Source organism: Lepidochelys olivacea (assembly GCF_965140295.1).
Source record: "Lepidochelys olivacea isolate rLepOli2 genome assembly, chromosome: 8".
Classification (NCBI taxonomy): Eukaryota; Metazoa; Chordata; order Testudines; family Cheloniidae; genus Lepidochelys; species Lepidochelys olivacea.
The window spans coordinates 3134499-3420267 of record NC_140418.1 but is presented as its reverse complement, the minus strand read 5'-3'; the positions used below and the strand labels follow the sequence as shown (position 1 = coordinate 3420267).

Here is a 285769-nt window from a genome sequence, read left to right as displayed (position 1 = left end):
CAGAATTCCAATGCAATTTTTTTCCAACCATCTTGAGTATAAATTAGGGTGTGTCTAAACTGGAAAAGGAGATCAAAGTTAGGTAGGAGGCTAACATAGGTTGGGTAATCCTGACCTAACCATGACCTCTCTTCCTAAAATAGACAAACCTTACACCCAATCACAACAATGGGCAATTTTGCAAAATTAAGAAAAGGCAACAGGTTGTTAAATTAAGTGAGGACATGAAAATTTTGTCCAACAGGAGAAACTCCTTTTTCCAACTCTGTCATCCCAACAAATGACTATTTTTAATTGTCCATTCTGACAAATAAAAAGGAAACTGAATTCACAAGAAAACATAACATCAAATAATATGAAGGAAACAAGCACTGGCTTCAAAACAATGGTGGATGGTAGAATATTTTTGATGGTTCTCTGCCCATTTTCCCCTTTTGCTTAGCCACATTGCATAGATATCAGAAAAGTGATTATCCTAATGTGTACTGCAGAATGGAAGAGGAAAAGGAGACAGAGGGCTAGAGAGGTCTTAGGAGAAAAATCAGTTTTTATTAATCGATTCCCTAGTTTTTATAATTTAAATTACCCCCAAAACATACCTCAAATTATTAATTTTTTGATCAAATGTAATTTTGGCTACTTCCATGTGGTGGAACACAGATTGGTCACAGTATTTTTGCAGCAGATTATTAATCATCCAGGTAAGTCTATAGGTCATAAAACATTGGAAAACCCCACCTGCTAAACCGCTGCAGGGCGGTGCAGCATGTTATTAAACAAACACTCAAGAAATAGGTAAGGTGACTGGCCTACTGGACAACTTCACAGGACCATTGTTAGTGCACCTTTCCCTTGAACAGGGTACAGGGAGTGCGGTATTTTCAGAATGCATTTCTAAATGTGTTTGAGCCCAAGACTTTAATAGGTATTTTTATCAAGAATGGGCAGGGGGCAGTAATCAATGCAAACTGTCCCATAAATCTGTTGGCCCTAACCATTGATACTGTTTGATGCCCATATAAAGATCTGATAGTGCATTATGTGATCCTAGGAGTGGTGTTATATTTTCAAAAATGTTAGGACTCAGGCAGAGTAATTGGAAAGGTTTCCATTAGCACTTTAGAAGGCACATCATTAAAAAGGTTAAATTACACAGAATAAAACTGAAAGTCATCTTGACCTCCGATAATAACAGTAGTTTTCAGTTATTGCTCATTGTTTCATTTTGTACAGCCAAGTGTGGCTAGGGAGCCAGATTTTGAAAGATTTTTCAATAGGACTTAAACATGTATCCTGCTTAGGAGGTGCTTTTGAAATTCCTACTAGCTGCCTGTCTGGATCTTTATGCAGCTGAATACCTTTGTAAAGCTGGCCCAAGGTTTACTTTTTTCATTCTTCTGGTGGAACGTTGATGGGAGACGCTGCTTTTTTCTAATCTTGCCTCAAAGGGTCAGTAGTGGCCATATAAAATTTCTGTTACTAGATGAGAAGTTTTATTGTATGATCTTAAAAATTACTTTATCTCAAAAATATGTCAATAATCATGTTACATGACTGTGTACGAGATCTTAGAATTAAACCTCGACCGTGGATTTAAATTAACAAAACATATTTCTGAACCACCCATCTTAACATTTCCGTAGCTAAGGAGTTAGAGTAGTGCAAAATTGTTATTTACAGCTCCCTTGAAACCAATAAGCATAGATGGCCTCTGAAACCCAAAAGAGATACTGGGCACTTTAATAAATGAGCAAGTATGATTAGACATACGCAATTTGGTTTTGAACCTTAAATGTCAAAGTTCAGGATCTAGTCATTCTTGTTAGCTGTGACCGAACACTTCCAGACCTCTCTAATCAGGGTTAAGAACCAAATAAAGAGCTTACCCAGACATTCATTTTATACAGAAAGCACAGGTTAATAGATTCTTCAGTTGAATGACCTTTATTTCAACACTATCTGCTACAAACTTATTAAAAGCATTGTTTAAATTTCAGCAACTGTCCACAAGATAAAGATTGCCCTGACTGGTGACTCTACTGGCAGTAGAGATGGGCATAGGTCTCAATTCACTACAGCAAATTGGGGCACTTCATCACTGCTAGCAATATACTTTTGTGATTAAAGTGTGTGATCCTGCTCCTACTGAACTTAGTGTCAAAATTTCTCATTGATTCCAGCGGGAGGAGGATCATGGTTGAAGGTCTTCATTTTACAACAGTCTGTCAACCTAGGAAGTTTTTACACCAAAAAAATTATGTACAACGCCATTGAAATGACCTGAATCAGTCTTTAAGTCCAAGATACAGTGGGTGAGATTTTTAAAAACAAAGAATTTAATCAGAGACAAGTCTCAAGGGGTTTTGAAGTATAAGTCTTTTCATCTGTTTGCAAATGTAAGTTTTTATTTTAGAACCTTCCTGTTTTTCCTGCCTGCATGTTATTAGAGGGTAAGTGGGTAGGAGTAACATGTATGCTGCTCTAGTTTCAGTTGGGAAATAGTACTCAATGAGGTTTCATTGCAAAGGGCATGGATATTGTACTAACGTTACTCCCTGAAAGTCTATGATGTTTCTAAAAGGAACAAGGGGGGAGGGGGGGGAAGTCACGGATATACACTGGTGCATCACATGGAATCTAGCATGTAAGAGGGATTACGGGAGGCTGCAACGTTCTGAAAAATAGTTGCACAAAAAGGTTTTTTTGTTTTTGTTTAACAATTGTATTGTACCAGGGCCTGACTCACCTCTCAGTCACTGAAAGGAATTAGATTAAGTTTTATTCAAAACAGGCTGTAAAGTCTTTGTACAAAATGGATTTTTTGCTGGGATTAATTTGTTAGTGTTCACAAGACGAAAATAATAAATACTAAAAATTATTGGTTAAATCCTCCTGTCTTTACACAGGGCTTGATTCTGTGACTTGATCCTGGCTAAGAGGGAAGTGGCACGTGCTCTCACGTCAGCTATTTTCAGCGAACGTGTACATTTAATTCAGAGTTAGCATTTAAAGAATATTCCCTGTTATGTTTAAAGGAGTGAGTATCTAGGTATCTCCTGTTTTAAAAGAATTACTGCTTATTAGTCTTTGGAAAATTTAAATCTATTTTGTTACCGAGACTGTCTCATGCACAGAGTTTATTGTAGAGTTACTTAGGAATGTTAGGCTACCAACACTGAATTTTTAAGCCACTAATGAAAGTAAGCATTTTTACACAAGAATTATATTGACTTTACAAAACTAAAAAGGAGAGAATGAAATTTTGACCTACCAACATTGTCAGCAATAATAATAAACCCATCTTTTATACCAGAATATACTTTTATATAGTTACTTACCATAACATTTTTACAAGGTACTTTTAACTTATTTGAAATTGTCAACTCCAGATTTCCTACAGAGGCTGATCTTTTCTCAATCCCATATTTTATGGAAATTCACAAAATAAGTGCATCTATAAAACCAGCAAATGATTGATGAAAATATAATAAAGCCATGGAATAAAGCTTACTTCAACTGACATGATGCACTTATTTCAACAAAATATTATAAGACTTATTCTTTTCTGTTCTGAACAGCACGCCACACAAATTGCATCTACAAAATATCAAGCAATGCTTCTGTTTGTTTGGTCACCTGCAAAATCCTTACCTAGGATTACAAAAATAAAGACTTCTGGGTTATTTTATATACACTAAATTTCGTGATTGTTTATTTACACAGATACCAAAAGCAGAAGAAAAAGAAATCCAACAAAAAAACCCATGCCATATGACCTCTAGCATCAAGTCCACTTCTTGCCCCCCAAAACTTTATACAATTACAAAAGTGTCTTTTCATGTCATTTCATCAATAATGCTACACATAGCAGCATCTTTGTCTAAAACCTGATCTTTCTTGCAGCCAGCGCGCTCTCTCTGCTGTTCATTCTGTCCAATACAATTGTTGCGGTCATCAGTATCCATGGGCTCAGTTTTTAATCTCATCCCACCCTCTGAATGAGGCAAATCATCAGGTAAGGAGGCCAGGCAGTTCTGGATCATTTCTACAACTCGCTCTAAATGCTTCTGAAACCTCTCAGCAGTCTCCAAACGCTGACGTTTCTGCACCTCCATCATAACCCTTAGAGTCTCCCTGGCTTGGTGGGGTCGATATTCATTTATAAGATGATGGACATGGACAAAAAGCAGTTTTAAGTCTTCCAGTTTCTCCTCCCGTTTTATGCTGCCTGGGCTCCTTATCAAGATATCCAAGAGGTCCAAAAAGTTTATCAGGATAGACATATTGAGTTTCCTTAGTTCCTTCTTGTGGTCAAACTGCATGGGATGCAATCGTTCAATGCCTTGGCTTTCCAAGGGTCGAATAATGAGATCATCACACTGGAATTGGTTACCAAACATCATGTAGCTGTCTTTCACAGGTGGTGGAGGCTTAGGGGCTAGACCTTTCCGAATATTTTCATCTGTATATTCCTTTATATACTGCATTGGAGGTGGAGGGAGAGCACTCACTTGCTGAGGTTCACCCATTGTGGCGCATGAAAGTACCTGTGGAATAACCCATAAAAATGTAGGATTAGGCTAGTTATAAATTAGTTTTACAGCATATCTAAATATAGTGCAGCTACCTCTTTCAGCAAATGTGATGTAAGGTCACTGCTAGAAAGATACCACCTGTCCCATCAAGATCTCCAATTAGACCTTGGCTTTCAATATTACAGTGATTTCTTTAATCACTTCTTATGCTGGCAACTGTAGGAAAATGGACTACTATAAATGCTACAAGATATATTTTTAAAACCAGTGTTGTTCTTTAGATCCAAATTTAGTATTTACCAAGCATGGTAGGGACTGGTCTATCAAAATTACAAGCTGAAGTTCTTGGTTTATCCACAGAACAGGTATGGCAACAGAACAAGCTTTTCTCCCACTAGTTAATGACCCTGGTCTCGAAGGGCTTCTAGAGGCACAAGCAGGGTTCAGCCTTGACACTCATTCAGTGCTTGGGATCTCTGCTCGGACTGTAGATGAGGGTGCTATGTTTGGTGTTTTTTGAGAGTCAGACGCTTGTCCGCTACAAATGAGGCAGAAACCTTCCTAAATTTCACACAGGCCAGTAAGAAGCCATCGGATGTAGACTCTTTCCATCCCTGCCACCTTAAGCCACATCGGACTGGTCACAAAGATAAAAGGTTCCATCACGTCCATAACCAGCCCCCTGACCACACAGCCCCCAGCTTTGGATGAGTCACTCCAACGATCAATTTAAAATCAGACACAGCATAACTCCCCTTCAAAAAGACAAACTTTAAATCCTTCCCTTTAAATGGATCCAAAATGAGGGAGGATCCCCAACTCTCATCCTTGCGAGTGAGGCTGGGGCACTGAGTTGTCAACGCACCACCCTGATATGGTCTGCCCTGGGCAGTGACAGGCCGCACCCATCCCCAAGCCCTTGTCAGCAGTGAGCAAAGCCCCAGCCCGGGGGAAGGGTGGTACAGCGGTTAGAGCATTTGCCTGGCACCAAGGAAACCTGGCTGTAATCACCCACCTCTCCACTCATTTCCTGCATCACCTGAGGCAAGTCACTGCGCCCCTCTCTGCGCCCCTGGCAGTGAGGAGGAACCACTAGGGGCTGCGAGCGGCCCAGTGCCTCCAGCGACAGGCCCTGTACATCTTAGGCGAGCCCCAGACACCGCTGCCAGCACCTGCCTGGGGTTGGCTGGGCACAGGGGTGCTGGGGGGGAAGAGGCAGGCTCTGTAGTGCCCGGAGGGAGATGGGGGAAGGGGGCAGGCTCTAGAGTGCCCAGAGGTAGCCGGGGGGGAGGGGCAGCTGGGCTCTAGGTGCCCGGAGGGAGCTGGGGGGGAGGGGCAAGGAGCTGGGCTCTGTGGTGCGGGGGGTCAGGCTCTAGGGTGCCCAGAGAGAGCTGGGGGGGGGGGGCAGAGGCTGGGCTCTGTGGTGGGGGGGGGGGAGCGGGCAGGCTCTAGGGTGCCCAGAGGGAGCTGGGGGGAGGGGGCAAGGAGCTGGGCTCTGTGGTGAGGGGGGGGCAGCTAGGCTCTAGGGTGCCCAGAGAGAGCTGGGGGGGGCAGAGGCTGGGCTCTGTGGTGAGGGGGGGGGAGCAGGCAGGCTCTAGGGTGCCCAGAGGGAGCTGGGGGGAGGGGCAAGGAGCTGGGCTCTGTGGTGCAGGGGGGGGCGGCTGGGCTCTGTGGTGCGGGGGGAGGGGCAAGGAGCTGGGCTCTGTGGTGAGGGGGGGGCGGCTGGGCTCTAGGGTGCCCGGAGGGAGCTGGGGGGGAGGGGCAAGGAGCTGGGCTCTGTGGTGCGGAGGGAGGGGCAAGGAGCTGGGCTCTGTGGGGGGGGGCGGCTGGGCTCTGTGGTGCGGGGGGCGGCTGGGCTCTGTGGGGGGGGGGCGGCTGGGCTCTAGGGTGCCCGGAGGGAGCTGGGGGGAGGGGCAAGGAGCTGGGCTCTGTGGGGGGCGGGCGGCTGGGCTCTGTGGTGCGGGGGGGGGCGGCTGGGCTCTGTGGTGCGGGGGGAGGGCAAGGAGCTGGGCTCTGTGGGGGGCGGCGGCTGGGCTCTGTGGGGGGGGGAGGGGCAAGGAGCTGGGCTCTGTGGGGGGGGCGGCTGGGCTCTAGGGTGCCCGGAGGGAGCTGGGGGGAGGGGCAAGGAGCTGGGCTCTGTGGTGCGGGGGGGGGGGCGGCTGGGCTCTGTGGGGGGGGAGGGGCAAGGAGCTGGGCTCTGTGGTGCGGGGGGGGAGGCGCTCCACGTGCAGGCCCCTCGGACCCAGCGCTCACCTGGCGGCGGCGGCGGCTCCCCTGACCGTCCCGGCAGCAGAGACGAGCGCAGCCTCCCGCCGCTCCGTCCCGCCCCCACTTCCGGCGACCGCCGCACCTTCCTTTCTCCCATTGGCTCGCGGGGACGGCCGTGGGGCGCGGACGTCGCCGTTTGACTGGCTCTTCCCAACGCCAGTCACACACCTGCCCCGCCCCTTTGCCGTCGGCTGGCTGCGCCGGCGCAGCGCGGAGCATGCTGGGAGTGGATGCCAACGGGGGGGGTGGGGACGGAGGGACGCAGCTGTGCTTGGCGCGCATGCGCATGGGGTGCATGGCTCAGTGTCTCTGTCTGGGGCCATCTGCCCTGGGCAAAGGGCAGGGTCACAAGGGGGTGGCTCTCCCTCCCTCCAACCCTGGCCCCCATTGCACCCCCAAATCCCCCCCTTAGTTGCACCTGCACCTCAGGAGCACTGGCTGCTTCCCACTCCTGGCCGGTGGGGGGTGAATGCCTGTGGCCCGCGAGGGGGCGGCGGAGCCGAATCCCCCGGCGGTGCGGGGCCCGGGGCTCCCACCTCAGGCCAAAGCAGGACCCCCTGCTTGTTTTCATCTCTGCTCCCGAGTGCGCTGGAGGAGCAGCTGCCGACGCTCCCTGCTCCGGCCTGCTGCTTGCCCCGAGTCCCCGAGGCCAGGGCCAGCAGGGACCAGATCATCCGGTCTGACCCGGTGTGAGAACTGCCCCCAAAGAATTCCTCAGGCAGATCCTGTTGGAAAACATCCAGTTTTGATTTTAAAGTGATCGGTGATGGAGAACCCACCTCGACCCCCCAGGAAATTGTCCCAGTGGTTAAAAGAAAAGGAGGACTTGTGGCACCTTAGAGACTAACCAATTTATTTGAGCATAAGCTTTCGTGAGCTACAGCTCACTTCATCGGATGCATCCAGCGAGAAACTCAGAAATTCAGCAGTTTCTCGCTGGGTGCATCCGATGAAGTGAGCTGTATCTCACAAAAGCTTATGCTCAAATAAATTGGTTAGTCTCTAAGGTGCCACAAGTCCCCCTTTTCTTTTTGCGAATACAGACTAACACGGCTGTTACTCTGAAACCTTCCAGTGGTTAATTATTCTCACCTAGGGTTGCCAATTTTGGTTGGATGAAACCTGGAGATTCATCACATGACATCATCTTTAATTCAAGGTTAATCTTTAGTTCCTGGACGCTCCAGGACAATCCTGGAGGCTTGGCAACCCTACTCTCGCCGTTAAAAATTGACACCTTATTTCCAGTCTGAATTTGGCTAGCTTCAACTCCCAGCCATTGGGTTGTGTTAGACCTTTCTCTGCCAGATGGAAGAGCCCATTATTAAATATTTGTTCCCCACGCAGATACTTACAGACTGTAATCAAGCCACCCCTAAACTGTCACAGGTTCCATTCCATTGTGGTAGAATCTGTTCTGTGGGACCGCTATGGGTATGTCTACACGGCAATGAAACACCCCTGGCTGTCTCGTGTTGGGCTCACAGGGCTCAGGCTGCAGGGCGATAAAATTGTAATATAGACATTTGGGCCAAGGCATTGGGACCCTTCCCCCTCATGGTGTTCCAGAGCCCAGGCTCCAGCCCAAGCCTGAACATCTTCTGTGCAATTTTATAGCCCCGCAGCCCAAGCCCCAGGAGCCTGAATCAGCTGATGTGGGCCAGCCATGGTTTGGCTGTTTTATTGCGGTGTAGACATACCCTATGAAATGAATTTTGGTGCGCAGATATTCATGCTATGTTCCCTTTGTGGCAGCAGAGGGCAGCAATGTTCCTGCAATGACAGGAGTGAACCCACCTATGTTTGCAAAAAGAAAAGGAGGACTTGCGGCACCTTAGAGACTAATAAATTTATTTGAGCATAAGCTTTCGTGAGCTACAGCTCACTTCATCGGATGCAAAATGACAGGTTTCAGAGTAGCAGCCGTGTTAGTCTGTATCCGCAAAAAGAAAAGGAGGACTTGTGGCACCCTAGAGACTAAAAAATTTATTTGAGCATAAGCTTTCGTGAGGTACAGCTCACTTCATTGGATGTTTGACCTATGTTTGTGACTTTCAGTTTTGTAGCCGTGTTGAGCCCAGGATATTAGAGAGATAAGGTGGGGGAGGTAATAGCTTTTATTGGACCAACTTTTGTTGGTGAAAGAGAAGTTGGTCCAATAAAATATATGACTTCATCTGCCTCTAAAACATTTGTGGCATCATTTAGTGACAGTCCCTTTTCAGGATTAGTCATATTGAAAAAAATTCAGTAAGAAGATAATTTCTTTTGTTAATGTAGCAGCACCGCCATCTCCAGTGCATGGGGTACCCTACAGCACCCTCCTCAATTCCCTCCTGCATGTCCCACTAAATTTCCACTATCCAAAGTATTTAGAACAAGATTCCCTTTCTAGGGTATAATTTATTTGGTCTTTACCATTTCTAGTGGCCTTCCAGGCTCAGACCCTGCCCTCTTTGCTAAGGGGATTTCATACCCTTCCTTACAGGGCTTGTGCTGTGCTTCTCCCTCACCCCTTTAAATTACCCTCCACCAGTTCCACCCCTCCCCACTAGATAACAAAGAGTAGGTATACACTCCAGTAAAAGACCTGTGGCATGGCAGTGGCTGGCCTGGGTCAGCTAAGTCAGGCTCTCAGGGATGAGGCTGAGGAGCTAAAAATTGCAGTGTAGCTGTTCAGGCTCAAGCTGGAGCCCAAGCCCTGAAACCGTGAGGTGATGGGTCTCAGAGCCCAAGCTCCAGCCTGAGCCTGAATGCCTACACTGCTGCTTTTAGCTCTGTCGCCTGAGTCAACTGACCCTGGGCTCTGAGGTTCGGTGACATGTATTTTTTTTTTGCACGGTAGACATACCCAAAGGCTTCCTAACAAGAAACAAAACCCTCCTAACAATAGTCCTTCCTCTGAGGTATCTGTGGTGAGGTGCAGTCTGCCAGCTTTTTTTCCGTGACTTGGAGACCAGGTCCCACCAACAAGCAAACAGACTTCCCTGCTAGAGTCTCCCCTGCCATCTCAGGGGCTTCTGCAGACCCCATTCCCATCCCTCTGACTCAGGGCTTATCTACACTTACGAAGCTGTAATGCTTCAGTGAAGACAATACCTATGCCGACAGGAGCAGTTCTCCCCTTGGCACAGGTAATCCACCTCCCCAAGAGGCAGCAACTGAGTCAATGGGAGAATTTTCGTGTCAACCTAGCGCTGTCTACACTTGGGGTTTAGTTGGCTTAACTGCGTCACTCGGGGTGTGGATTTTTCACACCCCTGAGCGATGGAGTTATACTGACCTAATTTCCTATTGTAAGTCAGGCTTTAGACTTCTGATTAATCCCTTCCTCCCATACATGTCCCTTATCTACCCCAGAAGCATGACTTGGTCACATGAGCCACCTGTCACATGACTTTACTTTTCCCCACCTAGGGAGGAGAGTTGGCTGTGTCACAGGTGGGCCTGAGACCCATCTTCCCTTAAAGGGCCAGCCACCCTGCGACAATTAATTATTTCAATTATATTGTTATTGCCAAGAAATAATGCAGTATTTGTGACATCAGTCTCAATGGCTAGACAAATTCATTTGAATGGAAATCTGCAGAAAATTTGTTTCACACATGAACTTGCATTATGTTTAATGCTTATGTAACCCTTCTGCCCGTCAGAGTTGGCAGCAACAAGGGCCGGGTTCAATATCTAGGGGTTCCATTCCAATAACACAATGCAAACCGGCTCGAGCCCCCACCCAGTGACCTGGGACAAATATATACCACCCCCGCTGGGCGCCTCCAAGAGGCAATACTTCCCCTCTCGCAAGCACATAGTCTGAGTGTAGCAAAAGTCTTTTAATAACAGAGAGAAACAATGTGGCATTATGTTGGGGAAACACCACCAACAGGATTCATAACACAACCCATGAGCAAAAACAACCCCACCCCAGGCAAATTGGGGCATGCCCTTTTCCCTTTGGTTCTTGAGTCCAGCAACCCCAAATCACCCAAAGTCCCAAAAGTCCAATGCCCCAAAAGTCTCTGTCCCTGGTCAGGGCAGCCCCAGAGTTCGAAAGTTTATCGGCGGAGCTTTACCTCCCAACCTGGGTGGAAATGGGACGGGGGTAAGAGGCACCTTACGTGATCTGAAGCTGACCGCCCCATAGCTCCATAGCGGCGCTCCGCTCCGCCAGCCGCCCCATAAAACTCCTTCGCGCAGCTGCACTCCACTCCACCAGCCGCCCCACGAACTCCTTCGCTCAGCTGCGCTCCGCTCCGCCAGCTGCCCCACGAACTCCTTCACTCAGCTCCACGGCCCACAAGCAGCTCCTGCCATCCACACACTGCTCCGCGTCGAACTGCTTCACCAGCCGTCCCGCAACCTGCTCCACAATATATCTTCAGGCTCCCCCACTACTTAACACAACACTCAGTGATTTCAGCTCTTAGGTGAATTCAGCTTATAGTAGGGGAGCCCCAGTGCTGGTGCACTGTCAGCCCAAAGTGAGCTCAGCAGCCTATAACTAGACTTCTAATGAAATCAAAATTAGCTCTGATATTCCACAGTGGAGAGAGGAGGAAGTGCAATCAGCATGTAAGGCCCTCACCAAAGGGCCCATGCCACCAAGTATTAATACTTGTCCCCAGCCTCTCTCCATTCACACAGTTTTGGAACCCATGACCCTTGCCTAGCGAGTGCTACTTAGATGATGGTGAATCCCTCCATCATAACAAAAGGCCACATACAGTTCCAAGCACAGTTCCCATAATCAGGGTAATAACAATTTATTCTTTCTGCCCCAATAACAGAGACACTGGGGATCCCACAGCAGCCAAAGTGACCATTTGGGCAGCTATGGTCTCATTCTAGGCATGGTGGGTGTGCCTATGCAAATGAGATCGGCCCCTGAAGTTCTTTTCCACAACTTGCCACACCTCACCACCAGATGTCAGGGTGGAGCTCATCCTGACACTGCTTACACTTATATAGGCCAGATCAAACATTTATATTTGAGACCCGGTCAGTGGTGACTGTGACTCCGTGGCAGCACCATAAACTTTGACCTTTTTCCATTTGTATGGTGGGAACATTTTTAAATCTTATATTGATGCCCTCCCTGACTTCAGGTGCCCAGTTAGTACAACAAGCACAATAAAATAACCAATGTAGCTCCCCAGTAAGGGGGTATAGCCCTTGAACTTTAGGAAAGTTGCCAGGGAGGTCTGGGGGTCACAAAGTTGAGTCATCGTGCTTTTTAAAGAAGCATGGTCACACTTAAGCATTTCAAACAATGTCACCGATGGCTCAATATACTATTGCAATGGGAATAATTTTCTGTAGTTCCTGTCCCATCAATGCTTGTTTCAAGACATTTATTGTCAAACCAGAGACTTGAGCTGCCAGCGATTACCTTTTCATGCTGCTTGATTTAGAAGATTATAAACTCTTTTTGTTCTGTGTTTGTACCACACCTAGCACAATGGGGCCCTGATCCATGACTAGGGATTCTAGGAACTGCAATAATACAAATAAATACAATAAAATAATAATAATAAATAACAATAGATGCTATTGTAACCCACACACCGCCTGGGTGGGGTGTTCTGTCCCATCTAGTGGCAGGGAGACCACTTAGAGAGAGAGTTAAACGAGTCTGCTCTACAGCCTTAGCTAGTTGGCTTTTAGCTCATGCGGTAGAGGCTCCTGCACTAAACTTCAGATGTCGCCCATTCGATCCCGCCCGCTGACGACCGGGGTCTGTCGGCGTCGCACTATCAAATGTAGACAACAGGGTTTCCTTTTTTGGTATGATACCAAGCACCAGTTTGCACATTATTTTCTCTCAAAGTGGGTTTCTTTGCCATTTGGTAGTGATTGGTTACTTCGGATTCAAGGGCTGCTGGTGGGCAGTTTACTTCAGCACAGTCTTTCTATGGTAATTTTCACATTTTCTTCTTCTGGTGCCAATACCTCTACTGACAAAACTGGACAAAGGACCTTACATTCTGGATCTGGTAAGTCAAGAAGTGTGAATTAATTCAGTGCTTCTGACATCAGAAACACTTCCATGGCAATACTGATGTCACAAACACTGGATTGTATAATTACTGAATGGATTATTCACGCAAAGGAGGGTGGATGTAGAAAGTTCCTATTCTTTGCACACAGATAGCTTGATGAGCAGCCAAGGTGGGCCAGGCAATGCAGAAAAAGCACATGACAGGATAATGGTGGTTTGGTAATGGTTTTGTAAGCATTTCCCCACCCCCATCTTCCCTTGGTTGCGTGTATGAATGTTGTTAACTATTTACCATGGCTTGGGGCAAATAGTCACACTGTGTTGATGTGTAGGAGTGATTTTTATCTGTAAGAAGTCTATGAGACATTTAAAATAGTTTTCAAATGTGTTAATTTTGATACGAATAGAAGATACAAGGAATAAGTGAACTCCAGTATACAATATATCCTTTAACTTGCCAAACAATCAAAATGTTTTTAAAAATTGAAAGAAATAACAACAGTATTTAAAAGTTTCTGACGTTTCCCACTATCCTACATTTGTATACCAAAAGCTTGGGACTTCAGTTCATTTGAGGATGATCCTGGAGTTGTGGCACTGGGCTAGACACAGGACATCTGGGTTCAATGTCCAACTCTCCCACAGATTCACTGCCTGACCTTGGGCAAATAATTTAATCTCTCTGGATTCAATTCAAGGACCAATGGGGTCAATGAAGAGATTCCCAATGGCTTTTGTGTCTCAGTTCTCCATCTGTAAAATGGGCATAATAATACTTCCCTTCTTCAACCAGAGTTGGATTGTAAACTTCTGTGGCAGGAACAGCTGTTTGCTATGTTCATGTAATGATGGTGTCCCAGGTGGCCTATCACAAGGGTGCCATGATTGTTGTATATGTGTGTGTGTGGGTCTCTACACTGCAAATAAACACCCACAGCTGGCCAGGGTTAGGTGACTCAGATTCATGGGGCTAAAAATTGCTGTTTAGACATTCAGGCTTGGTCTAGAGCCTGAGCTCTGGAACCCCGCAAGTGGGGAGGGTCCCAGAGCCCAGATTCCAGCCCAAGCATAAACATCTGTACAGATTTTTTTAGCCCCACAGCCCAAGCCCCTGAGCCTTAGTCAGCTGATCCAGGCCAGCCACAGCCATCCTGCGGGTCTTTTTTTCCAGTGTAGAATGCTCAGTGCTACTTTAATACAAATAAATAATAATTTCAGGAAGAAAAAAGTTGGTCTACTGTAACATACTCCTCCATAGGTTTCAGAGTAACAGCCGTGTTAGTCTGTATTCGCAAAAAGAAAAGGAGGACTTGTGGCACCTTAGAGACTAACCAATTTATTTGAGCATAAGCTTCCGTGAGCTACAGCTCACTTCATCGGATGCATACTGTGGAAAATACAGAAGATGTTTTTATACACACAGACCATGAAAAAATGGGTGTTTATCACTACAAAAGGTTTTCTCTCCCCCCACCCCATTCTCCTGCTGGTAATAGCTTATCTATACTCCTCCATAGAAGAACGCATCCCATCAGTGCATACAGAAATAAGAAGACAGTTTGTAAGTCACAAACTGAAACAAAGATGGAAAATGGAATTAAAAATACCCCTTTGGCATGATGAATGGGAAAACATCTGTCAGGAAATGGAAAAGGAGGGCTTGTGGCACCTTAGAGACTAACAAATTTATTTGAGCATAAGCTTTCATGAGCTACAGCTCACTTCATCGGATGCAAGCTTATGCTCAAATAAATTAGTTAGTCTCTAAGGTTCCACAAGTACTCCTTTTCTTTTTGCGAATACAGACTAACATGGCTGCTACTCTGAAACCTGTCAGGAAATGCTAACTGTATCAGGCAACCTTTTTGGATTTAGTGGTTTTACATTCCTATAACAAAAACTGGGTTTAATTATCACTGCCTTGTATTCTGTGTGGTCATTTACAAAGAGGAAGCAACCTGCAAAATGTAGAAGGCAGTGGAAAATCAAGCCCTTTTCTCCTTTTGAATGCTCACCGTGGTCTTCTTGAGTCACTCCTCCAGTTTGTGTGTATTGGTCAAGATAGATGAGATAAAGCTGTCAAGTAATGAGTTAAAAAGTGTTTCAGTCTCATTCCTGGAAGCAAGGTGGGTGATTTTCGTAAGCTAGGAAGGGGAATCCACTCAGCATATACTGAATGGTCAAAGGATCTTTCCATGATGGTTCTAAAGGAGAAACTAACATCAGCTAAAAGCAATGGGGTACACTAGGGCTGTCAAGCAATTAAAAAAATTAATTGTGATTAATCACACTGTTAAACACTAATAGAATACCATTTATTAAATATTTTTGGATGTTTTTCTACATTTTCAAATATACTTATTTCAATTACAACACAGAATACAAAGTGCACAGTGCTCACTTTCTATTTATTTTTGAATACAAATATTTACACTGTAAAAAAACAAAATAAATAGTATTTTTCAGTTCACTTCATACAAGTACTGTAGTGCAATCTTTTTAACATGAAAGTTGAACTTACATATGTGGAATTATATACAAAAAATAACTGCATTCAAAATTAAAACATTGTAAAACTTCAGAGCCTACAAGTCCACTCAGTCCTACTTCAGCCAATTGTTCAGACAAACAAGTCTGGTTACATTTGCAGGAGATAATGGTGCCCGCTTCTTGTTTACAATGTCACCTGAAAGTGAGAACGGGAGTTTGCATGACACTGTTATAACCGGCATCACAAGATATTTACATGCCAGATGCCCTAACGATTCATATGTCCCTTCATGCTTCAACCATCATTCCAGAGGACGTGCGTCCATGCTGATGACAGGTTCTGCTCAATAACAGTCCAAAGCAGAGCAGACCGATGCATGTTCATTTTCATCATCTGAGTCAGATGCCACCAGCCAGGACCGGCTCTAGGCACCAGCAAAGCAAGCACGTGCTTGGGGTGGCATTCCGGTCATCCTTTTTTCTTTTTTTTTCTTTTGCTTGGGCAGTTGCGCTCTCAGAGCGTAGGGCGGCAAAAAACCTAGAGCTGACCCTGCCACCAGCAGAAGTTTGATTACTTTTTTTTGTGGTTCGGGTTCTGTAGTTTCCGCATCGGAGTGTTGCTCTTTTAAGACTTCTGAAAGCATGCTCCACACCTCGCCCCTCTCAGATTTTGGACGACTCTTTGGATTCTTAAACCGTGGGTCATGTGCTGTAGCTATTTTAGAAATCTCACATTGGTACCTTCTTTGCATTTTGTCAAATCTGCAGTGACAGTGTTCGTAAATCAAACAACATGTGCTGGGTCATCTGCTATAACATAACATGAAATATATGGCAGAATGCAGGTAAAACAGAGCAGGGGACATACAGTTCTCCCCCAAAGAGTTCAGTCACAAATTTAATTAACACACTTTTTTTAACTAACATCATCAACATGGAAGCATGTCCTCCAGAATGGTGACTGAAGCATGAAAGGGCATATAAATGTTTAGCATATCTGGCACATAAATACTTTGCAACGCCGACTACAAAAGTCCATTGCGAATGCCTGTTCTCACTTTCAGGTGACATTGTAAATAAGAAGCAGCCTTCAGTATGTCCCGTAAATGTAAACAAACATGTTTGTCTTAGCGATTGGCTGAACAAGAAGTAGGACTGAATGGACTTGTAGGCTTTAAAGTTTTACATTGTTTTGTTTTTGAGTGCAGTTATGTAACAAAAAAAATCTACATTTGTAAGTTACACTTTCATGCTAGAAATTGCCCTACAGCACTTGTATGAGGTGAATTGAAAAATACTGTTTATTTTGTTTATCATTTTTTCAGTGCAAATATTTGTAATAAAAATAATATGAAGTGAGCACCATACACTTTATATTCTATGTTGTAATGGAAATCAATATATTTGAAAATGTAGAAAAACATCCAAAAATATTTAATAAATTTTAATTGGTATTCTATGGTTTAACAGTGCGATTAATCGCGATTCATTTTTTTAATTGCAGTTAATTTGTCTGAGTTAATCACGTGAGTTAACTGCAATTAATCGACAGCCCAAGGGTAAACATAACATCTGAGGCCAGATGAAGAAACCTCACTCTCCCCTACATTCTAGCCCCCTTGTTTTCCAGATTCTCTGAGTTCCCCTCAGAAATATGCATTGTGTGTGTTGCTTGCAAGAGGTCCCTTGAAGCCAGGTCCTTAATTTACCTCTTCGGTTACACTTGTTCAGTTCCTCTACATCACTGGATGCCTGTACAGTTTTGTATATTTCACTGTCTTGCACTTGAGCAGGATCAGGCTGTCTATTTTTATTAATCTTGTATATACTGTGCACTTATTATAACAATTGCCGTAGTCCATAGGAACCCCAATTCAGGGGTCAGGTCCCCTTTGTGCTCGGCACAGTACAAACACATGTGTGCATTCCATTTTTTCCCAGCTATGGCAATAACTGTGCCATCCTCCGTTTTGGAACATACTTCTCACGTTTTGAGGGCTACCACAATCTAAATACTAAAGAATAGTAATAAGCTTCTACTCAAGCTGTCTGAAGAACAACAAAAATTCAAAGCCCAAGCCAAGTCTCTTGGATGAGTTTGCCCAAAGTAGCATGTAGTTGCAGCTTAAAGTGATGGGCTCAGGAAGTTTTGGTGATCACTAAAGCCTAGATTCTCAGAAGGTGTTTAGGTGCCTACATACTTTTTTGAGGATCTGGGTTTGTGTCATAAGTTGTTCCATAAGGCCCATAAGCACTTCCAACTCACAACATACGCTTTTAACATTATTGTGCCACAAAGGTGGTTTGTTTTCCTCCCCATTTGGCCGTGCATTGACACTGCTTGTATTCCCAGGCAATTATTGGTAGAATTCTTCAGCTTAGTTTCCCCATGCTGATGGTTTTAAGGCTGCTTCTGGACCCAGCAGCCCTCCTTTAGCAGCAAGCAGGAGGTCAATGCAGTATGTTTACATGATAATGAATGGAGGGTAAATTACCCACTCTAACTTTCTAATGAAAAAAAATTTGGAAAAGAATGATAAAGATAAACCTTAAGCACTGGCATTTTTTCTGTGGCACTGAAGTCTTAACAGAATTACATTAAGGTGGAATGCTAATCTGCTTTCTCTCTTTACTTTTAGATACTTTAAAAAGAACTCGGATTTGTCTGCACTATGGGTTTGCTTTAAATTCAGCCATTGATAGCCAGCAACCAGTTATAGCTGCACAGGTGTAAACCCTGACTGTAGTCAGGGTAAACTACCATAAGATGTGCTTTGCAGCAGTTCAATTTACCTGGGTTGCTCCTCCAGTGCAAATAGTGGCTTTGCCTGTCTACATTAAGGGTTTGTACTGGTGCAGCTATACTGGTGACTTGGATTGAGGCACATCCCCAGTTTAGATAGGACCTCAAAAAGCTGCGTTTTCCTTCCGGTATTTTTGTTGAAGAGGAAATCATCATAAACAGAATAGGTGATCTTGCATGCTATTGAGGAAGGTCCTGTTTGTTCCTACGGCACTGAAGAATCTGTACTGTTTAAGTGCAGTTAATCCATGTGAAAATCTGTCCTCTGTAATACTGCCAAGGTCAGTAAGCCCTGGGGTGATCTGCTCCAGGTTTACAAATCATGGATAATTTACTGTACCTAGCTGATGCCTTGATCAGTGCATCCAATTTTTCCAAGATTCCCAAAATATTCACGGTCAAATCCTGCCTTTAGACCCATGAGATCAACTTCCAGTAACAGTGAGAAGAGTTGGGCAAGTGCATTGAATTGGGAGTTGTGAGCCCTAGAGAGAAGAGGGGGTGTAACCAGTTCATTTGGACCAGCCTAATTGCTTCCTGTTTTTACTTTTTTAAATAGTCCTTTGGTCTCTTTCCCTCTCTTCCTCTTTCCATGAGCGTACAGCAGTAGGCACATTGCCTGAGGTGACCATAAATTTCAGAAGTAGGAAGAAACAGAGTGTCTTAAACAGAGCTTTTGCCATGCCCTTTAAGAAAAATGGCATGAAAATACTTGACTGCGATGGAGAAGCAAGAAGATAAGGCACTGAAGTTAAGTGGATACCAAACGACAAGTGGATACTAAAGAGCTGTCTGTACTGAAACACTACAGATGTTTTAAACTGCTGTCAATACTAGCTTTCCGTAAATTGTCCCATGACATTAAAATTGTGGGTCTTTCATTCATTTCAGGGAATCAATCCCAGTGACACACAAAAGTTACTAAGATGACTGTAAATTACACAGTAATAGAGAGATAACACATTGCCTTCTAAGGACAAGATTCTTCTGATACCCTTCCTCCAGCTTAGTTGCACCTCACTCCATGAGTAGTCTCACTAGTCACCAGTCCTAGAGGAAGGTACTAGTCCATGTATGTAAGGACAGCAGAATTTGGATCCAAGATTATATACGGTGAAAGTCTGCATGTATTTTATCGAGATCATAGAGATATTTGCTGCCTTGTTCTCTGTTTTTTTAAAACCTCCAAACTAGCTATATTTAACTTTTAAATTTCTCTGCCGCCTTCAGGACACCAGCACTGGTACCTGAGCAGGATGTGCGGGTGGGGAGTTTTCCACTGAGCCTACAGTAATAGCATGTGAACTGCCGACCCTGGGAAAATCCCCTGACAAAAATCCAGTCTGCAAAGTGCCACTTTTCAACGCAGCAATGGGGCAGTCTACAAAAGGGAGAAAGGCAAGGATGAAAGTGAAAAAATGTGATTGGGGCTGTAAGTAGTAAAATAAACTGATCTGAGACCAGGGCTTGCCAACCAGAAATGAATGTCCTGAGCATACACAGCCCAATCCCTTCCCTGTGAGCATTAGCCTCTCCTTTTTCAAAGATATTTTAATTTGCATTCAAGTTTATATGAAAATGTACAACAGTGTTAAAGATACACAGGGTAAAATATTCAAAAGCACTGGAGATTTAGATGAGATATTAGGAAAAACTTTCAAACTCTAAAGGTAGTTAAGCCCTGGTACAGGCTTCCAAGGGAGGTTGTGGAATTCCAGGCATTGGTGGTTTTTAAGAACAGATTGGACAACCACCTGCCAGGGATAGTCTAGGTTTGCTTGGTCCTGGCTTGACACAGGAGGATGAACTTGAGGACCTCTCCAGCCTCTCCTTTCAGTGATTCTATAAATTACTTACACCCAGATCTTCAGAGGTATTAGCGACCTAATTCCCACTGAAATGAATGTTAGACACCTAGATACCTTGAAGAATCTGGCCCTTCGGCGTCTAAGTCCCATTGCCTTTCAGAGAGACTTGGGCTCCTAAGTGCCTTAGCCATTTTTCAACACGGGACTTTGGCTCTCAGTCACTTAGGTGTTTGTGTAAATTTTACCCGGGACCATATAAAGTATGGCCAAAGTTTAGGTTTGGTTAAAAAACAAATTTACAAAGATGAATATTTAATAGAGATATTTATGATCCCTGTAGTTTCTTTCCCAGCAGTTTAGGAAGCCTAGACAACTAGAGCATGGAAACCAGAAACTGAAATTCTGAAAGTGATCAGCCTAATTTCACTGCGTGGACTAAATGAAGTGAAAAAAAAAAAATAAAGCGCAATCAACAAATTAGATTTATTTATATTCAATTTTAAATCAAAGGTGTTGTTACTCCACAGGTAAGAATAGGGTTAAATACCTATATGTGGGCCAAGATGGTCAAAAATGGGTACCTAAATTTAGGCTCCAAATTCCATATTAAAGCCCCTAAACAAGTGACAAAGGTGACAAACAGCCATCAGCTCCCACTGAAATCAACTACCATCTCTATTGGGAATACTCATGAATCAAGCTGCCCACCACACCTTGTCTCCTTCTTTCCAACGCATCCAGTGTTTTGGCCTGTCTCACCAGTGTCTCATTATCTGCTTAAACCTAACGTGGACAAAGCTGAATGACTCATCTTTCCTCCCAAACCCTCTCCATTTTGATCCTTCTCTGCTACTCTTGATAAAACTACCATTTTTCGTCAGTCAGGCCCACATTATTGGGGTTATTTTTGACTCCTTTTTCTCCCTTGCCCCTCACATTCAGGCCTTATTGAAACCTGGCACATCTTCCTCCTCAGCATCTCCAGATTCCATCTTTTTCCTTCCATCCCCCTAGCCAAATCACTAGTTCAGGCTCCACCTTGACTATTGCAACATCTCCCTCTTTGGCCTCCCAGACACAGGCATCGCACCTTATTTACACCGTGCAAATTGCAGCTGCTAAACTCCCTGCCTGTCAATCTGATCAAATCGCTTCTTTCTTCGAATCTCTCTGCTGACTACCCATCTCTTATCGCATGAAAATCACGCTTCATATCACCACCTTCTAAGCTCAAAATAATTCTGCCCTCCCTGTCTAGTACCCTTGTCAAGCTTCTCTTCTTCCCCCCCTCTACCCCCCCCCACATCCTCTCTGCTCCACCAAGTGTTACTAGCCTCAGCTGCCTGGTTTTCAGCTTCTCACTTCTTTGCCTCATCTCGTGGCGTCCCTTATGCATGACCTTATCTGCCAGGCCTCTACCCTGTCCACATTTAAGTCCCTCTTGAAGACCCATTTTGGCCATGCTGTCAACAGTGAATCTAGCTGTCCCATATAGTAATTTTTAAAAGGATATATGATTTCTGCTTCTGGCTAATCTCTCTCTGCTGTTAGATTATGGAGCTCTTCCTGGTATAGGTTGTTCCTACTTGCCTTTTCGGACAACATCTAGCACATACTGGGAATGACCATAAACAAATTAGAAACAACACTAATAAGTAAGTGATCATAGCTAGCCATCTTATGTCATATGAAGATATGAGGCCTGATTCTGATCTCATTTACACCAGTGTAAATCAGGAGACATTCCAGTGAGGTTATTGGAGCTAAAACTCACAAGAGATCAGAACCAGGCTCAAAGTCAGTAACAGTTAACAAGTGGTCATATCCTCCAATTCTAATTCTTTTAATTGTCTTTTTTTTTTTTTAATTCCCTAGCAACAGACTTCTATACAACTTATTATAGTACCCTAATGTCTACATTTTTCCCTCCTGCCTGCATGACCAGGAATCCTTGGGGATACAGTTCAGACTGTACACTTCACATGTGTGTATGATAAATTATGTGCACCCATATATGTGCATAAACTCTGCAGGCACAAACACCAAAATAAGTACATAGTTTGAACCCTTGTCTTTGCACAAGTGTTACAACTCTGTAACACTCATGCAGGTATTTGAACCTATAAAGCATGTGTGCATGTATGTGAGATGCACTACTTTGCAGATCAAGCTGAAAATTTTGGCCCTTGATTTCTGTTTTCATCTCCTGACATGGAATTTCCCTTTACATCAGTGATGATTCTGTGAATAAATTAAATAGAATTACCTCTGGAGTTTGCAGGCAGCCTAAAAGAATAGGTCAAAGAGAGCTATGAACTGTCCCCATTCAGCTCCATTTGGCATTAGCTCTGGAATCTAGGGGTGCCATTTAAAAAGTCAGCATTGCTAAAATGATCTACTGTGGAATAATGATCACAAACACCCAGCAAAGTGCTTATCCCACAGTCCTAATTCAGAGTCAAAGTAAACTTCAGGGGCAGAATAAAATTAATTGCAATTAATATCAAATAAAACAATGAATGCTGTACTGATTGTATTAGTCACTTTCCTATTAATGTAATAACCCCCCCCCTTTTGTTTTTTAATTCACCTGAAACTGCTACAGATTTTCCAGTCCAGCCACAGTGGAATGCTGCAGAAACAAGCAGCTCTTGGTTCAGTATTTTGGTCTACCTTGCTGCAGATTACATGGGCCTTGATTGCACCTAGAGTATGCAGCATGTATATTCTGCCTAAACTTTCTTGGAACATTCAGCAGGAGATTAACTGCCTTCCACCAGGCTGCCTCTGGAACATTCAGCAATCGGTAAGTGGTTAAGTCATTTCAACGCCCCGTGCCTCAGTTTCCCCCAAAGCGCTTTGCGATCTACTGATAAAAAGCACTACAGAAGCTCTCGATGTTATTATTATTAATAATCATCCATGACACTATTTGAAAGGTACAAACAAACTTCATTTTTACAGCAGCCCAAATTATAGAATGAGTGGAACTTCATTTATACCGCATGGTATAATTGCTGGGATCTGCAAGTCCCTTCTGCTCACATGCCAGAGGCTTTGTAGTTACCTACAGAATGTCTTTGAAATGCTTCTAAGGTGTGGCAACAAGTACAGTGCATGAGGTAACAGACATGCTGTAGGCAGGGCCGTCCCTGTGGGGCGGGAAAAACCCCGCCCCTGCCCCCAGACCCCGCCCCCACTCCACCCTTTCCCCCAAACCCCTGCCCTGCCTCTTCCCACCCCCGCCACGCCCCCGCCCGCCTCTTTCAGGCTTCTGCCTCCCCCCTGAGCAACACCGGGAGCCGGTGGGGCGGGGCCGGGTCTCTTGCTGCTGCCGCTGGCTCCAACCCCCCGCCCCCATTAACCGCCCAGGCCACCCCTGGGCCCTGCATCCCGAAGCGCTGGGCATCCCCAGAGCGCGGGGACCGGAGTGGTTGCTCCAGTCGGTCCTATGGACTGGACGGCTGTGGCCGTAGATAACACAGACAGTGCCATCCATCCGGATCAGGAGCGTGAATGTGTGAAATCCTCCCAAGGGCACAGAGAAGATGCTGTTTCATTATGTTCCATTATACCCTAAGCAGGTATCACTGTCTTTACTAAGTGGGGGCTGAGTAGACTAGGTATCTAATCACGCCCCATTTTTTAATTAATTCCCGATCCTTAAACATCACATTTGTCAAGCGTGCCCATCAAATATTTATTTTTTCCACAACATTCACCTTAGAGTATCTTTCAGCATGTGCTGCTCACTTGATGACTTTGGAGAGGATGTGGTTGTGGCTTTGACAGAAAGGAAGCTTTACAGCACTGCCTAGATGACAGATGGAAAGATAAGACCCCAAGCACCTACGCTGCCTTTCAAACTCTTTTTTTTCGTGTGTGTGTGAAAAAAAATCAACTACCTTCCTTCTTGTTACTCTTTCCTGGACTTGTGCTGGGTGTGCGGGTCTGGGACCGGTGACCTGGGTCCTGGAAGAGAACCGTGCCCTGCCGAACAATGAATAATTGTGTTCTCCTGGAAGAGCAGCTGATCAAAAAATCCCAGCAGAAGAGAAGGACCTCTCCCTCCAACTTTAAAGTGCGCTTCTTTGTTTTAACCAAATCCAAGCTGGCTTACTTTGAGCATCGCCATGGGGTACGTGAGCCATTTTCTCTCGCATTTTAGACTGCTTCTGAGTAAGAGTATTGAAAGGAAGGGGGAAACTGTATATGTTGTTAAATCCCATTAACCCAGTACTTCTGGTCCCGTTACAGCAATGTCTACTCAAACTAGCTATTAGCTGAGGGCCCAGCACTGCATTCCTTGCCTCCCCAAAGCTTCCACATGGGTCAGTGGGGGTTTGGTGTGTAGAAGGAATGGAGGATCAAACCTGGTTTTATCAAAGAAATTTACAGCAATCTGACTTAACTGCCATCATACATGATGTCTAACAGATGCTATACTGGGCAATCCAGATGGATACTGCTGTTGGTGGATAGCATATTCTGATCAAAGTTATAAAGTCGAATGAAAGTGATTCCCGCTATACATTTCAATTTCATTTGGAAAATAAGACAAAAACATTTTTTCCACTGGCTATTCGTTTACAGCAAAAGGTTGATTCTCTATGAGGTGACCATTCCAATGCTTGTTAACCAAAACTCCCACTGTCAGGTTCTAACAGGTTCTGTTGTTTTCGGGAGTAGGTTTTAAGAAGGGATCAGATACGCTCAAACTCAGCACGCTTCCCTATGTCTGTTTAGACCTGATTTGTTAAATATACCTATGAAAAGAATTAGAAGCTAATGTGCATTAGTAACCTTTATGAGTGCTTTTATCAAAGCAAAAATCCCACCCCTTCTTCTTTAGTACCTACCGGGGTATACGATGGGCTCCTTCATCTGCTATTTGTAACCTTACGCAGTTTGTTTGCCGGGGTTATCAAACATGGATCCCAATATGTTTCTTTACATTAAGGGTTAACATTTATTGCTGCCTATGAGTGTCGTTTCTCTCCAGTTTGCACGGCCATATTTCTTTTGAATTTGTAAGAATACATTAAGGCAACATATTAGGCATGTGTTTTTAAAAATACAATATTTAAATTATAAAAACCATTATTGCTGTCTAAGATATATATTTCAGTTTGACTGAGACCATCTGTGCTGTGGTCCAAATGTTGTCATTTGAAGAGTTAGGATGCTATTACAACTACTGAGCATGGTGAGACAGATACAATTTTCACATGTGCCTAAGTGATTTAGGAGCACCAGTCTCTCTGGGTCTGATTTTTCAAAAGCATTTAGTTGCCTAAAGATGCAGATAGGTGTTTTTCAAAATCCCCCTACATGCCTAAGTTAGTTAGGTGCCTAACTTCCATTAATAGGCACCTAACCTGGTTTGACACTTTTGAAAATTCCATTAGGCATCTATCTGCATCTTTAGACACCTAAATGCCTTTGAAAATCAGACCCATTGACTTTCAGTAGGACAAAAGCATAGTAACTTAAGTACTTTTGAAAATTTTACCCCCTAGCATCCAAAACTTTGATGAGGCAAAAATGGGACCACATATAGGGTCCCTTACAATAAACATTTTGAAGCAAAATTTTCAAAAATATGTCCGTTTACAAAAATCTGAGTATACCAAGATAATTACACCATATTTGGCGTGAAGACCTGAGGTGCTTACCTACCTCAAGTTTAAATATACTGAACCCGAGCTTTAGTGTAACTTGACATAGTTCCATTTAAGTCAATAATACTATCCTCTGAAGTCAGTGGAGCCATGCTGAGTTAGACCAGCTGAGGAGCTGGCCCACTGTCTATCACTAGGTTTCTCTGCTGGAGGCATGTATATACAATATGCACATGGCTATTCATATATATGTATATGTACATATCGATAAATATAGGGCCTGATACTCCACTGTGTTACATTGGTTTCATGCCAATGTAAACCATCATATCAGGTCCATTCTGTTAATAAACCTCCCTGGTGCAAAATGGACAAGAAATTAGTGCAGGTAAGGACTAATAACTCTGAAGATTGAAATCCTCTGCGTGTCTACAACAGAGCAGGTAATCCTGTAGAGGCTTCAGCATTGCCCCATGGTCTCCTTTCTGGGGAGACTAACTCTAGGGCTGAAGCCAGTGCTACACACCCTTTCAGTCTTCGCTTCTCTGCTCAGTCTTCCAAGGACTGGACTGACACCACCAATTCTTTTCACAGGCGGTGGGCCAATTTAGATTAAAATACCTGCCTGATATAGTGCTTTACCAAACTTCTGAAATCAATGAATACATGCCTCAATGTGAGGGTCTCTTCAGATGTTCATCGTAATCTTTTGGCAATGAATATGAACAGAGATTTTTCTAGAACATATCTACAAGCGTGGTACAAAGATTGACTGTGTTTATTCCTCTCTTTGGGCTCAACACTACAAGGTACTGTGCACCCTGGCCCCAATCCTGCCAGGAATAAGCACATGCTTAACCTCAAGCAAAGCACTTAAGCACATGTTTAACTTTAAGTGCATAAGTAGTCCCACAGATTTCAATGGGACTGCATACACTTAATGTTAAGCATGCCCTTAAATGTTTTGCTGAGCTGAGACCACAGTAACCAGCCCCGAGCAGTATCAAGCCCTTTTTATGTATTACAATGCTCACAAGTATAAAAGGACATTGAGCAAACCTGTGACAGTTAAAGGGATGAAAGTAACTACATCGAGGAAATATTCAGGGAGAAGTCTGTCAGCAGTATCCAATGTTACAGTCACCATAAAGGCAAATTTTTAAAATAATTGTAATGGCTTTTTCTATTATAAGACAACATTCCAGAGACAGAAAGGTCTATTCTCCCCTTGCTCTGAGTGCGCAATTGCCATCAATGCTAATGGAAGCTATTTATATATATCAGTCAGAGAATGAATCCCAAAATAACTAGCAACAATAAGAAGCTGTGTTTTCTGAAATTCATTATACAGTGCACAATGCACAGCTGTCTTAGCATAAAGCAGAGCCCTGATAATAGATGCATGAAGTCCATCACAAGTTCTCTTATTATAGTACGCAAATCGCTTCTAAAGGCAAAATTTTTTGTTGCTAAGGACCGATCCTACAGCTACTTATGCATGTCAGTAGCTGTACAGATGGGAGTAGTCCTATTGCGTGCATTGTAACAACTTCCGTGAGTTAGGTTACTCGCGTTAGGGACCAATCGTGAAAACCCATGTAAGTAACTTTATTCCTAACAAGTCTGATGAGACTACACCCATGGTTAAAGTTACTCATGTGAGCAAATGTTTGCATGGCTGGGCCCTAGGTTTGCATTATTGAGAGGGAAGCAAAAAACTGAATCCCTTGAGACATGTTCCCTTATGGTCAAATTTTCAAAGGTATTTAGGGGCTTGTAGACACGGACTACAGTGGGATTTTCGAAAGCACCTAAGCAGATTAGGCACCTGTCTAGAGCATAGGTGCTGGACCTATTTGTGCTGGGAGTACTACTGCACCCCCCGGCTTGAAGTGATTACCATTATACACAGGGTTTACAGTTTGGTTTAACGGCTTTCACGCTCCCACTATACCAATTGTTCCAGCAACCCCAGTCTAGAGGCAGATAGAGCAGAAGGATGGTGCAGTAGTTAGGGCAAAAGCCTGGAACCTAGTAGACATGGACTTAAGCCCCTGCTCTGCCACAGACTCCCTGTGTGACCTCGGATGAGTCGCTCTGTGCCTCAGTTTCCCAGATGTACAAATGGGGACACTAGCACTGTCTCCCAGGGATGTCCTGGCAAACAATATCCATGTGGCAAGCACTCATGGAAGAGTCTGGATCTCTGCCTCATTTGCTGATACCTTGCTGGTACAATCGTAGGACTGGAAGGGACCTTGGGAGGTCATCTCGTCCAGTCCCCTGCACTTATCTAGACCATCCCTGTCGGGTGTTTGTCTAACCTGTTCTTAAAAACCTCCATTGATGGAGATTCCACAACCTCCCTGGGCAATTTATTCCAGGGCTTAACTACCCGGACAGATAGGAAGTTTTTCCTAATGTCCAACCTAAAACTGCCCTTGCTGCAATTTAAGCCCACTGCTTCTTGTCCTATCCCCTGAGGTTAAGAAGAACAATTGTTCTCCCTCCTTATAACAACCTTTTATGTACTTGAAAACTGTTATCATCACATTCCCTCTCAGTCTTCTCTTTTCCAAACTAAACAAACCTATTTTTTTTCCATCTTCCCTCATAGCTCATGTTTTCTAGACCTTTCATCATTTTTGTTGCTCTTCTCTGAACTTTCTCCAATTTCTCCACCTCTTTTCTGAAATGTGGTGCCCAGGACTCGACAAATACTCCAGTTGAGGCCTTATAAGCATGAAGTCAAGCAGAAGAATTACTTCTTGCGCTTTGCTTACAATACTCCTGCTAATACATCCCAGAATGATGTTCGGTTTTTTTGCAACAGCGTTACACTGTTAACTTACTATGACCCCCAAATCCCTTTCTGCAGTACTCCTTCCTAGGCAGGCATTTCCCATTTTGTATGTGTGAAACTGATTGTTCCTTCCTAAGTGGAGTACTTTGCATTTGTTCTTATTGAATTTCATCCTAGAATCATAGGATTGAAAAGGACCTCAAGATGCCATCTAGTCCACTGCCCTGCACTCAAGGCAGGACTACATAATAACTAGACCATTCTTGACAGATGTTTGTCTAACCTGTTCTTAAAAACCTGCAATGACAGGAGATTCCACAATCTCCTATTCTACCACCTATTCCCAGTCAACAAATCTCCATATATTTACAGAAACTTGTATTTTCATAACAGTTTGTATTTGCCATGGACGTGATCAGAGATAATGTAGACATCAGTAAGAGGAACTGAACAATGTTTTATCAGGCATTAGATGGTAACATGAATCCATACCAGGTCATCAGTTTTTAAGAAGAGGGCATGATCTGGCCCATGCAAAAACGTGAAGATGAATGGTTATTTTATGAAATAGCTATGGACAAAACACCCTTATATTAGAAACAAAAGCACAAGAAAAGGGAAGGAGGCTGTTTCTATGGTATAAAGCCTGCCTTTGCATTGGATAGATTACTTTCAACGTCAAAAAGCCAACATACCTTTGCAAGGAAGGTTATGGGCCTGATTCGCTGCTGCATTAGTCCTGTTTTAGGCCTGTGTAACTCCAAATCCGATTGAGACCATTGCAAAGCTGGAGTAACACAGTGGTGAATCAGCCCATTGTTTGCTAAGTGCTTAGAGTTGCAGGCTCAGATCTGGTGTAAATCAGCATAGCTCTGTTGACTTCCTCCTGATTTATATAACTTCAGTGGAGCTGGGCTGGTTTGTGCCGGCCGAGGGTCTGGCGCACAGGATTTAAACTAAGTAAACCCACCTTTTCTGTAATGGGGATGCCTGCCGGCAAGCCGACCACATTCATCCTCAGTGAAAATTTCAGCAAGTAACTTCGCAACAGTGGAAGATTTTTGGAAGGAATTTGTTTTGATTAAAGTCTTCGTTGTCCCCTGAGAGATGACATTTAACATTGGAAGGAAAATTGCACAAAGGTCTTGTTTATAGAGGTGAGCTCAGTGAAACATATATCATACGGCACATAGCACAATAGGGCTCTGATCCTGTTGGGGCCTGAAGCTGCTGCTGCAACTCAATCTTGCTATGATTGTTATTTATTATTATTCCCATGAGCGTTTTCTAATCTGCATTCAGATGAAACATTTCAATTCCGATAGAGGAGGCTACCCTGATTCAGTGTCTTCACGGAGCTCAGGAAGCAGCATGTGTGTGTCTTTCCTAATGGAGAGCTCCTGTTCCCTCCACTCCCGGGGGGGCGGGCGTTTCACGGTGGGGTGCCCTAAAGCAATTCTCTGCAGATTCCTGGAGGGACAACCGAGCAAAGGGCAGCTAGTCCCCTGCCACCCTGCTCCACAGCTGCAGAGCCCAGAGCACCTGCCGAGGGGCTTCCAATACTCTGTGGGGACTGGAGATGGAGGAGCAGAGGCAACCCTCCCCTTTTCTGCCCCAATTGCCCAGGCCCGTATCCCCAGCCCTGCCGCTTACACAAACGGAGGAGATCTGGTGCCAAGGGATGGTCAGCCACGCAGTGCACGGTTTGAAGCACTCCGTGTACAGAATACCCCCAAGTCCCACGCACATCAGAATACAAAACAGAACAGGAAAGCAAAAATGAAGGATGCCGTCGCTCAAGCAGGAAAGCAGAGGACAAACTAGCAGCTAAGATGATTGATTCCAACGTAAGTAGAACTGTCGAACGCCCAATAACAAACCTATTGAAAGTTCTGCTATTTGGAATGTTTCCTAGGACAGATATCTATGTCTCAGCACTGGCCCACACTGTCCATGTTACCATCTTTTCATGTGTCAGATAAACAACCATATATGAGTATTAAGAAGCTAAATGTATCATGCGAATCAAAGCATTAGCACAATAACTCAGAGTCTCCTGTAAAATCTCAGTAACATCAGTGATATGTCTTTCACCTTCCTCTGACGCATTTGGTACTGGCCACTGTCAGAATTAGGATACTAAACTAGACAGATCATTGATCAGATCTGATAAAACAATCCCTACATGCCTCATAAAAAAATCTTGTTTGCAATACGAGGCAAAATATTTAATCCTGGGCAAATATCATCTGTCAGCGACATCAGTCCAGCTTTCAGCACTGCTTAATTCCCTAATAATAATATCACGAAATCCCTGCGTGTATCAGTGCTACTAGATGGAAAGTAACCACATACATGGAATATTCAAGGATATAAATTTCATCAAAAACTCTCAGTGATAACATGTATTAACAGAATTGTTGTCATTGAAGTCACGGCGGTTTTTAGTTATTATTTACAGTGTCCTTCTCCGCTGTAGTGTTCCATTTCTGACATGGTTACTGATGGAGAAGGTCAATCTAAGCAGCAGTGTGAAAAACAGAGGCCACATTGTACCATCAATTTTTAAGCAGAATTTGCTCAGGCCAGCTCCCACTGAAGTCTTTCCATTGAGTATAATGGCAATTGGATCAGGCCCAAAGCGTGTGATGCCTGCAGGACAAAAACATTCCAGTAATTAACAAACATGCTGTTCGCCAGGCATGCTTAGGGCAACATTGTGCTTTTTTTCTGTTGTTCTTCCTTTCCCTCTGGATCCCTTTCATGGCCTGGACTGGCATCAGAGGGACTCTTCACATGCATGAAGTTAGCTGCATGGTTAAGTTCCTTGCTGAACTGGGGCCTTTTCCCCATTTTCCTCACTCCATCCTCAAAGGACTTGGTGACTCTTTCCTTCCAGCAGTGCAGAGTTTGCCGTTGTTCCCAAGGCAACTGGCTAGCCAGAGCTGCTCCTTTACCTGACCAGAGTGTCTCTTAGAACTCAGGTCCCAACTGCCTTTTGCGGGCACTACTTCACTGGTCTCCTGATGCTGATTTTAATAGGAGAGGAACTGGAACCAAAGCCCCAGATCTGACCACCCCTTAGCACTGAGAAATCCAGGTCTGAGCGTGGTGGCTTGGACCCCTCTGTAATGGCATTATTTGTGGATTTTATTTTGTCACTTGACTTGCAGAAAGAACTACGGGTAACTGAAAAGAACATTGAAATATTGTGCCTGAGTTTGCTCATGAGGGGCATTTGTTTGCTTCTGTCCTTGGCTAAAATGACATGCCTGTATGGGATACTCCCTTAACTAAAAAAGAAAAGGAGGACTTGTGGCACCTTAGAGACTAACCAATTTATCTGAGCATGAGCTTTCGTGAGCTACAGCTCACTTCATCGGATGCATACCGTGGAAACTGCAGAAGACATTATATACACAGAGACCATGAAACAATCTCCTGCTATTACCAGCAGGAGAGTGGGGTGGGAGGAGGTATTGTTTCATGGTCTCTGTGTATATAATGTCTTCTGCAGTTTCCACAGTATGCATCCGATGAAGTGAGCTGTAGCTCACGAAAGCTCATGCTCAAATAAATTGGTTAGTCTCTAAGGTGCCACAAGTACTCCTTTTCTTTTTGCAAATACAGACTAACACGGCTGTTACTCTGAAACCTCCCTTAACTAATATCCTGAAGGCTAAATTCAATTGTTCCTCTGTGGCCTGTGTATGGAGTGACCTGCATTGCAATGCCCCAGGACAATCCCCATGGAGGAATTCTGACTCAGAGTGCCGCAATTCCTTCTTTTGTTCCCCTCTTGCTCTCTGGGGTCCCCACTCCATACCCTTTCATTTATAATCCAGTTTTGTGCTCTATTTTGCAGTTCACCAGTTCAGCTCTTCGGTGTCACTCATTTCTAAATCTTCTTTAACCTACGAGATCACTCATCTTTCCCTTCTGTCTATCTCCCATCCTGTTTATCCCTGGTTACTTCCCCTTTCGCACCATCTTTTAGTTTTGGGAGGGGATTTCTGAAGCATTAAGTAAGTATTATAGTTTTTTCTTCAGACAACTTTAAAAAGTCCTCGGGTGAGCATTAGACATTTGCTTTTCGTGTTCAAAATCCTCACTGAAAGGAGAAGATGCGTTGAGTCCCAGTCCATCAAAGCACTAACGCATACGCTTATCTTTGAAAGCATGTGTGCAGTTTCATAGACGTCAGTGGGACTGCTCATGTGCATAATGATAGGCACATGTTTAAGTGCTCTACTGCATCAGGTCCGACACTCTTTTTGAAGGCTTAAGCATTTCATCCTAAAATAACAATGTAATAATTTAGATCAGGTCTCAGTAAAGTTATTTAAAATGAGCTGAAAGACCTCTGCTCTTGTTCAACATTAATCTGGTTTTAAAGAACAAATAGACCCATTAGCATGTTCTATCTATTGACCTACCTACTTAGGAATAATGCTTAGCACTTCATTAGTGGCTAATATCTTGAAAGCTTTGCATATACATTATCTGTCTCTACATCATTGTAATATCTACACTATATCTTATAAATATTTACCATGGTCATAGAACGTCACTAACTATTTCTTTTGGGATTAAGCCTGTGCATATACTGTTATAGACAGAGCAATAAGAACAAGGGATGTGAACAATATATATTTCTGTATCGTTTCCAGAGGTGAGTTTGGGTTCCTGTCTTCCCTCTGTGAGTTCAGAGAGAAAGGCAGCTCTATTTCAAATCACTTATCAAGCGTTTTCAAAACTGGTACAAATATATCTGTAGACACATTGATTTTTAATTTCAGCCTTTGCTTACTGTTTTCCAAGCATGCTCCCAGGAACAACACATACCGTTGTACTGTTGTGACTGGGTAACCTAGATGCACATGGATCAAGAATAATTTAAAGTGTGGTTGTGCCCGGAGAAGTGACTATGTAAAAACGTCACCTTCTTACCGCTCCCTGTGTGCATTTAGAGTCACATCTGCTTACTTTGCTGACAAAAAAAATTGTTTTCTGCTTTTTGCTCCTGTTAGCCCTGTAGAGCCAACTGAGCTAGGAGAGAAAGAGGTGACTTCTGTTCCTTCTTGTGTATCAAGGACAGAGTTGTTTACCATGTTCCATTCGTTTACACAATGGGGTCACGCAGGTGTAACAAGAATTATACAGCTATACTTTGGCCTGAAGAGCCTTGCTTTCAAGGGACGATGCATTTGAAGGAAAGAGCCCAGCTTGACTGTTAGGTTGAGCTTACAGCATCGACAGTTAGAAAATGCACTCTTTTGCCTGAAAACTGACCACATTGGACAGGGACACCACTGAGAAGCAATGAACATGGAAGCCCACAATTCCATTTTTAAAAATTCCCTTGGAGTAGAATTGCAATTTACCACTAACACATTATGGGTGAAGTCCCGGCCGTATTGCAGTCCATGGCAATGCTCCCATGGACCGGAGCATATAGCACTCCTTAGTTAGTTCAGTGACGTTCAACCAACACTCTAGATATACTGGATAAGTTCATTCCAACCAGTCAGAGAACTGATTCCCTGCTTAATATTTGTACAGCCCAGCGAACACAGAAAGGGCAACATGTAAAGCTGTATATTACGTGTAACGTGGAGAGGTTAAGTATTAGTAATAAATTGGATCAACAGGGGACTACACAGCGAGCTCTGCCCTCTCTTTGAGTCAGACGTGTAATTAACATGACCATTAATAAGAGAGCTAGATGTAAATCAAAAGACAACGGCACCTCCAATTACAACACACTTCAGAGGTGTGAGGGAATCTAAACACGTCTGCAGTGGATGCTGAGTGTTGTGGCCTGCTGCTATTCTTAATATTCTACTATACGTTAATTGCTGCTCTAAAATGTATTTCATGCACAGTCTCTGCTAGCTGCATACAGGTGTCACATGTTTATTTCTTTTTCTTGTCTCACAATAGCTCATGCTGCCTCACAGAAAGAACAAATTGTTTTGATCTCACCACTAGGAACCCACAATGTGGGAGACTCTAGCTTCTGCTGCTGCTGCATGCTAAGAACAGCCAGAGCAGCTGACTGGGATAAGGAAGGAGAGGTGACATGGCAGGCGTGGGCTGGGACAGTGTCTTGGCATTCCCCAGCCTGGATTGATCTTAGTGGAGAATCCCAATCACTTCCTCATCAGAATGGTTAATTAAGTATGATTGACTTTCATGCAGTGTCTTTCCTGGTCATGTGAACCCAGAATCAGCTTCATATCTTTAACTAAATTTATCTACCAATGTGATATATGCCATCATGTGCCAGCAATGTCCCTCTGCCACATACATTGGCCAAACTGGACAGTCTCTATGCAAAAGAAAAAATGGACACAAATCTGACATCAAAAATTATAACATTCAAAAGTAGGACACTTCAGTCTCCCTGGACACTCAATAACAGACTTAAAAGTGGCAATTCTTCAACAAAAAAAAATTCAAAAACAGACTCCCAACAAGAAACTGCAGTACTGGAATTAATCTGAAAACTGGAGACCATCAAATTAGGTCTGAATAAAGACTGGGAGTGGATGGGTCACTACAAAAACTAATTTCCCCCTGCTGATACTCACACCTTCTTGTCAACTGTTTGAAATGGGCCACCTTGATTACATTTGCCTCATTAGCACTACAAAAGTGATTTCTACCCCTTCTTGTCAAATGTTGAGAATAGCCCACTTCCACCTTAATTGGATTGGCTTGTTAGCACTGACCCCCACCTTGGTAAGGCAACTCCCATCTTTTCATATGCTGTGTATTTATACCTCCCCACTGTATTTTCCACTCCATGCATCTGATGAAGTGGGTTTTAGCCCACAAAAGCTTATGCCCAAATACATTTGATAGTCTCTAAGGTGCCACAAGGACTCCTTGTTGTTTTTGCTGATACCGACTAACACGGCTACCACTCTGAAACCTAAATATAGATAGTGACAGTTGCGGGAAAGGGGAGTTAAGAGCTTTATGCAAGGGAAACGTTTTGGAAGTCAGCGTTGAGAAGTAATTTCTGTATCTTTATCTACAGGCAGCAGTAAATTAACATTCCCCTTAATCAATCAATCAATTAATCGTGTGCTCACAGTAGTGCCTCAAGTGCCCAGCCAAGATTGGGACCCCACTGTGTTAGATGCTGTACAAACAGAACAGCAGGCACTCCTTCCCCCAAAGAATGTACAGTCTAAACAGACACAGCCAAGGACAGGGAGAAGGAATGTAACATACAAGCCAAGCGATCAGTGTAATGGCGGCAAACAGCATGTTAGTGCCCTGGTTTTTATTGTGGGGGGCTGGGGTTTAGTTGTGGGGGGGGGTTAGTTAACAGAAAAGGTGAGGGAAGGAAGCAGGGCAAGGGGACAGAGGGAGACGGGGCAGGAGGGGTCTAGAGCAAACTGCCAACCAGCCTACGGCAGAGAAAGTCCAGTCAGAGCTTCAGGAAATATGATCAGCGTCTGGTGGTCCCTGCTTAAACTGCTTCAGCAGCATCCGTCTCTGGCTGGCTCCTGCCTGCAGTTTCTTTCCCAAAGGCCACATGGCTGTGCGGAAGGGAGGTCCTGTCAGGGTCCTAGTGCACCTTCTGCACAGTTCTGGGACCAGGGATGCTGGTGGGCTGGGTTGCTCTGACTGGGCACCTCTTTGGGAACCAGTGAGGACTGCTGGGTCCTCAGCATTGCAAGCTATGCAGATGAATTGTGTGGGGCTGGGTGAACCCACTAGTTTCCGTTCACCAAAGTGAATCTTATGGGGGTGTCCAGTTCATATGGTTTTCAAACCCTCCACCCTCAGCTTCTGCTTGCCGGAAGAAAAAGCTCAAGGCAACGGTTCTGATAGAATCATTTGAACCAGGTGAGCTTCATGGAACAGCCTCAAGCGCCCCCTCTGCATCCCCGCGGGCTCTGAGCTCCCACCTGAACGTTATTTGTCTACACGACTTGCAACGTGTCCATGCAGACTTTGCCCCACCTCCCCTTGTCATCTTCGGGTCTTTTCCCCTCTATCACTGTCCCCACCCAATCTCCAATTTCTGTGGCCCTTTACCTTAACCTGGGTCTTCACAGGGTATCTCACTGGACTACTCCACCCCATTGCCTCTTTTGGGGAGGCTGTCCAGGAGGCCTTCTTCTCCCAGCCCACAGGCATCTTCTAGAGAAAAGGCAACCCAGCCACTTCCATTCTTCGGCAGCAGGTATGGGAATCCCTTCCTCAGGGTTGCTGCTGCTGCTTAGCTTGATCTTTGGCCAGACTCTAAGGATATGTCTACACTGCAATGAAAGACCCTCAGCACGGCCGCAGCTAGCGTGGGTCAGCTGACTTGGGTTCTTGGGACTCAAGCTGCAGGGCTATAAAATTTCAGTGTCAACATTTGGTCTTGGGCTGAAGCCCAGGATCTGAGACACCACGAGGTGGGTGGGTCCCAGAGCCCAGGCTCCAGCCCTAGCCTAAACGTCTACACCAGGGGTCGGCAACCTTTCAGAAGTGGTGTGCCGAGTCTTCATTTATTCACTCTAATTTTCGTGTGCCAGTCATACATTTTAATGTTTTTAGAAGGTCTCTTTCTATAAGTCTATAAAATAGAACTAAACTATTGTTGTATGGAAAGTAAATAAGGTTTTTAAAATGTTTAAGAAGCTTCATTTAAAATTAAATTAAAATGCAGATCTTATCAGTTTAGTGTGATCCTTGCCTTTGCTTTTCCTTGCTGAGTTTTCCAATGTCTGGCATGTATTTGGATACTTTAAGCTGCACACAGGCTTCTGAGTGATCAGTTGTTAACCAGCTCCGAGAGGGACAGAGAACAGATTTCATGTGTGAAAATACCTGTTCAACACAGGTACTGGATCCAAATGCTGAAAGCATTACAAGCGCAATTTTCTTCAAACAGTTAAATTTCACTGGCAGGGACGTCCAGCAGGTCAGAATAGAGGCCCCATGATCTCTCTCGGCAGCTTCACGTGCACTCTGCAGATCTCCAAACTTTGATGCCCACAATTCCGAGCTTTAACTGAATGAGCTGCATTTCGAAATCTTCAACACCCATCCACTGAAATACAGACAAATCCAAGTTGCTTTTCGTTGAACTTTTAATTAGAAAAGAAAGCATTGGGCCAAATTGCTGGAAATCTTGAAATCTGTCAGAAAATTCTGATTTCAGTTCTTGCACGTACATTCTAATCTCAATGTCCAATGCAGCGCGCTGTTCCACGTGGCGTGAGAGTGACTTAATCAGGACTTAAAATCAGGACTTAAAAATATCCCAGTACAGTGGTGCTGGAACAATTTTTAAGGTGGGGGTGCTGAGCTGTGCCCCCTCTCGCCCCTGTCTGCACCCCTCACTGCCCCAGGCTGGGGTGAGTGGGCCACAGCTGGGGGCAGCTGCAGAGCCCCGGGCTGGTGGCCAGGATCCCAGGCCGGCAGTGGGCTGAGTGGGGCCAGCGGACAGAACCCCAGCTGGCAGGGGGCCGGTGGCTGGTACCCCAGGCCAGCAGCGGAGCCCCTGGACCGGTGGCCAGGACCCGGGCAGTGTGAGTGCCACTGAAAATCAGCTCGTGTGCTGCCTTAGGCATGCGTGCCCTGATCTACACTCTTGTTGTTAGCCTTGTAACCTGAACCCCAAGAGCCTGAGTAGCTGACCCGGACTTTCTGAGACTGGGTGCCAGGTTTTTTTTATTGCAGTGTAGACATACCCTAAAGGTCAAGGATTCCTAACAACACTTCAGTATGAGTTTACTTAGCCTCCGTGAGAACTTAAAGGGCCCATCATCCGACAGCACCAAGAAGGTTTTCTGGTTCTATCACCACTTACTTGAGATTGTGTGAGGGATGATCCTCAAAGAGGTGGGCAGAGGGATCCGGTCAGGTGGGCAGAGGGAGCTGATTAGCTGGCCAGCCTCTTTAGCTGACAGACATGCAGAGCTAAAAGCCCCCTGGCCTTTCCTCTCAGAAAGTGACTAGCGGCAAAGGATCCCTGTGGGAGGGCTGATTTTCTGATGGAAGTGGAACCACCAAACCAAGTCAACCTCTGCTGCTGTGGAGGTGAATCCTGCCCCTCCAGCCCAGTACCACAGGGCCCTAGATACAGCATAACTGGTGCATGAGGGAGCAGGCTCTGAGGAGCCTGGGCAAGGGAGCTTCACGCCTTGCATTCATCCCTCTCAGTCCCAAAGTAGGGGGTGCTGGAAGCAGGACAGGAACAGGGGTGGGCTGGTAGCAGGACAGGAACAGTGCCAAGAGGAATATTCTGGCCCCCACCAATGCTGCAAGACCCTATTTTGCCCATTCAGGCTAAGCCCAGCAGGGAGGGTTCACCCCTTTGAGATCTACTGAAAGACTCAGTGACACTTTCCTTCACATAAGCAAATGTTGCACTCTCTACAAAACCCCAAATGGAGCTGAGAGATGCTTGGCTTTGGTTTCATTACAAAACTTTCTCACCACTCTTTCTGGACTCTTGTGTCGCTGAAGTGACACAGGCCCCGGTTCAGCAAAGCACTGAACTTCAAGCACCCGCTTCATGTTCTTGACTCCAGTGGGACTTTGTAGCAGGGAGGCCTCCACCTTAAAGCACTCCCCACTAGCAAACTGGACAGCTGCCTCAGTTTCCCCTTCATTCCCCCTTAGAAAGGAATAAAGTCTCTCAGTGTCCAACTCAAAGAGCCACCTCTGGGCAGAGTTAATTCATGTACACATTCAGTAAGCCGCAGAACTTTCAGGATAAAACTTGTCTCAAAACCCCAAAGCACAACAGGGACAGTCATGGCAGTTATCTGTGCCCACTCCAGGGAGATCATTTCCAGGCTCCCCACCCGAGAGCCTGTTTCCACTCTGTTCACAGTTTCTTTGCCTTTGTTCTAGGGCTCCACTCTCCAGGCCATCCACCTGCGAGTTACCAATGACTTGCTACCACAGCCACCAAGTCAGGGCTCTTAAAGAGAGCTCGCCACAGTATTCCACTCTCCAGGCACCCTTGCCTGTGAGTCCTGGTTCTATCACCACTTACTTGAGATTGTGTGAGGGATGATCCTCAAAGAGGTGGGCAGAGGGATCCGGTTTCTGCTCCTGGGATCTTGTCTCCAGCATCAGCCCTCTTGTTTCCAGGCTCAGCTTCCCCTGACCAAGTCAGTTCCTCCCCTTTGCCCAGGGGCCTCCTCATGAGCCCTCCTGGAGCTCAGCAGGGTTCCTCAACTGGCCAGTCCGCACTAACAACTTTAAACTCTCTGTACCATCTCTCATCATCGGGAGTGCGCTGTCTCCTGGAGCTCACTCCCCATAGCTCTCACCAGCTGCTCCTGAATGCCTCTTCTTTCCTTCTTAGCTTTCACCGGCCCTTCCTAGCCCTCTCTATGGCCTAGATATCCTCTCTTAAGCCCCATTGGGAGACAGGTGACCGGTCACAGTTGCATTGGACCCAGCTCTCTCTTAAAGGGGCCAGTCACCCTATGACAGACAAACACAGGTTTAAAGTTAAGCACATGCTTAAGTGCTTTGCTGGATTGGGGCCATAGCTTGAAACCCCAAAGAGCGAGCTAGAACTCAACAAACTCCGACTTGCCCTGGCAACAACCACAGAATCCTGTGAAATCAGTGGAGATGGGGGATCTGAGAGTAGCTGGAATAATGCAGATTAGGAGCGTGGTGCATGGAAGCTTTTTGCTGTGCTTGATCCTTTTCAGTGCTGTTAGTCCCTGACTTTCATGAACACCCTTCAGCCAATAATTAAATAAAATCAGTAAAGCTGTACGTGTTCATTTGCAACACCTAGGTATGTGGCAGCAGTGTACTATTGTCCCTGGATAAGTATTGAGTACACATGTTGGAGAGCATGCAATAGACACTGAAGTATTTAGGACAAACCAGCTAAAATAAGTAAAAGGAACTGACGACCAAGAAAGATGCTTCCCATGTATTTAATTATAACATAGGCAGGCTGAGAATAGCAAACAGAAAGCTATGGACATGTTTTACTTCAGTTGGCTGGCTCTTTTTTGGAAGGAAACGCTGAGGTTTTTGGAGACCACTTTAAAGAGGCTTTTTATTTTTCTTTGCAAAATGGCACCGTTGCTTTTGTGAGATTAGTGTGCAATCGGGCATCACAAAGTCAGGGCTGGGTTTAGCTTCCAGCCCCGTTGACCAATCATGCATGGTTTGTGAGCAGTCGTTCCAGTGGTTTATGCTGCTGGAGGGCTGTCATTGTCTTTGCCAGTCAAATCCCAGTCTGTTTGAGGAATCTCCGGACACTTAGTTGTTGAAACAGTTATGTAATTGAAATGCAGATGACAGGTGATGAGGACTATAGGACAGTGACACAGCTTGACACAAAGATTTCAACTCTCCCTATTCCCCTCAGCTAGGAAAGGTATCAAAAATCAATTTGCTGTTCCTTTTAGAAATAAAAGGCAGAGAACATGACCAGAAAACACTGGCTCCCAAAGACTTGTGGTTATGGCCTGAGATGTCAACGTAATAAGGTGAGGGAGGATTTAGTGTCTGCTATGGGCTAAAACAAAATGGAAGGTTTTTACAAGCTATAAGCAATGTCGTGGCTCCTGGGAGGGGGATATGGTTCCAGGGGAAGCACGAATGAAAGAGAGAGCTGCTGCTGTGGAGGGGAGACGGAGGCAGAGGAATAAATAGGGGAGAATGAAAGGAAAGAGGCGGCAGGCGAGAGAAGTGGGGTGAAGTGAGCCCATGTGAAGTTTAGAGTTATTTGTGTCCTGCGTGAGGCTGTCTCTACAATGGAAGGCTTGGCTGGTTTAGTAATGTTGGCAAAGTGCTCCCTTTGGGAATATATCAAAATAGCAACTCTCTGCCCTTTTGCTGGTATAGCTCAGCCCAGCGCCCCCACCCCTGTGAGCGAAACACACTATCGGCAAAAGGGCAGTTTTGTCAGCATAACTGCACCTAGGCTAGAGGCTTTTGCAGGCACAGCTCTGTCAGTCAGGGGCCACAGCTTTTCACACTCCTGACCCACAGAACTAGACCAGCAAAAGCCTGCTAGTGTCACCATAGGCTGAGTTACATTGTAAGCAGCGTTTATATTAGCTCTGCTGGCCGTGACAAACGTCTCAGCAAAGCCAGGGAGAGCGGTACCAGGCTTCTCTTCTCATTCTTCATGACTATGAATACATGGCTGAAATTTACTCCTGAGCAGTGGGGCCAGAGTGGGGCCTTGTGCACCCGATGAACCTCACCCTTTGTGATCAGCTGCATTATCTGCTTCACTGATATTATACACAGTAGGCAGCTGAAAGGTAGCAGTGTAACAAAAGACACAAAATAGTCTCCAAAGCCCATTTGTCAGCACGTTGATCCAAGCTACAGGTTGCTTTAGAAAAGCAAAAGTCCTCTGCACCATGGTGTTCTTGAAGCACTGCAGGCTTTTGTAGTCACAGATCTGTGCTGGAAGACAGCTACAACATTTAATCCCGGCTGAAGAAGAATCAAAACAGGAAACGAGTTTTGCTTCCGGGGAGCAAGTGTTTTTGTAGTGAATCCTTCAGAAGAATGCACTCGATAACAGGCATCTGATTAGGTCCTGTCTACTGAACACTGATGTTTTTCTAATCAGTCTCACTTGTGAAGCTGCAGACAACTTGATCATGAATGCTGAGTGGTGATTAGGGGAAAAGAAATGAACAGAGCTGTTGAAATGCAGTTATTTTGCTTTTAGGAGTTTGAGCAAACATTTTCTTGGGGATTCCTTTGTCTTCCCCATTCCAAGCCTATTTATCTATCTAGTGTTTTCTGGTGAACAATAGTACGCTAGAGCTGGTCAGAAAAAGTAGTTTTGTAAGGAAATTTTGAAAAACAAGATTTCTTGTAAAAAAATTGTGTTTGTTTTTGAAACAAAAACTGAAAACCCAAATGGAAAAATGTTTATTTTTGAAAACCAATTTCAGTAAAATATTCCATTTTTGGTAAATATGTTCAGTTTTTGAAAACCAAACCTCTAAAGTTTCTTCCCAGAGCTGAACTGAAATCCAAAATTTTTACTGAAAATGTTTCCAGTTTTGATTTTTCAGTGTAAAATTAGAAAATTTCCAGCACAATTAAAATTTTCTTTAACATATTTTAGGTTGGTCAAAAAGCCATTTTTTTCTGAAAAAATGTTTCAGCGAAAAAAGTTTGACTGGCTCTGTAATGAACTACCTGCTGTGTTCAGCCCTTTGCTTTTTCTATGCACTTTTCAAACAAAAGGTTCTGATCTTACTCCTTTCAAGTAAATGACCAACCTGCCTTGGACTTCACACTCAGCCTTTGCCTAATTACTCAATTAATCTTAATTAGCAAAATCGGAATCCTGAACCAAATATTTTTCTTTCTCTCAGAAAAAAAGAACTTTGAAGGGCTCCATTGAACTGTCCAGGATCAAATGTGTTGAAATTGTGAAAAGTGACATCACAATTCCCTGTAACTATAAATATCCTTTCCAGGTAAGTCTGCCGATATCCATACAATTGCTTTCTTTTGCAGAGTCTTTCACAGAAACGATCTCAACATGTATGTAGAGGTAAACTAACACCATGGCAGTGATATAGAATAGCAAAGGGAGAACTTAAGGGGGAATAAATATGCTTTCAGCTAAGATGCGAAAAGAAATGGAGAATTGAAGACTGAGTCTTCCATTGACCACACCAGCGATTTTCAACCTGTGGTCCGCAGACTCCTGGAGTGCCGCACAGCATGTCTAAGGGGTCTGTGAAAGGTTTTCGTTACCATAGAACAATGGTTTTCAACCTGTGGTCTGCAGACTCATGGGGGTCCATAGAGTTTCTCTAAGAGTTCCAAAGGGGTCTGCACCTCCATCTGAAAATTTTTAGGGGTCCACAAATAAAAAAATGTTGAAAACCACTGGACTACACAAATTCATAGATTTTATGGCAAGAAGGGACCATTAGATCATCTAATCTGACCTCTTGTATAACACAGGCCACAGGATTTAATCCAGTTATTCCTGTATTGAGCCTAATCACTTGTGTTCGACTAAAGCATCTTCCAGAAAAACATCCAATCTTGATTTGAAGACTACAAGTGTTGGGGGTGTGGAAGGGGGAATCCATGTCTCCTGGTGGTTTGTTTCAGTGTTTAATCACCCTCACTAATAGTGAATTACCGCCCCACTGTCAGTGGGTTTTAGATCAGGCCCTTGATGAATAGGAGACATGCAGGAAGGCTGTTCCAGATGGGAGGAGCACTAACGGAGAAGGCTTTTCGGTAACGGTGGTAAGATTGTAGAAGGACCAAGAGGAGACAGTGCTAGGGAAGAGAATGGAGAAAACATATTCTCTAGTCTACAAAGAATAAATGCAAACGTGATATATTTACCTTGCCATCAAACGAGAAATTCCATAGTGTTAGGTGGCCATTACATTTAGAATTCCCATTTGTCTCTGTTACCTGAGTTGCCAACTCTCGCAATTTTATCACAAATCTCACAATATGTGGCCTTTTCTTAAGGCCACAGCTTCTGGAGGCAAGTGAATACAGGAAAATCTCATCTAATTCATTTATTAAGTACATTTCTAGGCCTCACAGTTGCAGAGAAAAGCTTGAAAATGTGACCACCCCCCCGCCCCAGCACAATCCTACAGAAAGAAAAGAAAAAGAATCCAACATTTCTTATTACATAAAAGCTCATGATTTTGGGGCCTGACTCATTATTTTGAACATTTGGGGTTGACAATATTGTATTCCTAATGTAGATTATAGATCAATTTCTAGCACATTAATCTAAACACTAAGACTGCACATTTATCATATGCCTTATTGACTAATAATTGTATAGAGGGCTCTGTTCACAATGGGTGAAATTCCCCTATTTTGAGCTGTGGAGTACACCAGCTCATAGGGGTACAATAAGGGGGAGCAATTAATTTCCAGCACAGGACTGGGGTCGGGAGATCCCAGCTGTGCCACAGACTCCCTTTGCGACCGTCAAGAAGTTACACAACTCACGTTTCTAATAGTGGCTTCATTTTATAGGTGCCCAAGCTTAGAGACTGTGGGCTTTATCTTCACAGGGGCTGAGTCCCTGCAGCTCCGACTGAAATCATCGGGAGATGAGTGTACGTCAAACACCCACAAATCAAGGCCCCACTGGAATGCTAAGCCCCTTTCCACGCTGGGCTGAGAACTGTTGAGGGATGGCTGTTACAGGAGTGCTCTACATATGAGCTGTCTTTACTTAGACAGTTATCAGATAAAGTGCCAGGTCCTCAGAAAGATATAATCTTGTTCAGATATTTTCTGGGACCAAGAGAAGTTGGTGCTGTGCACTGCAAATGGCTGCTGGTGTGCGGCCCTTTACCTGACGCGCTTAACAACAGCTAACCAGCTCTGAGCCAGCTGGGAGCTGCCACAGGCTGAGGAAAGGTTTGGCTGGGGATATCCACCAGCTTCCAGTTTCTTTGTGTCACTGGAGCATGGCCAAGGATTAAACCCTTGTTTCCTGGAAACACCAATATTTAAAAAGAAACAAACCCTTCAATATGTTTCTTTCATCTGAATTCTTATAGGTTGCCATATTGCTTAACAAATAAAATAAAGCTGGAGTAGAAAGCTGGGTTCGCTCTGCAGAGAAAACAGGTGAACTCCTTTTGAGATATCTGACAAACTTCACAGGTGATGTGAATGACACATGGAAGTTGCACCTGCTAATTGCAGGTCTGAATTTTGCCCCGGAGACAGTTCTGTATAGTTCTGTAAGAGCACATTAAAAAAAAAGGCAGCTGTATCCTGCTGTAGATCTGCCACCCAACCACCAATGGGTCTATATCTTCGTGTGGCTTGGTACATAAGGCTGCACAGTGCAATACAGCCTGTATCGTACAGAAAGATAGGGGTTTTTTTGCACGCTTCAGAAGTTTGCTGCAGGTTTGAAAAAGCAACTTATACAAGCAACTGTACAAGACAGATCAGCACCATCAATGGAAGAGTAGTTCAGAGGGAGCAGGAGATATGCCTGTTTTTCTGTTTTTTCTTCGAAAGTTATAATTTATCAATATAAAGGGAATAATTCAGGGTTTCCAAGGCTGCACAGCACTTGGGTATGTATGCACGTATGTGCTAAAAAGCATCAGGACAAAGGGATGAGCGGAGGGATTGATTCTTTAAAATAACAGTCATAAACTCTCACCATTCCTCCCATACGACTGGGGATACTGTTTAAGGACCAGCTGACGTCTCACAGAAGTCTCTATTTAGAGGCTATCAGCCTAAATCCTTTGGCTGCTTTGGAAAATGTTACCTTATTTCCTTAAATGTCATGAATGCTCTGCATTCTCTTCTCACATTTTTTCAGAAGTAGGGACAACTTTATGAAAACAGCATCTTTGTTTCCTAGTAGTTCACTTGCTTCTGCAGCTTATTTCCCATCTAAAATCCTAGAGCCAAATTCTGCCTAATTACACTGGAGTAAGTCCTGAGTAGACCCATTGAAATCAATGGAGTTGCTCAGAATATACACTGGCACAGGTGAGAGCAGAATTTGGCTCTAGGATTTCAGGTGAAGACAAACTGCACGAACAGACACACTGCTAAGAAACAAGGATGCTGCTTCCATACAAATGTTAGTAATAGTGGAAGTTGAAAATAGAAAATGTAGGGCCAAATTGTCTGCTGGTGGAAGTGGCTGGAGCTACACTAATTTCACTAGTGTTTCCTCCACAGCAGAGAACTTGACCCCAAAGAATGTCTGAGCTGAATTCTTTCCTGGACAATATTCCCTATCAATTTTAAATAACCAAACCAAGGTGCTAGATTCTCTGGGGGTTATGAGCCATTTCTGAGAACACGTTGGCTGTCACATTTGCCTACATAGTCACTGCACTATTGGTATGTAACTCATTGGTCTGTGGTCTGTAAGGTGCTTTGAGTTCCCCTGGATATGAAAGACAGTAGGAGCTGTTTCTAATCACTGGCTTGCTTCTCTGGTCCCCTCTCCAGATTCTTCATGACAACTACCTGCTGTATGTGTTTGCACCCGATCGAGAGAGCCGGCAAAGATGGGTGTTTACTCTGAAAGAAGGTAACCTTAGTCCTGTGCGCAATCTAATCGAATCTCCAAAGTCACCTATTGCAACCCCGCTTTCTCAGTAGCCATAGACTAGAAAAAAATTACAGCTCAGAGGGAGTCAAATGCCTTATATTTGCACATGCAGAATGGCACTCGTGCAGGTGGTTATACAGCACGTTGGCAAATTTTAGGGGCATAGTTTCAGCAGCCCTTGGAAAAGTTGGTCCATGGGGAGGTTTTGGTTGGATTTCACTGGCAACATTAGTTAGTTAATACATTGTCCTAACCTTGATTCTTCTGATGCTGGGGGAGAGAGGGTATTTTACTTGATTAATTTTTTTTTGGTATATATAAAGAGAGTTTTTGGTGTGTAGAAAATCTTTCAACCACAGTTAAGACTCTTTGTTTGGATAACAATCTTCCTAAAGAAGTCGTTATTGGGAGGTTTATTTGTGGATGGCTTTTATTTCCCTCTCCTCTTGGATTATATTTGTTGGGATCACTGTGTTGATTATGCAGTGAAAGTGCAGTGAGCACTGCAAACAGAAAGGACCATAGTGCTTGAGATAAGGGAGGTCTTGTTTAGTAACACGGATTGCACAAGTCCTCCCCTTTACCTTTTCCTGGTTTATAACACTGGCTGTTGTAATGTGAGGGGAGTGTTCCATTTATCGGGGAGACATTTAGCCTTGCTATGAAGTTCATTGTTGCTGCATTTACTCTGCAACCATTTACTTTGCTAAAGGCTGCTATGGTTAGTGCTCCGCTTTAGCACTTCCTTTAGTTAAACATTTCATAACTTCATCTTCACGGAGCAATTTAACAGGCTCGGGTGAATCAGGCCTGCAGATCTTTTTTTAATAGTAAAAGGTTTTTTTACCCAGAGAGCACTAATTTCAAACATGGGAGCTTTAATCCCTCATGAGGACAGTCAGATGGGTATTTAAGCATGTGAATGCTAAATGTTAAATGCCAATTTTGAGCCATACAGCTAACACTGTAACTGAGCCAACAGTAGTAACTGACTGTATCCTATACATGCGGTACAGTTGTGGTCTCTTATAAGCGTCTTTGCTAAATGCTATGTCAGGTTTTCTATTTTTTTTATGAGTGCTTTTTTTTTTGCCTTTGTTGTTGAAAATTTAAAGAGAAACACTTTGCCAAGATTCTAGTCTTCCCTGTGCAATTGCATAATTTCCATTAATGTTAATCAGGGTTTTTTGTATCCACTGATGGGAGAATACACTCCTTACATGAGAAAGTAGAACATTTAAACACATCTGGCTGAAGATACTCACAAAAAGAGGGCTGTCATCAGCGTTCATGCTCTTTGACTGAGGGAAAACAATTTTCCTTGAAATTCAGATGATTTTCACTCACTTCCACTGATCTTTAACAGAGCTCATGTCAGTGCCACAGACCTCAGTTTGTCGTATAAATCCTTTTTAAAACAGAACATTTCCTGACTTCTTTCAGAAACCAGGAACAACAACAATTTGGTGCCGAAGTATCATCCAAATTTTTGGATAGATGGGAGATGGAGATGCTGTGCCCAGACAGAGAAGCTGGCAGCCGGATGTATAGAATATGACCCCACCAAGAACGGTACGGGATTCATTACGGATATTCTCAGTCTTCGATTTGTCTGTGCCAAGCAACAGTAAGATTCATCCCACCTTGTAAAAAGCACTGAAGAACATTGTGCTACATTTCCAGGGAAGAGAAATGGTGCCACCTTCCCAGGATGTACCTTATCCTCGTCTTCCTATCGTCCTTTTTAAATGGTATTCTTTCCTCTGAATTAAAACTGACCCAGTTACCTCACCGGGGTGTTAGGTGCTATCCTTTGAATGAGGTGTAAAACCAACTTGCTGACCACTTGTGATCAGTAAATGACCCAGGACAATTCACACAAGAGAAGGGAGTTTGCTCCTGTGTCATGGCAAAATTATATTTCTATTTTGTTCTACCTCCATTTGCCCTGTGGTTTCAGCTGAGAAAGTTATTCTCCACTTCCTCTTCTGAATTGGCTGTATAGTGCTGCTAGGGGGAAACAAACGTTGCATTCTACTAACAGCTGCTTTCCACTGGTGCCTGGGCAACCCCCATACAACACCTTCAGGTCTAGTTCTTCTGGTTGAAAGATGCTATGCAAGTGTGAGGGTCGTTTTTTGCTTCTTATTCCAACAGCAATAAGGAGCCAAGCCTTGTTATTCTTAAATTATATTCTTCTCTATACCTCACAGCCATTTCGACGCCACTTACATGGCTCCCTGATATTCTTCTCTGGTTTTGTCTAGATTGGTTCCAAATTAATTTACTTCATTTCATTTTAGCCTCCAAGAAGCCTCTTCCTCCCACTCCTGAAGATAACTGGGTGAGTGCAGCGAGGCAGGAGAAGCCTCAGCAGTGCCTTGTCTGATTAACTTGCCCTGGGGAAAATGCCCCATTTAGGGCTCATTGCTTGCAGTGCACTATTCTCTGCAAAGAGATTAGCACGCCCGTGATTCTTCCTGGATTCCACGCTCCTCTTGGATTTTCACCTTTGTCTTTCTCAAACAGTGTATGAGCAGCGCCATGTAAGGAGCTAAGTTTGCTCATTAAGATGCAGTTTGGTTTGACAAATGGGCAGCAGCTTTGCAATATTTTACTTTGTTGCGAGAGAAGCAGGACCTCTGCTGTGCTAAACGCCACCACACTGAAACACTTCAAGCTTATTCCAAGTCAAAGGTGGGCAAGCCCAGCAGCACTGATAACCAGTCCTCATGTTGCTCCTTCACCAGGCAGCTGGGCTTGCTGTTGTTCAAAAGGGCTGGGAATTTCTCAGTGATCCCAGCATCCCCCACCAGGGCCATAGAGACCCAATCATTTTCCATGTAAATTTTCCAGCATCGAGGATATGGGATCCACTATAGAGGGTACATTTCACCTACTTAGCAGTTAGTGGCTACTTGCCCTGTATTTTTGTGGATATAAATTCTGAGCCTGGTTATTGTTTTTCTTTTTTGCAGAGGCTGTTGCTAGACCCCAAGGATGCTTTAGTAATGGCCATATATGACTACAAGGCTCAGAATCCCCAGGAGTTGACCTTACAGCGCGGTGAGGAGTACTACATTATTGACAACTCTGAGGATCATTGGTGGATGGTTCAGGATAAGAATGGGTAGGTACCTTTGTCCTAGCAGCGCCTAAGTCATCTGTAAATCTGCTGTGTGTGTCCATTAAAAACACACTCAATAAAAAATTGTTGAGGGCCAGATTCTGGTACCCTTACTCACCTTGAGTAGCACCGTCCTTGAGGAGGGGTCCCATTGACTTCAGTGGAACAACTAATGGAAAAGGTAGCTTTAGGACTGCTTATGTGTATGGAATCTGGTCTTCTAATTAAAACACATCCGTTTTCATATCAACCCCCAGCTGGCAACACAGCCTTACAGCTTTGGAAAACAAAATTTTGCAAAGCCTGCCGAGAACAAAGCCCAAACAGGAAGCAGAAGCCACTTAGCTCCAGTGTTTTCAGGATAATATTCTCCAGATTGAGCAGAACAGAAACAGCACAGAACAGGTTTTAACTAGCTGAATTAATCATATTAACACTGCAGCTCCCAAGCAGCCTGGTCCCGTAACCCTTGCCGAAAATGAGTAATTCCACCTAAATGAAGGGTCTATGCGTAAGTAAGAACTAGCACATAGCCCTGAGCACAGAGCAATGTGTAACTGCATTGCCCTGGGTGGAGCACAGGGAAAGCACGGTCCCTACAGCTGGATGGGAAACAGGTGTCCTGTCTCATGGAATTTGTGAGATTTTGAAACTTTTTCCCATCCCAAATCAGGATGAAAAGTCAAAATCTCAACAATTTTCATGAACCAAAAAAAAAAAAAAAAAATCAGACTGGGCCAGTTGAATAGTTTGGTTTTGATGATGTCAAAACATTTCATTTTTTTTACTGTCAGTTAAGTTACATTTTGCAATGAAAAGTCATTCCAACCCCAAACCAGACCTTTTTCTCTTTGGTACAACGTTGACATGGAATGTTTTGAAACTTCTTTCAAATTGTTTTTAAAATGGGAAATTTGGAAAAGCTGTCCCTTTCCTGTAAACAGTTTCTATTACAACAAACGGCGTTTTCCAACAAACCACTGTTTTGTTGGAAGATTTCCCAAGCAGTTCTAACTGTGCCATAGGTACACCCCTTTCATTCACAAATCCTCCTTTTCAGCTGGGGTGGAGGGAATATGCTACATCAGCTCCTTACAAATTATTTTTTGTCTAGATTAATTTTTGGCTAGCATCCATTCAAAACAACAAGCAAATACAGAGCAGGGAGTGAGGTTTCCTACATACTAAAGTTTTCAGAGCTGACAGTACATGTACAAAGAAGCTCCTGGCTTTCTGATATACTGACAACCTAATCTCCTTTTAACAGGCACGAAGGATATGTACCAAGCAGTTACCTGGTGGAAAAATCACCAGACAACCTGCAAATATACGAGTAAGTAGCCTGAACTTGTTTCATGGGTCTTGACAGCTCTAGTGGCATCGACACTAACCTCCTTTGCAAGGTGCTTTGAGATCGAGTGATGAGAAGTACTGAGTAAGAACTAGGTAGCATTAAATATTACAGCTGCTGCTGACTCAGTGAGCCTGAAGTCCCACTGTCTTGCACGTTGCGTAGTCATTATGACACTTCTTTGGGTAACGTTTGACAGCCCCACAGAACTGATGTATATGATCATATTAGTTAGAAGACAGTGGAATCAGGTCCTGTGAGCCTGTCTTGTAACATCACATAAATGAATAGGGAACTGCAGCGTTCTCACCTTAAACTTGATGTTATTCTTGGACAGTCTCATTGTATACTTCTGGTGCAGTGAAGATGTTAGTTCAAGTCAGTAACTCTTTCCTATTACTAATAGAACTAGGGCTGGTTAAAAATGGGAATGTTCTTCCATCGACAAATTTTGCACAAAACCAAATATTTTTGTTTTGGGGGAAGGTTTTCTCTACATTTTAGATTGTTGTCAATGAAATGATTTGAAACTAAAAAAGGGAGTGGGCAGTGGGGAAGGGGAAAAATCCCACAAAACCCAAAACACACGTTTTTGTTTCGGTTCAAATCAAAAGGAAACTAATTGTTCAAACCGATTCATTGAAAACCATCAGGAAAATATGAATGATGTAAACGTTTTCTTGAAAGTTTTCATAGAATTCAAAGATATTTTTCCATCAAAAATACTTTTCCATGACTGGCCCTTGACTGGCCCTACTTTACAGACTTGATATTAGCCTTTACAAGATGTATTACATCCCTTGAGATAACTGGCAATCTGAAGACATGAATATTAATTCGTAGCAAATATGGGCAGTCCTGGGGTATATTTTCTTCATTGTTGTGCTGCAAGTTGGTCACTGACTTTTTAAAAATGGCTTTGCTTATGCAAGCTAAACAAGGCAATATATGATGATTGGTCCAAATAGCCTGGAATTCCTGACTGAGTCTTTCTGTTGCTTTCAGATGGTATAATAAGAATATCAGCAGAAACAAAGCAGAAGCACTCCTCAAAGATGAGGTAAAGTGGTGTTACTTTTTGAATGAATTTGGAAAGCAATAAGTTTGTTTCGACTCCAATTTGCTTAAAGATATTGCATATGAGGAAGGAAGTTAGGTGACTCCCAGTGGGTTAAGGAATTCTGTTTTGCCTCCAGAGGCCTGGATTCCTGGTTGCCAATGTTGATGAGTTTGTTGGTCTGGAGTTAGTCCCTACAAAATGTTGGTCTCTCCATATACCCATAATTGAGCTTGCCTGGCAGTCTCCGCTTGACACAGCGCCCTGGACTGGAATTGCAAGGAGTGATCTGCAGGTCAGGATTGAGGTGCCAGGGCAAATCTCTACAGGGGACATTTACATAGCTCCTGCCCGCTCTACAGCCCTACTCCAGAAAAAGGGGTCCTCATGAGTGAACCCCTCCACCTATGCAGATCCCCAGTGGGGTCCATGCAAGTGCCTGCCAAAGTCAGCTGGCAACCTAAATCTAGTGTCAATAAACAGCTCAGGCCGCTCATTCTCATGAGCACAGTTGCCCACTTTTCTGTATTCTAAATATGATTTTTGTTATTCCAAGTTTTCCATGGTTGGTGGGAAGGGAGGTGGCTTTGCTACACCACAATGACTCCACATAGCCCATGCAGAAAGAGGTCAAGTGATATCTCCTCCTAGAAAATGCCCACAGACATATCCAGAATAGCGCCACTGGCATCACAAAGAGAACGTCCCTCTGCATTTCCCAGGGAAACAGTACGGTGTCAAATGAAGAACAATGTTTAATCAGTGCATGCAGTGTAGCTTTAGCTGTATCAGTCCCAGGATAATGTCAGGGTGGGTGAGGTCATATCTTTTATTGGACCAACTTCTGTTGTTGAGAATGACACGCTTTCGAGCCACACAGTGTTCAACCTAAAGAAGAGCTCTGTGTGTGGCTCGAAAGCTTGTCCCTCTCACCAACAGAAGTTAGTCCAATAAAAGATATTACCTCACCCACCTTGTCTCTCTAATATTTAATTATTGACAAAGGTGGAAAAGATCCTGTGGGCTGCCCGAGCTATAAGACAGTTGAATCCTAAGTTCCTCCGGTATTTCTGTGCCTGCTCTCACCCAGAGTGTGGTGTAAGGACAGGGCCAAACATGTATCAAAATAACAAAAAACCTTCCTTACTTCTGCCCAGATTTTGTGTGAGCATCTTCCCTTCCCAAACAGATGCTCCATAATAATGAGGACTGGTCAAACATTTTCCTTCATAACTGTTAGTGAAAGGAAAACTGGGGTTTCAACTAAACAAAAACGTTTTGTGAAAAGTTTCTGTTTTCCACAAAATTTTTGCTGTTTGATCAAAACTCTGAATGCCCCAAAACTGAAATGTTTTGGCTGAACACCAGAAAATTTCAGTTTCTGATATTTCACCCAAGTAAATTTCAATGAAAAGAGGAAAAAATAGTTTGTCAGAATTTTCTCCATTAAATCAAACCCCATTTTCTGACCAGTTCTAGTAACAGCAGAGCAAAAGAGCAAGGTTTTGTTGCTCTGAAAAAATGGCATTTCGGTGGAAATAAAAACCTGCGTGAGCTGGGTTTGTGTTTTGAAAATTTCCTATAAACTCCTACGGGAGGTGTCCACGCGCTGCTCAGGGAGCTGATTTCTCCTGTCTCTCACACCAGCATGACTGCACTGTGGGTTGTATCTGGGGCATATTTATCTCCATGACTGTTACCTGCTTGAGCTCCTCCAGAACGTGTGGCTCTGCATGTGGGCGACTTTTGGCCAGCATTTCCCATCATGAATGGTGAGAGGGAGGGGCGAGAAGTGTTCAGAGCAACTCATGCCAGATACATGCTCCAAGTCTCAGGGCCTCATTGATCAAAGGGGTTATTATTATTATTAATCAGTTATATCACAGTAGCACCTGGAGTCCCAGTCAAGGGCAGAGCCCCACGGTGCTGGGTGCTGCACGGACATGTAGTAAAGTGACATACCCCCAACCTGTTTCTACTCGCACCGGGCTTCTAACCTCCCTTCTTCCTTCTGCTCTTGGCTCAGGGTAAGGAAGGTGCGTTCATGGTGAGAGATTCGAGGCAGCCTGGCATGTACACGGTCTCCGTTTTCACCAAGGCCTTAAGGTACAGTTCAGCTCAGCAGGTTTCTGCATTGATTAAGTGGCTTCAGCCAGCAACTTATGTGGGAGTCTTTAACATCCAGAGTCACGTCTGCTCCCAAAGGAAGAACTCAGGGAGAACCGTAGCACTTCTGAAAAAGAGGGATGAACACCTGCCGGGCATAGAGGTGTGGCAAACTGCCCTACACAGAGCAAAATACATTGGTGAAAACACAAGTATGGCTGTGCTCTTGCAAACACGTACGCACATCGCTTTACGCATATGGATAGTCTCATTGATCCCAGGGGTAGTACACATGTGCGAAGCTAGCCCCCTAAGTGTTTACAGGATCATGGCCTACAAGGGGATTATACAGAATACACACAACATGCCACTATCAGAAAAGGTTTTGGTAATGAAGAAGAAAGCCTAGTTTCAAAAAGCAGCAGTAGAGATAATTATGCTCACAGCCCATTCTCTGAGAGCTCATGGCTGTGGTGTTCTGTAGAGTGCCGTGCTCCTTCAGCCTTCTTGAGTTGGTTTCCACATTTCCAGAGAGTTTCAGCTCTCTTAGGGCTTTTAGCTGCTGCATTCTTCCACGCAGGGTATCTTCTTAGTTCCTCTTTGCTACTGGAACCAGGTGGTGGTTCAGCAATCACTCAGTGCTTAAGGGGCTTGCACCTTAGTCTCTGTCCAGGTGCAACTGGCTGTGCCCAAGAAAAAGAGCTCTTTGTCTGGGAAGTTCAGCCCTTAAAGCAGTGTTGCCAAAAAAGGTGATTTTTCACCAGCTGGGCTAGTTTTTGAAGGCCTCCACGACAAAATACCTGGAATCGGCGACAGGCAATTTTTTGGGCTGCAAATTGTTCTCTGTGCTGAAATTTGGGTGATTTTACTGGAGCTTGTAGCCTTGTCCAGGTGACAGTGGTGGTGTGGTGGTGAAGCATAAGCACATTAGAGGGGTGTGCATGCAGAGCACACCAGCAGCAGCTGCTAGGCTCCCAGAGGCAGGGCTCCATGCTGGAGCCAGCCCCCTGCCACTCATTCTGTCGGGCTCTCCTCTCTCAGACTCTCGGAGGCAGAGCTTCCCATTCGGGCCAGCCCCATGCTTCAGACTGTCCTGTCCCCAAGGGGTGAAGCTCCATGCTGAGGTTCCCCGGTGGCGGTGTGGACATGGCGGTGCTGCACTGTAACTGCCCTGTATGGACCCTAAAATTCCAGCTAAAATTCCAGCTTTAAGGTTGGCAACGTTGTGTCCCCAATACCACAAGGAAGACCTCTCTGTCTGTACAGGTGAGGCCACTGGGGAAGTGAGAGGGTCAATGAGCAAGCAGGTGGTTTTGTTGATTTTTGTAGCTCATCCCTCTTGTTCCTCTTCCAGTATAATGGCTGTCTGCTCCATTGGAAGGCTTAACAATTAACCCACTAATTCAGCAGCTGGAGGTTCCTCCCTTTGTGTGCAGGGGGACATCTTAGTTAGACCCAAAGGCAGAGTTTCTCCACACCCTGTTTGTGAGCTTCAGGTTTCATCTTAGCTTTGCATTTCGCCCTTAAAGGTGAATCTCTTCTTCCTGCCATCAAAGAGCAGGTCTCCATCCTAGGGAGTAACAGAACACACCGTTTACCATTCTAATACATTAAAGCACACCCCTGGGAATCCTGAGTCACAAACATACTTTTCCAAATTGTTGGATTCTGCTATGGATATTTGTAATCTTGACTCCAGGAAGAAGAGAAAGGTGGTTCAAGCAACACATTGCTTATGTCATGCTGTGTAGATGCAAAGCTCTGTTGTCACTTTGTATTCCATGGACCTTTTCCCCCCTGGGTGCTGCCAAATGTTACAGGAATTCAGGGACAGAACAATTAGGAAAATCTTGGCAGTGTAAGGCTGCTCTTGCCTCTTCCCTTCATCTCCCCTGCTCCTGGGGTTTTGTTGCTGCCTGTTATTCTTACAGAATATGTCTTCTTTTTCAGCAACGACAGCACCCCAGTTATCAAGCATTATCACATCAAGGAGACTGATGAGAACCCCAAGCGGTATTACTTGGCAGAAAAGCACGTCTTCGACTCCATCCCCGAACTCATCAACTATCACCAGCACAACGCAGCCGGTGAGTGCTGTTTTCCCATGTGCTGGGTGACTTTGGTTGGGAAGAGTGAAGGCTCTCAGGACTTCTGCTCTTAAGATGAAATTTCTGTCTCACTTCTGGCCGCTGGTTAGCTGGAGGTTAAAGATCCCATGGCACTTTCTGATGACAGTAAAGGGTTAATCTCAACCTAGTTTCTAACATTACCTCTCAACTGCAGCAGGGTTCAGATGTCTAAGGCAGTGTATGATCTACTGTAGATTTCATAGTGGCTGCACTGGCAAACAGTACACAGCCCCTGTACTGCCTGAATCCACCCTTCGACAGAATAAAGCTCACAGAGATGCCTTGTGCATGAGAGATGGCCTCTAAATATCAGGCATCACATGATATTGCAGCAGAAATCAATCATCAGATAATGGAGACTTCTAATTTCCGTAGCTCCTGTTTAGTGACTGGGCAAAAACGAAGGTTCTGGCTGATGTAGATCGGAAACTGCTTCCTTCGAGCAGACAGGAAGTCACCACCCTTGACCCGAACAGAGATTCGGCTGCCACCAAGTGGAATTTAGCAGTCCCTGCAATGCATTGACAACCGCTAATGCCCTCAGAGCAGGACTTCTCAATTCGTGCTTCTCTAAGAATAAAAAGTTATTTCTAGAAAACACTGGGGTTAGAAATAAAAGACCAGGTTGGGTCACCATTTGGGTCATTCAATCTGCTTTTTGCAGAACTACTCATTATATGTACAGTACCTCATTTCTGACCATCACTGTTCCAAATCCCTTCTTGACTAGCTAAAGTGGAGCACTTGAAGCACCTTTTGTGGTTGTCCGTTTCATCGTTGCTCTTGCTGTTAAGAATATTTCCCTAACACCTGCCCCAAACTTTGCCAGTGACTTTAGTGAAGGAGACTGTGCAAACTCTTCTGCACTCTGCTCTAGCAAAGCATCGCATACACATTCTCTGATTCAGCAACCCTGACTGAGGACACAATGACAAGTGTCCCCAGTACCTTTTAATCCAGTACAAAATACTAAAACACCTACCTCTGACCTTCCAAAGGTAGCTTTTGCATGGGCTGGTATGCATTGACTTTCATTCATTTCTCTACCAGTTTCCAATGATCAGATGTTGCTATGGCGGTATGTCACCTTTGCACTTTTTGCACCATGTTAGTCAGCTGCAATAACTAGGGCCCATATTTTCCTCCGTGATCCAGGTCTCGTCACTCGTTTGCGGTATGCTGTTTGTTCCTGGAGAGAAAAGGCCCCTATCACTGCAGGACTGAGCTATGGTAAGGAGTTATTCCCCTGCCTATACTTATCTTGCCTTGAGATAGCATGTTCATCCCCCGGAGCGTAGGTAGGCTCTGTGAGCCTGAATCTCCTTATGGAGACATCCCAGCAGTAACTGGCAGTTTCCAAGTCTTTACACTCAGACATTTCCAGGAGAGATGACCAGACTTTGAAAGATCCCAGGGAATTAGTAGGCACACTGTCGATTAAAGGAGCCTCCTGGGAGAAACTGAATAGCTTCCAATCCTGTTTAAGTCAATATTAAATACGGAAGTAAATGCTGAAGCAAGACCATTCATCTTCCCAAGCAACCTGAGATGCTGCCATCTATGAGAGTTGAGGGCCGTGTGATAGGCCCATTGTTGTTGTACATTGTTTCCCACAGTAATATTATCGTTATCGTAATCATTGTAATTCCTAGAGGCTTCAACTGACATTAAGGCCCAGTTTTGCTTGGTGCTGCATATATTCATATGCAGAGATAGTCCCTGCCCTGAAGAATTTACAGTCTAAATAGACAAGACAGACACAGGGTGGGAAAAAGGAATAATTATTATCCCAAGTTTTCAGATGGCAAACTGGAGTACAGGGAGGTTAAGTGATTTGCCCAACATTACACAGGTAGAAGCAGATCACCTGAATCCTAGTTCAGTGCCTTACCTGCAAGTCCATCCTTCCTCATACGTTACTGGTAGATCTTTACTCCTTTTGTTCCCTTACTGTTAACAGGAAAATGGGTCATAAATCCTTGGGAGCTAACATTTGTGCAGGAGATTGGCAGCGGTCAGTTTGGGCTGGTCCATCTTGGCTACTGGCTTGAGCAGACTAAAGTTGCTATAAAGACCATTCGCGAAGGAGCAATGTCAGAAGAGGACTTTATTGAGGAGGCCCAAGTCATGATGTAAGTGGGCTGCTCTATATTCTCAGCCGGTATATTCTGGGCGTGCTCAGTAGGACAGAAAAAATGAACCCATCCATGGTTCAGAGCACCCTATTGAAACATTAAAATAATATCATGCAATCTAAACTGTGCTTAGATGCTGGTTTGTTTATTAGCGAGATGTGTATAAAAGCGTGTGCTGTAGCAGTTACTGCCCAGATGAATTTTTAGTGTGAGAGAATGTGTCTATACTTCTACCAATACCCAAAACATGAAGCTAGATCTCCGTTTCTTCATAACAGGGATGTGGGGTTTGGGACCAGAAATGGCTTTTTGACAAAAACTGCCACAAGAAGAAATTTCATTTAGATTTTTTTGGCTTTTGTTGAAAAAAATTTTTTTTTCAATTTTTGGCAATTCAAATTTTTGTTTTGTGCTTTTTTGACAAAAACCGGAACAAAATCCATTTTATTTGAACGTGTTCATGGAAAAAACACCACCTTTTTTGACCAGTTGTTCCTGGGGGTGTTTTGGGTGCACAGAATTTGTCAGCAAGTCTTGTGCAATACTTTTCTGACCGTAGACCTGTGTACTCATGCTGAATGTGAGAGCGACCATATTGAAAAGACAAATGTATTAGGTAATTGTAAAGTGCATATGTAAAAGGAAGGGCAGGAATATTGAGTGTGGAGGCAGGGACACCTTGATTTGCACCGCTAGACTTCCGTCACATACATTGACTCTTCAATAGCCTGATTCTGATCTCACTTACATCGGTGTAAATCCAGAATAACTCTGTTGAAGTCAATGTTGATACATCAGTGCTGAACTAGTGTGATGTTAGAATCCACCCCTAAATTCCCTCTTTTATTTTCACACTTGTCCATCTCACAGCAAAAGCTACTTATGCTTAGCATAGGAAGGGTTGTAGTGGCACTAACAAGGTTTGTTACTGTACAGTGTTTGGGACGTATATTTATGACAATTTCTGTGAGTGATTGCTGATCCTACGAACCCACTTCACTCTCCTCTCCCCCACGTTCCTTTTGTTCCTGGCAGGAAGCTGTCTCATCCCAAGTTAGTCCAGCTGTATGGCGTGTGCATGGAACAGGCCCCCATATGTCTGGTGTTTGAGTTCATGGAGCATGGCTGTTTGTCGGATTACCTCAGAAACCAGAGGGGCAGCTTTTCCAAGGAAACCCTCTTGGGGATGTGCCAAGACGTGTGCGAAGGGATGGCTTATCTGGAGCAGGATTCTGTCATTCACAGAGACCTGGTATGTCCCCCGTAAACTGTCTTGTTCTCCGAGCCAGCCAGGATTGGTTAATTTCTTGGGATTCTTGCCTCATGTCAGCTGCCTCAGCCTCACAGTGTATCTGTTGGAGGTGGATCTGCGGTCTCCCCTCATCGCAGAGCAGTCTGGATTAGCCTAGACAAGGCATTTCCCCCCCACTTGTTCCTTGCATCGGCCCAGTGGCTTTTGGCTGAGCTTGAGGGCGTGCTGAGCCCAGAGGAGGCTATGAAATAGCAGGGAATGAGGGAAGAAGAATTAGTGGAAGAAGCTTCCTCTGGGGCCCTGTCTACTCTCCTTCACTGGAGGCCTAGAGCTGCATTTGGGGGAGGAGGCAGGGTGCAAAGTCCCACCCTCTCCTGTGCTGTCTCTTCCCCTCACTGCAGACTCCAGCTCCCGCGGTTTGCTGGTGCTGGCGACTCTGAGATGAACAAAGTGTTCATTTCTCAGATCAGTGAAGAAGTCAAAGCTCTATTGTCTTCCAGGGTGCGCTGTTACTAACCCCCCCTTCTCTGGAATAGTCCTTTTCATTAACCAGTGGTCCCGAGGCCAACCAGGGATTTCTGCTATGTATGATTCCATTGCTTGATTCAAATGTGGCAGCGGCTGTTTCCTGTTACATCAGGCCACATCAGTCGCGTTTTAAAAGCTATTTTTGAGAAATGTATTCGTTGCTGGAGAAAAGGGACTGGATTACTCAGCTTAGATTGCTCCTGATTCCCAGGGACGGGGGAGTAGTTATCGATTGTTTGGCTAACCCCAGCTTAGACAGCGTGTGGGTCAGTGGGTAGTTGCCTGAATTTTTAATGGATGGAGAAATACAAGAGCTGAGCAAACTACAGGTCAGACTTCCCCATGTAGGACTTTCTTAACAGGGAAGCACTGAGGATAAACTGAACTGGAAATTATAGGATTTAAATTGTCTGACCCCATCTCACTATGTGATGTCACTTTTACTCTCCACCTTGCTCAGCTAGACATTTCTATGGGGCAATTAAGCAGTTCTTTAAATACCGTCTGTCTATAAGAGGTCAAAGGAATGAAGCACAGCCGATAAACCTTAAGTACTAAACATCTTCTTGTATTTTTCCCTTTCTTGCAGGCAGCTCGGAATTGTTTGGTAGGAGAATCCCAAGTCGTCAAAGTGTCGGATTTTGGAATGTCAAGGTAATGTGGCATGTGTGCGGCCTACGCAGTGTGACCCCTGAGCTTTGACAACAGAGCGTGTCACTGAACATGCTCTGCTCTTTGTCTGTCCCAGGTATGTCCTTGATGATCAGTACACGAGCTCCACAGGCACCAAGTTCCCGGTCAAATGGTCTGCCCCAGAGGTTTTCTCCTACTCCAACTACAGCACCAAGTCTGATGTCTGGTCATTCGGTAAGAACCCTCTATCAGAACAGGGGGACTCAGTAACTTGCAAATCAGATAATCAGCAGGAGCTTGATCCTGAAGGGAAGACCTTATTCCGGCAGAACAATTGCTGGGTTGCATGGGTCTTTTGTCTGAATAAAGACTGCCAGCAGGGGCACTAAATCCTTTGTTCTCAGGACAAAGGAGACAGAACAATAAACTAGTTAGGCTTTGTGGGGTACTGCAAATCCAACCTGCTGCACCAAGGCCTTTGCAGTACTGCAGCTCCAGGTAGCGTCTCTGGTTCAGGAGGCCTGGGCTTGCTACAGATGTAGTGTCCAAGATCAGAAGGGAGGTGCACTGACAGGGAACAGGAGCGGAGCCTATGCTATATCAGCCTTGGACAATGTTGTGTTGTTCAGAACTCACCACCACCTGAGATTTACGCTGCTCGCACCATTTGCTTTATGTACTTCTAAAATGTTACTTGTCCCTTCACGCTCTTTTCTCACTTCACGTGCTCTCAGGTTTCCTGGGCCCTCGGCTGTATCGCTCTGTGACTTCAATTTGTTCCTGACTCTCCCTTCTGCACCCTCACCCCTAAGAAAGCCACTAGACAGTTTTTCAAAGTACTAACGGCAGTGACCTCAGTTCTAACCAAGGCTATTCCATGGCATTCCTTGGCCACTAAAGTGTTTGGCAGATTCCCAGCCAGCATGCAAATCATGGCTCTGCAAAATGACTCAATGCAGTGTACTGTGCGTGGCTTGAAGTCAGTGAGGCTACTCACAATACTAAGCACTGTGCCCAGTACTAAATGTTGCAGGAGTGGGCCTTAAACTATTGTGTGCTCAAGAATCTTCTCCCTTAGTTTGTCCTGCTACGTATTTTGAAATAATTTTGCTTATGAACCCCCATTGGACGGTTATTAGACTGTCAATGGGAGTTGCATGCCTCAGTCTCTTAGGCGGCTTTGAAAATCCAAGACGGAGGTTTCTGGGATGGGGCTATGTCTTCCGTGTTCACTACAGCGCTGAGCATTCTGTCATCTGTCATTAAATACATCCTAACAAATAACAATTGATTATAGAACTGACCGTGACATCCCACAGCATCCTGGCTATTGTGGAGCTGTGACACTGGAAGAAATGTGCTCTGAGGGACAGGTTTGGTTTATGTTCTTCTACTCAACCATTCAGAAATTAGTATGGACAATAAGTTAGGAGAGGATTTTCCATCTAAAACTGCCCCTTTAAGGGCCATACAGCTCCCACCAACTTTTGCATAGTTTGACATTATTTGCAGTATTTTGTAGAGCCAAGTTGGGGAAAGTTGATTTAGTTTTATCTAAAGATAGAACGACACATTTGTGGGGCTTGTTTGCATTGCACGGCTCTCCTCTGTGAAATTTGCAGACGCCACTGTTGAATGTCCGTCTGACTTATTATCTCCCCTGCAGCAGGGTTTGCATAAGAGGATTCCTCTGTCATGTCATGGCATCATGCCCCTGGGAGTCTTTCTGCTCTATTACCCACAGACCATTAATCTGCTCTGCTGGGACTGAAACCATCCTGCTGTGACCAGGCTAAAAGAACTGGACATGAGAACTGGCTTCCCAACTCTAGGAACCTGCACATTGGGGGAGTTCAGATATTTAGGTTATTCCGCAATAAACCCAGTCTCATAGGCCAGGTCCAGCATCCCCTCTGCTAAAGCGTGGTCTGCTGTGGTTGAAATACTGACACCCTTCTCCCTGTTTAAGAATCAGCAGTGCTGGGAACTGGACCTTGTTGAGCAAAAATGAAGCTGTAGGCGACGTATTTATTCCAGATGTATCCTTCTGTCTGGCTATATCAATCCCTCCCTTTATAACTTCCTTGGCAGCCCAAGACAAGGTGCACGTGTACTGCCAAAAAGGCATATCAGGTTACCATCTGAAAAAACCCTGACAAGAATCAAAATAACTTTTGTTCATTGTATTTATAAAGTCTCCTTACATGACTGCAACATATTTTGTCGTCATTTTCCTATGCTTGTCTCTCTTCCACCCCACTCCTCCTCTGCCTTTGTTTATCTTTGTTTCTTTCTCCAAGCAAGACGAGGCAGTACATTTCCCCACCATCCTTTCTGCTGACTCCCTCTGATATTCTGAACAGCAGTCCTAGTGAATTCCTTTGGTATTCATGAGGAGGTAAAATATGCACCATAATCCCTGAGAAATTCCATTGCAATTTCACATGCATTCATCACAGTTAATGACAACTTGCCATCTCTTCTGGTGAGCAGTTCCCATAGCTAAGGCTCGGGTGGCTAATTTGACCCATTCAAATTTTATTTCATAGTTTTGCTCCTGCTTGTTTGTCAAAATACAAACTGAATCATGCTTGTGAGGCATCTGGTACTGCAGTCATGACCGCCGTAGATGTGCCTCTCCTTGATGCAATTCATCAAAAGCAAAAACATCATACAAACTAAACTCACAATGAAGACTGAGCTCTCCATTACCCTTCCACCTCTCAGGAGGAATATATACCTCCCCTTCCCCTGTAAACCCTATGTGCACCTTTGGCTAACACACCTTCATTTCCAAGGCCGGGGAGATCAAGTGAACTCTGTAGAGTTTCTTGAAAGTGAAGAAGCCCAGGCTCCATCTGACCAAGTGGGGAAGGCAGTCCTGGAGTCTCACCTTCCAGCACATGGCTACAGATGCAGACATTGAGATAGAGAGAGACTGAGGGCCAGATTGATAAATGTATTTAGGTGCCTCAACCCTACAGAGCACAATGGGAATCAGGCATCCAAATAACATTACAGATCTGGCCCTAAGAGACTTGCCTAAGGTCCTGTGATAAATCAAAGATTGAGCTGGGAGCAGAATTGCAGTAACAATACCTAGCTCTATCAGTAGATCTCATAGTACTTTATAATCCTGACTTCCATTTCTTTGAGATGCCTTAAACACTAGATAGTCCTCCCCTTCCTGTCACCATAATCTGCTAGCATATGGAAGGGGACAGGTACAGTAATCTCTCAAAGTAGAGCAGTTCAACCTAGCTCTTCTTCACTCAACTCCTGTAGACAGAGCATGCTTGGTTCCTGGTGGGGCGGGCGGGGGAATGAGGAATGGCTTGTGTCTCAGTGAATCTTCGGGCTGATGAGGGAGAGAGATGTAGGTGTGATCTGGAGGGGAGTCCGATCCAGTGCTCCTGAGCTGGAAGAATGGTGGCCACAGCCTGGGCTCTTCAGGGATGGGGATTTAAAGCCGATAAAAATGGTGGGCTGCGGGGGGGTTGATTGGAGTGCTGAGGACCCTTCAAACCAGCTGTTGGGGAGGGATGTTTTAGACAGGTCACTGTTGCTCCTTTCCTATCATTTCCATATTTGTTTGTTTCAGGAGTGTTGATGTGGGAGGTCTTCAGTGAAGGCAAAATCCCGTACGAAAGCCGGACCAACGCAGAGGTGGTGGAAGAAATCAATGCAGGACTCCGGCTATATAAACCCAAGCTGGCCTCCAAGGCCATCTATGAGCTCATGAGCAGCTGTTGGAATGCGGTTAGTACTGTAGCATATACAGGCAAGATATTATGATCCCTTCCCCCTTGTCTTCACTAGGAAAAATGGTGTGTTCTTAACTCAAGTTAGCTAACATGAGGCAAAATCATAGGGACTAAGCAGTGTGTAGTTTTCACACAAGTTAACAGGTCACGGTAAACCCTAGGCTCCACCATGGTCTTTACCTTGACCTACTAACTCATGTGACAACTGCAAGCTGCCTTGTCTTCACTAGGATTTTAACTCATTCTATCTAACTCCAGTTAAGAACACACCCTGTGGGGGCTGAGTCCCACTTTAGAGGGCAGAAGTCAAAGCCAGTGGTTTGTAAGCAAGTCGGCTGTTATTGGGCCAACTTCTCTGCTGGCAGAAAGGAGATGTAAATCAGAGGGAGAGGAGCCCTGTACACACGAGGTCACATCACTTCCTATGGTGATTTCAGTCACATTTTCACTTTTATTTTTCCCCTTTAAGAATTTATTCTACCTTTGTTTCCATTCAGCCTCTGGCTCATTACAAGGTTCTCTCTCTTACCCCCATAACCCTTTTCAAGTTGGAGTTTAATGCTGTTCTTTTTCTTTCTCCCTCAGAGGAAAGAAGACCGACCCCCCTTCTCTACCCTGCTCTATCAGCTGAGTGAGATCTCTGAATTTGATCTTTAATCAGGACACCGGCTCACTGAGTGAAGCTGACCAAGAAGCTGGAGTGGGCAGACTCCTACCCAAAGCATTAACAAAATCCTTCCTACCAGAGATAATGGTACTAGCTAGATTGGGGCAGAGGCCTGAACTTCCAGCCAGGCCAATCCTTTTAAAGAGCTCCATGTTGAGAAGATGGAGACAGCCATTTGGTTTAAGACTCTCACAAACCAGCCCAGTGGTTTAGCAAAGATCCCAGAGCCAGCCAACCCAACAGGCCAATTTCTCATGAGGATAATAAGGATCAGTGTGTCGTCTCAGAGCTCAGGTATCTGGCATTGTGATTTTAATCCTGGAAGCACCCAAATGAAAGGAAACTTTCACCTGCCCTGAGAAGAGTGTTTCCATCACTGACAAGGAGAGCTCTATGTAAGATATTACCTTACCCACCTTGTCTCTCTAAGAACCATTCAGATGCTTCTGAACTTGCCTGTGTTACAGTCAGTCTGGAGCGGAAAGGGATGGATGGATTAACTGGGACCAGGACACACAGATCTGACAGGTGTTCTGGCTGGGCTTAGCCATTGCATCCTGTACGTTAAAGGGTTAAGACAGTGTTGTCGTCTCTTAGCATGATTCACTCTGCAGCTCTGGAGTAAGGGATGTAGGATACTGGAGAGTGTAAAGTAGAAGGGAGTGTCCAAGTAATAGGAACATAATACCTGAGAAAACTGTGAAAGAAACTGCAAGGTCTCTTAAATATGTTATATTGTTAGTGGGGGGAAAATACAAATAAAACTACACATGCAGACTTTCTGGTGCAGATGGGGATGTTTGTGGGGAAAAACAAAGCTGAAGAATGTGTGTGTCAAAACTCTCATCAAGACTTCTACATAAGAAGAAAAAAATGGCCTCCAAAGATCTCTTTCAGCTTGAACACCAAGGGACAACTTGGCAACGTACTAGGCGGATCACGTCTGGGGCAGGCGAGGGGAGGGAGCTCAGGGTCTCGTCATCCAAGGTGAAAGGCTCCTTTCTAGAGCTACACAGGAACCGGTGTGTTTTCTGACAAGAGGTGGACAGCAAGAGAGAAAGCGCTGGGTGGGAATGCAACAGTCACCAGTGATACGTGTTCTCAGCTGGGTGACAAGGTTCAGTGGAGGAGGCAGGGAGGCACACGCAGAGAGATGAAATGCTGCAGAGACGGTCAGGTGCTCAGTGCACTTGTGATAATAAAATGAGAGACCTGCCCTCCTGCCCACTCAGAAAAGCAACGGATCCACCCAAAACAAAGACCTCTTTACCGCTTCTGTGGACAGAATTATTGAGCCTTCTGGACACTTTTAAAATCAGTGGATTTAAACAGGTGTAACTGAGACCAGCCTCTGTCCCATACAGCATATACAGCCATCGACACAATGATTTGCCTAGTAGTGTGGAAAACGTTCGCCTGTATTTTATAACCCAAGCTCCTACTTGAATTGGATGGACCGGGTATTTCATATTGTGTTAGTCACGGTGTAGGAGTATTAGAAGAAGCTTTTGTTAATCCCCAGGATTGCTAAATACAATCTGGGAGTTTTTGCTAAGCATTAGGAATAACAGGAAGGAGCAGGATATAATGTGTATATATATATCTATTTTTAATGTTACTCTGTTCAGTTCTTTATTAGCCACTAGGTCCTGTACAGATGTATTCTAGGCACTGCTCCTAGCTTATTCATCTCCCGCATTTGATTTTGTTCTGCATTAATTTCTTAGCTATACACACGTGAAACTTCATCATGAAACGTTTTCCCAGGCAGGCCATCCTCATATACAAACCAGAGATGGGTCTGACCCAGCACCTTGGATCCGAACGCCACCAAAAGGTGGGGGTGTTTGGCTCCAGAACCAAACTCCACTACTGCCCCTGTCTGTTTGATAGTCTGAACCAAAACTTGGGACATGAACAGCCACAAATAGAATTCTGCACTGTCTTGAGTTCCATCCGATTTCTCTTTGGTCCTCCCCGCTAGTTTCAGTTCACCCACTGCCATGTTCCTGTGGTACCAAATCTGGCCTATAGTCACTGCCCTGAATAGGATGCCATGTGGAACTGCACCTTGGGGAGCTCACGGGGGAATTGTAAGCAGCCCAGGGCACATGGGACTGCATCATTTGTGACTGGCATGGGGGGTACTTGGCCATGACCCTGTCTCCTCCCCTCCCCAACCCTTTACCCACAGTGGGGCACCGAAGCGGTTCTTCCCCAAGCACGAGGACTGTAATTGTGGCAGGGTGTTCAAAGGTAAACTCCTTGCACATTAGTCCCGCATGGAAGGGACCATCACAGTGTGGGCCCCCCACAAGTCCTGAGCAGGGTGCTAATGTGTTTGTAATATTGCCCCTCTGGGTAATGCCTTTAAGACAGTATTTATTCTTGGATGAGGTAAAGGAAATATTTATTAGTTACAATCTATTGCACTAAATAATACTGTTAAATGTAATGTTCAGATCTTCTTGAATAGGAATTCTTTGTGTACAGAGTATATATTTTTTACAGTTAATAAAGTGGTCATATAACAAATTCTGTGCTCAGATGGGAGCTGCAGAAGAGTGACTCGCCCCCTTGTGGCTAGGCCTGATGGAGCAGGCTATCCTGCTCTGGTGCCCCCTGCTGGCAGCCGCTCTTGGCCCTGTGGTGGTCCGCTTCTTCTTGTGACTTGGCCCGCCGGGAAGGTCACATTCAGTCCCACGGTCAAAAGCCCAGTGGCCCTACCCCAAGTCTCCTGCCTCTAACTCTAGGCCCAGTGGTCCTCACACCCCTCGTTCCAGGGTTTTCAATAGTATTAACACCCTAAATCAGGTTTCACTCCACCTTCCTTAGCTGGTAGAGGAAACCAGACCACCACTCTACTCTAGGGTCTGATAGTGACACTCAGCCTCCAGACTTCTTCCTGTCTTGCCCTGCCTTTTTCCAAAGCCCCTTTCCAGGTTCTCTAGACATGTTTCAGCTCCTGTAGTGAGCAACAGCTCCCAGGGTTTTCTCCCTAAAGGTCAGTTCCTGCCCTTTTATCGAGGTTCAAACGGGTGCTCACACCACCCCTTTCCCGGCCTTCTATCAGAGTTCCCTTCCTAGGAGAGGCTCTCAAAACTTACTGTCCGCGACGTGTCCTGCTTCTCTGCTGGGTCTCTCCCGCTGGGCACAGCTCTTTGTGACCCAGCCGGATCTGATAACCAACTGATTCTCCACTCCCTCCAGGTGTAACCCAGTGAGCTAACAGAGCCTTCAGGTTCCCATTAACCCTTTTGCTGCCAGTGTGGGGTGGACATCCCATCACAGGTGCGCGGGGTACCCCGGACTTTGATAGGGGTAGGGAGTGCTCAACACTGCTGGAAATCAGGCTACCTAGTTAAGTGCCTGCCTATGGATTTAGGTGCCTATCTTTAGACATCCAGTGCTAAATATTTTAGCCTCAGCCGTACTGGGCCTTAGCTTCCTTATCTTTAAAATGGGGGTAATACTATTTACATGCCTCAAAGAGGGTGTTTGCTTACTCATATTTATACAGTGCTTTGAGATCCTCAGAGGGAAACTGCCAGATGCCAGTAAGTGCATATTATTTACATAATTCTTTCCTATGCTGGCTCCTTGTCTGACCAGTTTTAGTCTGGTGCAACTTTATATGGTCCAGTGATAGAAACCCTCAGCAAAGAAGAGGTGAGAATACTGGCGGGCCTGTAACTGGACTGCGCTTGCAGCCACTCCCATGAGATACAGGAACCCTTCTGTAGAGTGATTATTTCCAGCACATTTATAACATTTATAACATTTCCACTGTGTCTCTGCAACATCTGCCTGAGGATCCTGAAGGCAGATGGATATTCAGTGTGCACACCCACTTCTGCCTGTTTTTCATCACCGGTGAGAGACACAATTGCCTTTGTTTGCCTGTTTCACTAAAACAGCTTTAGGAGCACTGGGAAACCGGTGAGCTGGCTTCATCTGGTCCCCTTAGTAGCATAACCTCTCCTCTTGCTCACCCAGTAATACATGCCAACCAGCACTGCAAACTCCAAGTTCACAAGTGGATTCCCAAACATCATAGATGCTTGACTTCATGGCATTGTCTCTGAAAGATTTTTATCACCTCCAGATTAGCTTTTCTGTAGCCAGTGTTCCAATGGTGTGATCAGCTTTCAGGTGAAGAATCAGCCTCAGATCAGCTCCTTACCCAACACAGGTATTTTTTAAAGGATGCTTTATTCAGTTTTCCCTTTTGTAATACTCTGAGGAGCAGAGATCCATAGATTTTAAGACCAGAGGGGACCACTGTGATCATCTAGTCTGGCCTCCTGTGTGACACAGGCCAAAAAACTTCCCTAATTTATTGTTGTTTCAAGTCCACTGGCTGTGATGGAACTAGAGCAGATCTTTTAGAACAACATCCACATTTCATTTAAACATTTCCAACGAGGGAGGATCCACAACCACCCTGGGAAAATTGTTCCAGTAGATAAATACCCACACTGTTAAAAACTTGCACCTTATTTCTTGCACTAAGTTGTCTAGCTTCAACTTCTAATCATTGGACCTTGTTATACTGAAGAGCCCTCTATTATTACATTTCTGTTCTGCCTGTGGGATCTGTGATCATAGGCATGGGAACTAGAGGTGTGGGGGGGTGCTGCAGCACTCCCAGGTTTTACTCAGGGCTCCGCTTCCAGCCCCACACCCGGGGTCCTGGCTGCTCTCTGCTCCTGGCCCCATTCCCGCTCCCATCTTTGGCCCTGGCTTTGGCCCCCTTACCCTTGTCCAGGTCCCCCCTCTCAGAGATACAGCCCTGCTCCTGGCCGCAGCTCTGGGGGGCGGGGCGCAGACAGGGGTAAGAGGGCTGGCTCTCAGTACCCCCACTGTTAAAAATATTCCAGCACCCACTGTCTGTGATCAAATCTACCCTGAACTTTCTCAGCACAGGTAGTATAAACCTGGAACAGACCCTGGGTATGTACTCTGCTTGCTAGCTCGTTCTGAAGCCCACGCTGTGCTGACTTCACTGCAATTATTATCCACACGCCATCTGGATTCAAGCTAGTTTGGATAGGCTAGACCGTGCACAGCTTTTGCTGTGTAGATATACTCATAGTCTCTTCATCTCACCACAGTGTCATGACCTTTCTCTCTTTCTCTCACTGTTGCTGTCTCTCAACACACCCGATGGTACATACACACATGTATGTGGCCTGCTCATCACTTGGATTCTTCCCATTGTGCAAAGAGATCCCCAGAAGGAAAACAGTCTATTCCTCAGTGATTTAAGACGTTAAAAGCAGTAAATAAAAATGTGGCCATAAAATTACCAGCATGTTACAATGGCTAAATTGCTGGTGTGCAGAGAAGGCTGTCTATCGTGCTGCTCAATATTGTCTTATTGTTTCCTTGCACTCCCCCTTTCTCTGTCTGTATCCATCTGCTGTCTTTTGTCTTATACTTAGATTATAAACCCCTTGGGACAGGGACCGTCTTTTTGTTCTGTTTCTGTGCAGCACCTAGCTCAGTGGGATCCTGATTCATGACTGTGGAAATACAAATAAGAAATAAAGTAGCACTGTGATTATTGTTAGAGTGGGTCAATACATGGGGGAAAATCCATAGGAATGTTCACTGACCGTTTTTTCCATTTTTCAGTGAGATTTTCCTATCAGCGCTGCCATTAACAGGATAACGATGGGGCACATATAAATAGAAAAGTGCCAAAAGTTGGGATAGGAAACACATATAACCAGGGCATCCTCGGTGCTTAGCCTCTGAAACAAATCAGTCTTTCTGTTCTGTGTCTCATAACCAGCACCATGGGGTCCTGGTCCGTGACAGGAGCTCCAAGGCTCTACTGCAATACAAATAAATACAACTAAAAGACCCTTTCCTTTTTAACTGGTGCCTTGTTAAAAAAACCAGTACATTCTTTCTCAAATATTTCAGCTACTGTGTCCCCAGTTATTATTAATTGTTGCTATAGTTCTTCACATCACAATAACACTACGGGTATGTCTGCACTGCTCACTAAGCCCAGACTCTGACTTGGGTCTGAGCCCAAGCCCTTGTTCCGTACACACACAAATCAGCTTGACGCAGGTTAGCAAGCACTCAGGACCTGGATGCTAGGACCCGGTTAGTTGGGTGGGTCAGAGGCTGAGTCCCGGAGCAACTTGGGTAGAAACTCTGTCATTTTGCAGAGTGGACACAAGTCAAGTTTCCGACCTGAGTCAGAAGTTCTACACAGTGCAGTGTGGATGTATTAGCACAGTTGAGAAACTGGGGGCAGCAACTGTGAACCCAGGTTTACACTACAGTGTGGGTGCTCAAGAGCAGGCTTGCCAACACTGCGTCCACAAGCCCACAGGCCCAAGCTTAGTGCGCAGTGCAGATTCATAGACTCTAAGGCCAGAAGGCACCATCATGACCATCTAGTCTGACCTCCTGCACACTGCAGGCCACAGAACCTCGCCCACCCACTCTTGTACTACACCCCTAACCTCTGGCTGAGTTACTGAAGTCTTCAAATCTTCACTTAAAGGCTTCAAGTTACAGAGAATCCACCATTTACACTAGTTTAAACCTGCAGGTGACCCATGCCCCACGCTGCAGAGGAAGGCGAAAAACACCCAGGGTCTCTGCCAATCTGACGTGGGGGAAAATTCCTTCCCAACCCCAGATATGCCGATCAGTTAGGCCCTGAGCATGTGAGAAACACCCACCAGCGAGACCCCTGGGAAAGAATTCTTTATAGTAACTCAGAGCCCTCCCTCTCTAGTCCCATCACTGGCCATTGGGGATATTTGCTGATAGCAGTCGCAGATGGGCTACATGCCATTGTAGGCAGTCTCCTCATTCCATCCCCTCCATAAACTTATCAAGCTCAGTCTTGAAGCCAGTTAGGTTTTTGCCTCCACTGCTCCCCTTAGAAGGCTGTTGCCGAACGTCACTCTTCTGGTGGTTAGAAACCTTTGCCTAATTTCAAGCCTAGACTTGTTGATGGCTAGTTTATATCCATTTGTTCGTGTCCATGTTGGCACTTAACTTAAATATCTCCTTTCCCTCCCTGGTATTTATCCCTCTGATGTATTTATAGAGAGCAATTATATCTCTTCTCAGCCTTCTTTTGGTTAGGCTAAACAAGCAGAGCTATTTGAGTCTGCTGTCATAAGGTAGGTTTTCCATTCCTCGGATCATCCTAGTAGCCCTTCTCTGCACCTGTTCCAGGTTGAATTCATCTTAAACACAGAAGAGCAGAACTGCACACAGTATTCCAGATGAGGTCTTCCCAGTAACTTGCATAATGGTACTAACACTTCCTTGTTTTTATTGGAAATATCTCACCTGACCCATCCTAGAACTGGATTAGCCTTTTTCACAGCCGCATTACATTGCCGGCTCATAGTCATCTTGAAATTAACCAATACATCCAGATAGTTCTCCTCCTCTGTCACTTCCAACTGATATGTCCCCAGCTTATAGCAAAAATTCTTGTTAGTCCTTAAATAAATGACCTTTCACTTTGCACTATTAAATTTTATCCTATTTCTATTACTCCATTTTACAGGGTCCTCCAGATCTTCCTGTATGATATTTCAGTCCTCCTCCATATTGGCAATACCTCCCAACTTTTTGTCACCCACAAATTTTATTAGCACACTCCCACTTTTTGTGGCAAGGTCAGTAATAAAAATGTTAAATAAGATTTCTCCCAAGACTGATCCCTGAGGAACTCCACTAGTAACCTCCTTGCAGCCTGACTGGGGCCTCCTGGAGTATGTAAGTGAACTGTCAGGCAGCAGGGCCCCAGGGTGCTATGACAAGGGGGTCCTGTGAAAGGTGACCAGGTTGCAAGGAAGCTGATCCGACCTGCTCACGGATAGGGTGGGGACAGTCTCGCCCCCAATAACCTGCTTGTCCCCTCGCCCCTCTTCCGATTCCATTTTACCGCAGAGGAAGGAGTTGCTCTGTTCTTGATCCTCCTGAGGGGAGGACAGGACCTTGCATTTATAAATGAAAACGGTGTGCTGGGGTGTGTGTGTGTGTGTGTGTGTGCTGGGGGTGTGTGTGTGTGTGGGTGGGTGGGAGGGTGTGTGTGGGTGCAGTGTGGGTGCTGGGGGAAGGTGTGGGTGGGAGGGTGTGGGTATGTGCTGGGGTGTGAGGGTGCTGGTGGGAGGGTCTGTGAGGATGCTGGGGGGAAGGTGTGGGTGTGGGCTGTGGTGTGTGGGTGGGTGTGTGCTGGGGTGTGAGGGTGCTGGTGGGAGGGTCTGTGAGGATGCTGGGGGGAGGGTGGGGGTCAGTGCTGGGGGGAAGGGGTGGGTGTGTGCTGTGGTGTGTGGGTGGGTGTGTGCTGGGGGAGGGTGTGAGTGGGACGGTGTGGGTGTGTGCTGTGGTGTGTGGGGGTGTGTGTGCTGGGGTGTGGGGGGGTGCTGGGGGAGGGTGTGGGTGGGTGCTGTGGGGAGGCTACGGGGGGGCGCTGGGGGAGGTGGGGGGTGCTGTCTGTGCAGGGGTGCGCGGTGGGGGGGAGTAGAGAGGGGGGCGCTGGGGGAGGTGGGGGGTGCTGTCTGTGCAGGGGGGCGCTTTGTGCGGGCTGCACCAGCCTGTCAACCCCCGAGCGCGGTGGGGGCCGGAGGCTGCATCCCCGGTGCAGCGGGCCGGAGGGCGGGCGGAGCATCCCCGGTGCAGCGGGCGGGCGGAGGCCGGAGCATCCCAGGTGCGGCGGCCGTGCGGGCGGGCGGCCGGAGGCTGCATCCCCGGTGCGGGCGGGCGGTGCGGGCGGGGGCCGGAGGCTGCATCCCCGGTGCGGGCGGCCGGGCGGGCGGGGGCCGGAGGCTGCATCCCCGGTGCGGGCGGGCGGGGGCCGGAGGCTGCATCCCCGGTGCGGGCGGGCGGGGGCCGGAGGCTGCATCCCCGGGGCGGGCGGCCGGGGCGGGCGGGCGGGGGCCGGAGGCTGCATCCCCGGTGCGGGCGGGCGGGGGCCGGAGGCTGCATCCCCGGTGCGGGCGGGCGGGGGCCGGAGGCTGCATCCCCGGGGCGGGCGGCCGGTGCGGGCGGGCGGGGGCCGGAGGCTGCATCCCCGGGGCGGGCGGCCGGTGCGGGCGGGCGGGCGGGGGCCGGAGGCTGCATCCCCGGGGCGGGCGGCCGGTGCGGGCGGGCGGGGGCCGGTCCCGGCGGCGGGGCGCGCAGCGGGGAGCTCAGGAAGTGCACTGGCTGCAGCAGCCGCGTCCTGCGCTTTGTGTGTGTACGACACCGAGACGGGCGGCAGCGAGAGGCGGCGGCTCCCGAGCATCCCTCCCCCGCGGCCGGTAAGCGGGCGGAGCGGGGCGAACCCGGGGGGATGCGGGCGGAGGGCCCCGGGGCCGGGCCCCGCGCGGGCACCCGCGTCTCTGCGCCCTGCCCGGGCTGTGCGGGCTCCGGAGCGGGGCGACCCCCGGGCAGGAGCAGCCAGGCGCCCCGCTCTCCCCCGGCCCGGAGCAGGCTGCCCGCTGGCGGGGCTGCTGGCAGAGGCTTGGCTGCCGCCCCCTGCCACCGAGACCTCCCTGCCCTGGGCTGTGCTTGGGATGCCCGGCGGCCCCCGCCCCTGGCCTTGCTGGCCTGGGTTGGTTTTATTTTTAATGCCACCGTCTGGGGTGGGGGAAGGAGGATTTGGGCTCCCCCCTGCAAAGCACAAGAGGCAGGTGCTGCCGTCCCCCTGGGGCAGAGGGAGAGACAGGGCCCGGATTAGCCGTGCAGACGCGATTACAAGATGATCTATCCCAGAATGCTTCGGGTACCTGCAATATTCACTGCCTCCTTGTTTATTCTAGGGCACACGCTAGGCAGTCAAAAAAGCCTAATTTTTTTTTTTTTTCCTTTTCACTCCGCACGGAAAATGTGATAAACTAGAATTAGTGGTTGGAAGGAAGTGCTGCAATCTGGGGGAGCCAGGGGAGCAAACGCCTCCTGACTGCAACAACAAACCACAGCTGCCCCCCCCCCCCGCCCCCAGTTGCTCATGGTTTAGTAATAATGGCAGCTTTGAATTAGAGAATTTTAGCAGAGAGATGCTGCACAGACACAGTGATTTGGGTGTATATGAATAGCGGGAATGCTCCAGGGGAAATCGGATGGGATGCACAATAGTCAGAAGAGAAAATAACAGGAGCAAGGGAGTAGCAGAGGTGAACACCCAAACAGTAAAGGGATCATCATAAAAGGTATTCCCCTAGTCATAGTGTTCCCCTGGTTCCACTGAAAGAGAGCAGACAGAAGAGGCTGCAGTTTGAATTGAGGGTGGAAATTATGGATGTGAACTTTGTGGAATATGTGATTTTGCAGACTGTATTTTTGGTTCATCACTAGACCAGCCAGAGTTTGCAGACCTTTTTTTCTCCTCCTATCATTTAAACTCACGGCCACTTTTCAGCCATGAGACGTGTTCAAAACAAGATGTGCAAGATGAGTCGAACTTTCAAAGCCATGACGTTTGAGTGGGTTTGAAATAAGGGGAAACAAGTTAACTCCGGCTCTGGTGCTAGTCAAGTCCTGAGTGAAAAGAAGTGAATGGATTTTGCAGGAAATTTCTGAAGGGATCAGGAACGAGCAGTGAGAGGCAAACTGAAACCTTTGTGCTTGCTTCTGTGTATTTGCTGGGGTTTGGGGGTGGGAGGTGGCTTCTAGAGATGAACATTTATACTGTGGCAAGGAAGAGGATATTGCATAGCTTGGCCCTCCTAGTCATCCGTTGCTTTCAGTATGGTGGTTTGTAGCTGTGTTTTTTGGATCACAAGTATCTCACTTTAATTGTGTCAGATCACTAAACCACCTAAGCCTTCCTGCTCTACATAGGAAACTAAAAAAAAACCCATGCTCACGTTATAGATTATCAGGATTGCCAGATGTTAGTCATCTTGACAGATTTCTGGGGCTAGATTCTGCTGTCTGCTATACCAGTGTAAATCCAGAGTAATTTCTCAGAGAAAGGAATTTAGCCTTGGTGTGCACAGTTGATTTTTGGTGTGCACAGCAAAGTCTATGTTATCAGGTGATGCCTTCCATTCTCAGACCAGGGTCCGTGCAACAAACATGACTACTGAGGAACCCAAGGCGGAACAATACAATAATAATAATAAAAAATAATTAATAATTTATCAACTTGCATATCTTCAAGAAAAAGAGGAAGTTACTTTTTAAATGACTGACTAACAATGGATGATGTTTCTTTGACTGTGTGTGACATTTAATGTCACAGGAAGTACTCCAACTATTTCTTGCCATCTAAGCAACCAAGATTATTCTTAGACTAAGGCCATGTCTACACCTACAGCACAACAGCTGTGCCGATGCAGCTGCGCCACTGCAGGGCGTCTGGTGAAGACACTCAATGCTGATGGGAGAGAGCTCTCCTGTCGGCATCATAAAACCACCATTGCCAACGGCAGAAGCTATGTCGGTGGGAAAAGCTCTCCCACTGACATAGTGCTGTGCGCATGACTGCTTAAGTCAGTGTAACTTATGTTCCTCGGGGGGGGGGGTTATTCACACCTCAAGCATCATAAATTATGACAACATAGGCTGTAGTGTTGACATAGCCTACTCTAATGTGCTCACCCATATTAGCAACATCTCGTCTTCCCAAAATAGCACTCGACTGTCTTACTTTTGTGCCTCTTGCATGAATTTTTTGGTCAAATGAGTATCTCCGTACCAACACCAGAGTATCTGAGCACTTCACAAACGTTGACGAGGTGTTCTCCTAAAGTCCTTGTAGAGGAGGGAAGCATTATTTTCATTTTACAGCTAGCAAATGGAGGCACAGAGAAATTTAGCGCCTTACCCAGGGAGCCTTCAGCATTGCTGGAGATCAAACCCAGGTCTTTTAAGTATCAGACAAGTGCCCTAACCACAAATTCATCTTTCTTCCCCAGAGCTGTGCTCTTTCTCATACATGGCCCACTTTGCCACTCCTCTCTCTGCCTGTTTCCCCATGACACTGCAGCCTGGTCTCGATGGTATTACAGGCAGCAGGACTAAAGGTGCCACCTTCTAGCACTTGCTGTTTCTTTCCCTATCCCCTACCCTTACAGTTGTTTTGGCACCAGCATGAGTCTCGTCTGCTGGATCAGGGCAAGCTGACTAGAACTAACAACACAACTCACTTCCTCCCTTTCTCTCCTCTACTGCAACTTCTGGGTAAGCACATAGCTGGTTCACTGTTGCTGGCTGGCAGGCTGCTTGTGGATATAGTGCACCAGGTGTTTGGAATCCTGCCCCAAGTTTGAGTGAGGGTTCCCCCAAAAGTTATACTACTCTGAAGAATCAAGACTTGTCTGTAGATCATAGCTAGGGGTATAGCTAAAAGAGACTCTGTGGTCCAAAGACATGTCATGGCAAATACTTGGAGCCTGTTTTAAGCTTTAGGCATAAAATAGAGGACCCACACTTGAATCCCAAATTGAAATGCTGTGTGGATTGACTCATCCCTTTATCCTTCGGAGGAAGATCTATCCAGTTCCATGCAGTTAATTCTGTAGGGTCTTTTTGATGAGAGCTTCATGCCTGAGATCCTGTCTGCTCTGCATGGGCCTTGAAATTCCTAAAGTATGGCATCCTTTGAAAAGCTGGGCCCTGTTGTCCTTGGCCATTGTTGTGCAAAGTGCTGGATATCACTTGCTGGCTGCATCTTAGTTGTGCTGTGTTTATGTGAATAGATTTATTATTTCTATAAAGTCTACAGGCCCTGGTTCCTTTGTGTTAGGCATTCAACAGTGTTATAACAAAGAGACAGTCCCTGCCCCAAAGAGCTTGCAATAGTAGAAGATGAGAGACACCAGGTTTATAAAGCAGTTAGACATGGAGAGCACAAAGTTATAATGAGCTGATACTGATCAGCATGAGAAGCAGCAATCACAGCACACCAGCTGCTTATCCATTGTTCAGAGGGGTTTTTTTGGTAGGTATCATGGCAGACGACAGTTTTAAGGAGGACAATGTGGTAATTTAGTGGAATTTTGTGAGGCGTTCCTCCCAAGCATAAGGGGCAGCATAGGAAAAACCATGGAGGCGCTTGTTGGAGAATTTGAGAAATGGGTGATGGAGATATAAATTGCTTTGAGGATCCTTTGGGATGAAAGGTGCAATTAAATGAAAATAACTCTTAATAGCTTGGGTTGGATCCTGTAATGCTAATGTTTGGCTGCCTCTCAAAAGTTATTGAATCAGCTGTGAGGTTTGTAGGTGTGATGCCATTTGGTAAAGTTGCCTCTCTGGTCTGCCTGTGGGTGCAGGGAAGAGAATCATCACATGATAAATACCAAAAAGGATAGTTGTAAGTGATTGTTTCTTGCTCCCTGGTGCTTGAGTCTGCGACAGATATGGCAGGATATATTTCCCGTCTGAAAGATTAAGATCCACCTTGCGTGCATATATTAATGAAGCGCAAAAGCCCCATGTTCACGTGTGAAGTAATCTACCCCGGGTGTGTGTGCTGTTGTGCTTTCAGCTGACTGCATTTCTGTTGCAAGGATGATCTCTCAGGCATGACAACACAGGAAACACCTCAGTGAACCACAAACAGAGCTCAAACCGTTTTTACACTGCTCAATCATCTCTTTTGAGATCTCTGAATGTCAGAGATCCTGCCCAGGAGGCACAGGTGGCTGCTGCTGGTTACTGCTCGACGTTGGCTTTTTGATCACTGACCCCACTGCTATATTCTTGGGAAAAGACACACTCTTCTTAGTTTGGTTTGGTCGTTAGAATACAATGGCCTTAACTGGCCAAAGATGAGCACCAGATGAATTCACCATTCCAGCCTCAGCATTACTGTTTAAAAACCTTGCATTAAAAAGACAAGGAGGGAAATTTTGCTTTGCATCAGGGTCACTGCCTAATTTTCTCTCAAATGTATAGTCTCTCTGTATGGCTTGGGCATTTGCACGCAAAATTCCACAGATTAGAAGAAAATATTGCATGGATTACAGCCCTTTGTTTCATCTTCAGAACAGCCATGGGCAAGTTCCCCAGAGTATAGTACCATGAAGGGGAAGAAAGAAAAACCCCTCCCCCAAGTAAAATGGTTAAAAAGGAGGTGTTCCTGGCTTTTCAGGGCTATGTATGATTCTACAGTAGTAAAACAAAGACAATTCAGCAGAAGCAAAGCATCGATCCTAACCCCTAAATCTCATCAAGCAAGAATTTCTCCCCTGGATGCGAGGATGGGTCCCTTGAGTATTCATCCTGAAGATTATTCAGCTTCTCATTATTGCTGTTATTATGTGTGTTCCAGTAGCACCCAGAGACACTCTCCGCCTCCCATCCAAGATCAGGGCTGCATCATGCTACGTATCCTGCAGACACATAGTGAGAGATGGTCCCTGCCCCACAGAATTTATAATCTAAACAGGCCAGACAGACAAAGAGTGGGAGGAGAAAGAGCGGCACAGAGCAGGGACGTGCTGTGCCAAGGTCACCCAGCAGGTCGGTGGCAGAGGTGGGGTTAGAATCCAGATCGCCCGCCACCCAGCGCAGCATCCCCTCCACTAGACCCTGCTGCTGCCTTACAAACAGACATGGCTGTATATTCTTTTGTTCTTTTGCCCATGTGTGTACAGCTGCAATGGCAATCAGGAAAGGGACTGTCCGATTTTACTTTTCTTTCTGAGGAAAGCTCTTTGTTGTGCTTTATTGTGTGTAGGGAACATTTCAATTAGCACTTGGACGCTGAGTCTCTGGTGACACGCAAGAGCTTAATTAAATCCTTCTTAATTAAATCCAGAAGGCCACTACATCCTCCTCCTTTAAATCCATCTATGTCATGACACCTACCAAACACTTGACAACAGTTAGACCGCTGATGGGCTGTGACCACTGCTTGTTACACTAATCCTAACGGTCTCACTATTGCCATGCGCTCTCCTCATCCGTTCGTTGTTTCTTCCTGCTGCCTCTTTTCCTATACGTAGCCTGTAAGGTCTTTGGGGCAGGGACTGGCTTTGCATTACGTGTGTGTACAGTGCCAGGCACAATGGGGCCCTGAACCTTTATTGGGGGCTGCAGATGCTACTGCAATACAGATAATAAGACAAACTGAGCAGCTGGAAAGATAAAATTAAGTAACCAGGTCATCACAGCAACATTTTCAGTTGTTGGTAAACTCGCAGCAAGTGGCACATACAATGACACCTCTTTGTATTTTTTGACTTAATCAAGCCATTTCACAGTTCATGCTTTCGCTAACATGGGCTTGCCCTCAAGAACATTAATAAAGATGTTTGATTAAATACAAATAAAAGTCCCATGGAAACTTGAACAGATCTGAGAAGTTTCACAGTGTGTTAACACTGAAGAATTAATTTAAAGGAATATAGGAATTGGGTAATTAACCATTTACCGATGGACTTTGCTTGAAGTTTTTAAGTCAGAATTGGAAGACTTTCTGAAGAACACGCAAAAGCTCGGCCAGGACTTATTTGCCTTGATGCAGGAATTACTGGGTGAAATTCAATCACCTGTGTTATGCAGGAGGCATGAATGGTCTTTTCTGGATTTAAAATCTATGACTCTATAAATTGCTAGACTGGATCAGACCCCTGGTCCATCTAGTCCAGTATTCCATCCCCGACCGTGGTCAGCAGCAAATGCTTCAGAAGAAGGGGTGAGAACCCCACAGTTGGCAGATGTGGGGTAATTTGTCCCCCGAAGGTCTCATCCTAACACCGAGTAGTTAGAATTTGCCTTATAGCTTGAGAAATAACAAGACTACAATAAAGCTGGGATACATGGCTATATACAATGGTATTAAATGGTCTGCTTCTTTCTTTGTCCTACCCACGTCCCCAATCCTGCGGCTACTTATGGACGTAAGAAGCAGAGGTGGGTACAGAGCTGGGTTTGGGAACCTTGAAAAGGAGATGCTGAAGGCAATGGAGAATGAGGTTTGGAAAGAGACTGGTGGGAGCAGGCTGGAGAAAAGCACTACCACTGAGAAAGATTCAAGCTTCCTAGATTCCAAGGCCAGAACGATAATGATAATGTGATAATCTAGTCTGACCTCCTGTATAGCACAAGCCACAGAACTGCCCCACAATAATTGCTAGAGCAGATCCTTCAGAAAAACATCCACTCTTGATTTTAAAATGGTCAGTGATGGAGAATCCGCCTTGATCCTTGGTAAATTGTTCCAATGGTTGATTACTCTCGCTACTAAAAATGTATGCCTTATTTCCAGTCTGAATTTGTCCAGCTCCAGCTTCCAGCCATTGGATCATGTTATTCCTTTCTCTGCTAGATGTAAGAGTCAATTATTAAATATTTGTTCACTATGTAATCAAGTCATTCCTTAACATTCCCCTTTTGTTAAACTAAATAGATTGAGCTCCTTGCGTCTGTCAGTATAAGGCAGGTTTTCTAATCCTTTCATCATTCTCGTGGCTCTTCTCTGAACCCTCTCTGATTTATCAACATCCCTCTTGAACTGTGGACACCAGAGCTGGACACAGGATTCCAGCAGCCAAATATAGAGGTAAAATAACATCTCTACTGCTACCTGAGATTCCCCTGTTTAAGCATCCCAGGATCACATTAGCTCCTTTGGCCACAGAGTCACACTGCGAGCTCATGTTCCACCACCATCCCCAAATCTTTTTCAGGGTCCCTGCTTCCCGGCAGAGAGTCCCCCATCCTGCAAATATGGCCTACCCCTCCTCGATCAGCAGGTGCAGTGCCCGTTAGCACCGTCTGGGGCAAAGAGGAAGCTGTTTCTGACTGCAGCGTATCAGGGTGGGAATAGGGTTTTGACTGTTGCTGTGCTTTGCAACAGTAATTTTAGCAGAAGGGGATGGAGGATGAAAGAGAAAGTAGAGTGAGTCAGTAGGATGGGGTAGTTTTGTTCTCTGCAGATGGCTTGCTCTACATGGCTTCAGTTTGAAAGCATCGGGCCTGATTCTCCACTGCCTTGCACTTTGTGTCGTCATTAAATTAAAATGGCAAAGGATTTCAGTAAGCATGGGATTGTCTTCTCCTTCATTCCTACTACGCGCACTGAATCTTAAAAGAGAGGCAGAAAATATGGTAGTTTAAATTTGATGTATGCATCTCTTCCCTTAGCATGTGTGTTACCCCCATGACTGTCAGTGAGAGCTCTGTGTATGTACTGAGAGGAGAATTAAACATTTCATGCAGACTATTTGGAACCCCCCCTGATGTCTTGCAAGTTTGAGGTTGACCAGTGCCAGCTCAGCTAGATGGGTTTTGTTTGACAGGCTCAGACATTGTAGAACCTGGAAGCTAGCTGAATAAATAAAAATATAGGCCCTGATTCTCAATGAGTTCCTCACTGTGCTGAGCACAGGAAGAGAGGGGGCTGTGCAAAGGTGACTCTTGTTATGTTGATGGTTTTCAATGAGAAATTAGAGTGTTTTATGTTTTGATCTTTTCTGGGTGTTTTACGTTTTGGTCTTTTCTTAAAATCCAGAACCTTAAACACACAAGAACTAAAAACAGAGAGAGAGAGAGAGAAGGTTGCTCCCTCAAGTAGAGTGGCACAACTCACCCCTCCTTCCTTTAAGGCTGGCTCTTTGCAGACTGACTGCTGTGGACAAAGATTGCATGCTTCCTACACAATTTGTAGCCTGCAAGCAGGACCAGGAATCCTCTCAGGATTTAAAGTGACAGTTTGTAATTTTTACAGTTTGCAATACACCCCAAATTTAAGCCACCTTTAAGCTTCCCATATTCTGCAGCTCTATGGGCAGAAACACAATGGGGCCTTGTGGATCCCAAAGGATAAGCAATAAAAACACAGCAGAGGCTTAAATATTTGTAGGAAAGCCAGCTCTCACAGCCTCATCATCTGCCTACATCAGTTTTTGGTGCAATCAACAAAAAAAGATGAAACATGCCATCTCATCCAAAAGCCCGTTGAATTAAATGGAAAGTCTTCTGCTGACTTCAGTGGGCTTTGGATCAGGGCCTCAGTGTGTGGCAGTACAATAGCTAAATTGCAGTAATTAGCCACTAGATAGCTTCAGATCAGGCTCTGGGTTGTCAGTCCAGGCTCTCAGATCTGCTTATGCTTGTTGTACTTGGAGGGCACTAACCAGAGAAGAGATACAGGTGCACAGGATTCAGGGAAACCTTCAGAGACAATCTAGCCATGGGGCTCCCGTGGGCTTTAGGAGGAGTTAGAGCCCCATGCACCACTTGGCAGATAATGAATGCTTTCCTATTTTGCACTGCATTTTTTCAAAGATAGAAGGGTGATAGAAACCCTTTTTATCCACTTTGAACATTCAAAGGGATGAATCGGGTTTGTGGGGATTTGACCCCGTGGTTCCAAGGTCTGATGGTATTTTAAAACCTGAAGCATAGCGCCCTAAGGGCTTGTCTACATTAGGGATTTTTGCACCATTGTCACTATGCTGGTGCACACTTTCAGTGTAGATACGTTGCACTGATGTAAAATGAGGCTTACACCAGTTTCATATCAGAGTAAACAAGAGCAAGCCCCAGTTCACACCAGTGCCGTGCATTTACACTCAGGATTTTGCCCCGATGCAAAAATCTCTAACGGAGATAAGTTCTAAGCTATCGTCTCTGGCAATATCTTTTCATTTCAATACTGGAAACATTTTGATACCTATTAGCTTGCTGTTTGGACAGGGCACCTGAGATAGTGCTTGAAATGCAATCCAGACAAGGAATGGGTTTGTTCTGCTGGGTCATTTCCCTTCACTCCCTTTCTATGAATTTTTAGCTAATGTTCCCTAACATCGTCTGAAAATCCAGAGCCATGACCACTCACGTCACGCTGGAAGATGCCTTGTCCAATGTGGACCTGCTGGAGGAGCTACCGCTGCCAGACCAGCAGCCATGCATTGAGCCACCTCCCTCTTCCATCATGTACCAGGTATGTATCAGCTCCCAGATTTTGGCTCGGTGAGGCGAGGTTTAGAATGGTAACTCCTAATAGGTGTGCATGGTGGTTTGCAGACCAGTATGAGTAAGGGATGAGGAGCAAAGTATGGGAGAAAATACAGGACAGAGGAGAGTTATTGCAACAGTAAAAGGTCACAAGATTTGCTTTGCTGTGCACAGGTCCTGTTGGTTCCTCTTTCTATGTAGTGCATATATCTTATAATATATACACCAGGTAATATATAGTATGTGGATATTTACTCTCCCCCTCCACACTCCTGCCTTCTCAATTGGCTTGCTCCCCATGTTAATGTGTAACTATGTGTGCAGTGATTGATTTGTCATGCATGTAGGATTGCAAAATTTGTTTCACTGGGTCAGATAGGGCACTCGTGCTGTAGCGTTAGCATCTAGTACAAGTTATCAGCTCTACGGGCACTTGTGGGTCAAATTCCAGCCCTCCCGAGGCAACCCTGCCATCCTTTTTAATTTGTCTACTTGTCAAGTATTTTTACTCCTTCCTGGCCAGCTTCCTGTGAGCACGCTGGAGGGCAGAGCGCAGTTGTCCAAGACAGCCCCATTGCAGGGAGCCCACCCGGGCATGAATAGGGTTGAATCTAAAATACCTGGGCTAACCTGAGTCTGGATAAACTGGTCAAGCCTGTTTCCCTATCATGATTAACCCCGGGGGTTGGCTGCTAGCCTTCACCACTGCCCTCCACCCCGCCAATCCTGTCCTCAGGCTGGCTCTCCCCAGCTACATTATCCCAGAAATGCATGTGCTGTGTAGATATCTAGTCTCCCGACAGTTACACTACAGATCCCCTTGTAACACTAGGAGGAGAGCAGCCTCATGGTCCTGTCTCTCTACTCTTAATCCAGGCACTGGGAGGAATGAATTACTGAAGTGAATACAATTTCACCAAAGCCAGTTTTGTTGGCAGTGTTGGAGAGGAGCAGCATCATACATTTGTATCTTAGATTAGTTCACATCCAAGTCTGCCTGGAATCAGGGGACTGAGAGTCAGGACTCCTGGGTTCTTGATCTTCCCCTGACTCTCTATAGGGTCCCTGTACTTTTCTGTGCCTTGTTTTCCTCTCTCTAAGATGGTTCTATAAAACCTACCCTACAGTGGCATGGGGAAGCTCAGCTATTCATTATTTGTGAAGTGCTTTGAGGTCCTCGGTGGAGCAAATTATTCACGCTGTCAGTAGGGTCAGCCTGTAAGTAAGGAGCTCTCCCAGCAGGTGTTCGTGGCTGCAATAGCTGCCACTTCATATTACTAGGAACTTGTTACGCACCTCACCGTCCCAGAGCATCTCCTCGCAGCAAGACCTGGCATCGCAGCACTTCCACCTCAGTTTCCCCACAATGATCTTCAGCCTGCGCCCACCATCGCCTCCAGCCCACTTCTGGGGTAGCACAGTCCCTGAGTGGAAGCTCCCTTGTTACAGGCATCCTGCCAGTGGCAAAGGCCTGTCTGACTGACTAGCCTCCATCATCCAGGTCAGGTCTACCCTCCTACCAATGGCTCTTAGCAGGTCACTGCCCTCAGCCAGGTCCTAGCCGGAGCAGCTTGTCCACCCTCCGCCCCCAGTCAGTGCTCAGCTGCTGGGCTTTCCTCCACCCTCACTCTCCCTGCTCTCTTCCGCAGACAGCCCTACACTGCTGGGGTCTCCTGGGTTTTTTTTAAGTCCTACGCCCAGCATAGGTGTAGTGGGGTGGGGCTGACTGAATAGGGCAGACTGGCCCCAAGCCTCTTGTCTCTTAAAGGGGCAGGCTGCCCTCTGACAGCTCTAGATTGTTTTTCTCCCTTTGGCCCCAATCTATGGCCATTCACGTCGGTGGGAGCAGGCTGGAGCCTTGTGTCAGTTAGTCTGAGCAGCAGCAAGGGCCTTAAAGCCAGAAGTCAGTGCCCTTCATTTCTTTTTCTCTCAGCGCATCTACGTACAAGAGCAACCACTAGGCCTTGGCTGTTAGTTTTCAGATCTGGTGCCTCATACACATTCTCACCTTCGGGGCTGCCTGACTTGGAAATGTGGATATTATCCTGCCCTTTATCACCGTTTATTCTTGGTAACCCCTGCTAACAAAGTGTGGCTCTCTGTCCCCCTCCAGAGGCTGGAGCATGAAGGTTAATGAGCTTGCCTCTGCCTCTGACTGAACGGACCTGACCATGAGGGAGAAACTTGTTCTTTTAGACCCAAGGGTGCTGGGATCAGTCCATGCAGATGACCTGACTGGGGGAGTCATTACATGTTTTTTTGGGATCTTCCTTCTTAATGAATTATTTAAGCCCTATTGGCCATCTGGAGCAGCTGGACCCTAACAAATATCCAACAGTGCTTTATCCCTTGACCATTTGTTGTGTCTTCAGGCTAATTTCGACACAAACTTTGAAGACAGAAATGCCTTTGTGACCGGCATTGCCAGGTACATCGAACAGGCTACGGTGCACTCGAGCATGGTGAGTCTCCAAGCCCACCCAGGACCCTTGCATTCCTAGCCCCTACCAGGGTCTGCGCCACCATGTCTTCATGGCTGTATTTACCTTAATTGACGCTTATCTGGATATGCCTGCCCACGCTGCAGTCGCCCCTCTGATTGCAGGGTAGACATACCCTCGGTCCCTGTGGTGCTGATCCATAGTTCTTTCTAGTGGGCGTTCCACAGCCATACGTTTCTGTATGTTGCAGAATGAAATGCTGGAAGAAGGACATGAATACGCAGTGATGCTTTACACTTGGAGGAGCTGCTCTCGGGCCATACCCCAGGTAAGAAATAGCATTGGATTCCTTCCCAGAAGGGACATGCTAGAATAGCCAGCTGGCTGTCACTTACAAATGCCTTGATCTGTGCTGGGGAAATCAACCAGAAGGAGAGAAGACCCTTATTGGGGTGTGGTGAGAAGCTGGTATGAGACTACACTGACCCCACCAGCCCAAGCATCCCACTGCTGGAGAGGAGAGGGGCGTGGGCTGCAGTACCAACAGCACCAGACAGCTGCTATCGTAGCTGCAGAGCTTTGGGGTACGTGCTTTGAGGACTTGTGCTGTGCCCAGGGCAGGCCCCATCTCTGTCTGTTACGAGGAGTGCGGGTAGCACCTGCTGTAATTAAAGCTGTGTTGTAGCTTCCATTCTAACCCCTCTTCTTCGGATGCTCCTCGCTTTCTCACATTCCTTTGGAGCTGGAAGTTGTTTCAGCTCAAAGTTGATTTGCTTTTGAGAAGTTAGGCCCAGATCCTCAAAGGTGCCTAACTCCCATTGATTTCAAGGGGAGTTAGGTGCCTAAATACCTTTAGGATCTGGGCTTTAGAGTGAAATCAGCGGAGCTGAATTTGGAAGACACTTTCCCCCTGATTCTATTCCACAGGTTACATTGGGATGATTTCAAACTTGGCTTGTTTGGGGGCTTCCACTGAGATTTAAACATCACGTAAAGTTTGAAAAAAAAAACCCCCACATAACACACACACGCCACAGCTGTATGTGTAGCTCTGTGTGATACAGATATTGTGCATGCAGACAAAGAAGACCTCCTGGTTCAGAGTTCAGCCTTGCCAGAGGCTGGATGAACACACGTTTTTTTGGCTGCTGATACATTTAAGTGTTGATCCAGCCATAACTTTTGACACCTTTTCCAGCCAAAGTTGGGCATTTTTCTAGCCCCTCTAGCTACAACAAAACCCTAAATTTTGAAGGGCCCAATCCTGAAAACACTCACACACAAGTTTGCTCATCTGTGGTCCTCTTGAGTGATTGCTTGCAGGATTAGGCTCAAGGCCTGTAGGCTGTAGTGTGAGTCTGTGTTACGTCACTGTGGTAGATGCTCTTAGCAGGGCAGATACAACATGCTTTTATTATCCACAGTGACACCGGGGTTTCTCAGTAGTGCAATGCAGCCAAAGACGTATGTCCACATGGCTGACAAGGCTGATGGTTATGCCTTTGTGGCACCCCAGCAAAGGTCAAAATGCAATTCCCCTGGGGCTGTTCTTTGTTGGTGGTTTCATGAGTCGCAGCCTCCTGGGGCTTTGTGCTCCTGCCTGAATATTTGCTTATTCCCAATGATTTTCTGTTCCTGTGCTATAATTGCCTCTTTCGATCACTGAAACATGCTGCAGGCAGAGTTTGAATGGATGGCGAGAGAGAGAGAGAGAGAGAGAGAGAGAGAGAGAGAGAGAGAGAGAGAGAGATTGCCACGGCGTGGGGAGAGGGGATTGAATGCCACCGAAGATTTGGTTTTTTGGTGGATTAAAATCTTTACCCTCCTGGTGCTGTTACTCTGCCTATCTGAGTCGCTTGCTGCACTGACCCTGCTCTGCCTCAATGCATCTCTTACATGAATTCCTAAGGGCAAAGGTGCTTTTATGGCCAGATGTTTTATAGCAGATTCAGCCCCAAACACAAGATAGAGCAGATATAAAGATAGCGCTCTGCTGCTGTAGATTGTGCCAGTTTGTATCGGCTCACCTGCGGCTGTTACCTCTGTGAGAACCGCTGGAGCAGAGTGTGCTCTGGCCATGCCCTCAATGTGCCCCTTAGGCAAGGGAGGCTGTGCGTGGGTGGCATGGAGCTGGCCATTTGGGGATTTGCTTATACAGGGACGCTGTTAAGGCAGCTTCCCAGTGGTGCAAACTCATTGGAATAGGGGTTGAGGATCTTCCCTTACACCATTGTGCCCACATAAAGGAGGGTGGAGGTAGAGTTGAGAGAGGCCTCAGAGCTGAATTTCAAATGAATTCAGAGAAGCATGAAATTTGGCAATGTCGGATTTGGATAAGCGTTTATAACTCTTACCAGGCTGTCCATTAAAGAGACAGAGTTTGGAATTAAAGCAGGTGAAATTCGGATAAGCCTCTCCCCGTATCCAGGTTTCCATGACCTGGATGTAGGTGACCTATCAAGATATTTTTAATTTGAAAATAAAATTAATAATAATGATAAAGCCCCCACAACATTTTGTAGTACAGTCACAACTCATCCAAAAAAGCCATGACTTGCTGTTGACCGTAACGGGTCTGTTCCAGAGCTGCAAGAACATTAAAACCTCGAATGCACTTTGAGTTTTGTGACTTTGCAATGTGAGGCATCAGTGCAACTTTACAGCGCAATGACCTTTCATCTTCATGTGATGACATCAAGCCAGGACTTGTCCTGTTTGATGGCCAGGCAAAAAATATATCAGAAGACTTTGCTTCCCAGAGCAATGCTGCAGGCCACCATCCTCGTTTATAATATCTGAAAGGAATCCCAGGTCTGAGAATTGCTTCCATAACAACAAACTTGGTTTTCAACTCGACTGTCCTCCTTAACCCAGGCCAGGCTTCACCTTGTCATTTTGACCTTGAAATCATCAGAGGATGGGAGCCGGTGCAAACCAGAGATGTTGTTAGGAATGCTAATGATGGCCATTTGTTGCTGTTGTTCAGGTGAAATGTAACGAACAGCCGAACCGGGTGGAAATTTATGAGAAGACCGTGGAAGTTCTGGAGCCGGAGGTCACCAAGCTGATGAAGTTCATGTATTTCCAGGTAAGTGGTGAAGGAGGGAGGCAGGAGCTCTATTCCCAGTTCAGTATTTGTGGCTCTCTGATCTCATTTCCCTGCCAGTCCAGCCTGGAGGACACCTTCCCAACTTCTCTTGGTAGAGCTGAGACACCCTTTAGCTTTGCAGCTGCCAGTAGTCATGAGGGATACCTCACAGCAAAATCTCTAAGGCACACAACTCTTGCCTAGCCTCAGATTTAATTATAAACTCAAAATTCAGCCCGGGTCATAAGCCTTTGGGCAAAGCTGGGCCCAGAAGCTTATGAAGGTCCAGGTGGCTTCAGCCCTGCTGTAGATATTTGCTCTGCAATGTATTTCTATAAGGCCGCCACCCCACTAATACTTAGAGACAACAACTAATGTTTTTAGTGCTCTGTGAAAGGAAATGAAGGGTTAGGAGAGAACAGTCACCCTCCAGATCCTGAACGGTGGGTGTTGAGGAAGACACAAAGGCACTTACACCTCCGTGTTTTTGTTGGCATTTCTGCAGCAGGGGGAAATATTTGAGTTCAGTATTACATGTGATAGAAGATAACAAGCATGAGGTTGCCAGACCACCTGCCCCTTTTATTTTTGCTCAGATTAATACTTTTTGTCAGCCACTTCCACAGCTCCCCAGATTCAATTTGCTTTGAGGTGACAGTGTTTTTGGAGAGATTTCCCCTTCTGTCTGGTTGCAAAGCCAGGCACAGTCCAGGCCACCCATTTGTAAGAGGACGTGACCCCAGATAATGAAAGTCTTCTGAGGCTGGAAACCTTTCCTTTACACTTGCCACTAGAACTGTCCAAAGTAAATAAGGGCACAGAGACTTAAATTTAGCAGCGCTCAGACTTGAGACATCCCAAAGCACTTAACAAAATCACGTGCTAGGTTCTGGCAGAGCATGTAGACTGATCACTGGGCTGTCCTCCAGGAGTTCACACAGAACCTTGGTCACCTATACCCACTTCTAATGCTGGCTGGGGCCAGGTTTCTCCCTTGCTCTTTTTCAGTGCCATGAGAGCTGAAGAGCTGAGCAGAAGGGCTCTTGGCTTAACACCTTATTTTACCTTGCAGAACTCACCACTCTATGTGACATTGTCAGCCCAAGGCCTCATACAGGGTTTGAACCCACATTCCTCTGGCCAGCAGTGAGAGTACTTTCAAATGAGCTGGGATATTTGTAACAAAGCCTCTTCATCTGTCATCAGTGGGGTTTGAACATGGAACCTTCAGCACTGTAACGTACATGCCCTGCTGGGGCACATCCTGGTGGCAGGGTCTGGGGATTAGCTCTTGCCTCATCTGGCACCCCTTTCTGTCAGTTGCTCGCCCCGTGGCCTCTTTCTCTCTCTCTGGAACTTGGGGTGCTCCCTCTTTGTGACTCAGCCCTCCGGGCAGGTCACTATTTAGTCCTTCAAGGGTGTCAAAGTCCCACTGGACAACTTGTCCATATGCCATGGGAGGCAGTCTTCCGGTTCAAGTCCAGGTCAGGGGAACTCGGGCCCATCCACTGTTCTGAGTGCAAATCCAGGGACCCTGTGCCCAGTAACAACAGTCTATTCAGTCTCAGACCCAGTTGCTGTTTCCCTGGGCTCCTTCCTACCTCACTTCTCTAGCTCCCGGCCCATCTCTGGGTTTACCAGCCCGAGCTTTCTCCACTCCCAGTGGCTACTCCTCCCCCGGCTTCTTGCTAGCCTCTGTAGTGCAGGGTAGGAGCCAAGGGTTCGCTTTCCCCCTAGATCTCCTCCTCGTCCTTAGCCAACTCCCTTTCTCTCTAGGGAATGACTGCAAAGCTCCTCCCTGCAGCCCCCTCCTGCTCTCATCTTCCTGGCTTTATACACGCTCAGCCTGGCCCTGCCCAGCTGCGCTTCTTCATCATTTAGACTTTATCCGTTCCCGATTCTCCTCCAAGTGCAGCCCATAAGGTTAATTGGCCCCTGTTAACCTGCTCAGGCCTTGGGTGGGGTGGACATCCCATCTCAGCACTAAACGTGCAGGCCTATTCCACCTGAGCCGGCGGAGGAATGCTATTAGCTAGTGGCAGTAACGGGCTGTTTTCCATTTGGTGGGCTGATCGTTAGATGGGGACATGTCGCACACTGGTGCACACTGAGCCACTGGATGACATAGTTCTACTAAGCACGAACAGGACACCCACTAAGTACGTTCCCCTTCCATTGTCTTCCAGCGCAAGGCTATCGAGCGGTTCTGCAACGAGGTGAAGCGCTTGTGCCATGCTGAGAGAAGGAAGGATTTTGTCTCCGAGGCCTATCTCCTGACGCTGGGGAAGTTCATTAACATGTTTGCCGTGCTGGATGAGCTGAAGAACATGAAGTGCAGCGTCAAAAATGACCACTCTGCCTACAAAAGGTGGGAGGGGAATCACCTGACTTGCACATTTCTGTAGCGTGCGGGGAGGAGGCGTAGGATGGCCAGGGCTGTGTCTCATTTGCTCCTGACTCAGGGCAGGAGGAGGAAAGATGACCCAGTGGTTAGGATGCTAGCCAGAGCATGGGGTTTGAGTTCCTCCTCCATCAGACTTCCTGTATGACCCTGGGCAAGTCACTTAGTCTCTCTGTGCATCAGTTCCCCATCTGTGAAATGGGGACAGTAGCTCGCAGGGATGTTATGAGGATAGATTAAGGATTGTGAGGTGCTCAGATACTACTGTAATGGGCGTCAGATAAATAGCTTAACTAGAGAGAGCTAATGAGATTATTTTGCAGGTGATTAACAGTTTCTGCTAAAATGCTGTGCAGTGCCGGATGGCTACTAAACGAAACAAAAATGCAAAGCATAAGCCTCGGAGTTGCGTGAATGTCGTTAGAGTTTTAGTGGCATAAGTTTCCATAAAGGGTTTTGCTCTTTGGGGGATTTTCCCCTTAAAACTACAGAATATATTCAACGCAAACCAGTCATCAGTCAAGCAAAATAGAGGAGACCAGACTGCAGGAGACAGCAGACCTGCAAGGCAGCCATGGCAGGTTAAAGAGCTTGGATTTAAACAAAGCATTCTTTGCTTGTGTTACTAATGACACGTAGGGATATTAAAGGTATAACATTTAAAAAGCTAACCTCAGTTTCCCTATCTGTAAAATGGGGATAATGTTACTGACTTCCTTTGTAAAGCACTTTGAGAGCAATGGATAAAAAACTCTAAAGAGCTAGCTATTATTATTTTCACCAGTTATGTTGTCTGCTCATTAATAGCATTTTGCTCACCTTGGACAGTAAAACTAATCTGGGCTGTTCATGGTCACCTTCACATGCTGGTTCTCAGGCACTAGCAAAGCATTACAGTGTCTGCACGCAAAGATCGCAGAGTGATAACTGCATCTCCTGATGGAATTGGTGTAGAGAAGACAAAACACTAAGCTGTGAGTCAGGAGGTCTGAGGTCTAGTTCTGGCTCCCCTCTTGACTTGGATTACAGTGTAAATGGGTAAATATCCACTTAACCTCTCTGTGTCACAATCTCCTTGTCTGTAAACCAGGGAGAATGGACCGTACTCAGAACTGTGAAGTGTTTTATAGATAAGAGGGACACTGTAAGGGCTAAGTATTATTCTGATAGAAAAGGCTGTTTTCATTTAAAATTAAAAGAAAATCATGAAAATGTTTCTATTATTATTAAATTGTATAAAACTTGTATTTTTTTTACCCAACCTACGTGTTGGGGTAAAATGACCTGACTGCTGTGTTAACATGGCATCAACATTTTGACTCCACCAAGAGATAACATGATACAAAGAGCCCTGTACAACACAGGATCTTCTCCTTTCAGAGCTGCCCAGTTTTTGAGGAAGATGGCTGACCCTCAGTCTATTCAGGAATCCCAGAACCTCTCCATGTTCCTGGCGAACCACAATCGGATCACACAGGCAGGTCGCTTTCCTTCACTCTTTCTCCCACCACTTGCTCAGCAAAGTTGCCAGTTAGTGCAGGAAGGGGAGGCATGATTGCATTGGCAGAGCTAAGAGTGCTGCAGGTTTGGCTCTTGAGATGACTACGTTGTTCATTATGCCCTCGATCTAAAGCCCAGTGAAGCCAATTGGAGTCTTTCCGTTGACTTCTGTGGGCTTTGGATCAGGCCTTACATCCAGCTAACAGAACATCTGGGATGACTTTAGAGTTCTCAGGGTATCAGCTACCAGTGATAATAAGAAGGTGTGGGGATCAAAAAGACACAAGATGAGTGGGATGAGGTTGTCTCTTTGGTAGAGGATTTACCCTTCAATCTCTCATACTGAGGTTCCTGTTTTCACCTACTGGGTGTATCCATGCCTTGAGTTTTCGCCAGATGAGACATACACAATGTAAAATACAGATGGAGCCAGGAAGGTCCACACTCCACACTTCCACTCCTTCTTGGGGATTGCAGATCAGAAAAGGGCTTCAAAATGCTCCTTCCTGATCCCATGGTTTGTGCTGTTGAGGTGGAACATGACACAAAGACAAGAGACGACATTAGCAGAGTGGAAAGTCTCCTCTTGAGCCAGATCATTTCTCTTCTGCCTGTCACGTCACAGTGTTATGTTTGGCTGTTACCCCTGGTTCTCTGGTGACCACACTGGAAGACTCAATCTAAGGAGGGAGTGTTGTTCCTGAAGGCCTGAGAGCTGGAGAAAAGGGGTTTGTTTCTCATGCCTGGTGCCGTAGTGGAGCTAACATTTCCTATACAGCCTCAGGTGAGGCTAGCAGGTGACATTCTCCTCTTGCTCCTGGTTCTGAAACTGTGTCCTTCGACACAAGGTCAGGATGACTAAGAACCACTAACCGTTCAATGAAACACAGAGGGCCCTGTCAGTCTGCAAACTGCAGGGTGAAAATCTTGCTCCTCGAGCCTCCAAACGTTTCCTCCACCTTCTTCTCCCTGGCCCTTCCACTGTGGGATTAATGTGGGGTGTGTTGGTGCTTCAGTGTCTGCATCAGCAGCTGGAAGTTATCCCTGGCTATGAGGAGCTGCTGGCGGATATTGTCAACATCTGTGTGGACTACTATGAAAACAAGATGTACCTGACGCCCAGCGAGAAGCACATGCTCTTAAAGGTAAATCCGGCTTGTGCGCGCTCTCGCATTCTTTGGCTTTTGTTCCATTTCTTAGCGGTGAAATCCCTTTGTGCTCCCACCTCTGTTTTTTCTCTCCCTTTTTCTTTCCTTTGTTCCCTTCCTCCCTTGTGGTATCAGATTTGTGGGGAGGGGGGTCTCTCCACGCACACAGAGCCAGATTCTTCTGGAGACAAGGGCTAGAATGACAAGGATGCAGCCTCTCCAAGGAATATCAAAGCTCCTGCAAAGCCACCTTGCTCCCTGTCCTGCCCACTCTCCATCTTCCCTCCCTTAATCTTTTCCTCCTTCCTTCCATTGGGAATTCATAGTCTCCACTGCTTGCCCCACTTCCTACCTTTACTTCTCCCCCTCCAGGCCCCATGACGTTCCGTCCAGCTGAGCAGAGCCGGGCACAGCTGTACACATGGGTCACGCAGGCATGTTCTGAAGCATTACCTCTGCCCGGGGGCTGCGTGTGCTGCTTCCATGGCATTCCCAGCTGCCAGAGCAGTGACTCGTCCCTGTACGGCGCTTTCAGTAGGTCACTGGGCTGCCTTTTCTCAGTCTGTTCTCTCTCCTCTCCTCTTTATTCTTCCTGTCCTTTCTGCTTTCCTTCCACAGACCTTTTTTTCCCTTCTTCCTTTCTCTCTTTACTCTGTTTCCTGTCGCTCCTCGCCACCAGCTTTCTCCTTCTGGACCCTTTACCAGGTCTGCAACCCAACCCAGCGTGCCCAGAGGATACGATGGCTGTACCATGCATTCAGCCAACTGGTGGAGCCTCTCACTGATGAACGGGAGAGCTCTGTGCACGGCAGTCAAGTGGTGCTTCTGTTGTCACACGCAAGTGTTTAGGAGCCGCTCTTTGCTTGCATGGGCCAAAAGCAGCCTCATGTGGCAAACCAGTCCCTGGATCTGGATCTGAATCCCCCCTCCCCGACTTAGCAGCCCCTGAATGGTGCTGCTCAGGCCCCTGGCTAGCAGTGATGGAACCAATTGTTGGATTCTTTGGGCTCCTTCCAGCATTTGTGCCGTGACCCCAAAGAGGCCATAAAGTGAACGTGTCAGGATCTCAGGCGAAGGTAGGCAGGACTAGTGGCAGGAGCTTGATAGGCAGGAACAACCGCCGGGGCTCAGAGTCAGTATCACGGTCAATAGTCAGGCCAAGGTCAAGCCAAAGACTGGTATCGGATCAGGCTGAGGGTCAATACCGGGTGTCAGGATCCATGTGAGTGTTCCTTGGTTCAAGCAGGAGTCATGGTCCTAGTCAGAGCTGAGGTCAATAGTCAGAGTTCACGAACAGAGAATGCAGGGTGGTCATGGCAGCTAACTAACGATTCACATTGTTACCTGCTGAACACTCCCTGGCCTGCCCCTTGTGTTTATATAAGTACAAAGTAATGCACATTGGAAAACATCATCCCAACTATGCATACAGAGTGGTGGCGTCTAAATTTAGCTGTTACCACTCAGGAAAGAGATCTTGGAGTCATTGTGGATAGTTCTGTAAAAACATCCACTCAATGTGCAGTGGCAGTCAAAAAGCGGACAGAATGTTAGGAACCGTTAGCAAAGGGATAGATAATATCATAGAAAATATCATAATGCCACTATATAAATCCATGATATACCCACACTTTGAATAATGTGTGCAGTTCTGGTCTCCCCATCTCAAAAAGTGTAAATTAGAATTGGAAAAGGTACAGAGAAGGGGTATGAAACAGCTTCCATATGAGGGAAGATTTAAAAGACTGGTACTATTCATCTTAGAAAGGAGATGACTAAGGGGGATATGTTAGAGAAGTCTATAAAATCATGAATGGCATGGAGAAAATTAATAGGGAAGTGTTGTTTACCCCTTCACATACCAAAAGAACTGGGGGGCATGCTGTGAAATTGGTAGGCATTCAATTTAAAAGAAACAAAAGAAAGTAAGTACTTCTTCACACAATGCACAGTCGACCTGTGGAACTCATTGCCATGGAATGTTGGGAAGGTCAAAAGTATAAATGGATTAAAAAAAGAACTAGATAAGGTCATGGAGGATTGGTCCATCAATGGCTATTAGCCAAGATAGTGAGGGACACAACACATGCTCTGCGTGTCCCTAAACTTCCAACTGCCACAAGCTAGGACTGGATGACAGGAGATGGATTACTCTAAATTGCCTTCTCATGCCCTATAAAAAGGGAATTCCCTTCTGACCTATGCTGTCTATTTATCGTTTCATCACAATGACTCTAGCCTCTCCTGTTGTCTCCGTGTCCTTCCAGGTGATGGGCTTTGGTCTCTATCTGATGGATGGGAATGTCAGCAACATTTACAAACTGGACACCAAGAAGAGGATCAATCTTAGCAAAATAGACAAGTTCTTCAAGGTCAGTGGCCTGTGCAGGTCAGGTTTGAGATTGCTGTCAATTAATGATCCAGCCTGCTTGGGTGTGATTTTTAAAGCAAACAACAAACATATTTAAAGTTCAGATAAAGGCCTAAGGATCCTCAGACTGATCCAGGTCCTTCTTGTGGCGACGGAGACGGTTGGATTGCCATGGCTCTGGGTGAGCAGGTGGCATATTTCTGATAGTCGTTTGTACTCGCTGGAGAAATACAGGGTTTTCCGGCCCTATTGAAATTCTAGTCCAATTCATTATGGTTTCTGAGGTTAATGATTGGCTTTTCTTTTCTCTTTAGCCACCATTGACAAAAGGAGCCAAACAACCCTTTGCCTTGCTTTATGCACCCTCATTTCATCTGGAAATCAGAGCCTCTGTAGGGTAGAAATGTGAATTGGAGGCGTGTGTTGGCTTGAACCTGCACCTCAAAATGCTCAGGAGGTTCTGTAGAGAATTAATGATGGAACAATTTCACTCCTTTCGTTCTGGGCTGGCCTGTGGCTGTATGCCATGCTGTGCTCAGGGAGTGGGTTGCAAAGGGTCTGTGCAGGAATGGGAGCACCTGGATAAGTTCCGCCTGGTTCCTCCTGGTTTCCTCCTGAGACTCTGCGTGTATGCCAGGATGTCCACCCATACCGGCCCAGCTCCGTTGGCTGCTGCAGAAAAAGCAAAGGGCTAAGTCCCTGCACTTATTCTGCCTCTCTTTCCCCTCTGTGGGTAGTCCAGTACCTAGCCCTTAGCAGAGTGCCTGCAACGCCTGGCTTGGGTAGCAGTTGTTCCCTCAATAGGAGAAAGAAAAGGAGTACTTGTGGCACCTTAGAGACTAACAAATTTATTCGAGCATAAGCTTTCGTGAGCTACAGCTCACTTCATCGGATTCATTCATAGGAGAGCGTCTTCTCCCTTCCATCGCTTACATGCCCAGAGCCAGCCATAAATTGGCCCTTTAGATTTGGGTCACATCAGCACTAGCAGACATGGTAAGATCTGGCATTGAATAGTTGTGGCTGCAGCAATGAATAGGAGAATAAAGCATGCTTTCCTTATGAAATGTATTGTATCCTGTTCACTTCCCATTAGCTATGGTAATACTTACCGTTAGCTTTCCGTCCACTGAGTCCTTTTGCCAATAACTTCCCTTTCATCTAGTCCTGTTGACTTAATTTTCCTCCTAAAATGGGGCGGGGGAGTGAATCCCTGCACTATTAACAACTTCTGCCTCATTTGAGTGAAAATGAAAACCAACCTTGTACTTAATGGATGAATATTGCTCAGCCACGAAAGGATTTTGCCCTCTTACATAGGGCTGCTGTTTGCTGCCTTGTCACTCTCATCACTTCCTGTCAACCCATGGTGATGTTAGTGTAGGAGATGCGTTGAGCCCAGGAACTTGGGTTAGACTAAAGCATTTAGGTCCTCAGGAGACTAAAGTGTTGTGTGCCACAGACAGAGAAGAGGCGAGACCAAGCTGCCACCAGTGCCCGAGGCCCATGCAATGGCTGGATCCTTGTCCGTTTCTGAAGTCAGCAGGAGCCCTTAATGCTAGCGTACTGCTTTATTTCTCTTTGAGGGGGCGGGGGGGGACGGGGTGAGTGGTTCAGGGTTATTATGTATTTATCTTTTCTATACATACACTCTTCTCTCTCCAGCAGCTGCTGGTGCTTGTGTATGGCCCATTGCCTAGGGACTCCCGGGGGCTGGAGATGTGGCCCTGTACATTACTGAGCAATAAACAGGGTATCACCAAAGCCAGGGGCCGGGAGGTCTATGGCAGGATGATCCTCCCTATGTAAAAAGCCTGGCATAAGTTTTCAGTCATTTTCATCATCTGGGATGCCTGTGCGTCCAGGTGTGCACCTCCCCTTCAACTGGCAGGCCCAATCCAGCACCTCAGGGGCAGAAGATGCCTTCTCGTGTCCTTTTGTGTTGCTCTCCAGCCAAAGGAAAACCTCTACCATATTTCAACCCTCTTATGTTTTCTTTTCCAGCAGCTGCAGGTGGTTCCCTTATTCGGCGATATGCAGATAGAACTGGCCAGATACATTAAGACCAGTGCTCACTATGAGGAGAACAAATCCAAGTGAGTGCCTGCCGTAATGTCTCTTGGCTTCCATGTGTCCGGAAAGGGAAGGGAGTTGTGACACTCCTTCTCTAGTGTGTGAGGTCTGTGTGTGGCTGGCTCCAGGGGCGCAAGTGTGCCCAAGGGTGCTTGGGCAGGAATGCACAGGAGCGAGCATGCCTGAATGTGAGGTCAGTTGTCTGTACAGGCGTATACGCGTGTGTGTGAAAGACAGGTCGTTCCTGCAGGCACGAGTGTGTGTGTGCAGGAAAGTGAGAATGTGGACATATAAGTGTGCCTATATGTAGGGTGCACTGGGTGTGTGCTCACAGTCATTGGGGAGTGTGAGTGTGCATCCATGTGAGTGTGCGTGGGTGGCTGTGAGTTTAGGCACATGAGTGAGAAGGCACCCAGGAGTGTCATATGGCTCTGTGCCCATGCTTGTGTACTTGCACAGGAGGGGGGCGTAGCTGTGAGTGCCGGTCTGAGTGTTCATGGGTGTGTGGGCACTCAGGTGCACAGGCTGTGTGAATGTGAGTGATGTGTGCCTGCTCTGGGCAGATTTTAATCCACATTTTTGATCCGGGGTACAAAATCCTCCAGAGCATGAACACAGCACTGGATTCTATCTGTGCAATAAGCAGGGCACCTTTTCCAGTGGAAGCAGTTACAGTGAGCCACTCCACAGCCCTTCCCCACGCGGGAGGTTTTCATATGGGACACAGGGAATGAAACATGCACCTACCAGTCAGATCCATTTGACGTGAGTTTCTTAATAGTGGTGATTCCATGTTCCTCAAACAGTTTCTTTCCCTGGGGTTTGGTGGTGCTGTTGGTTTATGGAATCATCTAGGATCTGGATTCAAATCCAGTTTAGCTCTCACGTGAAATGAGTGTGAAGCTGTCAGTTTAGATCACATCACATACACACACAAACACACCTGTCTGCACGGTTTGGCGCAGTGGTCAGTTACTGCTCCAAAGCACGTCAGAGATGGATGTGGATATCCCTGTGATAGGTTGGGATTAAGGTGCATTTGCAACTTTGCACATGGCACATAAGCAGTGCCTGACTGAGATAAGCTATTGTCCCAGGTATCCATCTGGCTTTCCGTGAGCATTCTTCTGTGGGACCAAATAACAGAAAAGCAATACAAAAATGTGCTGTGCTGCTTTCGTGTCTCCACTGTCCCAAGGAGCCTCTTAGGCATTGATTGGTTCAGTCCTTGATCATTCCTAAACCAACATTGTCCGCTGTGTTAAACTGCTATTGCTGATTTTTGTGAAGTGGACTCAAGTCCGCATAAAATGAACTAAAGGCTTCAAACTCAGTTCGCTTCTCTCCTCAAAGTGAAGTGGAGCCTTAAAAGTCATTTGTTCACTGATCCATCTACTCTAGCTACCAAGGCTCTTCAACGGTCTCATAAAGAGACCAGTCTCCTTTCATGGGGCTAGGAAATTACTCAGTGTTTATTACCAGGCTTTCATTTATATTCCAGTTTCACAATGGAGGCCAGGCACACCTAGGATAGGCTTCCACTCCTCCCGTGCTGGCTGGAGGTGTCCTCATGCACCTTCCCAACCAAGAATGTATCTGACCTTCCCTCACTCTTTGAGTTGTTTGCACAATGTTAATTATTTTTGCACAAGGAATTTTGAAACATTGTGGGTGGGGTTTCAAAAATTCCCACCAGAACTTTTGGGGGTTTTTGTTTTTTACAAAAAAGCAGGTTTTGAAAACATTTTGGGAAAAAATTTTTGGTTGGTCAGTCCAAGTTTTCAGTTTCCGAAAATCAAAACTCAGAATTTTTTAACAAAATGTATCAGTAAAAAATGGAAATTTTTGACCAAAGTGAAAATGTTTGTTTTGATCGTAAAGCCATTTGTTGATTTTAAAAAATGTTTCAATGAAAAATTTCTACCAGCTCTCCTCATTTTGCCATCCTAGAGTCTAATTAGCTGACTACCTGTCTGACTAATTACGTTTCTAATGTGCCCATCACCACAGTACGTGGGCACCACATATCTCTCCTCCCCCTGCCTTGCTAATACACAGGTTCCTTTTTCACACACTTCCTAACTGAAGTTGCATGGGACTTTGGCTACGAAACTGCTCCAAGTGTCTATGTGGGGGGGGCCATTTATTCCCTGCACCCTTTTAGACTTGCATTTTCATCATTTTCCCCCTTTCTGTCCCTTCCTCCCACCTCCCTCACTCCAGATGGAATTAATTGTATTTTTCTTGCACGGCATTTTATTTCTTCCCTGTGGACTACAGTATATGTGGCAGGCTGGGCTGGTGCAGCACCGGCCATCCCTGTTAACCTGCCGATTCTCTTGTGGGAAGCACAGCACACTGAAATGGGTAAGAGCCGAGTAATGGGATTCTGGGATAGCACCATCAAGCACTTACCAGAACTTCAGCCACCACAATTACCTGCGCCAGGAGCTTGTGTGGACATAGTCTCATGGGAATGCTCCCACCACAAGCAACTTATTCAAGTCCCTCTCCTGTGCACAAGAGTGTCAGGCAGCATCTAGCCACAGAGCAGAAACAACACCTTGTGTCATACCGTGGCCTGTCACGCGGCATGAAGAGCCAATTCCGAATACTCGAAGCAGCTGCCATGACGATAGTTCATGAGAATCCCATGGGCTGACATTTGTGTGCAGAAAACATTTTTGCGATAAGGCCAAGTTCCAAGTCTGGATAGTTCATGATCAGGAATACGGGGGCTAAATTCATTGAATGGACCTAGTTCTTATTTCCACTAATACTCTTTTATACTGGCCATGTAAAGGAGCCAGGACCCTCACTTTAAGGTCCTTTAAAGACTACGAAAGAGAATCCTGGCCAATCGATTGTTCTCTGCATATTAAATTATATACAGGTTTTTTGCTGGGGTAGGAATAAATAATCCAGGACCAAAAGAAGAGCAGGAAGGAAGCAGCGTTCCTTGCTGTGCACTGCAGCGGTACCCCACTATTGTGGTAGAAAACACAAACCAGAACTTCAAGGCTGGGCGCACAGAGGATGATATTGTCCAGAGATGGTTATCCTCAGGGTTGGGAGGTAGGGATTGGGCGATGCACAGCCTGTGTTGCTCCTATTCGTTCCCTGAGCACTCCCCTTACAGTAGCATGGATAGCAGCCTAGAGATGGCTGGCTGTTTACTGCTCTCCGTGGCTGGAAGGTAAGTACAGCATGCCCATCTGCATTACAAGGGCGGAATTGAAGGAGGCTTATCCTGGCAGAAGAGGTAGATGAGAACCCGGTGTAACACCATGTAAACCAGCCTCGGGACGGAGGAAGACCGTGCATCACACACACGCTTTGTCCAGCGGCTCAGGGTGGGACACGGGAGAGGACTGCTGCACGCTGAGTCCCGATGCTCTGAAGGTGACAGGCTTTCAGAGCGCCCAGGGAAGGCGGCAGCTGAGCGGGAGGTCGCGTTCCGCTGGGTGCCCTCTCCGTTAAAGAGGCCGCTTTTCTGCCCAGGTGGATGTGCACTCAGAGCAGCATCAGTCCCCAGTACAACATCTGTGAGCAGATGGTCCAGATCCGAGACGACCACATCCGCTTCATCTCTGAGCTCGCCCGCTACAGCAACAGTGAGGTACGTTTGGGCAGCGGCCACCTCCGGCCGCCACCTTAGATGGTGGGCGTCCCCCGGGGTGAAGGAGGAGGAGTCCAGTGAATGGTACAGCACGTCACGTCCATGTTCCATGGGGGGTGAGAGAGACGCGAGTGGCATGAACTACCGCTGAAGTCATCAGTAGATGCAAGTTGTGTAAACTGGATGAGCTTCTAGGCGTGCTGCAAAAGCCACTTATCTCTTTGTTACAATACTCCATTATTGACAATATAGTTCATATGAATAATATTGCAACAAAACATATATAATTCATTGTGTGTCGGAGCACCTGGAGCTTTGCACCGGTGTCTTTTTATTATTTAAATTGAAATAAATAAACTACCTGCCAGGGCTTTGGAGGAAGATTCATGGGAGACTAAAGGACCTGTCTTGCTCTTTGGATGTATTGGCTGACTGAGTCCTTTCATATTTGCCTGTGATTATTATTTGCTAATTATGATCTAATTGGTAGGGTGCCAGACCTTGTGTATGCGTGTTTTTCTGTTGTTATTTAAAGGATTCACAAATTGCTGGCTTATATTTGGGGCATCTCAGGGACATCTCTGAGACACTGGGATGATAAGGAAGGAGTTGTATTTTCTCTTATGTTATAGGAGAGACACCACTGAGTCCCAGGTCTGTAGGAAATACGCTGCTTGTGCGCTTACTAAGAGTCAAGTTGATCTAGGATTGTAACAATAGTTTGCTTTTCCTGTGGGGGATACGTTGCCCGTTGCATTTTTGGCATTTCATCTGGGAATCAGGGGAGCTAGACCTCTCATTCCATAGCTTGCAGTCGTGGCTGAAGAGCATGGCCTTGGGTTTATGACTCTAATTTTGCCACTGTGTGGGGGTCTCCAGGTGGTCACTGGCTCGGGGCTGGACAGCCAGAAGTCAGATGAGGAATACAGGGAGCTCTTTGACTTGGCTTTACGGGGACTGCAGCTGCTCTCCAAGTGGAGCGCCCATGTCATGGAAGTGGTGAGTACCAACAACGGTCACATCCCCACCAGGTGCTTGCCTTGAGGGCTGGGAATTTTTCACGGTCAACGAGAAATGTGAAAATTTAGTCGACTGTTTTGAAAACAGTTTTCACTGAAATTCTAAGTTTTTCATTGAAATTTCAAAATTTGGCTTTTTTGTCACCATTTCTAAAACGCGGGTGATGCTGACAGTTGTTTTATTGAGAATTCTACGAATAAACATTAAGGGTCAGCTTGATGTTAGAAAAGTACAAGAACTTAATGCCAATGGCCCAGAAGTCATTAGCAACCCTACAATAAACAAAGCAAAGTGCTCGCACACCACGGTGGAGTCAGATCTGGAAACAGCTTGTTTTCAAGCTTCCCAAAGGAATTATTATCTATAAACAACAGGAGTGGAGGCGAGGGTGTGTTTGTCTAAAAGGATGGAAAGCCCTCTTTGCATGATGTGCCATTTCAGTCTGCTCAGCTGTGCTCCTTACAAGTTGCGTTGGTTTTGTTTTCTCCTTCCAGTATTCTTGGAAGCTGGTACATCCCACCGATAAGTTCTGTAACAAAGATTGCCCAGGCACCGCTGAGGAGTATGAGAGAGCCACCCGGTACAACTACACCAGCGAGGAGAAATTTGCCTTTGTGGAGGTAGGTGCTAAGAGTGGCTCGTTTTGTCCAAAGGGGTGGTCAGCCCTCACAAGGAAGGGTGGTCTCATGGCTAAGGCAGTAAGATGGAGACCTGGGTTCAATTCCCTGCTCTGCTATAGATTTCCTGTGTGACCTTGGGCAACTCACTTAATCTGGGATTTTCAAAGCCATCTAGGGGAGTGACACACCCAATCTCCACTGACATTCAGTAGGTGTTGGGCACTTAATTCCCTTCACAATCCCAGGCTTCATCTCTCAGGGTCTCAGCTGCAAAATGGAAATAATACTCCTTCCTTTCCCACCAGAGTTACCTCTGCGAATGCAAGGAAACTTATCTAGTTTTGTTCCTTTTACCCAGGTAATTGCCATGATCAAGGGTCTGCAAGTGCTGATGGGCCGGATGGAGAGTGTCTTTAACCAGGCCATCAGAAACACTATCTATGCAGCCCTGCAAGACTTTGCCCAGGTGACCCTCCGAGAGCCATTGAGACAAGCAGTCAGGAAAAAGAAGAATGTCCTGATTAGGTGGGGCCCAAAATGTAACTTAAAGCATATCTCTATTTACTGTGGTCCTGTCTGCAGCCCAACCCCCATGGGCGACCCTCTGTGTGGGCAGCCCTTCCACAGCTATAACCAGCCATACGCCACATCCCAGAGCCTACCGGTGCGCCTTGCCCAGCACTCGTGAGCAACACACCCGTAACGAACCAAGGTGAGCTGCTTATCCTCATGTGACCAACGCACCTGTAACCATCCGATGGGTACAGTCCAACCCTGGTGAGCCACCCTCCCAAACCTAGCCGGTGCGAGTACCCATCCCACCAGGTGTCCATGCACAATGTGTTTTCCCTCCTCTTATGAGCATGACATTGGGCATTTTCTCCTCACATTAAAGGCAAGTTTTAAAGTTTTGCTTTCACCATCCCAGTGTCCTTCAGGCAATCCGGAAGACAATCTGTGACTGGGAGGGAGGTCGGGAGCCCCCTAATGACCCCTGCCTGAGAGGCGAGAAGGACCCCAAAGGTGGATTCGATATTAAGGTTCCTCGACGAGCAGTGGGTCCATCAAGCACACAGGTACGTAAACCATCTCCACTTCTCCAGGGAGTCCTGGGGCCATAAAGTCATCCAGCGGTGGCCCATTCTGGGGGTTAGTTGTTGGCCCCTATAGTCTTCTCTTTTCCAAAGTCTTTGCATATGTCTTATGCAGGTAGCTCCCATTGTTGCCTTTGGTGCATCACTTGTCCTACAATACATGCTAGGGCCATCTTCTTTGTGGGTCTCAAATTAATAATGGAAGCAGCCTACAGGATCCAGCCACCGGGTGGAAACTCCCGGGGGGGGGTGGGGCTGGTTGCCTATAGAGCACCATGTGCTGCTGTATCAGTCAGGATGCTGCTGGTTGTTTTAAAGCTTTACATGGTGCGGACTATGCTGGAGTCGCTCATCGCAGACAAGAGCGGCTCGAAGAAGACTCTAAGGAGCAGCTTGGATGGGCCAATAGTCCTGGCCATTGAGGAGTTTCACAAGCAGTCCTTCTTCTTCACCCACCTTCTCAACATCAGCGGTGAGGTTATAGCAGAGGTGGACTTGCACCCGGTCCTGTCCGGCTGCGCTGCACAGATGGGACGGGCATAGGCAGCCTGGTCCGACGGGTCATCTTGCTCAAGAGTGGTATTTTACTCGCCAGCAAATTTTACTTTGAGTCAAGGGTTTGCACTGTGGTCTGATTTCAGGCGTGTTACCAGATCCTGGCCACCTCTTAAGTGAAGATGAATGCTGCAGCACTAGCAAATGAGGGGTGGTCTTGTGGGTAAGGCTCTGGGCTCTTTTTCTGGCTCTGCCACAAACTCCCTGTGTGACTTTGGCCAAGTCACTTGATATCCCTGAGCCTCGGTGCCCCAGTTATAAAGTGAGGATCATAATCTTTTCTTCCTCCTACCCGTAAGGTGCTCAGGTACCATGGTGATGGGTGTGGTTTGAGAACTGTGATGGAATAGCATAGCTGAACTGCATTTAAAATAAATGTTATGCCTGGCCTACAGGGCCTGCCCTTTGCTGTAGGTTTCCCCTAGTTCTCTTGCAGACAGTAAACTCTGTGTTCTCCCGGTGTGGGGGAAACATCCTGTCTATTTCCAGAAGCCCTGCAGCAGTGCTGCGATCTCTCCCAGCTCTGGTTCCGAGAATTCTTTCTGGAGCTGACCATGGGCCGTCGGATCCAGTTCCCCATTGAGATGTCCATGCCCTGGATTCTCACGGACCACATCCTGGAAACCAAGGAACCCTCCATGATGGAGTAAGAGCCTAAGGGTGGTTGTGGGTGGGTTCATTAGCTGGACCTCAGGCACTAAGGAGCCTATCCTAGGAGACAGAAGTTTTATAAGAGGATCATAATAAGTATTCAAGTGTACATGTGACTTTGTGATACAGTTGTGCATGACCGGGCCTTTTGTTCTGTTTGTAAACGCCGAGCACAGTGGGGCCCTGGTCCCTGGCTGGGGCTCCCAGGCACTGCGGTAATACAAGGAATAAATAATACTAACTCTTATGCCATTTGTTATGCATTATAACTGCTTCCTTGTGAAAGAAATTGTTTTCTACTCTAGGGGCAGGTGCAGCAGACACTAAGGTCCCTTTGCAAAGCTAGAGAAGCACAGAAGTTTCTTAAAGGGCAGACAGTGAATGCCCTGGCATGGATGGTGGTGCGGGAGACCCTCAGCTAGCAGAAAGCCAGCTGTCCTCTAGCTACTTCCAGCAACTGTGATCTAGGGACTGTGGGGGGAGTTTCAGGAGCTGGAGTAGGTGGAGCTGAAAGGCACGAGGTTAGAGAATTCTCCATTCCAACAGACGTGGCTGGGCTGGAGTGGTTGCAGAGGGGCCATATGCCTTGTTCTGGTGCTTGGTGCAGGAGCAAATGTCACAATCATCACCATATGTGGGGTCTGGAAGGAATTTCCCCCCAGGTCCAATTCGCAATGACCTTGGGGGTTTTACACTTTCCTCTGCAGCCTGTGGGTCACTTGCCAGGATTATAAGGGTATATCTCGATTCATCCTTCCCTTGCCACTGCGGGCGCCTTGGGCACCAGTGCACCTTGGTCCCTCCTGTTCTCTGCCTGTGGCACATCGTAGTCTAGTCTCCTGTGGGCTGCAATACTTTGGTCTCATTGCGATTGTTGGGTTGAGTGTGTGGGTGGTGGGTGGTGGTGGTGCCCTGTGGTTTATAGGAGTTGAGATTAGATGATCCATTCTGACCATAAACTCTATGACTCTAACATGAACTGTTTTCTTCCCCTCAGGTACGTGCTGTATCCCTTGGACCTGTATAATGACAGCGCATATTATGCCTTGACCAAGTTTAAAAAGCAGTTCCTATACGATGAAATTGAAGCTGAAGTAAGTTCTGTTCTTCTTTATTTGTCTGACTGTGCTATGAATGAAGAGCTCCCTCTCGCTTCACAAACGTGTCCTGTTTGACTGAACAGACCAATTTTTCAGTGAATTAATTAGAGGTATCCCCTAAAAAAATAAAATAAAATACTAAGAAATATTCAAGAGAAGGCTACAAATTTCCAAAGGAGCCTTTGTATTCCTGCTGACCAATGGCCCAGTCGGCAATCAGCTCCATGTGGATCCAGTGAAAGCAAAATATTCACGTTTGGGGTGTGTAAAGTGTAACTAATGGCTGAAGAGTCCTGGGATGTCAGCGGGGAAAGAGGCAAGAAAGGGCATGGAGGGCAATTGTTTTCAGCAAATAGTAAATTTGCCAAAAAATGCATATTTCTTCACATCAAAACTATTTGCAAATTGGAATTCGAATCGTGTCAAGGCGTTTTTTTTCCCGTAACTGTCCAAAGCCTTTCATTTCGATGTTTTCGAAAGAGGCTCTTTTGATGTTTCGTTTTTAATTGATGTCTCGTTTCGCAATGCCATTCAAAATGGTTCCTTCAGCTCGTTTCATTTCAACAAGAAAAACCAAAAAATTTTGTTTCAGTTCAAGTCAACATTGTTTTCCACTCAGCTCAAACTGAGAGATAAAGGGGACAGGGGATGGGAGAGGAAGGCTTTACGGTAGGATTCATAACAGGCGAGAAACATAAATGCTCAATGGTCTGCATTCCTTTATCATGAGAGTGTGGAAACCCCTCTGCTAGGTGACAGGAAATGTAGGGTAAAGTGCTTTGTTATGGATGGCGTTTTATTAAAACAGTGGTTCTCTCTCTCTCTCTCACACACACACACACACGCTCACACTTGTTCTAAGAGCCTATTTCTTCTATGTTGTTTATACCCTTGTGATGTATATTTCTTTCTCTGTCAGGTGAACTTGTGTTTTGACCAGTTTGTGTACAAGTTGGCAGATCAGATCTTTGCCTATTACAAAGCAATGGCTGGCAGGTATGAGAATCCCGTTGCTGCTGATTGTTATTACTGTTTGCTCTGAGGTATCCTCTAGCGGCTCCAGGGAGGGTTCAAGGATGTGTTGTTCTAGGTCCTCTAGGCACACAATAAAAGAGACAATCCCTGCCCCAAAGAGCCATGATCCTTCTAACCATTTAAAGGCATACACTTTACATACATACATAAGGTCCGTGCACACTTGGGAACTTTTAGTGTGCGGTAGCAGGGCCCACGCAGACTGTTAGTACATGGCACACCAGTGCTCTCTAGATGTATGCCCTGCCTTGCCGCGCACGCACTCTCCATTTACACAAGCCGTTGGTGGTGTGTCCGAGAACGATGGACAGCAGGGTGGCAGATAACAATGGCAGCTGCGAGTTTGACGAGGTGGGGGTGTCGAAGAGTGACTCACTGGCCAGCGTGCCGCCTCATGGCTGGGACCTGCCTTTCAGGACCTGCCCCTCAGACTCCACCTTCCAACAGCCATTCGGCCCGTGTGGTGGTCTGTCTCTTCTAATGACTCGGTGCTCCAGCCAGGTCATGTTCAGTTCACTCCTTCTGGAGTATCAAGTGTCCACTACATCCTCCACCCCTCCCGGGCTGCTCTTTAACCCCACTCTTCTTTCAGAGTTGCGGGTTCCCAGGCATTCCCTAGCGTCCCCAGGCAGACTCCAAGCCAAGCCACTGTTGCCTGCCTGGGGCTTATGCTCTTAGACCCTCTGGGTTCTCTCCATCTCCCTGTTCCTCTTCAGGAAGACTGACCCAAGAGGCTACCCAGCTGGAGTCTAGACCCTGTTTCAGGGCCCACTACGGGGCTAGCTCCACCCCTGTGGGTGCCTTCCGCAGAGAGAGCCCCCTTCTCTAGCCCCCTTCTGCTGAGCCTCCTCTCCCTGGGTATCTCTCTCCTCACTGGCTTGAGCTTCTTCTTTGATGAACATCTAGCTCCTCCCCAGCTGAGACTGATAATAAACTGCACCTAGCATGCCCTCTAGTTACAGCCAAGTGGCTGCCTGAACGTTCGGGCACCTATTAACCCTTTATCTACCAGTGTGGGGTTATACACCCCCATGACAGAGGGGTATAAAAATATGGTTAAAGAGAGGGAGGAGGGGTTGGGAGAACCCTCCCAGCTCATAAAGGGGATGACTCAGAGAAGGCAGGACTCAGAAGGGGATGTACCTACCCTTGGAAAAGATTAAGAGGAAGGAGAAGGGATGATGGGGCAAATGCACTGATAATATTTTCCTTTTCCAGTGTCTTACTGGATAAACGTTTCCGGGCTGAATGTAAGAATTATGGCGTGATTATCCCTTACCCGCCATCCAATCGCTACGAGACGTTACTCAAACAGAGACACGTCCAGGTACAACAGACGCAGCCGCCTCAGACATTTCCTAAAGGTCTCATGGTCTCTAGGGGATTTAGCCAGGTCCTGCTGTCAACTGAAAATGTCAGTGTCTCGGTCATGTTCTATTGTTGGGTACAGTCAAGATTAATGACAACAGATTTCCTATATTTAAGAAGTAACCGGAAAACTGAGTCAAAAGCATTTATCATTATTATGACAAGGCATCAGGAAAGATTGGTTATATACCTTCCAGGTTCCGAACCCCCTTTTAGATAGAGATAGACCCAACCAGCGAAGTTTGGATCCAGATCAGAACTTTCTCCACCTTCCAGCTGGTTTGGCTTTGGGGCTCTAGTTTGGATCCATCTCCCCTTTTCCCACTAGTATCTTTTCCTCTTGTCCACAGCTGCTGGGTAGATCAATTGACCTGAACAGGCTCATAACTCAGCGTATTTCAGCTGCGATGTACAAATCATTAGACCAGGCCATTAGCCGCTTTGAGAGTGAAGACCTGACCTCCATTGTGGTAAGCTCAGTGATTGTTTGAAAGGGCTGTAGAACCAGAGAGTATGATATACTGATGTAGTATGTATATACACCATTGTCCATTACCGCATTGAAATCACATATACAGTAGTTTTCTCCCCATTTGTGAATTCTCTTCTCTTCTTTCTGTCCTATCTTAGGTATTTCTAGGGCTCCCATCATCCACAAAGGGACTATATTTGGGAGTTTCATAGTGGGGGATCTTCACAGAGCACAGATGTTAGAGTCCTGTGATTTGGGAGAAGAAAGTCCTGAGTTTAATTCCCCCTGCTGCATCCATGTGGCTAAACTCTGGCTTAATGTGCCTGTGTGCATATGGTTCACAGCCACTGATACATTGCAGGACCATCAGAGTCGAGTAGTGTAAAATTACCAGTTTCCACATGCCAGGGATTCTGCTGTGAAAGGTGTTATTCTAGCAAGAATGTGCTCTGTGGGGAACAACTGCATTTTCCACCTGTAGGAAGGGAAATGGTTGAATGGGACCCCTAGAGTGCAAGTACAAATGCCCTTAGACTTTTGAGTTCAAACAATGTCTTTAATATTTGACAGGTTTCAGAGTAACAGCCGTGTTAGTCTGTATTCGCAAAAAGAAAGGGAGTACTTGTGGCACCTTAGAGACTAACCAATTTATTTGAGCATAAGCTTTTCGTGAGTATGCATCTGATGAAGTGAGCTGTAGCTCACAAAAGCTTATGCTCAAATAAATTGGTTAGTCTCTAAGGTGCCACAACTACTCCTTTTCTTTTTAATATTTGATACATCCTCACTTGGAAGACCACGTGTGTGTGTGTGTGTCTATGTGTATAATCATAATATGTATGTATCTAAGTACACTGTATTTATAGTGTGTATATGTATAATCATCTTCTTGCTGATCGAATAAGACTTCTGTTACGATCTTGATAATACATAAAACCCTGCCGCTGTTGCTTTGCCTGGTGCAGGAGCTGGAGTGGCTCTTGGAGATAAATCGTCTGACACACCGGCTGCTGTGTAAGCACATGACTTTGGACAGCTTTGATGCCATGTTCCGAGAGGCCAATCACAACGTCTCTGCGCCTTATGGGCGTATCACCCTGCATGTCTTCTGGGAGCTAAACTTCGACTTTCTACCCAACTACTGCTACAATGGCTCCACCAACCGGTAAGAAAAAATAACAAGAGGGGGCCTCTGGAGGCCCTGTTTCAAAACTGGACGTAACTCACAGCCCCCGCATCCACCACACAAAACGCCCACGGTCCACGCTGACAACGGCAGGTTTCCAGTCTGTACCAAGGCAGGAGTGTTTTCATTTCCCATGTGATGCACCATGGCATTGTAGAGACAAGCTTTAACCTCTCTGCTCTGCTTAGCCTTGAAAGAACAATTCAGGGTTTGCATGCAACAAACAGTGTGGTTGGACTGAAATGCAATTAACAGGCACTGTCGTTTCCTCTCCACACTCACTGCAGGTTTGTACGGACAGCAATCCCATTCACCCAGGAACCACAGAGAGACAAGCCAGCCAACGTCCAGCCCTATTACCTCTATGGATCAAAGGTCAGTAACGAGCCACATCAGCCAGGAAGAAGGACTTTATTTAGGGAGGCTGAACAATGAGGAAAGCAGATTGTACACACAAATCAGTCACCAGGTGGGAAATGCCAGGCAAGGTTCATTAGCAGAATGCCAGAAACACACAAGTCGGCTTGGCTTTGCTGAGACCGAAAAGCTGGGCGAGGCAACCAGTGTGTTGCCGCTTTGTCAGTTCTTCTTTCCTCCTGAAAGCATCAGTGTCAGAGTGAGCCGAAAGGCCACAGCCCTGTGTTGATGACTAACACTGGGACAGAGCCACTGAACAGCCCCTGTCTAGAGATACAGAGATTAGAATGGATTGGTGAGACTCAGCGAGGGGCTCCCCTCCCACCCAGTTATCGGTACCACAAGAGCACTGGGATCCCTGTAGTCTGAAAGGTGAATTATTGAAATGATGGTGTGTGTATATATCAGTGTCAGGCAATCTATCAATCAGATGTATATGGCAGACTTGTTTACATAGAACTGGGGAGGCCTGGGAGGTAATGGTAGTGGCTTTAAGAGTGAGTTTTATTACCAGGGAAAGGTGACTGAAGGCCCTATGAGATGACTGCACAGCACAGATACAGCACGTGCAGGGACACTGCAGGCTTATCTAGTCACCTAGGAGTAGATGACTCAATATTCCATTCCTAGAGCCCCGAGCTACCCATAACCCCACCCAAAATGGCTGATTGGTTTTCCCCTGAAGCAATTCCGTAGGTGAAAGGTGCCCTGAAGACTGAAGTCCCCTAAGCAGGGCCAAAGCCTGTGAGGTGACTGCAGAGCCAGAGAAGGCCATGAGAGTTGCAGGTACTCAGACCCTCTCGGGATTTGGTCCCCAGTGACTAAGTACAGTACAGGCAGCTGCACTGCAGGGCGTAACTGTAACAGTCCCAGGACTTGTGCTGTCTCCCACTAAAGTCTAGGGAAGTTTTGCCTTTGACCTCAAAGCAAGCAGGATCAGGCCTACAGTTTAGTTCCACCTCTGAGTCCATGTAAACCTGGCCCTTTCTGCAGGGGGTGCCTGCTGTCGAGGGGTGGCTGTTGTCGTGGTGCCATTTTCCACCCCAAGTTCGATCCCAGGGCAACGTAGTACGAACACCGAAACGTGTCAGGTCAACGTTTGCAGCATGAGAGCAGCCCCACTGAAATGAAAAACAAATTGCCGTGCGTTCCCCGTGCTGGGAGCTCCTTTTATTTCCCTTTCATTTGAACCCGTGCTGAGGTAAGATGGCCCTCTTGTCATCACTGCTTTGGATTGGAAAGAAGCAGTGGGGGGACCTATATGGGCTCTCTGTCATGATACTGGAACTCCTCATTAGGATAGCCGTCATGGGGACTTCCAGCAGCTCCTCCGTCAGTCCAGTGCTCAGAGTCCCCTCAGGCGAGCTTGTCTGTTCATCCGCTTCCCTCTCTGGGTTGGCACTATTCTGCCTCAGCCTTGACACTTTGTGGCACCTTGAGGACCAGAACTGCAAACAGCCATAGACCAAGAAGGCCGTAAAGCAGAGGAGCAATAGGCTGCTCACCATCCACATGGAGGTGGCAGATTCCTGCTTCAAGCCGCGCAAGGCCCCCGGGTGCTGGTCGAGAGTGTGGAACGTTGTACAGTGGTTGCTGGAGGGGTAGGAGTTTTTACATGTGATGCACAGAATGTAGATGGTTGAGGGAGTAAGTCTGTGGAGGACCAGGGAGCTAAGGGAGTGGGGGACCCTCTCCTTGCGATGGAAGTTCTGGCGCAAGTGGCCCGCAAAGACGCTGTTCCAGTTGGGACGGTAGATGACGTGGTAATAGTTCTCCGGGCAGGGGTTGTTTGTGGACCAGGAGACAGTGGCTCTTGTGTCAGAGATGTTGCAGACTTCAATGTTCATAGCGGCTCTGAAAGGAGAAGCAAGGCAATGCTTAATGTACTGGGCCTGAGCCAAAGCCTATCAAAATCTGCTGGGCTCTTTCCACTGACTCCGAGGCGCTTTAGATCAGGCCCATATGGTCTTCAGAAGTAAAGAGAATTCGTAATAGCTAAAGCTGGGTAAGAAATGCAGAGACACGTTTGTGAAAAATGTTCACAGCTTTTCAGGAAGACTTTTTACTGACATTTTGTATTCTATTTGTAAACTTTTCATAGAAACGTCAAAAATTCAATAGCTTTCTACCAGTCCCACAGTTCAGTGGCAATGGTTATTTCCAGCAGTCCTGGTTTACTAGAATAGAACTGATAAATTCAACATTTGCACGTATCAGTACAGTTCTGCCAATAGCACTCTCACCTCTGTCTTAGATAATTATATAATACCTATCATCTCACAGTCTTCAATATATTTACCTTCCCAACAGCCCTGTGAAGTAAGACCGTGCTATTGCCCCATTCTAAAGATGGGGAAACTGAGACAGAGAGAGGCTAAGTGACTTGCTCAAGGTCATACACGAAGTACATAGCAAAGCGAGGAATTGAACCTGAGTCTCCCAAGACCCAGGCTAATACCTGAACCATTAGACCATCCCACCTCATGACTAGAAAGTTACCCATCCGAAATAACAAATGGGACGTGGGTTTGTCCCTGATGCTCAGATCAGACATTAAACCTCTGCACCTTGTTGCTGGGTTTCTAGCTAGAAGCTTTTGCTCCCCAAGGAATTTAAAGAAGACTGCAAATTTGGTTAACTTAAACTAGTTACTGATTCAACACAAGTCTTTCTCTTGCTTGAGCTTCCAATAAACATTTGGACTGTAAATCAAAGTTCCGTAGCACTCACTGGAAAAGTGCCCGGTGACTGTCGTATTTGCCTAAACACTCACTGCATTTTCAGTCGCTAACTTGTTGCTTTAGAAAGCATCAGGTCTTCCGATATGTCATGTGTTGTGCCAGTCAGGGATCCTGACTGGGGAGCTTGCTTGCTACTGAAATACAAATAAATTCAATAACAACAGTAGTCAAATTAATAAAATATAGTCAGGAAATAGACTTTTACCACCATGCGTATTCAGCAGGTGAATTTTATTGAAATCTACCATTTAGCTTCAGTCAGGGATTATTTTGTAGAGCCCCTCTAGTGGGTCACCTAGTCCCTTTCCTAACTTCACTGCAGGATCAATTCCTCTATACAAATTCATTTCTGTAAAGCAGAAACGTTCAGCTCTTCTCTCTCTGCTGTAGGCAATATTTACTTCTTTGCTAACTAGATTAACGCTATCCATCTGGATTTTCTCTCTTTTAATTTGCTTTCTTTCTCTTTTCCTATGTTATTCTTTAATTCAAGAAACATCTCACCTAACAATTGCTCTGTATCCTACTTTCCTCTCGTGAACAGCTAAATACATGCACACATAACTGAGTAGCTACCTAATCATTGAAAAGCTATTTACCTTTCTCGGCATTTATCTTAAGCAGTGGCCAATAAATGTTCAGTCATGAGGCATGAATCTGAGCTTGCGATGCCTTGCCTTCCTCTCCACAGCCAGAATCCCTGGATAACTCCCTTGGTTGCGGGCTGATTAAATCCATCACCTCTCCATAGTCTTGTATTATACCCTTCTTTGATTGCATCATCACTCGCCATAGCAACCAATAGGAAACTGTAGTCAAGCATCTTTCAATGAATTGGTGAGTGCTGTCTCTAAAAGCTTTTGTCTGGGAGAAGTATTTGTCCATGAAGCTGAAAGAACCAGACATGGTAGTTTTGTTTTCTGGCTTTTTTTTTAAAAATGGGGGCTAATTAGCAGGAAAGCGACTGCAAGCAGCCAGCCCCCACCCTCCTTTTGTCTCAGTGCCATTATCAGTTCTCTAAATGGCTTTCGTAGGTTCAGCGATTCCAAGGCCAGAAGGGACCATTGTGAGCATTGCATTAGACTTTTCACTGCTAGATAGAAGAGCCCATTATTAAATATTTGTTCCCCATGGAACAGATCTGACCTGTCAAGGTCCCTTGCAGTCCCACATTTCTGTGATTCTGATTCTACGGAAGTACTTATTGTGATAGACTCAAGGAGCTCCGCTGAGTTCGCTTAACAAAGAGAAGGTTAAGGGGTGACTTGACCTACATGGTATAAAGCAGATTCTAATCTTTTAATCCTCTCTTAACCCTCTCTGATTTATTAACCCTTCTTGAATTGTGGACACCGGAACTGGACACAGTATTCCAGCAGCATTTGCACAAGGTTCTAAAAGAAAAGAGTTTTAATTCAGGCTGAGGAAACATGCCTGCACATACAGGCATTTGCTTTTTCTGCTTCCAAAGCGCTGTCTTGACTCTGACGCTTGAGTCCCATTTGTTCTTGTTGCTCAAGAGGATGATGGCTTGGCAGTCTAAACGACCCTCCCTGGGACCACAGGTTCAAATCCCAAGAATGACACATTGGGCTCCATGCAGTGCACTTTCAGATGAGATGCTGAGGTTCCCAATATGCTTTTTAGTAAGAGGATGGGGACTGCTGCAGTGCTTTCTCCCAGCACTATAACAAGGTAAGGTACTGACACCCGCTCACCCTGAGGTGCCAGTCTTTCTGGGAGGCTCTGGGAAGGATTTGGAGATTCTTCAGGGTCAGAGATGCTGTAGTATGTAAATATAAAATACCATTTCCAGTAAAGCAAAGTGTCGCCTATTAAAACTCTGTCACTTAGATTCATAGATATTTAGGTCAGGAGGGACCATTATGATCATCTAGTCTGACCTGCACAACGCAGGCCACAAAATTTCACCCACCCACTCCTGCGAAAAACCTCTTACCTATGTCTGAGCAATTGAAGTCCTCAAATCATGGTTTAAAGACTTCAAGGAGCAGAGAATCCTCCAGCAAGTGACCCGTGCCCCATGCTACAGAGGAAGACGAAAAACCTCCAGGGCCTCTTCCAATCTGCCCTGGAGGAAAATTCCTTCCCGACCCCAAATATGGCGATCAGCTAAACCCTGAGCATGTGGGCAAGATTCACCAGCCAGATACTACAGAAAATTCTTTCCTGGGTAACTCAGATCCCATCCCATCTAATATCTTAGTGGCTTGTCTTTAATCTTAAGATCTCGGTGACTTTTAAACTGTCAGGAAAATCTAGCTGACATTCTGTCCTTCGCCCAGGCTACAAGGGCATCAGCTGATCTTTTCTCCAGGTACTCCACTTTGCCTGGAAGCAGCCCTGGCTGCGATTTTCAAAGGCATCCAACTTCTATTGAATTTCAATGGGATCTAGGCAGGCTCCTTTCAAAAATCATAGCCACAGGGGCCTAGAAATGACTCTGTCCCATCTGGTTAGAGGGAAAGACAGGAAGGCAAATGTAGGATGTGCACAGTGTAAGCTGTCGGAGTCACTGGTGATAAATAGGCTTGGAAGCATTTGATTTTTATTAGTAAATGTATGTAAACGTTGATTTCACCACACACACATGCAAGTGGACAAAAGAATATTTCCATCGATAATAACTGAAATGTACAGATAGACAAAATAAGAAACATGCTGCTTGAGAACCTCTTAAAGTTTGATTTAAGGATATTTACTTTGTATATTTTTCCATGTGGTGTTGACAACTTGTGTGGTTATAAAGCTTTAACTTTTGTAATCTCGATGTCTACAATAACTAAATCATTATTGCCCAGCACACACCCCACAGTGTCTGACCTCTGCATAATTTCCCCTGACTGTGAAAATTTCAATAGATCAAATTAAAAGGTGCGTAAAAATAAACATGGATGTTATCTGTCAAAGTGATAACAAAATAGAAATCAAATTCTGCCAAGCCTAGAGATAAAGGGGGAAACGAAAAACTTGCCATAATAGACCCGGCACTTCCAGGCAGTGTCTCACTGCTGTCTGAAGCAGAGCATCTGATGCAGAGTTGCATCCTATGAAGTGAGCTGTAGCTCACGAAAACTTATGCTCAAATAAATTGGTTAGTCTGTAAGGTGCCACAAGTACTCCTTTTCTTTTTGCAAATACAGACTAACACGGCTGTTACTCTGAAACCTGAAGCAGAGCAGTAAAGGGAGCTTGCTCTGGATTAGAACTTTCATAGAATCATAGAATCCTAGAATATCAGTGTTGGAAGGGATCTCAGGAGGTCATCTAGTCCAACCCCCTGTTCAAAGCAGGACCAATCCCCAGTTTTTGCCCCATATCCCTAAATGGCCCCCTCAAGGATTGAACTCACAACCCTGGGTTTAGCAGGCCAAAGCTCAAACCACTGAGGAGTTCTCAGTCACTGGAAATGAGTCTGCAGTCTGTGAGCACTCCTTCAGATGTCAGCAGCGAGTGAACACACCAGGCAAAGTGGAGAGTAAAGAAGTATTTTACATCAGGAAGCATCTGCAGCCCCTGCTCTCCACTTAGTCATCCCATTGCTTGACATTTTAGCTTTATCTTCCAAGGTCAGGCTGCCTCCCTTCTGTGTCCATCAAACAGCCGTTGCCAGAGCAGGGATGGAAATACTCATTGATGAGATGAAAGTGAACAAGCTCTCACCTGGCTTCAGGCCCTTAACTTAGCACAGCCCTCCCTTCAGGGGCAGAGGGGAAAAGGTCCTCCCTTGGCTTCATGCTGCCAGCCAAGCAGAGTCCTGCCTGCAGGGGGGAAAGCTGGCAAGAGGAACACAGGGTACGGAGGGATGATGCAACACAAAGGGACTCACTCATCAGGGCTCCTGCAAGCCTGAGTTCAACAGGCTTCCCTGCCTGCTGTCATGTCAGAATTATACTTTGGTTGTTCATCAATAGCCTTTGTTCTAGAAACAGGAGACAATGGAAATGGAATAGTTTCATCATCTTATATAGGAGCATAGGAATAGCCAGATTGATCGAACAAGGGCCCATCTAATCCAGGATAGCATCTCTACCAGTGGCCAGTATCAACTGTTTCTGGGGCACGTGCAAGAAACTCTGTAGTAAGCAGTGATGTAATAACCTGCTGCCTCCCCTTTCCCCTCCTGAAATTTCTTCTGAGGTCAGAGGTCAGCTCATGCCCTAAAGCAGGAGAGTTTCTAACCCTACCAAAGCTCTTCATTAGTTTGGTAATCTCCTTTGTTTTAGTTAAATAAGAACTCTGGGTGCGAATGTGTGGGAGTGTCTCTGAGTCAGAATTCTTTTGTTGTTTTATATCCAAGCAGGGATGTGGCTTCTCAAAGGAGACCTTGATAATTTGTGATAAATATATGTATAACCTCATCATGCTGCTGTAGCAAGTCCCTTGTCAGAGTGAACCTACCCTCGAGGAAGTCCATGGTCCAAGTGCATCAGTTAGAATTCCATGGATTGGTGGGTTGCATTACAGTTCAGTCAGGTTACTGTGTTCCAACACACATCAAAGACAAGTACTGTGGAGATCCACTCTACGATAGAAAGTGGGGAGGAACTCAGAGGCAACCATATCCCATGAGTGATACAGTCAGTTCTTAGACCTGGGCACCCAGGGAAGGAGGAAGGAGTTTCCTTTTTTTTCCAGAAGTGGGAAACAGAATAAGAGACAGATCGTAAAAGGGATTTAGGCACCTGACTCCCATTTAGGCACCTACATACCTTTAACAGTCTGGCTCCACATGTCCAGTAGAAATCAAGCCATTCTCCACTGCTCAGCCAGCTATAAAATTCAGCTGAATTGAGGCTGTAGCATTGGGTTCCCAAGGCTCCCACACAGAGCATGTAAAATTACCGACAGCCCACTTCTCTGCTTGTTAACTGCTGCTTAACTTTGTAAATGCTTCTGATCGTGCACCATTTATGTACATTCATGTGCACCTGTCCTCCTCTCAGCACCGCCTGAATCAGGATCACGATCAGTTCAGTGGAAATCATTAGTGGTTTTGCATTACCTGACCCACTCACCTGAGTTAATTAACCTATCTTGCAGATGCCCTCAAAGTGCCATATCTGCCTGTGATGCTATGTAGTATATAAATAGTGATTGTACCCAAATGGTGTAAGTCGCAACTTTTTCTGGGCGTGTATATTCAGCAGCTGCAAAGGGCTTCTGGATTGGTGGGACCAGTAGGTGGTGCTAGCAGCTGGGGCTGTTTATCCTCCAGGGCTTGCTGGGTGTGTTTCAGGAGGTGGTACCTGGCCTGTCACTGCAAAGCCCAGATTGGGCAGCAGGGAGCAGGCAAATGTTTTTTTCAGTGAGAAGTGGGGCATTGGCAGCACGTTTGCCATAGTGGGAGTGCCAAGGGTGACACATTGATCACAATTTCTGCTCAGTGGGTTGAGTGATCACCTTGGATTAAAGGAACGTTCCTGTGCTATCCAGAGTGCATCACGGCCACTGCTAGGAAAAGTACCAGGCATGTTCCCCGCTATCCTCCTCTACTGAGAACCCCAGTCCTGATAAATAACAGCAGCAGCCTATAGGATCGTCACATTAAGATAAAACCATCTGGACACATCCCTTCACAAAGGACATATTTTCTGTGCTGTGTATGCGCTGTGGATGCCACATAGGACTGGGCATTTATGTTTTCTGGAGCAGAGTTTTTGGCTCTTTGGCTGAGAAACAAGGTAGTATCAGTTCAATATGATGCATCCCCTACAGGGAGGGACTGGGCTCTCCTATTGCAGGAGGTGAACTTGGCTGCCTAGCAAGGCTTTTCGTTAGAAGTTCATTTTCAAGAGGGTTCAGGTGTGTGGCTGTCATAAATATAAAGGGAAGGGTAAACACCTTTAAATCCCTCCTGGCCAGAGGAAAAACCCTTTCACCTGCAGAGGGTTAAGAAGCTAGGATAACCTCGCTAGCACCTGACCAAAATGACCAATGAGGAGACAAGATACTTTCAAATCTGGAGGGGGGAGAGAAACAAAGGTTCTCTCCGTCTGTGTGTTGCTTTTGCCGGGACCAGAGCAGGAATGCAGGTCAGAACTCTTGTAAAGGGTTAATAAGAATCTAGCTAGATATGCGTTAGATTCTGTTTTGTTTAAACAGCTGATAAAATAAGTTGTGCTGAATGGAATGTATATTCCTGTTTTTGTGTCTTTTTATAACTTACGGTTTTGCCTAGAGGGATTCTCTATGTTTTGAATCTGATTACCCTGTAAGGTATTTACCATCCTGATTTTACAGAGGTGGTTCTTTTACTTTTTCTTCAATTAAAATTCTTCTTTTAAGAACCTGATTGCTTTTTCATTGTTCTTACGATCCAAAGGTTTGGGTCTGTGTTCACCTATGCAAATTGGTGAGGATTTTTATCAAGCCTTCCCCAGGAAAGGGGGTGTAGGGTTTGGGAGGATTCTGGGGGGAAAGACATTTCCAAGCTGGATCTTTCCCTGTTATATATTTGTTAGACACTTGGTGGTGGCAGCAATAAAGTCTAGGAGCAAAAGGTAAAATAGTTTGTACCTTGGGGAAGTTTTAACCTAAGCTGGTAAAAATAAGCGTAGGGGTTTTTTCATGCAGGTCCCCACATCTGTACCCTGGAGTTCAGAGCGGGGAGGGAACCTTGACAGTGGCATTATTTTTTCTTTCTGCGGCTTAAGGCCTGATGGAATTCTTTCACTCTAAGGCGAGCTGTCAAGCCCAGACAGGGATTCGTGACAACAATCAGTGGGCCTGCAGACTTGGAAATGACCTACTACACCTGCTGCTAACTCCTGTGCCCTGGGATCCCAGCAGCAGCTGATCACCTCGGCATGGGATGGGGATTTTCCCACCACGCTCTCCCAGGCGCATTGCAAAGGGAGACCGACTGCTATTTCCTTCTGGATCCTGAGACTGTGGGAACAAGACCCATCTCTGCACATCCCAATCTATCTGCACTCCCAGCCTCCTGGCCCAAACACCTGTACCATGCTAGCAGCCTGTCTTCGTGCCCTGCTCTGCTGCTGTTGGCTGGCCCCCAAACCAAAGGCTTGCACAGATGCCGTCAGCTTGGAACAGCAGAGCTTTAGGATGCGTGTTTGATCATGAGCTGCATCATCTCGAGTCGGGAGCAGGCTGCCACTCACCTGGCACACAGAGCTCAAAGGGGCTGCAGGCAGAGGGCCCACGTGGGGGAATGGATGGTACTGTGAAGCCAGCTTGCATGTTCAGCTATCCTGTCTTAAAATGCACTTACCTCCTACATTCTTTAATCCAAGCTGTGTATTTCACCCTTAAATGGAGTTACATTTTAATTGCTCAAAGACATGGTATTATTAGTAGATGCACGCCTTTTATTACAGCACCGCATAGCTTTGCATAAAGCTTGGTGAAACTTACATCATCTTTCAGACAGGAAGGAATGAATCATCCTGTTTTGTTGGCAAGCAACACACGTTGTAAAATAGATTAACTTGAAGTGTCCAATTAAATGGGGATTGCGGCTGCAGCTTCAGTACTAGTGCCCCCCACACATACCCTTTAAGGAAAAGTAAACTTTAAAAGCTTCTTTCCAGCTCCGTTAGTCACTGGTCACGAGCCAGCCAGAAGCTGGAAGTGGGATGAAAGCTGGAGAGGTGGGAGGCTATTGGAATGCTAATGCTGCACATGATGAGAACAGGTCTCCATCCCAGGGAGGGGGCAATCAGTGGAGTTGCTCTTCAATTGCAATGCCTCCCCATCACGGGAATCATCATGTTTCCAAAGAGCCATCTTCAGCTTCCTGATGGCAGGAAGTGTGAACGACTGTCTTCATGGGAGAAAATATGTATCCGATGAAGTGAGCTGTAGCTCACGAAAGCTTATGCTCAAATAAATTTGTTAGTCTCTAAGGAGCCACAAGTCCTCCTTTTCTTTTTGAGGAACGACTTTGGTATCCCGCTGAGGGTCTGCCTGCACTGCAGTTAAACCCAGAGTCTGAGCTCAAATGACTACACTGCCGTTTCATAGCCCCTGCGACCCACGGTCTGTGAGCCCAAGTCAGCTGACACGGGCCAACAGCAGGTGTTTAATTGTAGGGTAGACGGACCCTCAGTAGGGAGCTGTGCAACAAGAGCAAGACTCCAACAAGGCAAAGTCCCGTCACAAGACATGGAGTGGGATTTTTAAAATGCTCAGCATTGTCCCAGCTCTGTTCCCTTTGAAGTCAGCTCCCACTGACGTTACTGGACGCAGAGTTCGGCCAGCACTGAGTGCTTTGGAAAATCCACCATCGATGACAAGCTCATGTGACACCGCAGTTTCCTCAGTCAGCTGTCAGGGTGGACAGCTCAGGTCCTCCATTGCTCTACAGGACCCTCAGACTTCCAGCACCTCTTGGACCCCAAGTCCCCACGCTGGGAGCTAGTGCGAGAAAGACATGGAAAATGGAGGGCACACAAGTCCTCTGTGCGCAGATAAATGTATAGGGAACGCATGGAAGTGCGGTGGGGCTCCCCCTTTCCATGTTCACTTACCTGGTCTGCACAGCAGTATGTTTCACAGGGGTCCCAGTGGCTGTAATGATAGGTTGCAAAAGCTACAGCAACAGGATGCTACTGTAATTGGCTGCAACCTGGCAGTACAGGGTTATTGGCAGGAATTTGGGATGGTTGCCTCCCTCCTGCCTGGCAGATCAAATGCGGTGCTGCAACAGTCACGCATCCTGCTCCTTTAAAGAGTTTATGAAAACGGTTACCGGTACTCTTTCTGCCATGGCCGCCAATGGCAGTCTTTCCACTCACTTCAGTAGGCTGCGGACCGATCTCCTAATGACCATGAGCCCTACTCTACAGGCCTGGGTGAAAGAGAAAAATGTTTAATGAATGCAATTTAGACACTTCTATAAGTTACCTTCAGTAACTTTCCCATACCTAGTTTTCTGGGTATGACATCCTGCAATCTACCTGGACCTTATCCCATAGGAAAAGGGGAATTCCTGGCTTCCAAATGACATATCCCTTTTCAACTAGTTCCTAATAGTTCCAATGGGCAAGTGGGTTTTGGAACAGTGAAAGGAATCTGTTGGTCTAAACAAAATGATGTGGATGGTTAATTTGTTGATTAAAGTAATTGACAAGTGAGCAAATGAGTATTGTGTCAGGGAGTAGAAATTCTACCTCTAGAAAGGGGGAAGCGGTTTTACAGCTGGTGGGCTTTTTTAAAAAATGCCACATTTTTGTAGCTGCTCAGAGGTTTGGAATGGTAGAATTGTCTGTGAGAGATGGCTCAGTGGGCCGAGGGCAGGTAAGACTGCCAGCGCTGCAGGATAACTGTATTTATCTCACGGCTGGCACCAGCATATGTGTGGCAGATGGTGGAAGCAGTGACTTTTGAGAGTGTTCTTGATTTGTCCTGTTCTGCCACTTCTGCACACCCTCCCTCTCCTGTTGGCAGGCAGGGCATCACTCCTTGCCCTCTTGTAGCATAGCCAAAGGGGGTTAAGCTGTGCTCAGTTACTGGAATGGCAGGGAATCCCATTAGAGTACAGTATATACCTGACCCTTTGTCATGTCTGCAGAAAAATGTCCTCCCTTCTGCTTTCTCATCTCTTTGGTTAACCAAAGACAGGCAGGGAGCTTATTGGCATTTCACTGGGAGAGGCGCTTTTTGCCAGATGTCATTTGAAGAATATATTTGACGCTGCTTATTGATGCAGCAGTTATTGTTGGGGGGGGCAGAGGAATTGAGAACACGGCCCTTTTCTTATGGTGCCAAACCCTGATGCAAACGCGTCCTTTTCAGAGCAAGCCCCTGGCAGGCACAGCATTCAGCTGTCTCGGTTATACTGACCAGGCGTCCTTTTCAAATTGCACAACTGAAGTGCTTTCCCCTGCCTCTCCCTTTGGCTTCTCTCGACACTGCTTGGATCCAACCAATATTCCAGAGACACAAAGTGCTTCAGCACGCTCCCTGTTTCCAAGGCTATTCCAAGATCAAATGGAAATTCATTTCGGGCCAGGAGCCAAACTAAACCCCACAGTTCCATTTTGAGACATCGACCCCCCCCCCCCCCAGGGCCAAATTCAGACACTAGTACACAATCCGACATGGATAAATGCCAAGAAAACTACAGAGTCCTACACTGATGCCTACAAGACACAGAGAGGAACTGATTCATGTCCTTTCCCACACTGTTTGCTTACCAGCTGCTGTCGTTCCTACTCTCCTATGTTACAGGTGTTTAGTGAGGCACATGCCAAGCGAAGACTTCTGTTCATTTGCTAAATGCTCTTCATTTTGCAACCTCCTCCTCCCATCTTCCTTCACCCCATTTGTCTGTTTTGTCCATTTGTCACATCCTGTCCAACACCTAGACTGGGGCAGGAACTGCCCTCTTTCTTACCTGTCTGCACATCACCTGTGGGGGCCTGAGCCTTGACTGGAGTTCCTAGGTGCTACCGTCATTAACAATAATTGTCAGAGATTGGCTGGAGACAGATTCACTTAGGAGCCCTGTCCATGGTTGCAGCAGGGGTAGCCTGAAGTAGAGAAGCAGAGAACAAGAACCTCGGCACTGGAAAAAGGCTATAGGAATAGTAAATAAAGGGAAGGGAAGGCAAGACAAGCTCTGCAGGGCTGATGGCACATGGCCCCCCCTCCTTCTTTCCTGTGTCCTTTCCTCTTCCCCCGCGCCCCCAGTTATAGTGATAGCAGTGCTCAGACGTTCCGGTCAGGATTCAGATGCAGACCTTTTGCTACCACAGAAAAGAGACAAGCAAACTTTCGACTGAAGGACACAATGAGACAAAGGGATGGGGAGATAGTATGCAATAATACCTACTCGTCTGTTGCCAAGGATTCCTCGGTAGGCAACAGTTCTTGTTTACATGGTATGTAGACAAAAGCCAAGGCTGTTGCTCTTGTGCGCCCAACAAACTCTTCAGCCAGAAGTGCACCGGTATCATTGAGGATGTCATCCAACAAAGAGGTGTCAATTTCAAACGCTCTTCTAAACTGAGGCATAAAATAAAAATTCATGGTGCGCCCTTCCCCAAAAAAGAAGTGTGCCATGGACTGTATTCGTTCCCTATGTCTTCTATAAAAAGGTATCGGAACAGGTGGGACATAAAACACTGCCTGGAAAAGAGTATTCGATATCACCCTTGCAAATGCGCCTGTCCCCATAATTGTCTTTGTGCTTCTCGTTTTTCAGCCACTGAACATTGCCTACAGTCACATCTACAGTTCCTACCGAAACTTCGTGGGGCCTCCTCATTTCAAGACAATCTGCCGGCTCCTAGGCTATCAAGGGATCGCAGTGGTGATGGAGGAGCTGCTGAAGATCGTCAAAAGCCTGGTAATTATGGGCCTGGAACAAGTGATGGGCAAACCTCGCCTCTGTGGGAGGCTTGGGTCAGATAATCAGCCTAGGCTTTGGATACTTTTGGCCAAAATGTTTCTATTAAGGTGTGTAAATACATCCATCCATCCATAGCCAGACACCTGTACGCATAGCCTGGTTTTCAGAGGTGCTAGGGAATCCCATTCACTTCAAAGAGAGTTGTGGGTGTTGGTTACAGTATTTACTTGAAGCATATCCAGGTTCCGCTGAGCCTCTTTTGCTGAGCAATGGGGCTAGAAGCCTCATGAAAAGAGCCTCTTCTTGCACATTATCGGCAGGTCGAGGAGGAAGGGCATTGGACTGGGACTCGAGACCTGGGTTCGAACACCAGTTCAACCACAGACTCCTTGTGTGACCTTGAGCAAGTCATTTAACCTACCCTGTCTCTCAGTTCCCCATCTGTAAACGGGGATTGTATTTCCCTACCTCACAGGGATGTTCTGAGGGTAAAATCCATCAATGATTGTGCTCAGATACTGCACAGATGAGGCCCACATAAATACCTAGGTAGATCTTGATGCACAGGAGCAATTTGATTTGTGACATTTTGGGACTTCTGGTCCTAGATAACTAAAGGAAGGGAAGAGATTAAAGAAAATTAAAAAGAGACGAGCCATACCATTTTTTTTTTAATTTCTAAAAAGATTCCTATTTTGTGTGAAGGTTTTGATGAGTTCTTATCAATACCAGTTTGCCCATCACTACCTGATACTCTTAACACTGGCTGAAAGAGACACGACTTTCTTCTTGTCTTCTCTGCTTTCTCTCAGAAGATAAATCTGATGTTCAGAAGAAATGTTATCTGTGCAGTTCCAGGGCCTTAATTCACAGCATATAAAATGATTTCTGATCATGACGTTCCACCAGAAAAACGTTTGTGAAGGAAATTTTTTGATCAGCAAAGAGTAGTCATTGCAAACGCTTCAGTTCATTTTTGGCTCTAATGTTAATACATCATCTTGATCTTGTCTAATGGAGCAGTGTGAAGCTGAGGATCTCAAAGTGCTTTCACTTAACTTTCATAAGACACAGTAGTAATTGGAAGGGTCAGCTGTGTTTGCTTAGTGTACAAAGCTCTAGCTAGCATCTGAGATTGATAGTGGTCAGAGCAAAGATAAGGGTCTTGGGACTGGCTAAGTTGTGTTCAGTGCAGAATCATGGATAAAATATATACAGGATGCAGTTATATAACTCAATCACAGCACACATTTTCATCGAATCTGGTTGCTCTTATCCATTTTAATTCACAACATCGGCGCTCCAGCGGCTAATTCCCCTCCCTCCCCCGAAGTATAATTCCATTTTTCTGCAGCATGCTCTCTGTCAAATGTCAATAGCATGCATCCAGTCATCAGTATTCAGGCAGAAGGAATCTTTCCTGTGCTGAAGAGAGATTTTTGTAGCCATTGTGAGCGAGACTTTTTTATGCTATTTTTGATCTGACTGGATTCTCACCTCCAAATGCTGCTTGCAATTCAGGTTCAAACAAACCCAGTGCTCAGAGCTGAGCGTTCAGATGGAAACTACAGAAAACCGTGAGTTGGCTTCAGGGTGAAACCATAAAAGAGCCTCCAGCTTGTGGGCTGAGTTTTATGTGTATAATGAAAGCAAAAAGCAGGCGAGTTTTGCATTATTTGAGGTTTTTGTCGCCAAAACTGCATTCTGCTCTGGTAGCCACCAGCCAGTCCAGAAAAGTTACTCCTTTAAAATTAATGTGCTCTGAGTAGAGACTCATCCTTTCAAGTTAATTTATCTCCTTTTATCTCCGACAGTTACAGGGCACCATTCTGCAGTATGTGAAAACATTGATAGAGGTGATGCCCAAAATATGCCGCTTGCCAAGACATGAGTATGGATCTCCAGGTCAGTGCTAGGATACGTAATGTAGCATGCCTCCCCCTCCCCCCCCCCGCCGTACATGCTGCGTTAATCCAAACACAAGGTGTTAACTAAACCATTATTGGCTTATTCTCCAAGTCCTTAAAATGATGTGTTATAAGACTGTCTAGATGTTACAGTGAAGAGCACTTTAGCAATGTATAAATATATAGTAGTCTCATTAAATTAAACATCATGAGGCTTAAGACATTATATTTCCTAGATCTCTTGTCTGATGCAACCTCAAACACTCCCTAAAGTTTGTGTTGCTGGAATCTGCACATGCATCATTTGAAGGGAAGCCTGTTTGTGAAAGCTGGGAATGGGATTGCAATCTGGCCTTTAAAGAAAAACGTCTTACAACTTTAATTATGGAGCAGCTCCTGTGGCTCCATAATGCATCTTTTTAGCTGTGGAAGTGAGAGCCAGCATCAGATGTTTTGTGACCGATGACAGAATGTACTTTATGTCAAAAGCCCCTACACTTGGCAAGTTATTGAAAGTTTCTCTATGGAAACATGAATCACTGATCTGGAACATTTAAAAAAGTATTTTGTTTTGCTTTCAAGGTTTTTTAAACTACATTATTATAGGTTTGTTGTTGCTGACCCAAAAGCTGTACTGATTCTGGGAATAAATGTAAAGTTTATTTTCAGTACCACTAACTTTTTGCAAATGGGGTGGTCAGGAAGATTTGCTTGGTCCAGGTAGGCATCCAGAACAGTTAGGCATCCAGAACAGTTCTGATTCTCCAATCTACTATTTTTACATCTATGCAATTCCTTTGACATCAAGTGAGTTCTTCCTTATTTACTCAGGTGTGAGAGGAGAATCAGGCTTATTGGTTGCAGACCTTTCATAAAGAGGGGGGTTATTTATAATTAGTAGTCCAGGATCACAGTTAGTGGTCAAAAAGAAAAGGAGTACTTGTGGCACCTTAGAGACTAACAAATTTATTTGAGCATTGTCTCTAAGGTGCCACAAGTCCTCCTTTTCTTTTTGCGAATACAGACTAACACGGCTGCTACTCTGAAACCAGTTAATGGTCAGGAAACATTAGGCATTGACTGGCTCTTTGTATGAGCCACTGGTTAGCTCGGTTCTGCTGCTCTTCCTTTCCTGATCGTCTTACCCTTCATGTGTCTATTTAGGAATCTTGGAGTTTTTCCATCACCAGCTGAAGGACATCATTGAGTATGCAGAGCTGAAGACTGATGTATTCCAGAGCCTTAGAGAAGTGGGCAATGCTATTCTGTTCTGCCTCCTCATAGAGCAGGCCCTGGTAAGGCAAAACCTCTAATTTCAGCAGGTTACAGTCTACAGCTTCACCTCTACTCACCATCTCACTGGGGTTGGGTTATTTTTGTGTGTGTGTGTCATCTAAAGGTGTAGGAGCAACACTACACAGACTGGTTTTGTGGCCCTGACAGCCAGGGCAGCCTGCAAGGAAAGAACTCACTGATATTTAAGTTAGAAATGGCCCTGAAGTGGAACCTGAGATCTGAATTCTGGAAGATTTACTTTCAGATCCAAGATCCAGAGCTACCTGAGGTCGTTTAAGATTTCAGCTCAGACCCAGAATCAGGAGGTGCCTGTTTCCTAGATCCAGTTCTAGGGATTATCTTTTTATTCTGTTCGTACAGCGCTGAGCACCAAAGGGCCCTTATCCCCAACTTGGCCACCTAGGCACCACTGCAATATAAATAATAATAATGAAGCAGCCGCAAACAGAGGGACTCTCACAAGAACTGCTGATCTGGTGAGATTTCTTGGGGCTTGTCTCCACTGCAAAGCTAACTCGAGTCACAGCTTGAGCATTTCCCTGACTCACGCCCCATCCACGTACAAAACCCTTTAGCTCAAGTGCAGCAGAGCATTTAACTGGAGTGGGCTAGCCCATTGGGTGTGTAGGCTACAGCTTGAGCCAGCCCAGCTTCCTCCGCTGCTAACACAACCCCTCGGTGCGGCTTGAGTGGTATTCTGCACTGTGGCCACTAGGCTAACGCAAGAGGAGTTAACTCCAGTGTAGATAACTCTGGCTAACCTCAATGGAGACACACCCTTTGTGGGTCGAGCCTGTTGGGCAGAGCTGGGTGGGGGGACGACCACATGAGCTGCTGCTGCTGTCTGTGCTGTTTTGCACTAGACACACAGCGAGTATACACTAGATACACAGTCAGTCTCTTGTACTGTCCACCCAGCACCTCCCAGGAGCACTACATTACATTTTGTTAAGAAAACTAGAGGTACACAAACGTGCCCCTATATAATGATAGCAGCCAAATGTATCCTGCCCTCCTCCTCCCATGCTCTGCTGGGGCTCTGATCCCGCCTCCCTGTCAGATCCCCACGCTGGATGTGCGGGCGGATTGACCTTGAAAGGGCTATCTGAAGTGCACATTATGGGGTCTCGTAGCAATAACGCTCCATTGGTGTGGAAAGGCATTCTTGTGTTGCCATGGAGACCGAGAGCGTACCAGCAGCATGCGGGCAGTCCAGGAAACAAAAGTAAGCTTCCGAGGTCCCATTTGGGAAGGTTACTATCAAAGTCCATATTGGTGGGGTTTCCATAACCAGCCTGTATCACGTCTCTCTGATCTTTAAGTTCTTCAGTAAGGAATTTCATTCAGAACTTAATGTAGTTCTGTACTCGGAAGGCATCAGTTTCCACCCACCATGAGAACGTGAGGCTGTAGGGCCCTTCTGTGCTGAAAAGCTTTGAAGCTTGGTGGCACAGGAGGTGGAGACTTTGGCTTTTCCTCTCTGGGAAGCTGGGTTCTAAATCTCCATCCAGTCCCGAGTGAAATTGTTTGGATGGGCTCAGCCTACTCGGTATATGTCTACATCCAAAGAGCTCCAGGTAGCCAAGCATGATTGACCGTCATCTGCTCAAAAAAGGCCCAGGACTGAAGCTGAACAAAGGATTATGGGACATAATGGAGGTGGCCTGGCAGAGTGGGCCCAGGATGGTACCACAGTACTTACTCCCACTCACGCCTGGCTCTCTCTTATGCCACTAGGGCCTAATCCAGCATCAGCTGAAGTCAATGGAGAGACTCTCATGAGCATCAAAAATTCACACACATTTTAATTAGGAACTTCCTTTTTTGTAGGAGGATGTGGGGAGCACTTCCTTTTTTATCCAGTGACAAAGTCATTGATTTATTAAGGAGCACCTAGTCCCATGTTTAAAATGCAGACTGGCAAAGACAGTCATTTTCCAGATTCATCCATGACAAGGCACAAGGTGTCATGCCTTGCGTGAGATTCTGTTCCAGAGGACATCTTAGGATATCTTACTTTCCTGTCCACATCATGAAAGGAACCATCTGATCAGAGTTACAGAGTATGGGGAGGATTCAATCAGATTAGATCAGACTGGATAACATCCCTAACGGCTTTATAATCTTCCCTGTAGTAGAGGTCTAATGCCGTGGATGTAATTGCTCTTACTGTTGTTTTATGGTAGCAGTTGACCTATTATAGTGCATTAGACTATTGGCTGATAGTGAATGGTACAATTAAGGTGGGGAAGTAGCTTCCATTCCCCCGCTACCCACACAGACACACAATTTTTGTTGTTGTTCCTTATCAATAACATTCTCAAGTTCGTGCTGTAAGGCAGGAAGCCTTGGTTGGAGGGAGGAGACAGATGTTATTGACATTCCTAATTCTTGCTCAGAAAATGGGGAAATACAGGCCACAAATACAAATAGAGGCCACAGCAGCTGGAGAAAATAATTTCCCCATCGGGACATGTTTCACGGTTGAAGTAGCAGGGACAGAATTTGCATCCGAACAAGAGGATGCTTCTGCCAACATGGTAGCAAGACATCATGCCATGCCCATGCCATGCTTCTGTGCCCACTCCCAGAACTCTCTGTGCCACAAACTGCAGTGTCCATATAAGACCCAAGATGCCATCCCCTTCCCTCCACCTCCAGTGCTGACTATGCCACACCCTGTACTCTCACAAACACGCTACAGCATTCACAGCTCTGTTCCCACCACGGTCCATGCCACAGACTATTACCAGTGTGTTGTCCGGGTTATGGGCCCTCCGCCAACGCATCCCAAACAGGAAGATCTACTTGCACAATAAAATAGACCTAACTGAGTCATTCCCTCCAGGCCCCTGATCATTTTCACAGCTCTGTCCTGGCTGACTCTTTATGGTATACCCAGCCCCAAATGCATGTCCTACCCGGAGTTGCACAGAAACAGACCAAAACCTCTTTGTGCAACAATGCCTCTATGTATGCAGCCCAAAATCACTTTGTTCTTCTTTGATGAGGAGCGTGGCTGAGACTCTATGAAGTCCACTAGGAAGGATCAGTGAGACTCTCTAAGTGGATATCCTCCATCCACATCACATCTCCAGGCAAATGAGCAATGCCTGTAAGCGATGCTCTCTTGTCACCAGTCTGTGATATCTGGCAAACACCTGCCACCGTTCCACTCACCTGTCAGAGGACTAACAAAAAATGCTACACCCTGGCCAAGGGCTCCAAATACCACTTTTCTCTTCACACCCTCACCCTCCCAGTGGTTAATGCCGTCAACGTAAGGAACAGAGAGGACCAGTCGAGTTCCACCCCAATGACAGGGACCCTAACCGCCTAGATCTGCTCGGCTGCAAGAGTACGCCAAATTTTCACAATGTATTGAACATCTGCCACAGGATCAGAAGGACCAATTTCAAGCCCTCATCTCTGAAGGACAGACCATTGCCAAAGTGTCCTAGCAAGTGTAACACCGACAGACCCCGGTCGTTGGCGGGCGGGATCGAACCTGGAACCTCAGTGCATGACCCTCTACCGCATGAGCTAAAAATCAGCTGATTGTTAGCTCAGACTGTAGAGCAGACTCAATCTCTCTCTCTCACTCTCAGTGGTCTTGGTGCCACTAGATGGGACAGAACACCACACCAAGGAGGTGTGTGAGTTCCACAAGCATCTCTCAGTGCAGCTGACAAAGCAGCTTGCTCTCTGGCTACTGCCCTAGTCATGCTGTGAGCTTCCTGGCTGCAGTGCTCCAGTCTCCCCCTGAGAAGTGCAGAATACTGTAGAAGACCTCCCCTTTGAAGGGTCCCAGCTCTTCAGTGATGCATCTGTCAAGTCCCTACACGCTCTCAAGGACTCCTGGGTGACCTGTGATCCCAGGATACTTCCATCACTGCGACCAAAAGAAAATACGTTGCTGATGGCCCAACAGTCTCACCTGGTTTAGTTTTTCGTCTTCCAGAAACCAACTGACCCACATACAAAGAGGCCCAGGTATCACAAGAAGGGGCCATCTGCTACTACCGTCCAGCAGATGACCTAGGCCGCTTTGACCCTTTGGTCAAGGGCCACGAACCTCCCCCACTCTATGGATCCTATGCTGCACCATCCTGTTCCCTACCCACCCTATAGGGAGTGTCTCTCCCATTTCACACCTTCCTGGAAGCTCATCACATTGGATAGATGGATGCTGGAAGTAATTTCATCAGGCTACAATGTCCCTTTCAAATCCTCCTCCCCTTTCTTGTCCCTTTTCAGGGATCCTTTTCACAAGCAGTGCTTGAGGCAGGACATGCAATCACTCCTGCTACTATGGGCTTCTGCTCAAGGAGAGGACTTAGTTGCAATTTCCTGGGAGATGCCTTCCTCACTCATTGGCTTCGAGTGCTGTTATATCCCTGTCCTCCAACACCTTTGCTCCTCAGAGTCTTGAACAAGCTGAAAGAAGAGAAATCAGTCGTTATTCTTATAGCCCCAACATGGTTCCTCTGGCTCTGATGCCACCTCTTCTCCTCCCCCTGGTGACAGACCTCCTGGCCCCGAAGTCAGGCTTTGTGACCCATTCCAATCTCGCCTTGTTACACCTCCATGCACGGCTCCTCCACGGCTCTTGAGCCTGGAGCAGAATTGTCCTCTTGAGCTGCAGGCAGAACTGTGGAACAGTCAGAAGCCCCACCATGACAAAAGCCGTCTTGTAAAAGTGGAAGTGTTTCCAGCTTTAGTGTGCACAGCCCATCCGAGACTGATCTCCCGATCGGGCTTGACTACCTGTTACATATAAAAACCCAAGGCTTCTCGTTCAGCTCTATTAGAGTCCACCGAGCTGCCATTGGAGCCTGTCGCCAGCCAGTTGGAGGGGTTTCAGTTTGTGCTCCTCCTACCACCACAAGATTCCCGAAGGAATCGACCAACGTCTTCCCGCACATCAGGCAGCTCACTCCACCTTAGGAGGTTAATTAATTCTCCGTGCCTTGAGAAGCCCCCGCCCGCCTTTGAACTCTTGGGGCGTTGTTCCCTTCTCCACGTATCCTTCAAAACCACATACTTCGTGGCCTTGTCTCCTGATCAGACGCAGCCTTTGGTAAGGCCACTCTCCGAAGTGTTCTGAACTTGTCTTCTCGGCTCCCTCCCCCATAATAGGTGTACTCCTTGGGAGATACCAAATGTGGAGTGCCCATAAGGACAATAACTCAAAGAAGGAGAGGTTACTTACTTTGTACTGTAACTGGAGTTCTTTCAGAGGTTTTATCCCTACGGGTGCTCCACTACCCACCTTTCTGTCCCCTTTGCCTCGGAGTTCTTGCCTTTGAACTTGTTGAGAAGGAAGTGGTATGGTGGCGAATCCACCCTTCCCTGTATAACCTCGGTCCAGAGCCTGAGGATGTGTAGGCCACAGGTGCAGACCCATGGACACTGCTGAAGAAAAATCTCCGCTGAAAGACGCAGAGGTGCAAGTGGAACTCCCACAGGGACAAAACATCTCCGAGAACTCCAGCTACTGGGTAAGTAACCTCTCCATTTTCCTTGCTGCCGTCTCCCATTGCAAACTCATATACAATTTGTTGTCGGCCATCACTCTTTCGGTATTACTATTTCCGGGTTTCTCCCTCTTGTATGTCTGTGTTTTGGATTAATTTCCCCCAAGTGTGCTGGCATGTGTTTTTCCAAGTGGCATCTCATTTTGTTATTCTTTTCTAGCCTTTTTTGTATGACTTCTCTAGTCTGCCTGGGGTGCACCACACCTTTGGTCTGATAGTATTGGCTGTAAATGTCTATCCAAATGAACTAAATTCAAATGAACATACTATGTAAGGTTCAGTAACAGCCTCTAGGATTCATATATGTATCTACACACACACCTTGCAGCAATTAAGCCAACAAGTTCTTCCTATCAAGAGACTGTCTTGAGATCCTTAGAAAATAAATTATAGGAAGTCATCAAGTTAGAGTAAAACGGAAATCATTTCCTTCATGTGCTTCTAGACTCGGAGTCAGTGAGCGCTTTATATAGCCTTCTGGGCTTGTACAGACAGGAAGTTATTTAATGGAGCTATACAAACCTTTCTGGTTTAGGTTTAAAGGGCTTTGGGCAGGTACTTTTTTCCAGTTTCACTTCACAGGGGTTCAGACCTCTTACTTTACTACTGGGCTGGATTTGAATGCTCGCCCTAGAGGTGAATGGGTCCATGTGCTCTCGCCAGCCCCCTGAGCCATATACTCAGTCCCTTAAGGAATTTTTTAACTTATTTTATTTTTCTTCCTCCTGCCTCAGTCCCAGGAAGAAGTTTGTGATTTGCTGCATGCTGCTCCCTTCCAAAATATTTTGCCCAGGGTCTACATCAAAGGTAAGAAGTCAAGAGGGAAGCAGAGATCAGTGCTTATTCCCATACCTAGAATCCCCCCCTTAATGTTGCAGATTTGTTTCTTACGCTGCGTTCTGCCCTTTCATAGACAATGATGAGTCGAAAGTCAGGTGGAGGACAAGTGCCAGCCAGGATGTTTATAGTCTAGTTACCCAGGTTGAAGCACTCGTTAGCCATTTCATTTCTTTCCGCTTTAGAAGCTATTTAGCAATGTGCAAGCGGGCCTGGAGAATGACAGCATGAAATGCACCACAGCTGATTGATAATAGTCAGATTTGTGCTGTCAAAACAGGGCCCTTTTACAAACTCACAATGAAGCTGCTAGTGCGGAGACTGTAATTACACCCCCTTCCGCAGCACGTCACCCGATTCCCTTTCCCGCTGGTGTTCTGACCCCCTGAGCCAGAGTCAGAGCAGACGATGGTGGGGAGGCAGCTCCGGGCGACTCTGCAGAAATGCCGGCTTGTCACTGCCTAGTCTTATGTCACTGTTTGCTGCTCGCTTGACAGAAGGAGAACGCTTGGAGGTACGCATGAAGCGTCTCGAAGCCAAATATGCCCCACTTCACCTGGTTCCCTTAATAGAGAGGCTGGGAACTCCTCAGGTAAGGATTCCTTCTCAACTCCTGGGAAATGGCTACTGAAAATTCCCAGCAGTCCCCCGATTGCCCATTCGGCCTTAGGAAAGTGCTCCAATTTTTATTCCAAAATGCTGCACAGCTCCTCCCTTGCCCTGAGAAGAGAGTTATCTCTGGGCAGGTGCTTTATTGAATTACCCACACTTATTCTCGGGGAAAGTGTCGCTTACATCTGAGTTATTTTTATTCCGGACTGCCATTTTTCTGCTGATAAGACAAATTTAACCCCTTGCCTCTAGCAGCTGATGAGGCCTGTCAGGGAGTTTTAGGAGCTGGTGTAAAGACGGTGTGTTAGTGCTTCCTTTCAGGAAGGCAGGGTGCTAACCATTCTGCAATGGGGTGGTGGGGTGAAAGCTCAGAAGCCAGCTCTGAACATTAACAACTTTGAAAATTGCCATCTACTGCCATAGGTATTTTCACAGGAGGGAATTCTATGGGGGGACATGTGGGGGTTATTACTGACCTGGGAGATTACCATCAAGTCTTTAAGCCCCCAGTTCAGGAAAGTATTTACACACACACTTAAGTCCATCCATATTCAGGAAATCATGTCAGCGCTTGTTTAACTTTAAACATGTGCGTGGGGCTTAAGCGTGTGCTTGAAGTTAAGCATGCATTTAAATGCTTTCCTGCATAGGGATGCTTCCTTGAATCAGGGCCTTAATGGAAAGATCTATCTTTTATGCTGAAGTTATGATCCCATTTTTAAATCTCTCACCAAAATAAACAAACATAATGGTTGAAATTCTGGCTCCACTGAAGTCAATGGCTGAACCCTCAGTGATTTCCGGTGGGGCCAGGATTTCACCCAGTGTCACTACCAAAATGCTGCTCTCTTTTAGTTAATAGAAGAAGATGTATTTGAGACACTGAATTAGATTAACTTCCTCACACAGTAATTTTCTGTAGCTGGAATGAACATCCAGCAATAAAAAGTGACAGATCTGTGACAGGATCCAGGCAATTAACTTTCCTATTTTCCAGTGGATCATATTTATAATTCAAGGTCATGTGGAACTTTGCATCTCTGGGAATAGTGTGAAGCAAAAAAACAGAAAGTGTAGCAGAGGGTTCTGTTCTGATTTGTTGGCACTTCTCATCTCCCATATAGTTCCCTTTGTAAAGGGGCATTGTTGAGATATAAATCACCACTGTGCTTTTATGTGTGTGTGTCTATCCTTCCTTGCAAAATCATCCTTAAATTCTACTGTATGCAGTCCACTTGCTGCTTCTCCTCACCATATTTATAATGATCAAACAAAAGGTATTTCATTTTTCCCACTAAAAATTGACTCACTCTAGTGTGCTCCCAAGTTCTTCACGTACATTCTTTTGGGAACCAAAGTTATGAGAACTCAGAAACTCAGATGTAAATAAACACAACTGTATTTGTTGATAGTGCCCCACTGCTCCTGGAAATGCAGTTTTGGACACAAACATCAATGTTTTTGTGCACAGAAGATATAGGCACCTAAAAACAGGTGTCTGGAAACTTACGAGCACATTTCAGCTGTTCGGGTTTGGATGCCATTAATGAAAATTTGGTCCTGTGCAGTTTACATAATAAATGCTGTGGTTAAGGGCCTCATCCACTGCCGACTGAAGTCAGTGAGAGTCTTTCTATGGCTTTGGCCCAAGCTGTAGAGGGTTTGTGCATTAAAAGGGGGCTAAGTGTAGGTTGTGTTTATACAATGACAAGCAAACAGGCAGCGAGCAGGACATAAATCATCATTTGCATGTGACTTCAGTGCAGAATCAAAGGTGCCAGAATGGCTCATTGAGTAAACTCCCCAACAAGAATGAGAAAATGTACATTTAGCAGAGTGAGCCTAACTGTCCCCTCCCGCGCCCCCCACAGTCAGTGAGAGATTCGGCACTCCTGCAAAGCCCACCCACCTGCAAAGCCCACCCTTAGTTGCCGCAGCTCATGAGTTGTATGCTGCCCTCACCCTCCCACCGTAAAGCTATTCACGAGAACACAACACAGGCGTGTTTCTGACAACTGGGACAGGATGATGGGACTTCATACTCTAGGTCTGGCTTTGAAATATGAGTATTGCCCTCCAGCTGCTGTCAGCCTGGTGGGCAGCCAGACGGCAGTAGTAGCCAGATGGCAGTAGTAGCTTTATATCAAGGCCTTCTGATGATCAGTCATAGGACCAAAGTCTGCCCTTGATTGCATGCTTGTGGATCCTGCTTCGTCCCTGGTAGCCCCGTGTGTGCATCTGAGGGCAGAATTGGTCCCTTTACAGTTTCTTCAAAAATCATATATTAAGATTATTGGACTAGTTCATTCCAGACAATCTGACCACACTGAAACTGGTGTGCATGGCATATGGATCCCACAAACAATAATACTGTTAATCAATAATACAGTCCCTCAGCTTGCTGAGCAGACTCTAAAGTCATGTCGGTTTCTGTGCCCACCAGCCCATGTGCATGCAGATTTAGTGGGCACATTGGTGTGGGCCCATTAAATATATTTGCCTTGAAATTGTAGGCAAGCTGCTGTGCTACAAGCGTGCTGCAGTTGTGAGTTTAACACTGCTCTGCAGGTCAGCAGGAATCAGTCTACCCACCTATCTACTAGGGCATATCTGCCACCTCTACCAGCTTGAGGTCTGAGCACCGGGGAAGTGAAGCAGTTATGTGAAACCCACATGCCAAAGTTTAACAGATTTAGAGCTGGTGCTGCTGCCTTGCAGAATCTGTACTCTCCCTTGACTTTCTCTGTATATTTGCTCTTCGTTAAATATTAACGGCCTTGTGCGTTTATGCTACCAGGCTGTCCTTGTAACTGCAGCAGACAGTAATTGTAGAACTTCCAGTTTCAATATTTACCAAACAAAAAGGCTTTAGGCTACTGCCTGCATAAACCACTTCTAATGAAATGGGGTGTCAGAGCACGGCCAGGGCTTTTTAAACATCTGGTGGAGATGAGTTTCAGGAGTTCCTGGATTTTGATTAGTGGGGACCTGTGGTTTAGGGCAACAAAAAGGACAGAGTGGATGGCTGGATCCGCTGCCACTAGATTTGTCTCTGTAGGTGGCTAAAATGTTACTTATTAGGGCAATCAGCTGAGCGGAATGAGCTCCAGATGTTTCCAAAACCAGATCCCCACAAGTCGACATTAATTTGGATGCACTGTCTTTTAAGTAATTTGAGCACTCACATTCTCACTGTCTACCTGGGCCACACATCTGCCCCTTCCATCTGCGACCTGCATCCCTGGAACCCCAGTATTGATCCAGATCAGATAAAAATGTATTTGTTATAGAAGCTACTGGGAGAGTCAGAAATATAGCAGCTGCTTAAAGCCTGCATAAAGCCACAGGAAACCCCCTAGCATGGGCAGTAGGGCTAGAAAGTGCGACATCTGCTGTGCATGCATGTGCCATGTAACACCGGGAGTAAAGTGCTCTGTCCATGGGAATAAAACACCTCGACAAACACTCAAACAGGGGTGATCTTCTGTGACCACAGCAAACCCAACACATTTTGACTCCCTGGCCAGGCACGCATGGTAACAAAGCTATGCTTCCATTTGCCTTGTTACGCTTGGCAAAGGTAATTGTAACCCAATGCACCATTTTCCTAACGAACTGCATGGGCCCTGGGAGGAAGCAGTGGGAGTCAACAAAGCAGGTGGAAATGGCACGAAACAGAACAATTACAAGAGACGAAGGAAAGTTAACTAATGATACTTTTCAAACTAGCACAACTCTCTGCTGCTACAGACAGTAATCAGAGCTGCTCTGCTAGGGCAAAGGACACAGTTGCTTTTATGCCCTAAATCACCTTTTTGCCCCTAGGGTTAGTGACAGTCACTGGGAGATGAAATGAGGCTAGAGTCTGCTCTGCTACACAGTGTACATCTGGGTAACTCCACAGATGTTAATGGAACTATTCCAGATTTGCACGGGTGTATCTGAGAGTAGGTATTATTCAGTTCTCGGTGCGGCTATACATTTCACCCCCAAAAGTTCATGAAGTTGGTTACCTCAAGCTTCTTCTAAAATATACTGGGGGGAAAAAGTACTAAGTTTTTGGTGGCTTCAAATATTTTTCAGAGCTTTTTTTTTTAATCCTACCTAAAAAACAAGCCAAGAATGTTACATCATTCCTGCTTTTTAAAGAGATCATGGCAAGGCTGGGAGAATCAAAATGTACCTGACATCCTCTCTGTTCTTGCATCCTGTTTTCAAAGTCTGCATAAACCAGTTTTTCAAAGCTAAGCATGCATAGTTGCATACCAGTGTTTGCATATGTCTAACTGGGTGTGTGCCTATTAGGTATTTGCACACACATATTGGATCAGTTGCTCTGAACAATCCTATCATAGCAAACAAGTGTGTTCAGGGACTAGAATCACAAACTAGTGTGCTCAGCTCAGGTGTTACCAATCACCCGACCGTAACAGAGCAGGCTTCATGGTCTACTATCCATGAGTGAAAAGAAAAGGAGTACTTGTGGCACCTTAGAGACTAACCAATTTATTAGAGCATAAGCTTTCGTGAGCTACAGCTCACTTCATCAGATGCATATCGTGGAAACTGCAGCAGACTTTATATATACACAGAGAATATGAACCAATACCTCCTCCCACCCCACTGTCCTGCTGGTAATAGCTTATCTAAAGTGATCATCAGGTGGGCCATTTCCAGCACAAATCCAGGTTTTCTCACCCTCCACCCCCCCACACAAATTCACTCTCCTGCTGGTGATAGCCCATCCAAAGTGACAACTCTTTACACAATGTGCATGACAATCAAGTTGGGCTATTTCCTGCACAAATCCAGGTTTTCTCACATCCCCCCCACCTCCATACACACACAAACTCACTCTCCTGCTGGTAATAGCTCATCCAAAGTGACCATTCTCCCTACAATCTGCATGATAATCAAGGTGGGCCATTTCCAGCACAAATCCAGGTTTTCTCACATCCCCCCCACCCCCATACACACACAAACTCACTCTCCTGCTGGTAATAGCTCATCCAAACTGACCACTCTCCAAGTTTAAATCCAAGTTAAACCAGAACATCTGGGGGGGGGGGGGTAGGAAAACACAAGAGGAAATAGGCTACCTTGCATAATGACTTAGCCACTCCCAGTCTCTATTTAAGCCTAAATTAATAGTATCCAATTTGCAAATGAATTCCAATTCAGCAGTTTCTCGCTGGAGTCTGGATTTGAAGTTTTTTTGTTTTAAGATAGCGACCTTCATGTCTGTGATTGCGTGACCAGAGAGATTGAAGTGTTCTCCGACTGGTTTATGAATGTTATAATTGTTGACATCTGTTTTGTGTCCATTTATTCTTTTACGTAGAGACTGTCCAGTTTGACCAATGTACATGGCAGAGGGGCATTGCTGGCACATGATGGCATATATCACATTGGTGGATGTGCAGGTGAACGAGCCTCTGATAGTGTGGCTGACGTTATTAGGCCCTGTGATGGTGTCCCCTGAATAGATATGTGGGCACAGTTGGCAACGGGCTTTGTTGCAAGGATAAGTTCCTGGGTTAGTGGTTCTGTTGTGTGGTATGTGGTTGTTGGTGAGTATTTGCTTCAGGTTGCGGGGCTGTCTGTAGGCAAGGACTGGCCTGTCTCCCAAGATTTGTGAGAGTGTTGGGTCATCCTCTGAGGAAGTGAGCTGTAGCTCACGAAAGCTTATGCTCTAATAAATTGGTTAGTCTCTAAGGTGCCACAAGTACTCCTTTTCTTTTTGCGAATACAGACTAACACGGCTGTTACTCTGAAATCTGTGTATATATAAAGTCTGCTGCAGTTTCCACGATATGCATCTGATGAAGTGAGCTGTAGCTCACGAAAGCTTATGCTCTAATAAATTGGTTAGTCTCTAAGGTGCCACAAGTACTCCTTTTCTTTTTGCGAATACAGACTAACACGGCTGTTACTCTGAAACCTATCCATGAGTGGTATGACAGAAACAATCCAGTATATGCAGTCCAGCAGTCATGAGTAGTCCCACAGTAACATAGCAGTGTGCAGGCAGGATTGAGGCTAAATGCTTCTGGAAGAAAACAGACTTCAGCTTCTAACTTCCAAGGTATTCGGTTATTTCCAAAGGATAAAAATGTTTAGAGTTATGAAAAATATTTGAGGACTGTGTCCTTTATATTCTTCTGCCCTATCCTAAGTGGGATGGCTGTTCTCAGGAGGGGCGTACCTTGGGAACATCTGTCAGAGGTAAGGTTGGGTCTTGCATGGAATATGATATCAAATGTGAAAGAACTGAGAGAGACGGGATGGCGATCAGTGCAGAATTCCAAAAGGGAGGTCATTACACATCCGCTTTTGTTTCTGTGGTTATCTTCCTTCTCAGCAAATAGCCATTGCTCGGGAGGGTGACTTGCTGACCAAGGAGCGGCTGTGCTGCGGGCTCTCCATGTTCGAGGTGATCCTGACACGCATTCGCAGCTACCTGCAGGACCCAATCTGGCGTGGGCCTCCCCCTACCAACGGGGTCATGCACGTGGATGAGTGTGTCGAGTTCCACCGGCTCTGGAGTGCCATGCAGTTTGTGTACTGCATCCCCGTGGGGACGAACGAGTTCACTGCAGAGTGAGTATGCACGCTGTTTGTCGGTGAACGTGTGCCAGCTGGGCATGCCCGGGATTCTGAGGGATACCCAGGCTCTTAGTCAGAGAAGCATGTTGTGATAATATGGAACCCTAGGTAACAACCAAGGTGGTGATTAGAGCATCATTTATAACACAGGGGCGCGGGGATTGGATGGCTCAGAGATCAGTAATGTAATACAGAGCCTTTTACCTCCACTGCCAGTTCAAAGCCCGCTGCAGCTGGGCACGACTGTCTAATGGCAGCCCTTATGAAATAGTTTTGGCGCTGCCAGGGGTATCCCAGTCACAAAAGCCATCCCCCACAAAGAGAGGCCAGGAATACAATGGGCTGAGAGACAGAACTGGAATAATAACACCGCATTCTTGTATAGCAACTGTCAGTAGATCTCACAGCAGGTTAGGATCATTATCCCCGGTATAGATGAGGGCACAGAGGTGCCGATTTGCCCAAAGTCCCTCCACAGGCCAGGGACAGGAATAGAATCCAGGTCTCCTGAGTCCCAGTGCGGTGCTCTGGCCACTAGGCCGCATTGCCTATCCCTCAGGACTGCAGTGGAACTGGGGAGATCGGGCCAGGCCTGTTCTGTGGCTGAGCAGAGGACCCCAGTCTCCAGGGCTGCTGATTTGGCATCATTTACAAGTAGTAACATTTGCAGAAAATGTAAAAGCCGGGATAGAGCATGAGGTGAGGACAGGCACTGAGCTGAAAATGCAGGCAAATGAGGCCACCGTCAGCTACATCTCCCACAGCCTGAGGCAACAGAGAGAGAGAGGGAGCACTGGTTAAGATACCAGGGTTATCCCTAGTGTAAAGGAAGATTTCACAACAACTCTTCCACTTACACCAAGTGCATTGATATTTTTCCTTCATTTCTGCACAGCCACAATAAGGGTGGTGATGAAACAACCCCTTGTCAATGAAGTGATATTATACTGCTTTAGCCTAGCTCAGCGGTTCTCAAACTGAACTTTGGGACCTCAAAGTGGGTCGGAACCCCATTTCAGTGGGGTCGCCAGGGCTGGATTAGACTTGCTGGGACTCGGAGCTGAAGCCTGAGCCATACCACCCAGGGCCGAAGCCAAAGCCTGAGGGATTCAGCCCTGGGTGGCAGGTCTCAGGTTACAGGCCCCCTTGGCTGGGACTGAAGCCCTGGGGCTTTGGCTTTGACCCCTTCCTCACCCAGGGCACAGGGCTCAGGCTTTGGCTCCCCACCTGGGGCAGTTGGAATCAGGCAGACTCAGGCTTTGGTCCCCCATCCTGGAGTCGTGTCGTAATTTTTGTTATCAGAAGGGGGTCACGGTGCAATGAAGTTTGAGAACCCCTGGCCTAGCTGCAGCCTTCTGGTCTGTTTAGTTTTTTAGGGGAGGAAGGTTTGTTTTAACTTTTTCTCACAACTTGCATCCTGTTGTTCTTTATTTCTATTACTGGGGCCCCTAAGGAACCCAGCTAAGATCAAGGCCTCATGGTGCTGTACAAACACAGCAAAACAGACCTTGCCCATTGAGTTTTCAAGCTAAATAGGAAGATAAAAGATGGGAAGAGAAACTGAGGCACAGAGAGAGGAAGTGACTTGCTGGAGGTGACTGAGCAGCTCATTGTCAAAGCTGGGAATAGAAGCCAGGTCTTCTAAGTTCTTTCTGCGAGGCCATGCTGCCTGGGTGAGCTCTGAGAAGACAGGCTGGCTCCACGGGGGTTCTGCATGGCTGCTTTTTAGTTCATTTGCTGTCACACACATCTATGCTGTAGCTGCATGAAAGAGTCAAGACAGCAGGAATTCGGTGAGGAAGGTGACTCATATCATGTGGGACAACCCTTCTCTAAGCAGCTTCCCTCACGTCTCTCTGGCCCTCTCCAGGCAGTGCTTTGGAGATGGTTTGAATTGGGCCGGCTGCTCCGTCATTGTTCTCCTCGGGCAGCAGCGACGCTTCGACCTCTTTGACTTCTGTTATCATCTGCTGAAGGTGCAGAGGCAGGATGGGAAGGATGAAATCATAAAGAATGTGGTAAGGCCGGGGACAGCCACCTCCCACCCCCTTTTGAAGGGTCAGTAACGCAAAACTACCCTCTCCCTGCTCTTGCACTGGATCGCGCTGTTATTCACAGATGGATCCCAAGGCTCTGAATCCCCAGCGGGGGACCCAGCGTGTCTAGTGTTGCCCTGTGTCTTTAAACAATGCCCAGATTGGGCGAGAGCCATCCGCTGTGGGATTCCTACCTGGACTTGCAGCAGAGAAGCCAAGATTTCAATGGGGCATGGGAACTGAACCCTTTTGCTCTTAGAGCACGGACCTTCAGCTTGGCCATGGGGAGCTGCATACAAATAATAATTAATAATAATGCCCATTAGCCATACTGTAATTGCACTGGCTTTAGCAATAAGTAAGTTGGGGAGGAGGGGGAATGAGGTTAGACGTGGGTTCTTCTGAGTACAGCATACTGGTCCTGTCACGCTTTGGCATGACTCATTGGCCTATAGAATGGAGGTGACTCGCTGTCCACTGTGGGGAAATGTAACAGGGGTTGTAACTGCCCCACTGAGGTTTCTTAGTAGTGGGCTAGTGGCACTGTTGATGCTTTCCAGCTGAGCAAGAGGGATTGCTTCATCTCTCTTTGCCTGTTCTTTCCCCCCTCCAGCCCCTGAAGAAGATGGCTGACCGCATCAGGAAGTATCAGATTCTGAACAACGAGATTTTCGCCATCCTGAACAAGTACATGAAGTCGGTGGAAACAGACAGCTCCACGGTTGAGCACGTGCGCTGCTTCCAGCCCCCCATCCACCAGTCCCTGGCTACCACTTGCTAAGCGTGGATATTAAACCCCTTTGGGATTAGGGAGGAAGAGAGATTGGATCAGAACAAGAACTGGGAAGGGGAAACTTGACCATGTGGCTCTGGCAACAAGAGAGATTGGGTACACCTGACACACACACATCTTCCTATCTGGCCCTGTTTGAGTGTATGTGCTGTAGCATCCCTGTGGTTGGCTTTATCTGTAGCTTTAAGACTGGGTGTGGGAGGGGGCAGGATGTGCTTTTCTTCCATGCGGTGGGTTGGTTTTTTTGGTTTTGTTTTTCTGTGGTACGACCCGTCAAACCCAAAACTCTGAAGCCATATTAGAGTCCTAGGTGTCGAGTTCCAGGCACAAGCTGATTGTTTCAGAGCGCCAGAAGCCATCTCCCACTGCGGGTGCGGTGAGGCCTGTGGAACTTCCCCTTGTGATGCATGACTGCTGCAGGAGAGTTTGAAGACGCCCCTTGTTTGGTGAGGCAGAATAGCAGCGCTTCTCACTTGGCAGCCCACAGAGGAAGAAGTAGCCTGTCCAGAGAAAGGAAACCAAGTTGATTCAGAGTTTGAGTCTAGCATCACTGTCCATCTAGGATTGGAGATTTCCCCGCTCTTTTCACCACGTCTTCTTCCCTTCTAGACTCTCTCTCTCCGCTGCTTGGTAAGGGGGCTTTGTGATGCATGGGTTTCAGACTAGCCGTGAGTGACTGAATGGCTGTCCTCTGCATTTCAGAGAGCTGGGAGACAAGATACCATCCTGATGTTTTCCCACTACAGGCCATATCCCCACTACTAATTCAGAAGAGGTGCCCCCTGAAGCTATATCTACCAGGGAGTAAACAGTGAAATCTCCTAATGAATGCTGTGTGCTACATTTACCTGAAAATTCTACTCGCTATATTCCTGGGGTGGGAGGAGGAATCAGTGATCCTGGCAGCCCAGCTTACCTCCAGAATGTACATGTACTTTGGCTTTTAGCCAAGGATCAAACATCCACATTCGACAATGAGCTGGAAGCTACAATTTGTGTCCATTCTTGAGTGACAGATTTCTTTGTTTCAAATGAGTTCCTCCACTACATATGCCTACAGGGCATGGAGAGTGCCAGTCCGGGTGAACGGAAACCCTATCACACAGAAACAGCAGGATCCTTTAGAGCAGAGGAAATGAAATAAGCATCAGAAAGGAAATTAATACAGTTCCCGGAGGGTTCTACAAAGCAAATACAGGATTTTGTTTCCTTCTGATTCTTTAACATTGTCCAGGATCCTGTGAGATTAAAAGAACCTAGTTGAAACATCAAGGAACATTTCAAAACTCATTGTGTTCCCTTCTTCCCCACATCAGCTTCTTTGAAGTGAGATGAAGGGTCTTGTTTAATGTGGCAAAAGCTAAGGGGCCAGATCCAGATCTCATCTACACAGGGGTAAACCTGGAGTAACCCCTTGGACTTCAGTGAAGTCACTCCAGATTTACACAGATAGAGATGAGACCAGAACCTTCTCTCCGGAATTAAGAATTACTGGCCAGGCCACATGCACCTCTCCTAATCCACCCTGACCTCACCACTGAGAAAGTTTTAATTTCTTGATTTTATTTAGGTTAAATCAGACCTTTGCCATTATGTAATACAGCAGTGTTGATGCACTGTATCTCAACATAACCCAGACACTCGGTTCAGCTTATTTAGGACAATGCACTGCTCTCACAAATGCTGGGAAGCCAGAGACAGCGAGCAGTTATTCTGTCTGAGGGAACAGTAAGTAGATCAGTTGAAGAGGTGTCCCATCTGGAACATTCTGTCTGAGACCAGAAGCCATCTCAATATTGTTGGCTAGAGGTGAATTTCTGATGGGAGATGCCTTTGTTCTCCCGGAGACCTACCTCTGTTTCCCTGGCAACCAGTGAATATCCCCCTCAAGCGCTGCTGGGCATATTGGCCACCTTGAGTTTCCTGAGGCAGCTGTTTCAGCTACAAAAAGAAATCTCTGGTGCATTTTAATCTGAAACTAACATGAAGGCTGAGGGAAATCATCTCAGATCATTGACTCAAATCATTTCAAATCATCAGGCAGGAAAAGACTTGAGTCTGAGAGGGGGGATTTTTTTCCATCCCGTCTGGAGGAAGAACAGCATGTTCAAGGACACAAACATTGAAAGGTTCTGCTTTATATATGATAACTGCTCCTCTACTAAGGATGAAAGGCCTGGTTCCCTGCTCTGTTACATCAGCCTGATGTTACTACACTGAAGTCAGTGGACCTACATACGTGTAAAAAATCTGGGTTAGCAGAGTGGGGACATCAGGTATGTTACTTTTTTGTGTGTGTGAAATGAGATGACAGAAAAGATCCTAACTGGTATTTTTTCTTGGGCTAAAGGGGTTCTCAAACTTCATTGCACCACGACCCCCTTCTGACAACAAAGTCACTGCATGACCCCGGGAATGGCACAGAGCCCAAGCCCTTCCACCACAGGTGGGGGAGAGGGGGCCGAAGCCCGAGGCCTTCCCCCCACCCCGCAGGTGGGGGAAGAGGGGTCGCAGTCCAAGCCTGCAGGCCTCCTAGGTGCGCACGACTGCTGCAGGCCCCGCGTTTTGGGGGGCCCCACAGGCCAGTGCAATTGTCTCCCGCAGGCGGTCCCGGAAGTCACGAATTCATCACTTCCACCCTGGGCTTCGCCTCCCTAGGGGCCCGGAATTTCTGTCGGTGGGCCTGGTTGTGGCACAAAACACTACAAGGTTAATATATAAGGGTGAAGTGTACCACACGGCCTAGCTCCAGCAGCTAGACACAATTGGCTGTATGCGATTAAAGCCTGTCTTCCAGCACTTAGGCTGTGAATGAGTTGTGGTGTATTTCACCACGTATGAACATCAGCTTGCGAAATGTAATGTTCTTTAGCTGTTGTTTTAGGGGATTAGTTCTTGAGGCCTATGAAGCACAGTTGGATGAGCTGAAATGGAATGCATGGACCAATATATGTGTCTGTTGTCCATGCATGGGGAATTTGCTTGAACAAAATGACCTCCCCACCCTTCTCAGGACCTGTTTGGGGAGGGGGTAGGAGAGGGGGGGAAGAATAAAAAATTATGAGCAGGAAACCAAAGCCGTATGATTAAAACAGAGTATATTTCAGCTGTAGGGTTTATGCGGGTGTTTTACGCTGTTGCTCAAGTAGTGTGGGATGGCAGCAAGGGCTCAGTCATACAACCTTTATTCATGCAACTTGATTTCAATACCCTTTTCTACCAAAAGGATGCAAGTCAGTTGTGTAGATCTTAGCTCCTGTTCTCAAATCCTTTTTGACTGCATATTTAGTAAAGGTTTCAAGATAGGGCCATTGAATGAACTGGATAACCTTTTCTGTTTTGCTTGTTCTTTTTAATCTAATAATCTTTAGTCTTTAAGATGCAAATTATTAACAGTGAGGGTAACTAACCGCTGGAACAGATTACCAAAGGATGTGGTAAATCCTCCAGCACTTGGGATATGTCTACACTGCAGAGTAAGCCCAGGGTTCGAACTCAGATTCAAGCCTACCGTCTACACACAAATTGTGCTAACCCAGGGCTTGGATCCTTGCTCTGGGTACCACCAAAAGTATCCTACAATCCCATGGGCTAACTTTCTACGTCTTCTGGACAGTCAGGTTTCTCCACTCTGCATCACTAACAAAAGGCTAGAGCAGCCACGTTTTGGGGAGGGAGGGCACTAGCAAGTCTGGGACATGGATTGTTGGACTCAGGTCCAAATAATGCAGTGTAGATGCTGGCGCCTCAGGGTTCAACAATTCCTACCCGGGGGTGGGAGGGGTGGTGGGGCGGGGGCGGTTTACAGATGAATGTAGACTCTCAAGGCCTAATAAACACATGGTCTGCTCACTGAAGTTCTACTAACCCTGGGCTTACATTCCAGGGTAGATATGCCCTCAGAGTCTTTAAATCAAGACTGGATGTATGTGTTCCTTATATGCACACAGAAGTTGTTGGGTTTGATACAGCAATTAGTGGATAAAATGTTGTGGCCTGAGTTATGCAGGAGGTCCAACTAGATTATCATAATGATCCCTTCATGCCTTAAAAATCTATGAAATGCAGTGCACAGCCCCATTCCTTGATGATGATGTACTTGATTTTGAGCAGCCCAGTAGAAAGGGGAAATCAAACCAACTCAAACTCTACTTCAATGGCATTCTTTTCTCCAACACCACTTGTTAGGAGCGGTGAACACTCTTGTCCTTTTTCTCCTATATTATTCCAATTCAGTTGGTTTATGTGTTTGTGAACCAGAGCAAAACTTTGTTCTTGAACGTTTAAAAAAAAATGTTTGCAAGAACACTTGTCCAATGTACCATATTTGTATGAAGAGCTACTTGGGGGTTTTTGTACAATGAATTTAAATTTATTTATGGTGAAGTATATTTCTGCTTGTGATTGAATATGGTGTTAATTCATGAATGCTGTGCAGCCGGAGATGATGTTTTGTATTTTTTTTTTGTTGTTCCTGTGTTGGTCAACAGAAGCTTCCATCTCTATTAAAAATGCTTCTGTGACGATAAAGCACCTGGTACCTGGCAATATGTCCCCTGACACAGCAACCACCAATGAGTACAACAAATGTGGGATGCTTTTTGTAATTGGGAAAAATAAAAGTGGGGCTCATTGGAGAAATGGGCAAATCCTAAATTATGTCAAATTATGCCTGCGAAAATGGCAGGCTGTTAAATGTTGCTGAAAATTTTAACTTTTTGTCGAAACCCAAACATTCTTCATGTTTCAGGCTCCTCCTTTTCCAACAATAAGAAAGATGAAAAATTTCAAGGGAAAACAGACACTTTCTGCAAAATAATTTCGAGTTGCAAACCCAGTTCGCAGTCACACACACAAAGCTTTGATGGAAGAGCGGACAAGCCCGACTCAACACAGTTTTGAACTATGGTCCAGATTCACTGCACTAACACAGCTTGCTGTGTCAAAAGGGGCTTCTGCACTCCACCAGGTTCTCGCTGTCACCTTCTCCCAGGGGTTAGTGCCACTTGGATGCACCCTTCATGCTTTGGTTCCCTCTAAGGGCACCGTAGAAGCTGCAATGCAGAGGAAACACACTTGCGTCAGTGCATCCTATCTTTACTGGCCTAAAATGGTCAGGACTTTGGTTTTAAATCTCAGGCACCTCTTGAAGCACAATGCCCGCTTAACACCAGGTGGAGGGACTGCTTCTGTAATGATCAGAGAGGAAAGAGTGCCAGATTTTGGATCATTCCCGTTGTAGCCTGCATCACTTAGAAGTCTCTTCAAGCTCTCCTGTCCCAGGACTGACCCTCCCTGGAACCGGTTACGCTGTACGAATGTAGCTTGAGTCAGTACAGCTGAAGAGACAAAGGTAATTTTTAGCACAGGACTGTGGGTGGGGGAAAGGAGGGAAAATCAATTTAACTGAATCAAATTCACAGAACCTAAAAAGATACTCCTGCCTTAAGAGCACACTCTGTCTGTGGCAGGGCCACCTTAAAAAGACAGCTTCACAAGATTGTTTATGGGAAAGGCCTCTGAAAGTGAATAGGAACAAAACGTATAGGCATCCATTGAAATAGAATGGGATCCTTTCTTTATGTTGTTTGTAGTGTTCGCGTGGGTTTGAAAACAATTGGATGAAATTCTACAACAGGGACAGAATTCCTTTTTTTCAGTTCTATAGAACTTTTGCATAAAGAATAGCTGGGGAATGAGTCTGGCTGACAGACAAAATCAGATTAAAGGAACTACGTAAATGCAAAACATATTATCTCATTACTCTTGTTTCATTATTTGGCTCAAAACTGCCCACATTTGCTCAAAACTAGTGTCCAACATTTCCACACACCCAGGGTGCCTTTCATGTTTGTAACAACCACTCTTCCCCCCAACAAAACCCAACCATCTGAGTTTCACTTGATTTCAAGTTTTGGAGTAAGTGTTTTGCAGATAAGGGATCTGCAAACAAAATGACCTTTGGAACAGTGTATCACTCTGCCTCTGCACTCTGTCCTTACAGAATCCACTTGATCTGATGCCTGGAAGCCTCTAATGAATGTCCCTATAGTTATGCTCACTAGTCTAGTGGAATCTCTGTACCTGAGCTGCAAATTGCCAGGCATTAAGCCTGTCTCTGGATCAATAGCAGATAACAGTGAGTTTCCCCCTCCCTCAGCACTTGATGCCCGTGCATATCAATTGCCACTTGTCTTCTCCTGTCATGGATACAAAGGCGAACAGGGAGGCCATAAACATCGCATGGCAGCAAGATGGGACATGTGACTTGCTTCTTCTTGAGGAAAACCCTGTCTTGGCCTTTTGCCTGCAGGAATTCACCTACAATTGCTTCTTGGGGGAAGTGCAAACATCAGTGAGGGGTGCAAAAGAAAACTCCCCAGAAAATATAGCACATCTTAACACTGCAACCCCCTGGGAAAGCTGCCAGGCTGTCTGGTATTCTACCATCATTATTGGGCCAGTGCAGAGCCAGGAATAGAGCCCAGGGGACCCCAGATGGACAGGCCTCTGCTGTAAAACAGTATTGCCAATGTCACACATTCAAAAATATGAGTAAAGCCCTCCAGAAAGGAGATTTTAAATAAATAAATGTGGAGTTCTGTTAATTTACTTTTTGAGCCTTTACGATATACTTGGGTCACACTTAACCCTTTTTTCCATAACCACGAAGGCTAGAAACTTTTTTTCTGATGAAATAGATTTTTGTGAAATAACATGACCCCAGTCTAAATATTATTCTGTCATGAGAGTGAGCAACACTGGAATCACTAGCTCACCCCCAGACAACAGTTATGTTGAGAATTGCTAAATTAAAGGCCGTTTTCCTACTGAAGTCCAGTTTTTCAAGCTTTTCCCCCCATGTTCTTAAAAGGCGATCATCCGAAAAACAGGCAATTCCCCGAACCCCCGTGGCAATCAGCTCATTATCAGTAGGAAAAGGATCTCTCCCCCATTTGAAGCAGGAGACTCTCTTCCTTCAGGCTCTCAGATTACACCACACCACAGTAGAATGTTTCCGCCCTGTTCTTCGGAAGCATGTTTCCAAAGCAATTTCACTTATTAGGCATCCAGTGGCAACAGATTCAGCATGAAGTTTTCATCTTATTTCTAATGGAGGATAATTGATATCCTGAGTTGTTCCATTACGTTCCTAGGCTGGGGTATGTGAGTGGAAGGGGGAGAGGCTGAAAGGAAAGGCTGTTCCATGTTGCTGAGGGTATTAGTCACACTTAAAATGGTCTTATCCTCCCCTCATCTTGCACATGGTTTGTAAACCAGTATTTCAGGTGTAACTACATTGCTAAGAGATGAGCCGAGGATGAGGACTCCCTGGTTTCAGAAAATGGAGGAGGGCTCTGATTTATTTATTTATTTGTTTGTTTGTTTTAAGAAATCATATGAGATAAATCCCAGCAAATGAGGTAATAAATAGCTGAGAGGTGGGTCCAGTGACTTATGGGAGACAAATTGGAGCAGCCTTTTCCATTCAAAAGTGGGATAGCTAAACAGAGCAGATAGAAGAATTCATTGCTTTGCCAGGCTTTCTTGTCACCTGTCTGAACTTGCAAGTGACTAAATGCAGTGGCAAAGGTTATTATAACTCTGTAGCCTGATTCCCCGTGGCCTTAATCCTCATATCAGATACTGTACATCTGTGTTGTGTAGAATGAGTCAGATGCGATTATTCTAATTTGTTTGCAATGTACGTGTAGCCATGTCCATCACAGGCTATTAGAGAGACAAGGTGGGTGAAGTAATGTTGTATTTTCTAAATGGACAACTAACCTAATTCTCAATTACTGAGGGACAGTCGCCACTCACTGATATATTTTGCTTTCTACAACCAAATCTCTGGACAACTTTTCACAAGTGATATATCTGAGTGTTCGGAATATCTAAACTGTACTGTTAAATCTATTCACCTAAATTTGGGTTATTGCTGATTATGTACTCTATCATATGACTTTTAAAAACTAACTTTATAGTTGTGGATAATCTAAGCACTATACCCAGATGCACAAAAAGAACAGGAGGACTTGTGGCACCTTAGAGACTAACCAATTGCTTTGAGCATGAGCTTTCGTGAGCTACAGCTCACTTCATCGGATGCATTCAGTGGAAAATACAGTGGGGAGATTTATATACACAGAGAACATGAAACAATGGGTATATAAATCTTCCCACTGTATTTTCCACTGAATGCATCCAATGAAGTGAGCTGTAGCTCAAGAAAGCTTATGCTCAAATAAACTGGTTAGTCTCTAAGGTGCCACAAGTCCTCCTTTTCTTTTTGTGAATACAGACTAACACGGCTGTTACTCTGAAACCAGATGTACAGACACTCTTTTCCCTACCTTTGTATTATATATATATTTTTTAACATTAGCTTTAATAAAAAAATTTAAATCTTTTACTGGACCAACTTCTATTGATAAGACAGAGAAGCGTGTCTCTCTCACCAACATAAGTTGGTCCAATAAAAGATATCACTTCACCCAGCTTGTCGCTTTTCTAATCTATAGTCACTTTGCACAGGGAGGGGAGAAGCCCACTCCGAGGCTCATGCCAATGGGACAGGGAGAGGAGACAAGGAACTTGTGTATATATTTATGATGATGGCAACAAAAAATGAGCTGGGGCTAGGCTACTCAGGCACATCTCAGCCGGAAAAGGTTCCTGTCTGTTTGTGGGTAAGCAATTGTCAGGGGAAGTAGTGAAAAGTCACAAAGCTGTCATATTTCTATGTTCAGGAGACATGTCATTAAAATACCTGCATGTGTTCCCAACAAATCCCACGCATTTTGGAGTGAAGGTAAGACTGCATCAAACCCTTGCAAGAGGTCATTTCAATGCAAAAAACACACAAGCCATTTATAAGTCAACGTTTGTACAATGTTTTGAAGATGTTTCTTAGTTATTCCATGTAATAATAATACTAGATCAGAATTTCTCACAGAGCGAATTGTGGGTGAAGTTACACAAAATCAAAGGACAAAGTTTCAATGAAACAAAAATGCTGGATTGCACACACGTGTGACAGACATTTTTTTCCAGAGACAATACATCTGGAAAAATCTTCACATTTATACAAAAAGAAAAGGAGTACTTGTGGCACCTTAGAGACTAACCAATTTATTAGAGCATAAGCTTTCGTGAGCTACAGCTCACTTCATCAGATGCATATCGTGGAAACTGCAGCAGGCTTTATATATACACAGAGAATATGAAACAATACCTCCTCCCACCCCACTGTCCTGCTGGTAATAGCTTATCTAAAGTGATCATCAGGTGGGCCATTTCCAGCACAAATCCAGGTTTTCTCACCCTCCACCCCCCCACACAAATTCACTCTCCTGCTGGTGATAGCCCATCCAAAGTGACAACTCTTTACACAATGTGCATGACAATCCACCATCACAGGGCCTAATAACATCAGCCACACTATCAGAGGCTCGTTCACCTGCACATCCACCAATGTGATATATGCCATCATGTGCCAGCAATGCCCCTCTGCCATGTACATTGGTCAAACTGGACAGTCTCTACGTAAAAGAATAAATGGACACAAATCAGATGTCAAGAATTATAACATTCATAAACCAGTCGGAGAACACTTCAATCTCTCTGGTCACGCAATCACAGACATGAAGGTCGCTATCTTAAAACAAAAAAACTTCAAATCCAGACTCCAGCGAGAAACTGCTGAATTGGAATTCATTTGCAAATTGGATACTATTAATTTAGGCTTAAATAGAGACTTGGAGTGGCTAAGTCATTATGCAAGGTAGCCTGTTTCCTCTTGTTTTTTCCTCCCCCCCTCCCCCCAGATGTTCTGGTTTAACTTGGATTTTAACTTGAAGAGTGGTCAGTTTGGATGAGCTATTACCAGCAGGAGAGTGAGTTTGTGTGTGTATGGGGGTGGGGGGATGTGAGAAAACCTGGATTTGTGCAGGAAATAGCCCAACTTGATTGTCATGCACATTGTGTAAAGAGTTGTCACTTTGGATGGGCTATCACCAGCAGGAGAGTGAATTTGTGTGGGGTGGTGGAGGGTGAGAAAACCTGGATTTGTGCTGGAAATGGCCCACCTGATGATCACTTTAGATAAGCTATTACCAGCAGGACAGTGGGGTGGGAGGAGGTATTGTTTCATATTCTCTGTGTATATATAAAGCCTGCTGCAGTTTCCATGATATGCATCTGATGAAGTGAGCTGTAGCTCACGAAAGCTTATGCTCTAATAAATTGGTTAGTCTCTAAGGTGCCACAAGTACTCCTTTTCTTTTTGCGAATACAGACTAACACGGCTGTTACTCTGAAACTTCACATTTATACAGTGCCTGAGATTATTGACCCTGTTTTGTCCCTTTCTACAGATTCCTTCTCTTAGTTTTCTGTTGATGAGCTCTCTGGCCACATAAGGTCAGGTCTGGGACTATAAACCTGGTGAATATGATGCTCCAGTTGTGACTCTGCTTATCTTTAATTTAATTAATGGTTAAATCATTCTAAGTGCAGGAGCCATCTCTCCCTTTCTCAAAGCAATGGCTCATAAAGAACCCAATAGTGCATGTGCTAACATTGCGTGAATGGCAGAATGTTAGGACGGAACATTTATTCAGCCAGCCCCTTTACCAAGACTGACCCCTTGTTCACACACAGCAGTTTCACTGGTTTAATTTAACTAACTTAGTTTTGAAATTGATTTAAACTGCTGCAAACCTCACTCTGGACACTCGTATTGGTTTAAAACTTGTTAGCCAGGTCAATTTACCGGTGTCAGTTAAACCAACACAAGCTAAATGGATAGGTCAGGCTTAAAATGGCATGTGTCTACACCAAGGTTTGCACCACTTTTTTCACTGAATGGGTTTAAGCAATTCAGTGAAATCAGTGCCACCGATGTGTACAGGCAAGGCCTAAGCTACCAGGACTGCAGATCAGGAACATATTTCTGCTTTAATAGCAGCCTGGGGGCATCACCCTGCAGCAGTAAGATGGAGCAGATATTAAACCCTCCCAGCAGGCCCTGCTTAATATTCTCTCTGTTTGGGTCAACAACTGCTTGTGAAGGTGCCCTTTGCTAACAAGCATGCGTGTGTCACATTATTACCAGAATGGGGAGGAAATCTGATGTCTCCCCCTTTTCTACCCTTTTATTTCCTCTGCAACCACAATCTCAAAGACCTTCTACTGCAGTGACCTTCCTTCTGATGGGGAAACAAATCGCTTTGAACCCAGTTGGTAAATTGCAGGTTTGACAAAAATTGCAGGGATCAAACCTCTTAAAAGCAGCTGTTTATGAAGGCAAATTAACTGCACTGTGCCTTCAGTGGTGATGCCGCCATTTACATCACACATGGACAGAAGCTCACCGGGCACATAAATCAGGACAAAACTCCCAGGCGATGAAGTAGCCCCAGGGAAGCAGTGATGGGGTCAGTAAAATGAGGCATCATGATTTCCTTTGCTTCTTTTTTTTTTTTTTTTTTTTTTTAGTAATTCTCTCATCCTAGTTCTATTAGGCAGCTAAAAACAACCAGGAACATTTTCTCTCACCTGAAGCTGAGAATTTTATATTCCCTGTAGAAGGGCAATTTATCAAGTGATCCATCCCCTGTTGTCCAGTCCCAGCTTCTAGCAGTCAGAGGTTTAGGGCCACCCAGAGCATGGGGTTGCATTCCTGACCATCTTAGCTAATAGCCATTGATGGACCTATCCTCCATGAACTTATCTAGTTCTTTTATGAACCCTGTTATAGTCTTGGCCTTCACAACATCCTTTGGCAATGAGTTCCACTGGTTGACTGTGCCTTGTGTGAAGAAGTACTTCCTTATGCTTGTTTTAAACTTGCTGCTTATTAATTACATTGGGTGATCCCTGGTTCTTGTGTTATGTGCAGGAGTAAATAACACTCCTTATTCACTTTCCCCCTGACCTGTCATGATTTTTATAGGCCTCCCTCATATCTCCCGTTAGTCATCTCTTTTCTAAGCTGAACAATCCCAGTCTTGTTTTAAATCTCTCCTCATTCAGAAGCTGTTCCACACCCCTATGTCAGGCCTCAGCTCATGATTCTGGGCCAAGTGAGCCTTACATTCCTTGTCTCTGGGCTTCCAGGAGTCCATACCTCTTGTTTCATGCCACCTTCCTTGGTGGGCAGTAGGGAAACCCAGGCCCTCCCTCTACTGCAGGTTCTAGTCCAGGGACTCTAGTTAGCAGCCAAGGTCTGCTCCCTCCTACTCCTTCCACCAGCCCCTTTCTAGGCTCTGCAGAGTCCCTTCCAACTCCAGTGGCAAGCAACACCTCCCCAGCGATCCACTTCCTGCCCTTTTCTCAAGGCTCCCTGCAGGGGCTCACCCCACTCCTGTGGTTTCTCCATATCTCTCCCCGCCTACTGAGCAAATGCCCATCTCAGGAGAGGATCCCAAGGCCTACTCTCCCCCCCCCCCCCCAAACTTGCTTCTTTCCTTCTAGCCCTCTCCCACTCCTCCCCCAGCTGGGTCTGGGAATAAATTGGTTCTCCACACCCTCCAGGTGCTGCTAACTGAAGCCCTCAGGCTCCTATTAACCCTTTTGCTGCCAGTGTGGAGTGTACACCCCGTCACTTTCCCTATAGTTCTCCAGCCCTGTCCACACTGGCATCTGAGCTGAGCTAGTTACAACCCTATTAAAGAGGGGTTGCCAAGGACAGTTCTGAATCATTTCCCAACATGTGTGTAGCTAGCACTGGTGTCGTACAGTTTAAATACCTAGTATGTGCAGGGACACTTTTTTTTCCCCAGCTATGCTAGCAGAAATGATGCCTTGTATTTATTAATTACTATTATTCTTGCAAAATAATAATTTGCATAGCTGTGCTAGGAGCCCCAGTCACAGACCAGGAGCCTGTTGTGCTAGGTGCTGTACAAACACAGAACAAAAAGACAGTCCCTGCCGCAGGGAGCTGCAGCCCCCAGAGCAAGTCCAAAGCACAGTTTCTGAAGAAGTTTGTGACCATGTTCCATATGGACATAAACTGTGCAGCCACAAAGGTGCTTGAAAATGGTTTCATACAGGATTACAGGACCTAGTGTGAACACAATGACAGGTTTCAGAGTAGCAGCCGTGTCATGCATCCGATGAAGTGAGCTGTAGCTCACGAAAGCCTATGCTCAAATAAATTGGTTAGTCTCTAAGGTGCCACAAGTCCTCCTTTTCTTTTTGTGAACACAATGTAACATCAAACCTCTCCCTTTTTTATGACTATAGCTGCACCCAGAGACCCCAACTGAGATCAAGGCCCATTGTACTAGAAACTGGACAACGCAAAGTGAGAGACAGAACCTGCCCCAAAGAACATGCCACCTGAATAGACAAGACAGGCCAACAGTGGGAAAAAGGAAGAAAGATTATCCCCATTTTACAGACAGGAAGCAACACTGGAGTGAGTTTAATTTAGTCAGGCAATGCATACAGAGCGTTCATCATATTCAACCATCTCCCTGAAGCTCACAGTCAGACATCTGGTACGTACAAGAGTGTGCCGATACCATGGTTGCTAACCTGCATCCACCAGTGAAATTACCAACTCAGGAGGCAAATCCTGCAGTCATTGCCTGGCCCTTATAAACTCACCCGCACTCACAATGTGCATTTTGCCTGAAGACGGGTTGGGTAACAATGGCAGGATTTAGCCCAAGACTTGCTGAGACCAGAAACCATCCTGTATTTTTTTTATGCTAAAAACTGTGGGCACGTGGTTTGGATTGATTGTGTGATAAAGTTAAGAAGCATTTTTATTCAGCTGCTGCAATCTGTCTAAACCAGTGACCTCCTGGTCTGGAGCTACGATGGGAAGCCCTGATAAAAGTCAAATGACCAACAAAAAAATGAGCTTCACATTTGCTGGGGAAACAACATAATGGCCCCGCACTGATAAGGCCATTACGGCTGAATAACGAAAAACAAGGCAGTTTCTGTTGGTTTTACTTATCTCTACAGACTTCCAGCTTGAGTTGGTTAGTGGACTCACTTGATGAAAGGGCAGGGGCTGTTGTGTCCACAGTGGGTTGCTGTGTACATACAGTCACAATACACAGCCGGTGGTGAGAGGGAGGGAAGGAAGCTGGATGACCGGATCTCCAACATTAAAACTGACTCATAATAATTTGTCTTGGACATGAGCAGAAATACCATAATTGATAAATTTATTTCAGCATAAGCTTTCGTGGGCTACAGCCCACTTCATCGGATGCATAGAATGGAACATATAGTAAGAAGATATATATATACATATACAGAGAACATGAAACGGTGGGAGTTGCCATACAAACTGTAAGAGGCTAATTAATTAAGATGAGTTATTATCAGCAGGAGAAAAGAAAAAAAACTTTTGTAGTGATAATCAAGATGGCCCATTTAGACAGTTGACAAGAAATATGTAATTACACATATTGAATCTATTTCCCCACATTAAGTATCCTCACACCTTCTTGTCAACTGTCTAAATGGGCCGCCTTAATTATCACTACAAAAGGTGCCTAATTCCCTTTGGCCACTTGGTGCAATTGTAAGTCCCTCGATGGTGATTTGCAATCCCCACCTCTCTATACCTTTAAGTTGGGCATGCAATGGTTAGGCTGCATTAAAAATGTAATATAACTGAGTTGCTCGCTGGACAGTTTTCACTCCGCTTTCCCTTTGAGCTCCTAGAACTGTACTAATGGGGTAGCACAAATCAGATGCTTTGGAAAGCTAAGAAGTCCCAGGTATGCTGATGAAGGCTCTGGCCCTTTGTCAGAGATGTCCAACCCCATGGCCATATTAAAGTGGTTATCAAACAACCTGTTTGTCTGCCACGTGCATTTAGAAAACATTGCTTCTATTCACTATGGAACACATTAGAAAACAACAACAGATCCTCCTCCCACTGAAGTCAGTGGCAACATTCAAACTGATGTTAATAGGAGTAGAACTGAGCCCATTACATTCCTTGAGTTGCTTCTCCACCCTCACGTTTGTCTCACATCCTTTCTGGATGGAATTTCACAATGCAAGGGAGAGCTTTTAAATGATTGAACTTGTTCTACATATGGTGTAATTTTAATGGGTTTGCTCCTGTAAGAAGTTGCTATGACAGAAACCTGACGTGTCCAAGCCCCTTCCCCTACTTAAATCTTTCTTCTGTATTTTGCTTAGCTCCACTCCTGACAGTACATTGCTGGTAGTTAGTGATATTTGTACTCACACGAAATAAGCAAGCAGTCCCATTGAAATTATGTCCCATTGTTTTTGTCATTATCTGTCATTGTCATTGCTAATTCTGTGCATGCATGGAAGAGCCTCTCAATCACCATTAGTTCAGTGTCAAAGATTCATGGATTTCAAGGCTGGGCGGGCAGGCACTGGGCTCATTTAGTCTGACCTCCTGCATAACACAGACCATAGATTTCACCCAATGCTCCCTGAATTCACCAATTTGTGGTTGAATTCAAACACATCTGTCTCCCTTCTCTTCCTTCAAACCTCTCTGAAAGCCCCAAAACACAAAATGCAGTGGCTGGCTACAGTACTAAGTACATAAGAATAATTTCTACCAATATTTAAAACAACACAAGCCCTTCGGAACTATTTCTTTGAATAGGTTAATATCTGCATGCGAAATCTCTTTTAGTAAAAGTAGATATTCTCTGCGGTACGAATGTGCATGTGTTTTATTAGCTCACTGTTCTGTTAAAAAGCCTCTTATTTGCTTTTAATTTCTGCTCCATGGTACATGTCTTGCTCTGTAAATACAAGGTCCTGCATGCTACCGTGTAAGTCATTTATTGGGTTGATTTAATATTACGCCCAGTTTGGTCAGACAATATTCAGCTATGCTCCCCTGGAACTCCGCTTGAACCATGCTGGCTAGCTATCCCCTGTGCTAACGAACGACCTATGTGGCCCTCGTATTTAATGGCAGTTGGTGCAAGTTCTCCCTGTTAGCCCCAAGCAGAAACAAGGAGAAAAACAAAGCCCCCAGGAGAAATCCCTGTCTCCTGAAGTGCTCCTGGACCTTGCATCTCTTCAGGGCCCATCTCAGAACGGTGAAGGACTGAGCTATTGAGGGGCACACAGGAATTTCAACCCTGATCGATCGGCTGGTCAGCCATCCCTAGTTTTGCTGTGGCACCTGTGGGACACTTTCTTTTATTAACCTGGCATCCCGCGTAGCCAAACTACCCCAGAATGCTTCACAGCGAGAGTCAAGTGTGCGCAAAAGTGCAAAGGAAACTCACAAAAAATACCAGGCCACCTTTTCCAGCAGTGTTTGCATGGGCAGGTCGGGTGATTGTGCTCACGCTCACAGTGTATTTTGTGCACACTCAGTAGCAGATGTGCACACACACACGCCGGGTTTGCATGATTACTTGGGAGAGAGGTTTCAGGGGAGCAGGCGTGTTAGTCTGTATCTGCAAAAAGAACAGGGGGACTTGTGGCACCTTAGCGACTAACCCATTTATTTGAGCAGAAGCTTTCGTGGGCGACAGCTCCCTTCATTGTATTTTCCACGGCATGCATCCGATGAAGTGAGCTGTAGCTCACGAAAGCTCACGCTCAAATAAATGGGTGAGTCGCTAAGGTGCCACAAGTCCCCCTGTTCTTTTTGGGAGAGCGGGCGCGTTTTCAGAGCATCGCTTACACCCACCCACCTGGGTGAGCGCGGCACTCACATGTACACACTCCCGCACGCTCGCGTGGAGCCTTTGGACCTAGGAGTTTGCTTGATCCCTTCCCTTTTTTCTGCATGAAGCAGAGACTCACCCCCTCGGCTCTCCTGAGTGCGGGGGACTGGGCCCTAGGTCAGGCAGCGAGGGGAGTCCCTGGGGCTGGGGAGGCTGCAGTGCGATGAGCCAGGGGGAGGAGAAGCCTGATTCAGTGGAGTATCCGGCTGGAGCAGGTGCACACCCAGCCCAGCCGGGAGCAACTTTCCAGCTCAGCACAGGCAGGGCGAGGTCCTAGGTGCCGCTCCTCGCAAAGGAGGGGCAGAGGAGGCAGCCGGGAGTGGGAGGCATCGGCCCCGGGGACAGGACACACGCACCCGCCTGCGATCCGGATCTGGCTCCGCTGCTCCTGGAGCGAGCCCATGGAGCCGCTGTGGGGGAACCGCAGCTGTGCGAACGGTGGGTGCCGGGGCAAGGGGGGCTACACGGGGGGGGGGATTGAAGTCCGGGGTGAGGGCAGGGGGGTGGGAACTGGCCCGGGACTGTAGGATTGGAAGAGGGGTCGGGTCGGAAGGGGGGTAGAGCTGGGGGGGTCTGAAGGGGGGTGAGTGAGACTGAGGACTGGGGTGGGGGTCGGAAGGGGGTGGGATGGGATTGGGGTATGATGGGGTCGGAAGCGGGCAGTTGGGGGGTTCTGGAGGAGGCTGGGGGGGTGAGTGGGACAGAGGACTGGGATGGGGTCGGAAGGGGGTGGGATGGGATTGGGGTGTCATGCGGTCGGAAGCGGGCAGAATTGGGGGTTCTGGGGGGTGAGTGGGACTGAGGACTGGGATGGGGGTCGGAAGGGGGTGGGATGGGATTGGGGTATGATGGGGTTGGAAGGGGGCAGTTGGGGGGTTCTGGAGGAGGCTGGGGGGGTGAGTGGGACTGAGGACTGGGATGGGGGTCGGAAGGGGGTGGGATGGGACTGGGGTATGATGGGGTTGGAAGGGGGCAGTTGGGGGGTTCTGGAGGAGGCTGGGGGGGTGAGTGGGACTGAGGACTGGGATGGGGGTCGGAAGGGGGTGGGATGGGATTGGGGTATGATGGGGTTGGAAGGGAGCAGTTGGGGGGTTCTGGAGGAGGCTGGGGGTGAGTTGGACTGAGGACTGGGGTGGGGGTCGGAAGGGGGGTAGGATGGGATTGGGGTATGATGGGGTCGGAAGCGGGCAGTTGGGGGGTTCTGGAGGAGGCTGGGGGGGTGAGTGGGACTGAGGACTGGGATGGGGGTCGGAAGGGGGTGGGATGGGATTGGGGTATGATGGGGTTGGAAGGGGGCAGTTGGGGGGTTCTGGAGGGGGCTGGGGGCAGAGGCTGGCCCGTTCGGGGGGGGGATGGGGTTCTGGTTGGAGGTAGCTTGGGATGGGGCTGGGCTGGCCATAGACCACCTCCCCCCCCCCACCTTTGCACCCCCAAGGGCAGACCCTTTGCAGCCCAGGGCTCTCGAGCTAGCCACCGGCCCCTGATTTCTCACCAAATTCAGGGGGAAAGGAGACAGTGCCAGGGCCTGTGGGAATCGGGGCAACAGCTGGGGCTGCCCCTCGACTCAGCCCTGCCTCAGGCACTGCTCCCATGGGGGTAGCACTGGACAAGAGTTAGGAGGAGGGGGCCCGGTGGGTTCCTCTGGCTAGAGGGAGATGCAGGGTGCATGTGAGCAGGAGGGCTCCAGGAGGTGAGGGGGTCCCATTGCAGGAGGGAGAGCTGGGCAGGTGTTTGTGCTGATCTGGGGACGGGGTAGCAGAGATCCCCCCATAGGGCTGGACTGGGTCACTCATCCCTGGGGCTGGGCTACCTCCTGTAATGCATTCAGCACTGGCAGGAGCAAGCGGGGAGGGTGTCAGGGGAAGTAGGTGGTGAAGGAGAACTGGCCGGTGCAGGGCTGGTTTCATTCCAGGTTCCCCCTACCAGACAGGCACCTTTGTCCAACCTGTTCCTAAAAATTGAGAGGAAGGAAGTCCACAACCACCCTGGGAACAGGCTCCTTGGGAGGGTGTGGAATCCCCCTCATTCGAGGGTTTTAGGAACTGGTTGGACAAACACCTGTTGGGTTGGCCTACGTTGACTTGGTCCTGTCTCATCCTGGGGGTTGTGTGCACCCTGGAGGCCCCATCCAGCCCTACAGTTCTGTGATTCTGTAGCTTGTTCTTTCCAAGGTGAAACTTCTTTTTAAAGTTCCTGGCAGTGCTCGATCCAGCCCCTGTTCTGGGGGAGGCTGGAAATAGGGGTTTCCTCAGGGCGCTCTCCCGCCCACTCAGAGCCCTGGAGATGTGTGCTGCTAGCCTAGGCTTGGTGGGCTGCCCCGTGACACCTCCCTGCAGAAAGGTGTGAAGTGTAAAGCATCTGGCATTTGAATTGGAATGATAATCTGGACTGAATGCAGCTGCCTGGGGCCTAATGCCAATGAAGGTCAACAGGAAATGTTCCATTGACTCCAGTGGGATCATGCCCTTAAAGCACATGTGTGTGATAGCTCTGGCTGTGAAAATGTACGTGCATATCTACATTCATTTTGATCCTCGTGGGGCAGATCCGCAGCTGGCGTAATTGGCCCTAGCTCTATTGAAGGCAATGGAGTGATGACAACTGACCCCAGCTGAGAATCTGCCTTTTTAACTTCTAGAAATAACCAGTGAAAAGAATAAGAAACCCAGCTAGTGATTTTTAAAACTCACTCTCTTCGGGTAAGCCACAGCCACTTGTCCATGTGCCGTATTGAACGGTGTATTTTCATGTCTAGGGATGTAAATATCAACATCTGGGCCCTATTTGCAGCTAAAGTGATTTTTGTGTATCCCAACCTCTCTTTGGAGATACCTCCCCCCACACCCTACATAGGCATGTAATTCATTTTGCTGCCTGGAAGGCTGAATTGAATGTAACAAAAGAAGAGCTAGTAAATCAGCAAGCAGACCTCTGGCTTGCTCCCTCTCAGGTTTTATACTGGCTCTTGTTTGCATTGAAGGGGGCTGATTTTATTTGCTCTCTCTGAGGGACGTAAAAGCTCTGTCACATGAGGACATTGTGCAGCCAGGGGAGTTAGCAGTCACTTTTGTTCTAAGCCTCACAAAGCCTGTTCTATAGCAGAAGAAATGAGAGTAACTAAGCACTATGTTACCTGTGCATTACAGCATTTGCAGGGACTTACAAAGCAGCTGGGGGTTTTCTTCTTCTAAATTTTACTAATCCAAGATAGAAAAGACTCTATAGACCGTTTAACCCATCCCCCTGCCTTATGTAGGATTGTTCCCTACAGTATATATGGGAGCATTTTACACAGTCTAGAAAAAGAAACTAGTGATAGGGCTTCCACCAGGTCCTTTGGGAGGGAAGTGCACAGTCAGGGACTTTTCCATTGGATCATTTGCATGCAGGGCAATCCCTCCCGCAGAAACACCCAACAGAGAGGGGAGGGGAAGCTGCACAATGTGTCCAGCAGCCTCAGCCTGTCCCAACTTTTTTTGGTGAATTGCTCCCAGGGCCTGGGAAGTGGGGGATGTGTGAAATGATTGTCCATGTCCAACCAGACACAAAGAACTCCTTGGATGGGCACAATCCACATGGCGGGTCCCTCTTCCCATTGCTAAGACCAAGGCAATGCTCTAGCAGCTCATTGTTCTGATACACGCAGTATATTCTTTAAAAATTTGACACAGCTGTTTTGTTGCCCAGAGGCGATCTGCTCCCTAGTGGTGGAAAACTCTTCTGTGAAGTTCCATCTGGGCATGTTCTTCCCTCATCCATCGCTGTGTATTTTGTTAGTTCAAAAAAAGAACAGGAGGACTAGTGGCACCTTAGAGACTAACCAATTTATTAGAGCATAAGCTTTCATGAGCTACAGCTCACTTCATCGGATTCATTGTTAGTTCAGTACCTACACAGAGCGAAGGGTAGCTAGGAGCAATGTCTCGGGTGTGGTAGCAGTGTGAGAACCAGAAAAAGAAGCTCAACAATTTCCCCACCCACACCCATTGATACAGCTTTGATGTAGAGGCTGATGTTTAGTGGTGCTTTACAAAGAAGCCCTTGATTCTTATCTACTTTCATGCCACTGAATAATGAATCACATTGATACCCGCAATTTCATCCTGCAGGATCTGAATGCTTTCCAACTTCACATGCATTCACCAGACAGGTGGCATCCGCAGTGGGGATGGGAAGTGAGAAATTTTGGTCAAGGACGAACCTGGACTCCTAGAAAAAGTGCCAGGGGATCATTTGCCAGACAGAGCCTCTGGGCTAGATTCACCATTACTGAAATCAATGGCGTCCCCACAGCATATGCAGTGATGAATCAGGACCTCTTCTTTTCAAGGTCCCAGCTGAAGGAGACACACCTCCAGTAAATCTACCTAGGTGTTAATGCTGTGCCCATCACTGTGGTATCTGAGTACATAAAATGCCTGGCAATCAAAATAATTTGGAAGGATGAAGGGTTGAGTCAACCTTGCTGGTATTTAAATTTATGTTTTCAGGGAGTCTCGGTATTATCCCACTAAGGCACTCCTCCTTTGACCTAACTTCAGAATAATTATGTGGCAGATGCTCAGCTAGTGTAGCTTGCCAGAACGCGATTGAATCAAGGTAGATATGACAAGGATCTGAGGATCTGCCCTGTAACTTCTGGGTTCTCAGGCATGATATAGTGTGCTTCTAGAGGGCAAAGGGGTACAGGAAAGAGGCCCAGCATCCTTGTCATATGCTGTAGTACTCTGAAGGAGATTTTGCCTAGGTTTTGCCAGAAGTTATGGGCATATGACATGGCCCCAAGTGCTGGATGCTGCCATAAGGGTGGCTGTGAAAACAAATGAGAATCCAACCAAGAGAATAATTCTTTTGTGTAACCTGACATAAGAATGGCCATACTGGGTCACAGCAGTGATCCATCTAGCCCAGTATCCTGTCTTCTGATAGGGTCCAGTGCCAGGTGCTTCAGTGGGGACGAACTGTACAGGTAATCATCAAGTGATCCATCCCGTCTCACCCATTCCTAGCTTCTGATCAACTCCATAATTGGTTGGTCTTTATTCCCAATGAACAGACCACAGACAATGTGCAGCAGAGAGGAAAGCTTTGTGAGAGGTTGCTATTCTAACCTTTAACTTAAGTATCTGCTCCTATAAGGGTCAGACCTTTTGGGAACTCCTGATGAAAAGCTCCTCTCTAATTCCATAGAAAAGCAAAATTACCAAATTAGGTAGAAATGCGGTACTGGAAGTGATGAGTGACAGACTAGCTGGCAGAGGGCAGCCTGAATAGGCAGGGTGGCATTGGAGTCTCTAAATCAACAAGGGTTGGATGTCTTTCTAGAAGATATGCTTTCGTTCAACCACACCTTATCAGGCTTGATGCAGAAATTACTGGGTGGAGAATCTCTGACCTGTGTTATGCAGGAGGTCAAATTAAATAACCATAATTGTCCCATTGGACCTTAAAATCGATGGATCCTGAGCTGTACACAAGTTTTGTGTCAAGGGGCCTTGATAACTAGTGCTGGTCAGGAAGCCAATTTCCTTCCCCATGGAAAATGTTATGATTTCAAAATTTTTTGCCACCCCCAAATGGAGATGAAAAGGCAGATTCTTGACATTTTTTGCAAACTGAAAATCTGCAAAAATTAAAATTGATTTTGTTGGTTGTTTGTCCCAAGGTATTAGAGAGACAAGGTGGGTGAGGTAATAGCTCACTTCTCTTGGTGAGAGACAAAAGCTTTCAACCTTACACAGTATCTCCTTTAGGTACTAGACAAATGACAGTCCTACCAAGGGAATAATTATTTTGTGTAACCTGCAGACCTGAAGAAGAGCTCTGTGTAAGCTCAAAAGCATGTCTGTCTCTCCAACAGACGTTGGTCCAATAAAAGCTATTACCTCACCCATCCTGTCTCGCTAATATCCTGGGACCGAGCGGGCTACACGAACATTGCAAACAATGTTTGAATCATGGCTGTTCCAGAATTCAGTAAACAGATCTGCCACTCCGAGCTGGGAGCCAGGCCATTCTTGGGTGTTTCTCTGGGAGCTTTCTGGTTCCCAGCCCTCACATGCTATATTGAGGGGCCATAAATAGAAGATAAATTGAAAGTCAGTATTCATTTTCAAATAGGGAAAGTGTCAATATTTTTTTCCAAGTTCATTTCATTCCCCCCGCACTCTATCTTGGTGCTGGTGGAGTCATTCCGACCTGGCAAATGCTTTTTAATGCTTCTCTCCACACTTTAGAGAAGTGTTTTATTCAATAAAGGTCTTCCTTCCAATTACTATACTCGTTCTAGATAGCCAATGATCTTCACCTGTTGTATAGTAAATCCCTTCTCTCGTCTGCCCCCTATATTTGTTCTGCATTTGCTGGAGTCAGTTCCTGACGGAAACAAAAAATGCCTTAGACTCTGATGGCCCTGTAGTAGCAACATGATTGTACTGAGATAGACTGTCACTTAGCCTCCAGGGCGGTTAGTACATCTGGAGAGCAAGGAGTGTTTGTGACGCTGAATAAAGAGTGGGAGTCAAATAGTTATCTCTGCTTGTGGTGGAGAAAGGGGAAACTACTTCAGAGACTCAGTTCTTGAAGGACTTTAGCTGACAAGGGAACACTACTGATAACATACAGGACTCGCATAGTATATGAGAAGGATACTGTGACCCCTGCTGTGTGACAGCGATATTAACTTTCTGCAGCCCTGACCAATGTCATATGACAGGGGCCAGGAAATAAAGTTCACCCTCTTCCCAGCACTCCTGCATGTCACCCATTTATACCCAGGTGGGAGGACGTCCCAAAGCGCAGGACACTGTATGAAAAGGACCCACAAACCACAGCTCCTGGTTCCAGCTGCTGAGCCCAAGTTTTCCTAGAGTGTGTTGATACAAAACATGTAGTGTTGTTTTAGCTGTGTCGGTCCCAGGATATTAGAGAGACAAGATACAAACATGGCTGTGCAGTGTGTCCAGGTGTGGAAAAGTCAACACAAATGACACACACAGGTGAAGGAACACAAGCCAGAACAGATTACAGAATAGTGAGATGAGTTAGATGTATTCAAGTCATCAGCGTTTGATGAAATTCACCTTCAGGTATTTTCTCAGAACCATAAGCGATTATCTTGGAGGATGGGTGAGGTCCCAGAGGACTGGAGAAGGGCAAGCATAGTAGTGATCTTGAAAAAGGGGTACAAAGAGAACCTGGGGAATTAGGCCGGTGAGTCTAACTTTGATACCTGGAAAGATACTGGAACAAATGATTAAACAATCAATTTGCAAGCACCTAGAGGATAGCAGGATTATAAGGAATAGCCAACATGGATTTGTCAAGAACAAGCCAGGCTCATTTCCTTCTTTGACAATGTTTCAGGCCTAGTGGATTGTGGGGAAGCGGTAGGTGTGATATAGCTTGATTTTAATAAGGCTTGTGATGCAGTCCCACATGGCCAATTAGGAAAATGTGATCTAAATGAAATTTCTAGAAGGTGGGTGCACAACTGGTTGAAAGTTTATCCTCAAAGAGTAGTTATCGGTGATTCACTGTCAAATTGGGAGGACATATCTAGTGGGGTCTGTCTTGGGTCTGTTACTATTCAACATTTTCATTAACGACTTGGCTAATGGAGTGAAAAATACGCTGATAAAATTCATGAGTGGCACCGAGCTGGGAGGGTTGTAAGCACTTTTGGAGGCCAGGATTAGAATTCAAAATGGCTATGACAAATTGGACGATTGGGCTGAAATCAACAAGATGAACTGCAATAAAGACAAGTGCAAAGTACTACACGTAGGAAGGAAAACACAAATGCACAACCGTGACATGGGGAATAACTGGCTAGGCAGTGGTACCTCAGAAGAGGATCTAGGGGATATAGTGGGTAACAAATTGAATATGAGCCAAAAATGTGATGCAGTGGGGTGCATTAACAGGAGTGTCATATGTACAACTACTCAGCACTGGTGAGGTCTTAGCTGGAGTGCTGTGTCCAGGTTTGGACGCTACATTTTAAGAAAGATGTGGACAAGTGGAACAGTGTCCAGAGGACAGCAAGGAAAATTATAAAAGGTTTAGAAAACCTGACCTATGGGGAAAGGCTAAAAAACCTGGGTATCTTTAGTCTTGAGAAGAGGAGACAGAGGGTGGATCTGATAACAGTCTTCAAATATGCTAAGGGCTGTTATAAAGAGGACAGGGATCAATTGTTCCCCTGCCCACTGAAGGAAGGACAAGGAGCAATGGCCTTATGCTGCAGCAAGGGTAATTTAGGTTAGATATTAGGAAAATCTTTCTAACTATAAAGCCGCCATGCTCCCCCAAGGACGATAAGAAGAAGAAGGATGTGGGGAAGTCCTCAAAGAAAGACAAGGACCCAGTGAACAAATCTGGGGGTAAAGCCAAAAAAAAAAAAGAAGTGGTCCAAAGGGAAAGTAAGAGACAAGCTGAACAACCTTGTTTTGTTTGATAAGGCAACTTATGATAAACTGTGCGAAGAAGTACCCAACTACAAGCTCATCACGCCAGCTGTAGTCTCCGAACGGTTGAAGATTCGAGGACCTTTAGCAAGGGCTGCCCTCCAAGAACTGCTCAGCCAAGGGTTGATCAAACTTGTGTCCAAGCACCGAGCCCGTGTGATTTACACTAGGAACACGAAGAGTGGAGATGCACCTGCTGGCGGGGAGGATGCTTAAAAAAGTTTTCCAGTCACCTCTGCAATATTTCTTATGTAAATGTATACAATAAAATTGTTGAATTAAAAAAGCAAAACAAAAAAAAAAAACCCATAAGGCTAGTTAAGCACTGGAATAGGTTACCAAAGGAGGTTATGGAACCCCATCACTGGAGACATTTAAGGACAGTTAGACGAACACCTCTCAGGGATGGTCTAGGTTTGCTTGGTTCTGCCTCAGTGCAGGCAGCTGGACTAGTCGACCTATCGAGGTCCCTTCCAGCCCAACGTTGCCAGGACTCTAGAGCCATGCTGGGAAAAAGCTGCTGTGTCCAGCCACGCTAGCTGGAATCTTGCCAGCTAAGTGAGCCAAGGGTTTCTAACTGTAGTACAGATGGAGCTTAAAGCCTAGTGTCCCAGTGCCACGGATGTCTAACCAGGGCGTCCATCCACAAACTCATGCCACGTAATTGCCCCCTTGTTGAGGGTTTCATACATTAAACAATTAGCATTTGTGCCTCTGTTAAGCTTTTCCTTTGCTCCTTGATTTTGTTGTTGTTTGAACCTTTGATCTAGGTTCAGTTCTCTGCTCCACCACAGACTTCCTGTGTGACCTCGGGCAAGTCACTTAGGCCCAGGTCTTTCAGCTCCTAACTTCCATTCATGTAGGAGGAGCCTAAATACTTTGTGAAGCTGCTTCTTCTCTCTCTGCCTCAGTTTCATGACAAACATAGTATTTACCTGGCTCCCAGGGGTGTTATGAGGATAAACATACTGAAGATTTTGGGGTGCTCACATCCTACAGTATTGGGGGCCACGTAAGTATCTTAGGTAGAGAGATTCTGTTACTTTGAGCATATTCAGTAACACCTTGACTTCAGGGGGACTGTTCATGAAATAAGAGTGCATAAGGGTGCTAGAATCTGGCCCTAAATCATTTTTGTCAAGGCTGTCTAAGGAGTCAGTGACAGACCTGTGATTAGAATCCTGAGTCCCAGCCCTGTGTTCTGACCACTACATCACCATCCCTAAAGAAACACATTTGATAGAGTCCCATAGAATATTCTCGCTAATCCTTCACATTTGTTTTCTGTGTGTGTTGTCCTCACAGGTTCTTTGGTTCCTATTTCTTGCTCTTCTCATTGGGTCGTATGCCAGGTAGTCAGTGACGGCAACCTGTCCACCTCTGTCCATAAGAATCTCACTTTGCACAGCAGCTGGGCAACACAAGTAGAAAGCAAATATGGATTCTACATTGGCTTGGCCCTTGCCATCTTCTCCAGTTTCCTCATCGGCAGCAGTGTCATCCTCAAGAAGAAAGGGCTGCTGCGACTGGTGGACAAAGGGGGCACCAGAGCAGGTATGGAGATTCAGGGCAGAAGATGGGGTTTCTGCTCCCAGAATCAGAGGCATTGTCCACACTCCCATGAGTAATGAGGCCGGGGGATATGCCTCGTGAGATCTGCTGTTGGTGTGTGTGTGTTTGCATCTGAAGTGCCTGATAACTGGGAGTGGGGGAACTTTTCATCCATCAGGAACTAGTACTCATCAGGGACTCTTCTCTGTGTAAATAAAACTGGATGTGGGACTCAAATGGTTCACAGCTCTGGTGCTAGCCCTTTGCCCAGGGGAGAATTTCACCCCTGCAGAATGGATCAATTCATTCAAATGGGATTGCACAGTTCTGTTCTCCATGAACCAAATCCTGCTTGTATTGAAGTCAATGGGGAAGTTTGCCATTGGATTCACTGGGACAGTACAAGGCCCTGTGTGTTTTTCCTGCACAGGAGAATGACATCTTATTAATGCAAAATGTCAAATTCATTTGCAGAGCCCAGAATATGTGTATAAACTTTCCCCCTTTCATCAAGTAAATATTAACTTCATGTTAAACTACATATAAATAATTCCCCATCTGTGTTATTTATTTATTATTATTAATAATACAGTAACTGAAACATGCTGAGAACTCTACAGAATATGGTCTCTGTGCTGGAGAGGTTACAATCTAATCTCAGACGTGATGCAGCAAGTGAGGGCTGCTGTCGTTATCTTTGCCGTCTCAGAGAGGTTATCTTTTTGAGGCACCTGCACCCAGCACCGCAGAACCAAAGCGGTTCTAATGCCCTAAGAATGGTCAGGGTGGCTTTACTTCACAGGTAGAAAAGCACCTTGGATGGTGCCCATCCAAATTAGAGGTAATGATTATAAGGTCCTCTGTGTTCTTCAGTTGGTGTCTCAGGTATCCTACCACTCGCACCATGAGGTTACACTGACTATGACTTCACAGATGACACAGAACAGGGCGGGGCTTATTACTGAGTGGGCTGGCCCCTAATGGTATTGCTGACCCTGACCCCCACTGTTTTGCAAGGTGAGGATAAGTGATGCTGCAAGGCTTTACTTCCACTCCTTCACACATGTGCATTGTCCTTAATGAGCGGAGGGCATATCATATGCCGTCTTGCTGACAGATTGTATCTCTCCTGATTAGATGGCCTAGGGGGCATGACCAGAGCTGGAGCAAGAGGGATCTCTGTGAGAGCAAATGAATGTGTCGTGCCTGTTGGAGCGAGTGGGAGCTGCTGAATGCAGGCTCTGGCTGAGGCATGCATGTGTGGGATTGCATTGCACAAGGGGGGACGGTATGTGCCAGGATGAGATTATGCAGTAGGGGCTTGAGCAAGGGGAAGCGTGTGTGAATTGCATCACCTTAGGGCAGCGTGTGGAGGTGGAGTCTGAGTGGGATATGTGGAAGCTCAGCTTGTGGTTGTTGGAGCACGTGTGTGCAGTGGGGTTGCACTGGTGTGTGTGTGTCTGTTGCCTGACCAGCCGTGTGTACAGATGCAAGGTAAATGTGGTGGATGTGTTTGTGTGCCCCAACAGGTGGAATTGGGGGAGGGGGGCGGAGTGAAGTCTGATCCCCCAGTTCTGCCCACTGTTGAGTTGCACAGTGGAGTTTATCCCATGGCTCTGGTGTCACCAATGTTTCGAACCACACCTGCAGCCAACCTCACTGTGTAACTACAAACCATAGCACCTAGCTCCTAGATAACATTTTTGATCGGTGGATCTCAAAGAGCTTTACAAAGGAGGTCAGTATCATTGTCCCTGTTTTACAGATGGGGAAACTGAGGCACAGAGCAATGAGGTGACTTGACTAAGGTCGCCCAGCAGGTCAGGGGCGAAGCTGGGACTAGAACCCAGAGCTCCTCAGTGCCAATCTGGGCCTCTAACTGCTAAGCGGTACAGATCCACCCCCAGGGTGTCTGCCCCTTGCTGAGGACCGGCCATATGCAACAGCCGATGTTGTAAAGTTCAGCTTTTTTGAGTTATCTGCCCAAAGAAATCTTAGGAATTTAACAGTAACAAAAGTATTTCCCCAGCTTCCTCCACCGCATCCCAAAGCTGAGCTAACTCCATAGTGGTCGCAGGGATTTTCCAGAGCGATTCACCATGGGGCTGAGCTCAAGCATGGAAAATTTCAGCCAAAAAGAAGAATTTCTGAGAAAGTTTTGTGCCAAAGAAAGCAGGAATTTCTAAGGGAGCCAGTGTGTAATCTTCTCCCTGTAGCTTTCACTGAGGCTCTTTAAATGTTCCAGTTCTAGCACTGGTTTCCCAAGCGTTCTTTATCCATTGCTGGCTCTGACTTTCCTTTTAGCCATCTAATCTTTCCATCTAGGCATTTATAGCAGGCTCATTACCATGGTATTTGAGCACGGCCCTCTGCTGCTGCCTACTTCAACATTCCTCCTAACTTGTGCTGTTACCTGGTAGTACCTGCTCAGCCAGTGTCATTGAAAACTGGGCCCTATCCTGCTCCCGCTAAAATCAGTGGGAGTTTTTGCTTTGTCTTTAATGGGGACAGGATCAGGCTCTTGGTGTGGAAGAACTTTAGATTCCACTTCCCGCCCCGCTTGATCCTCTGAACTCTTCCTTTTTAGAAACACATTTTCCACCATCTCATTTTTTTTTAATGCCATAAATAATTGTGCATCAGAAACACAGAGTCATGAAACTCCCTTTTTGCATTAAGTCAGGGATGTTATTATTCATTATTTGTATTCCAGTAACGCCTGGAGACCCCAACTGAGATCAGGGTGCTAGGTACTGTAAAAACACATAATGACAGAATCCCTGCCCAAATAGACATGACAAAGAATGGGAGAGGAAACAGAGGCCAAGAGAGAGAAAGCAACATGCCCAAGGTCAGCCAGCCCATCAGCAGCTTAGAATCGCGACATCCTGAGCAGTTTAGTGCCCTATCCACTAGCTAACACTGCCCCCCATGACGCCAGCAAGAGGCCTGTTTCCCCATCAGCTTTACCCGTTGTCTCTTCCCCCCACAATCTCCCTTTCAGGTTTCCGTTCCACATCTGGGCCCTGGCCAAGGCATTTGATGCTGGGACCCTACAAGCAGTTCCCTGAAAAATAGCAACAATGACCATGGCTGTTAGTGGTCAAGGGCACTCAGCAAATCCATGCAAAGACGCTGCAAACTCATCACAGAGCTTTCAGTGCTTAGCACTGGCCGGGGGATAACGTTGTCTTTTCAGTGTTGTCCAATGGGATTAAATAGCTGTTTTCTATTGTATTTATGCTGCCCGTCCAGGCTGTAAATACCACCTTCTACTAACAGCCTTCTCAATCTCTGGTTTCCATGTAGGATTTTACTGATTTGTTTATTGTCTCCTCGCCTTCTAGGTTGTTTCAATAGTCATTTGAAACAGCCCCTTCATAGCTCGGAATCTGCTATTTCTTGTGGCTGTGGGTTATTTTTCTAGTAGTCCCTAAATATCTGTGCTTTGCTTTCCCAGGAGACGGAGGTCATGGCTACCTTAAGGACTGGCTCTGGTGGGCTGGACTGTTAACCAGTAAGTGGGGTTATTCACATTCCCATGCATGTATGGCCCTTACAAGGTTCAGAAAATGGAGGCGTAACCAAGCTATGATTTTAGCCAATTTCTCCAGTGGCTCGGAAGTTTGTTCAGTGTAGGGACAGATTCTCCACCCCTTGCAGATAGATAAATAGAGCAGAACCAGCATGCTGTGCCCGTCACATCGCAGCCCGTCTGGATTGCTTGCAGAACTAGTTCGCTTGGTTTTCCTGGCCAAAAGTATGAAAAGCCCCGGTTACACCAGGAAGGCTGGCTGGTCTGTCAGCGTACCAGGCACTGGACAAAGCCTGATGGACTACCAAGATCATGAAAGGGCACATCTACATCAGTAGGTAGATATTCGGGAGGCGGTATCCCCCGCTCCATCCCCCCGCTTGGTAACAGAATCCAGGATGTACAACTTCCTGCAGATCCCCCATGTGCGAAGCTCCCTCCTCGGGAATAGTTCTCACTGGGGTTATTTTGCCCCAAGATGCCCTGGCTCAGTTTACATGCAGCGTCGAAACCCCCAGCAAGATTCAGGCTCCTTCCCCAGCTCAGCCCTTATTGCTCTGAAAATGCACAATGACTTTAACGAAATACTACGTGTTGTAACTCACTTGTTGGCTGTTTGTTTTTCTCTTGTTTGCTCAGTGGGTGGAGGGGAAGCTGCCAACTTTGCTGCCTATGCATTTGCGCCTGCAACTATCGTCACCCCCCTTGGCGCCCTGAGCGTGCTCATAAGGTGATTTCTAGGTCTCTCTATTTTTATATTCAACCCCCTTTTCCCCCCAGATGGCACAAACGTGATTTACTCTGCAAGAAGAAAAACATCTTGGTGGTTGCTACAAAATGGACAAATAGGCGGATGCTCTCCTCAGCGCAGGATGTTGCACAAAGCACATTAACTGTTGGGTTAAATAACATATGCCACATGGCAACAACGTATGGTGGGGTGACCAGAAGTCCGGCGTTCATTTGGAAGCTTTTATAAAAACCTCTGTCTCTTCCTTCTTGTTCTGTTCTCCCAGCTGCGGCACTGGTACCAGAACATTTTTGGCAGTGGATAGTGTTGCCAACCCCAAATGCCAAAAATCATGAGAACTTGTCACAAAATCATCCATTTCGGGTTCTCTTGATTTGCAGTCTGGCTTTTGAACTTTTAGGGTGCATTGGGATCACATTTTTGTACTTTTCTCTCCTGCCAGAGGGCTAGAAACTTATTTTTCTTTTAGTGAAAACTGGGAGTCTCGGATTTTCACGTGACTCCAGGAGCTGGGGCTATTTTTTCAAAAAGAGACCAATTACTGCAAGACTCACAATAAAAATGGGAGATTTAGCACCACTACAGTGGGGAACTGCCTCCAGAGTGGGTCATTTTGATAAGCAAACTCGTAGTTGGGTTCTACTGTCCCTTCAGAGAGTTTCTAAAGTTTAATAACTAAATAATTAATGGAGTGTTTGTTCCTTTGGTCCTCAAACCCCTTTCTTTGGGTGCTAGGAACTTCATGTTACCCACCTGAGCATGAATGGAACTGGCCACACTGTTAGATCCTCTGGAGACGCATTGATCTCTCTCCACCTATAAGCATTTTCTTTTCAAGACTTTAATTTTATTTCTACGTGAGCTGTGAATTTTAGGAGACACAGAGTCCAGCCTCTGCCATTAGTAACTCTGGTGTGAATCCAGAATAACCCACTTAACTCAGTAGAGTTACTCTAGATTTACACCCACACAACAGAGAGAAGAATTTCTTCTTGGCCTTTAATAAATGTAATTTACACGTAACCTTTTAATCTGCCTTTTGTTTAACGCTGGCAGTTCTCCCGTAGACGATTTGGGGGTATTAACGTGTTTTATTGTTTAACGCTGGCCGTTCTCCCGTAGACGATTTGGGGGTATTAACGTATTAACGTATTTTATTGTTCTGACCTGCACAGTGCCATCCTATCATCCTATCTGCTCGGAGAGCGGCTAAACCTGCTTGGGAAGCTAGGCTGCATGCTGAGCATTGTGGGTAGCACAGTGATGGTGATACACGCCCCAGAAGAAGAGGAGATCACCACTCTGGCCGAAATGGCTTCAAAACTGAAAGAGCCCGGTAAGCACCAGGCAGTTCAGCCGGCTCAAAGATGGGGCCGTTTAGCGGAAAATGTACGTGCAGCAGATTGAAGGTCACATCCAGGAGTTTTTCTCTAGTTAGGGACCACGCCTCCAGGGGTCTAGCTGAAGGATTGAATAGACTCCATGGTGCACCCCTATAAACTGTTTCCCTGCTGTCCCCCTGTTGTGCATTCTAGTGTTTTAGACAGTGGCTCTAGACTCCTGGAGAGGGCCCGTGGGTTTTTTTGTAATCAGCACTTGGGATCCAGTTGTGCAGGTTTTAGAGAATCATGGTCTTGCTGTTGCATTTGCTGTTGTTATTTGTATGACTGGAGCATCTCGGAGCCTGATTCTGTTGCTGCCATTCTCTGAGGGGCATCCATATCTGGGCTGAATTTGTACTTGGTGCCTTTTCCCACCCCAAACCATTTGCCGTCTCAGCTTCTAAGGTGCTCAGGATGTGAATACCTGGAGTAGAGCAGGTCAGCGTTAAGGTGGCCAAGCTGCAATGTGGAGGCAGCATGGCTGTTTCCTACAATCAGCCAAATCCCCTCCTCCTTTATGCCCGTGGACCCATGTGCTGAGCTGGCCCTACACATTGCCATCTGGTTCGAACTTTCCCTGGGCAACAAGCTCATTCATAAACTGGTAACATGAACCCCCGACAGGTATTTGTCTAAGGCCTTAGACTGGGACTGCATTACAAGTGACGGGGGAGTCTTTGGTCCCAGATCTGTAGCTGGTGGAAATCTACATAGCTTCATGCAGTTTCGTGGCGCTACAATGTTTTCCACCAGTTTGAAGATCTGGCCTTTTATTTTTTTTTCAAACTGTATTCCTGCGTATGTCAGGTGTGTTACTGCCTTACTCTGGGTTACAGTGCTTCTGACCAGCCGTGGGTGGGTGTTTGATCTCTCTGGCGTATCCCAAGTAACGCATGCTGTCGTTATAGCCTGACTGTGCATGCCTGTGGATTTCATGTTGTCATTTCTTGCCTCTCAAAGGTTTCCTCGCTTATGCTGCCATCCTCTTAGTAGGCTGCCTGATTCTGATCTTCTTCCTCGCACCCCGCTACGGGCAGCGCAACATTCTCATCTACCTCACCATCTGCTCCGTGATTGGTGCCTTCTCAGTGTCTTCCGTCAAAGGCCTGGGGATTGCCATCAAGGGCTTCTTTGCTGACCAGCCTGTCCTGCAGAACCCGCTGCCCTGGATCCTCATCCTCACGTTGGTGGCTTCCGTCACCACTCAGATCAACTACCTCAACAAAGCACTAGACATTTTCAACACCTCCTTGGTATTTCCCATCTACTACGTGTTATTCACCACCATAGTCATCACCACTTCTATCATCCTCTTTAAGGAGTGGGTCGCCATGTCGGTGGTGGACATTATTGGGACAGTTTGTGGCTTCCTCACCATTATTTTGGGGGTGTTTTTACTCCATGCCTTCAAAGACATGGACATAAATTTAGGGAACCTACCACAAGTTCTTCAGAACAGCGACCAGGCACCAGCAATCAAGGACGACAAGAACATTCTGATAGAAGTGGATAATTCTGACATGATTGCCGATGATAAACCCAAAGTATTCATGATCTACAGCTAAAGCAGAGATATAAATGTTCAAGGGCAGAGGATGCTGCTCTGAACAGGCTAAAATGTTACTGAGCAATTTTAAAGCAAAAGCACAGAAAGTAAAACTAATCATGGATCTGACCAAATGCTACAGGAGTCAAATGCAATCTTCCAGTGGGCTTTGAAGCAGGCCTGATGTCATAACACGAGCAAGGGGTATATTTTGTGTTCACCCATAAGACATCAACACGAATAGCTGCTGAAAGTGGCAAATCCCTTGAAATATGACAAGCTTGAAGCAAAATTCTTCTCTGGGATCCTTTCTGAAGGCCGGTCTCTCAACATTGTCAGATTCTAGTGCATGAGCTGCACACCTTCCTAACCAGAACTCAGGCTGATGTTATGCTTACTTCAAACTGACCTCCACTGACTGACTGATTAGTGGGTTTTGATTTCTTTACAGCCCCTATCGCAAGGGCTCTAGGTACTTCTACAAAACTTAAAATACATAGCAACAACAAACAAAACGGGAAGACCCCCAGTGAATATTCTGCCCTTGCAAACCCCCTGGCAGCTTACCCAGACAGATAGCAAGTCCTGACATATGACGACCCCATAATGTTTCCAATCCCCGAAAGCCTGCGGGAAAAGATGGGTTTTCAGCATGCCATTGGCTTGCCAGAGCAAGTTCCATAGTAAAAGGTCCACTCATAGAAAACACCCTCCTCTGACCCACCAACCCCCTGTTTTTAAAGCCAGGGCACACCCTCATCCTGGGCAAGTAAATATTTAGACAGGCAAGTAAGGTATCATTTGTTTTTGTTGTCATCCTACCAAAGGGCAATCAAACAGATTTTATACCTAATAAATTGTCAGGGTAAATATGCAACATGACTTTATGAAACCTCTGATGATTTTAACCACAGCATCGTAACATTTGAGAGGGGCTTGAACCAAACATCCTTAAAGAGGAAGTTCAGGTCAGATCTGAACATAGTTTCTGTCGCTTTAGTGAGACAAACCAAAACCTCAGGTCCCGACACCCTAAATGCTGAGAAAGTTTGAAGCTGAATTTTGCAGCTCTCACCCCTCCCGATGCAGCATATACCCTAGCAGTGCAAGGAAGTCAGCAGTGTTTGTCCTAAGGTGGCGAAAGCTGCCACAACTGCCTAACTGCAGGAGAACCTAGTCTATCTGAGTGCATGAATGTAGAAGAGGGGACTCACTGCTAGAACTCCATCCCCCAGTCCCCAGATTGCTGGATGATGTGGTATAACAGGCTCTCCTCTAGCACCCCCATCTGAAGGACCCCAAAGAAAGCAGCCAAGCTCCATCCACACACTGCTTGCTGCCTCCCCAGACCACTTCCTGTCTCAGACAATTTCTAAGTTTTTTCCACAGCCCCTTCCTAAGCTCAGACCTCCCCAGACGCTTCGCTCCCCTCCCAGGTGCTGCCGAGTTCTTGCCCATTCTCCATCAGAGCACTACCTCCCTGGCCTTCTCCCTAGAAGCCCATTCCTACCAAGCCACTAACGCTCAGGGCTTCTTCCCTGGACTCCCTTCCCCTATTCTAGGGCCTCAGCTCCAGTCTACCCCCAAAGCCAGCCACCTATGGGTGACATCCTCTGAAGCCCGCCCACCCACAGCCCTCTCCCATTAGGGCCAGCCCCAGGCTGCCACCTCCCTCCAGCTGAGCGTGTGCTGCCTTTTGTGCAAACCCTCTTGCTCTCAGCTGGGCCCAATCATGAATCAAAGCCACCTGGTCCCCAGCCAGTTAGGAGCATCTGGAGGGGGTACTGACTCCCTTATAGGGTGAGCCAGCTGAGCTAATAGCCAGTGCAAAGTAGCAATCATACGCGGCAGAGCTCAATATTGCCAGTGGTGAAGAGCTGTAGAAGGTACACCCCAGCCCCTAAATGATCTCTGATTGCATTTCCTCTGGACACGAGGTCGCGCTGAATGGCTCAGCAGGCAACTGGATGAGAGAATGCAGTTCTGCTGCTCTTGATCTAATGATTTCACATTGGATAGCCCCAGACTTCAGCTTGGTAGTTCAGAGAGGTTCAGACCTGGGGGGTTGATTCAGTCTTTTACAGAGACGAGCGCTTAACCAAATGCCAAGATTTCAATCAGCTCCGCTTGGAAGTACCTGCAGATTTCTGAGGGGTTGGCTGTGAAGTTTTGGTTCAGCCCCATCTCTGCGTTGACCTGTTGTTCTACTAGGACATTGCTGTGTGCTGGGTAACACCGTGGGCTGTGACAGCGCCAGGATTGTGTTTTAAATGATCTGCATTCACTAGAAAGGTGAACGATGCCACTTAAAGCTGTAGGGCCAGATTCTGCCAGTTTATGGGGAGTAGTAACTTTGCAATGGGACTTCCTCTGCAGGAAGGGACCATTCAGCTTGAGTAATAATGGCACAATTCACACCTTAGAGAATTTTTTTTAAAAAAACAGGGCTTTGGCAAAGTGTGTATATCTACAGTAGAAATTAACTTTTCTTTTTGTGAGCTGCGGGCGGGGAGGAGTTGTTTCCTGCAGCACAATGTTAATTAGCTTTCACGTGAGTGTTTTTCACATTAGCTCTAATTGATGCTGAACTTCTTCTGTAAAGTTACTGGGCCTGATTCTGCCCTTGCATGAGCCAGTGTAAATCGGGAGTGAGCTCAGCGGAGCTACAGCTGGGTAACATCAGGGCTGGAGAGTGCCGAATCACTGACTGTCACTGGCTTCCTCAAGACTTAGCACCTTTCCTTGGTTAGTGAAAGTGCTTCTTTAGCCTGGAAGACCAGGTGGGTGCAAATGCTAAAGACTTTTTTGGCAAACGAGATTAGTAATCAAATAGGCAAATGTTTTCGAAGCTGAGGTTTGGGAGCCCATTGTGGACTGTTTGGGGGATTTGTGGGATCCCACTGGGGGATTTGCAAAGCTAGTTTCCAAGTCTTTTCTCCCCCTCATTTAAACCCAGATGCTTTTTGTCCCCAAGGGAAGTGTGAGCTGTACATTAGAAGCTGGGCTGGCATAAGTGGGTAACTGATCTCTGGCTGTACAGATTTTTTTTTTTATTCGAATTTTTCTTCCCTCACCTCGTCTTTGCACAGTCTCTCTGTCTGTGGTTTGCACTGTGCCCTGCTCACCTTTCCCCTGGATTTTTACTCTTCTCTGCACAGCTCCCTCTTCCACAGTCTCTCAGCCACAACCCCCACAATCTGAGTCCTCCACCGCCTTTTGAACCCACAAGGTGCGCTTTAGTTAATCCTGAATCAAGGCTCGGTTGCTGGTAGCAACCGCTGTGTGCTGAGTAACAGGGAGCCTTCAGATGATTGTGATCTAGTTCCCCTACATCTGAGCATGGCTCATGTCAGTCTCCTGAACTCACACATGGATCCCTGAAAAACAGCTCAGCTCTCTTTGGATCTGGTTTAAGAACACGGCTCGTCTCAGCACACAGGTAGACCCTCTACGTGCTGGCATCCAAGCGCTGAGTTCAAGGGGAAGATCAGCAGCTGGGCTAAATTGTCATAGCTCCATTGACTTTAAATGGAGCTAGGAGCCCTCCGGTGTCTGGGTTTTTTTTAAGGGTTGGAGATGTGGGAAAATCTAATAGATACAGAGCCAGCGTTTTCCAATGAAAACCCCCAGCACTATTTTATGAGCGGAAGGTTCAGCTAATGAGCTCAGCATGTCAGCACTACGCTCAATGCACGTCACTTGTGACCAGCTGAATATGTGGGTTGTCAGTGTCCTGGGGCAGGAGATCGGAGCAACATGCTGAGCCGGAAGTCACAGCTGGGAACTGTGAAAGTCAATGTCCCCTGGACTCTGCCGGGGAACTGCCAGAGCTCACGTTACGTCCTTTGGGGCCCTCAGCACAAGGTGATACAAGACACGCTCTGGCCCTGCCTGCAAGATCCTGGGAGCTCTGTTCCTAATGAACATGCTGTATACATACTGGGAAGAGGCAGAATTAATGTAACTCTGTGACTAGCTTTGATGTTTAACTGGAAGCAACCCCCACGTTCAAAGACATTTCAATAACGTTTGTACTTAGAGGGAGAATAAAGGAGTTTTGTACAAACTCTTGAGGGCTGAGCTGAAATCTTTTTGAGTGGTTCTTGACTTTATTGCTATGCGGCACGTCGGTAGACTACCGGCATCCGCACCATAGCAAGAAATAGAACCGTGGAAAAGAGATTAGAGCAGCAGCTCCCTCTCCTGGTAAAGAAAAATTGTCCTTGCTGCTTTACCTGTTATTCCAGTTTCAGTTCATAGCCATGGCTTTGCTTCATGGGTTGAATTTTGGAGAGACAAGGCGGGTAAGGGAGTATCTTTTATTGGACTAACGGCTGTTGGAGAAAGAGAGAGACAAGCTTTCAGGCTACACAGAGCTCTTCTTCAGGTCTGCAACCGACTGGAGTCTTTGCAGTGCCTAAGCTTACCTAAACTTTTAGAAGGCTTTTTTCCTGGCATGGCAGCACTTCTGAACATGGCACATCCCTATTTAGGAGGGTATCAGTCACCAGGCTGAGCTATTGCTGTCTGGCATTGACGCCGTTAGCAACACTCCCATGCAACATTTCAATGACAATTGACAACAAATTTATTAACTGGAAACGAGGCAAAAGGCACAATGAATTGCATTATTCAAGTATTTGCATAGGTGCACAGAGAGCATTATTGTAAACAATACATGGACCTAAGAGAAAGTGACACGTACTTTGTCTATGTTCTCCCAAATAATACTTTTTTTTTTTAATCACGTTTTATTTTCTCCCCCCTCTTCATTCACTCAGCTGAGACATGCGGAAATGTAAAGTGATTTACTGAGTGTTCCCTTTTATGATATCCCAGAACTGCAGGGTTCCCTTCAGGGCATGTCCAGTTGTTTTCTGAGCTTCGTGTTCCCTGGCTCTATTCCCCCACCCACTGAAGTCAGTGGAAAGTCTCCTAAGGATTTCAGTGGGCCCGGATCAGACCCAGAGGCTGTCGCTGAGGTGTTGCTGTCTGCAGGCGTTAATAAGTGTGTGTGTGTGGTTTTAATAAGATGTCGAGCTATGTTCAAAATATGTATCTTCTGCTGATAGGGATTGAGGCCTAAATGCATGATGTGTCCTTTCCCCCCACCCTGTGTCCATCTAGTCTGTAAGCTCTTTGGGGCAGGGACTGTCTACCACTCCTTGCACAATGGGGGCTCATTCTGGATTGGTGCCTTGGCACTGCCCTAATAAACATGATTCACAGCACTGAACGGTGGTGAAAAGCCAGCTAAGGTGGCCATTACAATCACCGGAAGATAAAAAAAACCTCTGAGAAATAACTGGCTGCTGGTGCGAGTCCCTTCTTACCACCCTTCCTTCAGGGTCTTTTGCAAGGAAACCATACAACTAAAGAGGGGCCTACAAAAATACTTTGATTTCATCAAACTGCAAATGGCTGCTTTGCATTGAAGCACAGGTGCCAGTGGACAGTCATTAGGACCAGGTGTGGAGAAACGCATTTCAAGGTTAGTGAGAGTCACAGTCTCATTCACTTACGGCCCCATTTGGGGGACATTATTGGTTGGTTTTTAAGGAGTATGAAAATCTCGGCAGAGGGGCCAAACTAACCATTGCAGTGAGTAGACAGCTGGATGGTAACAAAATGCCCCGTCTACTTAAAGAACCTTGAGGAGGAAGAAGTGCTAACGTTACAAAAAATGGCTCGGTCCATCTTTAGATGCCATCCAAACCTAATGTGAATGTTCAGAGGTATTTCTTCATGGCCAGGCAGCAATAATGGAATCACAACCCAGAACAGGGTCTTGCAGCAAATCGTAGGGTTTCTTACACCGTGCAGCCTGGACTATTTGGCTTGAAGACCTCTGTCCATAATAAGTCTGATATGACATAGCTTCTGTGTCTCTAACTCCGGAATTGCTGATGTTCACACATGAAGTAATTTCAAAGAAAACAGAAAAATTGCTAGGGGAACAAAATGTCCCAAATCTAAAATCCTGAGACAAAATGCGTAGAAACCCAAATCGGTTAAAAAAAACAAATTCACAAGGTTAAGGATTAGGACCTTCAGTTTAAAGTGCACCTGGACAACTGCCTCCACTAGGTCCATTTAGAGGAGAGTTTGGATTCAGTCAGTTGTCCAACAAAAGCACCATATGTCATATAAATCTTCCATTGCTCTCCCAACTGGGAAGCTTTAAAGTTACATTTCTTGTTAGTCTGGTGACCAGGTACCCAGTGTTGCTCTGTATTGCTCAACACAGAATGGAGGCTGATGGGCTATATACAGAGAGTGTACCGGTCTGGTTAGCTGTGGTACCCCATTATGGCAGGAAGGTTCCACCACCCGGACTTCATTTTAACTCCTTTTGACTGTTCACCCTGTATTTTCTTTAGAGAGTTTTTCTGTAGTACCTAGTCTAAGTCCAAACGACACTGATAAGGGCACATGAACCAAGCTGGAAATGCTACTAGATCTTACACTTACATCAACAAGACAAGACACAGCGGAATCGAGCAGTTAATGCAACACAACTGACTGGCGGTGATGGAAAGGATCTTGCTCGGGATGATCTGGTTGGGAGGAGGTTCCAGCCCAAACTTATCAGCAAGCCCAGGTTACTTCAGCGTGGCATATTTTCCACTGTTTCCTTCCCCGCTGCTGGCCAGTCAGTCAATGCCCAGGGAAACAGAATGGCAGTGTAGCAGTGACACACACGTGGCTGCTCTGGACAGACCGGGGGAAGCAGAGGGGCTTGATCCTTAGAGCACCGCCTGTCAAGTCCAGCAGCTGACAAATTCAGATCACTGAGCACTAAATTACTGATGAAATATAGAGTGGAGGTGTAGCTATGCCAGCCCCAAGATATTAGAGAGACAAGGTGGGTGAGGTCATATTTTTTTTAAAATATGGAGCACGCTCTCTCCCCAGCCCCCCTCTTCTGCATTATACATTGCACAATAATATTTCACCGCTATTTTAAACAAGTAACTCCTGTATTGCAGGAAGCCAAAGGCACAGTGGGCCAAATTCAGCCTTGGCATATACTGATGCAATTCCCATTGGCGTCACTAGGCGTTGCATCTGCCTACACCAGGACTGGTAGCGACATCCATTTGTGCAGGGTTGGATGTGGCCCAATGAGCCAGGTAGGAAACATGGGGCTGGGGGAGAGGGATCAAGCTCTGTGCATGACCTGTGTATCTGCTTCCTGGTGACAAAGACATCCAGTTTCTTGTGAGATCCCAAGTCGACATGGAAAGAATCCCTGTTTGGCTGGATGACCCCAGCCCTGCAGCACAGAGTGCCTGGCCATCATTTTTGCAAGGCGTTCACTCCTCTGGCTAGCTTCACCGTTGAATTCTGGTGTGGGGAGTTACAATGAAAAAAAGACACTGAAATAAGTATTTGTGAAAAAGAAAAAGCTTCCTACTTGTTCTCATTCAGCTCACACCACAGAGGGGCAGGCCAGGCTGTCTCAGTCCAGCTGACTGATAGAAGAAACCCTGGCAACTCATGCCGGTTCAGACCTGTATCCCGCTTCTGGCAGTGGCCCGTACCAGACTCTTCACAGGAAGGCGCAAGAATCCCCATAATGGACAATTCTAGCGTAACCCACCCATAGGGAAAGTTTCTTCCTAACCCCAGGCAATTAGAGGCTGGTCTCAGACTTTATGGTAAGGTTTCATTTATAAGGGTGAGTCAATGATTAATAGATGCTATAAGCACATTACATGGATGAGTAATGTATTCTAAGCAAGAAACAAAGAACTTTGAATTCACATTCAGAAAAGGCATCTATATGGCCAAGCCTATAGGGTCCCCAACCTCAGGGCATAAGAAATGTTTGCAGTCAACTGCACACGACCTAAACCTTTCCTTGCAGTTTACATACCTGAGTAGTGTGTGTTACAGATGGTTATAAGTTAGTCACTGGACAGTGGTGTAGCTAGTTATAAGCCATGGTCTCAAACAGTCCATAAACATTGATTAACCATTTATTAAAACACCTATTAATCATTTATCAACTCTTTATCAATGGAACCCTAATATAAAGAGTGACAAGATTGGAATTTTCCCTGAAGCAGGAAAGTTTATATCCCTTATAATTTTTGTCCAATCTAATATAACGGTGCATGTATTCAGTAGTCATATAAATGTCTAATTCTTTAGGAATCCTGTGGCAATGAGTTCCACAGGCAGTGTGTTGTGTTAAAGCATGTTTACTCTGACCAGGTCCAAATTGGTTGCCTTTCGGTTTCATTGGATGGCCTCCTTGTTCTGAATTTATGAAAAAGGGTAAATAGGAGTGACTGAATTACTTTTTCTATAGCCTTTATTATTTTGTACACACCTACTGCCATGTCCTCTCTTATTCATCTCCTTTCAAAATACCTCCTCAGTGGCCATTCTGACTAATCTTTTACGTCACCCATCCCTGGACCCCAGAATGGAACACAGGTTTCTGGATGAGGGCCTACCATCAATTTATAATTATACACTGCTATCGTCATATGGTCAGTATTTTTTTCTAGCCCATTCCTAACATATCCAACATGGCTGCCATTGTATAACGGGGAGAAGTTTACCCGGAGCTATATCCACAGTGTCAAATCAAGTCTTTTCCTTGAGCGATAAAGAGCTTATTTAAAAACCAGCCTGGTGTCTGAGCAGCTAGAGTTCTTCCTTCCAGCGTGTATTGTCCTGTATTTAGCCACCATGAATTTAATCTGCCATCATGCTGGCCAGTCACTTGGTTTTGAAATTCCTCAGTGCTTCACTAGTCTTGACCAATGTAAATAATTGTCTGTCATCAGCATGTTTTGCCACCTCGGTTGCTGCTTGTGCCCTTCTCTAGAAGACCATTAATTAGTGTAGAGATTTAATCTCTGGGAAGGTGCTCTGGCCGCTAGAGAATTAAAAAGCAACTCAACTGCTGTGTAACCCAGTCACAGTGTTGCCTAAATTCAGCAATTTCCACGGCTGATCTTTTGTTTCTATTAAAGACTATTTTGAAACAGCCACTGTCCTCAGTATCCCTGGAGAACTGAATCCAGTCGATCGTTTAACCTAACAGATATGTAGTGAGAAATTAACTAAAATCAGTGCCATCAACCCTACAACAAAAAACAGGTGCGTGCGGCCAAGCACTCGTAAGCAACCCAGACACAATAAACCAGCGAAGGGAAATATTTTGGTGATAAAACCTCCTTGTTTCCTTTAACCACACTGCGCTAGTGGATTTTATACTTTAATAGCAAGGTGATTTTATCTCTGGAACAGCCGTGCTTGGTGGTGGCGAGAGCATGCTGCTCTCCTCTGCGGTATTTTGTAAGTAAGCCCTACCTCTGCTGGTGGTGGGTGTCGTCCTGGGTGCCTTCCAGCAGTAGGAGGCGGTAGTGTTGTGCTGTTAATCTTTGGCACAGTCCTGGGTCCAGTAGGAACGGGGTTAGCCGGCAAAGCTTTCTGTGGTGGGCGGGGTCTAGCAGTATCCTAAGCAAGAAACAAAGAGCTTTGAATTCACATTCAGGAAGGGCACCTCTATGGCCAAGCCGATGGGGTCCCCAACCTCAGGGCGTAAGAAAGGTTTGCAGCCAATTGCACATGACTTAGCCCTTTCCTTGCAGTTATTGAGAGCCTAGAATCCCATGCAACAGCACAAGCCCACTGCCGGCCCTGACACATCACAACATGCCCATGCTGGTGGTCTCAGCAAAGAGGCTGAGGACTGAATGGACATGGGGAGAGAATGGCTGTCTCCCTCCGAATCACAGAGGCAGCACAAGTGGCTGCTGCCCATGTTCTCTGCCTGTTCTGCCCATGACTTGAGCACTTCTGCCTCCAGAGCTTTTAATTCGCATGATTCCCTGATTTGGATTGGGAAGTCTCAGCCTAGTACTTTGACCCATAGACTTTAAGGTCAGAAGGGATCATCATGACCATCTAGTCTGACCTCCTGCACATCGCAGGCCACAGAACCTCGCCCACCCACTCCTGTACTAGACCCCCAACCTCAGGATGAGTTACTGATGTCCTCGAATCATGGTTTAAAGACTTCAACTTACAGAGAATCCACCTTTTAAACCTGCCAGTGACCCATGCCCCATGCTGCACGACAACACACACGCACATATTATATAAAATATACATGCACCCACACACCAGCATCTGATTGCAACTAGATTTTTTTAATACAAATGACAGAATAATGACTCTTGTCCTGCAACAAACAGCTGCCCATGGGATACGCTCAGCGTTACATTTTCTATTCTTATAACCACATTCCGTGCAAAACAAATGACTCTTGGGAGCAGGCATCCAGAGAGGCCCTACTCCCATGGCACTGCTTAGATTCTGTGTTTAGCCCTTATGCTGCAGGTGCTGAAGTAATAAGTCTGCCTGTATAGGTTGGAGGGCACCCCCAAAATCCCCCATGTTCATCTGAACTCATACAGATGCAACACTCGTTTGTTCACATCAGCTAATGCTTGGGTTTTTAACACCACTAACTCACGAGTCCCACTCTTGTGTTCAAGGGGGAATTTCTAACTCCTTCAATGCAGACGATCAACACCTGTGTCCAGAGAGTCCTTATAGGTACAGCAAGTGCTCCCGTGCTGTGGATCCTTAGGAAAGACACTGATATGGGGAAATGCAGTGAAACTAATCTCTGGGGCCTTAATCAAATCAAATGATAGGGGATCTTCCTTCTTGAAACCTCCGCAGAAGCGTTCCTCTGCTGTAGGTCTGACTGAGACAACCTCAGCTGCATGGCATATCTGGTTGTCACAGAGAAGAAACTTGACTGGAGGACACTTGTCAACAAACAGCCACAAGGGATATTTTCTCATTATTGATCAGAGGCCGCTTCCTGCTTTTGTTTGTTTTTTTTCCCTGTGAATAATCTAATTGCAGAATTTCCATAGGAACAATGGAGCTAGAAATAAGTCCCATACACTGAAATCCTGTGTGACTCGGTGTTTTGTTCTTATTTCTCCTCTACATCCTTTGGAGATGCTATCTGAAGCCAAATTCCTGCTGCCTCCTATGATGCAGCTCTCTGCTGGCATGCATCTTTGGAAGGCTTTCCTCTGGTTCTGGCCTGAAGCTCGTAAAAGGGCTTTCAAGGAATTGTGGGTGGTTTAAAGAGGGTTGTATGCTGACTTGAGCGAAGGAAATTTAGCAAATCAATTACACGCTGCATGAGGCCCGACAGACATGGAACAACCTAACGTATAATCCAAGTGTGGCCAACCTGCAGCCACACAGAGCTACACCTCAGCCTAAGGATGCACCTCCAGGGAATGCTCCTGGAGGTGACAGGATCGAGATGGAGTATTGTATGATGGGGCCTCTCCTTGATTGCTAATTACATGCTGGGGGTTGTCTTCTCCATAGGCTATAACTCTATAAAAGTCAAGAGTGACTGCAATCTGCTTCTTTAATACAAAATGGGTGTGGCCCTTAGGCTCCTGGCAAATTGTCAGCAGGTACGTTTACACAGCAAAGACAAACCAGCAGCTGGCCCATGCCAGCCGATTTGGACTCCTGGGGCTCTGGCTGCGGGGCTGCTGTGTAGACTTCTGAGCCTGGGATGGAGCCCGGGCTCTGGGACCCGGCGAGGTGGGAGGGTCTCAGAGCTCAGGCTGCAGCCCGAGCCCCGAGGCATGGACCAGCTGCGGGTGCCTAGTTGCTGCGTAGACATACCCAGTGTGATCTCAGTTACACAAAGCCTTGGTGCCCCTGCTGCAGGAAATGCTGTTGCCTGATACTGGCTAACGGTCTGCTTTGCACCCAGCGGGACTGGCAGCAGAGGCATCCGCAGAACTGGCGGAGCTGAATGAAGAATAATCATTGAGAAAGAGCACCCAGCACAGGAACATTCCCAACTGCAGCGTGAGGCAACAGGAGCACATATGCGAACCTCCCTGCGGGGAAGAAATAGAACTGTCCTGCAGGAAGAGGTGTCACAATGGGATTCATTCACCTGCATCTCGTCTCAAGAGATATGAATGAAACCTAAATGAAAGCACAAAAGAATTGAGTCCTTGGTGGGTCCATACCACAAACTCCTGTGCACAGTTCAGCACAATTCTCTTGGTCTGTGCTCCGAGAGAGCGCGGGTGGGGAAAATGCATCACTTGAGCTGCATTAGGGAAGGTTAGCCACTGAACTCTCTCCCATGCCTGATGCTAGTGACCATCATAACTCTCATGTTGCCATGAGCACCTAGACTCCAGCACATTCACTCAGAACAGGTGGCATGTGCCAACCACAGTGAAAGATAAACAGATATATGGCAAATTGCAATGTGATTCCTTTACCTGTGGGACTATGAGTTTTGGAGCAGGGGGTGCTGGCCTGGTTGGAGGAACTCGTCTTGCAGTGTCCTTCAGAATCCCATCTATCCGATATACCGGACCAGGGGATTTCCTGGCATCGTTGCTGAGGCCAGCTGGGAAAGCAGGTGGTTGCTGTATATTAGTTTTGAGATCTGGGGCTGGTTTGGGATGAAGCACTGCAGGCTTTGATGGGATTCCTGGGGTGCAGGTAGCCTGCATACAAGTCACACAAACACCAGGCATTATTTCCACATCAGACATGCTGCCTTTTATACTCATTGTCACACCTCTGTTTCTTCCATGAGGCCTTCCAGCAACAGAGCAAAAACGTGCTGACTACAGAGTCCTAAACTGACCAAGTAACTCTGTCTTTGGCCATATATATCTAGCAAATATTGATTATTTTAGATCATTTTGCCTGTAACTAAGTCTATCCCAGGAAATTTACAAGTGTCAGCAATGGGTGCATTGAATAGTGTAGAAAACCATTTGACTGATTTTCAAAGAAGCCAAAAGGAGTGAGTCTAGGGTTGCCAACTTTTTACTCACACAAAACCAACATCCTTGCCCCGCCCCTCCTCTGAGGTCCTGCCCGTGCCAAGCCTCTTCTCCAAGGCCCCACCCCTGCTCACTCCACCCCCCCGCCCCATTGCTCACTCTCCCCACCCTCACTCACTCGCTCATTTTCACCAGGCTGGCTCAGGGGGCTGGGGTGTGAGAGGCGGTGAGGGCGCCAGCTGGGGGTGCGGGCTCTGGGGTGGCACCAGGCATGAGGAGTTTGGGGTGCAGGAGGAGGCTCCAGGCTTGGGGATGGAGCCGAAGGGTTTGGAGTACGGGACGGGGCTCTGGGCTGAGGTTTGGGCTGTGAGAGGAGGTATGGGCTCTGGGCTGGGGGTGCGGGTTCCAAGGTGGGGCTAGAAATGAGGGGTTCAGGGTGCGGGAGGGGGCTCCAGGCTGGGGCAGAGGGTTGGGGTATGGGGGGAGGGGGAGGGCTCCGGCTGGGGGTGCAGGCTCTGATGTGGGGCCAGGGATGAGGGATTTGGGGTACTGCAGGATACTCTGGCCTGGGACCGAGGGGTTTGGAGTGCAGGAGGGGGCTCTGGGCTGGGGCAGGGGTGTGGGGTGTGTGATGGCTCTAGCTGGGGGTGCAGACTCTGGGGTGGGGAACCTTTTTTCTGTCACGGGCCATTGACCCACAGAAAAAAAAATCAATCCCGGGCCACTCAGCCACCCGGGGTGGGGCGTGGAGGCTCAGGGCTTCCCCCTGCAGTGGGGTGAGCTGGCGCTTGCCTGAAATGTGGCGGCCAGAACTGGACACAACACTCCAGCTGAGGCCATAGCAGCGCAGAATAGAGCGGAAGAATTACTCCTTGTGTCTTGCTTACAGCACTCCTGCTCATACATCCCAGAATGATGTGGAGACAGAAGCAGACTTGGTTTAGTACTATGGCTGAACCATGCCTCTGGGTAGGTTTCCAGTGTCTTTGTCTCTACCTTTTTGTGTTCCTGTGGGGTTTTCAGCTTGAAGGCTGGATTTGCATGGCCGTTCACACCACACTGACCTGGAGCAGAGGCACTGGTGGCAATCAGGGAGAAAAAAGAGAAGAATGGGAGTTATTTCCTTAATGCATTTCCTCTTCCCCCCCCCCCAAATTCCAACAAGAAGTTTCATCAAAATTTGAAAACATCGACCAGCCCAACCAGCATGTCTAGCCATGTTGCCCTCTCGTGACTAAACTTTACCACACAAACTGCTATCCTGACATCCACAAACATCCTTGCCATTCATTAGTGGCTGCCTGGCCAACAGAATGGCCTATGGGAACATTCCTTTGTGCCTGTTCTCCAAAGGGAGGTGTCTGAAAGTTCAGTCCATGGAGTGATCTGCATGGTGTGAACCTTCTTCGGTGCTTCACAGGTAGGCGGATAATTAGATAGAGGAGTTATTTGTGATTTCTCTTCTCTCGGACACTGGAAAAATTTGGGACAAAGGGAGGCAAAGAATAAGCCTGGACATTCACCCAAACTGTTGGCTCCTCTTTGAAGGGATGATGGTCTCTTTTAGAGGCCGGAGTCTGTCCCTCCATTTATAGCAGCAAAATGCAACTGCTATTCCCATCAAAAGCAAGATGGAAACCAGGACTCCTGCCATCACTGGAACCAGGCCTGAGAGCAAGAAAACAGAATCAATCGCTGTGTAAGGATCTTCCTTCCCCAACCCACGCCGCAGCTTTACTAGGGACCGGGAAGATAAAATGAGATACACCCACTTTCTTGGGGCAAGGGCCCACTGTCCAGGCTGCCTCCGTTCCCAGGTTTGTTGCAGAACGGGGGTGCCCATCCACAGTTGCAGTGGCAGTTCTTGTTGCTGTTGCACACCTGTTTCGGGAACAGTTAGGGACTTGATTGGCAGCTGCTCAGCTCTGCTAGAATCCACGCACCGCAACAAACCAAACACCAGCCTCCAGCCCCTCACATGGGCCACATGGGAGAGCAGGTGTTCAAAGGCACACGTTGGGAGGTAGGCACCCCGTCACTCGAATGGGAGTAAGAAGCAGGAGACCAGAGGAGCTCATGTAAAATGTGACACCAGAACTGAGTTTTTAAGTATAAATAGCTCCACAAAATGCCAGGCACAAACGTATAGTGGCTTGTCCCCACCCCAGCCTGAAACAGAAAGACACTCACTCCCTGCCCATGGCACTTCTTCCGACAGCCTTCAGAGTCAAAGATGGATGTGTTCCTGCAGTGTCCCTCGAAGCAAACCTGTGGGACCAGGAACCAAACACCCAGTCAGCTCTCTGGGGGAAGGACCATCCCTTTGTTCCATGTTTGTACAGCACCTAGTGCCGGCGGGGGGGGGGAGGGAGGGCTGGCTAGGACTCATGGGGGCTACCAGAGTACAGATAATAATAAATAATAACGCCAGAACTGAAGCCACGGCAGCAGTGAAGTTCGGCTGGTCTCCAAGCAAATGTCCATCCTCACCCTTGCCCCAGTGAATGGGACTTCAGACACGCGATGGAGAAACTGAGGCTGAGAGTCCAATTGACTCGTCCAAAGCCACGCAGCAGGCCTGTGTGAGAGCTGGCATTAGTTCCTGACCCCCTAACCTGGTGCTCATCGCTCTACGCCACACTGTCCAAGAGCACAAGACTCAGATCTAACATCGTCCCCCTCTTTCACATGGCGAAGATCTGAGGCACGGCCTTTTGGTATCAGTGTAAAAAGGAGACTTCTTTTGCTGCTCAAGAGAGAGGGAACTATTAGAAACATAGGAGCGGGAGGGACATCCTAGGCCATCACGTCCAGCCCCTGCTATAGCAGGTAGCCTGTGGTAGGGATGCAGTGCTCTCTCTCAACAAGCACGCAGAAGCAGTGTGGTAAGAAGTTGCCCAGATGACATACATAACAATTCCTCAGAAGGGCATGAAGCCTCAGGTGAGAATTGTTTAATAACCATAGAACATTTTCCAGTTGGCAAAGCCACACCCAGACCCAGCCAACAACACTGTGGTACGCGGCTGTACCTACATGATTGTTCCCACACTTTGTTCCCGTCATCACCAGGCCAGGGTCTAGCATATCTCCTTCGTTCTCTTCAGCACCATACACGTGGGTCCCCCGACACTTGATCGGCCTTCCCTCCACCATGATGGTTGTGTCTATCGGGACAGCTCTGGACTCCAGCGGCTTGGAAGCAGAGCTCTGGCACTGTATCTTCCCACATTTTGCATCTCTGTTTGAAACGTGGAGACATAGTGAAGGGTTGCATCGTGCCTTCTGGTTAACGTTTCCACTTTATTCCCACAGAATTAAGAAAATTCACATTAAAACCAACAGATAGGAGGGGGTGCTGACCAATTTCTGAACGTACGTCAACACAATAACATTCATTGGTTCAGTAGCAACAGAAATAATGAGCCAATGAGAGTCATCTTAAGGAACAATCCTAAGGAGACAGGCTTTGTCACCATTTCACCTAGGTACCTGGGGTAAGCCAAACCCAACAGAGTCATAAACAGGACACAGGGCTGCAGGGCACTTCACCACACTGTGTGTTAAGACTGTTCAGTCTGAATGGATGGCCATGGAGATGGCGATGGAGATGAACATGAACACGCCTTTTAGACATTATAAATATTGGGCCTGGCCGAATAACAGGAAACAACACTTAGCAAAACTTTTTCAAAAATTTCCTTCCCTCTTTACTGTTGGGTAGAAATCTCAACCTTTTTTCTTCAAAATTCAGGGGGTTTTTTGGTGGAATCTTTAAACTTGGAAAAATTTTGAGCAGCCCAAATAAATATCAATGCTACTATCATAAAGAACCGCACAGTTCTAATGGGGATAAGGGCGGTCTGACTGCAGGGAGAGGGCATCAATACGAACAGAGTTTAGCTTGCTTTAATCTGGTGCTCCTTATCTTAGGAAACATCACTTCCCTACTAGCAGTTATCAGTGGCCATTCTGCCTTCTACCTCGTCTCACACTTCCTGTATGTGCCGTAGACATCCTTCCCACAGTTCCCATAGGTGTCGCCGGCAGCGTTAACCTTCTCAAAGCACAGGTCAGGTGCAGGCCTCGCTCCTGTATGGAAGAGACTCATGTGACAGGCTTTCGGGAAAGGTGGAGGCTTCCTAGGGTGGCCAGATGTCCCGATTTTATAGGGACAGTCCCAATATTTGGGGCTTTGTCTTATATAGGCGCCTATTACCCACCACTCCCGTCCCGATTTTTCAAACTTGCTGTCTGGTCACGCTATGGCTTCCTCAAACCCAGCACTTGTTCATTCTTTTCCCTGACAAGTTGACGGACGAGAACCTATTACTACTTCCTCCCAGTGAGCAGTGCAGGAGAGGTTTTCCTGCCGAGCATGGACAGCCTGCGACAAGTCCTCAGGAACAGAACACTGCTGGATGATAGCAAACGGGTGGAATGCTGGGCACAGCTGGAGCTTTCTGGCTGGCTGTCATTGGTATAATTTGCACAAGCACTTGGGTTTGCATTTATGCTTCCTCCAGCCCCAACCGGCTTCTCCTCGATCACATGGTGAAGTCACAATTCCATGCTTGTGAGGTCATAACCTGTCACCGTAGAAATCTACAAGTCCTCTGTTTATATGAAAACAGATACAACACAGGCAGAGGAAGTACAAGCTTCTGTGTGCTGCCCCTGCAATATGCCTCAACTCTTCCTGGCCACTTCTGGAGACAGTTACAGGGAGGGAGCATAGTATAGCATACAGGGCACGGGTCTACAAGTCAGGAGACCTAGGTTCAATTCCTGAGGTGGCCAATGACCTGCTGAGTGACCTTGGCCACCTCGTATTCCCTCGTTATGCTTGTTTCCCCTCCTGCCCTTTGTCCGTCTGGTCTATTTGGATTGGAAGCTCCTCCAACTGGGGATTGTCTCTCATTACATTTGTACCATGCCCAGCACAATGGGTCCCGATTTCACTAAGGGGTCCTAGGCACTACCATAATGAACAATAATAATAATAATCTAAAGCAGATGATCAATTTTGCAAAGACCATCTCACCAGGCAGCCTACTTCTCTGCAAGACACGCTCCTTACCAGGCCCCCAGAGCTCCAAGCACTGCTGCTCGTACGTGAGACACATGCCAACGTAGCAATACGCCCTCCCTCCTGCACACGGCGTACCGTCCATTTGGTAGAAGTTGGCGGGACAGAATGCTGACTTGCCAGTGCAGTGCTCTGGCAGGTCACAGGGTCTAGACGTCTCCCTGCAGAGAGTTCCTGGAGCCATCAGCTAAAGAGATGGAGGGGGAGGAAAAATCAATGGTTACTTCTTGCCTGACTGCAACAGGGTTTTGTTTCTCTATGGTAAGAAAAATCTACAAGTTGTCTAATCTAGCCATCCCTCAGCTCATAGTCGTAGCCAAGCTCCAAACCGCTATCAATTGAACTTTCATTAACTAGCTAGACTTGTTTAAAAACAAGTTAATCTGTTTAAGCCCTTGCCCATCTCACGTTAAAATGAGCTGGGCGAAGTACAGTACCGTGGTGCAGTTAGTATCTTTCATCTCGAGGACGGCTGGGAACCCAGGCCTAGCCACTGAAATGCTGTTAGTGTCTCGCAGCCCAGCGGTGATCGGCATGGGCACATTGCACGATAAGGTGATTGCCTGCGATCCCCCTTTTCCGGAAGGGGAGCCTGTGTGAGGATTAATCACCTGGAGAAACTGTGGGTGTTTGAACTTGGGACGTTGGGCTCCAAAACCAGAAATACGCAAGATTTCCTGCAAGATCTAATGAGACAGCAACCCTGTTCGACACGAGCAAGGCAGTCAGATTGCTCCAGGGAGGGCTCTGCTCGACATACATTTATATATTTACACACCACTCATCACACCCAATGCATTGAACTTAGTGACATCTGGTTGTAGAGTTTACATCCACTGGGCCAGGCAAGTGTATTATTTGCAGAACTCAAGTCCTCCACACCCAGGCTTGGAAGGAGTTCAAACAACCAGGCTATTTTGACCAGACTTTCCTAGGAAAGCGGAGATGTAAAGTGAGATCCAGACATCCACAGCACACGCCCTGCTGATGGAGTTTCTCCAGTTACCTGATATGTTACAGGAATTCAATCGTTCACTAAAAGGCTAAAGACAACGATAATGTCCAGTCGAACCCCCACAAGGAAAATGCTCCCTGTTCTCATGTGCAGGTTTCTCCTTGAATATAATTTCACTCTTTCACCAACCACTGGGGCAGAACACAAAAATGATCAATAAACTGGTAACATAATCCACCAGGGAACCTACACGCCAAGCCCTGCTGTGCCAGTTGTCTTCTTGGAAAGAGAAACTTGTCCCCTGATGTGGTTTAACCCCTCGTAATCACAGCACGGCACCAGTGTAAGCCATAACAGATGGTGCTGGCCTCCCCAGGGGATGGAAGGTGGAAGGGAAAAGGAGAAAACTGACTTCTCAACTGTCTAGACTGCCCACGTTTTTTTAAATTGCAGAAGACTTGCAGAGTTCACTCCACTGATCACAGGAGAGGCTGCAGGCAGTAACAAAGTGACAGGAACTGAATCCAACTGGCCACGTGTTTGAAATGACAGGGACTATGACCCATCGCTACTATGCACAAGGACAGCATACGCTTCACACAAGCCTCCAACAGAGCAACGAATTAACCTACATTATGTACTGAAATCCTATTCATATAAACGATAAAGACTTGCAAACATTACTAGAAATGTTAGCTGCCTCCGTTGTTGGGGACACAACTTTAGGTACCTGAAGAGCTGTGCTTTGCAGAAAGTGTTGATATCCATTCTCTGAAATTCTGGCCCCTTTAACGGGTCTGACGCTGGGCACCCAAAACCATGAGTCACTTTTGAAGATCTTGGCCTATACTACTGACAAGCTTAGGACATCGGGATTCGGGACAAAAGGGTATTTTCCTCCTCCTCCTCCGCAGCATTTTTCAAAGCAATACATATAAGGCCACAGCCTCAAAGACAGCCTCCACCTTTGTGCTTGAAGCCGATGGCGGGCAGCGAGCAAAGTGGGTACGAACACAGATGTCTCACACCCTGAGTGGTGAACGTGACCAGGTTGTTAGATCTCTACTTTCTACCATTTGCCCCACTGTTGACTGCAGGTCCAAAATCGGGGGGCTGGGACCCATATGAAAATGTGTTCCTGGAGCCTGGCCAGTACTATACGGCCTCAGTGAGCTAACAGCAGGGATCTATCAGCTGTAGGTGCCTGTTTGTGCCTATCACCAGGGCATCTCTTGTCTTTGGACAGAGGGAGAAGACACTTGCGTAGGAGAATGCAACTGTATTTAAACGTGCATGTTGTATACGAGCTGCTTCCCAAATATTGTGTAGAGATGAATAATAGCAGAGGGGCAAAGAAACTAGAAGGCATAAACAAGATACGCCTGCCTGCGGTGGAGAATCCACACAGTGCTCAGGACTGTGTTACGTACGTCTTTGCAAATCATTGGAGGGAGGATGCTCCTCTCTCCATCAGTTTCCCCTCAGCCACTCCCCTGCTCTAACAGCCCCCTGACCAACCTCTCTCTTCTTTGCTAGTACAGGGAAGATGCAACGGGCCCCACCTTGCACTGGTGACAGCAGGTTCCATGAGCACACTCGGCGCCAGGCTTCAGGGAGCAATCAATGGCGTTGCAGCAGGGATTATTGCACTCCTGAGAGAGAGGAGCAAGAGATGTGCGGTGTTTATGAGGCAGATGTTCTGAGCTAGAAACACCCACGTGGCCAGTTTCCAGGGCAGGGCTTATCCCATTCTTGTTGAAGATGCACACAGTGTATCTGCCCTCCTTCCTCTCCCTGCACGTTCAGTGCAAATGGCCCCTCCAGAAAGGCCCGCACTTGTCTTCTAGCCGCAGCACTGCTGCTAAGCCGTGTGTGTGTCCTGGCAGTAGTATGCTATTGACATCCCTTCTAACGAATGGAAGGTTAGATCACGCTGTGTGCATTTCAACTGGTGGCTCTGGGCTGCTAGTCCCAGGAGGGTTCCGTCTCATTCTGCTTACTCACAGAGAGAATAACACAGGGAAGCACAGAATGAAAGAAAGGAGGTGACCTGACGTGTTCAGAGATGAAGCTGCACATAATTACAGTGAGCCTGGCAAACTGCAATGCAGAGGAGGCTCATACGGCTGTCAGAAAAGCCAGTGAGTCTCCTACCCCCATTTTTTCTGATTTAGATCTGGATCCAAATCGATTGCAGATTCCAGATCCCTGAACTTTGGGGCTGCTTCAAACCTACTTCTGGCTTTGAATTTTTCAAATGACTCCCCCTCTTTGCATTAGGTCAAACCAGAGGCGCCTGGACTATCTAAAATCTAGAACTCAATGCAAATGTTGTGGTGTGTCCAGTCTACCCATGTAGTTTAACCATATTTTAGAGCTGTGTTGGTGGAGTGATTGCATTAAGATGGCAACTAGAATACTCACACCTAGCTCTTATGTAGCACTTCTCATTGGTAGATCTCAAGCACTTCACCCCCATTATCATTATCCCCATTTTACAGATTGGGAAACTGAGGCAAAGAATGGTGCTGTGATTTGCACAGGGTTAGCCAGCAGGCCAGTGGCAGAACCAGGAATAGAAGCCAAGCTAGTGCTCTATCCACTAAGCTAAAGGGCTTCTCTACACTGAACTCCCATCCTTCCACTCATGCAAATGCTCTTCCCAATGCTGACCAGTCCGTGTGGATTTTTAAAATACGCTCCGTGGTAAGTGCTTTAGCTTAGTATAGTTCCTAAAGATACAAGTATCCAGGTTGCATGCTCTCTCCATACATGCCTCCTACAAGCATGCATGCTGGACGTTCTCTGCACATGCCCTCCGCCAAAAGCAGTGCTGAACGTGTAACCACTCCCTCAAGGGGTCATCAGCAGGGATTAATCCTAAAATCTTCAGCATCAAAAGCACAGACTTCGGTCACCTGAGCTAAAGAAGTCACTTCATTAGTGGATATCAGTAGCAGGCTCTTATCTTCTATGTACATCAGCCACTAGAGGGGGACATGACCCATTTAGCTAGCAAGTTACAAATGCATGTTACCATTATTGTTTGTATTGTGGTAGCCCGCAGAGGCCCCTGTCGGGATCAGGGATGCATTGCGTTAGGTGCTGTACATACAGTTAGACAAGGTCTCGGCCCTAAAGAGCTTTACAATCTGATGGACACTGCACCCATGTTAATTGTCCCTTACACATGCGTGACTCCTGCACCTATACAAGCTGAGCACATAGCATGGGTTTGTGTACCTGTCGGCCGCTTCGCGCCTGCATCACTTTCTCCCATCTCAGCCTCACACAATTAGATCTACATGAGAGTTACCTCCACTTCTCCGCAGTCACATTCCTCCCCATCTTCCAGGTAACCGTTTCCACACCTCTTCCCGCCGTATAAAGTATTGGGGTCTGGCATGTTGGAGAGACAGATCCCTCCGCCGGACTGCAGGTACCTGTCCAGCTCCTTCCTATTGCACGTGCTGAATACCCTGGGGAATGGGTGCCTGCGCACGGATCAGGTCAGAAGAGCATCGCATTAGAGGAGATCTAAGGCATAAAGCAGCAGAGCAAGTGTACACACAGGTAGAACTGCTCCTCCCCTGCGGGCTGGGCCCCCACCAGCACTGCAGTGAAGTTGCACAAAGGGTGAATTTGGCCTGTGTGGTCACGGTCAGGGTCAGATTCCATCTTGTATCCAGGTTACATGGGACAATGAGTTTAGATTTCAGCTCTTTCCCCATGTGGGGGATTCAAGGTGGGAGAGTCTGGAAAAGGCACAGCTGTCACCCCATCCAAGAGGTTTTCTTAATATAAAGTATTAGACTAAAACCCAGGCTCCACGTACATAGCCCCCAGGGAGATATCCCCTTAGCCACTCAGTAGGGCTTCTTCTGAACTGTGAGAGTAACTTTTAGAACCTTATACTTGACACTGAATAATTGGTTGTGAATCTGACTGATAGGAAGATTTATTCCCCCTCTCCGCTCCAACCTCCTACTCAAGTGGAACGGGTTTAAGTATGTTTTCTGCTACATGGCTTTTTAATTTCCTTTTGGAGTGTATGTTAGACTCATGCACATCATGTTGCATTTGTGTGTACACGCATGCCAACGTACTGCCACTTTCCCTCTTGATATCTTCCTTTGTTTGAGAAAACTCAATGACATCAAAACAAGGGGTTTTAAAGATCGGCTTTGGTTAAACAACTTCAGATGTTCTTGGTTAAATGATGGGTTTGTTTCGTTTCAATAAGAAGGGGGTGAGGAGTGGGGGGTCCGTTAGGGTTTTTAATTAGCACAGAGCCCAGTTCTAGAACTTCTAGAAACTCTTCTGGAGTCCTGAGGAGTTAATTTTTCAGCAATAAGAGGGTGTGTGGCTTTAAGGGAGGAGGGGAGAGCTAGGGTTTTTGTGTGTCTGAAGAAACACGGAACCCATGAAAAATTAACCCTGGAATCCCCCTGTGTTCACACTCGAGCTCTTCCTCCCTCTTCCCCTCAGGGCTTGCTGTTCCTTTCCTTTGAAATACAGACTTGTAACCACTCACCTGAAATAGAAGCAGAGGAGCATGGACCAAATCCATTTGCTGCACCATCACTTACAGGGCAAAACTACGCTCTCACACCATTAACCTGTTAATTGCCCCCAGTGAATTGACATTAAGTGGATCTGAGTTCTCTTAACAAGAAGCTCATAACAGGCAAGGACAACCCCAGGTAAAGATCAGCTTAGAAACATGGCTCTGTAGCTGTGCCTTTTGACAGTCCCCCAGGTAATCGCTTTGCCCTTGGTTACCACATTGCCTGGGAGTATGATCCCTGCTGCTGTACAGGTAAGAGTGCCTAACTCCCATAGGGGTATTTTACATACAGAGCACATGCAACTAAATCAGGATGCACGCTGCAGGATGCATGCTGCAGGAATGCTTTGGCAGACCCCTTTGGGGTCGGTCATTTGGTGAGGGGCAGTTTACTTTAAGCTGGGAATTAAACTAACTGCCCCTACCATGTGACCCAAGTTGCCACGGAAGCGGTGTCTCTGTAAACCTATTACAGACAACACCCAGCGCTGGACCCGGCTCTCTGCTGCATTCTCCATGATCCCGGTCCCGCTGGGTTCTCCGGGGGCAGCGGGTTTTGTTTCCCTCGGGGAGGATCACGGGAGAGCGACTCACCCTGTGGCAGCAGCCATGATGCAGCCTCCGTCGTCAGCATGGGCGGCACAGCAGCCAGCCGAGTCGTGGCTCATGCCCAAGTTGTGGCCCATCTCATGGGCCACGGTGGCGGCGACGCCGATGGGGTTGTCGGAATGATCCTGGTCGGAATCAAAAAGCAGGGTCGGCGTGTCACTGACACGTCGGCCGAGCGCTCGCGCCCAGCAGGGCTGGGCAGGGAGGTGCATTTTCTGCTGCGGAAGATGGGCCTGCAGCAAAACGCTCAGCTAGAGCAGCCTGCACGATGGGGTCTGGACGCTGCAGCTCAGCTCTGTCTGTTTCAGATGTCTGTTGCAAAGTGGCCTGCTGGCAATGAGCACCAGTCTGTACTGCCCACGGCCTGTCTGTCTGGGCCATAATGCTGTATAACAGGCCTTTACATTTGGTTTAATTGAATATTGTTTATCGTTAGGCCCCAGTAACCTCTTACATGACAGGAGTGGTGGCACCATGTGCTGGATTGCTGGCACCCGAGACTGAAGTCTTGTTTTCTACGCACAAATGCTCCAGATTCAACTCCCACCTCCATCTTCTCCCCACCAATGTTTTGTCAGGACTGTGTGTGCTCGGGATGAATGAGGTACCCAGAGCCTTTCACTGATGCATGAAGAATTGTTACCTGGGGTTGTCTTTGACCTTTTATGAAAGGGAATGCTGGAGACCGACCTGGAAAAGCGTTTTCTGGGAGGCAGCTATCACATGTATTTGCTACACACAGGAATCGCCTGATAAGTGGTTAGCAATAACTTACCATGTTCACCCCTCCAGATTGGAAATCGGAGCACATGGCCATCAGCGGAGCTAAGCCGATTGTGGTGCCCTGGAACGATATCCCACTGAAAACAATCCGGAGAAATAATGAAATGGGACAGCGATCTAGTCTGAGGTGTTGTAGAAACCAGTGGTGTCTGTAGCCTTATGAACTTACATCAGACCATAAGGAAATGGCTTCTTCGTTAATACCTTTCCTGCTATCTTCATAGTTTAGCTTTTCAGCTCCACCATTCCTCTTCTAGAGCTAATAGTTCACCTGACACCATGATCAAGCCATCTGGACTGTGCAGCCAATCTGATTGCTTGTAATGGCCTGGGGATGTTCCTAGCAGACTACTGACTTCCTGGACTTGGAAACAAACACACAAGAGACTGTCCACTGAAAGTCCACCCCAGGCTGTATCCTGAGCCCACTGTATGCTGGGGCCACACTTTGGAAATTTAATGTGTGCTGGGTGAATACCCATGCAGTGCAGACATATTCTAGGGCTCACTAGCTCAGTGCGTTGATTTAAGGAGTCCCCAGTGACCTGGAATGCTACACTGCCCTTTCAAGTTTTTAGGGTCTTATAAGAAAGCGGTGGCTTGGGGAATCATGTCTGACCAGACACCCAGAACAGTATCAAAAACAGGGTGGATCCGTCCGTGAAAAACCCCACGGAAAAGCTGTTGTATCTCTGCATTTTCTTTTCACTGGTTCCCAGTCCACTTCCCACAACCTGCTAATGGGAAATTCTCACTGGAGAAAGAGCCAGAACTAGGGAGCTGCTGCAGATTGTTCTTCTAACAGGCCAACCTTGCTGGCCCTGTATCCAGTGGCACTAATCAGATCAACAGGATGAGTCACTCTGATCAGCCAGCTTGCTCCCAGCCCGATGCACCAAGCATGTCAGAGGCAGAATGATGCACTTGCTAACACAGGCCCTGTCCCACAACTGGCTGAGTGCCTCCTGCAATCTGCACCCACTGAAGACTGTACATCTTGCCTTCCGGCCCAGATCTTCAGAAAAGTGGGTGCACTACTGTGCATGCAAAGATGCGCAAGAATTTGCATGTGTATTGTGCAAATAATGGAAATGGCAGTCCCCCGCTTCAATGCACATGTACTGTGACTGCATACCACTTGGGGATATGCACCTTTCTAAGGCTCCAGCCCCATGAATGTGTTCCAGCAAGAACCTTATCCCTGCTGATTTCACACCTTGTCCCTAGATCCCTTGGGCAGAGAGATTGTGTTATTCCAGGAAAAGCAACATACGTGATTAACTGGGCATTGTCGTGTTTTTTGCGGGTTAGCAGCTTGCGCCTCCAAGCGAGGAAGGACCAAAGGGTGGAATGTGAATTCTCGGATACATCGCACTTATTTCGGTCAGTCCAGACCTCCAGCCCCACCAGGGCAATCCGAATGTTCAGGGACTTGTAAAACTAGAAGATGCACAGAGAAGAGAGGAAAGAGCCGATCAACTGATAGCTGCTGATTTTTCTCCTCATTTTAAACCGTGAATATAAACGATGTGAAATATGTGACTTTTGTACAATCAGACAGAACCATAGGTTCAGGGAAAGTGGGTCTCCCTAGAAGCATGTTCTACCCTCAGCTCCGGGATGGGAAGAGCCCGGTCAACATCCAATACAAAACCCTTCCAAAGCACAATCTGGGCTGGATGCCAGATGTAGTGCTTTCATTTTTTGGCTAATGGTGCTCAAGAATCATAGAATATCAGGGTTGGAAGGGACCTCAGGAGGTCATCTAGTCCAACACCCTGCTCAAAGCAGGACCAATCCCCAATTTTTGCCCCAGATCCCTAAATGGCCCCCTCAAGGATTGAACTCACAACCCTGGGGTTTAGCAGGCCAATGCTCAAACCACTGAGCTCTCCCTCCTTGTAGTTTGCTGTAAGCGATGAAGGTCATCCACAATAACACAGCTTTGAGAAGAAACAATTCAAAACACATTGATATTTTCTTGCTAACACCCCTGTAAGGAAAGGGGATTCCCTCTCGGCTCCCTGTCTCCAATGCCTCTGCTCAGTGGAACTGTTCTGGGGATGCCATCCAGTCTACACAGTGCCAGGTCATCAGGGAGAAGGAGCCAAAGGGGAATTCCCTTTGCCGAGAAGGAAGCTTTCTTTCTGGCACAAGAAGTTCAGGTGATGGTGTTTCGCTGAGATTTCAGCTCCTTTCCCACCGGTTACACACCTGGCCTCACCTTATCTACGTAATTAGCAACCGCCACTAGTTTATTCTTCGTTAGTTGAAGGTCATAGTTATTCTTCTGAAACTGAATGAAACGAGCACAAATCAGCAACATCCTTTAAAAACAAACAAGAGCGTAACACACATTTAACCAGATCATGTTATTCTGAAAATGCTGAAGTGACTAACCCAGTCAGTGCACATGTGGTGCCCAGGAGTCCTTCTTCAGTGTATACACCAGACCCCTATTAGCAACAGGAGGAGCTACCCAGGTCTAGATCTCGTAGCACTTCTCCCCGTGCTCTGAGCTGGCAGCATCATATCACCGTGACGCTAGTCATCGAACAGAGCAACGCATGTACATCCCAGGTGAGAATCCCCTAGCCAGACAGTTACGTAAGGAGTGGACTAATTTGCCATGTTAAGCACAAGGTAATGTAACTTCATGCCTATAATTAGCACAACCACAGCACTTATCACAGAGGATTATTTACACAACTCACTTACCGGACAAAAATGATAGCTGCATTGCTTCATTTAAAACACTTTTGGCCCATTGAAAACATGTGATAAATAATGAATTAACTTGGCAAATAATGTTTGATTCATGTACTTAAAATAAGTTACAAAAAGATCCTTTAAAAATAGACTGGGTGTTTTCACTGGAAAAGCTGGGGCATTTTTTCTTTTAGGAATGGGTAGTTTGCATTGATCACATCAAGGGTTTGACTAACGAAAGGGTGAAGAACATCTGGTAATCCCTGAATAAGCTGCATTTTCTCACAATCTCTGCAGTTTCCTGGTGCCTAACTCAGGAGAAACACCCAGCATCTGCCTCTCTAGTGTCATTCAGAATAAGTTACAGCCAATAGCCCTGAAGGAGCTGTGCAATTCTAGCATCAGGTTGTAACTTTATGAATGGGGTGGACCCCCCTACTCCACTCTATGCTGATAATTAAATGATCAATTAAACATTGTCACGTTTGGGATGGTATTGAACAGCTTCGACAGAAAGTTTAGATTCGCAGCATCTGAAACCTCAGCAAGAGCTTTCTTTACCTCCACCATTAAATACCAACTGAGAATAGCCAATCACCTGGATTTCTTTAGGGAAGAGACAGGGAGTAGAATTAGGGGACCAGGTTATCCCTGAGAAACCCCACAACCCCAAATCACAATCTGTAGAGAGCCATCATTAAACGTGGAGCTGTGTAACTGAATCAATGTTCCTGCATGCTGGCTGCTAATAAGATATGGAGCCTTTTCACTTCAGGGCACTGGTTAGTGTTACCTGGAGTTTTCAGAACCCCAGCAGGGGTAACGTAACTGTTTCACTTCAGGAATAAATCAATGGGAACACAGCAATTCTGTCTGATAAAAAGATTAATGCAAGTAAGCAAGCTCTATCTAAACTGCAGTTTATTAGATTTAAGCACACAGAGACATAAGCGATAGGTTTCGAACATCCCAGATATCTACCCGAACTCTGAAACAGTATTAAGTAATTAACAGCGGGTTCGCAGTAGCCAGTTGCTCACCCACCAGAGAGAAAAGGTGTCAGAAAAAACCTCTCTCAAGATGGCTTAAGAGGACTGCTCCAAAAGTACACTCTTTTATCTAGACATTTTATAACTAACTTCTACAAAACACATAGGTCATAATGACCCTACTGGATCTTCACTTTTCTAACTTTCAATAAACTTCTAATGTCAGAGGCATCTAGACTCAAGGTTTCCATCCTCTTACCTTCTTTCTGTCTCGGTTATTTACTTTTCTTTCCCCTCCTCCCACTCTGATTAGCAGAAACTGCCAGCTAGATTTTGACCTTGTATCTAAAAGCCTGCTTTCCAATTAACAGTTAACTATGTGGTGTTCTTTTTTATTAATTCATGGTGGCTGACTGCTCATAATGTAGTTGCAATTGGCTTGATCACATTCTGAGGTACACGCACCCCTCAGATCCAGGGTAACTGTTAGTAGTCAGTGCAGACTGGTAGTGACAGGCAATAGTTACATCTCTGATGGCTGTGCAGTGGCCTACTTGAAATAAGTGGGTGGCCTCAATCCTAGACACTTGTCCGTATCACAGTTTCCATCTCCTATTGGCAATAAACGGCATCTTTCCTGGGTATTCTCGGAGTAGTCAGGGAGGGACCAGGAGGACAGGGAAGTGGAACCCCATTATGTACACCCTGCCAGGGTCCCTCCACATCAGGGATAGCTGTGATGGCAGGGGAAAGCTGCCCCTGCCACTGTCTGCTCTCTACCCGTTCTGCAGCTAGAGAGATTTGCCATGGACCCAGTTCTCAGCCGGTGTAAATATGGCGTATTTCTCTTACCTCTGCAAAATCAGCCACAAGCAGCAGCTCCACGTACTTCGTAGACTGCAAATCCTCCCGCTTCACCTGTGACAGAGCACCATGGAGGTTAGTTGTGTTTAATCATTTTTCTTGTCTGGCAATTGCTGCCTTACTGACGATGCCCCTGCCCCCCGTTACACATGGACACTTGTTTGCTTGAGCAGCCACTAGTTCCTAATCACTGTCTTCCTTTTGGAGGTACTATAACCCCTTGGTTTCATTTCCACAGCCCTGCTCTTGGAGGACAGCAGTATCACCCTGCTCACAGGGGATGAGCCACACCCTGCCGCGTGTTGCACATTAGTGCCCTAGCTTACATGGTACGCACTCACCCTGTGATGGTGTGCTGTGGCCCGGCCTGTCAATGTGTTGAGCCAGTGTGTGGTTGTCGTTTCTTCGTGCAGATATCCACAAGTCCCCTTGGGAAGCCTCAAATGTTCTGATCTGTAGATCAAGTGTTGATCCTGGCTATCGGGGACCGGCTCTAAGATGTAACTGAGGTTGCTGCTCAGTACTATAAGACCACTGTTGAAATAAGAGGCAGTGAGAGAAAGGATAGTTCAGTGGTTTGTCAAGGATCCAGAAAACCAACATTTAATTTCCTGCTCCACCTGTACGATCTTGTGGAAGTCACTGAGGCCCAAAGCCACTAACTTTCACTGAAATCCTTTGACAGTATGGGCCTTAGCTTCTCAGTGTTTCTGTTCCCCATCTGTTCTCTGGGGACAATAGGGGTGTTGTGAGGATAAACACATTAGTGATTGTGAGGTGCTCAGATACTGTGGGGAAGGAAGCTAGATAAATACTTGAGACAGGGAAATGATGTTACCAGTTAATACAAGAACTTGTTGAGCTTTTTTTGTCTAAAATATTGTGCACCAAGAGGCTGATCAACTGAATCACAAATTGGCATTTTGACAAAACAAGAAAATGTTTTGGTTTTTTCATCAACAGAAATTTGAGGTTTTGGGGTTATTTTCCTCCTTAGGTTTTTCCTCCATTTTGAGGAAATGAGGCATTCTCCCCAGACCCCGCCCCCATTTTCCACTGGGAAAAAGGGGAAGGGAACCCAAGCCAAAAGCCTGTGCATTTTGAACCAAAACAATGTTTTTCATTTTGTTTCCCTTCATGAAAAAAAATGTGAAAATTTTCAAGTGAAATGTTAATTTAAGGGTTTTTCTCCATTTTCCCCTGCACAGAAAATACCATTTTCCAACCCAATCTAGTCAATAAATACAGAACTACAGCCTCTCCAGGATGCAGTCACATGGGGGCTGGGAATGTCAAAGGTGTCTGGGAGAACAAAGCATCCTAACTCCCATGGTCTTTCAATGAGAGTTGAGCACCTAATTTCCTTAGGCTCCTCTGTAAATACCAGCCATGATCAATAATATGTTGTTTATCATATAGCCATGCGCCTTAGATAATCGTTCTTGGGGCCTTTTCGGCCACAGCCCACAGGGAAGTGGGTAAGAATTTATTAACCTCAATTTCTCCATTTGTATTAGGGGGTAAGAGATGCAGGTGAGGCAAGGGATGAATTGCTGTTCTTCTTTTGCTGTTCTTCGGCACAGGGGTGAATTTCATCCTGACTGTTTGAAATTATACTGAAGATTGGAGAGAGACAATCCGTAACACCACTGCTGGTACATAACAAGCAGTGTTCCAAGTAGGCTAAGAGCTCCTATTTTTATCTCCTTCATGCAGGTTTAATTTCATTTCAGCCTTTGAGACACTGCAGGGGTTTGCCATGATACAAATGGAAGCCAGGGAGCAACAGATCCTTAGCACATCCCATGCAGGAATTCCCTTCCCCCAACTGCCCAGGCTGGGACCCACCTCTGGCCGAGGCTTCTTCTGGCCAGCTATTTTGGTCTGTGCTTCCGTGCACGGCACAGTGTGGGAGGGAAACTAGCGCATCCTATTTAACAAACTGAGTGGCCGATAGAAAAGAGCTGTAAAAGAACATAAATAATTGATATGGTCATAGAACGCTCTTTCGTTCTAGTCTGGGGTTGTATTCAGGATGCTCTCTGGGAGCTGGGCACGGTATCCAGATTTCATATATTAGAAGCCTGTTATTTTCATTTAAAAGCTACTTGCTAGAGCAAGAGTTTCCAGGCGACCCCTTTCAAGCAAACTAGGGAGCCATTGTGGTGTTTTGCCTGATTTCCCCTACAGCTCTCCCCCACAAGCCCACCCTGTGCAGTCACTTAGGCACAGCTCTGTATTTCCAATACTATCCGGGAAGCAGTGGCCCCTTTTGATAGACGCTGCATAGGATGGTCAGCAGACTCCTTCCCCAGGCCCCCAAAAGGTGCATTGCAGCCATAACGGAATCGGCACAAGACCAATGCCTTTCCCAGATCCCTGCAGAAATCATCATCTGAAAGACCTGAGCAGGCTTTAGAAGCATTAGAGAAGCCCTGTCTCTTGTATTCCCAGTGCCAGAAACACACCTCACGTTGCAGAGTTACTTTAGGGGCTGCAGAGCAATGCCAAATAAAGCTCACCCTTATTGCTGAGGAAAAGATCCCGGTTAAATTCTGCTCTCGTTTACACTGGTGTTAGTCCACTTGAATCAACAGGGGCTGCCCCTCCAAAAGCAGCATTTGGCCCCACTGGCAGATGCCCAGGAAGAATCCACTGGTGGGTTGCATAGCTGGGTGGTGGGGTCCCACTGAAAGCTTTGCTTCAAGCTTATGCTTCTTCTGCTTCAATGCAGGCCCCTTCCTCTTCTTTAGTTCCTCAGACACAAGCCCACTGTAGCCCTGCTGGTACTCGTGGCGTTTGCTCACACTGTGGTTTATTACCACATAGTAACTAATGAGCTCACTTCTGCATAAACTTTATGAGATAGACTCTGTGGCTCTTGTCCTGCAAACACACCTGCATTGAATTTTAAGCACGTGACTAGGGGCTAAAAGTTAAGCATGTACATGAGTATTTGAATGATCGGGGTCTATGTTTGTACAGCACCCACGGAGCCCCAGTCCTGATCAGGGACTCTTCATTTTCTAGCAGTAACATAGGTCAACAGCCAAACCTTAAGCTTTTAAGTTTAAGTTTACTTAAGGTTTAAACTTAATGCTTTTACCAGCTGAAGTCAGGGAAGCAAAGCTTCCACCAGGCGAGCATCCTCGCTGCTTTTCCTCTTCCTGGGGGGCAGCATGCGGCATTTGGCTGGTTCTGTTGGCTAAGCTCTTAGGAGCAGGGACCATCTTCTTGCTCTGTGTTTGCACAGCACCCAGCACAATCAGGTCTTGGTCTGTGACTGGGGCTGCTAGGAGCTACTGCCATACAAATATCAAAGAATAGAGTGACGGGGGAGCATGACCCTGCCTTCTTCGGGATGTCCTGTGCCCTGACGATTCACCTGGAGAACGGCTCCCATTGTGTGGAACAGAAAGCCTACATTCATGTCCCATCACTGCATGGAGTGCAAGAAGCTGGGGGAGCCTCCTTGCATGCCCACCCTGCTGTAAGCATCCCTGGAGCAACATGGCACAATATGTCCTGGGGGTAATTCGGTACAGTTTCTGACAGTTCAATATGGTCATGTTCTAAAAAGAGCTCGGGATGAAGATACCCTTGGCTTCTCATGTGCCTTGGTCGCAGGCACAGGCCCACAGCCTGCCAGCCTGAGTGGACAGTAAATGACTGAAATGGATTCTCCAATTTGGATAAACTGCTGGTTCATTCGCAAAACTCGGCAGCTTCCCAGCACAAAGCTGAGCGAGTGACGGCGCGGACAGCAAGGAGGCTCCTTCAAGATCAAGGGCGACGCTCAGAGGGATGTGCAATCTCTAGAGATGTATGACAGGGCTGGGGCAGAGGTCTGAGAATGGGGCATGTAAAGGAGCAGTTACCCATTTGCAAGCACTAACGCCTGCTTGCCCATGCAAAGGTGGGATTTGTGATGAGCAAACGGGTGCATTAAGCATTTTGTTAATGCTTAATGCTTAAGTAAAACCATTAAAGCTTACCTGGTGGCAGCTTTGCTTCCCTTGACTTCAGCTGGTAAAAGCTGCGATCAAGATTCACAGGATGGGGCTGTTTCTACATGGAGCCCCCCACATTTGTCATGCAATATCAAGTTGCTAAAATCGCACTAAGACAGTTTCCTGGTGGAAAGTGTAAAGGCTTCTGGAGGTTTTCCTCTTGCACATGCATTTTTAACAATATTCCTAGGTGGCTACGTTGCTGCTCTCCCCACGTTGTAGCCGAACCCTTGTTTGCACTATTGTAATCAAGGACTGATGGAAGCATGTTTCCTATGTGGTTCTGGTTTTCTCAACTGGCCTTTTTCCATGCATCAGGTTTGGAAAGGCTCTGTGTTTAACGGGGGTCTTTGCCCAATGGAAGACGTATAGATCTGGGAGTAGAATGGCTCTGCTTGATAGCTCTGCAGGGAAGGTGAAAACAGATGTGTGCTCGGCTTCCATACATCATTGTTTAGAACAGTTCCTTGGGCCAGTGTGCAGCACCATGGTTGGGGCGTGGTGCAGCACGACTGCACATGTTAGCCGAACTAGAGCCGTTTCCTCTGACGCTAAGAATAAAGAACCTGGAAGAATGTGGGATAAAACAGAAGCAGGGCACACCTGTGATTTCTTCTGCTTTTTTATGGCAAGTGGATTATTTATTGCAAAACACAGGTGGCCACTTTGTCCTGTTTATACCACCAGATATTTATCTACATTAAAAGCACTTGAGGTTGCTGAGGGGTTTTTTTGGCAAGGTCTGTTTCCTGACTGGACTAAATCTCCCCAGCCCAGCTTCCAACCAGCTTTCAGCTGGAGTTGACTGCAAACAGTGTCCTGTTTATAAACAGATGTGAAGTATCTTAACTAAAAAGAAAAGGAGTACTTGTGGCACCTTAGAGACTAACCAATTTATTTGAGCATAAGCTTTCGTGAGCTACAGCTCACTTCATCGGATGCATCATGAAGTGAGCTGTAGCTCATGAAAGCTTATGCTCAAATAAATTGGTTAGTCTCTAAGGTGCCACAAGTCCTCCTTTTCTTTTTGCAAATACAGACTAACATGGCTGTTACTCTGAAACCTATCTTAACTACGAGCCTTCAAGTGCAGGTGATATTTAGGGTTGCCAACTTTGTAATGTTTAAAAATGTTTAAAAAAAAAAACCTCCCCTGCCCCACCCCTTCCCCAAGGCCTCACCTCTGCCCCCAAGACCCTGCTCCTGCCCTGCCCCTTCCCCCTGAGGCCCCACCCCCATTTGCTCCCATTTCCCCATCCCTCCATCATTCATGGCTTTTCCCCTCTCCCCCCGTCCCTGCGTGGGTCGGGAGGGACTCTCCTGCAGAACTGGGGCAGGGTGCTGCAGCCACCCAATGCAGGTAGGAGGTGACCTTGACTGAGTAGGGGCCTGACCCAGGTGATGACTTGGCATCTCCCCACCTCCCCGACCCGCAGTAACCAGACTTTGGGTGTCCTGTCAGTAGACCTGACCGGATACCATCAGGTCCCCTTTTCAACAGGACAGCTGGCCACCCTAGTTGTGGGCCCAGATGCCCAGCTGCGGTAAGTGAATGTAGCTCTGTTGATTTCACTAGAGCTATGCTGATTTACACTTGCTGAGGATCTGGTCTTTTTTTCTGCCCAGGACTAAAACTGGTTAGAAATTTGTCAAATGCTTTTTAAGTGTGTCAACTCCAACAAAAATTCCTGTGGACAAAATATTCAGAAATTATTTATTTTTACTCAGTTTCCAACCAAAGAGTCAGTTCCAACTGGGAAAACAAGGTTTTGTTGCAATACTTCAAAAGTTCAAGTCGAACCATTTGTTGAAGCTGACCCTTTCCCACATAAAGCTTTGCTTTTGACCAATCCACGTTTCCTGGCCAAAAACTTTTAGTTGGAAAATTCCCGACTAGCTCTAATGCTAACAACCTTGCTAGGGAGTCACATGAAGGGCTGCCTGGAGACCTTGGAAAGGATGAGGGGAGGCCAAAGGACTATCAGATGATTGTTTTGTCAGGGCTTGCCTGAATCTTACCGTAGCCCTTTGCATGCGCTGAGTGTGACGCTGGATTGTTCCATGCCTCGCACAACACCATGATAGAAGCAATGGTCCTGGAAAGGAGAAAGGAGATTGTCTAAGGAAGGAAGAGTTTTGTGAGTTCTTTTATTGCAGGAGGGTGGAATTAACACCTAGGCAGAAAGAACCAGTATAGGACCTGGGTGCGTAATGACAGAGCCTTTAATTCTCTCTAGTACTGTCCCTCCTGCCACCAGGTGAGACTTTAATGCAACAACAACAACAAAAAACAGCAGTCCCCTGATTCAAACCTAGCATCTTGGCTGTCATAACATGGCCTTGTGGATATGCATGAACATGCTCTTCATTGCTAATAAAATCTAAGGTGCTGCAATGTCCCGAGGAAGCTTCACAGACAAGCAGACCAGGCTGCAGCACTAAGGGCTTGATCCAAAACTTGTTGAAGTCAGTCAACGGGAATCTATCTATCTATTGACTTCAGCTGGCTTTGGATCAGGCCCTGAAGAATGTGCTGACCTCATACTTTAGTTCTATAAAGGGTTATATGTTATAGACCGGAAAGTCCATTTAGATGGGCTCATCTCAAGACAAAAGGCAGACTATGGTAGGAACAAGGAAGCCACTAGGGTCAACATGCTGACAGCATTCCATCACAGCCCAAATGCCTCACCCAGCTGTGCGCCTCTGGGAGGAGAGAGGGGAGCAAACAGAAGCAGGGAAAATTCTCTCATCATCTTTATCTTTTTGTTTAAAATTCTAACTAATGTATATCTTTGTGCAATTGCAGCTGAGGGTCCTTGTCTGAGATCGGCAATTCATGATGGTTTTTCTGACCAGGAGCCAGCTGGCATGGGCTAGTTTCGCAAAGGGCTGGGAACACAGCAAGCGTGGAGCTTGCACTTTGCAAAGGGCAGTGTCAAAAGCAAAGGGATGAACAGCAGCATTGGAAGGCAATGGGGCTGAGTCTCCTAAGTCATTTCAGTGCTTTGGAAAATTCTCTCTCTGCTCTGGTTTGTATTCGTTGGGGTGAGCCCAGATTGGGTATTTGGGATCTGGGGAAGACCTTGGCTTACAGAAGTGGAAAAAGCAACATTTTCCCCAGGTCTTCACTTTCAAGAGCTCCAAAATTCTGCAGAGACTAGAAAGAAACAGCGAGAGGCAGGCAAAGGGAGAGGTTTCCCTGCAGATCTCTGCCACGGCTCCGCAGACCTAATATGCAGCATCCGTCAGACTGTGCCTACCAAAGAACTCATCTGAGATGGGACCATTGACTGGCCAAAGGTTTGGGGGTGCAAACAGTTGCCCACTAGAGATATCTACAGGCTGAGAATTCCAAACTCAAGTCACATTCCACCCAGTCCAATTGGAAACTCAAGTCTCCAGAGGATGAAGCCCCGTCCCCTCTGTGTACCGTCTCCTAGGATTCGCCTGCACCGGCATAGAATCATAGACTATCAGGGTTGGAAGGGACCTCAGGAGGTCATCTAGTCCAACCCCCTTGCTCAAAGCAGGACCAATCCCCAATTTTTGCCCCAGATCCCTAAATGGCCCCCTCAAGGATTGAACTCACAACCCTGGGTTTAGCAGGCTAATGCTCAAACCACTGAGCTATCCCTCCCCCGATACTTACTGTGTGGTTGAAAGTAATGGTGTGGGGCATTCCAGTCTGGGTATAGTGGGTTTCAGTGTAGCCTGGTGCAAAGAGGTGCCTACCAATAGCAAAGCAAAGACAAAAAAGGACATTTCTTTAGACTTGGCACATTATTATTGAATCATCTCTGCTGGGATATCTGACAATCACAGTGCAAGAAGGGCCTGATCCAGCTCCCGTTTAAATCAATGGAAACACTCTCATTAACGTCAGTGGGTGCTGGACTGGGTCGCAAGGCAGTTAGTGTGGGTGTTCTTTGTTATGAGTCTCATGACTTAAAGGCCAGAAGGGACCATCATGATCATCTGGTCCGACCTCCTGCATGTTGCAGGCCACAGAACATAGATTCATAGATATTTAGGTCAGAAGGGACCATTACGATCATCTAGTCTGACCTCCTGCACAACGCAGGCCACAGAATTTCACCCACCACTCCTGCAAAAAACCTCTCACCTATGTCCGAGCTATTGAAGTCCTCAAATCATGGTTTAAAGACTTCAAGGAGCAGAGAATCCTCCAACAAGTGACCCGTGCCCCATGCTACAGAGGAAGGCGAAAAACCTGCCCTTCAATCTGCCCTGGAGGAAAATTCCTTCCCGACCCCAAATATGGCGATCAGCTAAACCCTGAGCATATGGGCAAGATTCACTAGCCAGATACTACAGAAAATTCTTTCCTGGGTAACTCAGATCCCACCCCATCTAATATCCCATCACAGGCCATTGGGCCTATTTACCATGAATATTTAATTACCAAAACCACATTATCCCATCATACCATCTCCTCCATAAATTTATCGAGTTTAATCTTAAAGCCAGATAGATCTTTTGCCCCCACTGCTTCCCTTGGAAGGCTATTCCAAAACGTCACTCCTCTGATGGTTAGAAACCTTCGTCTAATTTTAAGTCTAAACTTCCTGGTGGCCAGTTTATATCCATTTGTTCTTGTGTCCACATTGGTACTGAGCTTAAATAATTCCTCTCCCTCTCTGGTGTTTATCCCTCTGATATATTTATAGAGAGCAATCATATCTCCCCTCAACCTTCTTTTGGTTAGGCTAAACAAGCCAAGCTCCTTGAGTCTCCTTTCATAAGACAAGTTTTCCATTCCTCGGATCATCCTAGCCCTTCTCTGTACCTGTTCCATTCCTCGGATCATCCTAGCCCTTCTCTGTACCTGTTCCAGTTTGAATTCATCTTTCTTAAACATGGGAGACCAGAACTGCACATAGTATTCCAGGTGAGGTCTCACCAGTGCCTTGATAACGGTACTAAAACCTCCTTATCCCTACTGGAAATACCTCTCCTGATGCATCCCAAGACCGCATTAGCTTTTTTCACAGCCATATCACATTGGCGGCTCATAGTCATCCTATGACCAATATTCCAAGGACCTTCTCCTCCTCCGTTACTTCTAATTGATGCGTCCCCAGCTTATAACTAAAATTCTTCTTATTAATCCCTAAATGCATGACCTCACACTTCTCACTATTAAATTTCATCCTCTTACTATTACTCCAATTTACAAGGTCATCCAGATCCTCCTGTAGGATATCCCTGTCCTTCTCTAAATTGGCAATACCTCCCAGCTTTGTATCATCCGCAGACCTTATTAGCAGACTCCCACTTTTTGTGCCGAGGTCAGTAATAAAAAGATTAAATAAGATTGGTCCCAAAACCGATCCTTGAGGAACTCCACTGGTAACCTCCCTCCAGCCTGACAGTTCACCTTTCAGTAGGACCCATTGTAGTCTCCCCTTTAACCAATTCCTTATCCACCTTTCAGTTTTCCTATTGATCCCCATCTTTTCCAAATTTAACTAATAAATCCCCATGTGGCACGGTATCAAACACCTTACCGAAATCTAGGTAAATTAGATCCACTGCGTTTCCTTTGTCTAAAAAATCTGTTACTTTCTCAAAGAGGGAGATCAGGTTGGTTCGGCACGATCTACCTTTTGTAAAACCATCTTGTATTTTGTCCCATTTACCATTGACTTCAATGTCCTTAACTACCTTCTCCTTCAAATTTTTTTCCAAGACCTTGCATACTACAGATGTCAAACTAACTCCCACTGCTGTAATAGACCCCTAATTTCTGGCTGAGTTACTGAAGTCCTCAATTCATGATTTAAAGACTTCAAGTTGCAGAGAATCCGCCATTTACACAAAACCATGCCCCATGCTGCAGAGGAAGGCAAAAAAAAAAACAAAAAACCACACAACAACAAACCCCCCCAACTCCCAGGGTTTCTGCCAATCTGACTTGGGGAAAAATTCCTTCCCAGCCCCCAATATAGCGATCAGTTAGACACTGAGCATTTGGGCTAGGCCCACCAGCCAGACCCCTGGGAAAGAATACTTTATTGTAACTCAAATCCCTCCCTATCTAGTGTCCCATCACTGGCTGTTGGAGATATTTGCTGCTAGCAGTCACAGATGGGCTACATGCCATTGTAGGCAGTCCCAGCATACCACCCCCTCCATAAACTTATCAAGCTCAGTCTTGAAGCCAATTAGATTTTTTGCCCCCCACTGCTCCCCTTAGGAGGCTATTCCAAAACTTCACTCCTCTGGTGGTTAGAAACCTTTGTTGAATTTCAAGTCTAAACTTGCTGATGGCTAGTTTATCTCCATTTGTTTTTGTGCCCACATTGGCAATTAACTTAAATAACTCCTCTCCGTCCCTAGTGTTTATCCCTCTGAGGTATTTATAGAGCACAATCATATCTCCCCTCTGCCTTCGTTTGGTTAGGCTGAACAAGCTATAACAAACACAGTATAAAATTGAACGAAGTGAAAAAAAAAACAACACATGGCCAATGGAAGATGAGCCTTTTGGGGGCAGTCACTAGGGAGCTTTTCTCTGGTACATATTCCACCCTCTGCCCTGCAACATTTACCTCTAATGCAGCACTTTCCATCTGCCAACCCCTCCACTAACACACTTTCAGAAACAAGAGAGGGGCTAATGGCTTGCACAAAACATCAATGCAATCAGAGCATCTGCGAGACCAATATTATATGTCTCCTCTCCCTGCCCAGAGGGAACTTGAATGGGGAGAGGCTCAGAAGTTCAAAGGTTAATGGCCATTGGCACACAAACACTGCATTCAGATAATTTTGTCTCATGAAATACACTCATACCTGTAAGTGCTCAGCTAGTCATCTTCCTAAGTGCTCCTTCAAAACATTTATTAAATGAATCAGGACAAAGGAAAGCATGCCTGTGAATCCCAAACTCGGCCACTGAATGATGCCCCGCTCTGTAGCACTGTGCCCACACGGCCAGGCCCCTCACTGCCACCACTGTATTTTGGTTCATTCATAAATCCTGCCCCTGGTTTCAACAAACTCAAATAGTAACATTTTTTAAAAATGAAATAAATAAATAAGACTGCAAAGAGTAAAAAAAGCTGATGTACCAGCCAGGTTCCCATGGGACACAGAACTGCACTAAATAATAATTTTCTGTAGAAAGATGATTTTCAGAGACTTGGGGATGCAATATGAAGAAAACCACAAGATTTCACTTGAGATTTTTAGACTGCAAACTCTACAGGACAGGGACTGCACGTTCTTATGTGTTTGAGCAATGCCCAGACCAATGGGTTCACTCCTCCTCTGGTACTGTTGGCACATAGATTCAAAGATTTTAAGCCCAGAAGGGAATGTTTGATCATCTAATCTTACCTGGCCATAGAATTTAAGAATAGGAATGGAAGGGACCTCCTGGTTTGAGTCCAGTCACAGGCTCCTCCATTAGTGCAAGTAATTTCATCCAGTTACTCCTGTACTGAACCGAATAACTTGTGTTTGGCTAAAGAATCTCTCCAGAAATTCATCCAGTCTTCAGCTGAAGACGCCAAGAGATGGAAAACCAACCATCATCATCTCAAATGAGAATGGGGTTCGTGCCCCTTGTGTTTTGACATTAGGCCATAAAAGTTGTGATCCAAATTCATCATGGTTGAAGCCTGGGAGTATTCAGATTCAGAGTTTTGGTTCAGTCCAACATGCATTTTGGGGGAGGGGGATCAGCTATGAAGTCTGGCTCCAGCTTGAGCTACAAATTTCCCCCAGGGCTCTGGGCTGTCCATGGCTGTGTGCTGTTATAAACCCATCTCTGTTCCTGTTACAATGTAATGGCCCGAGAATGGGTTCAGATGGTGCCATTTTACAGCTTGCAAACCCTTCTTGGCATAGGAACAAGGCAAAGTTTGACACCCTATTCAGGATCTGACCCCGTCTGGCTGGCTCCTTTTTGCCTTTTATACAGGCAAAATCCCCCCTGAGTTTTACAAGGAGCCTGGGATCATGGGAAAGGCAAAGCAAGCTGGACTGCTCTCAGCACTTCACGAGTAAGCATTTGGATTGGGTACCAGGGGCAATGCTGCTGTACTGCCGTCTCCTCCTCCTCTTTCACCCAGGTGGCCGAGTTTGCAAAATTAGGAAATGAGGCTGGCTCGTGAATGGCAAACCGGAGAAAGTCACAACCTGTCTCCATCTCAGCAGCAGCAAAACAAGGCAAACCCCGGCGAAAACCAGCCACCCCATCTCTAAAAGCCTGTAAAACGGCCTTGTAAAGTGACCGATCACAGATATGTACAAAGCACCCCATGCTTTACTGTCGACTGTCTAGGCATCACACTTGGCATCACGCGAGGATGCCATAGTTGGGGACTGTGATAGTCAGCCTCTGTTCCAGCTCCTATTCAGCTGCGCCTCAGTGGGAATTGTTACATTCCAGGCAGCGGATTTCTTAAAGTGCAAGGGCAAAGTGGGGTGGGCAGAATGTGCTTGTGCCCTCTTTATGCTTTATAAAAAAGGCCTGATGCGTTGTGGGTTCCGCCCTCCTCCAACTAACAAAATTTAAATGGTTGTTTCTTTAAATGGCTTGTTTTTTGACAGGTCTTGCCACTCCTGGAAGACTCTACAGTTAGAGAATTAGCAAGTTTAGGACATCAGAGATACCAAGAAAGTGAAACCTGACTGACTGAATAAAAATCCCTTCCCCTTTCAGAGTGTTTGAAACTCTTTCCTTTGCCCTATATTTAACTCAAACCCTTGTGAGAAAAGCTCGGGCTGGCTTTGTTAAGGATTCAGCCCGAAGCCCCTTCAGTTAAGGGATGGAAAGACCCAATCCACCTCTCCGAGTCATCCAAAAAGTGCTCCAGCAAAACCAGGAAAGACCAGAATTCCCAATATTCCTAAGGGGAAAAAACAAGCAATATATAAATAAACAAACTCCAAAAACTTTTCTAGGGGGAGAATAAACCCTGTCAAGTCATCTTTACAAATCACAAAGAAGGAACCCCCCCACCACTATTTTTTTATTCCCCCTTTGCAGGTCACCTCTAGGCAATGTGACCGCTCTCTCCCCAGCAGGCAGCGTTCAGAGACTTCCGTGTAGGTTGCATTTCCCTGAGCTAAATGTAAACAGCACCCTCAAAAATGACTTGCAAGTGTCTCATCTCCTGAGATGCCCCTTTCGCCCTCACCAGGCGACAATGGAAGATGTTCTTTCATGCCACAGACAAGACTGCCGCTTGCCTCCATGCAGATAATCATTCTCTTCACCTCAGGGAGAAGCAGAAGTCATGTTTGGCAGCGTTCCGTTTGAGCCCAATTGATGTCTGGAATACGACTGCTTTTGTCTCTGCTTTCAAACTTCATTGTAGCCCAGCAAAGCTCATGTCGCTTCTTTCTGATGTGCTAATGCTCCTCACTGGGTACCTCATTATTGGCCCGGCCTTGAATAGTGCTGGTATCAGCTATTGCATATCTGTAAACAGCAGATAATCACAGAAACACCATGCTACAGAAAAACATCTCCCTATAATCTTCTCCCTGACTATCCTAGTTTGCTCAGCTGAAACGAATGCTTCATCACCAAATTGCATTAACTTCCAGGAAATTGCTTTGAGCAATGTGTTTATGAGAGGCTCTGGATTGTGTGAAAGTCTCTGCTTAGAACCTATGAGGCAGATCCTCAACCGATGCAAATTGACATTGCTCCGCTGAAGTCAGGAGGCAGGATCAGGCTCCTAGCCAGCGGCTCTGACATCAGTGAGGCTCTGGCCTTCATTGCCCGCTTTTCAAACATGCTTTCTCTGGCACTATGCGGTCGCTTTGTGCCAAACTGCTAGCCCTAAAGCTGGCATCACTGGCCCAGAGGCAATCACCCAACTGCAAGGTGGTACAGGGCCAGCCAGCACAGGTGCTGTCAAGCTCTTTTCCCTCACTCTGCTGATGGTGTGTCAGGAAAAACAGGGCATGGGCGGAGGAAAGGGTCCTTGGGGCTGGGAATAACTCTGTCCCATGCTGATTCCTGGCCATGGTTTCAGGTGCTGGGGCGATCTGAGGCCTGCCTAAGTTAGAGTAGTCCTCAGGCTGCTCTAACCAGCAGAGGGGCTGGCTCTCAGCACCCATACTCACTCCTCCCTGACTTGCACACATCAGCTCCACTCCAGAGCAGCCGACTCCCCCATGCTGGAGCTCGGATGCTGGCTGGAAATAGGCCACTGCCAGTTTTCATTGAACAGACATCCTGCGGAGCCAGGTCAGCTCTGAGCAAAGCAGCCAAATGAGCGAAGGCCTGGCCCACTGCCACAATGTACAGATGTCTTAAAGACTCTGTTCTGCTGAAGACCGGCTTGGAGTGATCTTGGCCCAGGGCAGCTCTGTCAGTGATGTCATTGTTTTAAACAAAGGGTCCATCTTAATGCCACTGAGCTGCTGCATGAACGGGCCTGCAGGGAAGGCCTGGTGTCCTCATTCAGGGGTGTCTCTGGTTTGCTGTCTCAGACACAGCGACAGGGCAGGTCAAGTATTCAGTGAATGAGGCTGACGGCATTTTGCAGGAGAAGGCAGCATTATGTAACGGAGACGGGGCATGGGATGCAGGGAGCCACCTGCTGGGAGGCTGGTTCCTGGGGTTCCCTAAAGAGCTCTGCCTGCAGCCCGGTCAGCTAAACAGAACAGGGAGAGAATCAGAGGAAAGACTGGGAATGAAAGACTCCCTTCCCTCTTCCTTTTCTTGTCAGATCTCCAGAGAGCAGCGGAAAGCAAGATAAACGAATTGCAAATAGATGACAGGGAAGGAGGCCCTGGGAAGCCCCTAACTTCCATTGGAGTCAACACTTGGCAGTACTGGGGCTGAGATAAGACGTGGGCTAGATAGGGGCTAAATAAAACATATGGTGGGAGATTTTCCAAGTCGCCTAGGAAGTTTAGAGGCATAGTCACATTAATTTAAATGGGAATTGGGGTCCAATCCCTAAGTGGCTTTGGAAAAATCTCTGCCAGGGTTTCCACAATAAATTGGTTTTCCGGTGTCTTAGAGCCAGTAAAATATTTACAACAGGCATAATTGACTAGCACAGTCCTGTACCGTGCTGGGAACCTTCACTAACCAATGATCTCAATGGGAGGTGCTCAGAAATGATATACTCAGAGGTCTTCAACTAAGTTTGGCTGGGCTCCAGTGGATGTCCATGGTTGTCCTTTGAGATGGGTGGGTTCTTCTAATGAACTCAGTGGAGCTAACAACTCAGTTGGGGATCGTGATACAATGCCGTCAGTCTGCATGGGTAGGTGCCATTTTTAAAATAAATACAAATATCTTGGATGCATGAACACAATTTTTCAAAAACCAAAAGCCAACAGACAGGCCACAAATCTCTTGTGGGAAATGTCAGCTGTTTTCATTTTGGTCTAGCGAACGACCGAAGACAGTCTATAACCAGATTGAGAGCTCTAAATTTTTTCCATCCCTCTCTCTTCTCAAATAATAATAAATCTGCCCAAACTGATTGCCAAGAACATTTTGGGGTGGGAGGGATTCGTTTCCCTGTCAGGCTTTCTACACCAGATTTGTCTGCATTTGGGGGCTATTCCTCCTTTCACAGAGTGGAGCCACTCCATCGACTGCAGCAGAATCACACTATTGTACCAAAGGAGACTTTGATCCCTCTTCGCTGGAAACTTTGCTTAAAATCCTCCCAACAGAACTTATTGTGAGAAAGTCAGACGGCCCTTCCCTCTAACATCCAGTCTGGTAGTAATAATTGTCAAGGCTGCTTTTTAACATCCAGCTGCAACTGGAGAGGGAAACAAGCCAGCCCCTCCGGAGCCCTCTGGGTAAAACTGGACACTTATTCAAATAGCTGAAATCCACCAAGGCTCTTTGCTGGTGCTGGTGACTCAGATGCTCATGAAGTCTGAAGCCAGCACATCTCACTTTCTCAAAGCCCTTTCCTGGGGTAATGAGAACACGTTTATTGCTCTGGCAAAATAGGCTTGAAAGGGGAGGCGACTCTTCAGCACTGAAGGTAAAACTCAGCTGCCTGTTTCAGGGTATTGAAAAGACTCCTCTCAGCCAGGTCAGTGACATTTGGGGTGTCAGTGATATTTGGGGTGGAAGAGCCATGCAATGAAGTCACGCCTGCAAAGTCAGCAACACGTCCCGCTGCACTTCGCAATGGATAAGGCCAGCATACAAAGAGGAAGAGGACAGGAAATGGATTTCCTGGCTGGGAAGTCGTGTAATCACGGCAGCCAGGGAACAGATAATTTAGAGGGGTACGTTTCCTTCTCTCCTCCCCCGCATTACAAAGAAATCACTAACCAGTCCAAATGAAAGAGGAGGAGGAAGAGCAGCTGCATGTCTCCAGGTGCCAACTCCATTTTCCTAATGGTAAAAAAGCTCTTCATGAGCAGGTCAAATGCTTCTTGCCCCTTGCCTCCATCACACCATCCCTCATCTCTCCCCCCAGTGCAGGAAGCCATTAGGTATGGATAGTGTGTGGACACAGTGTGGAAGATCTGGAATATCCATCCTGCTGGGAGGTGGACAAACCCCTCTTGGTCAGCAGTCACTGAAACAAGTATTGTAGAGGCAGGAAATGACAATCAACCAGTGACCCCCAACTTCTTTATCTGACAGCTCAGAGCATCAGATACAGGCCTCCCTTGTTATTTCAGACTCGGAAACGGTACTGTTTAGAGGTGGCATGTTTTTGCTTCCGAGGTAAAGGAGTCTAAAATTAGATCTCTCTGTTGGTCTGGGAGCCTGTGAATTCTGTCTGTGCTAGGAGGTTAACTGCTCTCAGCCAGCCACAGTACATTTGAGGCCTGGTGCCGTTCCCTTCATTCAAACAAGATGCCTCCTGAGGTCAGCAGGAGCTTTGTCTGCATTAGGAATATGTGATCCAACCCGCTGTTCCCAGCATGATGCAGGGGGCAGGACAGGGGCAGAAAAGCTATGAGGATAAAGCTACCACGGGTCTGAAAGGCACTTCAGAGCTGCCATATGCTATTGTGACTCCCTCCATGGCTCAGCGGGACTAAAGCATCCCTGGCTGGCCACTCTCCTGGCAGCTTCTCCCCAGCAGCTGGAGGCTGATGTGTGGTGAGGAAGGGCAGGACCCACCACTGATGGTCCTCAGCTTGGGTGGATATCTAGGGCACCAATCAACCCCCTGCTGTGTCTGGCAGCCCCTTCTCCTCCCTGTCCTTTCTGCACCACCTCCTCAGAGAGGTTCCCTAGAAACTGGGAGCCTACAGTTGCAGTTTTCAGGTAACTATGACTGTCCCGGACCCTCTCCCTTCCCTGGGAGACTGTCATAGGATGGCCTCTGGGTGCGGCCCCACCAGTCATCCCTTCCTAGTGGGAGAGGGTTTTGAATCCCACTGTTCATATCCCATTACCCCATCACAGCTGCCCTCTTGTAGCCAGCCTCGACAGCACAAGTACAACCCACCTCAGCTTTCCCTTCAAAGGAATATCGTCTCTCCCTCAGGGAGGAATTCAACCCCTTTGACTCACAGGTCCCTCGGGGTAAACACAGATCCTCCCACAACCTCAAAGCCAAGACCAGATGACAATGCAGAAGCTCTTCAATCCCATTCAAGGGTCATGTTTCTCAGTTTGCCCACCCAAGAGTCGTTAACCAGTCCCAGGGCCCCACTCTGCAGGCTTTTCCCGTGAGAGTTCCAAGACCCACTTCTCTCCCTTGTGTCTTCTCCTGGAGCTCCCAGTCAGGTCCCCAGGGAGAGGGCTCCCCACAGTGTGTCACTCCCCCAGGCCTCCTTGCCCATCAGTCCTATCCCTGATCAGGGGAATCTTGCTCCAAGACAAACCCTTTGTTCCTGGGCTCCTCCCATTGCCTCCATTCAGGTTTTCTGCCAGAGGGCTTTCTCCAGCCCTCCCAGCCCGTATATCCCACCCCTGCTCATCAAGAGCTCAGAGCCAACACCTTGCTTCTGGGTCCAGCTTGCATTGACCAAGCTCGTTCCTCCCTTCATCCCTAGGGGCCTCTGCTCAAGCCTTCCTGCAACTGGGCAGGGGTCCCCAGCTCTAGCCAGTCCCGTCCACCAACAGCTTCCATCAGAACTCGTCAATCGCAGCTCATGGCTACTGCTCTCCAGCAGGTCTCCTGCAGCGCTGTCCCGCAGGCAATTCTCGGCTGCTCCTTCTGTCTCTCCTCTGTTCTCAGGCAGCTCTCACCTGCCCCTTCCTGCCCTTTCCGCTCAGGGGCCTCCTCTGAAACCCAACTGGGAGGCAGGTGAATTCTTAAAAGGGGCCAGTCACCCTGTGACAGAGACTCTCTGGAAACAGGACAGGGAGGAGTGTTTTTCTCCCCTACAGCTTTTCCTGTTGCCAGGTGGGAAAACAAATTAGTCTCCGATTTGTACAACAGAAGTATCAGCTGTTCTCCCTGATAGAGAGGAGCCTCCTACCATGCAGACCTGCTACATGACATAGTCATAGGCTCCAAGGTGAGAAGGGACCATTGTGATCAACATTCGTAGCTTTTCCACTGCACCTCCCGTACACCCCTCTCTTCAGCTCAAAGCTGGTTCTTATTAAACACAAGTGCCTTTAAAAAAAAACAACAACTCTGTTTTCATCCAAGGTTTAGAATGCAAATTCTTCCGTTCCTAAGCCACAGCCAAATGTATGATTGTTCTTATAGGCATCTCTCCATATATTTCTCTCTCCATGCAGTCTTGGACCTTCCAATCCTGCAGCTGCAGGATTTGAGTGTTTCAATGACTTATTGAAGCAAAAAGAAAAAGAAGAATTAAATGGCACTAGGGGATATTCTCTTGCTATTGCTCAGATTTTATATGCGATGGCCTAGCTTCCTCTGGAACTAAATCATGGTTCTGCCTTTTTCATACTAGCAGGAATAACAAAATGGGGCTGTTCGGTTTTAACACATGAAGCCTATACTCAGGTGTATGGAATCCACAGTCAGATAGGTGCCGAGTTCCTTACGAAGTAAATAATAGTGTGGCATGTTAATGGGAACAGATGCAATATCCCCTGGTTTACATCTCCGGGGGAGGAGCACAATGTGCTCTTCATAAATGTGACATCGGGGACGTGGCAAACACATTTCTGCCATGCAATACAACTGTTGCATTCAAAACCAACAGCTCTGTCACAGGCACGCACCAGGGAGAAGAGGAGGCTTCATTCCTTAATGCTTGCAAAGGGCTGGAGTGTCTCAGATGGAAGGTGTCTTAGAGCATCCACAACATTCCTGAGGACCCCACTTCTTCTGTCTGCTTCATCATTCCTTCTTCGCTGCTGTTGAATTCCCCTATAATTCATTGAAATGACTTTGAAAGTGACATCCAAATAACAGCTCTATTCTCAAACACGTCCCAGCTGCTCATTGAGCCAGTATCCTGACAGCTATCCCTTAAATGTATGTCTTGTTGCCTGTTCTCCTGTGGGTCTCGGCTTCTGTCTCTGACTATAGGCCTGAGCCTTCACTCCATGCCCAGGAAAAGCTCCTCTGAAGTCAGTATTAAAGATGATTTTGTATCCTCAATATTTTCTATGTGCTGTGTTTTTATAAGATCTGTTCAAATAGTAGGACTTCATAATGCCTTGTGTGTTTATTGATCCTGCTAAGCCAGCATGCTCCCTGATGGAAGTGTGTGTATGTGTATCTTGCTGAATGAAAGCCTTACCTCAGGAAGTAAACACAATAGCAAATGGTGTGTGAGCCTCATTCTGTTTACTAACACATGCCGAGAGCCAGACCTCTGATGGAAATAGCACAGCACAGTTCCCAGGAGGCAATGTCATCATACGCTGAATTAATCTGTTACTTGGATTTCTGTCAGGATTCTTTGCTTTTGCCGACTTCTCCTGGACTGTGAATAAATTCACCTCTGCAATGCTACAACGCACAAATGCAGCAATAGGTTTAAGACCTGACAGTCAAAGGAAATAGACCTCACTGGCTTTGTCCTACCTACAGGAGCAGTACATAATGTACAGCATTGCTTCAGAGATCTCTACTGATCACAATTACTCCACCGTTCATTTTGCTTGTGTAGTCAGGTCTTAGCTAGGAATAGCAGTACAGTTTGTTCCCCTCTCTATGCTTTGGTACTTTCAAAGCCCAAAGATGTTGATAGATGAAATATTTATAACATTTTCTGTTAACACAAGTGCAGAATTGGCCCTGCAGTGTCTTCAGTGCTGAAAGTCCCAGCAGCTTATCCTTAGGGTATAGCCTTTCACAGAAAACCCTTCCCAGAATCTACTTTCATTTGATCACTCATCTCATTTCAGGTACTGCCTTACACCATGTAAAGAGAAGCTGGGCTCCCCTTCAAACTATCCTGCATATCAGTTATGTTTGTATGTCACCATAAACACTAATTACAGTTGTATGGTTTCAGAGTAACAGCCGTGTTAGTCTGTATCCGCACAAAGAAAAAGGAGGACTTGTGGCACCTTAGAGACTAACCAATTTATTTGAGCATAAGCATAAGCATGTAGTGGAAAATACATGCATCCGATGAAGTGAGCTGTAGCTCACGAAAGCTTATGCTCAAATAAATTGGTTAGTCTCTAAGGTGCCACAAGTCCTCCTTTTCTAATCACAGTTGTATATCCATATTGTGGCATTTCCTTGCACTCTTAGGGAAGGAGAAGAGTGATCCTAGGTTTGACTGGTCAGGGATGTCTGCACTATATACTTAAATATGGTAAGTAGTATTATTCCAGGGTATAAATACATTAGTGGGTACTAGGAGAAAAAACACTTAACTGGAACTCAATATATAAATCTGACACAGAAAGAAATCCAGCATCAAAGGATTAAAATTGGCAAGGGTCAGTTATATAAGAAAAGTCTTAGCTGCTCTTCCACCATTAGAATCTAATCCACTTGCCTGGCAAAGGATCTGGTATAAAAAGTAGCAAAGAATCTACATCCAAACTCCAGCAGCAAAACCATCCTGCCCACCTATATCCACTGGTAGCTTCATTTGGATACAGTATTCTTCTTCTTTGCTTCCTATCCCAAACGACTATATACTGTTGCTGTGTGCTGTTAACCAGCTGCTGTGTTCTACCACAGAGGTGGCTGAACCTCTGTAGTCAGTGCAAGTGAAAACATTTCTTTAGGCCACTTTAGGATAAGTGGCATTAGAGAAATATAAGTTTCACTGTCATTCCTCCTAAGAGACCTGGAGTGGAATCCCTTATGAGTAACATAACATACAAAATCCACATGAGAGCTTTTTACTGATAAAAAAAACATTGAGTCATTTGGTGAACAATCCAGCTCACTAACATCAGGTAAAGAGTAACAGGAAATCATTGTCTAGTTAACGCAGGTACTAACTGTTACATGGCATGGGTTTATATACAGTGGGACAGATCGCCAGCTGGCATACATTGACAGAGCTCCACAGAAGTCACTCTACCAGCTGAAGGACAGACCCAGAGTACTCTTATCATGTATAAGAGTGGCATGCATTTCCCCCACTTAGAGTATGTCTAAACCACAGCCGCACACTACGGCACAGCAGCTGCAACATAGACGTTTCCTACATTGACAAAAGGGGATGGTCAATTGATACTGTTAATCCATAGCTAGGTTGAAGGAAGAATTTTTCCATCCATCTAGCTGTGTCTACAGTGGGGGCTTAGGTCAACCTAACTATGTCGCACAGGGCAAGACATTTGTCCACAGCCCTGAGCAATGTCGCTAGGTCAATCTAAGCTTTAGGTTTAGACGAGCCCTTAGGGTGTGATCCAAAGTTCAGTGAAGCCAACAGAAAGAGCTCCACGGGGCTCTGGATCAGCTCCTTATTCATCATCTTTGGGAGCAGACTGCACAGGGCATACAATGGACAAGCACACTTACTCATTCTTCTCAACATCCAGGATGAGCTCTTTCCCCTCGACTGTCATCTTGACTTCTGCTTTGAATGGGTGCTACATGCAACAGAGAAACTGCCCATTACACATACAGCATGATCATTGTGAATACCTAAGTGTTCATCAACTTGGCAATTACTTTGTTTGCAAGTGCAAACCTCCCCTTATTCCACCCTGCAGCGTTGAGCACGTCTCCCGCCCCTGCTGTGCCCAGTAGGCAGAGACGGATGGAGGTGGAATGCTCAGAAAGAAGAATGATGTGTTGTTACTCCTTTGGAAATATGGACAGGACCCATGCCTCAGAGCCCAAGGAATGCTTGGTCACTGGAAAAACATCCTAGCACGATTTGCCTGATACAGAGCTGTGCTTACACTATTTCTTAGCAGATGGCAGCGGTAATGGTCCAGGAAAGAAGCTTTCTTCTACAAAGTGAAGTGGTGGAGAACCACTGGTCTATAGCATGCACAATTTGTATAAAAAGTCTCCTGTCCAGAAAAACTACTCAACATATATTGAAACTGCAGCCATGTTGGTCTACAACATATGGTAGGCACTCTACATCTACCTTGCTAGGATGTACTCAGAGACCTGGTTTTCTATGAAGGCCCTAATATCATTTCAAATGTCAATATAGACAGGTCCAAAGATCTGGTGTACTTATATTTACAGTATACAGATATATAGCTGTATACAGGTATAGCAAGTTATGTGTATCCCTAGTGTTAAATAAATGGTAGGGCTGGAAGAAGACAAACTGGAGGTGTGCATTGTACACAGGTGAGGTGTATACACCTGCTAGACAGGATGCATTACCTGAAAGGTGTTCCCAGTAACCACTGCATTATACTTATTTTCATTATTAGGCAGATACAATTAAAACACAAGGAGGGAGGGGGAGAGAGATCAAGGATATAAACTACAGCCAAACACCTCATTACTCGATGTGTCTGCTACTACTGGATTTGTTTTTTTAGTACAGTCTTTTGTTTTTATACTAATTCATACAAAGGAACATGGGGCCGTTCAGCACAGAAACAAGTTTTAAATGACCACAGAGCTGATAAAAATTAGCTGCTTACTAGCAGTGATCTAAAACGTAAAAAGTAAATTGACTCAGTACAACTGAGGATATTACAAGACTTTCTCAGTACAACTGAGGATATTACAAGACTTTCTCTTAAAGGAAGTTGCCTCCTAAAGAGGCACGAAAGGCTGCTTTTACTGTATTAGAATTTTAAGATAAAGAAGTACTTAGAAATAAGAGCGTCAGGTTATTTCCTCATCATTTACTCAACATACAAGGGGATTTCACACCACAGAAACCACGTGAAACCATAAGAGTATTTTAAAGAATTGCTTGGCTGAAACAGTCTGTCAGTCAACATGCGTGTTCAGATCCCTTTGCGTTAATCCCAACTCTAGTGTCAATTATGAAAGTTGCCTTTCGTATCCATGTGGCAGGTCTCCATTCTGATATTCTGCTAATCCTGTGCCTATTGAAGTCAATGGGAGTCTTTCCTTGGCTTCCATGAATCAGGCCCATAGAGATTATATCCAGCAGACGGCAGGGGTTACTGGGAGGCCAAACTCATCCTGAAAACCATCACTCATGTGAGCAGCCTTTATTCCTGAGAGGACTCCCCGTGATATCCCAGGACACTCACTTAGGGGTGCAGCATTCAGGCTCTGACTAGGAATGGATCATTCCCCCTAGATCTGAACATGGGAGGACCATCCTTGTGGAGATGCAGAGGAAGCAGATGAACCTCCATCCATTACCCCCCTCTGCCTTGTACCTTTGGAGACCTGTCTGAGGCTCCAGGAGAGGGCTGGGGCTGTTTCTCCTCCTCCCTGGCACCCAAGAGCGACTCCACTGAGGAGGCGACACAGTCCCAAGCTGCATTACCCTTTCATTGCCCTCACTCTTTGCAACAGAGTCCTCTTCGTGGAACATCCTGAGATTTGCTGCTGGCAGGATAACCCAGTTCATGTGATTCCAATGGAGCTGCCTTGCCAGACACTGTGGGAGCCTGTAGAGAGCAGGTGCGGAGGCACAGGGCCTTTACGGATCCATTGGACTACATCCATGGTGATCCAACGGATCACAGGGTGTTGGAGTTGGGTGCAGCTTCCTCCATGAGGGAAAACCTGCCTTCCCACACCTGACTAAGATTTGGAGCAAACTCCCAAGGAGACCAGCACTGAGTTATCCTGCCCCTGGGCCTCCCTCCTGAAGGTTTTTGCCACTGGAGGCCACAGACAGCCTGTTACTGTTATCATCGGTGGGTGTGTTAAATGGCTGCTGGGCTCTTCCCTGAGACAGCTGCATTTCAGGGGTGGGTAAGCAATCTCAGGACTAAGGGCTTGGCTACACTTGTGAGTTACAGTGCAATAAAGGAGCCCCAAGCGCACTAGTTCGCTCCCCGTCCACACTGGCAAGGCACGTAGAGCGCTCCGACTCCACGGCTACAGCGCTGCTGGTTCTCCACCTCGGCGACTGGAATAACGTTTGCTGCACCCCCCTGGAGGGCTGCAGTGCCAGTGTGAACAAGGTGTTGCTTTACTGCACTCTGATCAGCCTCCGGAAACGTCCCATAATCCCCTTAAGTCAAGTGGCCACCCTTGTCATTGTTTGGAATCAGCTGTAGGAATGTGGAAATGCCCTTTGAAAGCTCCGTTTCTGACAGCCGGCTGCTTATCTGCTCCGAGACAAAGCAACCATTAGTGTGGAATGCTGTGTGTGAGAGAGACTTGGGGGTCTGCTGCTGTCTGAACTTACCAGACAGCATGCTGACATGCTCTCAGCCCCCCCAAAAACCCACTCTCTCTCCCCCCACATACACACAACACACTCCCTGTCACACTCCACCCCAGGCCCCCCCATTTGAAAAGCACATTGCAGCCACTTGCATGCTGGGATAGCTGCCCATAATGTACTGCTCCCAATGCCACTGCAAGTGCCGCAAATGTGGCCATGCCAGTGCGCTTGAAGCTGTCAGTGTGGACAGATTGCAGCGCTTTCCCGACTGCGCTCTCTGAAGGCGGGTTTAACTCAAAGCGCTCGACATCTGCAAGTGTAGCCATGCCCATAGTCTAAAGCGCTTTGGGGTCCTTCAGAATGGAAAGTGATACAGCAGCCAGAGTTATTTGTTATTATTGCTTAGGGTACAGACTAAGCTCCATCTCCAAACCTGGAGCACACATCCGCCACAAAGGCAGGGCACAGTCCGCATTCATATTCTGATCAGTAGTGGCTCTCTGCACAGATCCTTATGGAGGTAGGATTCCAGCTTGGAGCTGAGATACTGTGCACAGAGAGCAGCGCTTTATCGCCACTGGGCAGGGGATCTTATAGGTCATGCTTAGCCCCTCTCTGTAGCGCTCCCCTATGGCACCATATGCCAAGTGGGTGCATTGCAGCCTGTGAGCTTTGGGGAGAGACCAGATCACAGCTAACAGCTCCCCACTATGCTGGTGCGGTTTCTGAAATGCTCCTATAGCCTGCATGTGCCTACAGTGACCGGGATTTGGTCTGAAGAATTTAAGAGACATCACCAGATCCAATCAACCATGTCACACCTTGGGTGATAATATTTGAAAAAAAAAAAAAAAATTAAGAGCACCTTTCCTGTCAACGGGGTCATATGACATACCTTCACACTGATGGTGGTGTTTCCTGTGGCTTTCCACTGGGGTGTTATTTCTTCCTGGTATAGCTGTGGGCCAACACTGCTGTTTTCTCCTGGGGAGCACAGACAGTTGCTCAGAATCAAAACTCCACTGCAAAGCCCAGCATTTAGGGTTTAATCCTGCCCCATCATAGACAACGGGAGTTTTGCCCTTGACTTAATGGAACAGGATCAGATCCTTCAAAAGACAGCATATAAACAGCAAAAAGCAAGAACTGTTTGAATTATTTGGCCACTAATGTCTCTAAATATATCTAAGCACATTGTTTAATATTAGCAGCAGAAAAGATTTTCCCTATAACTTTTTACATCTACATTTCTGAGAGTACAGACGTATACAAGCACAGGCATTGATCCAGCAGAGCACTTAAGCATGTGCTTAAATGTTAGCACATGAGAAATCTGATCGACTTAAATGAGGCTTAAAAACTTCTGCTGTGCTGGATGAGGGGCCATGTGCTCAGCTCCTCTCTGGATCAGGCCAGTAATAAATATACAAACCATGGATAAGTGCAGCTGGACAGAGCAGTAATTGTTGAAGAGGATTTTTAAATAGGAGTTGTAAAAGGCACATTAATTGCTGGAACAAAGATGGAGAAACTCCCTGAAGCACTTAAATAATTCTCTTAGTCTGAAACTAACAGGCATGGCCGACCTGTCCAACAATCCCATAGCAATGCCCAATGGTGTTTTCCCCTTTAAAGCAGGTCTGTCTATTCTTTCCCCTGAGACAAGGCCAGGATCAGGGAATATCTTTCATTGAACCAATTTCTGTTGGTGAAAGAGAGAAACTTTTGTGCTCCACAGACCTCTTCTTCAGGTCTGGGAAAGAGAATGGGAACAGCACTTCTCATGATATCTAAACTCATGGAGTTCTAGAGGGAACCAGTTCTCTTTAACGACTCTTCCAGACCCCATCCAGCAGATCTGTATCATGGAATGCTGCCCCAAGCAGAGAGAGCTGAAATACATAATTTGCTGTATCTGTCTTTCCAGCATTTGACTCGGGTGTAAAAGCCCCTGGTGTCAACGCCTTCACAAGACACTCAGAGGAGAGGGTAATCCACTGGGGACAGTGACAGCAAGTGGAAGTGGGAAGCGAATCTTATTCTATTAGGACCCTGTGGTTTAGGACCCTGTGATTAACCACCAGGTAAAAATGCCCCTGGGTTTAATGAGACAAGGGGCTATCTGTTGCCAAAAGAAACAAGCTTTGGAAGGCACAGAGCTCTTCCTCCCAGCTAATGTCAATCCCAGCCTGCCTGCAACCTGCTGACCTGCAATTAGGGCTATCACCCAACCACCGCTATCATTGCTTTCCTGCTGAGCTGGGTTTTTGCAGCTGGGAGTGTGTTGCAGAGAGAGATAGGAACCTCTGCCATTCCACGCCGCTAGAAATCCCCAGGGCACATCCTGGACGGACCCTGGTCCCAGCAGCAGACAAGACATTGCTTATAACCACGTATCCCCCAAACAACAGCAAAAAAAAAAAAAAAAAGAGAGAGAGGATTGTCTATGGGCGCAGCCTGCAATGCGTGTTCTCGTTGATTTGCTAGGAGGCTGGCTGCGCTATTCATGCCGGCAAACCTTCTGTTCAGGGATTGAAGGAGTGAGTGGAAGATATAAAAGAACAAAAAAAGGGGGGGGGGCAGGGGAGGGAAGGTACATTATCATGGCCAGGAGCCAGGGTTAGAATAAAGCCCCACACATTCACCCGACCCAGCCAGCCCCTGGCTCTGGGTTCCCACAGCTCGGATCGTCCCCCCGGCTTTGAGGGTCCCTTTCCCCGGCATCTTCCCCCGCGGACTTACTTCTCCAGCCTGCGGGCTCCAGGGCGGGGAGCAGCAGCAGCGGCAGCAGGAAAGGAGCCGGGGAGCCCCAGGCTGGCCCCGCAGCCCCAGGCATGGCTCCTCGGGGCGGCTGGCACCCAGGCACCCTCCGGACCCGCCGGGGGCTGGCCGAGGCTCCGCGCCCGCCGGCGCCGGGGATCCCCGCGGAGGCTCGCTCGGCGGCTCGCCGCAGGCTCGGATGCCGCCCGGCGAACTGGCGGCCGCTCCCCACAGCGCTCCGAGGTCGGGGCCGTCTCCCCACGCCCAGCCAGGAGCCAGCCCCCGAGTCCGCCCAGTGGGGGCGTCCCTCCGCCAGGCAGATGCGGGGCAGCGACCCTGACCCTGTCGCCGAGCCCAGGGATAAGGCACTGCCCCCCCCCCCCACCAGAGTGGGGCCCTTCAGATGGGGAGGGGGTTGGGTTTAGCCCATTATAGGGCTAGAGGCCACATCTAGGTTTGGGTTCCGAAGCTGCCCCCCTTCCCCCCAGATTCAGTGTTTAAGGTAAGGGGGTGGTGGGAGGGGGGGGGATCAGTGTCAGAGATGTCAGGGTCTGATCAGGCAATCCCCCGAGCTGTGCACCCAGCCCCTGTGCACATGCCACCCCCCGTGCGGAGTTGGGCATTGCCAGCTCTCAGAAAACCGCCCAAAGGCGAACCATGCGCCAAGAGAGCCAGGGTTGTCTTCCGGAGTCTGCAGGCAGCCTGAAGCAATCGCTGAGCCCTGCTAACGATCTGGCTCATCATCTCAACTAAGCGTTAGCTCTGGTGCCTAATGAGGGCAGTTTAAATGGCGACACCATGAACATTTTCCTTTCAAGGAAACATTCTGCTAATGCATTTACCCGCAATCCCCAAAGCCCCAGCTGCCCCCCACCTAACTTCCCAAACCTCCAGCCACCTGCCTAACTGCTCCCCCACTGGAGATACAGGTTGGCAATCCAAAAATCTATAACACACTGAAAACTTAGGCACAGGGCAAACCAAACAGAATTTACTCTCCAGACAAACAGCAGCAGGGGGCCTGGACTGAGTGTTTCTATCCATTTTCATAATTAATCCCCTCTCTGTCCCTAGCAGAAGTGGCATGGCTGGCGGACAGGGGGCTGTAGCTAGGACATCCCTAACTGCTGCAATGGCCCTCTCAGGAGCATGACCAGACAATGCAATCTGGAGCAGCCCTCTCCCACCTCTGCATCAGCAAGTCTAGGGGCTGGACCCCACACAGGCTGCACCAGAGGTGCAGAGGTTCTTGGGCAGGGCCAGGAGGATATATGCATTATCTCTGACATATGCATGATTATACCAGGGTTCAAAAAAGAACTAGATAAATTCATGGAGGATAAATCCATCAATGGCTGTCAGCCAGGTTGGGCAGGGCTGGTTCCCTAGCCTCTGTTTGCCAGAAGCTGGGAATGGGTGACAGGGAATGGATCACTTGATGATTCCCTGTTCTGTTCATTCCCTCTGGGGCACCTGGCACTGGCCGCTGTCGGTAGACAGGATACTGGGCTAGATGGACCTTTGGTCTGACCCAGTATCGCTGTCCTTATCTCCCCACCCGCCCTGTGGATGTACCCCCAGGAAAATAAATACATCTCCAAGCCAATAGAATTCAGGAGAGTGCCATGGCTAGGGGCTGTGTCCTGGGGCATGGCCATCTCATAGCTTCCCCTTCTGCTCAAACACAGCACTACCAGCACCTTCTGCCTCAGTTTCCTCCCAACAGTAGGTCTTCTCAGCTTGCCACACAAAAAACAGTGCTAGAGATGTGGTTTGGCCCACCGCCAAGTCACAGCCAAATATAACTCCTTCTGGGGTAACAACAGTACAACTCAAGAGTCCTAACAAGCCTCAGGCCCTTCAGGTCACCCGAATCTCAGTCCCTTTTTTGGTTACCTTTGAGTCTTGCCCTCTACTCTGGTGCAGAGCAGTCAGCCCCTGAGCTGGATCCTCTGGAGAACCATTCTTCTGCAGATCCTGGCTCAGGGTCTTTAAAAGAAACCTACCCACTCCCTGTGGTTGTACACCCTCAGACTGACCACTCCACATTTTATGAGGCCCAGGTGTCCTTTAATCTATCATCTGCTGTCTCTTAGGCCCCTCCTTCAACTAATTAATGATGGCACTGGTGTAATAGATTAGACTAACGAGCTTTTAACCCATCCTAGTCCATGATGGAGTTTCATCCCATCACAGGCTACCAGGGACATTGCTGGCATACAGGCACCAGGCTCCTGCATAGACAGACCTGGCCTCCCCCGGTGAAGTGGCCCACCCAGTTCCCAGAGCTGAAAACACAATAGAGTTTGAGTTGCTCAAGCAAAGACCAGGCCTTCTAGGGCAAAGAGAAGCATTTCCTTATGGTTCAATTCTACACCAGAAGAAATGAGGACAAGTTATTGGGGTCTATGCAGGGACTACCAGTTACGATTCTGTGGCCTGTGTTTTGCAAGTCAGACTAGTTGATCATAATGGTCCCTTCTGCCCTTTTCTACTCATTGATCCAAGGAAACACATCACATTATCTACTTTTGCTTACGTTTTCTTTAGAGTCTCAGCATGAATGTCCACACTTTCCCCAAAGATGAGGATGATTAACCATGTTTATTAGGGCAGTGCCTAAGGTCCAGCCAAAAATGGGTCCCTATTGTTCTAGGTGCTATACAAACCTAGAAAGAGACGATTCCTGTATCGAAGAGCTGGCAATTTAAATCGACAAGGCAGACCCAGGTGGGGGAAGTCGTAGGACACACATGTTGCGAGAGCAGTGGGATGGCAGCAAATGTCACATTAGTTCCATGATGTTTTTCTTCCTTTTGGTGGGTTTACTTAGGAGGGGATCTGCTACATGGAAAGAAAAGGGAAGGGAGCTCAGAGGGATAGAGCAGGATAAGAGGGACAGCTATGGAGCGGAGCTGAGGTGAGGAGATCTACACCAGCTTAAACTTCATCCACCCCGCAAGATGTGCTCCCATAGATGTGGATTTCTTTATGAATTGTCCTCCTGTGATTCATAATAAATGTAGCTAAAGATCATGACCTGAAGATATAGGCATGTCATTTTTATTGAGAGGGATCTATGTTTAAAAATCAGAAGTCAGAACATAAGAACGGCCATACGAGGTCAGACCCAAGATCCATCTAGCCAATGCCAGGTGCCCCAGAGGGAATGAACGGACCAGGTAATCATCAAGTGATCCATCCCCTATCACCCATTCCCAGCTTCTGGCAAACAGAGACTAGGAAGACCATCCCTGCCCATCCTGGCTAATAGCCATTGATGGACCTAGCCTCCATGAATTTATCTAGTTCTTTTTTGAAACCTGTTATAGTCTTGGCCTTCACAACATCCTCTAGCAAGGAATTCCACAGGTTGACTGTGCGTTGTGTGAAAAAATATTTCATTTTGTTTGTTTTAAACCTGTTGCCTATTAATTTCATTTGATGACCCCTAGTTCTTGTGTTATGAGAAGGTGTAAATAACAACACTTCCTTAATTACTTTCTCCACACCAGTTGTGATTGTTCATTCTATCATATCCTCCCTTGGTTGTCTTTTTTCCCCAAACTGAAAAGTCCCAGTCTTATTAATCTCTCCTTATATGGAAGCCGTTCCATATGCCTAATCATTTTTGTTGCCCTTTTCTGAACCTTTTCCAATTCCAATATATCTTTTCTGAGATGGGGCAACCACATCTGCACGCAGTATTCAAGATGTGGGCCTACCATGGATTTATATAGAGGCAACATGGTATTTTCTGTCTTATTATCTATCCCTTTCTTAATGATTCCCAACATTCTATTTGCTGTTTTGACGGCCGCTGCACATTGAGTGGATGTTTTCAGAGAACTATCCACAATGACTGCAAGATCTCTTTCTTGAGAGGTAACTCAAGTGTTAAAGTGCACAGGCAGATAGAGATTGGAGGCATTTGGCTCTGGTGCTTTGAAAGAGATTTGGTATTGTGGTGTCTCAGGAGGCCAAGTAAACTCATTATTTGCTGTCCAAACTCTTCAGAAGATTATTGATCTGTATGATCCATAAAATCCTCTACTTTCCCCTCTACAGTAAAAATGGCTGTAGGAGAGTGATCAGCAAATTCACTTAGAAAGGAGCAGTTAGCAGATGGTTTCTATATGCATGCTGGATCTGTGTTGTCTTCCTGAGTATACCAATAAATCAGGATGATGGAAAATTAAGATTCCATTTGGAAGAAAGGTTTGCTAGGGGCTGTAATGATTTTCTGTCTTGCCCTAATTCCAGGAGCTTTCCCAATGCTACTAAACGTCTCTGGTAAAAGAACATTCAGGACCCTTAATGGTTACTGTGACTGGGGGAGATGTCTGTATCGAACTGTGAACTCCATTTTGTTTTGTGACTTCCATTTTTGTACCCAGTCTCCCATTTCATGTGCTAGCTGCCATTTTGTGTTCTGGGTTGAAAAACCAGCCTGTGCCTTGAGAAGGCAGGTCTATTCCAGACACTGCCCTGCCAGGCAGCGGGGTGGGGCAGCTTGGAGGGGACTATCAAAGAGGCAACCATGGAGGGCCGTCAGCTTTATGTAAGCTGGATCTGAATGAGTGCACCCCCTGACCTCTCGTGATGAGCTGGAGGGGAAAAGACTTCAGGACCGGACCGTATTCACATGAACACACCTACTCTGCCTAGGTATTGAGCAGACAGAGCTGTGTTGGCAAAGCCTGAGCCTTAGACCTGCTCCGGGGCAGCGTTTCTGGGAAAGGGGCTGCCTAGCCTGGACTAGCCAGGAGGTTCCGCGCCCGCTGCTGAAAGCACCGAGCGCTGTGGTGAGTGGCGGGACCTTGGATGTGGCGTCCCAGACGTTGCAGTAGAGAGGCCAGGGCAGTGCGGGAAGCACCAGTGCAGCAGCCAATGGCAGCGACGTGAACGGTGGCGCAGAGGTGGGCCGCAGGCAGCAATGCCAAGCGAACCGCTGCAGCTGGGGGCCAGCTGCCACAGCAATAGCAGCAGAAGCGCCAGGTGATGTCTTCCCCGCGCCGGGGTGGGCGGTGAACTCTCCCGGACGTACCTCTGAACTCTCCCCTGCGAGTGGGGTGCGATGGAGGGCGAGGGCAGTGGGGTGCGAAAGGAACATCGGTTTGTCGGATTTTCGCACCACAAGGCGAGGAGCTGAGGCGAAGGACGCTGCCCAGTGTACTCTGGTTTGCTTATGTTTGTGAAGGCGGGGGGGGGGGAAGGGGTGGTGGTGGTTCCAAAACCAGTGCTCAGTTCCCTTTCCCTGGTAATAAAACTTCTCATTTGTTTTACCCAGAAGTGGGGAAGTATCGCCTCTCGGAGACGCCCGGCGGTGGTGGAAAATTTTCCCAGATTACTGAGGGGGAGGTGGCTCAAGCCGGTTCTGTTTTGTAGGGTTGAGATAAACCTCTAGCTACTGAATCCGGCCCTTGTTGTTGCCAACTTCACCTGGCAGAAGGGTTACCTGTGAATGACTCTCCGTGATGGGCCCACCGCAGGGGATAATGGTTTTTCTTCACCTGGGACACGCATGGGTGTGGGCTGGAATGTCCCATCTGGGCACAGGGCAAACGGGGTTACAGACTGTATTTAAGGGCGGGATGCTCTCTGAGAAGCGTGCTCACCCACTGCTGCGTGCCACAAGACTGGGCTAGTGAGAGAGAGGAGGAAAGAGGAATTTTGCCTAGCCTGAAATGCTGACCAGACCTCAGGCTCACCGAAGGGGTGAGGGCAGTGTAAGAGGGTGTACAACGCAGGCCGGTTTGTTAGTTTGCCAAGATCTGGGACGCTCTAGAGCTTTCCTGAATGTAAAATTGCCTGTGGTAAAGAAATCCATTTGCTCAGCCCGTGATTCCTTGATTGCCTTCCATGTTGTCACTGAAGGGGTTAACTCCATCGAGATGCTCTGAGAGGTTGCAGAAAGGTGGAACACCTATGCAGCTGGGGGCTCCAGAGGGCTGAGTCTTTAGTTCTGGCTCTGAGGTGGCCAGGCGGCATAGCCCTATGTCCCAAGGAGAGGTGGGCTGCACTGGGGAGTGTGCCTTAGAGTATGTCTACACTGCAATTAAACAGCCGGGGCTAGCCTAGGTCAGCTGACTCGGGCTCACAGGGCTTGGTCTATGGAGCTATTTAATTGAGATGTAGATGTTCTGGCTCAAGCTACAGCCTGGGACCCCATGAGGGAGGGAATGTCCCAGAGCCTGGGCTCCAGCCCTATCTGGAACATCTACTCCTCAATGAAACAGCCCCATAGCCCAAACCCCATGAGCCAGAGCCAGCTGCCATAGGCCAGCCACCAGTGTTTAATTGCAGTATAGACATACCCTTAGAGACCCAGAGCTAGGAACAGTGACCTGGCTCTGGCCAGGCCGAGGTGGCTTAGGAACAAAGGGGACCCAACAGACTGATGTCCTTCCAGAGAGCTATTGAGCCAGGTTGTGACAGTTATCACTTCTTCGAGGAAATGTTACAATCGCAGCTGGTCAGTGGTGGTTTTGTGTGTCTTGCCAGCTCTTCAGCTTTTCACAAATCAGAGAGAGACAGAGATAGAGAGAACAAAGGCTTGCAGGGCCCAACTTTTTCATCTATGTTTGTGCATATCCATGACTGGGAATCCTAGGTACTATCACAATGAATAAGACAGATCTCATTTGCCCTCAAAATGGCAGCTGACTTGGGGTAAGAGCAGAGGGCAGCTGGCGTTGAGTAAGTTCTGCAGACCCTTGGTCCGAAGAAAGAAAAAGATAAATTGTGGCAGCTATGTGGCACAGCTTTACTAGCATCAGGATCTTCCCCCCTTGTCTACTTTTCACAGCGTGGTGGACAGACTGTGTTAGAAGAACACCACGGCTTCACAGGGGCTGGTGCCCAACTGTTTCAAAGCACTCATCGTTTAACTAGCTAGTATAGGACCTGTTCCCTACCTCCCTTACTGATGCAAGCAGTCCCATGATGTCAATGGGGCAAGTAGTCCTTGTCTGAGTAGCATCAGTACAGGGTCACAGCTGGGTCTCAAAACACCGCAGTGGAGCAGAGGAGTGTTACCTTTTACATATTGGTAAACTGAGGCATGGGGAGGTTAAAGGATTTTCCCTGCTTCATCCAATGAATGTCTCACAGGTCAGAGCAGAAACCAGGAAGCTGCATGTTCTAACCTCACAATGAATCAGTGTCACAGCTGGAACAGAAACCAGGACTCCTGGTTTCCAGATCCCCATTCTAACCGCTGGCACGCACCCCTCCAGTATGCAGTCATCCACACCACCACGGAAGTTGTGTCTGTATCACAGTTTGTAATGATGCTATTACAGAAGACAGTGTGTCAGACAGAGCACCACGGGGCTTTGTCCTCTCAGTACATATATTGAACTACAATAATGCAAATAGAAAAGACACTTATGCAGAGGCTGTGTAAATGCCTGGCATATCTTTGAAAACAATCTGGCTTCCTATAATGCAGCAAACCTTCTTCCAAAGTTCCCACATCTACTCTTCAATCAGAAGATTGAGCCAAAAATGTATACTTCAAACAGACACACCAAAAAGAGAAAGGAACAGTGTCATAATCATTGTAGGGTTCAGTCAGGAGGTGTTTGTGATTTTTGGTAGCACCCAAGAATTATAAAAAAACAACAACATTTAATAAATTACACATTATATGACAGTATTATTATCATTGGATTTTGGTTATATGAGCTTTGACCTCTTAATTTACAGTCATCAGAAACCCCATCTATAAAAATAGAACCTCACACTGTCCAGTTGTGCGTTGTTTATTGTTCAGACATGTTCACATGGAGCGGCCCAGAGTATTTTAGGCTTAACAGGGCTCTTGTGGTTGCACGGCTGCCTCTGGCAAAGGAATTAGTCACATCCCGTCTAGCACTTCTGAAGCCTCTTCCTGTACCCCCTTCTTCAGAAAAGTCTTACTGAAGTAGTGGGGATTTTTGCTTGATTCACACCTGCAAGGTCAGCTGTAGACTATTTAGTAACTTAATTGATAGCCACATTGAGGAAATGGAATTCCTACATGTGCTTCCCAGTTCTGCTATCGAATGCTGATCTTGTGATTAAAGCACCGGAGTGGGACCCAGGAAATCTGGATTCTGTTCCCAGCTCTACCATGGACTTCCCATGGGACGTAGGCAAATTTAAAAGTGTTCCTGCCCAGTGACTATAAATGAGCACACAAATCAAGGGTGGTTGCATGCAAATGATTAGTTAGGTCTAAAAACAAGGACCTCCATCTCCCCACCTATAAAATGGGGACACTGATACTTGCCAATGAGATAGTGTTGCTGTGAAGCTAATATGAATTCATTAGTGTTTGTAAAGCACTTTAATGACTTGGATGGAAGACACTATACAAGGACAAAGAATTCATCATGAATTAGGAGTCATTCAAACAAGGAAATAGAAAGAATGCTTGTTAAAGTAATAAACCTGTTCAGAGACTAGACCCCCATGCTCTGGGTGTCCCTAACCCTCTGACTGCCAGAAGCTGGAATTGGACGACAGGGGATGGATCCCTCAATAATTGCCCTGTTCAGTTCATCTGGCATCAACCACAGGAAGACAGGATACTGGACTAGATGGACCATTGGCCATGCTGGGTCAGACCATTCTTATGTTCTAATAGTTTGGATTTGCATCAGATTAAAAGTGATATTTCAGTGATATTTCAGGGGAACTCTTTTAGGGAAAAGGAAAGGCTATTTAAGGAATCACCGTTAAAAGATTGACTCTGGAGGAAGTATTACCAAAAATGGCGGTCCCAGACAGAGAAGGGAACACTGCTTTGCTGCTCAGCATTTGAGATATTTGCCTTGACCGGGGGAGCATCCACATTCTTGACAGACTTGAACAGAATATTAAATCCTTCTGTATTAAAACATTTTGTCACCCAATATTTTTGACATTATCAAAGGGAGGAGACTGGGATTCAGTAGAAGCACCTGACAATTTAACAACTGACTTCACTATTTCAGGTGGTGACAGTTCGGAAGGGCTTCAGCTCGTCCCAAATCATCTGATTTAGCCTCCGTTTTTCCCCTTCCATTCAGAATGGCAGGAAATATTTGCAGAGCTCCGAGCAGCTGTCCTTTCCAAAGCAGGGAGACATGCCATAGATTGATAGTATACTGGATGTGGGCTTGGTCCTAGTCTGTTTTTAATGGGGCTAACAAACAAAAAATCAAACCACGATTTGTGCTTTTTAAAAGAGGGATTGGTGATGTTAAAACAAAGGATGATTAATTACACTGGAGCTTTCTCCATTTACAACTAAATGACCTTGGCTGTGGTGAAATTCATGGGTCAAAAAAACTGTACTGATTTAATTATACTTGCCTAGTTAAAAATGGTGCAATTCCTCCAGCATGGAAACAGTTATTCTTGTATAAATATGCTTATCCGAATATAACTTATTTCCATAAGAGGAATAGCTAAACTGACAAAAGCCACCTTCATATTGCTATGACTGCGTTCGCAGGAGTTGTACCATTATAATTATACTGGGGGAAAAAGTCACACCTGTGACCTAAGTTGTTACATTGTACCACAGCTGTAAATAGACCAGGTCTTGACTCATCTGGTTAGTGTGTGGCGTAGTGGGCATTTCCCTGCGATTTCCTGGGTGTGTAGATGTCTATAAAGTAAATTATCAAACCACCTTTTTAAATGGGGACCCTTACCTATAGTGAGTGTATTGGTTACAGAATTTTCCTGGGTGATCAAAATGCTGAGGTAACATTGAAAAACTCAGCCCACTAGTTTAGCTAGAGAACCTTCTGAAGGAGCAGAGAATTTTTGGGATCATGACACAATAAGGGACAACAGACTGAAACGTGGGGAATTCAAATGACCGACATACACTGAGGAGAAAAATCTCTTTGTGAAAGTCCACCACCATACCACAATAGTTAATACTCAGCTTTGGCATCTTCTGCCTGTCCTAGAGCTCTTCAACTGTCCCAGTCTGCTCTTCACCAAACAGCCACTCCCAGCTCTTCCTAGCTGGAGCTCAGCCTTCTTCCCCACACTCACTCTCACTTTCTGGCCCAGTCACAGGTGTATTGGACCTCTCCTCCTCCCACACCTGCTCCCTCTTAAAGGGGCCAGTCACCCGGTCCCACTCCCATTGACAGCAATTGTGTATGTTCAGACCCTGAGTGTCTCTTGGCAGATGCTGAATGCTCCCAATTTCCACTGAGGTTCATGGGCATGCATGCCAGATCAGGGCCCCAATCAGAACGATGGCCAAAGGAGAGCTCACAAGGCAGTTCCCCCCGAAAAGGCAAAGGACACCTTTGTTAGGTAACTCAGTCTCCCAATAGAACACACAACATTCAGACTATTAATGGAAAGCAGCAGCTCTAGCTTCCTGCACATTGTAATGGCCCAGTCAAGTGTCTCCTTTTACCATCCCCGGAATCTATAAAAGGGAAAGTGCGGGGAGAGGGAGGTCAGAGTCAGGGAGTAATCCTGCTAACAGCTGCTTTACACTTTGGAAACATGCTTGTGTGGGAATTAGCACATTTGCTCACATGCATTCTCCAAAGCCATATCAGATTTCAATCAGAAGCCAATTTAGGAGCTAACAGGCATTTTTAGCTATTTATAAGACTTTTCTTTTAAGGGTCCATCCACACTACAGATATAATAGAATCAGGGGACCTGGTTGCAACATGGTCACAATGTGTAGTGTAAATGGAACCTAGCTATGTTCTTTAACTGGGTAAATCCTTAGACACCTTAAAACCTGGGATATATTATCTATAGGAAATCCAACACGTATCTATGCTATTTATATTGATACACAACCGCCCTTTTAGGTATCTGGAAAATAGCTATAGTAGATATAAAACCCTTTCCAGCTTCTCTTATAACTATTATTTCCCCTCAAAAAAGTAGTTTACTCCCTTTACATACTGTGTAAGTATTGACTCACTGGACACCTAATGAAATGTTACTGCTTTGATATGGAGTTAAACATTTTCACTGAATATTTGCACTTACTGCAGTAGAAATGATTAATTCCAGGGCAATCCACATGCCAAGGACTAGAATTGCTTCCCTAGTGCCCAGGGATGGGCAGGGCAGAGAGCACACGATGCCTCTTCTCCCCAGCCATGCAGCAGGCTGGGATCCTTTCACTGCATTTGAGAGCGCGAGAGACAGAGATGTCCAGCCCAGGCCAAGGAGGCATAATGGGTTGGGCTAGGAGAAGCAGCCAGCTCCCCAGAGGGCATGCTCCAGAATAACAGTGAAGCATGCCTTGCCACACATCCCCTAGGCCGGCTTGCTACAGGATTTCTGGACCAGATGCTGCAACTGCCAGCCTGGGTAGGATCTGACAGTGCTGAGAAAATCTGTCCATGTGCTAGAACACACTGTCCCTGGAGACTCCCATTTTAACTCTTCAAAAGTCCAACTGTAGTCAATGGCAAATTCCCCCCTTGATTTCAAATGGAGCAGGATTGGGCCCTCAATTTGCAACAGGTTGATTTTCCTAGCTGCTAAACAAGGAACATGGTTAGAATATTTGCGTTCTGATCATACAGGGGTCTGAGTGCAACAGATCAGGTCATCTTTGTACACACCATAAATTTTGTCATCACAACATACAGCACTAACAACATGCAGTTCATGTGACTTTATTTAAATAGAAAAGGAGAACAATGGGATTCCCAGTGAAAGAAATGGGAAGAAAAGAAACAGAAAAAAAAAATTGTTTAGTGACATGAATTACTAGTTTTGGCAATCAAATTCTGTATCTCATCTACTCTTACAATTTAGTGGAGACATTTTGCAACTAACGAATTTAAAATATGTATTGTATAGATATTAATGTTAACTATACTCAGGGATCAAATCATAGTCCACCAGTATAAGTTATTTCACAGGGCTAGACTCTATCACCCTGATTCCCACGGAATAGCACCTTACTCTCCAAATGGTCCCCATTTAAATCAATGAGACTCTTGCACAATATGATACTATTTAATGTGAGTATGGGTGGTAGAATTGGACCCTATATTTTCAATGTATTACACAACAATTTGCAGCACAAATATAGATTATATAGAAAAACAAACTAAATTATGTTGTTAAATAAATATACCATGGTAGACAAAGGGCAAATCTGAAAGCATGAGGGAATTACTCCTGACCCCAATCCCTAGCCCCCAGTGCATTTTATTACATCAAGAATTACATTTTGTTCAAGCATCTGTGACATACAGACAGAATTATTTCACTTGCTAAAATTCCTAAAGTAAAACTGCCAAAATGAATGCAAGTTCTGGAACACAGAAAGCCAAAGTCCTGATTCAGGTCAGCACTTAAGCACATTCTTAAGTCCATTCCTATTCAGAAAAGCACTTAAGCACAGGCCTAAAGCTAAGCACATGCTTAAATGCTTTCCTGAATAGGAATGCCTTCGTGATTCTGGGCCCAAATGCAGGCCTAATGTGAACAACTGAAAACCCAGAGACTTCAGTGACAGCCCCAGGTCCGTATCTGGCCTCCCAAAATGCTAATGGATGATCAGAGTTCTTAAAACAATCTGCACTTATCGCCGAGGTGATTCGGGTTTCTCCTTGAACACACTGACTAAAAAGATATTATAGGACTGAAATGTTTATTTAATATTTTAAAAGACTCCTGTGTATTGTTATCATTTGGTTTAAAAATTACAAATCTCTTAACACTTTCCCCTCCTCCTCCTCATCACTGTCAGTCACATTGACTTGCTGGATGCTGGAGGGTGTGGATGGGGTTGCTGTGAAAACGTTCTCCAAGGCTCCAATATCCAGCTGTGGCATGGGGGTTAAATATTCCTCCTCGCTATGGCTGTGGCTGTTGTAATAAGACACTCCCTCTAGGCTCTCACAGCTGCGGGAATCTTCACTCTGTGTGCGCTCATCTGGGTACTCCCTGAAAGGATAGTCTCTATTCAGAGCAGAAAACATAGCCTCATGCTTTTGGTACTGGTCTTCGTAAAAGCCAAGACATTCGGGCATTGAGCTGGGGAAATTCCCATAGCCAAATGGAGGGCGGCTGTACGGGCACGTGCTGCAGTGAGAGACCAAGAGACGATAAATCAAGCTTTCTGCCATGGTGCTAAGTTGTATTGCATAAGGACTATGTAAGATTGGCTACGTTTCTACTGGGGACTGAAGATGAAAGTTTCCCTAATGATCTGCATTAGCCAATTCATACTGTAGTGAGATATTTAAACACACTAACCCCTATAAACACTGCAGCCACCCAATATACAAGGAGAATCATACCCAGTGTCTATGACAGAGATACCAGCCTACATATGCAGCTCTGTTGCTGCTGGATAGACCCAAGAAGTTTCTTTTTTAAAAACAATTTTATTTATTAGTGTACAGCAGAACCTCAGAGTTACAAACACCTCAGGAATGGAGGTTCGTTACTCTGAAATGTTCGTAACTCTGAACAAAACGTTATGGTTGGTCTTTCAAAAGTTTACTACTGAATATTGACTTAATACAGCTTTGAAACTTTACAATGCAGAAGAAAAATGCTGCTTTAAACCCTCTTAATGTAAATAAAACAAGCACAGAAACAGTTACCTTGTCAAATTGTTTTAAACTTTCCCATTTTTTTAGTTGTTTATGTTTAACACAATACTGTACCGTATTTGCTTTTTGTGTATATGTGTTGTGTGCGTGTGCTGCTGCCTGATTGCGTACTTCCACTTCCAAATGAGCTGTGTGGTTGACCGGTCAGTTTGTAACGCTGGCATTCATAACTCTGAGGTTCTACTGTAACGTCACAGATAAAATAGTGTCCTACATGCTATCGAGCATTTTATCAAACATACCCAAAATAGTAAAACCCAGCATCATAACCTAAAGGGGGATATGACAGAGATCTATAAAATTATGAAAGGTGTTGAGAAAAAGTGTTATTTACCCCTTCACATAATACAAGAACCAGAGATCACCCAATGAAATTAATAGCCAGCAGCTTTAAAACAAACAAAAGGAAATTTCTGTGCATTTCTTCACACAATGCACAGTCAACCTGTGGAACTTGTTGCCAGGGGATGTTGTGAAGGCAAAATGTATAACTGGGCTCAAAAAAGAATTAGATAAGTTCATGGAGGATAGATCCATCAATGGCTATTAGCCAAGATGCAACTCCATGCTCTGGATGCAACTCCATGCTCAGGGTATCCCTAGCCTCTGACTGCCAGATTCTGGGACTGGATGACAGGGGATGGATCATTTGCTAATTGCCCTATTCTGTTCATTCCCTCTGAAGCATCTGGCATTGGCCACTGTCAGAAGACAGGCTACTGGGCTATATGGACCATTGGTCTGACCCAATATGGCCGTTTTTATGTTTTAACCCAGTTTATGTGATCTCTGCAGGCCACCGTTTATAGTGGAGTTGGAAGAAGGCTTAAAAAATTCCTTTTATTTCCTTTTAAAATCATGTCTTGCAGCTGCTAGACTGTTAGTAAAAAAGAAGGCTATCAAGGAATCCTGTCCAGAGTATACTATGTAAAGAGGATACATCAGTGGTTCTCAACCCATGGGCTGCTTACAGCCCAGTCAGCACACAGTTGCTCCCCATGTAACATCCTCAGGGCCATTCAGATAATACATATATTGTGTGGTTGTGGCCCACATAATAAACAGAGCGCTGCATATGCAGCCTACAATGGTAAATCGGTTGAGAACCACTGGGATACATGGCTAGTCATCATGCAATTGACAGGTGAAAGTGAGAAACGCCAGAAAAAGAATAATAGAAGGTGATAAGAAATTGCTCCCCAAAACAACTAATTACTGATTTTTTAGCCTTATTCCGGTCCCAGAGGGTCAAAGCATATTACAGTTTATTTAGTGTTGTAGACTTATATAGTACTGTAGAGTAACTAAAAGTGTGTGAAACAAGTAACAGAGCCCTTCTCTAATGATATTATAGTTTAAAGATATGTATTGGTGCAGTGCAGATCCAGGCTTCAGTGGTACTGTTCACATCTCTTAAGAGAGCACATGGATAGGATCCCAAATGCAGCTGGTACAAACACAGTCAAGAGGTCTTTCCTTAAATTTCTTCAATCCAGCCGCTAATTTTAGCACACAATTTTGCACACACATTCATTTGCACAATCAGTGCTGCACAAAAAAGATGAATTGTTTACATGCAAACAATAATCCACACAGAAATGAACTTTCAAATAAGTTTGTGTTAGAGCTGTCTGCCTGCTGGTGGGGTATGTAACTTTATGAAGCCCAGTTTTTGTTAGAACACCAAACAGACTGTTATGGTATGAGCCAAAAAAACCCCCCCAAAACCCCCAAGCTGTTCGTGAGCTCTGCCTAATGATGGAAACCAAAGGGCAAAGCTCAGATCATCTTTAGCGCCCAGTGTGAAGGCAGGCACCAATGCATCCATGCTATAGTGTGTTGTTCAAGTGATGATAACCTTGGTCTGTTATTTAAGGTTCTTGAACTTAACGCATGCCCACAGACTGACTTGTGTTGCAGAGATGATCTGTCCATTAAGGTCTTTCAATTTTCATGGGTCATATTCTGCCCTGACTTACCTCAAGGCAACCCCATTGACTTCATGCAGGCATATTCTGCTGAGATCAATAGGAGAGTGCAGTGTGTAAGTCAGGGCAGAATGTGGCCCCAAATCTTTAAGCATCGCCTCCAGTTGGAGAGTGATCATTGTAATCATTTGTGAGGCTGAATTCCCTCTAAAATCAAATATAGGAAAATTGGCTACTTACAAAAAATGAGCTATGAAAATGAACACTGAGCTCGCTCATTTGTCCATTCAAAGTGACACAGAGTTTGTGCAGTGTGAATTCTCTTCATTGATCTCTGCACTAGCTGGCTTCCAGGTCCTCTTGGGCCTGAACAGCACATTTAGCTGTTGCTCAACTGGCTGCTACAAGGCACTGGAGCCTGCCTGTCGTCACTGCTGAACCAACAGCAGTCCCTCTGCACGTGGTCAGGTTAGTCAACACTGAAATACTGTAAGGCGGGTGTTCAAACCCAAGAGTTCTTGGTTCAAGTGCTCTTCTCCAGTTGACTAACCCAAGGGTGCAAAGAAAATACTAGGGTTTATTTGTTATATCATGCTCAGGTCTCTTTCCATTTGGTAAGACCTCAGGACTATTCCATTTCATAGAGCCAACCCCACCAAGGTGCTTGGGGTATGGTGTAACCAGCTCAAATGCTTGCCCAGTTTTAATTCTGATTTTTTAAATTTCCATAACTTTTACTCAATATATTTTTGTTGAATTCAATTGCACTGCTGGGACTTGGGTGGCGGGGAGGGGCAGCAAGCACTTCTAGTTACTGTTAGCTTAGAACACGCAATGGCTTGGAGCTATTGGTAGTTGGGTACAACTCGGAGCAGCCTCGGGCTGGCAGGTCCCACAACTGGGGAGCTGTTAAGGTGGCATTAAGCCCACTTTCCCCCACAGCCTTGCAATCCTGCACTGAGAGTCATTTGCCCAGTCTGCTGTTCTTTGCACTCTTTCTATAAGCAGTAGCTTTTGTTGACCTTTAGCACATACCTGCTCTCTCTAGAATTTAAATGAATGACTTAATTACCTTGATGGGAAGTAGTGGGGTCCAGGTAAGAAGTAAGGGTGATGAAACGAAAATCGAGGAGGAGCTCCAAAGAGAGTGGCTGGATGACCAATGGGAGGAGGTTGATAGAGATGTGAGTGAGGAATGGGAGGAGCCTGGGGAATTGGAGCACTTCTAGGACAAGTAGAAACACCTGAGTACTCCTTAGGGGGTTGACTATTAGAGACAGGAAATCTGGAGTGAGTGGTGCTGGCATTACTTGGGTTCCTGCTGGAGCTCTCAATGCAAACTGGGATAGGTCTCTTTACAGAACAACTTGATCCGGAAGGTACATGATGAGCTTCTGTCTGTGCAGGTCCAGCAAAGCGCTGTGGTGGAATTACAGGGTGAAGGGGCAGATTTGGAGCTGGGACAGCCACTGGTGTGGTGTTTCCAACACTTGGCTGGAAAAGTGTAATTGGACCCGGATGTTGTATGGAAGGAGCTGGCAGCTGGATAGTAGAAGGGGCTTCACCTTTTGAAAACAGAAACAATTATTGCTCAATCATGAATGGAAGGGTTCCAGTAAGAGCATTTTATAAGTACCACTTTAGCTAACTACACATAGAATAGAAAGAAGACAGACATAGCTAAGTTCCCCGGGGGGATTCCATATTGTCCTCTTCTATCTCCCAGAACAAAAACAGAGACAGCTCAATATTTCTTCTGTCCTTGGAAATCCCCTCCTTGGAAACCAAACACAACTTTCTCACCTCTACTGAGTAACACGCCCACCTCTGTCACATTGATATCCAAATCTGAATGTAATTAAGTATATTAGCAAATTTAAGAAGGATGACATGTGGTTAACTTCAACGCTGCTGTATTGAAATGCTGCCATTACAGAGCTTTCTAACCCACCTCTCCAGAGCATCTTCAGCATAACACCCCTATAATTCACAATCATATGCCACTTAGCAAGTCAGTATGGACCTGCAATGTATACATAAAGAATATATGCATACATTCTCAACTGATGTAAACCTGCTTAGTTCTACTGTGGCCCTAAGAAACAGAATCAAGTGGAAATACCAAACTTCCCCAAAATTGTTATTTTTCATTTGTTTTGAAAAAGGACACATCCAGGCAGTGTTTATTCATTTTGTCATAATTTACAGACATGTTTCTGTATCATTTTTATGATAATAAAGTTATCATTTAGAGCGTGCCTTTCCTACAGAACGATTCCAAAGCATCTGGGGGGACATTTTCCAAAGTGCCTAAGTGATTTCAAAGCCTAAATCCCAAGTCAATGGAATGTAGGCATTTTGTAAAATTTTGTCCTTCATGACAATATATACAGGAATCACTTCAACCACAACTAAAGTATAGCCACCTCTGGGATGAAACAGAGTAGGCATTCAAGACAGCATAACAACACTATACAATAGTTTAGAACAGGAAGAGAAGAATACCATATCCAATCAAAACTACTGAGGGAATTTAGGTCGGTAGCATGTAGTTATTCAAGGTGGAATCTAGCCAGAACAGAGTGTAATTACATGTACTATTCTGAATATTACATAATGACCATGAATGCTCATGGCCTTTGTTTTCCTATCTTATATGAAAGATAGCAGCTCCAGCACTTCCACGTCCATAGTGGGAGAATAGATCAATACTGAGGCAGAAGAAAGGATGCTACTTATTGAATCACTAACACCCCTTCTTGAAGCACGCTTCGCTTTCCCAAAAAGTCCTCCATCTAAGCACTGCTGAAACTGCTTAAGTGATGAGACATGGAACCACAGATCAAGGGGTTGACCCGCATGGAATATGTTTTTTCATTGACCAGATTCCTCACTTTAAAAGGAAGCCTCAACCCACATTAAACAATGTGGGCACAATTTTGCACATGCACTTTTTGGTGCACACTTCTCTCCTAACCAGGTTTTGGTGTGTACAGAAACTTGGATTTGTGTACTCAAACTGTATGTGTGTTTGCAAATTAGAGAGACAAAGCAAATGAGGTAATATTTTTTATTGGACCAACCTCCGCTGATGAGAGAGACAATCTTTTGAGCTTATACAGAGCTCTTGTTCAGGACAGTTGTTCTTGTTCTTGTCTTACCAACAGATGTTGGTCCAATAAAAGCTATTACCTCACTCACCTTATGTCTCTAATGTAGCCCTCACACTAACAACATCTTTCCCTGTGACACTTTTTCTGACAAATTTCCCCTTGTCCTCTTAAGCAGCTTTGCCACTGGACTGTTGCTTTAAACACTCTTACGCTGGTCTACGCTTGACCTTATACAGGATACAGTTTTCTTATTATTATTGAATGAATTCACCAAAACTAATTAAACAAACTCACAGGCAGGATGTCCAATACTGTTCTGTACACTGGGAATGACAACGGAGTAAGTGGGCGATCGGAAAGGATAAATTGCAGTTGGGTTTGTAGTGATGATGTTCTGAGAGGTGCCGGGAAATACAGTGGAGACAGTCAATGGGAAGCGTTTTCTTTTGCCGGGTCGTGGTTGGTAAACCCAGCCTGTGGGAGAGTAAATGAGAAAGCTTCAGGCAGATTTAATAGATGTGTGGGCCAGTTTCAAGACATGAAATCTATGTAACCCACGAGTCTGAAAAGTCTGTATGGATCCACAACAAGGGCAAATCCTCTTCCAGTTGAAGTCAACAGCAAAACTCCCATTCACTTCAATATAGTGGCAGACTGAGCACCCTATCAGAGAACATGATGAAACTGGCACATTCTCTCATTCTTTTCATATTAACGTACGTTATTATGTGTTTGGTGGAGGAGATACTGGATCAGAAAAACAGAGGGGCCAGTGTGGCACAGGTTAACAACACATTATGAAGGGAGGGTACGGGAGAAAATGGCAATACATCCTGGACTTTATTTTGAAAAAATATGGTAAAGTTAAAAATGTGGCTCCAGATTTATAATCTCACTGGCTCCCTGATTCTCAACTACACCTATGCAAATTTCATTTACACCAGTGAGACTGTAGAGATGTAATAGTTTTTGGCCCAATGGGAGCTGTGCATATATTACTTCAGGCAGAACTAGGTTTGCCTCTGATACATACACCAATCAAATAGCAAGAGACTTGTAAAGATGATGATAGGTCATTTATACCAATTAGGTTTCATGAAGCAGTTTAGACTTTTTGTCTCATTATGATGTTTAAAGAAGGCCTGAATGTTTGGGGGTGTTTAATATTATGTTTTGCTTTCTGTTTGTTTATGACGTAAGAAATTCAGATCTTGTCTACTCTGGAATACTCCGTGGCAGCCTGGAGAACAAGCAGGATTATGACATCACAGATACAAAAGGACATAGCACCTTATATTTTAGTGATTTTTATTCAGTTTAAAATGCTGTTTTTTTCACCTGTTTAAATTACTCAGGAGAAAAATGCTTTGTTAAGGATTCACTACCCTGCCCCCTTCAGTTAAAGGCTGAAAAAAGTCTCATTCCACATCTGAGACCTCCAACAAGTGTTCCTACCAAAACACAGAAAAACAGATTTGAGTCTTGATTCACCTCTGGATTACTTAGAATAGTGTAATATAGACAGCTGTAAACTGGAGTAAGAAGGGGTGAATGAGACGCTTGGTATTCCTGCTATTTCTAAGCTAATATTTTATGAAAACCTTCTATTTCTATTAGAAATAAATGTGTTTCCAATGAAAATGGGGATTTTTGTTCAGATTTAAGATTTGTATTTAGCTTTACCATTCCCTTACAGTTTTGCAACCTAAATGTTGCAGCATTATATTTGTGCATGGGAAACAGAAAGTGAAACTTACTAAAAATTGTTTATAAAGTGAAAGACTAGTTTAATTTCTTTGCCCAATCTGAGTGAAAAGAAAAATATAAAGAAACAGAATAACCGGTGAAAAGTAAATTAGATTTGAAAATCCTTTGAATTTTAATAATCTAACTTGTAATTAGTGTTATAGGTATGGATTTCTTTATTTTTAATTATATCAGTATTGGGTGCTATTATTATTTACATTATTACTCTCAGACAGGAAACTGTTAGTCCATAGTTAAGGTTGAAAAAATTATTTAATCTATTTATAGGCATTTCTATGGTCCTTGTCACCATAGTATCTGATAACATTAATTTTTAGGAAAATGCCTTAAATGAATATTACAATTTAAGGAACAAATAACACAGGGAGCACAGGGAATTCAAAGTTCAGAATACAGTGCTCCAAGAACCAAACATTAGAAGTTGGGGACCCTCCTCTTTCCCACCAGAGTTATCTTCTTCCCATTCAGCATACTGACCCTCATTCCCTATATGGCTTTTCCTTTCCCAATCCTACTGGACTGGACTAATTTGCCTATCACGTAGCTCTCTGCCTGCCATTTCCCCTACCCTAGGCATCTGTATCAGTCCATGCAGAATATTGCACTAGGCCATGAGTACTTTATAAAGTCAACATTTTTGGGTAACGCAAACTTTTAAAGCATGCAGATGTAAGGAAGTATATGCATTTTTTACCAGGAAATTCTTCTCTGTGCTTTTCTTTAATCTTTTGAGCTTCATCATAATAGGGCTTCTTTTGCTCTTCAGTGAGTTTGTTCCACTCTAATCCAAGCTGGACACTGATTTCTGCATTATTGGCAGCTGGGTTAGCTTTGGCTAGTGCCGGCCGGTGAATTCTTGCCCACACCATAAATGCATTCATTGGACGTTTTACATGGCCATTTCTGTCTTTGCTAAATGGGGTATCTGGTATCCCTACGTACCAAAAATCAGGAAAGAATATCATTAGACAGACAGCATATGCAATGTTGCCGTAGATCATATTTAAAGAAAGAATCCAGCTAAACCCAAAGAAAAGAAACACCTAGATTCTGGAACCCACAAGCCTCCGTACATATTTGGAGAATTGCCCCTGGAAAAAAAGTTCAGCTGTTGTCAACTAAGAGAATACTGGAGTAATGACTAGCCACAAGTAAAATACTCCACAAAGAATAATTTAAATATTTGACATAACAGCATCTGCTATTGTGGGATAGTCTCCCTCTTTCTCTCTCCTTTCATACAGATCAGAGCTAATTTCAACATAATAAAAAAATGGTAGGGGTTTTGTTTTCATTTGACTAATTATTGTGTTATGTAATGCATATGTTTATAAAGGCACCACAGTATCAGTGCAAGCTTATGCACAGTGCAACAGTAATGCACCAAAACCCTGACCTTGCAGGGACCATACTCAGTGGTAATACGGGTAGTTCAGTTCTATAGCCATTCAATTCTTGGCTTCGCTGCTAAGCCTGCCAGATGGTGCTAGTCTTTTTTGTGATGTGGACACCTTTGCTGGAAAGACTGATGAATCTACTAAATGCTCATTAGATGCAAACAACTTCCCATCACAACCAACAGGGCTGGATTTGAGCTGATGACCTAAAGGTGGAAGGTTTCCACTCCACTACCAATTCACTTAGGAAGCAGTCCCTCTATGAAAGCTAATTCTAAATGCACCCATCACCTAAACCCTGTATTATCAATGACAGGACAAGAGTCTATTAGCCATTAGGCCACCTCTTAAAAGAAATTATTAATTTTAAAGGTCAAAATTGAGCTCCTAAATCCACTCAAAGATTAAGCCCAAGATTTTCAAGAATAGGAGCCTAAAAGCAGTCTTTAAACTCAGTGCTTAGGAAATTGCCTCATTTTCAAGTGGTGACTTTAAAATGAGGTGTTGGGTGCCCTACATTTTCAAAATCAGGCCGGTGCCTAAACGTGGACTTTAAAGACTGCTTTTAGGCTCCTATTCTTGAAAATCTTAGGCTTTATAGTTAAGAATCAGATACCTGCTACAGGGGGCTAAAGTCAGAACTGGAGTAAGCAGCTGCATGGAGGTCAACAGAGCTGAACCCTCTAAAACCCAGGTTGAATGTGACCCTGTATGTTTAAACTCTCAGTGCAGGTGGAAATGATATGGATACAGTTTACAGAGAAAGGCCAGGACTTCAATCACATTTCTACTTGTGTTTCCTAGCTGCTAAAATTCCAACTTTGGGGCAACACGTGTTGTAGCCTTGGAAATTCCGATGTGACTGCAATAATAACTGCATTCCGATGTGACTAGAATAATACCTGCATCAGAGGGCAGCACTGTGAGGGGCACATCCTTAGTTTCAATTTTGACTGAAGGCTCCAGTAAGGATTGCATTTTAAGGGGCACTTGGGCCAGGGGCACTTTAGTCACTCGGATCAGCTCAGAAGGTGGAGGTCCCTGAAACTGGATCCTGGTCCCAGAGGGTACTGGATGGAGTGTCAATGGGATCTTCAGGTCTTGAGGATGCTGAGCTCCAAACCCACCAGGCGGCTGAGCCACAGGGGCATCTTTGCTGAAGGATCCAGCTGGCTTGGACGACACAGCTTCTTCCCTCCCCTTGCAGTCCTCACCGGCTGCCTCTGCCTGCTCGGCCTTGATTGCTCCTTCTTTCCCAGTCCCCGAGGCCACGCTGTCCCCCCCAGTCTCTTTCACCATCACCTCTTTCTGGCTCTCCTCTGCGTGCCCCCCTTTTTGATCCCCTCCTCTCCTGACGGGGCCGCTGGCCGCGAGCTGGGCCCCCTCTTTCCCTGCTCGTCGGGCTGTGGCGGCCTTGAGCTCACCCCTCTTTCTCTTGCTGCAACCACTGCACCCCAGCGGGCCCTCTTGCTCCTGCTCCTCTGCTTTTCCCTGCAGCGCCCGGGGGGGCTCACTGCCCCCCTCCTGCTCCCCAGGCCCCAGCGCAGCCCTGGGGGGCGGCAGCGGCCTGCTGGGGGGACTCTGCCCCTTTGGGGGGTGCAGCTCCTTGCCGGGGGCGCCCTGCCCGGGGAGGGGGGGCAGGAGCGGATGGAGGGGGCCCGGCCTGGGCGAGGGGCGCAGGAGGGGCGGCTCCTTGCCCCCCGGCCTGGTGCGGGGGTGCAGGAGAAGGTGCTCGGAGCGGGGTGCCTCCGGCCCGGCTGGGGGGTGCGGCTCCTCCTGCGCCCCCCCCTCCATGGCGCAGGCGGGCCCCGGCGGGAGGGGGATTGTCGGGGATTGTGAGCTCAGCCGCCCCCCTCTGTCGCTGTCCGTTTGTTTCCTGCGGTTGCTCCGCAAACGTTCTCAGCGCCCCCGCCCCCGCCGCACGCGCTGCCCTCCGCGCCTCGCGCCCCGCCCCGCCGCAAATGGCAACGGCGGGGCGCCACGTGCCTCCCACGCGGGGAGGGGGGGCGGGGCGGGGCTGCGTCCCGGCGGTTGCCATGGCGACGCGCGACAAGGGCCTCTCCCCATGGCGACCCCGGGAGGACCGCGTGGCGGCTCGCGACGGCGGCAGCCCGGCGCGAGGCGGAGCGGGGGCCGGGGCTCCCCGCCCGGCGCGCTCTGACATACCCGCGCGGGACCAGGCCCGGGGCGGCGGCGGGCCCCAGAAGAGCGAGGCCCGGCCCGGCCCGGCCCGGGGGGGGGGCGTGGGCAGGGACTGAGGGCCCCGCTCCTGGGGCGGCTAATCCACCCCCCTCTGCAGAGCCCCGTGCCGGAGGCCAGGGCCAGAAGCGCCCCCCCCCCTCTTCTGGAGCGAGCAGCAGTCCTCCAACGGCGCATCCCACCATAGAGCTGGCCTGGCCTGTGGCTAGAAGAGGTCGCTTCCGGGGTGGGTCGGGGAGGGGGGCTGCTTCCGGTTCCGGGCATGCGGCTGCGTGTCCGGGAAGCTGCCGCCGCCGCTGCCGCCGCCGCCGTTGGGCCTGGGACGAGGGCGCGGCCGGGCGGCGGCCGCCGGGCCCCCATGGCGAAGAGCAAGTTCGAGTACGTGCGGGACTTCGAGGCGGACGACACGTGCCTGCCCAACTGCTGGGTGGTCACCCGGCTGGACGGCCGCAACTTCCACCGGTGCGGAGGCCGGGGCGCTTCCGGGAGGGGGGCCGCCGGCAGCCGAGGGCAGTGCTGCGTCTTGCCGCGGCGGCGACGGGGGCGGGGCCCCAGCTTGCCCCAGGCCCGGAGCGAGCGATGGGCGCGGCGGGGGCGGCGGCCGGGGGGGGCGCCCCCTTCCCGTGAGGGGGGGGGCGGGGCAGCGCCTGTGACCGTGTCTGGCCGCCCGGGGGCGTGGACGGGGGCACCCCGGGGGGGACGGAGGGCCCTGGGTGTAGCTGGGCCCCCGGTGCTAATGGGCTCTGTAAGGGGACGGGGTCCCCGGAGGTGCCCACCCTTTCACTCAGCTTCTGCTGGAGCAGGGGTGATCAATCCGTTGTGGCCAGGTCCCCGTGTCTTGGTCGAGGTAGAGTCAAGGTCCAGCCCCCAGAGAGAATGACACAAAACCCGTCGCAATAGGGATCGTGTGTAGATCCTAAAGATCTCGTGAGCCATTCAGACGCATCTGGCGGTCTGGCTTTGGCCCACGGACCACTTACTGACGACCCCTGTGTGCTAGAACATCCGTGTCACCCGGTCATAGGCCTCAGGGCTGCCGGGAACCGCTGCAGGCGGTGGGGAAATGTCATGACTGTTGCCTGGGGGGAGGGAGGAGAGCGTGGGACTGGGAATATTTATCTCCGGGTTCGGCAGGTGTTTTCCGGTCTATATAGGTATTTGTACTACGCTCATCACCGTAGGATCTGTGGCCGGGTCTCCAGCTAAAACTTAGGTCAGGGCTGTGAAAGTTTCATGCCCTGAGCACTGTAGACAGGCTGACCTGGTCCCTGGTGTAGAGGCGGCTAGGTTGACCGAAGGACTCTTCCATTGATGTAGCTACTGTCTCTTGGAGAGACGGAGTGATGGAAGGCTGCATTGTGGTACTGCAGCAGCGCTGGTGTCTATCGTACAGATGTGCCATGAATCCCTTCCAGTAGAGCATTAAGTAGCGTCACTACATGGCTGTCAAGTGCTGTTTGTTCTCTCCCCCCTCTCCCCAAAGGCAGAAATGTGTGCAACGGAATGACTAATTTTGGTGGTGTGTGGGTTTGGAAGAGTGTGACCCTCATCTCCATAAGCGATAAGGGGACTGTAGTTGGCTGGGCTGTGCGTTGCTTCCACAGGCTGCTCAAGGCCAGAGGGAGCACTTTTTCCCTGGAGTTATAGTTTCCACAGGCTGCATCACTCAGGTGATGATACACAGCTGACTCTTACTTTGTACAAATTCAGTGAAGTTCTCAAGCTCTGGCAATTTGCTGATGCGTCTTCTCCCTTGGATAAAGTCTGAATGTGCTTTAGCAAAAAAGTGATGTAATAGTGACAAACCATATGCCTCCCATTGACTCCATATACCATAGGGGCACCAGTTGATTTTAAGAGGAGTTAAATAGTTGGCGTCTGATCTTGATGAGGAGGAGATTGTGGTGTATGGGACTCAGAAGCAGGAAGATTTTCTCATAGTGTTTTTGACACCTGGAGGGAGTTCATTGACTTCCAAAAATCCTGTTCATGCCAACAATGTTCTGAGGAAATAAATGTGATGAAAACAAGTATTGAGTATCTTTTATAAGGTTAATTTCCTATTGAACCTCTATTCTTCTTGAAGCTTTGCTGAGCAGCATGGCTTCATTAAGCCTAATGATGACCGTGCCCTCCATCTGATGACTAAGTGTGCCCAGACTGTGATGCAAGAGCTGGAGGATATTGTCATGGCTTATGGACAGAGTGATGAATACAGCTTTGTTTTTAAAAAGAAAAGTAACTGGTTTAAAAGAAGAGCAAGGTAATTTCTCCTTTTGAGCTTACCAGTTTCCCCATGTTTAATAGTTCTCTCTGAGAACTGGCATATGCAACTATTGTTTCTTTGTCCTTAAACTTGTACAGGTGCTACCTGTATGATATAGATGGAAACTACACAATTCACTTGTGTTTGTGGGTGTGATTTTTGTATATATAATATGAGATTGTAATTAGCCATGGAGTATTTGATGTTATGTTTTTGTGTATGATGATTTTGAAAAGTAAATTAAATAAAGTTAAAAACAAACAAACAGCAAAAGGGTGAATAAAAACCATCTTCTACAAAAGAGGATTTTTTCAGTAACCTCTCTCCTCTTCCAGCCTCCACTGCTTAATTCTTAACATGTTTAATTCCACCAACCACTCTAAAAGGTTTTACCTGCTATTGGTGGTCCATAGAGCCGCGGTATGAAAAGCACTGCTGTCCACCAGAAGCCTTACCACTGATACCCAAATAATTACAGATAGAAAGGTATAGTTGTTTTAATAGCTAATGTATTCTCTGTCTCTCTCCTCTCTCTCTGTCTGTTGGCTTTGCGTTTGCAAAGTAAGTTCATGACTCACGTCGTCTCCCAGTTTGCCTCCAGTTATGTTTTCTACTGGAAGGATTATTTTAAGGACCAGCCACTCCTGTATCCACCTGGATTTGATGGACGAGTTGTCTTGTATCCCAGTAACCAGAATTTAAAGGACTATCTCAGCTGGAGACAAGCAGATTGTAAGCATCTTTAGATATCAGGAAAACGAGAACAGTTGATTTTTAGCATAACGATTTATAACTGTTGGGTGTTGTTTTCCTCCTGGGATGAAAACCTCTAACCCCTTATTGCTGCATGCATAGGTGCGCTCAGTGAAAAAGAAGCTGCTGTATAGCAGAGGGACTGTAGTTTACTTAAAAACACATCCTTGGAGCTGTTAAGCTGCACAAGAGTTGGATGATGTTCTTAGAAAGTAGATTATTTTACATTCTACAGTAATCTTCCAAAACCATCCCAGTTTGTATTTTTATTCCCCTTTTATCTTCCATTGACACTGTTTTAGAAAGAGCAACGTGGTGTTTGTGACGTTACTCATTTTATGTGTTAATACTTCTATTATTTTTACAGCACACCCATTAATAACATGGGATCCATAGCAGATACTGGATTGTCATCACTAAAATACTGAAATTCAGTACCAGAAATTTTAGTAACCTCACTTGAATGTTGTTTTTTTTCACTGAGAGGTATAAACGTTCAGATTCAGCAATATTGTGTAGCAAAATTACAACAGTCAAATGACGAATATAGGATTTTCCATGACAGATCAGGTCACTGTTGCAAAGCTAGTATAAAACCTGGGGCAGTGACTAACATCTGTTGTTTCAGAGGAAGGTGAACTCTGTCTGCCATAATGCATCTTACTTAACAATTATGATATACTTCATGTAGCTGTGAGGAATCAATCATCTGACCATTCCAGAGATCCAGTATGCCATAAAGCATGAGATTGGATTACGATGATACTACATAACGACAAATATTACTAATGGTACTTTAAATATCTAGCTGTAGGAATTTGTGGGAATGGAAAACCATTCTCTGAATAGCCATCTAGACTTTGCAAATAGTCTGTTTGTCCTTTGACACCATTTCCTATTTCTGCAGGCCACATTAATAACCTCTATAATACAGTGTTTTGGATGCTTGTGCAGCGAAGTGGCTTGACACCAGTCCAAGCACAAGACAGATTACAGGTAAGCACCTCTTCTAAATTAATTGTCTTCTAATATCAACTATAAGGAGAGATTTTATTCATAATAGTACAGGGAACATACGCAGAACCCAGTTGCCAAGTACTTCCAATTATCCAGCCCTATGCAGGCATGTCTTGCCCATTATGGAAGGCCTGTATACCAATTCATTTTTCCCAGTATGTGCTTATTTTTCTTTGGAGATGATGTTGGTTTTGGATTTCTGTTTTGCAGTTGAGGTGTAAAGATCTTAACCTGACTGGCAACAAATTTACTTTAATTAGAATCCAAACAGGATTTTAACTTCATAATTAATGGGTTCAAATGCTTAGAAATGTATATATGAAATGTGACTGGCCTCAAAAGAGATGTGGTATGGGTGTAAAACTGTGATTCAGCAATTCTTGACGTCTAAGCCCAGCTCTAACAATGATTCAGTATGTGGTCTTGGGCAGGTCACTTTATCCATCTCATTCTCCTCTTCTTGCCTTTACAGGGTGCTGTTCCACACCTTTTTTTGTTGTGTACAAACGTAAAAATTTGGGCTGTCAATTAATCGTAGTTAACTCCTGTGATTAATTTATCAAAAATTAATCATGATTTACAAAATTAATCGCGGTTTTAATTGCACTGTTAAACAATAGAATACCAATTGAAATTTATTAAATATTTTGGAAGTTTTTCTACATTTTCATATATATTGTATTCTGTGTTATAAGGGAAATCAAATTGTATATTTTTAATAAAAAGTATTTGCACTGTAAAAATGATAAACAAAAGAAATAGTATTTTTCAGTTCACCTCATACAAGTACTGTAGTGCAAGCTCTTTGTCCTGAAAGTGCAACTTACAAATGTAGATTGTTTGTTACATAACTGCACTCAAAACCAAAACAATGTAAAACTTCAGAGTCTACAAGTCCACTCAGTCCTACTTCTTGTTCAGCCACCCTAAGAGAAAAAAGTGTCTTTACATTTACGGGAGATAATGCTGCCTCTTCTTGTTTACAGTGTCACCAGAAAGTGAGAACAGGCATTTGCATGGCACTTTTGTAGCTGGCATTGCAAGGTATTTACATGCCAGATATGCTAAACATTCGTGTGTCCCTTCATGCTTTGGCCACCATTCCACAGGACATGCTTCCATGCTGATGATGCTTGTTAAAAAAAAATGTGTTGATTAAATTTGTAACTGAACTCCTTGGGGGAGAATTGTATATCCCTCGCTCTGTTTTACCCGCATTCTGCCATATATTTCATGTTATAGCAGTCTTAGGTGATGACCTAGCACATGTTGTTCACTTTAGGAACACTTTGCTTTCTGTCAAATCTGCAGTGAAAGAAGGTACCAATGTGAGATTTCTAAAGATAGCTACAGCACTCGACCCAAGGTTTAAGAATCTGAAGTGCCTTCCAAAATCTGAGAGGGACGAGGTGCAGAGCATGCTTTCAGAAGTCTTAAAAGAGCAACACTGATGTGGAAACTATAGAACTCGAACCACCAGAAAAGAAGATCAACCTTCTGCTGGTGGTATCTGACTCAGATAATGAAAATGAACATGCGTCAGTCCGCACTGCTTTGGATTGCTATCAAGCAGAACCAGTCATCAGCATGGACGCATGTCCTCTGGAATGGTGGTTGAAGCATAAAGGGACATATGAATCTTTAGCACACCTGCCACGTAAATATCTTGTGATGGTAGCTACAACAGTGCCCCAAGAACGCCTGTTCTCACTTTCAGGTGACATTGTAAAGAAGAAGTGGGCAGCATTATCTCCTGCAAATGTAAACAAACTTGTTTGTTTGAGTGATTGGCTGAACAAGAAGTAGGACTGAGTGGACATGCAGGCCCTAAAATTTTACATTTATTTTTGAATGCAGTTATTTTTGTACATAATTCTATATTTGTAAATTGAACTTTCATGATAAAGAGATTGCACTACAGTACTTGTATTAGGTGAATTGAAAAATACTGTTTTTTTACAGTGCAGATACTTGTAATCAAAATAAATATAAAGTGAGCACTGTATATTTTGTATTGTGTTGTAATTGAAATCAGTATATTTGAAAATGTAGAAAACATCCAAAAATATTTAAATAAATTGCTATTAATCTCTTGACAGCCCTAATAAAAATCAAGAACACACAGACCTCACTCTGCTTATCTATCCCCATTTTACCAAAGGAAATAACACTTGCTTACTTCATGGGGATGCTGTGAGGATAATGAGTTAATAAAGTTGTTTGAAGATTTAAAGAACCCTGTATGCATGTTATTAATTACTTGCATTCAACATTTACCCTACTTGTTTCTGTGCTATAAAAAAGGACATGTATAAATAAATTGAGGTTATAAGGTGCACTTCTTATTTTCCTTTTCTCAATTTCAGGGAACTTTGGCTGGAGACAAGAATGAGATTTTATTTTCTGAATTCAACATTAACTACAACAATGAGCCTTTGATATATAGGAAAGGAACTGTACTAATATGGCAGAAGGTAAAAGCATCTTAACTGCATGCCTAGCCCCCCACACTACTTACCATCTCTCATTCAGTATAGACAAGTGGACTCCTGCCTTCAGTTGGCCTGTGACAGGGTTGGCCAACCTGAGCCTGAGAAAGAGCCAAAATTTACCAATGTACATTTCCAAAGAGCCACAGTAATACATCAGCAGCCCCCCATCAGCTCCTGTCCCAGCTCCTCCCACCCACCGGCAGCTCGACCGATCAGTGCTTTCGTGGTGTGCAGGAGGCTCTGAGGGGTGGGGAGGCGGGGGAGGAGCAAGGGCACGGCAGGCTCGGGGAGGGGGTGGGAAGGGGTGGAGTGGGGGCAGGGCCTGTGAAGAGCCAGGGCTTGAGCAGGGAGCACCTCCTGGCACGTTGGAAAGTTGGCAGCTGTAGCTCCAGCCCCAGAGTCGGTGCCTAGACAAGGGGAGCTGCATATTAACTTCTGAAGAGCCGCATGTGGCTCCAGAGCCACAGGTTGGTCACCCCTGGCATGTGATGTCAGCCTCCATTGCCCATGTGTTAAATTTTCAAACAAGCACCTTTGTGCTTTCTCTCCTACTTGGGAGGAGCCCCCAATAAACATTTGTAAAACTGCCTCATTCTCCTTCAGATCCCTCCTTAAAACCCTCCTTTGCTTTGGTGCCTACAAAAATATTGACAATAATTAGGTTGTTCATGAGCGGGGACCACCACTTACTATACTGAGCAATATTGTCTCATTGTTTCCTTGTACTCTCCCATCAGTCTGTTTAAGAATCTGTTGTCTTGTGTATTATTCTTAAATTGCAAACGCTTTGGGTGCAAGGACCATCTTTTTGTTTGCTCTTTGTATGGCACCTAGCACAAGGTCCATGGCTAATGCTCCTAGGTGCTACAACAATAAATACTGCGTGCAGGTCACAAACCACAGTATAACCCCCACCCCCGATGCTTCTTATGATTAAATGTCATGACCTCCGCTTCCGTGGCTATGACTGTCTACATATAGAGATATTTCAGATACTAAGGAAATGGGGGTTTTGAACAGTGGGTGTTAAAAATGAGTTATTTTGAGGTGTTATAGATATATCTATGTCTAACTGAATAATATGAAAACTGTCTGAAATCTGACTCATTTATAATATATCTGTACGACTGTTTACCTATGCATAGACTCATCATCATCTCTGTGTATGCATGTGTTACAGAAGTCAGTCTTGCAAAATTCTATTTGCCTAGAGCTCACTCTTCATGAGAGTAAAATACAGTTTGCTTTTTTTTAATCAGTCAGGTTAAAAGCTGGATAAGTAGATTGTACCTAGGCTGGTAAAATTTATGACTATTTTCCCAAGTTTGCTATAGTATAATCCAAAAGAAAACACTTGGGCCTATGCAAAGCTCAGTGCAGGATTGGAGCCTTAATATTTTTGTTATGAAGCAATTAGGACTGTTCAGCTCACTGAACAATCAATCCTCATTTTCATTTATTTTGATGAGGTGTTGCTGCATGGTACACGCACAAAAGTAACTTTTGATGGAGGAACTTCTTTATCTGTAACTTGCAAATCTCTTCATTTCAGAGTTAGCTAGTAGCATTTGTTCCCCTGGCTCAACAAAAAGTTATGGGCTTGATGCAGGAATAAAATTCTGAAATTATGTAGGGGATCAGATCAGATTATCATAAATGGTGTCTTCTGGTCTTAAAATTTATGAATTAGTATAGATGTGAAGTAGAAGTGTGTGTGTTTCTTGTGATTAGAGCCTAGCTAATGTTGGTTGAGAGTCCGCCACAATTTTCTCACTGTTCTTACTTTTTGTTATACATAAAAAGAATGACTAATAGCTAGCTCAGTTTTCTTTTGTGGCTGGTGATTTCTATGGCATTTTACCAAGAGGACTGATATAGGGAGAGACTCCTTCGTTTGAGATAGTGTTCCACTTGTCTCTTGTTTCTTGCCCATCTCTTTGACAATATTAGGCCTTCTGGGAGGCTTTATATCTACTTTTTCCATAAAAACTGATGTATTCTTTCCCAGCTTTCCAAGTATTTGTTGGTGCTCTCTTCAGACCATGTGAGAATGACCAACTGTTTCATCTGTTTCTTTATCCAGTGGCTTAACGTGCATGAATACCTATCTCTTGATTATATTAATAAATGGCTTTAATGAGTGTCTCACCATATAGTAATATATACACCTGGGGATGCTTGCCTTTATTTTGGAACGTCATTTCAGTGTTTGGCTTAGAGCGAACAGCTCACCTGCACCTTGCCACCTGTGTTTTTGTCTTGCTGAAAATACTCATGTGATAAGCTAAAAGACTTCAGGTGTAGATATTGAATTGAATGAAAAATGAATCCTGAAACAATTACCATGAAAATCATCAGAGTGGCATTCTTGTAATCTGATCCATTCAGTAGCAAAACCCTGTAAATATATGACCTGCGTGGCATGAGTTTTGACTGGAAAAATTGCTTCAGTATGACTTATTTTTGGTACCTGAGTGACACCATATGCCTAGATTTGCAGATTCTGGTACAAAATTAAAAGCTGTCATAAGGCAGAAGGGACAAAAGGGTCTTATTGTTAATATGTAAACAAGGTAAAACCAACAATTTATGAAACCTTCAAAGTCCTTTTATAAATACACTCATGTGTGAACTATATTTGCAGGTTAAAGAAGTCGCTACAAAAAGAATAAAACTGCCAAAGGAAACGGAAGAGAAGGAAGTTGAAGTGACACGGACCAGGAGTAAAGCTGTCCCACTGCACTGTGACATCATTGGGGACCAGTTCTGGGAGGACTATCCAGAAATCCTAGCTGATAGCTGACCTTCCCAGTTTGAGTTCTTATGCAAACAACAGGAAACAACTTATCTGCATGAGCTTCTGGGAAGTGAGGACAGTGGGGTGAGGCTCGGATAATTTAACTTTGTAATTCAGCATCCACATTTTGAGTGATGATGTCTTAGAAACAGTGTCCTTGCCTGTCATGCAGCTATATCTATCTGCAGAAGCGAAAATCATGGTACTTTCAAAGGGAAAGAACTTTTATATAAAATTACAAAATTAACCCTTGTAAATGCATATTTGCATTGACTTATAACATCATCATCATGCATGTATGTAGGATCTTTCACATTAACGTCACAGGGTGCTTTATAGAGTTACTCCGCTAAAACCATCTACTCTTTGGAACAGTTAAAAGCAGCAGAAAGATTTTCTTTAGGTTTGTTTTAAACTCTGAAACAGACTAAAGACTTGGAATAGTGCCTTGAATCAAGTTCCATAACCAGGGAGCTTTGTTACAAAAATTCTCTAGCAGTCCACATCTCAGGCCCATGTTGAAGATACACAAAGTAGCCCAACAATTTGCTGTAACTAATTTTAAAGGGGTTTTTCTCATGTGTAAATTACTTTTCTATTTTTTTAAAGATGCAGAAATGTAATTCTCCCCCTCCTATGTTTATTCTTCAGAGTTTTTTGTTGCTGTGGCTTTGCTAGTTATTAGTGAAGGTCTCAAATAGCCAAATGTTGTAATAAAGTTCTCACACAGATTTCTGTCGTGGTTGGAGGTGTGTGTAGGTCATGCTCTCATTTTTCTGCTCACTGGGAAACCCTCTGGCTCCTGCTGGCTAGGATTATGGAAACTAGCAGAGAAGAGGGAGAGAAGATCTTATTGCTTATAGTTGGGAAGGTCTTATGTTACTCTTGTTTGATCCATGCAGTGGTATTGATGACAGTTCCTGCTACAAGAGCAGGCAGAGATGAGTCATGATGGGATGGATGAGGAGAAACTACCTTGGAGTGTGTACCTGAAGGAATTTGGTGCCCTGGCCCACATATAGTTTTTGTGCTGATTTAACTATTTTGGTTAGAGGAATACTTGTTACCAAAGTAGTTAAATCAGCTCAGTCCCTAGTGTGGACACAGTTATACCAGTATATTTAGGGGGATAAGTTTATAAAAGTGTATACTGATATACAAGCATCCACACTAAGGATGGTACCATTTTAACTATATGGGTTTCAAAATGACATCGTTTAACTGTCAGATAAGGTGGAGAGGTAATATCTTTTATTGGACCAACTTCTGTTGGTGAAGGAGACAAGCTTTTAAGCTTACACAGAACTCTTCTTTAGGTTTGATTAAACTATGTTGACAAGTACTTGGTAAGGAATTGTTCATGCTTCGCAGGCTGGGCATAGACAATGAAAGCAAGGAGCAACTATGACTAAAGAAGGTTGACACTGGACTTGTCTCTCATTAATTAACATTCCAGCCACTCCTCTTCCCCCCCCCCCCAGAAGAGAGCTGATTTACAGCAATATGCATCTTTTTTTACTATTATTTATTCACAACCTGTCTGAAAAGCACTAATAAAAAATTACAGAGTCAAGGTGTTTTATTACTGTGGCTATTTCCGTCTCTGCCCCTGCTCCTGTTAATGTGATTGGCTATAAAGAAAATACATTCAAGCCAGCTGCATAATAGGCACCTAAATATAAGATAGTATATATAATCTCATTTTCTTAATGTGTAGTATGGATACGTGATCATCAAGAAGCTAATAGGAAAAGGCAGACTTGGGGGATTGTGGGGTGGGCAGCACATCATTCATTCCAAATTAATCATGACACCTAAGTTATAGAGAGTCTTCCTAGCATCTGTGAGCCCTCTAATACTTTGGTCTGAGATATAAACTCTATTGGACTCCAGAATGTCTCATGTCAGTCTCCAGTAACTGACTTATGGAGGTTTCTCCTCATATAATAAATTAATCTTCAAAAAAATAGTAAAATTTGGATTTTTCACTCTGGCATAAAGTGGAAAGAATTTTTTGAGAACATGGTTCCAGCTGATAATACTTATCACCCACATGGGGCTTTATATCTTCAGAGCACTTTACAAGCATTAACCAATCCTCAGAATAGTGTATAATAGGTAAATATTCCCCTTTCACAGATAGGTGGAAACTGCAGGTCATAGGTAAGGGTCATATTTTCAAAAATGGCCTTTAATTTTGGGTCATGTTTTGAGAGGTGCTGAACAAATAACTCCAACTGAAGTAAAGGGTGCTGAGCACCTCCAAAAATCAGGCCCTATCTATCTAAAGTTTGCTATTCAAAACTAGAGGAAGTTGAAACAATTGAAAATGGATATGCCCAAGAAAAAAGAGGAGGTGGATGAGTGTTGGACAGAATTAGAACCAGTATATGCCAGCGGCCCAATACTGTGTTAACATTGTGCCTCTATAGAGCAGGTAAAGTGTCACTGTGACCCACTTAAGAAATGGACGCTTCCTTTTGAAGTTGTTCAGAGGACTTTTCTCAGTTAGGTTTTACTGCCGTAGAATGAAGCATTTGACCTTTGGGGACTAGTTACGGAGTTTAATAGCAGGGGGTGCAGTCTCTTAACAGTGACTAGAATGGGCTCCAGGGACTGAAATAGTGTCACTGTCCTTTTGAGAAAACACTTGTGCAATATGTTCTCTTTAAGGAAAAAATAATAATAAGCTTTTTGTACTGACCTTTACCCAGCTGCCTTTCAGTTGTGCAACATAAGTGCTCACCTCTATGAAAGAGCCAGTGCATGACCTGTGAAAGGTCCTAGGGCGAGGGACTTGGTGTTTTACACAGGCAGAGCTGCTGTAATACACAGAGGGGTTTTGGTATGAGAAATTAATTAAAGGTGCAGCACTTAGAGAAGCCATATTAAAACCAGAGCATCTTTAATCTATCTGAGTGCTGGAGAGCTTGATTACCAGCCAGGAGGGCTGGGGCTACTGGCCTGATTTCCCTCCAGATGAGGGGATAAGCACCGAGCAAAGCTCATTGTATTGAAACCACCAGGGCAATGGCTCTCAGCCTTTCCAGACTACTGTCCCCCCTTTCAGGACTCTGATTTGTCTTGCGCACCCCCAGGTTTCACCTAATTTAAAAACTACTTGCTTACAAAATCAGACATAGAAGAACAAAAGCCTCACAGCCACACTGTTCCCGAACAACTGCTGGCGTTCTCATCTTCACCATCAAACTATAAAATGCAATCACTGGGCTATCAATATTGTCCCTGCAGCTCAATGTACAGAGCGGTAGACACAAGTCATCTGTATCAAATTTTAGTTCGTATTGGCCTACGTCCAGCCTGCTGTAAAAGGAGGCAGATATCAGCTGTACCCCCTAGAAGACCTGCGCGGACCCCCGCGGGACGTGTGCCTCTGGCCGAGATCAGGGCAGGGACACCGTTGAAGGCCCCCCCGGCCCTGGCCCCTCTTTCCAGCCCGCGGCTGTCTCTGCAGCCGGGCCCCCAGCCCACAGAGGCTCCGCGGGCCCAGGCGGGCCGCGCTGCGTCTCCCATCCCAGCGCGGTGCGGGCCGGAGCCTGCTTAGCTTGGGGGCGGTGCCGGGCTCGGGGGCGGCCCCTCGCGGCGGCCGGGCCGAGCGACAAGAGGCGGCCGGCGGCGGGCCCGGCCCGGCGGCGAGCGGGGCATGGAGAAGGCGGCCGGCGGGGAGCCGCGGCCACGGCGGCCCTCGGGCTCCAGCCCCAGCCCCGAGCCCGGCCGGTCTCCCAGCCCCAGCCGCCTGGACGTGAGCTCGGCCCGCTTCGACCCGCTGCTGGCGCTGTACTCGGCCCGCACGCCGCTGCCCTTCCCCGGCGCGCCCTGCTTCAACAACCTGGCCGAGTACGAGAGCTTCCAGCGGGGCCTGCGCCGCCCGGCCGCCCGCCGCCGCCCGCCGGGCAGCGCCCGCCGCCGCCCGCCCGCCGCCGACCCCGAGCGGCTGCAGCGCCTCCGCGGCCTCATGGTCAGCCGCGGGCCCGGCCCCGAGCGCGAGGCGGCGGCCCGCGGCCGGGCCGGGCGCCGCCGGGCCCCGCGCAACGTCCTCACCAGGATGCCGCGTAAGGGGCGGGCGCCGGGGGGCTGCGGGGAAGGGGGGGGCTGGCTGTGGGGGGAGGGGGAGGGGGAAGGGGGGGGCTGGCTGGCTGTGGGGGGAGGGGGAAGGGGAAGGGGGGGGCTGGCTGGCTGTGGGGGGAGGGGGAGGGGGAAGGGGAAGGGGGGGGCTGGCTGGCTGTGGGGGAAGTGGGGGGCTGGCTGGCTGTGGGGGGAGGGGGAAGGGGAAGGGGGGGGCTGGCTGGCTGTGGGGGGAGGGGGAAGGGGAAGGGGAAGGGGGGGGCTGGCTGGCTGTGGGGGGAGGGGGAAGGGGAAGGGGAAGGGGGGGGCTGGCTGGCTGTGGGGGGAGGGGGAAGGGGAAGGGGGGGGGCTGGCTGGCTGTGGGGGGAGGGGGAAGGGGAAGGGGGGGGCTGGCTGGCTGTGGGGGGAAGGGGAAGGGGAAGGGGGGGCTGGCTGTGGGGGGAGGGGGAGGAGGGGGGGAAGGGGAAGGGGGGGCTGGCTGGCTGTGGGGGGAGGGGGAGCAGGGGGGGAAGGGGAAGGGGGGGCTGGCTGGCTGTGGGGGGAGGGGGAGCAGGGGGAGGTGGGGGAATGGGGTGTGGGCCCAGGGGGGAGGGGGAGCAGTGGGGGAAGCGGGGGGGTGCTGGCTGTGGGGAGGGGGAGCGGGGGGGGAGAGGGGTAGCGGGGGGTGCTGGCTGTGGGGAGCAGGGGGAATGGGGTCGTGGGGAGCAGGGGGAAGTGAGGGGGTGCTGGCTGTGGGGGGGGAAGTGAGGGGGTGCTGGCTGTGGGGGGAGGGGGAGCAGTGGGGGGAGAGGGTAGCGGGGGGGGTGCTGGCTGTGGGGAGCAGGGGGAATGGGGTCGTGGGGAGAGGGGGGTGTTGGCTGTGGGGGGAAGGGTTATGGGGGTGCTAGCTGTGGGGGAAGGTGGGGGAATGGGGTGCTGGCTGTGGGGAGAGGGGGAGCAGTGGGGGAAGCAGGGAGGGTGCTGGCTGTGGGGGGGAGGGGGAGCTGTGGGGGAAGCGGGGTGCTGGCTGTGGGGAGCAGTGGGAGGAGGGGGTAGCGGGGTGGTTGCTGGCTGTGGGGGGAGGGGGAGCAGGGGGGAATGGGGGTGCTGGCTGTGGGGGGGAAGAGTTATGGGGGTGTGGGCCCAGGGGGGAGGTGGGGGAATGGGGTGCTGGCTGTGGGGGGAACGGGAGCAGTGGGGAGAGGGGGAGCAGGGAATGGGGGTGCTGGCTGTGGGGAGAGGGGGAGTAGTGGGGGCTGGGGTGATGGGGGGTGCTGGCTTGGGGGAGCGGGGAATGGGAGTGTTCGTTGGGGGGGGATGTCAGCCATCTGTATTTTGTTGTTGTATATAAAATATACACTTCACTGATGGTGTTTCATATCTGTTCTAGTTCACGAAGGCAGCCCTCTTGGTGAGCTACATCGTTGTGTCAGAGATGGTGTAAAAGTCAATGTCCACATCCGAACTTTCAAGGGGCTGCGTGGAGTCTGCACAGGGTTTTTGGTTGCATTTGACAAATTCTGGAATATGGTAATTATTGTACTACTCCTTGACTCACAACCTCTGCACTGGAAACACCTAAACACCCCCTGGGAAAGGGACTAAACTGGCAAACTTGGAGGTGGTGGGAATGTAGTATTGTTAATCATGAACCCATTTTGCCGTTGTACTGAATGCTGGGATGTATTTAACAATTTCCCAAGTTTCTGTTGCCAAACATAGAGAGCTAAAATATAAGGGATAGCAGAACTCTCTAAAATCTTCTCTGCAGGATCTAGGCATGTGTGTTGGAAACTACTCCCCTGCCTTTCCTCAAAACAATTTTTCTTGCTTATTTTGCCCCCCTGATCATTTTCCTTACCTTGATCTTCTGAATCTTTCGTTGTTATTTTTTTCCTCTAGGAGACTGATTTTTCTTTCATTTGATGTCACTCCTTAAATTACTGTCTTTTCCACATGCAAAATTCTTCTTCCACGTATTCCATGGAGCTGGGGTAGTGCTTCATGCAGTCCCTCTGTCTCTTCTTAAGGCAAGAGTCCCCAGTTCTCCCCTTGGAACTATGTTTGCCTCTTAGGCCAGCTGTAGGGCCTTAGCCATCTTCTCCTTCAGCTGGGCCCTCTTCCCCAAAGAGTTCAGCAAGCGGGCCTGCTCCTGCTATGAGTCTGCTGGTCTGCTTCCTAAAGCTCATCTCAATTGGCTGGGAGAAAGGGGAGTCTTGATTTATCCATTCTGAAAGGCTCCTGTTCCCAGGCCCTTAAAGAAACAGTCATGGGATTTCCTCCCAAACACTACCTGTTCCTATGACCACTTCCTCTCTACCAATATCTCTTACAACTTTGTTATATCAAACCTCTCAAAATCTTAAAGGACCACACCAGGTGATGGAGAGTGAGCTGACCCCAAGGCACCATTTCCTTAAAGGGGACAGACTACCATGTTTCAGTGCTACAAAAGCAGAGCAAGGCGAGATTGCCCAAAGATTTTTGAGAGGGGAGATTGGATGGAGGGAAGGCAGCTGTCAAAGGGTTTTGAGCCCTGAAGGTGGGAGAATGTTGGAAAAAATCAGTGTTATCTTGGGATAGAAAACAAAAGTATTTGTGTGTGAGGATGATGGGGAGGATTTGGGAGTAATGTAGAAGCAGCTGCTGGGCACTACAGGGGCTTTGCAAAAAGAAAAGGAGAACTTGTGGCACCTTAGAGACTAACAAATTTATTTGAGCATAAGCTTTCGTGAGCTACAGCTCACTTCATCGGATGCATTTGTTTTTATACATCAATATAACTAAGTGTCTTGGACATAAAGAAACACATTCCTGTGTAGTGCTTGTTACTAGATTGTCCTTGAGACAGGACACTTTTTGATGGCTTTATAAGGTATGATACAAAGCTGTTCTGAAGGTCAGAGTGTTTAGAACTTTATCTTGAACCTTTTCCTTTGTCTTCTTCCAGGCCTTGACAGATGTAGATGAGACATACAGAAAGCCCGTACTGGGCAAAGCATTCTACAGTGAACCTCAGCTGACTCTTACCAGGGTAAATAGCTTTCTAATAGCTTATCAACTGACTTTCTGTGCCTTATTTTTGTAGTAGTTAAAAAGATAGCATTTCCATCTGAAACTGTAGTATTTACTTTTACAGATAACCCTAGAAGATTACTAGAACTGAGAGTTCAGAGCAGAAACTCTGCCCTTCTCCCCCCCACCCCCCATTTTGTTTGTTTGTTTTGTGCATTTGACAGTGCTTTGTCTATAGTCAGTTTCACTGTTCATTTGGTAGTCATTTGAATGTCTGTCTGTTGCAATACCATGAAGCTGTCCCTCTCAGGTCCTGCTCTGGAGCTCACATGCTTGCTGTTTTTCCGAGCACCGCAAGAGGGCATTTACCAGTTACAGCAAAGCTGAAACGGAAGAGGCAATAGGCATACACATGAACAGCAAGGAAGGGGGTGATGGGGGACGGACATGTATGTTGTTGCTTTGGGCCTGCTCAAAAGACCTTCTATACCTCAGCAGGGGAGCTGAGAAATCCTTGAACGAATTTATTATAAGGAATTTGTTTTTAAATTGGGGACATTCTATCCAAACAACAGATTTAAATAAAAAGAAAAGGAGTACTTGTGGCACCTTAGAGACTAACCAATTTATTTGAGCATAAGCTTTCGTGAGCTACAGCTCACTTCATCGGATGCATCCGATGAAGTGAGCTGTAGCTCACGAAAGCTTATGCTCAAATAAATTGGTTAGTCTCTAAGGTGCCACAAGTACTCCTTTTCTTTTTGCGAATACAGACTAACACGGCTGTTACTCTGAAACCAGATTTAAATAGTTTCCTCTTCTCTCTCTTCCCCCTCTTCCCCCTTTTTTTATTTTTAATCTATCAGTTAAAAAACATTCAAGTTGCCAGTGTTCCTTTTAAGCCCATTCATACTGGGGCTGGAAATTGGACATGCCAAGCAATCCAGTGTATATTTCACATCAGCTTTATACATAATGCTAGCATAATAATTTCTTTTCCAACTTCAGCACCTTTACACTTTCAGATTAATTAACTCTTTTTTATATATCAGTTCTGCTATCCTAGGCATTTTTATGAATAGTTACTATTGGTTTTGGCCACTCACCTCCCAAAACCGTCCTCTTCCTTGGTGCCCCATTGTCTCATGAAAGGAACCCCAGATCTGTTCTCCCTGAATGAAGTCCTGACATATCGAGGCTCCACATCACAGCTGTTTGTCTCCTGGCTGAGGTGGAGGGGATAAGGATTCTTTTAGCACTATCTTACTATGTTTTTGGGGTAGAGGGTGGTTTAGAGGTCATTGAACAACACATTGACTCCTGTCTTCCCTGCCATAGTGTTGAATACTGTCTCCATGGCAGTATCGCCCATGCAAAACCAAACTCCCTATTAGTCATGAGATGTTAAAGGCACTCTTGCATAGTCTGTCTAGCAGATCTGGATGCGTGAGACACCCATTCACCTTACTTCTTGGTTTAACTCTGGGAAAAATTTAATATCGGTTGATGATCATATGTCCTGGCTGCAGATTCTGGGCCAGGTGCTCAGTGCTTCATTTAGGAGTGGAGAATGAGAAGCCTCTGTTTATGAATGTGATCGTTTTACCTGAATGTTCCCTTGCAGCTGTTCGACAGACTCAAACTGCAGGAGTCCTTGATAAAGAAGGGAGTTGACTCAAGGACTGCCACAGAGGAGCCAGCCCTGACAAGTGAATCAAAGACCCTTGGACGGAAAGCTGGGTCAGGACGCGGGAGAGCAGAGGAGGAGTGTGGGATGCAGACATTTTTGGGTGGAGCTGGAGAAAAGAAGACAACAAATGACAACTTGCATCTGGGAGTCAAGAATAAGGCTGACCTGCCAAGCAGGACTGCCCAGACAGAGGGCACTAGTGCAGGGGGTGCTAATGCAAAAGGCCAGCCACGGAAAAAGCGGAGGCCCAAAGTGGATTATCAGCAGGTGTTTACGCGTCATATAAACCAGATATTTATCCGAGGAGAGAATGTCTTGCTTGTTCATTTAGCGCATTGACTTGGCTGAGCCTTAGTCAGTATATTTAACACATAGCATGAATTGCAGCTACAGCTCTGTGCTACTTAGCATTGTTGTGAAGTACCGTGGTATCATAACTGTTTCCCTTCCTTCAACCATAACAGGATAGGGGAAATAGATGCAAGTTTGTCGGAGGTTGCGGCATTTTGAGCCAGCTGCTAGATCAGCCTCGCTAGACCTCTTCCATTCAAGGGGTTGAAGGCAAGTTCAGCAAGAGTTTGCTTCTGCAAGATGAGGAAACGAGAAGAATCGTCAGGGCAGGACAGGAGGCTTCTTAACAGGCTAAATTAAGACTGTTGAGGGGTGAAATCAGTGTGCTTGGTTATGGGACAAAATAGTCACCCCACATTTAAAGAGCTTGCGACTCAGCATACAGTCTAAAATGAGTGACCAATGCTAAATACTCTCTCATAATTGTGAGAGAAATTAGTTTAAAATGAAACCAGCAACTTATGGAGTATTAGTTTAATAATAAAGTCTGGCAAAGAATAATTCTTCTGTCTTAGTGTGTAAGGGAATTAACAGCCTATGCAAAAGAGGGACAACAGCAATGGCGTTAACCTTTAGTTTCCTGCTGTGGCAGGCACAGCTCTGTAAATGCACCCCAATCCCGAGCTGCCACACCTTCTGTTGTCAAAGCCTGTCTCTTGAACAAAGACAATGTTTGGGTGTATCTGATGAGTCTAAATAAGCATTTGAAGATCTCTCACCCTTCGGGGAAAAAAACCCCCTCTTTAAGGCAGGATTTGAACTTGTCTCCGTTGGCATAGCTTGTGCTCTTACTCACTTGCCATGCTTTCTCCCTGCACTGCCAGCCAGCAGTTAAAGTAGTCAGTCCAATAATTGGAGTTTTTGTATGAAACAAGAAATCCTACTCCAGTCTTTTGTATTTCTTATTATCCATTGGCCACATAGTATAACCGTGAAATGGTGAGACACTACTTTTCTTGTCAAATTTGAAAAATAATAGCTTGTGCTTAGCACAGTTGTACTGTATCGAAGCATCTTTGAAGTTCCCTCTATTGAAATGTGAGATGCTGCCTCTCCAGCAGTTCTGAGGGGAACACAAATCTTAATGATTCTTTCCGGATAGTATATCTGTATGAATGATGCGCCCTCTAATTCCAGCTGAATTGAATTTCAGCGGTGTACTTAATGTTTTATGAAACATAAAAATTAATGCTAAGCCCCAACAAATCAGTGGTTTAATTTCAGTAGTGTTCCCCTCCTCATATCTAAATCACTGAAGAATAGCCTCAAACCACTGCACTGTATAAACCGTTGACCAACAGCTATTGGTAAATTCCTAGAGCCTAAGGCTGGAAGGGACCATTAGGTCATCTAGTCTGACCTCTTGGTACATGACACACAAACTGGGAGAGTGGTAAGTAATGAAGAGGACCAGTCACTGATTCAGAGTGATTTGGATCGCTTAGTAAACTGGGTGCAAGCAAACAAGCATTTTAAGATGGCTAAGCGAAAATGTATACATCTAGGAACAAAGAATGTAGGTCATACAGGATGAGGCAGCTATCCCAGGAAGCAGTGACTTTGAAAAAGATTTGGGGTCATGATGGATTATCACCTGAACGTGAACTCCCACTGTGACACTCTGGCCAAAAGAGCTAATACCCATTTATGCATCCCACGATTGTATCTTGAGTAGGAGTAGAGATTATTTTTACCTCTGTATTTGGCATTGGTGCGACTGCTGCTGCAATACTGTGTCTAGTTCCGGTGCCAACAATTCAAGAAGGATGTTGATAAATTGGAGAGGATTCAGAAAAGAGCCACAAGAATGATTACAGATTAGAAAACATGCCTTATGATAAATAGATCAAGCTCTTGGAGTTTGGCTTAACACAGAGAAGGTTAAGAAGTGACTTGATTAGTCTGTGTAACAAATACTTAATAATGGGTTCTTCAGTTTATCAGAGAAAGGTACAGCATGATCCAATGGTGGAAGTTGAGCCTAGACAAATTCAGATTGGAAATAAGGTGTAAACTTTTAACAGTGAGTAATTAATCACTGGAACAATTTACCAAGGTTTGTGGTAGATTCCCTATCATTAAACATTTTAAAATCAAGAATAGATGCATTTCTAGAGCAGATCTTTAGCTGTTATTTTGGGGCTGTTCTCTGGACTGTGTTCTATAGGAGGTCAGACTAGATAACCACAATGGTCCCTTCTGGCCTTAGAATCTATATCCTAGGCCATTACATTTCACTCCTGTACTCCTGTATTGATCTCAGTTACCAGATGCTGCAAAGCAGCTCCCCTGCTAAAAATGAGAATTAAGACTGTCCAGCATTCTGATGGGAGAACAACTTCTTAATGCTTTATAACCTGAGTCATAATGCAATAAAAAGTCAGCCCTAGAATTTACTGGTTATACAAAACCTTAGAAGTATAACTTTGCTGTTAAAAGTGATGTATAAATTGTTTATCTTTAGGAATACATCTGATGCAGTTTCTGGACATTCAAAACAGCCTTTTGTCTGGGGGGCTGTTTGAAACTTCTGTAGACCTTTCAAATAAAGCACCTATTAGGGTTTGGATGACTGATGGGATAAGTCTCCAAATTGCCAGTTCAAATCCTGTCTTCAATAAGGACTGGAAATGAAATGGAATCTAATCACTGTCACTGAAGACTATAGTGGGAATAAATATAAATTCAATAAGATTCTGAAAACTTGCTATGAAAAAAAGTGAATTACTATAACTTTTTATAATTAAGCATAGCTTTGTTACCAATCCACTGTCTGATCTCAGACTTTGGCCACTGAAAAGGCTTCTCTGGTCTCAGGCTCGGTCCATCCCTCTTTTGAGCTATTTTCCCTATTCTTAAAAAGCCTTCTATTGATTCTTCTTTCTCCCTGCAGTCCTTTCTAAAATCTTTGAGCAGAAATCTTATTTTCATATTTGCCCTTAATTCACTCCGCCTTTCCAGTCTGGTTTTCTATCAGGTCACTTTATTAAGAGAGAGCTCTCATATGAGTTATTAAATTGTTGCTTGAGGTTGCAGCCAAAGATTTTACTTCTGTTCTTGACTTCTCATAATCTTCTGTCACTGACTTATTTTTTTCATTGCCTCAGTTGTTTTTCTGACTGCACTCCAATGTTTTCCTTATCTCGTTCTGTTTTTTTGAGTATCCTGGGACAACCATTTCTCTGCCTCTTCTCCTGTCTCAGCCCAAAGGGCTCTGTTCTTGGTCCCATAATCTATTTCTTCCAACTCACTCGGTGTGATTATCTCTGCTCAGGCCCAATCTTAAAGTAACATTCAGTTGTGTTCTTTCCTTTCCTTTTTTCTCCTCTACCCATACTTCTTTCTACCTTGCTTGATTCCATTTCCACTTGGACTAAAGCTGCTCGCCTTAAATTAGATATGACCAAGATGAATGTTCTCTCCATCTCCACTGCTTACTTTTCTTTCTTGTTGTTGTTACTCCTATCAATGTGGTTGCTGCTGCTTCTATGAGTCTTGATGTTATCTTCAACTAACACCTTTTCCCCACCCTTTTCTCTTGTTAAACCTTGCAGATATCACCTTCTAAACAAATCTCTGGAGGCTTCTTATTTACATTAAAGTAAAAATGCTGATCCTTGAGCTGCTGATTTAGTGCCTTGATTTCTGCATAGCTATTGATCTGCTTTTCCAAAATCTTCTAGTCCGCCACCTCAGTTGACTAATCACCCAACACATGTGCCTTTTTGCTCTCTCACCATTCACGTTGCTGTTTGTTTCATTTCAGCGTCTTGCTGTCCATCAGTGTTGTCAATTTAAAAATTCTTTCTTACAATTCAGTGCTTGATCTGGTCCTTCTTCCTTTTATTGCCCCTTTCATATCTCCAAGTGTTTCTAAATATTGCCGCCTCTTTCTATAGCCCCAGATCTGGTGCTTTCTTACCCTCCTCCACCTCTTTCTGACATTCTGTGACTTTTAAAACCCATCTGCAAAATTGTTTATTTTTGTCTCTTGTGAGTGTAAGGTATTGTCACTCAGCCACAAACAAGTCAATAGTGATCCTGTGTGCTGCTTTTATCCGTATGCAGCACTTTGGATAAAAATTACTATACAAGGGCTTGTCTACTTGGGCAGTCATTCGGGAATGACTATTCCTAATTAACTCCATGTGTGGACACAGTTATTCTGAACTTAAAGTACTAACTGGAACAGATAATATGCTTTAAATTCACTCTTCCTTATTCTATATTAACTTTTATATGTCAACAAGCCCTAAATAAAATCTGTGATCTTCTGGAATGAATTCTTCTACAACATCTGAATCTTCATGTTAATATTTGAAAAACAGTATTTAAAAACAATTTATATTTTTTGATTATTTATCTCCTTGATTTTTCCCTAAAAAAGGGTCTTTCATACATACACTGTTTGCTCTTACCATTCATTTACCACAGCAGTTAACTGTGGTGTCACAAATGAGATAACTTCAGGTGAAGAACAAACAGCAGGAGCAGATGGGGAAACAAAGAATTCCACGGATAGAATATCTACGGTACATGGGAAAGGGATGGACATGACGCTTGCATTCCGTCTAGTCTTTTTTTTTACTGTTCTTCAAGATGGTTGGATAACAGTGATTCATTCACTGGGTGTGTGTTTTGATGTGCCAAATTTTATTACACGAAACAAAGTCCTCTAAACTGCCTTTGAAGAAGAGTCATGAAACCTTGGTAAATATTAGAAATGGTTCTAAAAATACTAAGAAAATACAGAATCTGGAATAATTTGATGTCAGCTGTTATAATGTGAAAGGTCCTTGAATCAAATTGCTTTCACACTATCAAATATGCTGTAATCTCTTTATTGCTAACACAAAACAATGGGGAAAAAATTATTAGTACTTTACTTTTTTTTTTTTTAATAAGTGATCTTTAAATCAGAGCCCTAACCCACTAGGATTAGAAGTGTTACAGTTGTATTTATGCATGGAAGTCGCTAACGAGTGTTTTAGCATATTTGGCCCAGATGTTTTAAATATAGGTGACGATGCTGTGGTTCTGCTTCTTTTTGTGGACAGGGCAAGAACGGTTTTCACTGTTTTCCTGCCATGGTATCTGCTGTCACCTGAATGTGGCCCTTGCATTAGAGTAAATGGGTCTAAAGAAATGGAACCAACTTTAATAGAAAGTGTAAAATGTTTGTTCCTGTTATAAACTGATTAGCCTTTCTGTTGGTGGCTGACTAAAGGTTTTCATTGTTATCTCCTGCCAAGTATTTGTTACTGGGTATCTAATGCATTCTCCTTCATGACCATGTTCAATATTTCTAGGCATGGGTTTCCCTTGTGCAAATTTTGGAGATAGGTGTAGACAGTCAACAGGCATAGGGCACCAGACGGAGACATGGGCTGCTGTTGGATCTGCTACCCACTCCTTACAGAGCAATGGGGCAAAACTTTCTAAACTCCATCTTTGGGCATAATCCTTAGTTGGGATTGCTCTTTGACCTGTCTGAAGTGAACTGTAGTGTTTTTTGTTTTGTTTTATTTTCCCACAGAGATAAATTTCCTAGTTTGTTAGAAAAGAGGTGTCCATCACCTTTTCTGCCTACTTTCCAAGATCGAACCTACCATGGAGTGACTGTGTCTAAAAATAAACCCAAATGAATGAAAGTCCTGAAATCAGTGCTACACAAAGTATCTTTAGCAACCAAAGTGAGCTTCAATTTATGCTTGGACTCCCTGAGATTTGTCTCTGAGTCCTTGGCATACACTGCAGTAGCTAAGAGACAGCTGTGGTAACTTATGTTCCTGAGAAGGGGGGGGGGGTAAGCCAAACATCTCATAGCATTCTCAAAATGTCCAGGTGGAAAATTTTCTTTGGGAAACCACTGGAGGACTGGTTTCAGAGTAACAGCCGTGTTAGTCTGTATTTGCAAAAAGAAAAGGAGTACTTGTGGCACCTTAGAGACTAACCAATTTATTTGAGCATAAGCTTTCATGAGCTACAGCTCACTTCATGGGATGCATACTGTGGAAACTGCAGAAGACATTATATACACAGAGATTTTTATATATATATATGTGTATATAATGTCTTCTGCAGTTTCTACAGTATGCATCCCATGAAGTGAGCTGTAGCTCATGAAAGCTTATGCTCAAATAAATTGGTTAGTCTCTAAGGTGCCACAATCCTCCAGTGAAGGAGTACTTGTAACAGGAATAAGAAATATTTCCCTGCTGTAGTCAGTAGAAAAGAGTTCAGACCATCCTACCAAAGGGAAATACTCAAAACTTTCGAGGCTTCAGTTCTTCCCCGATCTCTAGGGCTTGATGGCAGCTATTGTAGAGAAGGCTAGAAGCAAAGCCAGTTCCACAAGCAAGCAGAAGAAATTCCACCTGACTCTCTGCTTCAGCTGACCACGGACTAGAGCCCTTGAGAGACAGACTCATTCAGTTTGCAGACATCTACGCCTTCCCTCAGACAGATGAGTTCTAGGTAGAGCCTGGTGTAAACCTGCCTACTGTCACTATCCTACAGGTGAGCTGTTGACTAATCTTGCATCAGAGGATTCTTGAGAGGTGCAGTACAGCTGCTTAATCTTCAGAGATCCACCAAGTAGCACTGCGGAGGCTTAACTTGGTATTTTGATGCCTGCAAAAAGGTAGCAGATTCTAAGACCTATGCAGCCATCATCCTTTTATCAGGTGCTCTGCAGAAA

General features: G+C 46.2%; 9 protein-coding genes and 1 pseudogene across 16 annotated transcripts; 6 read left to right on the top strand and 4 right to left on the bottom strand.

The window, feature by feature from the left end:
- Window positions 1–1925: 1925 nt before the first annotated feature.
- MED7 (mediator complex subunit 7) lies at window positions 1926–6860 on the bottom strand. 2 transcript variants are annotated; one of them, XM_084637239.1, is made up of 2 exons: window positions 6789–6860; window positions 1926–4547 (listed from the first exon to the last, which is right to left on the bottom strand). In XM_084637239.1, the coding sequence occupies exon 2, from the start codon at window positions 4527–4529 to the stop codon at window positions 3837–3839; it is 693 nt and encodes a 230-aa protein (XP_084493365.1). In that variant the 5' UTR covers window positions 4530–4547; window positions 6789–6860; the 3' UTR covers window positions 1926–3836. The 2 variants fall into 2 exon arrangements, with proteins under 2 accessions (XP_084493365.1, XP_084493364.1); XM_084637238.1 differs by lacking the exon at window positions 6789–6860 and adding an exon at window positions 5551–5752.
- Window positions 6861–42662: 35802 nt separating this feature from the next.
- On the top strand, window positions 42663–66775 carry ITK (IL2 inducible T cell kinase; the record flags this gene model as incomplete). The annotated part of the gene is made up of 16 exons (XM_084637932.1): window positions 42663–42773; window positions 46285–46366; window positions 47831–47959; window positions 48691–48731; window positions 49366–49517; window positions 50782–50847; window positions 51871–51925; window positions 53949–54028; window positions 55979–56115; window positions 57313–57387; window positions 58118–58289; window positions 59328–59544; window positions 60662–60726; window positions 60821–60939; window positions 64307–64464; window positions 65055–66775. Coding segments are annotated over 16 exons (1731 nt in total), but the record flags the coding sequence as incomplete, so codon positions are not given.
- Window positions 66776–73814: 7039 nt separating this feature from the next.
- CYFIP2 (cytoplasmic FMR1 interacting protein 2) lies at window positions 73815–151606 on the top strand. Of its 3 annotated transcripts, none has more exons than XM_084636361.1 (31): window positions 73815–73834; window positions 83855–84007; window positions 86394–86483; window positions 86713–86790; window positions 89449–89550; window positions 91737–91918; window positions 93332–93428; window positions 94468–94596; window positions 96867–96971; window positions 98975–99066; window positions 102545–102662; window positions 103542–103661; window positions 104177–104302; window positions 104661–104827; window positions 105231–105378; window positions 105715–105868; window positions 106441–106597; window positions 107600–107696; window positions 108622–108698; window positions 109956–110064; window positions 110456–110575; window positions 111543–111742; window positions 112051–112138; window positions 126113–126256; window positions 128074–128164; window positions 129331–129461; window positions 135734–135806; window positions 136334–136428; window positions 142810–143048; window positions 144925–145072; window positions 145704–151606. In XM_084636361.1, exons 2-31 carry the CDS (start codon window positions 83891–83893, stop codon window positions 145869–145871), a joined length of 3762 nt encoding a protein of 1253 aa, XP_084492487.1. In that variant the 5' UTR covers window positions 73815–73834; window positions 83855–83890; the 3' UTR covers window positions 145872–151606. The 3 variants fall into 3 exon arrangements, with proteins under 3 accessions (XP_084492487.1, XP_084492488.1, XP_084492486.1); XM_084636362.1 differs by lacking the exon at window positions 73815–73834 and adding an exon at window positions 74337–74426 and having other exon boundaries at window positions 98978–99066; XM_084636360.1 differs by lacking the exon at window positions 73815–73834 and adding an exon at window positions 74337–74426.
- FNDC9 (fibronectin type III domain containing 9) lies at window positions 112166–115718 on the bottom strand. Its single transcript, XM_084636904.1, has 2 exons — window positions 115521–115718; window positions 112166–114034 (listed from the first exon to the last, which is right to left on the bottom strand). Exon 2 carries the CDS (start codon window positions 114025–114027, stop codon window positions 113362–113364), a length of 666 nt encoding a protein of 221 aa, XP_084493030.1. The 5' UTR covers window positions 114028–114034; window positions 115521–115718; the 3' UTR covers window positions 112166–113361.
- Window positions 151607–162627: 11021 nt separating the features above from the next.
- NIPAL4 (NIPA like domain containing 4) lies at window positions 162628–183900 on the top strand. The gene is made up of 6 exons (XM_084635872.1): window positions 162628–163033; window positions 172369–172617; window positions 176075–176131; window positions 176789–176879; window positions 178076–178236; window positions 179243–183900. Exons 1-6 carry the CDS (start codon window positions 162997–162999, stop codon window positions 179845–179847), a joined length of 1200 nt encoding a protein of 399 aa, XP_084491998.1. The 5' UTR covers window positions 162628–162996; the 3' UTR covers window positions 179848–183900.
- LOC311525385 (small ribosomal subunit protein eS25 pseudogene) lies at window positions 170411–171311 on the top strand (annotated as a pseudogene). The gene is made up of 2 exons: window positions 170411–170464; window positions 170892–171311. The product of its transcript is annotated as a small ribosomal subunit protein eS25 pseudogene (transcript).
- Window positions 183901–185215: 1315 nt separating the features above from the next.
- On the bottom strand, window positions 185216–236811 carry ADAM19 (ADAM metallopeptidase domain 19). Its single transcript, XM_084635871.1, has 23 exons — window positions 236598–236811; window positions 234751–234839; window positions 231083–231153; window positions 216880–216958; window positions 215247–215323; window positions 209559–209751; window positions 209206–209271; window positions 206880–206951; window positions 205929–206095; window positions 204648–204732; window positions 203858–203997; window positions 202013–202190; window positions 200259–200348; window positions 197733–197928; window positions 196636–196744; window positions 195689–195893; window positions 194843–194920; window positions 194425–194533; window positions 194176–194320; window positions 193649–193730; window positions 192137–192367; window positions 189159–189305; window positions 185216–187175 (listed from the first exon to the last, which is right to left on the bottom strand). The coding sequence occupies exons 1-23, from the start codon at window positions 236689–236691 to the stop codon at window positions 187128–187130; spliced, it is 2751 nt and encodes a 916-aa protein (XP_084491997.1). The 5' UTR covers window positions 236692–236811; the 3' UTR covers window positions 185216–187127.
- An 11551-nt stretch (window positions 236812–248362) lies between these two features.
- Window positions 248363–260323, bottom strand: SOX30 (SRY-box transcription factor 30). Its single transcript, XM_084637652.1, has 5 exons — window positions 259327–260323; window positions 257722–257961; window positions 255555–255734; window positions 253220–253712; window positions 248363–249683 (listed from the first exon to the last, which is right to left on the bottom strand). Exons 1-5 carry the CDS (start codon window positions 260216–260218, stop codon window positions 249302–249304), a joined length of 2187 nt encoding a protein of 728 aa, XP_084493778.1. The 5' UTR covers window positions 260219–260323; the 3' UTR covers window positions 248363–249301.
- Window positions 260324–260870: 547 nt separating this feature from the next.
- Window positions 260871–270679, top strand: THG1L (tRNA-histidine guanylyltransferase 1 like). 4 transcript variants are annotated; one of them, XM_084637653.1, is made up of 6 exons: window positions 260871–261085; window positions 262710–262886; window positions 263452–263621; window positions 264550–264638; window positions 267026–267133; window positions 269796–270679. In XM_084637653.1, exons 1-6 carry the CDS (start codon window positions 260886–260888, stop codon window positions 269952–269954), a joined length of 903 nt encoding a protein of 300 aa, XP_084493779.1. In that variant the 5' UTR covers window positions 260871–260885; the 3' UTR covers window positions 269955–270679. The 4 variants fall into 4 exon arrangements, with proteins under 4 accessions (XP_084493779.1, XP_084493780.1, XP_084493781.1 ...); XM_084637654.1 differs by lacking the exon at window positions 262710–262886 and having other exon boundaries at window positions 260879–261085; XM_084637655.1 differs by lacking the exon at window positions 262710–262886 and having other exon boundaries at window positions 260965–261085; window positions 263456–263621.
- A 2866-nt stretch (window positions 270680–273545) lies between these two features.
- On the top strand, window positions 273546–284276 carry LSM11 (LSM11, U7 small nuclear RNA associated). The gene is made up of 4 exons (XM_084636649.1): window positions 273546–274021; window positions 275404–275543; window positions 276964–277047; window positions 278653–284276. The coding sequence occupies exons 1-4, from the start codon at window positions 273613–273615 to the stop codon at window positions 279055–279057; spliced, it is 1038 nt and encodes a 345-aa protein (XP_084492775.1). The 5' UTR covers window positions 273546–273612; the 3' UTR covers window positions 279058–284276.
- The last annotated feature ends 1493 nt before the right edge of the window (window positions 284277–285769 follow it).

What these genes read in the sequence shown, in the direction of transcription:
- MED7 (XM_084637238.1), bottom strand. Translation starts at nt 5,571, where the DNA reads ATGCAGGAAATGAGTGGAGAG. An exon ending in TGCAGGAAATGAGTGGAGAG is followed by an intron (nt 4,548 to 5,550) that starts GTGGGTGATTAC and finishes GTTATTCCACAG; the next exon opens with GTACTTTCATGCGCCACAAT.
- CYFIP2 (XM_084636361.1), top strand. Translation starts at nt 83,891, where the DNA reads ATGACCACTCACGTCACGCTGGAAGATGCCTTGTCCAATGTGGACCTG. An exon ending in GACCACTCTGCCTACAAAAG is followed by an intron (nt 91,919 to 93,331) that starts GTGGGAGGGGAA and finishes TTCTCCTTTCAG; the next exon opens with AGCTGCCCAGTTTTTGAGGA. An exon ending in TCAAACAGAGACACGTCCAG is followed by an intron (nt 110,065 to 110,455) that starts GTACAACAGACG and finishes TCTTGTCCACAG; the next exon opens with CTGCTGGGTAGATCAATTGA.
- FNDC9 (XM_084636904.1), bottom strand. Translation starts at nt 114,027, where the DNA reads ATGAACATTGAAGTCTGCAACATCTCTGACACAAGAGCCACTGTCTCC.
- NIPAL4 (XM_084635872.1), top strand. Translation starts at nt 162,997, where the DNA reads ATGGAGCCGCTGTGGGGGAACCGCAGCTGTGCGAACG. An exon ending in GAACCGCAGCTGTGCGAACG is followed by an intron (nt 163,034 to 172,368) that starts GTGGGTGCCGGG and finishes TTGTCCTCACAG; the next exon opens with GTTCTTTGGTTCCTATTTCT. An exon ending in TTCAAAACTGAAAGAGCCCG is followed by an intron (nt 178,237 to 179,242) that starts GTAAGCACCAGG and finishes TGCCTCTCAAAG; the next exon opens with GTTTCCTCGCTTATGCTGCC.
- ADAM19 (XM_084635871.1), bottom strand. Translation starts at nt 236,691, where the DNA reads ATGCCTGGGGCTGCGGGGCCAGCCTGGGGCTCCCCGGCTCCTTTCCTG. An exon ending in AGCGCATGCAAAGGGCTACG is followed by an intron (nt 209,752 to 215,246) that starts GTAAGATTCAGG and finishes TTATTTCAACAG; the next exon opens with TGGTCTTATAGTACTGAGCA. An exon ending in TGGGCCCTTGCCCCAAGAAA is followed by an intron (nt 194,321 to 194,424) that starts GTGGGTGTATCT and finishes TCTTGCTCTCAG; the next exon opens with GCCTGGTTCCAGTGATGGCA.
- SOX30 (XM_084637652.1), bottom strand. Translation starts at nt 260,218, where the DNA reads ATGGAGGGGGGGGCGCAGGAGGAGCCGCACCCCCCAGCCGGGCCGGAG. An exon ending in AGTGCTGCCCTCTGATGCAG is followed by an intron (nt 257,962 to 259,326) that starts GTATTATTCTAG and finishes TTTGGTACGTAG; the next exon opens with GGATACCAGATACCCCATTT. An exon ending in CCCCACTACTTCCCATCAAG is followed by an intron (nt 249,684 to 253,219) that starts GTAATTAAGTCA and finishes CTCTCACTGCAG; the next exon opens with CACGTGCCCGTACAGCCGCC.
- THG1L (XM_084637653.1), top strand. Translation starts at nt 260,886, where the DNA reads ATGCGGCTGCGTGTCCGGGAAGCTGCCGCCGCCGCTGCCGCCGCCGCC. An exon ending in GACGGCCGCAACTTCCACCG is followed by an intron (nt 261,086 to 262,709) that starts GTGCGGAGGCCG and finishes TTCTTCTTGAAG; the next exon opens with CTTTGCTGAGCAGCATGGCT. An exon ending in TGGTTTAAAAGAAGAGCAAG is followed by an intron (nt 262,887 to 263,451) that starts GTAATTTCTCCT and finishes GCGTTTGCAAAG; the next exon opens with TAAGTTCATGACTCACGTCG.
- LSM11 (XM_084636649.1), top strand. Translation starts at nt 273,613, where the DNA reads ATGGAGAAGGCGGCCGGCGGGGAGCCGCGGCCACGGCGGCCCTCGGGC. An exon ending in CGTCCTCACCAGGATGCCGC is followed by an intron (nt 274,022 to 275,403) that starts GTAAGGGGCGGG and finishes TATCTGTTCTAG; the next exon opens with TTCACGAAGGCAGCCCTCTT. An exon ending in TTGACAAATTCTGGAATATG is followed by an intron (nt 275,544 to 276,963) that starts GTAATTATTGTA and finishes GTCTTCTTCCAG; the next exon opens with GCCTTGACAGATGTAGATGA.